General features: G+C 40.4%; 6 protein-coding genes across 23 annotated transcripts; 5 read left to right on the plus strand and 1 right to left on the minus strand.

Annotated features, from left to right (window-relative positions):
• The first annotated feature begins 12,107 nt into the window (after positions 1–12,107).
• On the plus strand, positions 12,108–27,317 carry cttnbp2nlb (CTTNBP2 N-terminal like b). The gene is made up of 5 exons (XM_003448292.5): positions 12,108–12,259; positions 15,823–15,930; positions 23,277–23,528; positions 23,798–23,905; positions 24,924–27,317. The coding sequence occupies exons 1-5, from the start codon at positions 12,254–12,256 to the stop codon at positions 26,208–26,210; spliced, it is 1,761 nt and encodes a 586-aa protein (XP_003448340.2). The 5' UTR covers positions 12,108–12,253; the 3' UTR covers positions 26,211–27,317.
• Positions 27,318–27,406: 89 nt separating this feature from the next.
• Positions 27,407–32,624, minus strand: capza1b (capping actin protein of muscle Z-line subunit alpha 1b). The gene is made up of 10 exons (XM_003448210.4): positions 32,361–32,624; positions 30,772–30,835; positions 30,586–30,637; positions 30,329–30,392; positions 29,831–30,037; positions 29,668–29,747; positions 29,366–29,444; positions 29,209–29,280; positions 29,032–29,094; positions 27,407–28,907 (listed from the first exon to the last, which is right to left on the minus strand). Exons 1-10 carry the CDS (start codon positions 32,397–32,399, stop codon positions 28,767–28,769), a joined length of 861 nt encoding a protein of 286 aa, XP_003448258.1. The 5' UTR covers positions 32,400–32,624; the 3' UTR covers positions 27,407–28,766.
• A 210-nt stretch (positions 32,625–32,834) lies between these two features.
• apeh (acylaminoacyl-peptide hydrolase) lies at positions 32,835–40,562 on the plus strand. 2 transcript variants are annotated; one of them, XM_005477983.4, is made up of 23 exons: positions 32,835–32,978; positions 33,458–33,587; positions 33,681–33,807; positions 33,908–33,995; positions 34,180–34,255; positions 34,384–34,475; positions 34,796–34,870; positions 34,984–35,121; positions 35,240–35,331; positions 35,444–35,484; positions 35,665–35,786; positions 35,902–35,962; positions 36,054–36,151; positions 36,322–36,373; positions 36,504–36,592; positions 36,763–36,901; positions 37,199–37,282; positions 37,753–37,833; positions 38,430–38,518; positions 38,806–38,996; positions 39,575–39,677; positions 39,766–39,872; positions 39,985–40,562. In XM_005477983.4, the coding sequence occupies exons 1-23, from the start codon at positions 32,967–32,969 to the stop codon at positions 40,088–40,090; spliced, it is 2,193 nt and encodes a 730-aa protein (XP_005478040.1). In that variant the 5' UTR covers positions 32,835–32,966; the 3' UTR covers positions 40,091–40,562. The 2 variants fall into 2 exon arrangements, with proteins under 2 accessions (XP_005478040.1, XP_005478039.1); XM_005477982.4 differs by lacking the exon at positions 32,835–32,978 and adding an exon at positions 33,167–33,327.
• A 98-nt stretch (positions 40,563–40,660) lies between these two features.
• tlr9 (toll-like receptor 9) lies at positions 40,661–45,643 on the plus strand. Its single transcript, XM_005477981.4, has 3 exons — positions 40,661–41,019; positions 41,895–44,903; positions 45,000–45,643. Exons 1-3 carry the CDS (start codon positions 40,999–41,001, stop codon positions 45,204–45,206), a joined length of 3,237 nt encoding a protein of 1,078 aa, XP_005478038.1. The 5' UTR covers positions 40,661–40,998; the 3' UTR covers positions 45,207–45,643.
• Positions 45,644–45,937: 294 nt separating this feature from the next.
• LOC100695931 (ELKS/RAB6-interacting/CAST family member 2-like) lies at positions 45,938–200,962 on the plus strand. Of its 12 annotated transcripts, none has more exons than XR_001224690.2 (21): positions 45,938–46,689; positions 48,605–49,739; positions 53,771–53,794; positions 53,921–54,676; positions 64,234–64,389; positions 65,653–65,742; positions 67,864–68,031; positions 83,353–83,520; positions 101,948–102,085; positions 105,750–105,938; positions 110,779–110,820; positions 111,189–111,382; positions 111,679–111,684; positions 120,680–120,773; positions 127,232–127,384; positions 130,889–131,049; positions 155,096–155,243; positions 159,366–159,527; positions 163,881–163,945; positions 180,277–180,352; positions 199,637–200,962. XR_001224690.2 is itself a non-coding variant. In XM_005477984.2 (20 exons), the coding sequence occupies exons 2-19, from the start codon at positions 48,876–48,878 to the stop codon at positions 163,905–163,907; spliced, it is 3,540 nt and encodes a 1,179-aa protein (XP_005478041.1). In that variant the 5' UTR covers positions 45,938–46,689; positions 48,605–48,875; the 3' UTR covers positions 163,908–163,945; positions 199,637–200,962. The 12 variants fall into 12 exon arrangements, 10 of the variants coding, with proteins under 10 accessions (XP_005478041.1, XP_019205710.1, XP_013128660.1 ...); XR_003215694.1 differs by having other exon boundaries at positions 180,280–180,352; XM_005477984.2 differs by lacking the exon at positions 180,277–180,352.
• Positions 200,963–202,661: 1,699 nt separating this feature from the next.
• Positions 202,662–214,946, plus strand: wnt5a (wingless-type MMTV integration site family, member 5a). Of its 6 annotated transcripts, none has more exons than XM_025901894.1 (7): positions 202,662–203,012; positions 203,107–203,166; positions 203,547–203,785; positions 206,575–206,723; positions 209,328–209,575; positions 212,137–212,429; positions 213,041–214,946. In XM_025901894.1, exons 4-7 carry the CDS (start codon positions 206,587–206,589, stop codon positions 213,497–213,499), a joined length of 1,137 nt encoding a protein of 378 aa, XP_025757679.1. In that variant the 5' UTR covers positions 202,662–203,012; positions 203,107–203,166; positions 203,547–203,785; positions 206,575–206,586; the 3' UTR covers positions 213,500–214,946. The 6 variants fall into 6 exon arrangements, with proteins under 6 accessions (XP_025757679.1, XP_025757681.1, XP_013128664.1 ...); XM_025901896.1 differs by having other exon boundaries at positions 203,621–203,785; XM_013273210.3 differs by having other exon boundaries at positions 202,662–203,166.
• Positions 214,947–234,162: the final 19,216 nt, after the last annotated feature.

Below are 234,162 nucleotides of genomic sequence, written 5' to 3' on the forward strand. Positions count from 1 at the left end.
AGACTTAATAATTGTCATTTCATGTCATTTAGACTCTGTTTGTTTTATTTTATTTTTTTTATTTTTTGTTTTGTCTGAGCACATACATTTGTGTGTATGTACATATATATTCATAATTGTGCATGTAAATGCAAGTATGTGTACGTGTATATATTGGTTTGCTGTATATGTCTGAAATAAAGATACAATACAATACAATACATGAATTTATGTTACATGACATGAATTCATCTCTTAAATTTCTTTCAGTTATGTAGCTTTAATATATTTGGACTCAACTTTCATTGAGTCCAAATATTTGGCTTCAGTAAATCCAACAAATTTTGTGTTAATTTACTCAGCATCAGTAGATCAAAACAACAAAATGCTGCCTTATTATAACTATTATGTACTTTGTGCAACAAGTGTTGTGTGCACTCGGAAAGGGAACAAACTGAACTAAGGACCTACTTCCTGTAAGGCAACAGTACTAACCACTGTGCCACCGTGCTGTTGATAACTTGCCCTTGATATTAATGATGCAAAAAAGTAGTTCTGCAAATCTGAAGCTGTGTTAGCTTAACATTGTGGGGCATGCACAATAGTTATCAATGAAACAGTCAGTGTAAATACTTATTGGGTGAAAACATATAGATCTAGTTGATCTGAATGTTCTTTGATTCAAATACAACAATAAACATAATAGTCAAGCATTTTTATATCTAAGTAATCAAACAAATTGCTGCTGACCTTTGGTCTGATATTAATATACTGCTGTTGTCCTGACTGTTCTTTTAAAACAAAGATGCTTAAATACACCATCAAAGTAAATTAATGTGCTTCACATTAAAATCAACAGTCATTTACAATTTTCTGCATACTTAAACAATAGCAGCTCTGCTCTATCAGAAAAAGACAGGTTGTCACAGTGGTTGAAGTTGAGATTAATGAATAAAGCAATTTCTCAGAATCAGACTGGCTTTTTAAAGCACCGTTAAAGGTCACCTGCAGGTACGAGGCCCAAGTAGTATCTTATTAATGTTATCAACAAACCCAAATTAGGCAATACCATGGTTAAATCTATCAAAAATTAAATAAAATTAATTTTAAATGCACCGTATCTCCGAATATGCGCTACCAATTGTGTCAGTCTGTCACCCAAAACCTAATGAAACTGTGTAAAAGAGGCATGATGTTGCATTTGGGTGACATGTTCATTTATTATGAAAAATAAGCCAGCTGTATCCTTTAAAATAACCTCCAAAAATATGGTCATGTTGGCTGACATTTCAAAATAACTCCCACAAGGCCAAAGTGGAGCCAAGATGAGCAGAAAAATTAACTCTATTACTGTGAATACCAGCATTAAAAGCAAGGCACTTTTACAAGAAAAAACAACACAATTACTCCTCCTGTAAGTGAAAAGTTTAATACAGAAATACAATTAAATACAACCTTCGACATTTCATCTTATTATTTTTAAGCCCTTACTTGCTGAGGTATATTGCTAGCAATATTTAGAAATGATCACATGGGGAGACAGTTGCTTTGCTTTAACCTACAGATAACCAAGTGGGGTCATTTAAAACTCCAGCTTTAGAGTTATATTTGTAGTTTTTTTCTACTTCTCCTACAATTGTTCCTTAGGTTTTTTTGTTATTGGTGACAAAAGTATTGACACTGACAAAAGCACAGGAGGCTGAGCTGGAGGTGGCAGAGTGGAAAATACTAATGATTTCTTTGGGAGTGAGCAGAATGGGCAGAATTAAAAATGAGTATATCAGAGGGACAGGTCAGGTTGAGCTTTTTGGGGAGAAAGGTAGAGAGGCAAGGCTAAGATGGTTTGGATGTGTGCAGAGAGGGATAGTAGATATATTGGACAAAGTATGTTGAATATGGAACTTGCAGGTAAGCGGAAAAGACGAGATTCATAGATGTAGTGAAGAAGCAGAGAAGCTAAAGGTAGGTGTGCCAAACAATAAAAGAAAGTCATGCGAGGTCATTAGAGGCTTTTTTGTTATTATTTTTAATCTGTTGGTAATGATTACTCAATTAGAGATATAATTTGGGTGCAGTTTTCAGATATTTGAGTAATCTGCCTATCTCTGCACAAGATATTTTTAGCATTACACATTTGCAAACAACATATTTGTTCAGATATCTGTTGAAACAGAAACATAGAAGAATTACACACAGCAAAAACCTGAATAAATGAGTTTGTTGTAATTTGCTGGCATAGCATTTGACAATCAATGATACATAATTCACTCAAACCTCAAGTTTCAAAATTTACTTTTCCTAGTAATACTAAAAAAAGACATTTTTTACAAGAAGTAAAAGACAAGGACTATCTATAAATGCAATTCTGTTTAGACAGTTTCTGTTTATTTGCAGAATTGATCAGAACATTTTAGAATATATGTGTATCGTGTGTATGATAAACACAAACAGGGCCATTAAAATAAGTATTCATCTATAAAAAATAATGCTGCCACCAATTATCCCATTCCCTCATTTTAGTCACTAAAATAGCTTGGTCGCTTGAGGGTTAATCAATGTTTGTGTGTTAGTATTTTAAACTGTTCTCCAAGGGATTATACTTTGCCCTCAGTTGCATCATCAGATTTATTTATGATGGTGCCGTGTAGACGGTTGACTGTGCATCTGCTGTCTTTTGTAGAATTACTTTGTGGTTTTGCAGAGACTGTGTGAGTTTTCTAGTGTAGCTCAGTGTGTATGTGTGCGCATTAGTGCTAATCTCTGCCCTACTAGTAAGCAGGGTCACTGGTCATTTAGACAGCGGTCACGCATTATGAACTCGGGCTCATGTCAAACAAACCAGCAAAAATGTAAACCTTTCAAAACAGCCCAAAGATGGATCGAAAGATTGTGAATTCCCATCTCCAAGCCGCTTTCACACATTTCAACACGCTCTCTGTATTAGAGAGCGATTTGCAAATATGACCTTAAAAAGCCCTGGGTCTCTACAGCTGCAGCTCCAGCCAAATAACATATGTTGTTTTTGCTATAGTTGTCGAGGCTTAGCTTTGCACAGAACAGAGTGAACAATATGAAAGAGGATGATTCATGTGTTGGTGCAGATTTACTGACTAACTGTTTACTCCCTAACCATTAGGGCGGTAGTTGTACACTTGGGAGTCAAGCTCCCTCGGGGGTTCCAAAACACATACTCATATAATTTTGCATTAGAGTGAGTGTGTGCGGGGGGGGGGTTACATTTGCTATTTTGTTTTGTTTTTTCTTAATAACTACTGAATATTAAAAGAAGCCTTTGCAATGTATTCAAATGAAAGAGAAAGAGAGACCAAATCATTCTGGTGGAACTCCAGAAATCCGAACTCCACTTTGGATTTGGGAAATACTGCTTTCTTGTACAGATTGATCATGCCTGATTATGTGATTTTTAAACACCAAAACTTACACAACTAATAAATCAAATGCTCTTAAAAGCACAAGCCACAACATGACTCGTGTTTAAAAGTTGATCTTGTTCACGATAGTCATATTATGGAGTATATTTTCATATTAAGTTTGTGTTTAAAGAGTAAAATGATGGTTAGTGCTATATTTACAGAATAAAAAACGGGCAGATTTTTAACAATGCTTTCTTCCCTCAAACATCAGGTTGGCACTACGCTGAGCTTGGATTTAGAAACACGAGTAGCTGGCTCTGTATTTTTTTTTTAAATCCTTTGGAAAGGCAGTGTAATGTGATTTTTGGATTTCTTGGGATTTGGGGATTTTATTGTATTTATTTATTTGTTTGTTTGTTTATTTCTGATTTAGTGCATCCAGTGATTCATCAGACATGCCAGTGATGGAGTTTTGGTCTTCGGGGTCCTGCTCTGTACAGCGGAGATTTACAGTATGAACGTTTCACTTCTCTTCTTGCTCACTCTGCACTTTTTTAATGATGTAATGAACCCTCATGCTTTCTTACCCCATCTCCCACAAAACACTGGACCAGGCCACGTCCACTGTCTGACAGGAGTGGGATCCTGTTTCATGTAGTGTACCGGTGTATGTAATCAAGTATTGCTGTGTGTGAGAGAGAACGACAGGCAATTTAGGAATGATTAAAAGCCACTAAATCACTCTGTCACAGTCCTCTGGGTGGGTGTGTGTGGGTGAGTATGTGTGTTTTCAGGGGTGCCGTAAATCTGCGTTTGTTCTCAGTTACTTCTTGGTGCACTTTTCCCTGCAAAGTTGCCTTTCATCACAACAGCTCGCTCGGACAAGCAGCCATAACTCACTGTAAGTGGCCACCAGACGGGGGACATGATTTTCTGTCGAAATTAATGGGACAGATTGTATAGCAGAGTTGGCATCAAACAAGTAAACATTACACACACTCAGAAGCTTGCGTTACTGTCTCCGTCATTCATGCATACTGATTTTCTGTCCACAGCAAAGAGAAACTGCACCACAACTGCCCATAACACAAAAAGCCAGGCCCAATCTGCATGGTATGTCCACCACAGTGATGGAGGTGTGTGACTTTGCAGTAGCTCAGTCAGGACAGTCACAATGTTACCCAGCTCCCTTGGGTTGGGGGGTTTGGGGGGGTCCCTCTAAATGCTGCTGCACAGAGGTATATTGCATCAGCCTGAGTGCCATTAGCTGTCCCTGCATGACTCCCACTGTGACTCAACTCTGGCTCTTCCTGTGAGACACTGGTAGGGGTACTGCATCTAGGCTGATGCTCAGAGGACTAAAACTAATTGGCAAAAGGTTCAGCAGGCTGCAGAGAAAATAAAGTGACGGGGTAAAGATGAATGAGCTGTGAAAGCTAAAGAACACAGATTAGAAAGCACATGTCTTACCGTTTCATTTTATCAGAGCAAATCGTGACAGAGTTGCTGAATGTACTGTGAAATTAATAAGGTAATATGACCTTTTAAAAAGCAGGAAAAGGTTACGTGTTAGAATCGTTTACAAATCCTAATTGTATGACGTGACTGTCTCACATTTTACCCTACACTGCCCTCTGCTGGCTAGTATACCCAAATCCTGACCTTACAGTTGGGGGCAAAGACACAGTTTTGTAGTTTTGCCTCTGTACATCGCCACAGTGGATTTTAATTCAGACAAAAATATCTCATGAAGCGCAAACCAACAGTATTTTAAATATAGAGATTGTTTTTAACATTCGGAAGAAAATCCATAGACATCACTAAATGCTGTTTGCTCTTTTGAGATACTCTACCAGACCTTTACTGCAGCTGTCTTCAGCTGCTGTTTGTTTGTGGGATAATTGTTAACATGTGTGCAATATTGTGTGCAACTAAGTCCTTAGCCAGAATCTGATATGTGACCAGTCATTGACTAAATCAACTTTAACTAACCGTATTTTCTTTTCTTTTAGAAATGTATTGTGGGGACTTGCTACAGTTAGGGTCATCACTTATTGGAGAAAGAAACCATTTTTGTAGTCTTGCCTATGTAAAGACCACCACATTGGATTTTAGGTCAAACAGTCAGCATGTGCAGACACCTTCAGCTGCTGTGTGTTTGTGGATCTTTCTGTATCCATTTTTGTGAGATCAGGTGACTCACTTGGTTTCTTTCTTCCCAAGAAACTCTTGGTTTGCTTTTGCAGTACGCTTTGGGTCATTTTACATTTGCATTGTGAAACAGCGTTTGATCAGTTTTCCAGCATTTGGCTGAATATGAGCAAAGAGTATACCTCTGTATACTTCAGAAATCCTCCTGCCACTTCTATCAGCAGTCACATTATTAATAGACACTAGTGACTCTTTCTGACTGGCAGCCATAACATTTCTGCCAGTGGAACTGAACTGTGTAGGCCCTTTTGGTGGTTTTTCTGGCAAAGGCTTATTCGGTCTGCCTGTGAATGTAACCAGTGGTTTGGACCTTGTTGTAAACCCACTGTAGTTCCATTTATGAAGGCCTCTCAGTTGTAGACCTTGATAACAACGACCTCTTTTTCTCAACCATGGAAAGAATTCTGTCATCATGCACTTTAGTTATTCTCTGTGGTCTTTCAGACCTTTCGGTGTTGCTCAGTGGTGTTGCTTTGTAAGACTATCGCATGGCTGATTTGGGCACCCCTAAAGTTTTTGCTATCTCTCTGATAGGTTTTGTTTTTCCAGCCTAATGATAGCTTCCCTCTCTTGCTCTGACATCTCTCTGGGCCTCGTATTTAAAATTATAGTGCAAAGATATCAAATCCAAATTCCATCTTTGAATGAATTTCATATATTATGTATGCTTCATTTGTCATGAAATAACAAGGGAACAGGCTTCACTTGTCTCTTAATCGGAGCTTCTGTGTAAAAACAGTTAATGCAACTTTTTTGTAAAAAAAAAAAAAAAAAGCCCTTGAACTGAAGCTGATAGTCTGCACTTATGATCATGACTTGCTTTCAAAGATAGTGTAGTCATGTACAGATGCAAATTTACAAAACTTGCACCATTGTCCAACAAATTATGACCCTAACCTTATGAGGACTGAACAGGTTACAATTATATGGTACATTGCATTTAAAAAAATCTATTTCACACATAGATCTGATAGCTTCTGCTGATAGCTGTGCATCAGAGTCAGTGATTGTAATTTAAAGTGACATTTGTTTCACCTTCAAAACCAGGCACTGAGAGCCATCGCCCCCTCTCTCCAGTGCTGCAATTTTACATTTCTCCCTCTTGCCCAGCAGCCATTGCTAGATATTTGTACCTCTCTCCAGCATGACTCACCACGTACTGGTTACACAGTAGTTCAGCGGTAAGTGAGAAAGATACGCATAAACACACACTCACTCACTGGTTACAGGAGGTGACATTCACCGGGCCAAGTGCCAAATCATCAGGCAAGCTAGGGGGATCACAGTCAACCGCACACTGGCGGTATGAACTTTGGAAGCCTTGTTACAGCTTTAGCACAAAATGTGTTTTTGTGAGCATGAATAAATATGTAATGCTGTCAACTGATTGCACCTCATATTAACTCTGCATGAAATGCCTGTCATGACATTTCAGGTGTTTAGGTTTAAAGCATTTTAAAAGCATCTCGTATTTTTGTTAGATGAGGTTGCATTTATTTATTTTGTGTAGTTGTGGGTGGGGGAGGTCTGTGAGAGAGACAGAGAGGCACAGATGCAGTCAGTTTGCCATACGTCTCAACTGAGGTTTTCTGTCAGCTGGTCAGACAAGCAGGTGTCCTCTTCAATGTCATCGACTGTCGCTGAGGTTCAGAGCTGACAAGAGGAGCCTTTCATTAGCAAATCACTTCCCAGACAACATCTGGAGGACACACCAGCTATCATCTGCTATAATACACCTCTTGATTCCCTGTCTTCAAAATAGCATAGACAGTATTAAGCCATATAAATGAACGCTGTCCAAGAAATTACCCAGGGAATATGTAAAGGCTGAGAAAAAGATTATATTAACTAGCAGTCAGCATGTTTACACATTGCTTGCTGCCTTCTTTCATCTTCACTCTCCTTTGTGTTCAAACCTCACTATTTCTCACAGTCAGTCCTCAATATCTTATCTGTTTCTCGTGACCTTCTCTCACTTCTCATTGTTAAACTCATCTTTCCACAATTGATCTGACACAAAAAAGAGGCATGTTACTATAGCTGCTGACTGTAAGTGCTGCAGGCAGATAGGCATTTGAAGAATTGTAGGAAGATATGAACTTTTGCTGTTTTATTTCTTTCTGTAAACACTTTCAATCACGATAAAGGGACAGTGGGCCATCTTTCAAATATAAAGTTTTGTACATCCAAATACAATAAAAATGACCTTACAAAGTCTTAAAACTGGCTAAATACAATCTCAAACAAACTAAGTCAAAATATATTGCACCATGTTATTAATTATTTAACATTAATTAAATTAAGCGAAAATATGGAAGCATTGTGTAAAAAAAAAAAAAAAAGGAATAGCTTGTTGAACCACTTTTAGCAGCAATAACAACCATTAAGTTTCCTTGTTATAACTCTATCAGGCTGTCACATAGTTGTGGATGAATTTTGTCCCACTCTTCTTTATAATATTACTTTAGTTCATTGATTTTTGTGAGATTTCTTTAATGCACATGATTAAGATAAGGTTGAAGTCTGGAGTCTGACTGAACTATTGCAGCACCTTTATTTTTACATTTTTTAAACCATTCTGTTGTAAATTGGTTGTTATGCTTCCTTTAAAGGACTCATGGAAATTTTCCATATGCTCATATGTACTTCATGGATCATTGTCTTGTTGCATGACCCAGTTTTGGCCAAGCTGTTTAGCTGTTGGACAGATTAGCTCAAATTTGATTTGAGAATACACAGAGGAGTTTTTAGTTGTCTCAGTGACCACAAGGTGCCAAAGTACTGTGGCTGTCAAACAAGCCCAAATCATCCACTCGCCACTGTCAAGCTTCACAGTTAATGTGAGGGGTATGTGCCATTATGCTGTGTTTGTTTTTCAACCAATGTGTTGCTGTGCATTATGGCCAATCATCTCCAATTTGGTCTCATCATGTCCAAAGGACATTGTTCTAAAATTCTGAATCGTTTTTGCCAACCTAACATGTGCTGCCATGTTCTTTTTAAAGAGCAGGGACTTTCTCCTGGAAACCTTTCACACCAAGCACAACTTGTTCAATCTTTTTCTTATTGTACTGCCATGAGCTTTGACATTTGGCATGCTAAATGAGGCACGTAGAGTCTGAGATGTAGCTCTTGGGTTTTTTGCAATTTCTCTGACCATTGCATGGTCTAACCTTAGGGTGAATTTACTGGGATTTCAACTGATGGGAAGATTGGCAACTATCTTGAATGTTTTCCACTGCGAATAACTTTAGAACTGAAAGAAGGTTTACCTTCTTTTTTTTCTATTAATGTAATACAAAAAACATGTTCAGATGATGATGAAAGGATGCCACACTGAGAAGCTGTCAGAACCTGAAAGAGTTTGCTATTAGATGCCAATGTATCCAACAGCAAAGGAAAAGACAAGAAGAGCAGGCACTCTGCTTTTTTCTAAACCTGTTGCTCGGCTTTAATAAAAGCTGATTGCGGAAGGTAATTTCCATTACCCCTTTCTAAGAGCACAGGAAGATGAAGTACAGCATTGCCTAACGCCCGCTTGTAAAGCTGGTAAACAGGCACATAAAGGCTGTGACAGTGAGACAACACTGCTTTTCCTTTAAAACAATACATCAAAAATAGTTTTAAAACATGCAAGAAGAGATAATTAATTACATTTTTAAGTGGGCTCTTCAAATGTGTTTCTTTCTCTGTTTCTGTTTATTTATCCAGAATATATAAATAAATACAATCCCAACCTTACCCATAATTTTCCATAAAGAAATAGTTCACCTTAAAGTAGAATGTATGTGCACCTGTGACAAATGAATCTAGCTCAACACAGTTCTGTTTCTATCATAGAAGCAAGTCTGTTTCTTTTTGATTTTTTAGGATTTATAGCTGAATGTTTCATGTAATACCTACAGCTGCTTAAAAATATCAGATGTTTTATGTTACAGTATAAATGCCCAATGTTGAATCAGCCTAGCTGTGGATTGAAAAAGGCAAAAAATTATCTAGAAAAAATAGACTATGCCTGTTCAAATTTCTTTGCTTTCACCATTAATTCTACAGGCTTTTGGTAGGTTTGAACTGAAGCTGAACTCTGATTCAAACCTTTTTGCTTTTCTTGTCTTTATTTTCTTTTCTTTTTGGGGGGGGGGGGGGGGGGGGCGGTAAGTAACCAGACCAGTTATTTTATTTATTATCAAAGTAGGCTCCTTTTAATTTGAATCATTAGCATAAATTGACTCAAAGTGGCCTCCAGAGCTTTTTAGCTGCTCTGTTTCAAAGTCAACTATAATATGTTAATAGATTATTTTATTATTTTATTCCCCATCACTTCATAATTATTTTGTTTTTCTCATGATAAGTTTACAAAAATTGGGTATTAAGGGAAAGGAAAACAATTTGGAGGTGTTTTTGTAGGTTATGAGGCAATAGTTTTAGTCGAGTAGCCAATTTAAGATTAAATTAGGCATAATGTGGCCAATGAAAACAAATAAACATGGCACGGACATGTGTGAGTAGATCCATTCAAATACAAGTTGCATTTGGATGTCTTATATAAACTTAAACAATACTTACTTGGTAAATCTTATTAGCAGAAAAATACAAGTTGTCAGTATAGCTACATATCTTAAATCTCAGAGAAAGTGTGAGAAGTGTATAGAGTTTTGATAGCTTTGTTGGCTTAGAGGTATTAAATGATATTTTTAGGCCTAATTTCAGTGGAGCAAAGCCCAAGACAGGGAAAATGTTGTTGTTCCTAATGACCTTGGTGCTCTTGGCTGTTATTACATTGATTTCAGTGGCCATGCCTTAATGTTAGATTTGATCACAAATTTTAAAATTTGAAGTTTGTGGACAGACGTTTTGAGACCTAGACCTAGGGTACTGCCCTCACCACTGCTGTGAAATAAAAAAAATTATCTACTTTTGATCCAACACAGTCGTGTGCCAGATAGTAAAATGGTTGTGAAACTTAATCTATTGATTTTTACTGATGGTGTTCATGCATTCAGTCCCAGATATCACATCATGGATTCGGCACACAAAAGCTTGAATATGTACCATATGTACAAAATTGTTTGCAACAAAATGGCACTATATTGCCACCTGCAGGATGACAACGAAAGTGGAACTGGCATAGGAGGATTATAGCCTGCTGTTTTTATAGACTGAAGCATTTTCCACTTTGCAATTTTTAACTGCCCCCTCTCAGTTACTTTATTCAGCACACAAGCCTGGACTCAGTATTGCAGTGCTACAATTATGTGTATTAAAAAATACAGTATAAACACAACTTTATAAATGTGGCCCAAGTCCATATTTATCCATATCTATTTTTACCATATCTGGAAGAATACTTATTCTTACACTTGTCAGTATCCATCTGGAAAATGGAGACCATCTTATGTCTAATGGACTTGAAATACTGATATTGTGCAAATGTTAGTGCCATGCTTAGTGGAAGTAAGCAATTTTTAGTAAATGGTCAGTGAAAATAAACTGTTCTTTAATTGCTATTTTACTGTAAAAGAGCAATTAAAGCATAGTTTATTTTCACGTGTGTGTGTGTGTGTGTGTGTGTGTGTTTGAAGATTGTGGGCTTTCTTAGATTGTATGAGCAATCTAAAATAACAGCCGGTCTGGCCTTCTAAGCCACCAGACAGTGGAGTTACACAGAGTCCAGTGACAAGCTTGTAGTCAGGAAATACTACAATGAATCGTAGTTGGTCTAAATCCTGTAACATAACCAACCGGTTTCGGCTCTTACTTTTTAAAAAGAGTAGGTTCACAAAGCCAGCACAGGAACAAAACAAGGACATGTTGGAACAACGGTTAGACTGTTCAATGCCATGACCTCTCTTTGCTAATGTGACAAAACCAGTCCACTATTCACTATTTGAAAGACGATCTCCAGTACTTAGGACAGGTTGGTTAACCACAACCCTCTAAATGAAGCTATAATTTATATAATACGTCGTCATATAATGGTCCTTAGAGGTGCAAAACCAAACGTGCTGGACTAAACTGTGGACTTAAGATGAGGTCTTGTAAGACATCTTACAGACGGGTGCACTGACCAAGTAGGAACGATGAGATGCGATGTTGCCATGCGGCCATCAGGAGGGGCTGAAACAAAGCAAGAGGCAGCATGCTGTATTCACCACGAGGTTCACGGTCCTGACAGTACTTAGTGGAATAATTTGCTCAAAGTAAGCTTTTAAAGGGAGACTATTTCTAAAGCAAACAGTCGAATAATTTTAATCATATTGAAATAATTTATTGTGACTTCTATGGCAAAAAAATCTTATTTTCACTCCGTTTGTACGCTTCAAGCATTCACTATGCATCGGAACTGATAAATATAGAAATTTACTTTGCAATTAGAATAAATCTTTCAAAACTTAACGCACAGAGACAGACTTTGCATAAATCTATCGTTGGACGTCCGAAACAAAGAGGTTTATCCCGGACACCCATGACCGCATTTATCCCCGCCCTCCACCGATCAACCCACCAACCATTGGTTGGGTTGTTGCACTACGCCTTTGTGATTGGCTGACTGTCTCGTCACTGAAGGTCTGTTGTTCACACTCGCACCAGAGCAGGAGCTCCAGTGACAGTGGAGTGCTTTGATTCATGCTGTTGTGGAGTCCCCTTTTTGGATTCAAAGAACAATTAATGCGGCCAGAAAAGAGCGTATGAAGGTATGGAAGGGATTTTTCCCACTTTGCTTTGGCGTTTTTTTTTTAAGTAAAAACCAAAATGCAAAAGTCCACAGATGAATCTCTGACACAGTCTGAGATTTGCTTGTACGATATAGGATTTTGGTATTTCTGATTACGTGAAACTTTACAGGGGTTAACTTGGGACCTTGTGCTAAGTCATTATGGGGAAAAATATTTTCACATAAATATAGTAACCAAAATAAGAGTAATCGGAAAGATATACGTTCATTTTCAGGCTGTAGGGTGTGAGTGCTTCAGTAGTATTGATTTTACCCTAAATCCCAGCTATAGCTATAAATAATCGGTAATTTGATGTTGTTGTGAGGTTTATGGCACTTGGATATTGAACTGAATGTTACCAGTCCAGAAAATAATGACATCCCCTTGTGTTAGACAAAGGCCCAGGACGGCAGGTGGATCCTCTGCTACTCCTGAGCAACCACAGCGATCATTTAAAAATGCAAGGAGCAGACTGAGCACTCTTTCCCACACCGTGAGCAAAGCAGGGAGGACCCTTCCTGTTTTCTTAGCCGGCATGGCTAATTTTTAACCTGAGAGAAACCACAGTAGAGGGATTAAAAAGAGAAAGAGGGGACAGAGAGCATAAACGCTGGACTATGTGTGAATTCACTCAAGATGAACACAGTAACTGAGTTGTGCAGTCTCCCTTTGACACTTACCACAGACCAGATTAGATGCTCTGCTTCTATATTGAATGCCTGGCTTGATATGTATGAGCATAACCTCTAATTTCAAAACCATGAATGTATTTGCTTTGGCTTATTACCGGATCAATCATTGCTACTCACACAGCCAAACTGCAACAGTTAAAACCATGTCAGCTACAGAGTGGGTTTCAGTAATTTACTCTTGAGGGACAATTCCCATGGTTTGGGTATCCCTGGAATGTGGCAACGATTTTCCATGGAAACTGATCGAATGACAAATACCCAGTTTTGGCATTACACTGACTGGCAACAGGTCAAACATACAGCAGTACTGACACAAAACTAATATCAAAGTGCGTGTGCATGTGTGTGGTTGAGAAAGAGTGAAACCACTGTCACATTATATGACAAGTTAGTAGCCAGTAAATAACTGCTGATTCACACTCTGCTGCTTTGCTGTGAATGTGTGGTGAGCCACAGAATGCACTCTGGAATTTTGGAGGGACAGAGAGTGTTGTGGGATCGCTGCTTGAAGAAAGCAAACACTAGACTTTGGAACTTCATGGCAGCAAGGAGAAGAGGGTGGGTTTGTTTAAAAAAGAAGAGATGAGAAAAGTTGCTTTGAGAAATTAAAGGAAATATCAAAACACCAAATGGTTTAGTAAGTATGAAAATAAAACTCATCACATGCTGTGCCATTTGCAGACAGCCAATCTTGACTCAGCTGAACACCTTAAGACAGAGCCGGGCAATTAATGTTCCCAACGGGTCACATAAAACTGGGACTGTTGTGGAGGGCCACGACAATAAGCTGAACTCAATTCTGCTACTCATAAGATTAGACGATACACTTAGTAGGCATAGTGGAAATGGCAGCATTATATCATTATTTAGTCAACAATATTCCAAAAACAACTGTATTTTTTGGCAAGATTTCAGAGATTTTTGACTTTCTACAAAGTGTTGTTGCTGTTTTGCTTTTAGTTTAATTATTTCATTTGCAGTTTTCCAGGTCTGCTTTGTAGGTTTCTTTAGATTTAGAAATCTTATCTGCTTTGGGCTTGAACAAATGCACTGAAGTCAGGCTCAGTGTCTGTGCTGGAAACACAAAGGACAGCATACAGGTGATTGTTGCCGAGAGAGGATCTGTATATGTATTTGTTAACTTTAATGAATGAGAACATTTGTTCATGTATGAGAGTAGATCCAAAGGGAAACAACATCTTATGAGATGTCTCCTTATGTGTAGAAAGTATTTTTTGAAAGAAGAATAAAAATCCAGCAGTGATACTGACTTAAAGTGCTGACTTAAGTTTTAATAAAATAAAAATACATTTTTAGTACTGACATGCAGCATCTGCTTGTGTATAATAAAATGCAAAGAATTCAGTTCTGCGTTCATTTCAGTCACTTTTTCTTACATCTGCTTCAAAACTCTGACATTTTTCTCTGGCAGATTTGGACAACAATCAGTTGAAACACCTGCCAGTTTGTCCCATTTGAGCCCCAGTCAATCAAAGAATGCATTTACACGTGTCACAGACATCACAGCTCTCGCCCTGAGCTTCAACTGAAGCTCCAGATTTCCTGCAGTGTCCTTGATCCAGCTTGTTCCAGCTGAAGAGAGGCACATTGTCAGATGTAGAGTCCAGGAAACACTCTTTGATAAACCACCAGATAATTATTTATTGTTTTTTTCAGTTATATGGGAAATCATGGAGCTGGTCTTGATCGCTCCATCCCTGGATGTGTAGAGCTTGGTAAAAAAAAAAGTCCTTGGTTGTTTTTGCAGCTTTGCTAGCAAATTTTTAGATGTCTGTTCCCACTCTGCTTTAGGCAAGTTGCATTTCTTTGCCTGTTTAGTCTCATAATGGTGACTCAAATTATAATCCTGAAATACAGCAACTGGCTCTTTTGCATTGTGTTTCAGCCACCAAACACTCAGTGTTTGGTGGCTAAAATGGGACAAACCTCATGATTTATACTTATTTATGTTTGAATCTTAATTTCCCATTGACCTCATGTCAGGTCGATCAGGGACAACCAAATGGCCAGATGTGGCCCACGAATGTTAAAGTCTGCCTTAACATATGGGACCCACGTGGAAGACCGTGATCATAATCTCCTTCATTAACATACCAAAATCTTTTGTAAAAATGCAGTTTGACTCTCCAGCTAAGTCTAAGGGACTTGGCAAGATACAGTGACCTTATTCAAGAAGCCAAACCCTTTAAAACGACACTGAGAGCCCCACAAGGACATAATACTTCACACATACCTCATCAAATACTTTTCACACTCAGCAGCTTCAATGTGATTTAAAGGAGCTGATTTGAAAATGACTTCATCTGCAATTCAAAAGATGAAGTCAACTTACAGAAAAGTCTTTGTCTCAGTTTTAAGAATGATGTCAGCTGTGTGAGGTGTTTTATGTCTGGCCCCTATGACTAGACAGGGCCCTTGCTGATGAGTCACAGAATGCAGTAGTTTAGGTGTAGCATGGATAAGGTCTTACAAGCTTAAAAAAAGATGTTTCAGACTATCACATTTGCCTAACAGTCTTGGGATTTGGACTTAATGTGCAGATATGCTAATGACTTCCTGTTTATAACCCGGAGCACAACCCAGCAAGGCCACAGATGGGACCCCGAGTTGTATATCAGTTCTGTGTCGCGCCCTGAAAAATGAGAATGAGTAGCTACTACTGTGGGCTGATTTACATATAAATCAATTTGTAATACCCAGAAGCCATCTTGTTTCCTAATTTGATTTTATTCTTTTTTCATCTGCTCCTTTAATGAAATAAAACAATTTTTAGGAACAATGAGAAATCATGCTTTCACTCACTCTCACTCTCACTCTTTCTGTCTTTAGGAGGAGAAGATGAATGTGGAGGCTCTAAGCAGAGCGGAGCTGCTGACTCTCCTCAGTATCTTGGAGGGGGAGCTAGAGGCCCAGGATGTAGTCATACACACCCTCAGGGTAAGTTGGCGGCTACATCTGATACAACAGATCCCCCCGTGGACTCGTGCTTATTGAAGGAGTTACATGACGGAGCATAATTAATAGCAACGTAGCATAACTAACCGTATCATTTCCATCCCAGTATCCCAATAAATAAAACAAAATGTGAGACTATGTTTACTCCATACACCATTTGACACTAAAATTAACCTGTTTCAGCATCAGACTCCCAATAAGAATGTGAGTGAACTGGGAGGGGATATGTAAACAGGAAGCTGAGGAAAAAGAGCTAGTGAAGACAATGGCACAGGAGCCGTTCACAGACTAGACCACCAGAGCACCAGTATTATTGCTGGTCGGTCTGGCCTTTGACCAAATTTTCTTTTTAAACTCAGTCACTTTTCAGTTTTGACTATTGTGTCTCAGTTGAGGTCAGACAGACTGCAGTTTATACTGGTGTCTTTTGTGACCACATTAGTTTTAATCTGGAGATTCCCATTGTTGCAAAATGAAAACAAAAGCGGATTACTCTGGTGTGGTATGTTGCCTCAGGTACATATTTCAGTGCCTTGCAAGAGCTGTTTAGCTTGGGCTAATTAGTTGTACATAACTGTCTTTGGAACACTAAACACAGACTATGAAGATGACTAGAGATTGCATTTTTAGATTGCATACTCTACATAGCATTTAGGCAAAGTTGTGCCAGTCAACACCCAAACATCTTTCAACTTAGGCAACCTGAATCACAACAGTCCACATTAGAAAAGATTATAAACATCATTCCAGACAAAACTCCACAACAGCCATGTTACATCACACATGTCTGATTTTAGAGAATCGTTTATGCTTGGTTTTCTTTTGAGTGTTGAGTTTTGTGCAGCTAAAAGCTTTCCTTTTCAACAACATTGTTTAGCGTCTGGGCCTGGTCTGATTAGTTCTCTTTGTGCCACTGGCTGCTTTTTATACTCCTGGCCAAGCAGCTGTTCCATGCTTAGACCGTGAATGTTTGCCTCATTGTCTGAAATAACGATTAGGCCTGCAATGAGAACAAGTAGCAGTAATGTGATATATATGCTTTGATATTGAAAAAGCAAATTAGAAGGCAGAGTTTCAGTGCCAGGACCTGAAGGAAAGCCATTCTAACCACAACAGCCCCTATGCAACTTAAAGAGCAGCTATCTAGAGCTGAAGCATACAGTGTTTGACCTGAAACTCAGTGCACATGTACAACCGTCCCCTCAGGACAAATGCATGGTCAACCTATTCCTCTTTCCAGATCTTTATTACTCTGTTTTTCTTCTATCTCTTTTCCTCCTTCGCTTTTCCTCACAACACAACCACATTACGGGGGGACTTTGATGTTAAACTGTGACCCATGTCCCATCTGCACCACTGACACAAACACAAACAGGTTTTGGTGGTCTCCATGGGGCCCGTCAGAGGCTGCAGTGTTTATTGTGGAGAGGATGTACAGAGTTATAGGCTTAAATCACTGACTTCCCTTGTTCCAGCTGGGGGCCTGTACAGTAAATTACTGACAGGTCAATGTAAGGGCAGACTGTGTGTTGAAGGGAGTGTCAGGACTTGATAGCAGGCTTCAATTTAGTCTGTCTCTGTGTATCAGTTTGACACCCAGGAAGTCTATTTATACCATTTGTGTTTCGCTATCTTGGGTCTTTTGTACCTTCCCACTCTGGTTAACATATCTCAAGCAGTTGCTATAACAATGCTTTTCCTCAATTAGAGCTCTCTTTTCGGTTTGTTTACTAGCACACTGCATTTACCAAAGAAGTCGATGCTTACTTGCATGTGGGGCAGATTGCTCAACCATATTTTCCAGTCTTTTCCTACCTCAAACACTCTCTCCTCTCAGCAGCAAGTACCTCGGACTGCAAAATAAAACTGCATCTTTGTAACCCCTCCTTCACCCGAAACCCCTGCAAACCTGGAGCTGCAACAGTTGTTTGCTTACTTAATCACACAATGAGATGGCGTCAACCGTGGGACTTGTCTCTACAGATTCTGGGTTTTAATGTTTCCAGTTCTCATCAGTGAGGACACAGATGAGCAGTCTTACTAGAGGGAACATTCCTCAGAACATGACACCAGAAACAGGTCTTGCATTCCAAGAGGTGTGGCGTATGTTTTGAGTTAACAATTGTCTGCAACTAAAGGCAACTAATGCTATTATTATCTTCTCCCTGTTAAGCGCTGAGCAACTCAAAGTTAGTGTGTTGAAAACATGGACTTTAGAGAAGAAGCTCTACACCTGCTCCTTAAATTGGCAGTGAGGAAGTGTAAGGTTGGTCCTTGTAGACTGGTGTCTGCATATCTGTTGAGACAAAGTGGGGAGCAAACGTATGAAACAAACACTGTAACAAAGTCTGTGACACTGAATTATCTGATAATGGAACTGTTTTTGTTTGTCCAGGCAACAGAGTTTGTGTGGTAATGTTTTTCATATGATGTCATGTCCTGTAATCCTAAAATGCTTTGTCTATTTTTATAGGCTGATGTGATTTCCCGACTCCATAAACAATAAGGGTGGGCAAGACTTTATTGTTCAGATAAGAGTGTGTATTCTTTTGCTACTCGAGAGCCACTGCCCGATTTGGACAAGTTCTTAAGATTGGCAGGGTAAATATTATAAAAAAGGGCCACTAACCACACAGAAGTTTCCCTTAAAAGGAAGCCTAATACAGTATCGTAGTGTACGCTGGGTCAGTAACCAACAGCCTGGAGATTGTACAAGGACAGCTCATTGACTTAAAAATGTGTAAAAGAGAAGGTGGGTCTACTTAAATATCATTTAAACAGCATCTGGAAACATAAACCATGTCACACACAGAATTGACAGAAACAAGTAGTCGAATATGAGGCAGAGTAATGTTTTCCTAAGGATGCCTTTTTATGGCTGCTTTTGTTACACCTTAACTAGATTTTAAAATAAAGGTTTATATCTAACAACACCCTTCATTTTATTTAGATTTAACACAACACAGCCTGGCACTAATAATAACAATAATAATAATAATAATAATACAATTTTTTTTTTTTAAGCCATATAGGAGATCTGGCACAGAATTTCCTTGTTCCACTAATGATATGCCTTTTCGAAAGCAACGCCTGACCAAAGGGTGAGAACACCTGCTTCTATGTTGCATCAGTAACCGCTGATGATAACATTTGCTGCAGTTAAACATTACTCAGAAAGTTTCATTTGGTGTCGTCCCACTTATCTTAGCACCACCTGTGATTAATGTGTACCTGGGAGGTGTCTCGAGCACACCTTAGCTTACATTTCATAAAGCAAACACCTAAAATCTCACAATCCCATTTATCTTTCTCTCACTTCCTCTATCTGTGTCTTTCTCTCTCTCTTGAGTAGAAGAAGAAATGAAAGTAATGAATAAAAAAGTGAGTACTATAATTGAGTTACACTTGACTTACAAGTCAATTTTAGCATCGTAACCATTTGTAGCTTTTAATAACTGTTATAAACTTAAAGAGACATGATACCTGTATGCATGCCTCACATGCCTACATTGTCGAGAAACCGTTTGAAGGGGCCGCTGTGCTGCAAGGCATTGAATGCTGTGTTTTGTTTTGTTTTTCATTAGCAGTTTGGCTTATTTATCTGCATCATCTGGAAAAGCTAATCAGCGTAAACCTAATACACTGTCTTTAACTCCGTTTTTAATTATTATATCTTTCTTATTTGCTGGTCGCCTGTTTTAGCTGTGTGCAACCAAATTTTGTTTATATTCTTATTGCTGGCTTTGCACATACTGGCAATAAATAATAACCCATTTAGGCTGAGACATTTTTAAATTGCTTCTTTTTTTTACTGTTACCATGTAGGTCTACAATTTCAGTCGGTTTAGAGTAAAGGAAAGGTGTGAAGGAGAATTTATAAGAAACTAAAGCAACAGAAGTAATAAAAGAAGCATTGAAGCACCTTTTCATAGTATGTAGAGAGTTCAACCTGCTCCTATTATGGCTACTATTTAGTCCCTCAGTTAAAATAATACCTTAGCAAATGTCATTACTTATTTGTAGCCCAGGTTTTCATGTTGGCCCTTTGCTTATTTCTTACTTAAACGTGTCGTGGCATGTGATAAGGGGGAATTCTTTTAGTTTTAGTACACACAGTTTTGATAGGTGGTTGAGTTTTGTTGTTTCTCACATGTCTGCTAAAACTTTGTAAGCTAACTGCTTAGCAACATTAGCCAATTAACTTTTTACTTGTAAGAATACTAATGACACTGTTGGCTCAAGTTAATGTGTGGCTATTAGTTGTTTACGTGTTAGCTATAAAAAGATATGTGTTATATATGTTCATACATCATGTGTTCGTATGTGAGCTTGCTGTATTTTTCTGCAGCCTACTTTGAGTAGAATGTGTAAGGGTTCTCCTAAGAAATTACTCCATCTCTTGCTTCTGTTAAGCTGTTATGTAGTGGATTTTTATGGTGTCATTAGTGGTTAGCTAGCTAGTGGTTAGCTCCCGGCACCAGGCTGTCATACCAAACTCACTGAAGATGCACACTATTGAGCAGCTATGTTATGTATAACCATTTTATGGCCATTTTCACTCTCATAACTAGAAAAAAAAACAACCACTTGATTCCATTTTACTTGTATCCCAAGTATCAGTTAAATCAGATAATGGAGTACACATTTTAACTTTGTCTGTGCTACTTGCTGAGCTAATTGAGTACCAAATGCAAATTGAAAAGTATCCTGCATATTTTTTCCCATGACTTCCTGTAAAGACATTTGTTATCCATAGTTGTGTAGAGCTATGTAGCAGAGAGGCTTTGCTTGTTGTGCCCTGTCATAAAGGAAAGTGCAGTCTGTCATTACGATCAGAACTGTCCCGGCAAAAAAACATGAGAGGCCAGACCTTAGGCCAGCCCTGCTACAAACACACAGTACACTCTCACACACACTGAGCCCAGCCCTTAATGGTCTGTTTAAACAGCTATTTAACTCAGGAAGCTGCAGTTTTGTCTCCAGTTTTACTCTAATGACCAACAGAAAAATAACAAAAGTTCACAACCACAGTTCAGGATATACATAATGGCTAACACAAAACTTTATAGTCATAGAAAAAGGGAAACTGAGATACGGATATACAGTCATATTGGTTCTCAGACACTGAAGGCCTGCTGGGTCAGACTTGGGAACAATGCATGAGACTGAAAGCACTGAGACAGTGTCTTTGTGCAAGTTCTGTAATCTCTTCACAGAGGGTCACATTCTTTGTACAGCCAGAGAAAAAGTCTCAAATACAGCCTTCCTACTGAAGCCCCGAGGGTGTGTGTGTGTGTGTGGTAATGGTATTTTTTGTTTTGTGAGAGCATGTGAGAAAAAAAGCCTGACAGAGAGGAGGAAGTAAAGAGATGCATTTTCTAACAAGTGATGATGAACTTCCAGAGGAATGCAGTGGCATGCATGTTTGGGCATGGGAACGATGAGAAGGCATTCAGCTGGGGTGTCTGATGAGGATTGTAGGGGGAGATGGAGACGTGTCCCCAAGACACGTGGAGCAAACTCTGAAGCATGTGCTCACATCATTAGGACTGCCTGCTGACCCTGCATGCCTGTAGAACTCAAACCCACTAAATTTACTAAACCTACTATCTGCTATGTAGTTAATGAGACCTCTTGATGATGTATTCAGATGACAAGGACTGAGGTCCACAAAGCCCTATTGTGCTTCACTTATTTTTACATTTTCCCTTGAATAAAGTGTAGTAAAATGGTTTAGTTATTTATGATATCTTGTTCCTCGTGGTCTAATTCTTTCCCCTGAACAGGTGTGCTGTCACTTTTTATTCACTTGTTTTTAGTTTACATATAATTGAACCACTTTAATAGCATCGGGTTTGTGTGTGTGTATGTGTGTGTCTGTGTCTGATTTTATGGTACAAACGTTCACCCCTGCATCCCTGGGGAGGCGTTAACATCTGCCCCTGGTGGGGGGACTGGATAGCCGTTCCTCACCTCTTTGTGTTTGGTTTGAGTGGGATGACCATCTGCTTGGTCTCACGCTGACGATAACATCACTCAGCGCAGATTTCCTGCAATCACACAAACACACGCTTCCGGATCTATGTCCAGTCATAATGATATCCCTTTTTGGTTCGGTGCCACAGTGTGGAAAAAAGTCTTCATCCTATCAAACCCATATACTGTCATACATAAGAAACACTGGTTTCTGCTCAGTCAAGTCTGAACATGTACTCGCATATTAATGTGCATGCATGTTCGGGACATAACAGTCCTGGAACAAAACTCAATACATCCTCAATGTTTCCATAGAAGTTAAGAGAATAAATTGCAGTCAGGTCCTGTTAATTAAATCAACTTAATTAAATGATCTCCAGCAAGCGTGCACACCTCTATTAAAGGAGAGGGTTGGGGCAGTTTGCTGGTCTGGAGTATTCGGTTGTGTTTGAACACAGTTCCAAGGAGGAAAGACATCTTGCTGCTGCCTGTCAATCTAGGGGGGAAATCACCCCAAAGTCAGGCTGTGGAATGCTCAGAGAAATGTAAAAAAAAAAAAGGAAAGACACAGATCTTACACTGCTAACTGTTAGAGTTAATGATAGTACAATTAGAAAAAGATTGGGCTAGTATGACTTTCTGGAAGGGTTGCCAAAAGCCTGTTTTCTCTATAAAGAACGTGGCCACATGGCTTGTGTTTGCAAAGTTGCTTCTAAACAAACTAGACTCCTGGAACAGTGTCCTTTGTACAGACCAAAGTGGAGATGTTTGGCTATAATGTAAAGCACCACATTTTGGAAAAAACAAAACATGGCGTATCAGGGCGAACGCCTCCTACCAAATGTCAGTCACAGAGATATAAAGATAATAATTAGGGCTTGTTTTGCAGCCATAAGACCTGAATACCTTACAGTCTTTGATTATGAACTTAGTATTCTAGAGTCACTTGTGAGGCCGTCTGTCCGATTACTAAAGCTTGGCTGAAACTGGGTTATGCAGTAGACCATAAGCCCAAGCACAGTAGCAAATCTTCAACAGAATGTCTAAAAAAGAAAATAATCAAGGTGCTCCAGTGGCCCAGTCAAAGTCCAGCCTGTATCCTATGAAAACTTCCTTTTTCACATGACTGTAGACTGTTGTAGATTTTGTCTCTATCTTGTTGCCTGCTGTGCTACATAAAAATGGGTGTTACCTTGCGCTTCAAAATTTGATATCTACTCAAGTTGATTTTCAGCATCTATTGGAAAGTACAACCATATTCATATATGTGAATAGAACAGAATCTATTTGTTGTCACTGTATATGCAACAAAATTACAGGTTAACACAACTATGTTTGTGTATATCTGATAGGCTCAGCACAAAGATGCTTTTGTCCAAGAGCGCTACGGACAGTATGACCTCAGCGATCCATTCCTGGCCCTGCAGCGGGACAACGAAGCCATGGAGTGCCAGAACACAGCCGCCGAACCTCACACGCATCTGCAGGGAAGGGCAGTGGGGCCAAATCCTCTGGCTGTGCTCAAACTGGTCATGGCTCACTGCAAGAGGATGCAGGAGAGGATGATGGGACAGTTAGCTGCTGCTGAAAACAGACACAGAAGGGTAAGGGGCAATGCACATTCGGATAGTCACCAGTCTTCAGATCAGGTTTTCTACGCAGCCATTCTCACACATGGGCTCACACAGGTGCAAGTTTGCTATGTGTGTGAACATGCATGTGTGTTTGTTTCAGCTACTGATTTGGCCTTATAGTAGTGAGGCAGACAGAGAGGGGACGTGGAGCTTTTCCACCCCAAAGCTCAAGGTCTGTGAGGATATGTGTGGGAGACTCACAATTTTAGTGTTTTTCCCTTTGGCTGTATGTTTGATAGATGATAGCAGACTTGGAGGAGGAGAAACGACGACACGTCCAGGAGTCTGCACACCATGCTGATTTCACCTTCATGCTGCAGACAGAAAGAGATAAACTACTGCAACAGGTGAGACTGGAATGTAAAGGATAGGCGAAACAATAAGTGTGTGTATATGTATGTTTGTCTTTGTGAGATAAAATGTTAACGTCTTATAGAAATTGTTCCTCTCTTGCTGACAGATGAGCACATCTGGTCAACCTGCTTCCCTTTCCCTCACCTCTCCCTGTCTGCACAGTGTCCTTTTTCGCTGTTGTGGTGGTGATTTAAAACCCAGCAGCAGGGAAGCATCAGTGAAACTCCACTGTGTAACTCAGTAGGGTGGAGAGGGCTTGTCCGGTTAAAAGTATAGACACACACACAGGCACTAGTGTGCGCAAGCACAGAAATGTTCCATGGGAAACAGATGAGGAAGAGACTATTGTTTAGCTGACTAGTTGCCATGGGGCTTTATGGCCTCAGGAAGCCTGAGATAATGGATGTTCTCGTCTAATGCAAGGTCAGCCCGCGAGCACGCACGCTGAGAGCACACAATCGGCTACTACATAAACTTCACACAAGGACCTTATGTAAGAAAGGCTTCCTGAGCGTCTCTTAGTCTTCCTTAGGCCTTCCTGCCATATACCAAATACACACACGATTGTATTTTGTCACCTCTCACTTCCTTCTAATACTCATCAAAGCTCTTTAGAAGCCCAGAAATCTTCAAAGGATTTCACAGTAAATACTAATTTCCAAAAAACATAACTTTTTTAATGAGACAATACCATTATTATTTCAGTGTCACTCGAGTTAATGTCATAAAAGTCATTGGCAAATGATGAAAATATGCAGAAGATAAGAAAATCACATATAAAGCAGGTCTAAAATAGACAGCAGTGTTTGAAACAGAAAAAAACTATTGCTGCCAACTTGGTTATAGTGAATAGACTTCTTCTACTTTTCAGAAAATTTGTATTTTTAAAGAAAACAGTATCTACTCCACTGTTGGATCTACTGTAACACAGCAGTGCTATTTTGCCTCCTTGTGGTCACATGTGGCAGAGCAACCATGACTTCATTTGTGTCTCTCTCATTCCCTTTCTAGCTGGAAGTGGAGCGTACAACAGTGCAGAGACTAGAGAAGGACAAAGCCCAAGTAGTGAGCAAGGTGGAGGAGTCTCTGTCCCAGCAGCAGCAGCTCTCCTCAACTCTGACTCTGGAGCTCCAGAAAGCCAGCAGCCAGGCTCAGGAGGAAGCCCAGAAAGTCTCGCAACTTCAAGTGTTGCTGCAAGAGGAGACCAGTGCCCTGGAGAAGCTCCGGGCTGTTCTTGAAAGTGAGAAGAGCAGGGCAGCCAAGCTTGAGGCCAAATCTGAGAAACAGATGGCTGAGTTTGACAGAGAACGTGAGCAATTGAAAGTCAGACTGGGTAAAGAGGAGGAAAGGAGTAAGGAGCTTGAGAGGCAGGTGGAGGACCTGAAAAAGAGGTTGGCTGAACTTGAAGGATCTAAAGAAGAGGCAAAGGCAGCTGTGGTGGAGGAGAAAGAGTCAATACCCAAAAAGATGGCAGTATCCACCTCTGTTCAGACTGAGCTGGATGGAAAGATAACCGTCACACCTAAATCCACCTCACTGTCAAAAGTCAACGGCCATCATGGTCAAAAAGAGACAGAATTGACACAGGAAGGGAGAGGAGCAGATAATGGTGGGGTAGTAGAAAATGGGGGAGGATCACTTTTGCATTCCCCTCACCCTCATCCTGCCTCTCCCTCCAGCACAGCCTCCTCTTCCCTCTCCTCTTCCCCCATTTCCTCTCCTGTTCTGGCAAAGCGTCTGGGCAGTCCTGGTTTCCATCAGTCCTCCTACCAGGCTGGAGTCAATCAGCGGTTCCAGGCTGCCAGGTACAAGTTCCAGAGTCAGGCGGAGCTGGATCAGCAGCAGCATGGCGGCCCACTTTCCCCGAGGGACCTCTCCCCCACCACCTCCTCCATTCCTCCCCCACCAGAGCACAGCACAGCTAAGCAGCTGGCCCGCAACACTGTCACTCAGGTGCTGTCCCGCTTTACCAATCAGCAGGCTGGAGTCAAGCTGGCTCCAATCAGCAGCTCTCCATTTGGTACAGACTACCGCAATCTAGCAGCATCTCCTCCGGGAGGAAGGTCGCCTTCAGGGCCTCTATCTCCAGGCATCCGCTCCCCCATCATTCCACGTTCAGAGAGGGCCTACCCTCCCCCAACTCCTCCCAAGAAGCCGGGCATGAGTCCAACTCCAGGCTCTCCCAGTCACTCTGCTCGAACCAGCCTCTTTCCAGAGCTGACGGGGAACTGTGGGCACAGTAGTAGTGGCCAGGAGGGGGCCAAGGAGTCTGACCTGGTTTTGTCTTCAAGCAGTTAATAGCAAGATCACCCTAACCAAGAACTGCTAAACAATTCAGGGTTATGTCAGCAGTTTTGAAGTATCCATGTTAAGTAGCAAAACTACTTAATAGCACTCCAAATCAGAAGTCTAGACAATTGAAGCTGTGCTGGTTCAGTCAGATCCAGATTTTGCTGCACCCCTACCTCCATACAACAGTTGGAAAGTTGGAGTAGAACTATTTGAAATGAACTACAGTACATGGATTATTTTAGTTGCATTTCAGTTTTTTGTCACTTGGCTGTCTTTATTTCTTTACGTAGAACTATTGTGAGTTTGTGTTAATTGAAAATGTGCTATTTTAGACACTATATTAAAAGTATTCAAAAATAATTTACAATATAAAGATCCAGGAAACCACCTGTTGATTTTTTTAAAAATCTTTTTTTAAAGAAATTATTATAGTTTTTGTCATTGTCTAACAAACCTTTTCTTTTATCATGAGCAGAAGCTGCTCATTGTTTTACAATCAAAAAACACCAGTCACATGATGTTAAAAAAATAAACTGTATAGGGCTTAAATGTGTAAATGTAAACAAATGTAGCTTTCACTGTTTTAGTTTTGAAATGTTTTCCCAATGACTTCTTATGCAGTTTCTAGAGATTCTCAGTTAAAAACTTTATTATACTGTAAAAGAAAAAGTTCTTTATGAACGAACATCACCTGCATGTACTGTTTTTATGCTACACTTAACCATGAAAACACTTGAGTATTATGAAGAGGGAGACTGCACTTTGCACTACATTACTGTATGTCTACGATTTTTTTTTTTTCAGTGACATCTGCTTCACAGCCCAGGGAGGACTATGTGTCATTATTATGTGATAAACTAGTTATACTGTCGATAAGAGTGGACACTAAAGCTTCCAATCATGTCATTGTAATTTCTCTATTGTATTATTTCCTGTGACTTACTGTATGATCCTTGGCTTTAAAACCAATGATTCCTTCCAAGCAAATATTTTAGCCATTCTATTTGAATCTGTAAGGCATACACTGCTGTCAGTGACCTTCACTTGTATAAAGGATGTCATGAAACCCTGCAAAATTGTGTGCTTTTCAAATAAACTCTCCATGTCTTTAAAGCCTAGTGTGTCTTTTAAAACAATTTCAGTTGTTAAAGTCTTGATTGGAGTGCTGTCTAAAGCTTTGTTTTAAAAAGCAGACAAGAAAATAAAACTGTCACGTCTCTTTATTTGAACAGAATGGGGCAGTACAGTCTTGAAGTTCACTGATCGGCACACAGTTCTGTATTGTAATGGTTAAACACAGCACATAGTATAGCTAACAAGTAACTGATCCAGAGTCTGCCTACTCAGAAGTGATGCAAAACTGTATGATGTGGCCTCACAGAAATCATTTACAGTAAGATCTTGCCTCATGTGGCAACTGCTCTCTGTCCACTTGGCGCCGACCAGTACACAAACAGTTTGTTGCAGTTAACAGAGCAATTTTCTAAGACTCCCAACAAAACCTTGTGTATTAAAATAGATATTTGCATACGTGGATGGGAAGATGGAGATCTTTACCATAGGAAAGAGATTTTGGCAAATAAATCTTGGTTAATGTGAGTATATAAGTTTTCCTCTATACAAAGGAAAAGCTGTACAGCAATGAGGGTGTTGCCAAAGTAAGAACAGAATGTATTGCAGATGCAGCGTCATAGAAGTTGCTTTATCTTATTTCAGTCTTCATAGCTTGCATGGGTGGAGAGACCGTACGTCAGTGGATCACAACAGAAAACAACATTCCCTTGGCTGTAACGCATACTGACAACCACATAGGTGCAGGAACAGAGCTATGCTAAGGATTGTGCCATCTTAAATGTTTGCAACAGGAAGAAATACTTGTCAGTTTTGTTTGCAGTGTGTACCTAAGCCCCATGTCCGTTCAAAAAGACTACCAGCTTGGTATTGGATAGTTAAACTGTCACGGCAGATAACGGCTACTCAATTTTTTGTCAGTCTTTTGATTTTACTCATGTACTTGAGTTTTAATTCATCGGCAACCACAATGACACAAAATCTCTAACAAAAAAAAATCATTTCTAACCCTGATAAGTGATGGTGTGCTTAATTTCTCTCATGAGCTGCTTTGTGCATCCTGGTTCCTTCTGGGTGTGCTGAGAACTGTAATAGTTCTACATCAGTTTTACTAAGAATAATAATATATATACACAACTTCTCAGACTAGCATCTAAGGTCTGTGATCCTTAGATGGCCAGAGGAAATTTACTTCTCTAATGCTGCAGTCCTGAGCACAGCCCTGTCCAAACACAGTCCTTTCAAAACATACAACCACTTTCTCTAAACCATGATTATTCCCATAATTGAACATTCCTTGCAACAGACAGACATCTGTGCCTAACAGTCCGGACACCTTTAGTTATATATATTTTTTTGTTGTTTGTTTTTTTTTTTAAATTTCCTTGCCCCATATTGATATAGTTTTGCTTTGGTTAGTCCTTGCGCAGGTACAGGTGGGTTGAGGGCCAGCAGGAGCATGCATCTCCCTGGTCAGTCCCCGGCCTTGCTTTAAGCATTCTGCATCTCCTTGCCAATCTTGTAACTTAGAATCTTATTCCAATCGATCTTTGTGCGTGTGACAGGCAGCTGACGACGCAGGGCCTTAAAGGTCGTATCAGACATGGTCTGGTAGTTCTCACTGATAGCAGTCTAAAGGAGCCAAAGGGGAAGGGAAACAAACATCAGTTGAAATGTTTTTCCTTTTTTTAAAATTGAAAATGTTACCGGTAACACTTATTTTTCAGCCAGTACATAAAGCATGTAGTTAGCTCACCTGGTAGTCATTTTCGGCATTCTCAATAATGTCGACAAATTCCTTAGCTGTCTGGATCTCACTCTGTCAAAAAAAAAAAAAAAAAAAAAGTGAGAGACTTCTTTTGTCTTCATACAAAGCTGTCACAGTCAGATGACTACAGTGCAAGGACCATTGTTGACATACATCAGCACTTACAGTCACTGGTATGGAGTCTTCTACCTCCTTGTGGCTAACCAGCTGCACATTCCCATCTTCATAATAGTGCACCTGCAATAAATTAGAAAAACGTTCATTATCAAACCAATATTTTGCAACAATATTTCTCCTTATTTAAGACAATGTGTACACTGACCTGGATTTTCAATACTCCTACCACCTGAGCAGTGGACTGACCAATGGTAAGCTTCCACTCTGACCTACAGCGACCATTCCTTTGTCAGGGAAAATAAAAAAAGACTTATGTTACAAACAGGATCATCAGGAAGCAAAAAGCACTGAATAAGCGCCTAATAATCCCCCTTTACCCAGAAGAATATATTGCTAAGCATTTCTGTGACGGAGCCACATTATAAAAAATAAAATATTCTATTATATTTAGATATATTCACATATTCATTTTTTTTTAATCTGGTGTTTTCAGGGAGCACACTATACCAGAAGTTTTTGGGTTGAAACTGATGTCCTTCAATGCAGGCTATGATCGTTTGCTGACCATCAACTGTTTTCCCATATACCTGCAACACATAGATGTTATGGGTAAACAGCAGGCAATGTTGCATATAATGACCATATTGTCATTGTTTTAAATGCACCTTACCGTACAGACTCCAGTAGGGTAGTGCTCTTTGACATAGGCACTAAGGGCAGTATCACAGGCATCTCTCCAACTTCTCAGTGCTGTCTCTCCTTCGTATGGCTGCACTTCGCTCACTTCTTTTCTTAGGTGGTCGAAACGGAATGATAAACAGTTGCGAGGATCGAGGAAAAGTCCCTGACCCAAGTCACCATGCTCTGTGATCAGGACCTTAAATGAAGGAATAAGAAAGAGTGAATAAACCTGTCGCACGTATTTGCTCACCTAAAATAAAAACAACTGCGCTTGAACCAAGATTTTCCTAGTTGGCATGTTTTATATTTATTTAATTGTTTAGGGCTCATCAGAAAATAGTTTCAGGGCTGGAAAAAATGCACATCACACAGAAGTACTCAGATGTTTCTCATGATCAACTGATAAATTAAACGTGATCAACTAACTCTTCAGGGGACCCCAAAAAAGGATCGATTTAAATGAATGATTTTAAAAATCCAAACATACCGGCTCATCATATCCCTCTAATTTGGCAGGTGTAAATTGATCCATGTTGTACTGGGCAAAGGAGCTGGAGAAAGAAAATTGGCAGAAAAACAAAGTAGCTATTAATAATATGGCATCAAATGTATTTCGAAAAAGTGCCTTAAAGATATAAGGAATGACAAACAGCTCTGAAATGAAAAATTTCCCATATGGAAACTTTTGCAACCTATTTCCTGAATAATGAAATTCCATCATATGCGTAACTAAGCAGCACTTACTGTGAAGCCCCCTCCCTAAGAAGATTGTCATTGTTGAGGAGAAGCCGCACATCTACAAAGAGTAAAATAAACCAATGTTTGGATAGATCTCTTAAGAGACAGAAAGTTATTATTATTGTTCGAAGCAAAGTATAATACATAAGTCAGTGATGTTATCAAAGACATCTTTCTACATCTGCTTCTTACCATTGAAGACTTCATTGAACTCTCCAGGGGGGGCATGTGTCACAAAGTTGGCGGCTATGCGGACCTGCAGACACAAATTCAATGCCACCAATTAATTCAGCCATCAAAGTAATGAGGGCTTTTTCTGACTCAGAATGGGCCTTTGGAAGGTCTGTATACATGGTAATTCACATTACTACAGCATGTGGTGCGGAATAAGCAATAAGCTTGTTGTATTTTTTAAGAAAAAGAAAACAAAACATGATTTTCTCTCATTTATTGCCATTTTATAGACAAACATATCTTATGTTTGAGTAAATGAAAACCTATTTTACACAGTTTAAAAAATATATAATAACATTTTGTTTCATGGGAAAGGTAGGAGGGGATTTTTGCTGACCTCTACTCGTTCACTGCAATCCCAAATTTTCCTGTCATTACCCACTGGATCTTATTGTATAAACACTAAGGTCCAAACATTAAATGTTTTTAATCTCTCACCTCCCTGGTACAAAGTCTGTAATATCTGAAAGACTGCCAAACCCAGACTTGTCAATGTCTGATTAGCCTGGCGTCTGTAAACCCCATGTTGTACTCATTCTGGCATTTATTAGACACTTTTGAAGGCAAATGTTTTGTACAATGACTTAGTTATTACCCCATAGATTGAAACCTAACATTCTTGTAGCTTTTGCCAGTTTGGTTCAAGTAAGTAATCACATTTTAACAAATTTAACATTCCAATTAACAACCGATTTTGTTACTGATTTTGAATTAGGTTGCTAGCTTTTCTTGTTAAGAAGTCAGTGTAACTTTAAAGCTCCCATGTCTTTTGCAACAGTAGGGACTTTAACCTAGCAGAGAACAAGTTTTACTAAATAAAGGATTTATATTTGCAGTGGACACTGAATTTAAACACTGCTTGTCAGTTCCTCGTAAACAAAATGTCATCTCGCCCTTAGTTTCCTATCTGAACGGCAACAGATTGATGTTATCAGAAGAATGTTGTCGCCACTTTGTTTTCCTGTTCAGATGGCTTACCTATAGGTACCTTTTCTCAGAGAACGACCATGCTGAAACGGGTGCCTCCAACTGGCGTTGCGAATAGTGACACCGTCAGGTTTCATCTTAACTCTAGGCACCTGTATCCTGATCTTAAGTCATGTGATGCAAACATAAGTATTTGAGCTGCAACTGTATCTGTTTGACCCAGAAATCGAAGGCAAAGTAATGGTAGCTGCTAATGTTAGCGAACGCTACAGGAGGAACACACAGCCCTCTGTGATTGTTACTGGCATGGGCATTGTCATACTGATTTTGGAAACTAGTCGCGATACTTTTATTTTAATTAAATTTTTATTCTAAACATTTTTCAGTACAAAAATGGTTAAACCCTCAATGAATGTTTGCTTCTGTAGCTGCTAGCCAACTATAAGCTCGAACTAGCGTTGGCTAGTTAGCTCACGGTAGCTTAAAACAGAAGTTTATAATTTCTACATCAGAACAAAAACTGCCATTCTCTTTCCAAATTTCACATAAATATATAACACGTGCGCCCGTTTACAAATGAGAAAAATGTCGCTGAGCAAAGAATTAAAGAGTCCCCAAACCTTCTCTTCATCTGACAGCGGCTCCTCAAAATCAGCCATCTTGGCTCTTTGTGACCCCACCTACCCCAGCTGACTGACAAAACCAGAGCAGTAGCTGTCATGCACAGAGGAATTAAATAAATACTACTAAAGTTATGTAATCACCTATTTTCCCCATATACGTTTCTCTCTTATCATATACAATCAGATAGTTAGGATATTTAACTTAACACTTTGTAAAGTAGTGTAAAAGCAGTATTAACAGTGCAAGGGGGCATCTAGAAAGTTTCTTACTTGCTGTGTGCTGCTTCCTGTTAAGTATCACAGTAGCGATTGTTTTACAAAATAAAAGTATATGCGTAACACCTATGTTTAGTGAACAGCGTTCTAAGTTGTCGGAAACACATTTTAGAGTGCTTTTATTCATCTAAATGTAATATGTATTCATTAACTAAATAATGATGTTTTGATTCATTCAGAAACTGTTTATCAAGTATTTTATTTTGTAAGTGGCAGCAGGAAGCGGTAACGTGTACTTTATGGCTCGCTTTGTAGTAGCGCTTGTATTCTTTTTTGTGCCGCTAACTGGTTGATATTTACAGACTAGCGACACACACCGTTGCTATTATGGAGTCACAGGTATGATTCAAGTGCAGCTGACGGCTGACGTTAATTTTGTGTTGATTTTTTGTCCAAAAATCTATTACTAAATAAGTGCAAATGTATTGCGGGCGGTAATTACACTGTCACGATTTTTTGGTAATAACTGAATTAACGTTAGCCAGCTTCCGAGTCAAGCTAGCAGTCGGACAGTGATTCAGTTGTTTTCTTCTGCAGGAAGTTCCTGGTCATGTGGATACTGTTAAATCGGACAAATGCCACTCGAAGCAAACAAACTGTTTTAATTGGTTTCTTTGTTGAAAGCATGGGTGTTGCTTTATTTTGACTTATGTTTAACACCTGGTTTCCTTTTTTAGCGGTAAATAGTGTGAGTGATAGCCTACAAACTTTACCCTGATGGTTAGCTTCATAGCAACAAGATGAATAGGGCATTGTTAGCTGTTGGACAGCTTCTGTCACTGAGACGTAGTGTGAGTTTTTCTGCTGTGTGCTGTCAGGTGGTAACCAGCCCGAAGGAAATTGCCAAGCTCTATAAAGAGCTCAGCCTCTATCCATCTTTGACCAGAGCAGATGTGGGACCCGTAATCACTTCTCAGTATGGGGGCAAATACAGCAACATTTACACAGGTACACTCAATGCGCTGCACGCTAACACGGTCAGATTTGCATGTAATGATGCACGTTAGTTATATTTTTTATGTGTGTTTTTTTCTTCTGCAGAATGGAACCAGCGGGATCTGGAGAGGAATGAGACTGTTAAGTTTTGTAGGCAGTACATTGTATTTCACGATGACAAGTCAGTGGTCTACTCTGGAGCCTCGGGAAACTGCACTGAGATCAAAGGAGAGTATGTATCACTTTCATATTTTATCTGTTGTTTGGCTACAAATACTGTCATACTTTCTGAGCAAATACAACAGTATATTCTCATTTGTGTCTCCTGTCAGGGTGCTAAGTAAGGATTCTCCTTCTGGTGAAATGAAGGCAGTTGTCAGAGAATGCACGGTTCAAGGAAAAGATAAACAGTTTCTGGAGGTGTGTGTCTGGCTAAGTGTCACTCCTGCTCTTTATTTGTCTTTGTTCCACTTTAGCGTTTTATTTCCCCTACTGTGGTGATCTCTTATTTTCCATGGCAACACCATGGAAAACTGTGTGTTAGCTTACATTAGAAAAAATCAGACTCTAACGTTCTTCTACTTACCTGCTTGTCGCCTTTCAGATCTGGAGTAAAAACATCAAGGTGAAGAGCATAGATCTGACAGCCTTAAAGAAGCACGGCAAAGTTTATGAAGATGGTAAGTCATGTTGTTGTAAAATCTTTGGTGTTTGTTGTTTTTCCTAAATATCTTAAATTTAAACTTTTACTCTATGTGCACCAGTGATAACAACATTGTGTGTGTGTGGTTTTTTTTTCCATCCTTAGACCAGTTTGGCTGCTTGGTTTGGTCTCACTCTGAGACCCACCTCTTATATGTGGCAGAAAGAAAGAGACCAACAGCAGAATCTTTCTTCCAGGTCTGTTTGTATTAAAACAAATTAAAAAGCATGAAATATATGTTGGATTATGCAAAAAAAAATTAGTTTAAAGATGAACTAATGACTTTGACATATTTCCACTCACACCAAAGACATGAAAGTACTCTCAAAAGTTGTTGAACGTCATTATGTCAGAAGTAAACAATATTGTAAACTTATACATACCTTAAATGTTTTCATTGTTTGTTTACTGACTCCTCTCTAGAGAGTTAATTCACTGTATAATTGAATGTGAAATAACAGAAATGACTAGTAGTTAATAAGTATTAACCATTCAGTCTTCCATTTTCTCCTTATAGACGGAGTCTCCAGAGTTGTCTTCTATTGGAGATGAGGACGAGACCTTGACAGCTGAGAAAAAGGAGGCTGTAAAAGTGAATGGAGCTAATATTCCTGAAACTGAAAATATTTTCACAGTTCAAAGGTTTAATTCTGGTCTTAAGTTCTTTTCCTCTTTAGTTTAAATTTTCCCATCTTATTCCTGCAGGGGGAGCAGTTTGTCTTCCATGAGGACTGGGGAGAGACTTTGGTTAGTAAGAGCTGTCCTGTGCTTTGTGTTTTGGACATTGAGGGAAGCAATGTTTCTGTGTTGGAAGGAGTGCCTGAAGATATCTCACCAGGACAGGTTGGTTTTTCCATTTGGTGTATGCTTTTCTTTAATGTTTACACTCTTCAAGTATCCTCATAATATTTTGTTCTTTCTCCTTTTTACTCTTGGTATCACACTGTTTCTCTGTTTGCAGGCATTTTGGGCTCCAGGTGACACGGGTGTGGTTTTTGTAGGCTGGTGGCATGAGCCTTTCAGACTTGGCCTCAAGTACTGCCCCAACAGGAGGTGATGACAGTTTACAACGATCAGTGAAAAGTCAGACTGTACAGCTGATCAGTCATAAATACCCTCATAAGCTAATACTGTAAGTCATTTATGTTTCATTTTTTTCTGTCAGGTCATCTTTGTTCTACGTGGATCTTACTGGTGGGAAATGTGGTGAGTGGATTTGTGTTATTTCTATCATTTCAGATCTATTTTATGAACACAAGTTAAGTTGAAGTTATTATATTCAGTTAAGTTGAAATGCAGTTTCACTTATTTTTAATCTAGTGTGTTATGGACCCAGCTGCAAAAGGTTGCTGATGTACATATGTATGTGTTTGTTGTGCCCATCAGAGCAGCTTTCATCAGGCACCAGCGCAGTGTGCTCTCCCAGGCTTAGCCCGGACCAGTGTCGAATTGTCTACCTAGAATGTTCTGTCTATGGACCACACATGCAGTGCAACAGGCTGTGTATGGTAAAACAGAATCTGGCTTCTATTCAAACAAATGTGTTAACTTTCCCTTATGAAAATAGCTTTCCTTACATTTCTGTTCATTGGCTTTGCTCTTGCTTTTCTCCTTTAATACTAGTATGACTGGTATACTAAGAAGACCTCGGTGGTGGTGGATGTCGTGAAGCGACCTGGAGAGGGTAGGGAATACATAGTGGTCACCATTTTTTTTCTGTATATAAAACTCTGCATATATTTATATTAAATAACTATTCATGTTTGGCTATGCAGATGGCTTTACCGGTATCTACAGTTGTCAGTTGTCCCCTCAGTGCTGGTCAGCTGATAGTCAGCGTGTTATTATTTCTTGTCCCCAGCGCAGCCTCAAGGTAAAGTTACTGTCTGGGAAATTTCTTGATATTGTGAGGGGAAAAATACACATTAAGGGTTAATATCACCTTTTTATATATATTTCAGTTATTTAAGAGTTTGCAAATAATGAGAATTTCGTATTTGTATGCAAAAAAATGTTATTGTCATATGTTTTTGGTCTTCTTAGGATCTCTTGATGGTGGATATAAGCACAGGGAGCATCACCTCTCTGACCCCAAGTGAGTCACTAGACATACTTAGGGTTTTTTAAGTATTTGGTTAGTTAGTTAATAATAATCTATATTGTTCTAGAACCACTTCAGTGTGTGTTTTAACCTGTTTCTAATTGTGATCACTGTTTGCCTTTAGAGTCTGAGGTTGGTAACTGGTGTCTGCTGAACATAGAGAGAGATCTGATGGTGGTGAGCTGCTCTTCTCCCAACAGCCCTCCAAATCTGGTAGGATCAGCATTTTTATTTAGAAAAACACATTTACATTTTCATATGTGTGTGTGTGTGTGTGTGTGTGTGTGTAAATATGGTATAATACATATACTGTTGCAAAAATGCAATTTTTGTGATGCAGCTGGGGCTGTGTCACTTACGGCAGTGTGATTTCTTTTCTACAGAGGGTGGGTTTCCTCCCAAGCAGGGAGTCCGAGGAGGATGTAGTCTGGGTTACTCTGGAAGACTCTCCGACGTTGCCAGAAATCGATTGGAAGATTTTGACCTTCACCCCTCCTCCAGAGCAAGACAACAGTCAATATCGTAAGATGGTTAATAGCATCTAATCGGAAATCATTAGAGATTGTTTTAAATGTAGTATTTGGTCCCTTTCTTTATCTAATGAGGCAAACTCATAAAGTTTAGTCCTTTTTTTTTTGGTAACCAGTATGCCAGCAGTGCAATTAGTTTCAATGGATAAAACTAGCTTGGGAATGCTTACTTTAAGTTGGTAAATATTTCTTGAATATTTATAATATTTGGGTTTACACCTCTAAAAACTGTTTTGTCTTTTTTATGTCAGAAAGGTTAACAAACTTCTCTTAAATCTTTCTATTCTAGCGGGCCTTGATTTTGATGCTTTGCTGATCAAACCAAAGGAGGTTAAAGATGGAGTGAAGCTGCCTCTTATCGTCATTCCTCATGGTTTGTTTCTTTAAGTTTGATTTTTAAACCATTATTTGTTTTCAGTACAGAGACAAAATCTGAATATTTATCAGTTGTTGTGCAATGTTTACTTAGAGAAATATACCAGAAAACCAGAATCAATATTGTAAATGCTCTGTATTAATAACATACATCAAATACAGCTACATTTGAAAGTAATAACCCTGTAATACTAATCCATTTTGGATTTACTTTTAGGATTGAATCTGTTTTGGGATTTGTTTCCTTTCAGTCGAGAGCTATTGCTGATAAGATTGTGGTTGCTATGACGATAGTGCGCTATTCTGATACCCAAGAATAGTCTTTTATGACACAGCTTGTAGTCCATGCAGTAGTAACATTGTAAATACTGTAACTCTACATGCATATTACTTTCATGCCTCACTGAACTATGGTTTTAAACACTCAGGCAATAGTTTTTAACACAAAGTCAATATTTATCTCATTAGGTGGCCCTCACTCGGTGATAGTGGCTGAGTGGGGTCTTTCTGTTGCTGTGCTGTGCAAAATGGGCTTTGCTGTATTACTGGGTAAGTTCTTATAAGAATGTGAAGTACCTAGACCTGCTAAGAGAACAGTCATCCCAAAATTACTTTAATTTAGACTATGAAAACATTAATGACTCTCTTTCTCTTTAATATTTGGACTGGGGTTTGGAACAGCAAATAAAGGGTTTTTCCTGGCTCTAAATGGGCGCTTGTGGGGTGACTACACATGTAGCCATAATTGGTCACCATGTATATAAGGCAAAACATATGCATTAATGTACTTAAGACAAGGCAGTTACCTCTTATTTTAGAGAATTTGATAAACAAAAAGTGATTTCATATGTTTATATTAAACTTAGTTCTGGTGATATATTTATAGATGGAAAACCTAAACCTCTTTGGTTGGCAATATAGTTTTTTATATATTAGAAAAGTCTGTAATCTGGATTTTGTGTATTTCTGTAGTATTTCCACTTGCTACAAACAAAACTATCCAGCACTAATGGTTTTATTATTGCAAGATTAAAAAATAACCATGTCACTTTACCATTTTTCCCCTCAACATTTAATTATTAAATATCACAGTTATTGTCAATACATGGATATCCCAATACCCCTAGTTTGCTTTATACATTTAGTGAATTATCGTGGCTCAATTGGATACGGCCAGGACAATATCCTCTCACTGCTGGGCAATGTTGGCAGCCAGGATGTCAAAGATGTTCAAGTAAGTGTCATTAACCCTCACAATATTTTTCATGTCATGGCTTTGAATATCTTTATATGCATCCAGTTTTTTGCTTCATGGTGATAGCTTTGTTTATATGACTGAGTTAATTGGTTTCGATATTTAGTGGATGTTAGTTGCGATACATTCTATTTAAAGCTCACAGCTCATAACACCAGTTCAGTTTTCAGTTCTTTTCGTCTTCTTCTCTCCTCTTACTTTTATTTTGCTTTGTCCATGTGTCTTTGAAATGTTTTACATTAGTTCTCTGCTTTTGTCACCACCAGTTTGCAGTTGAAAGTGTGCTGAAAAGTAACGACCTCGACGTGCAGAAAGTGGCAGTTTGTGGAGGCTCTCACGGTGGTTTCCTGGCCTGTCATCTGATCGGACAGTACCCAGAATTCTACAAGGCTTGTGTGGCTCGCAACCCTGTCATCAACTTGGCCTCCATGATTGGCAGCACAGACATAGCAGACTGGTAGGTCTTGTCATGCACATTCTCACACTTTTGCCCACATTTGTTTATGCATATTTTTAGGTAAGTCATGCGCAACCGCATAACTGTGGCGTTTTAGCAGTGACACTCCTTCTATTCAGTTATGACAGCTGGAAGTAAGAATGGGCAATAAAGCCAAAAAAACACAAAAAGACATTGAAAAATTCTTGGGGACTGGTCCTGTAATTGTAAATCCAATTACATAAAAGTGCACTTATAGCAAATCTAATATCCTTTGACATATTGTAAACATGGAGCAGGGGGAAAAAAAGGGGGGGATCAGTATGTTTTCAAAGATCATTCATATTAGTGTCACATGAAAATGCCAACGGCTTACATTACACTACTCTAACACAACAGAGGAGGTACATATTTTTCACATCATGCCAAGATTAAAAATAAACATTAATAAAATATCGTTACAATCTATAGCTTGTAATGATATCAGTTTGGAGGTATCTCAGGCTTGGAGGGAAATGTTCAAAATGTACACAAATACAAGAGGAACAGAAAATGGCATAGTCAAGCAGTCATATTTGTGTTCCTTTTTTTTTCTGCAGGTGCATGGTTGAGGCTGGCTATAACTACAGTACAGACTGTCTGCCTGACCCTGCTGTTTGGGAGCAGATGTTGAATAAGTCCCCTATTAGGCATGTTGCACAGGTATAACCTTGAAAATCTCTTCGGTTTGTGGATATGTCTTTGTAAGTGTTGTTGGACAATGAAGCATGAAAGGTGTTTTCTGATCTAGGTAAAGACGCCGGTACTGCTGACCATAGGAGAAGATGACAAGCGTGTACCTAACAAGCAAGGAATCGAATATTACAAAGCACTGAAAGCAAAGCAGGTTCCCGTTCGGTAAGTGGCCTCCTGAGTAACACGTTTTATTGCTTATGCCTGATATGGACGGGATAACTGGAGTCTTATTTTTGTCTGTTCATTCAGTAATGCTCTGATTTGTGTTGCTCAGGTTACTGTGGTACCCAGGGAACAACCACTCTCTTTCCAAGGTGGATGCTGAATCAGATGGCTTTATGAATATCGCTCTGTGGATAATTCAACACCTGAGTCTGTGATGATAAATTTCAGATAAAAACACAGTATATAGTTATCCCTGTTGTTACTGCCATGAAAGGATAGAATGACACTTACACACTGTAAGTAAGGGATGTTACATTCCTGTTCCTGTTTCAAGGACAGTGTGAAGTTCAAACTTAAGCCAAAGCATTAAAAGTGCTCTCCCACCAGAAGACACTTGGTCTAAACTCTGCTTTACTTGTAATCTTTCTGTGGGTGTGGTGTTTTCCACTGGATGTCCAGTAGGTTTTAACAAAACACTTGGGGGGTGGGGGGGGGACTGTTTTGATTGACAAACATTTTATTGATTGTTATTACTTTATGTAATCTTTACAACGGGTAAAGTCAAGGGCTTTACATCGTGTTGCTTTTGTTAAAGTCAAGTCACTTTAGGCAACTTATTTCATATTCAGTCTTTTTAAATCGATGCTGTTTTGATTTCATTCACCTAATAAAGTAATTGTGAACACACTAACAGTGGTGTTTGAATTTTTACATATGTACTGATTGAGAGCATTCCTGAAACTAGTACTGAAATTGTATGTCTTTTTTTTTTTTTTTTTTTTTTAACAGAAGTTCTAGAGACTTGAGGAAGTCTTTCAATTTTTTTCCACCAATAGGAAACCCCCTCTAAACTAATAAAATGTGGCTATTGAATTCAGAAGTGATTGTCATGGGACAAATATTGTTTTGTGAAGTTTTAGGGGTTTTTTTTTAACCACTTGATAATGCTTAAATCTTATCTCCCTTGTGAGTTTAAGAGGTCACATGGTTTGCATCAGACTGCTTTATATCTGACCACCTGCTTTCACTTCTGCATAATGAAAACTGCTTCTTGTCAGAGCACAGTCATCCTCTTATAACCTGTGCTCTCATTGCTTCAGAGCCTCTCAATGTGAATTTTACGATGCATAGTTCATGCGCTGTGGTAAGTGACTTTTCATTATATTCTGTTTGAAAGTCATACTTCATTTTAGGAAGTCTGAACTCGCAGTGTAAACATTTGTGTACATGTAAACCAGCTGTTAAGGCTCTTTTAGATTTACGGTACTGTGAGTAAGTCTTGAGCCACCTCTTATTATTTAAAACTGCGCTTGTACGATTCAAGCTTTTTTCTCTCACATACTCTGAACTCTCTTAGGCAAGCTTTCTTGTCATTTCAGTGATTTTCAGCCCAGTTCTTGTGTAATCTGGCATACCTCAGCCTTTTCTCCCTGCTTCCCTTCCTAAAGAATGGCTACTTGACACCCCCATATTTCTAAAGGGTATGACTTTCAGACACTGTTCATCTGTTGTAGATGAACGCTACCACTTCTTCTTCTTTTGTCCAGTTCCTTTAAATGTTTTAAGGACACACAGACATATGTCAGTTTTTTACTTAATGGCTCTCAGAGAATCACCTCGTTGATGCAAAAATACTATTTTATACGTGTGTTATCTTTGCCATGAAATTGGTTCTTTGTTAAGTTGTCAGTTATGAATGTGTTATTTTATTGTCCTTGGAAGCAAAATGTAAAGAAATGAGGGGTTGTTCAAGACTTTTGCACTGTACTGTAGGATACAGGTATATCCTTCTTCCCACTCCCTTTCAATGAGTTTTTGTAAATGAATCAGAACGGTAGCAATATTGAAATGTATTGACTTTTGTATAGTATTTTTTTCTCTCTTATTTTCTTTACTAAATGTACCTGTATATTGTTTACATGTTTGAAATAAATTAATAATAATAATGATATGTATATTATATAGCATCCTCAAACTTTTTGTAAGCAACTGAATTTAATCTTGTTACCTTTTTTTCAGGCTCTGGTGAAAAATATCCTCATCCTAAGCCAGCTTTTTCCATTGGTGAAGACCATAAATACAAAATTTTTACCATGTGACACCAATCTGAATGAAACTAAAGTTGACTGCAGTGACAGACCACTCAAGCACGTCCCCTTCATTAAGGCTACATCTGTAGCTTACATAGATTTAAGCCGGACTAAGATAAACCGAGTATGGCCGCATGCTTTCACAGGTGTCCCAAATCTGCATACTCTAAAGTTATCGGGCAACTGTCAGCCGGGCAGTCCGAGAGCTCTGGAAGACAGGTCTTGCAGAGTGAAAATCTCCAGGTATGCTTTCAAGCCCCTACTAACACTGAAACATCTGGATTTGTCAGGAAACAGTCTTACCTATATACCATGGTTACCAGAAAGCCTGGAGGTTCTTCATCTAGAGAACAATCAGATCTTCAACGTTATCTACCCTCTGAAGACTCCACATCTCGAAAAGCTCTTCCTCAGCAAGAACTGCTTTTATGCAAACCCGTGCAACCAGTCCTTTTACATCAGTGAAAAGGTTTTCCAAGAGCTCCCCAAACTCAAAAACCTCACATTAGGGTATAATAATTTGACAGCTATCCCTAAAGGACTGCCACTCTCACTGGGGAGTCTGGATTTAAGAGAGAATACAATCACAGAAGTCTTAGAAAAAGCATTTTTCAAAATGACTGCCCTGGAGGACTTAAATTTGGAGTGGAATTGCCAACGTTGTGATCATGCTGCAAGGCCCTGCTTTCCATGCCCACATAATCAGTCTCTAAAGCTACATTCAAACTCCTTTTATTCTGAAAACAGCTCAATTACCATCCTAAGTTTGAGGGGAAACTCTCTGAGAACATTTCCAAAGGGCCTTTTCAGACCATTGAAGAAACTGAAAATATTGGACCTCTCTGACAACCTCCTGGCATATGCTATGCAAAATGGGACCTTCTTTAAAGAGCTGACAGGGGTCGAGTGGCTTAGCCTTATCTATAACTATGAACCACTGAAGACTTTTCCGGAACTTAATCTCTCCCCATATTTTAACAACATGTCTGATCTGCAATGTCTTCTTCTGAGTGGTAACTTTTTCCTAAAATTTTCTAATGAAAGCATTGAAGTCCTCTCCAAGTTAAAAAGTCTAAAAGTTCTAGAGCTGAGAATGAATTTCATTAACACTTTTAATATGACATTTCTAAAACAGTTACCCTCTCTAACTTCTGTTGACCTCTCCCAGAACATGCTTAATTTCCTTCAGTGCTGCTCAATTTCACGATCTGAGATTGTGGATGAAAACCTGTATGCAGGCACTCTTCATAATCAACCTCTCACTCTAATGGCTAAAGAAGTCACATCTAGAAACAGTGTATGGGAAACGGAACAATTAAATGCTCTTGAAATATTAGAAGACAGTGTGACAGATATCCCAACACTATTGGATTTCCAGCTCCGAGCAGATGTTCTGGACAAAAGATTTCCAGTAATTACATCACTGTGGGACTTGAGAAATTTTCATTGCAAAAATAAGCTGACATTTGACCTGTCTCAAAATGATATCGTGTACCTTAACAAACATGTGGTTTCAGGCATGGAGAATGCAGTTTGTTTAGACCTTTCCTTCAATTACATGAACCAGGCACTGAGGGGTGGGGTGTTTGAAGGTATGACACATTTAGAGTTTCTTAATTTGTCTTACAATAGGCTTGATCTTTATTATAACGATGCTTTCAGGGAACTTAATTCGTCTCTGAAGATATTAGATATTAGTAACAATGAGTTTCATTTCAATATGAGGGGCATGGGCCATCGCTTTGAGTTCCTTGAAAATTTGAATCAATTGGAAGCCCTAAGTCTGGCAAACAATGCAATTGGGATGCGAATCAACCAAAGGCTGATCTGCAATTCTTTGAAGTACTTTGACTTCTCTGGAAATAACCTGAACATCATGTGGGACTCTGACAACAACAAGTACACTAATTTCTTCCAGAACCTGGCAAATCTAACCTACCTGGACATCTCTAACAACCATTTAAAATCACTCTCATCTGAAGTGCTGTGTAATCTCCCAAGTAGCCTTAGGGCTCTCATCATAAGCAGCAATTCTCTAAACTATTTCCCATGGCTAAACATCTCTGCACTTACCAGTTTACATTACCTGAACCTGAATCACAACTTCCTTTATAAACTGCCAAATTATGCAGTAATATTTGGAGTCAATTTTACCTTCCTGGACCTCAGTCACAATCGGATCAGTTATATTCCTGAAGATTTCTTTAATAATGCAAAGTCCTTAAAATATTTGTATCTCAGTCACAATCAGATCAAAGAGTTGAACCGAGAGCATCTTCCTGTCCTCTTTAAAAATGACACTCGCCTTGAAAATCTCACCCTGCATGCCAACCCCTTCAAATGTGACTGCAATACCTCCTGGCTTGCTGACTTCTTGAGTACTACACCGGTACACATTCCTTATCTAACCACAGATGTACGGTGTGAATTCCCAGAGTCTCAGCAGGGTGAGAGCATACTGTCCATGGACCAGCGTTCTTGCCAGGACATATATGGTAGTGTAGCCTTTGTTGCCTGTTCATTTATGACTCTGGTGTTTACTGTTCTTCCTTTACTGAAGCACCTCTACGGCTGGGATATGTGGTATTGCCTGCAAGTGCTCTGGGCTGGACACAAAGGCTACTCCCAGATAGCTGGGACTGATTCGCATTATCAATATGATGCCTTTGTGGTGTTTGACACCAGTAACCAGGCTGTGAGGGACTGGGTTTACAACGAGTTAACTGTCAATCTGGAGAACTCTGGTCACAGGAGATTTTGTCTATGCTTAGAAGAAAGGGACTGGATTCCTGGGCTGTCATGTATAGAGAATCTTCATAATGCGGTGTACCGGAGTGTGAAAACAGTTTTCGTGCTGTCCAGAGGTGTTAACGGAAATGTGAATGGTGTGATCCGCCAGGCCTTCTTCATGGTTCAACAGAGGCTTCTGGATGAGAAGGTAAATGTAGTAAAATCAGCCTTTTTATTTTCACATATTTTGTGGCTGTAACTTAACCCACAATCCTAAAATTATCCCTAATTCTGTCTCGAAAAGGTGGACGTAGCTGTGCTGGTTCTGATGGATAAGATGTTTCCCAAACTGAAGTACCTTCAGCTGAGAAAACGATTGTGCAGAAAATCTGTGTTGTCATGGCCGCATCACCCATGTGCTCAACCCCTTTTCTGGAATCAAATGAGAATGGCGTTGTCATCAGATAACCTCAAATTTTATGACAACAACATGAGTGAAAGTTTTATATAACCTCCTTTTACATGCTACCAGAGACAATCATGTTTAAAAAGATCTTCCTCCTTCATATCGCTAAATATTAACAAACTTGACCTTCCATTCACATGCTGTCACATATATTTGATTGGTGTTAAAATTTTATTAACTCTTCCATATATATGTTATATATATTATTCTTATTGCTCTGTTGTTTTATTTAAAAATTGGTTTCTCTGGGACGTTATTTGTTGTTATTGTTATTATGATCATTTGGATGTATTATAATTTTCTTGATTTTTTTTATTTTCCTTTGCCTAATCCAGTGGTTTACAACACATGTATTTGTATTTGCAGAAAATAATATCAGCTTTCTTTTCCGTTATATTTTGTCAGACGGAGGCACTTTTGATTGTATTTGTGTAGCATCTAAACCTGTAATTTACCTATTTTATTATATGTACTTTGCTCTACACGCTTAAAGTCATTCATTACTTTTTATGCAATCGCGATGCGTGGGCGACACAATCCCATGGCATATCTGCCTTGCGTGAATGCACACAACTTGGTGTACTGCTTATCAAATCTTTGTCTTCAGACCACATTCACGTTTGGGTTGCAACGTTAACTAAAGCACCAATATAAGAGATATATTAAGCTTGACTTGATTTCCCTTGAGTGGCTTGATTTCATAAATACCGGCTTACCAGCAACACTGAGCACTCCACCGTCTACAGAATTTTACTTCTCTTCCGTTATGTTAAGGGAGGAAATGAAACCAGCACTTGTTGCAGGTTACAGATCACTAAGGACCTAGTATCACCTACTTAAATGATCTATTTTTTTCTCTGTTAGTTTAATGAGAAAACAAAATCATGTCATGTTGGGCTCATTTTTTCTCATCGTCTCGGTGCTCTAGCTTGGCGGCATCTCTTTTCTGAGACCGAAACCCCGGACCAAATATAGTTATAATTACTCACTGTAATTTCTGGTTTATGGTCTGTTGAATAGAAAATAGGATCGTGCCGAACAGCTGCACTTCCACGATACACTTCAAAGAGCACCTAACTGCACTGTCACAAGTCACCACACAGCATTTGTATTCCAGAATAGCCCGGTTTTACCCAATCACATGGTGTGATCTTAAATTATGTCTCTACATCTACTTCAACCAAACTCACTTCTGTCTGTGTAGGCTCTTTTGTTTGAAAAACAATATTAAGTTCCATCTGCTGTGTAGTAAAGGGAATTTCAGAGCTTTGGCTTTGCGTAATACCTTCCAAGTACCATTCCCAATTCATGATTCATAGGTATATGAAAAACAGGAAACCACCCAATCATGGCTCTTCGCGCTGCCCCACCACGGCGCTTCGTCGCGCACGCGCCAGCTGGGAGAGCGCGCCCACGCGGACCCGATGGCAGTACAGGTCATGAGCTGAGCTGCTGAGATCATGGAGCCTGCGCCGAGGTCGGACAGGGTACTGATGGGACTTTACAGTGATGGAGAGGTGCCTGTACGGTAAGCTCGGGCAAACATTTGGGTGCGCACCTGGACTTTGTCGAATTATTAAAAAATAAATAAATACAACATGAAAACATTATTTCAACAAATTAAACTGTGTGCTTTTTGTTTTAGCGGCAGATTAATTATTATGTAAGGTACGAGTCCGAACTCATGTAGCCGTGTGCATACGAGCAAGAAACTAATCCGTCATGCGGTGGTCATAGTAGAATTATGCTCCGTCTCTGTCGAGGCTGCCCAGTCACATGTACAGCGACAGTTTTACTCGTGCCACGCATGGAATACGGTTAGGTCCGCTAGGTAGTTTTTACATTAAGGTGGCAGGATGGTGAGCTCCAGGAAAAGCCCTCCAAAGGATTGTAAATTATCATCAACAACAGATCTATGCCGTTGCAGTTTGGGCGGTGATTCGACTTTTCTCTTCGCAGCAACAGCTGGCTGCAAACTCAGAAGTAAGTGCAGCGGCTTGTGGACCGAAATGAAGTGAGGCGTTGTCTACTTTATTTCAGAATTCAGCTCTTCCTTCATCTGTCCTTTCTCATTCTGCCACTGTGGTTTGACATGGGAGCGTGCAGCTGCGTAAACTTGGCGCGTCTCCATGAATATGGACCAGTGACTTGTGATACCTCCATCTTAATGCGAATAATGCAAAAGGGCAAAGCTTTTAATAGTAGCTTACCAAGCTACCTTGAGTAGAATTTAGAATTGTTTAGAACCAGTTTGTAATTTTATTATAATATCTACTTAATAGAATAACAATATTTACTAATTATTGGCCACATTCCTCCACTGATATACCAGAAATACACACAAATAGGTACCATTGAAGGTTCATGAAGCTAACTTCATTGTCTCCACAGTGGATAAGGGATTGACAGCTATGTTATGACTGACAAGAAGACTTAGCCAATCGCTCAGTTGAATCCTGTGTAGTGAGTCCCAGCACCCAATCCTCATGGATTAGAGGAGGGATTATGATGTGGATTTGCCTCTGCAGATTTGCAGACAGGCCCCCATCGTGGACTAGGATGATGCTGGGGTGCACTTGGTATGATATGGACATAGTCTCAACATGTACTACGGTGTCTATTTCTCTCCAGTTTTAGGTGGAGCCTAAGGTACAGGTATGTTGACAGTCTGGCAAAGCATGACGACAAATTTGCAATTGCCCCCGAGGGACAGTTCGTAAAAATTGTTGCACTTTCATTTCAGTTCAATGCAGATTACACAATTTTGGTTTTCCCTGAAGACCTGAACCAGTGTTAGAATCCCAGCACTTTGCAATAACTAGAGTTAGTGCTGTCCATGGTGCTGAAATGGTCATACTGGTCCATCTTCTTCCTTTTTTTATATTCTTTCACCATCTACCGTGGTGACTGAGACCGTGGGAGGTTTTCTAAATATAATGAGCGAGAGTGTAGAAGTAGCCAGTAGTATACTGCACCACTAATATGCAGTCTGCTTAGAGACATTTCTTTCCTGTCCTCACATCGTCATTCTCCCCTAATAAGGAAGAGCGAGGATTAGGGAGTACTTTAGCAATTGTAAGTCAAGTTGTAAAGCACTTGGTCCGAACTCTTTTCCTGAAGAAGCACACTAATCCTCTACCTTTGTGTAAAAGGTTCTCTGGGGAATTAAATGTTTAATTTCTTTAAAATCTTCATTAAATAATTACCACAAACCATGAATTACATCAGCCTGGCTGTGACCAGAAGTTCAGTTTGACAGTATTGTTTGTTATCTAGGTGTTGCTTCCAATGCTTGGCGTTGATTAGGTAGTTCTTGATTTAAATCATTGGTGTAATTTTATTTAGGTTGTACAGCTGCTTTTGTTGATGCAACCTTTAACTGTCAAATCAAATTGGTTTTAAATGATTTGTCTCAAATGACTGTCTCACTTTCGCCTTTTTAGAATCCATGATGTCCTGCACCGTAGCTGAAATTACAAGACCTCTGACCTGTGTGTCCGGGAGACCTGTTGCCAACAGTGACTGCTGCTTTCCTCAAATAGGACTAAATAAAAGTCAGCCTCAAGCCCTAAACAATCAGGGATGGACAGGTGAAAACTGAGAGGCCAGTAGGTGGCCTTTATTTACTCTGTTATCCACAAAGGACATGAGCATATTCTCAGCTTTAACAGTTTCTTTTCAGATGTTGTATTTTGCCATGTAAAAAAAAAAAAGATGCCTTTAAATATTAGAGCCAAGCCCACACAGAGCAAGCTTTCTGCTGCTGCAAAGGGTAGTGGGCACACCGATGGCAACTCATCTCATTCACGTTTCTTAAGGTCCCCTAAACACGGGAAAGGCAAACAGGCTGTAAGCTCAGCACCAGGGGCCCGTTCAGGGTTAGAACCAGGCTCTGTGTCAGGAGGTGTGCCTGCAACACCATCTAAACAGACTGGGGGACAAGGGTCAGTGTCAAGGCCAGGTTCAAAAATCAAAGCTGACCCAGAAGCAGGCAAAGGGTCAACGCGTGGTTCAGCGACAGCACCAGGGGGTAAAACCATGTCTATGGAGAATATTCAGTCTTTGAGTGCTGCATATGCCACATCAGGTACTATGTATCCCAGTGAACGGGAGTCCTTGGAACCCTCTGGTGGGTACCCCAAAGGCACCATGACACTAGGTAGAAGTACCAGCCGCTCCTCCTACACTGGCCGGACAACAGCTACGGGAAGCAGCCCAAACATCACATCTTCTGGGATGCATCACTTGTCAGACCCTTGTGAAGACCAGAGTTTTCTTTCTGGAGGGACTTCTAGTTTACGGCGGCAGTCTGGAAGGCACACACAGATAATGAATTCGGCTCGATGTGGAGAGGTTTCCACATTTGATCTCCATTCTCAGCTGAGGGATCTGCAGAGAGAGAACAACAACCTGCGGAGAGAACTGGAAGGAGGTAGGGATGGAAGGACAGGCCCCAGCATGAACAGCGTCAACTTTTGGAGCCCAGATTTAAAGAGAGAAAAGGGCGTGAGGCGAGAGGAGGGAGTGAGGAGCTCCATTGTGAAAGACCAGTACAGGACAAACCAAGAAGATTTGCAGGTGAGCTGGTTTCAAAAATAGTTGCATAAAAAAAACCAACAAAAAAAAAACAACAGACATTTTCTCCACTAAACACAACTGTCTGTTACTTCACATTAAAGGTTCTCATTGTAACACCCAGCAAACTGTTGCTGTTATTGATGGTGAACTTCAGCCAGTCTTGCTTGTGGCTAGTGTTAGCACTTGCCAAATCAGCAATGAGACATACATGACACTGTTCTACACTGATGTGTTGGCTAACTGCCCCTGCCTTCCATCGCCCACAGCTAGTACTGTAGAAAGCAATTTTTACTTAGACCTTTGGTTTGTACTGTTACATAATTCAGTATTGGCTAAATTCAACACTGTTTAACATATTATATAAGCATGGGTCATATTAGCTGGTGAAGTCATTTGGCTAGATAGGCAACTAGCATTTTATAATTTGATAGCTGTAATGCAGGGGTGTCAAACTCTCTGAAGTGGGCTGGATCGCTAAATGTATTCTTCATATCCTAAAAAAAAACAAGCAAAATCAATATTAATTATTGACCTTTCTATTATCACAAAGACATTTAACTATACATTTAAAAAATTTCAATTAATTTAAACTATTTTTAAAACCGATGATGATTTTTCTTGTTCCACTAAAAAAACTTTAAATACAGGAAATTATAGAAAATGTACTGGCAGCTCAATATCTGAACATTGTCCAGTAATTAAAAACTACATAAGTAGTTTTTTACTTATAAGTACTTTCTTTGGAGTTTTATGCCTGACTGTGAATGATATTTTGTCAGTAATGACATTGTAAAGCTGACCTAAACAGTCCAAAATGTTTTACTCGACTTCACTCACATTTTTATATTTCCCATAGCCTTTTACCAGGTCAGATTTGACCCTTTGTCAAGTCGGTTAGCTGTGAAGTTAGCAGAGTGACAAGCACAGGTTAGCCAGCTAGCTTTAGCTTAACTGCATGAATCTGGGGATGCTAAGTTTGTAGCATTACCTTATTTAATCCACAAAACCAGACAGAGTTCCTGTGAATTAAATGCCATTCCTCAGTCACATCCTCTTTTGGCCAAGATTACTAGAGCTTTCTTATTAGTTAATTATTTAACACTGGTTGACCCACTAACATGGATTAATTACTAGCTATGTTACACAGAAAGTGGTCCAAAATCTCGCTGACAGAGGCGACCCAGAAAGTCTGGTAATGTTGTATGTTTGAAATTATGTTACAAACTGTTCAGACATTGGCATTAAAAAGCATTAAAAAAAATCAGTCAACAGAAGCCTGCAAGTATCTGTTACAGTAAATGCTGCATATTTGATTTTACTGAGGTCTTAGTTTTTTTAAAATGACACTCTTTGCAAAAGCCTGAATGGAGTGTCTGCTCGCACACTCCATTCAGGCTTTTTGTGCTGACCCACCCATTTCCTCTGCATATCATGCCCCTCGCTTCACTTCATACCTTTTGTTCCTGACTTCAAGGTTGCACTGAAAGGCGTCTGTGCAGTTCATTTATAATGATGTTTGCGAGGCTCCCTGTGTTTCCATGGGAACGTGCACTAGTGGCATCCACTCGAAGTTTCTAAAAAACCTCACATCTACTCCTGAAGAGATAGTGACTAGTCCTGTCCTGTGTCACCTGTCCCTGGAGTGTGGTCCATTCAGTTCGAGGCATTATCCATTTGTCTGCCTCACTGAACAGCTACTGTATCTTATCTATTATTTCTTTTATCTGAATTCTTTGTGTTTTTCATCCTGACAGTCTCCTGTTTCTCCATTTGCTTTTTAAGCTTTTTTTCCTTCACGTGTCTGTTTTTCTAAAGGAAACACCTTAAAAGTCGTTGTGTACAACATGAAACTCATCTAGAGTCTCTCACACTAAGAAATCGCTTTAGCAACTCCACTCCGAAATGTTTGTATTGTTCTTTTAACCAAGCGTGCAAAAACCTTGATCATATCTTCCATGTCTCCCATCTGACTCCTCCTTCTTGTAACCAAGGAGCCACCTCTGCATTCATATTTATAGCTTTTTTCATCGCACATTGTCAGAGAGTGTGAGGACACTGTGACACATACACGCACACCTACACACGCATACACACATTCTTCTCATTTCGAAAGCAGCAAACTTTATAAAATAAAGCAGACTCTGTTATTTGCACAAGTCATGCTGCAGCATCCTGCCCTCACATGAAACTTGTTGAAGTTAATATAAAGAAAGTGCTCATTAGCTGTTTCCTTGAGTTAACCTTTGGGCTTGATCACGCCCTGATTTTTAATTTGCACAGTATTTTTCTAGTGAGCGCAATAATAACTTTAAAAAAACCTGTCGCCTTGTTCTGTCTTACTCTTACTTGCGCTGTCCCTGAGCTTCGTACTGATGCGCACACCTAGTTTAGCTTTACCTCATCACAGTTTTCACAGTATTGACTCACTCTTGACCTTTACTATAACTCATAAGGCTCACAGCCCACATAAAATATAATATGTAAAATCTGAAAAAGACTTCTTTTTAAAAAAAATGCCTTTAGAAAAAAACCAGCTGTATCACGGGGAAGATGTTATTCTTAAGCTTGCTGCTCTCCCTTATCGCCTCCGTTGCCCCGCCCTTCTTTCAGTCCACCTCTTTTTTTTCTTCATTTCCCCTGGATATTTTCTTTCTTTCCTTTTTTGCTCTTTGACAGACTGTGGAAAGAGTTCAGTCTGGCATGAGAACTTTGTTATTAGCATAAGGAATGTCACCTCTTCTCTCAGCAGCAGTGACCAGTTTTGTCCCCTAACCATCTGCCTGTTTTGCTTATGCTTGCGTCGGCTGCGTGTTTGTGTGCGTGCGCAGTTGCACGTGTGTATTTGTATCTTGGTTGTGTACGTGTTTGTGTGTAGGGCTCTCCTCCCACTCCGACTTAATATTCAATGCTTGTTGTTGCATTGATTATCTGTGTTCACCCTCGGCTGCCTCCTACGTCTCCACTCCGTGTCCTTGGCTCCCTGCACCTTCTGGACTGGAAAAGAGAGCTTAGAATAATTGAGTAAAATAAGTAACACCTTCACACTAATTAGAAAATAGCAGTTTAACTTTCTGATAAATCATTGTCTGAATTTTGTAAGTTGCTGTTTGTGTGTTTGTGTATTTATACGTATATGAAAGTAAATGAACATAATATATTCTGTGATCTTTTGCCTTGTGTGCTGCAAAATCAGGAATGTCAAAAGAAATTGATTGCCCCCAGCAACACACAGACATTTAGCGGTTAGTTGTTCGAATGGTAAATATATTGACGTATTGGTTAGTCATTGCAGTGGAAAACCTCTGCAGCCTTACGGATATGAGTCAAGTTTAGCAAATTTTGTTTAAACCCACAGAATTTATTTTAAGTTCCAGGTAAAGCCCTGCCAAGGCTTTTAGATGCCTTTCCATTCTTTATCGTGAGGAATTACAAATTATATTTATTATGAGCAAATAAAGGTTATCCAGGTGTTCTATTGATTTTAGTTGAAAATTTTTAAAGGGATTCAAGGTATCAACCTGAAAGTCAAATCTTCTTTGATTAGATAAATTGGACAATTATATGAAATAAAATGAATAAAATTTTTTGTTAATAATAGTAATGGTAAGAAGAGAAAGAAGACAAAAAGAAAGAGAAAATCAATTCATAAAGTAAAAGACACAAATCTTTCTTTTCTTTATGTCTCCGTGTTGCAGTCTTATATGATATACTCACAACTTAAGAAACTTTTGAACTTGGGAGGAGTAAAATTACTGTACTGTTTTCTATTTGGAATTCCTTCGTACTTGAAGCTCTTTCTCAATCCTCTGTTCCTCTACTTTCAGGTAGCACAAAAGGAGCTTTTGTGTGTTCTCCATGTGCTTTGAGGAGAAAACCCGACCCCTTGTGGTCATAGTGTGTAACTAGTCTCCAAGAGCTTTGTGAATTAAGATGACTAAAGTAATCTAGCTAATGGTTATTTTTTTCCTATCATGTCTCGTTTTTGGCTTTTCATGTGTCTTTGTGTCTTACATCATCTCTCTCTGCTGCAGCCTGGGAATAACAGAAGAAACAAGGTCTGTCTTTATATACCGTGCCGTACTTTATATATGTGTGTGTTTTCACATGTTGTGCAGATTTGCTCATGTATAATTGGTATGTTTGTTTAATCATTGAATAAATGGGAACTTTGTCTTTTATAGCAGCTTCCATTAACAGTTCAGGAGCTTCAGGAGGAGCTGAGGGCTCATAGAGAGATGAACAGTCGCTCCCAGCACCACCGTCAGCAGGGGAACTCCTATCGAGAGCTCCATATGGACCAGGACCTCAGAGGGGGACTCAGCCCTGGCCACAGTCCCAGACAAAGCCCCAGCAACCTGCAGAGTCCTGGACCAAAGAGCAGCCCCAGAGCCAGCCCATCCAACACCTACAATCCAAGGCAACAGGAAGCTGACATCATCATTCACAGCCCCGGATACGGCTGTAACACTGCAGTAGCCGCACAAAGAATCAGCCCAGCTGACACTCTTCAGCGTGGGCTGAGGAGCAGCCCAAATCAGCCTCTCTACAGTCCTAGCCAAGGTCCCGGGATTGTACCCAGCTCTGGTTCTCTCCACCCTTGTAGTCCCTGTCAGGTGCCTGGGTGTGACGGCTTTTCCTCACCTCCTCCCCTGGTTCCATCAGAGGAGAACTTCTTCCAACTGCAGTCAGAGCACGAGCGGCAGGCCAAGGAGCTATCCCTGCTGAGGAAAACCATGGAAGAGATGGAGATGAGAATTGATTCTCAGAAGCAGACGCTGGGTGCCCGGGACGAGAGCATCCAGAGACTGTTAGAGATGCTTCAAGGCCAAAGCCAAGGTCAAGGTCAGGGACACTGGGGACGGGGACAGCGGACAGGCATAATAACCATGGCAGCGCAGGAGGCTGAAGCCCAACTGGAGAACGTGCATTTGAGAGAGGTACGTTTTTTCCTGCTGGATATTTCTACACATCTAAACCATTTATCTGTACTGTCAGAGCAATTTTAAGAGAAGGCCTGAGCATTATGCGCTAATCAAGAATTTATAATTTAGAGTAGAATTCTCTCATGTTGAATCACAGTACTCAATTGAATTTCCTGAATTACCTTTTAATTTAACAGTCACCGAGTCAAATATCCCTCATTACCAAATAAAAAGCCACCATACGATCATATGCATATCATTAGTTAAAAACATTAATACAGCATGTCATTTTCAACACCAAAACATTGTCTTGTTCTATAGGTTTTTAAAATATTTTCACTTTAAAGCATACATGAGCCGATGATAAACTATATTTGTATTGCTAATGTTAATTGATGAGATTACATACTTGACTTGGGTGTGCATGCATGCCTAATCTGTATACATTTGTGTCTCTGTCTACCTGTCAGTATTAAGCAAAATGTGGGAGCAGGAATCAGCTCATCAGGACTTATCAATGGGCCAGATTAACATACGGCAAGCTCTAAGTCTGCGTTGAGCCATGCAGTTTTATAATCTGTGTGTATGTGTGTCCTTATGAGTATACTCATATGGTAGCTGAAAAAACACCAGTTTCTGTGTGCTGTTTGCAGAATTTGATATTCATGTTTAATTCTGCAGCCCATGACTTGTTATGCCTTCAAATAAATACTTAACTAGATAAATCAGAAATTTAGTTTAGCCTATGGAAGAACAAACACTTCTTCAGGTGCTCAAACTGCTCTATTCCCTGTTGTTTCTTTTCTCAATTAGAGTTTTATTATGTACCAGCCCTGCAGCCAGTGCTGGTGTAGCACAGGTGTATCAGTATTCTCTGCCATTAGGGCCAATACTAGGCTGCTCTGTGCTCCTCACTACTGCCTTATCTATTTTTAACTCCTAAATCTTCTTAGCCTTTAATTTCTCTACCTCTGTGTGTGTGTGTGTGTGTGTGTGTGTGTGTTTTATGTCGGTGCATGCCCCTGATATTGTTTGTGTCATTATGTTCTTGTTTTTCTGTCTTTGTTTGTCTGCCTCTCTGCAGCCGCTGTGCCCACTCAAAAACTAAATTGTGTGTGCGTATGTGTGTGTGTGTGTGTGTTCGTGTGTCTGTGAATGAGCATGCGTACACATCTGGAGCCAATCGGCTTAGTGTTTTCAAGTGAGAACACTCCCTCTCTGGGTGGCTGATGGGATAGCCGCCCATTTGGTCACTGTGGTGATTTTGTTTAAGGGGAGTGTGGGTGTTTCAGTCCATGCTAATGCAACCACTGCTGTGTATGTTTGGGTTGGAGTGTGTGTGTGTAATGTGTGGGACCTAACCATGCTGTGTGTGTAAGAGGTGAGTACCTGCTCACACACACTGCGTGCCGTGCTATTTTTAAGTACTTGATAGCTTAACATATGCTATGGAGGAGGAGGGGACATATGTCAGGAAGAGAGGGAGAGTGGGAGTTCAGATTTTTTTTTAAAGTAGAAAAACATGCTGTGTTTGTCTGAATATTAATATATGATTAATGAGTGAAAACAGCCTGACCTCCCTGATTGAAAAGAGAGGTGATTGTTCTTTCAGTTTCCCCCCCAAGTTTCCCAGTTTTTGGTCTCATTCTGGTCTCATTGTGTGTGTGTGTATATATATATCTATATATATATATCTATATATATATGTATATGTATATATAGAATGCAATTTGTGGAGAAAAAAAATGGGTGGGGGATGTTTTTGAAATGTTTCTTCCCTTTTTTGCCTCCAAGAAAATAATTTAGAATAAAAAATTGGAAATCTTTTACTGTTGTTTAGTGTAGTTATTATTGTCATTGTAACATTTACAGACTCATTAAGACCTCCATCTAAACATGTTAGGAACTTAAACAGGTAATTACTGCATTTGCAAAAATATTTAGATCTCTTTATGTAAAACAAAATTAATTGATTGGTACAGTATCCCCAAGCCTGGTTTGCAGACACGAGGGATACAATCAAACATAGCAATTTAACACACTAAAGATAAATCTCTCCCTCTCTCCTTGTATTATTTGGCCAAGTGTGCAAACTTCTTTATCAAATATAAAATAATTTTAAAAATGCAGCAACACATACGTAATGGCAAAAAAACAAAAAATCCCCAAACATTAAATAAATAGGCCCCCTACTGTATGTTCTTACTGGTCAGACTAAAGACCTTTAAAATCACTGTATATACCACATTTTGATAGTGTGACTGAATTGGTGTGAATGGCTGCATTAAGGATACCTGAGTTTGAAATAATATTTTTAACACACAAAACATTTGCACGAATGTTACACATCCGGTGGGTAAAAGCCCTAAGACAGACTTATGCGCCTTTCTTTCTGTTTTGAGGGATCTTCTGCTGCGTGTCACCTCTCTTTTATCCGCATCTTTGCAAAACTCCAAGAAGCCAACCTCTGCTTTACAGCATGGTGCAGCATACATCCCAAAGCAGGTTTTAACTTGTAATTCATGCAGTAAATGGAGGTTAGGTTATCAAAGTCAAAGTCAAAGTCAACTTTATTTGTCAATTCTGCCATATGTACAGGACATACAGAGAATAGAAATTTCGTTACTCTCAAACCCTAGATGAACATTTAAATTTAATACACATTATGAATAATGTGTTTATGTAGCTCTCTAGCAGGATATCACAGACAGAAGCTTCAGTGAATGACTACCACAGGGAATTTAAATGTACATGCTTAGATATGTTTGATTACTAAAGGGCTATTTTGTTATATAGATGTGATTTTGTGTTGCGCAAATAAACATACATTTCCAGAAAACCCCCCCCCAAACTTCATGCGGATGACAGCGCATGTTGCTTTTATTATTATATTTTCTTTTTATTTTACAGGTGTCCAAGTTACCAATCCCAGATGCATTCATTTACTCCTACGCTATCATGGTGCTTTTGAACTGCCAGGATGTGGTTTCTCTTAGTTCCAAAACAAATTTTAAATTTCGTTTTGGCAGCCTGGAGGACAGTTTTCAGTCTCCAGTTACTTCCTAAAGGTTGTCAGCAACATTTTGTGGTTTGCCTCTTAAAAAACATTAATCGGATAATCAGATTCTCTCAATCTTTTAATAATATAAAACACTGCAGATGACGTAATACCAAGTTCCTTTGCAGTTTTAGGTTGAGAAACATTCTTCAATAAATAAACACTCAGCCTCTCTGGATGTTCTTTATAGATCCAAACATGTTACCGACCTGTTGCCATTTAACCTAACTATATGTGAAATTTTCCACCAGATATTTGTTGTCTGTGGCACGTCATAACTTTCCCAATAATCCCCTGCTCCAGCTTTGATCTTTCTTTTAACCATGTTGGGGTCGTCACAGTTTCAACATTTTTCTAATATGTCTTTAAACTGTTTTTCTGTGTAGCTCGTTTATCACCACTGCCTTAAGTAGTTTAATGCATTTGTCACTTTGTGGGTGGTGATGAATTAAAATACTTAGAGGTTGGTTTATCCAAGCAGTAGCCTACTTCCTGTGAAGGCATCTTGTCTTTGTGCACCAAAAAAGTAATTTTTGCCTTACGTTGCAAAGGCGAGTCGGTGATAGTAGCGCAGCTATTACCTCTATCTGGGACCACTGCTGTTAGATTTTTGATTAGCTCCAAAGGAAACTGGCCCGACTTCCTTTCATTACCGCGCCCATTACTCTTCATCTAAATCTAAATCTCAGCTTGTTTACTTTAAGCTGAGATCATAAATGCCCCTTTTTTCAGTTTGCCTCTCATTTTATTTTACTTATTTTTTGCTGGAATGAATTGGCCATCTTAAATTTGTGTTTTATCGAAGGAAAGCTAAAGACATACATTAAAGTGTGTTTGTATGATGAAAATCAGAGAACTGACGGATGTTTCTCTGCATACCATCCAGGACAGACGATGGCCATATGTTAAATCACTTGAACCAGCTGTCTGTGCTTATGTGTGGATTTGCAGTGTGTACGGATGGAGAGCACACTCCATCACTCCTTCACCTGCTGATGTATGTTGTCAGGGGGATTGTGTGCATAGTGGTGTTCTCTCACTTGTGTTTCCTGTTCAGCTTTGTTACTGATCCGAATACCTTAATTGCACAAATCCAGCATAGAAACACTGGCACATGTTTTTCAGCCTATTCATAGTAGACTATTCATAGACTGATCTTGACTAAAAATTATTTGGAAGCCACACATTTTAGTCACTTTTACAGTCACTTTTAGTCACTTAAGTGTTAATGGGCCACCTTAACTTTTTGCAGTACCAGCAAGGTCCACAGAGTGGCAGTGTTCTATCAGAGTTTGACCACTGCAGCGATTACAATCACAAACTGAGCCAAAGTTGTGTGTGATGGGACCACATACACACAGACACACACACACACATGCTGAGAGGCATAAATCTGGGCCTAATTGACTCTCCCCAGCCGTCAGGTCCCTGTAGACCCAATAATAACAGCCTCACCACTGGTCTGTTCCTGCCCAGGCCTGACCTGCTGCCAAATGTGTCCAAACACACACACATTCACACTTTCACAATGAGTTTTTTACTTGGAGATGGCATGTATTCTTTATACGTAACATACTACAGATGCTGTATGGTCAGTCGGGGCTCTAAAGTTCGGCCCTCCTATTGTATCTCACTTGGTGTGATCGTTTAAGGCTGAGCACTGCTCTGTTGCTGAGAAATAAGAGTCCCTGTTTTTCTGCTTTTATATACCATGACTGGCTTCAAAACTCCTGCTGCTTTTTTGGCATGCCTTTATCTCTTTAACTTTCCAATGCCAGCATGTTGGAATGAAGTGGAAATTCGTGTCAGCAAATCTTTTTTCTCTAATCTTTTTCCCGCTTTTCCTTTCTGCTTACTTTCTCATGCCACCAGGCTCAGCAGCAAAATATTGATGTCTATTCTGCCTCTCTGTCTGGATATGTTTGTCTATGCACTATTTCTTTTGTTCATCCCAGCGTGTTTTGTTTTTTGAGAAGCCAAACTTTCAGCTTTTGCCATCTCAGCTGCCATCAGAAGACTACTGCAAATAACGTCAGCAAAAAACTCACATGCATACACATATACCAATTCTCCCTTTTCCCCACCAAAACATGGGCACCACCTACTTGCCATGCTCTGCTGATTTCCCAGAATGTTTGAGTGGAAAAGTTTATCAGGACAAGATTACACCCCTCAAAGCTTCTGCTCACTTTGCAATACCCAACTATTTCCCAACAAAAGTCTTTGATCCCTACAGTTTTTCCATTTATCTTTTCAAACTGCACTTTTAATCCACTGAGCCGATAGGCAGACGCATTGGTGGCAAGCAACTGTGTTTCCTTGTTTTTTACTTTTTCTCTCACTGATGGTGAGGGGATAGGAATGTGATTAGTGAACATACATATATGTGTGTGTGTCTCTATCAGTCCATGTTCTAGTGTGTGTACGTTGTACATGACACCATTGCCTTGAGGCTAGAATTGAACCTTTTGACCGTTTCCTTCATTCAGGATGCCGGCACTTATTGCTATAGTGTTACGTTTGATCCTATTCATTCCATATGCTCAGTCCCTCTGACACATGTGGAGCAGAGAGGACGGTCTTTGATGACGTTCTCTCTTGCATGACTTAATTTCCCCCACTGAGAGACACAACAGTTTGCAGAACTGTTGCTGAACCGTTGTTGATAATGAGTTAATAGACACAGTTTCTCAGAGGAATCAAAAAATGTGCACAGGCACTGAAAAAGACAGACATGCGCACTGTGACAAATCCATAATAGGAGTCACTTTAATACAGACTTGAACTATGGTGGCAGTGGGAATGCTAGTCTGTGGGAGGCATGCTCTGACAGCAGTAATCCCTCCTTATCCACAACTGACACGGACAAGTGGATAAGGTCCTTGTCTGCTGTCATTTCAACTCACTGGCAGAACTGACAACCTGTTGCTTATTTATGATTTTTATTCTTCGTGGCATGATGAGCTGTTTCAGTGTGTGCATTCAGTCTTCATGCCTGTAATTTTTCAATTTTTGGCTTTGCTGTGTACATTTATGCATGAACAGTGATGCACTGCAAAGATATAAAAAAATAAAACACTTGTAATGTTTTAAGCATTTTCTTTCCTGCTAATGTAATATTAGAGGTAATTTTTGAATGGTGAATCTCCACAGAGCATGTGCTTCTTTTTTGTTATATTATTAGTAATACATGTGTGGATTCACTCTATTGATCATCTTTGTCATTCCACCTGTAGTTTACTGTAGCGGTTTCCAGTCCTACACAATAATCTTATACATTGAATTCTCTATAAAGACAGCAATGGTGTTCTGTGGTTTCTTAAAGTCAAATGTTTGTGGGGGATTGAAAGCACAGCATCACAGAGGTGCCCCTTTAAGCAAGGGCCACTCCCTCATTACCACAACTGATCCTCTCCATGCTCCGGTCAAGCCGCTTGGTGGCGAGAAGATCAGACTGTGGTTGTGCTGGGCGGTGTCGTGTTGTAAATATGTTTGACTCTGTGGGTGTAAAACTGCATTTCTTAAAAACAACACTGCTCACAGCAATGTCCTTGTAAAGTAGTGTTTCAATGAATTTAGACAGGCACTTCTTTGTTTGGGGTCTTTGTTAGACACGTGTACCTGCACAGAAATGAGATGTTAAACTTGTGGAAGCTAAGCTTCAGTGATGATTTGGTAGAGAAGTGCGGGGCCTTTTTTTTGACAGTAACTTTAATGTGTAGGAATGTGTGTGCGTCTGTTAGCCTGTGTGCTTTTTGTGTAGGCATAGCTGTAGGTCAGAGCTACCATTAATTATTGATATAAAAAGCTTAGCGCATGTGCTGGCAGAAAGTGTTGCTAAGCAAGAGCTTTAGCATGCCAGAGATCTGCGAGAGAGAACGAGAGAACAAGTGAGAGATAAGAAATCGAAAGATTCAGGCTGAAAGAAGGATAGAGGCAGATTCAAATGACCTAAAGCTAAGTGTGTCAGGTACCTGCTAGCAAACTGAGACAGAAAAAGAAGACAGAAGAAGAGAGGGCAGAGAAAATAGACACCAGCACCTGCTGCTGGAGATGGAAAAAGGGAGAGCTTCAGATCGGGGACCAGCTTAGTAACCATAGATGAACTTTGTTTTGTTTTGCAAAACATTTTTTTTTAAAACTTGAGACAGAGTCATGGATAATGTTACATAACAAAAGATGATATAATGATAATGTAGGAGAGATAAAACTGGTGACACTGATCGCAGTGCCTTTTTAAGTAGCTCTGACGCTGTGGGTCTCAGAAAGTGTTAAAGATGATGAGCCGTCAGGCTTATTTTTACCGGGTCCCTCCCCAGGAGCTTCATCGCCGAAACCAGCTCCAGGCCGATCCGGCCAAAACCAGGGCTCTGCAGACTGTCATTGATATGAAGGTAGGACTAGGAGTTACTCTCAAATCCGCAAGAGCTGTTTTAAGTAATAATGTGCTGGATGAGGAGTGTGTGTACTGGTGCAATAGATTTATCTGAAATTCATATATGTCTGGGTTTTTGGCAATTTATCATAAATGTAAAAGAGTTTTTTTAAATCCAGCTAATGTCACGATTTTATTTCAGTAGAGTTATTTGCTCTTGCATTTGTATGTTCAAAACATACATAATTTTAAGTACACCTAGAATGTGTGTAATAGCAGAGGATCACTCTATATAGCAAAGATAAACATGAAGAAACAATCTTGAGAACTTTATGTTATAGTTACCTTGCATCTGCATGGCAGCCATGCCCAAGTAAAGTCCATTATTGGCACATGCGGAGTTGAGCACTTATTCAATTTGTTTCAAATGTCACATATGGAAGCTTTCACTCTCATCGCAGCCCTTTGAAGTTGTCAGTGCTGTGAAAAAATGCAGTTGACTCCACATGTGTCCATGTGCACACCCACGCACACACACATATTTATTGTTCATTCAGCAAACACTTGCTTTAAAAGTGGATCCTTTACAGCAAAACCACAGTTATTTTTCACACATACTCTGTGATTTGTCTGCCTATTAACAGACTGCACATGTGCTAGCTCACGGTGCCTCACGGTGTTTTTAAGGCGAGAAAGGGTCCAAATTAAATCTGACTGAATTAATTAGAAACGGGAAGACAAACACAGTTGCCAGAAGGCTTTGACGTATTGTAGAGGAGAGTAAGAACGAAAGAAAGTAATCTCTAGTGTTGTTAGTAATGACAATGCATGATTGCTTTATTAAACTACCCTGTGTAGGTGTTGCTGTAATCAGCGGTGACATGTAGTGTCCACAAATTTGTTTCAGTGTCTGCGTTGCTTTGTCTAAGTGTTGGATGTGTCCACTTTATAATTACAGAACACCAACCCCCCTTTCTGTTTTGATCCTGATGTTATTTGGCAGGTACAGTACTGAGTTGACACCTTTTGGTCTTGCTGTGAACTCAACACTCATACAGTATTTCTGTTTCTAGTTTTCAATGCCATAATTTCAGCTGAAATGCAGCTTGGAAGTCCCATACAAAACTTTATGTCAGTGGTTTTAAGATCCAGCTTTTATGTACTCATGTTCTAATGAATGTTTTAAATGTTAAAATATGCATTTTGCTTCCTCCCCCTGTGTTGTGCAAGAGAAACAGATCAAAATCAGACATTTTTATAGACATGTTTGTCTCTATAGTTTTATGTGTGTGAATTGGATATGGCGGGAGGACTTGCATAACTGTCTGAATGCCTTACCTTGACTTTTTCTGGGTACATGTTGAAAGTTTGCATCCTTGCATAGACTCTTTCTGTGCGTGTGTGTTTTGTATATGCATATGCTTTATGCATTCCTGCTTGGTCTTTGTGTGCACTTTTATGCAGCACCATGTGCTAGGCAAGGCTGATGTCATAGGATGTAATAGAGGTCAGATGCTTACATGTTGCCTATGGTTTCTGCTGATGGCAACATGCAATCTGCTTCCACTTATTAAATTACCTTTCTCTTCTTTTCCAAGGTTTTGCATTTAATGTATGTTTGAAACTATGCAACTAAACAACCTCAGGACCTGTCCATGACAGACCCTTTTATTCCCTCATAGATTCTGCAGATGAATATATCTTGGCTGTACACCAATGTCTGCCAAAATATTTCCCCTCCTTTTCCAGACATTTTACTCAGACATAGGACTATACATTACATTTATATATAGGAGGATTTGTGTAAATGCACTGACTTGGTGTTTCAGGGGATGTTTTTTTTATATGTTCCAAATTTTAAGACATTTCTGTGTGATTTAGATTAATATGTTGATTCAAACATAGTAGAAATATGTCTACAGAGACAGATGCTGGTAGAAAGATATGTCAACCAAGTGATATTCTATCAATCAAATTTTTAATTTTGACTATGGGGTGCAGAGAGTCCGATGAATCTGTAGAGGGCTAACTGTCTCACTACTAATGCACGGGATAGGCAATCTATCATTTAGCCCCACAGCTTTATATTCTTGGCCAGGTCTTTGCTGACTGTTTGCCTGCCTACTGTTGCTGGTGCAGGACACCAAGATCTCTTCCATGGAGAGGAACATCAGAGACTTAGAGGATGAAGTCCAGATGCTAAAGACCAGCGGCCTGCTGCACTCTGATGAGAGGCAGGATGAGCTCAAGCACGTGGAGGTCTACAAGAGCCATTCTAAATTCATGAAGACTAAGGTAGAATATCTTTGCATGCCACCTGAGATGACTCCACGCCGCATGACCCGGGACATGCATGTTTGTCTCAAAGTATAAATAGCCAGTAGGCCAGAACCTGTTACATGTTGCATGTTGCATGTTGCTTGTTTATGGGGAAACAAGATTAATATGGAGAACTCTTAACTGGCAAACTGCATGAATCTGCATTTTGTATCGTGTATTTTAGCAGCATTCACTCTAAGCCTCTCATGTTGCATGGGTGCCAAGAACTCCTACATGTATATGTATTTCTCATTTGATATTTAAAGCCAGTTTGTGAGTAGTGAAAAGTAGTACTTGCTTATTTCCCCTGGAATTCAATGTGATTACTAAGCATTATACAACCCTCCTATCTGTTGACTGTTCTAAGGGAGCAAGCTCAGGAACTATCAGTTAACAGTGCGCTGTGTCAGTTTACTGACTAAGAATCTTTTATCCCAGGCCGTATACTGGTTTATTCATCAACACACAAATGTGTCTAAAGCCACACAGATGACATGCACATATATGAACGGGCACGCGAACATACTGTATGTATCCAAACCCTGTTAAAAATGTAGTTTCAGGTTTCACCGAGTATCAAGACAAGTGCTCATGACGGTTGAGGCCCATGAGTTGCGCTCCATTTGGTTCATTAATGGTGCTCATTGTAGGGCTCATTTGTCATTGCATCGGGGAAGTTCCTGATGCAATCATAAAAGAGATGTTTTTATGAATGGGGCCCTGACAGATGAATGTGAGCTTACAACGGCAGAGGAACAGAGGAAAGAGCTCTCTCTTCACCCATACTGACCCGGGATGATATACATCACAGCGATGGCCCCCGGCTCGTTCTCCCATGGCTCATCTTTCTTCGTACAGTCACAGAGTAACACAGCAAGTCGCCACGCACATGGATATGCACAGATTCATTCTACATGCTGGTAGTGTTTAGGGTCCGGGTCTTTCAGCGGTGTTGGTGACTGGTGTTGAGGTGGGTCTGCGATAAGAGAAACCAGAGAGGGCGGCATCGCTGTCCTCTCTGGTTTCTCCTCTGGACTTTGATCTGCTCAAACACTGGAAAAATGGCTTCGGCGAATACAAACACGTGTTAGAGTGTAAGCGAGAGCTGAAGCAGGTAAATTTGCTTACCCTTTCGCAAGCCAAGGCTGTGTGGTTGAGGAGTGCAGTGTGTGAAGTAGAGTGGCTGGGCACACCGCTTGTGCTGCATTTTAGTGGCTTGCTGTTTTCTTGTCTTTGTAGGAGCAGGCCTTGTCACCATGTGTGTCTTCCATCAGACCAGCTCCCACCTTCCTCCCCACCCAACAGCCTTGGATCACAGAACAAGCAGAAGTACCCCTCTCATTAGTCTCTCTCCTCTCTCATTATTTCCTTCATAGCCTAATAGTCTCTGAAATATCTGCTCCTTATTTTAATTATAATGCCTTTTTATCATTATTTTTAGTGCTCTGACTTCTCATTTCCTGACTTGTTTTTCTTAGTCTTAGTGTTCAGTCACCGCAGTGATCACTCTTATTGTATAGCCTTACATTTCGGTCTCCTTTCTCCTGCTTTTTATCTCAGTGCTGGATTTCTGGAGCTCATATGCTGTCTCTGTGACTGAAAGTCTATCAGCCAGACCCTGAGCCAGTCAGAATTCCCCTTTTATGAAGTGAACCTTGCTCATACAATTTGAGAAATCTCTCTTCAAATCAGCTTTGTGCATTTTTGGCACCAGTAGACAGATGACAGTATTCTCTACATAGCTAGCCCCAGCACAGAAACCACTCTCTGTTAGAGCATTTTATTTCCTTTGTGGTTTTCTGTTATGTTCTATATGGGTTTCCTTAAAACAAATCTGTTTCCGTCTCTCTCTGTGAATGTTTATCTTTTGGCTGGGGTGTGTGCACACAGTAGGTCTGGGACTCCTCCAAGTGAGGATTGATAATATAGGGCTGGTGATGATTCCAGTACATCATCGCTCCACAAAATATGTCATAACTGATGTGTTTATATTGCAATAAATGGATAACAAAACATTCTGTGTTTCCTAATTGAGTCACAGTATTAGAGACATTTCAGATTTTCTTTTTTTTATTAATCAGTTGCACAGTTATAAAGGATGTAATTTTGTATGTATTGCTCACTTCTATTTTAAAGAGCAGCTTAAGACTGCTGTTGCCTTTAAAATAGTGTATTCAGTGGAGGTCAGACTCAGTTTGCAGTGACACTAGTGCACCTCAGGTAACTTGAATATTATGAAAGTTATTTTTTGTGGTTTAATTAAAACAGGGAACATGTTCATATATTCTGTAGTCAATACACATGTAGTGAAAGATATCAGGTCCCTTTTTGTCTCAATTGCTATGGTTTCTAAGTCATGAAAATTAGAAATCCCCAAAGTGTTTCCTGACAACAATTAAAGAAATCAGTACCGAAATTCCATTTTCTGCAGTGTTGGTTCATGTAGGGCCAACACTGCAATAATTTGCTACAAATTACTGCATCAGAGCAGTCTGGCAAAAAGCTTGTGGTACTGCTAAGGTTTTATTGAAGACCAGGTTGCTGTGATGGAAGCCTTCGTCTTGTCCATATATTTGGGTTGGCTTCTTCTTGTGTCCCCTTTTGAACAGGCCCCACAGTTGACTGGCCGATGAAGCACAATAATATCATGAAACACAAAATTTACATTCATCTGAAAGTAGCAGTCCAGTTCTATTTCACCTTAATGCACGTAAGACACTTCAATTCAGGAGTGCTTTGATATTAGAAATGTGACGGTTGATTCGGTTGACAGCAGCCTCAGTCCACTCCTTGCGAAGCTCCCAAGTTCTTGAAATGACATTTTCTGATTTCTCTTGTTTGTGTCCTTTTTCTTACCATGCATTTACCTTCCAGTCAAATTTCCATTATTATGCTTCGCTATTGCTACCCTCTATACTTTTAAGATTAAGCTTAAAACTTTCCTAGCCAGCCTTTCAGCAATGATCTTCGGTGGCTTACCCTCTTTGTGGAGAGCACAGGTCATCAGGCCTCTGGACAACTGTCAAGTCACCAGTCTTCCCCTTGATTGTGGTTGTGGGAACTTAACTAGGCTAAGAAATACATGAGATTTATACTCTTTCAATTCAATCAAACTCAAAATTCTAACAATTTTGAAATGCTGGATTTCTAATTTTCAATTTCTGTGAGCTAAAATTGTCAAAATTAAAAAAAAGGCTTGCATTATTGCCATTTACATGTAGTGAGTACAGAATATGTGAAAGCTGATCTGTTTCAATTAAACTGCAAAATAATAAACATTTTTAATGATATTCAGAGTTTTTTTTATATGCACTAGTCTGACATTGGTGTATCTGTGGTTTAAATGAAAAGTCATACTTTTGAACGCATGTCTTATCTACAAGTGTATATATCAAGTATATCACTCACTGATGACCCTTATTTGTGTGCATGTGTTTGTGTGATTGTCAGATAGAGCAGCTGAAGCAGGAGCTGAACAGGAAGGAGTCTGAGATGCAGGCGCTGCAGACCAAACTAGAAACACTGACCAATCAGAACTCGGACTGCAAGCAGCACATCGAAGTGCTAAAAGAGTCGCTCAGTGCCAAGGAGCAGCGCGCCAATACACTCCAGACAGAGGTCAGTGTGTACACATTCACACATGGAGAAAAACAAAATCCAAAGACATACAAACACACACCAATAAAGCCACAAACATGCAAACACTGACATTGCACTAAACCACTTTCCAGCTTCTTGGAAAATAATTTCAAAGATACAAACATCACGAGATGGACGCTCTGTAGATCACTACAGTAATAAAGACTGGAAGAAACACCATTCTGACCCCTTTGCATGCATCCATTGGTGCATACAAATAGTAAATTTGCATGGTCTTTGTTAAGATAGAAACTGTATGTGTGCAAAAAACCCTGCTTTTTTCTGCTTTGTGTTTCTTTCTCTTTCTGTTTCTCTAATGGCCGTTGAGGTGGGTGGAAAAAATGTCTATGCGTGTGGTTCCTTTAGTCCACCAGTGGGTTTGTGCGTGTGGGCGGGTCAGTTAGAGGGCTGAAGAAAGCTGGCAGCTTTTTCTTTGTCATGTTTGAAGTTCTAAACTCTGTGGCTCTAATGATTTTATCACTGCTGTTAGAGATGGAGGTGGGTTGTATTTAGTGAGATAGAGGTGTGTGTGTGTGTGTGTGTGTGTGTGGAGGGGGTGGGGGATTGGTGAGCATTTAGCATTTTTCTACATAACTCTCTAGACTTGGAAGTGATACTTTAGATCTCTTTGTGTTCGGCTGTTGAGAGTGGCCTGCTAACTATGTCCACTCATCATTACAGGAAGCAATTTGGGCCAAAATTAGGCCTAATTGTCCATACATGTGCAAGGAATTTTGGCCCTTGTAGTTAGCTGAATACATCATACGAAAAGGAATTGGTTTTCAGTGGGTGGTTTTTGTAAGTGTACATTTTTTTTCTTTCTTTTTTTTTGTCCTACTGAAAAGGCATGTTTAAAAAAATGTATGCGTGTGCAAGTCATTGGTGTGATTTCTTGGAGAACAGGGCCTGACCAAGCAATATTAGCTTCTCACAAATTGCTATTAAGTGTCCAATACTGCCAAAATATATTCAAAATAAAAACAACAGATGAATTTTAATTGAAAATCTGATCATTTAACAACCTACAAAGTGACAAAAGCTAAATGAAACACAAACTGAAGAAGCATGAGCAGGGGACGCTTGGCTCAGGAACACACAGGTCTGATTGGGAAAGTTGACTCACGTGGGGACAAGGCACAGGTGGGAACAGTTAAGGTGGGGAAGTCAATCAAGGCAGAGAATAATATACAATAAGATACTTGAATAAAAAAAATAAAATAAAACATAAAACAGGAGGTAACCAAGAACATATATCTAACACTGAACACTGAAGGGGGAAATAAAAACACAAAGGAGCACCACAAAACCAACAAATATGACAAGAACCATGACAGCTGCAGTCTAAATCCACCAAAATAATAGGGGTTCTGCAGCCCATGGTTCATGGATGCTTTGGCTTTGTTTGGACTTTTGACAGATATTTGTTACTGCCGCAGACCGGTGTCAGTGTAATTTTTGTTTTTTTTATTTGCTTCACAACCAGCATTGCTTTTGAATTGTGATTGATCTAACTTCAGTGGGAAAAACTGATAGTAAAGTAGAAGTGATACATCTGCTTATGCAATACTCGTGCAGAACTGAAGATGCACGACAAGGAAATATGTAATCACCTAAAATGCTTCTGACATCGACTGAATCACTGTACCAACACCGGCAGCCGGGCTGAGTGGTCACACAGATCTGGTTATCAACTCGTTAAGTTAACCCAGGCTTTCTTTTATGGGGTGGTGATGGCAGCATCTCTACTGGCAGCAGAGCAGCTGATTTTACACAGGAAAATAAAACTATATGAAGATGTTAAACTCATAATAAAGCCCGAAAACAACACAGCTGCTGCAGACAAAGCAGCTGTGTGAGTATGTGTGTGAGAGGAAAAGTACTGTACAGTAGTGCATGCGTGAGCACTTTAGCCACTTTGGTCAGTAAGACTGGAAAAAAGCCTGCTATATTAATAAAGTTTAGCCTATTTGAAGCCAGGAAAGAAAGCCGACAAAAATGTAGACTGTGTAAGTTAACAGACTTATTGACTTCATAACTTTGACATTAAGACACAGGAGAATCTGATGGAATACAACTGAGTATTTCATTAAATTAATATTATATGTGGGTGAGACAGTTTTAGTTTTTATTCTCTAAGCTGCAGGCCCGGTGGTGTTTAGTGGACTGAGAGCTATTAGTGAATAAATACAAAAACAGAATTCAGACCTAGGCTTAGGCTTGGTGCAAACTAAATTTAAGGTCAGTGAGAACAAATAGGTGTCCTGTTAGAGGATGACTTATTAAGGCTTTTAGAACAACAAAGTAGTTGTAAAATTGTTTGCAGCACACAGGGGGAAAAAAAGTCAAGGAATGAAATTGGGCTTAAAATGATTTCTTACTGGGAAAATGCAAAGACTTTGACGCTATTAAAAATCTTAAAGTCACTTCCACTGTCTGTGCACAGAGGTCCGGGATTGATGATGCTATCCAAAGAACTGATTGGTCAGTGTGCAGTGTTTTCATACCTGCTGATCTCTAATCTTAAACATAACCTGCTCTGGGGCAGATTAGGGCAATAGCACAAGTTACCATGGCGATATACCCTGGTAAGAAGTGATCTCCCTTCATAGTGCAAGAGACCCTGAAGTGTCCTGGATGAGAGGGGATCTTGGTTCATAGTACGGGCCTCTGGGATCCTGACTGCCATAAACACACAGTCACACACACAGACACACACAAAAAACACTTACACTGTCAGGACTGATTGCTTGACTCTCATCTCCGGTTTCAAGTAATTTTTCCTGCTATTGAAGTGGCATCTTCCCCTGCTTGGGAATGGCTTAGGTTTCCTGGACTAAGTGGGCAAACCAGAGGATGAGTAAAGATATTTAGAGCTCTTTAGTGGGCCAGCGTGGCCGTGCATTCCTCTGCTGCCTGTCAATCATTTGGCCAGAGATGGCAGCCATTCCCACAAGATCCCCCTACTCACCTCATTCCTTCCATTTTCCTTCAGCAGTTTTCTTTCAAGCTTTCTTTCAGCCCCCTATTTTCTTTTGTCTCACACACAACTTCTGGCACATCACACGCTCATATACAAGAGTGTGTGCATGCATGTGTGTGTGTGTGCCAGGTGGGTCTCATCATGAATGACACTGATTGGTACAGTTGTACATTCCCTCAAGAGAAAGACTGGTTTCTGAGACATGAGGAGAAGCTTCACCTCACAGATCTGTCTCTAAAAGCAGATGGGAATGGCCACTGAACAGAGGCGGCACTGTGAGCAACAGAATGAGAAAATGGAAGTGCATTTTATTTGTCAATCAAAGTTAAGGACAGCTTCTTAATGGATGTGATTGAATCTGTCTCCAGATAACTGGAAAATGTGGAAAATAATGTGTGTACGCTTTTGTGCGAGTATTCTGGGCCTGCCTGTGTCTGTGGAAACTTAACTCTTTAATACAGTAGATGTGTGTCTTTCCTGCCTTGATCAGGACAATGCGAGGCTGAAATGATACTCTACCAGATCAGGTAACCTATCAGAGACCTTCCTGCATATTTAAACAGCCAACAACAAAGCACAAGGCCAAAGCTCCAGTTGCCATGGGTTTTCTTGGACTAGGTTTCGATTTCTGTCAGAAGATTGTTTTGAATGTTATGAACATTTGTTTAAAAGAGGCCAGATCGGGCTGTTTTAAGACGCATGGGATTGTTTGTTTGATTTAACTGTCACATATCTGGTTAGACAGCTACATGGATGAAACTGCCCTTCAGTTTTGTTGTCAGAGTGTTCTCTGATAGGATTTGACATTCCAAAACAAAATAATGATCCTTAAAATACAGGTTTTATTGACTCATAAGCTCGGTTGTGTTAAGCAAAGCAAGAAATGAAAGCAGAATTAAGTCATGACAAAATAATAAAATTGACAGAAATAAAGTGCATAATAAATTTAATTCCTGATGGGGAAAGCTAGTTTGCAAAAATATTTGGCTTAAAAAAGTCATTTTTTTCCCCCATCAAACTTAAATCCAACCAAAACACAATACTTGACTCTTAGATGGTTGTCACTGCAGACTGCAGACCTTCTGGTTCTCCCTCCCAAAATTCCCTGCACTGAATGTGACTGTCTGTTTGGCAGCACAACTAACTGATGTGTACTTAATAAAATGGTATCTAAACACAAATAGTTTCTTGGCATTCTCTGTGTGAGCAGTGTTTGCTGATTAAACTGATAGTTCATTAAGAAACACATAATCAATTAGAATTCTTACTATCACTGTCACATTGTATTAATGTCTTTTGCAGATATAAGGCTTACATTTTTTATGGCGATTGTACTTTGATTTACATGCAGCACTCTGCAATAGTCATAAGTTATTCCTCATTTCTTTAGATTTTGCTTTAGGAGAACCAGACTTTTTGTATTTTTGTTTTCTTGAGCAATAGTTTTTCAGGTTTTCTGAAGGTTTTTCAGAGTTTTTCTATGGACATGAAGGCACCTAACTCACGAGTTGTGTCTATACATGACAGATGCATAAACACATAATTTATTCCCATTTTTTTTTTATTCTAACACAAATGCCAAAGATAACAGCTTTGGCATTTGTGGGATAAAATAGTATGGTTTCACCTACAAGGTAATTCTCAAAGACCTGCTAGCCAAAACCTTCGCATATCTCATCATGGTGTGCAATGTGTTCTTAAAAAATTTGAGGGAACTGGACAAGTTTAATTCAATTCAGTTTTATTTATATAGCCCCAAATTAAGTCAAGTGGAGAACAAAAAGAAGTGGCTGGGCTAAAAAACTATATCTATAGCAGATGAACAGTATCTGAAAATCATGTCCTTAAGTTGTATGAAAAAAATCCAGGAAAAACTTGACACAAGACCTGGGAGATGCATCTGGCCCTTCAGTTGATCCAGCTACTGTTCGCCAAAGCCTCATCTGAAATGCTCTCAGTGGAAAGGTGGCTGTCAAGAAGCCAGTCTGAAGGAAGTGTTACAGGGAGGAGAGGTTGAGCTACGCCAGGTTACACAAGAACTGGACTGAAAATCAATGTCAGCGGGTCTTATGGATGATGAATCCAAATTGTCAAATTATCGGAGGTCAGAAGGGAAGTATAACACTGAGTGTCTGCTGCCATCTGTAAAACATAGTGGAGACTCATTCATAGTTAGTGGTTGCATTTAAGTCAGAGGTGTTGGGGATCTTGTCAAAACTGATAGAATTATGAACGCAGAAATGTGCCATCAGATTTTGATCCACAACGCAATGCCATCTGGAAAGCGTCGAATTGGCAGTGGCTTTATTTTTCAGAATGACATTGATCCCAAACACACTGCCAATGCAGTAAAAGCAATACCTGGATAGCAAAACGCACAATGGCTTCCCCAGAGCCCAGATCTCAACATTATTGAAGCAGTGTGGGATCATCTTGACACAGAACAGAACAAAAGGCAGCCAACATCCAAAGAAGAGCTTTGAATGTCCTTCAAGAAAGCTGGATAACTATTCTTTAAGGCCACTTATAAAACAATTATAGGAAAGTTTCCCTAAGAGACGGTTTGTTGAAGACTAAAGGTGGTGATACAAAATATTGGCTTTCAAGCTCATTAGAATTGCACAAACTCTTATTTATTCCATGTTTATATGCACATTTCAGTAAATAACTCCACCTATTTCCCATTTTCCTAGAAAAATATAAAGAATGAGGGATGACAAAAGACTTTTGCACAGTACTGTATTTATCACTGGGTAAGCATCATGTTGGTGGCAACTTACCCTATAAAAAGAAGTCTAGACATGAAGCTGGAGTTTAAGTCAAAGTCTTAATCGGGCACATAAATTTGCACAGCAATATAACATTTGATATTTTGTTCCTCACCGACTGCCAGTAGAAGTGTTAGAAGCAGCACGCCTTTAATGCATACTTTGGGATGTGGCAACGTATCTGTATTTGGAGAGAACACAGTCTGCGGTATTTCACTTCAGCTTCGTCAGATGTGACCTCAAATATCTTGCGTTCTCTTTCATCACCAGCGTTTGCTGTGTGTCTGCCAGAAGACCTCTACTGAGTTTTCATTTTGAGGTTGAAATGTAATGAGTCGTAAAAGATATAAATGACTAAAAAATGACTTGCTAACATCAACGGTAGTGGCAGTGATGAATAGTGAAAACAAGAGGAAAATTAAAAAAAAGAAAAAAAAGAATGTGGAGTGTAAGTGGGAATGAATCAAGACGTGATTGAGCGACAAGAGGAAGTGAAAAGTGAGAGAATTGCGCCGTTTGATGGATGTTTAGGGATATGGGCTTTTGTCAGTGAGTGATTCGATGGAACGGTGTGCTGTGGTCCCTGCTGGACTATTTTTGTTGATCTTTCCTTGTTCTCCTAGCTGATTGATGGTTCATATAGGTAGCGAGGCGGAGAAAAGATGTGGTCGGAACCGGGTTAAACTCCACCCTGGGCTATCCCCCTGCTGCGTTCTCGCTTACTGTCTTTCTTTCTGCCTCATTCACTTTTGCTCCCTCTGTCCATAGTTTCTTTTCCCTCATGCTTTCTTCTCTATTCTATCCCATTTTGTTGCCGACTCCTTATTTCGCCTTATTTCCACATTCTCGTTCCAAATCTGTTGGTAAAGGGCGAAAAAACAATTTAAACAAAGGTGAGAACTTGATGAGCTCCCTAAAACTTACAGTGAGCTTATTGGACTAAGTAAACAGAAAACATTTCCATTCCCATTTGCTGACCACTAATTAGCAGTTCTTGACAGTTTTTGTATGATCTCATCTGAACTCGACTGACCTCATCTGAACTCGACTGACCATGGTCACCATTCTCAGACCCAACAGCATGCTCCTGTCTTCGTAGATCGGTGTGGTTTGGGTTTCAGTGTGAGTAGCAGCATCGGGCCCCCCAGAACAAACATGGCACGGTCCAAAATAAAGCCCCCACAAGTTCTTCAGAGGCCTTGTGGAAAAGCCATAAAGTGGAGTTACAGCGGTCAGAATGGGGATGAGATATTTAATGGTTTACACAGGGAATGAGATAAATGCGCTCGTGACCTAATGAGTCGACAGATACGTGTGCACGCAGCACGATTGCACGCGCATTAGCATTGCTGTCCAAGTATACGTGACACGTGCTTCATCACGAATGGTTTCATTTGTGTGACATTTTATTCCGTATTAAGGTCCTTGGGAAATGTTTGTAATCTTTTTGCATAGTTTTGTTTTCTATTTTGAAACTTAACAAAAAAAAAAAAAATACACACCCATAAACAGAAACAGTAATGTGGGCTTTGCTTGGTCTACAGTCAGTCAGCAGGTGGTTAACCAGAAGGCAGTGAGGTGGTGATAGAGACAGCCAGAGACAATAAGCCCCTTTCTTTTTGTTCTGACCTCCTCTTTCCTCAGGGTCACCCTGCTTTGCTAAGACCACTTAACTTCCAGTTTCATACACACATATACCCAAATACACACACAGACAAAGACATACTTACACAAACATTCCATGCCACAATAATACACTCCGAAAGCAGTTTTCACTCTTGCTTACAGTAAGTCGGCTCTTTGTTAACACAAAAGTCTCCGAACAGAACAATTAAACTAGATGAAATATGACATATTCCACTCCTCTACTTACTCCTGTTTATAGGGAAGGTGTGTCTGTTTCATTTTTTATCCCCACTCCAGCACATTTAATTGATCAACTTTCAACTTTCTTTAGGGTTTATACTTTGCTCAAAATTCTTAAGAGTTTTAAGGAAATTATATATTTTTTAACTGGTATAGTATACAGATGAGATCAAAGAGGAAATAGTAATTTCTGGTCACTGTATGCTCCATAGTTCCATATATGGAATTTTTGTACTTGACCGATTGCAAAATATTGCTACAACAAACTGATGAAATGTACTTTTGATTGATTGGAAGACAATTGTGTAGGTTGCCTGGTGCGAGGCAGCCTGTCGCCAGACAGCTGTTCTCTGTCTAACTGACTGCCATCACTCTCAGAAAGACTGGCAAAGGTTTGTAAGTAACTGCCGCCTAATTTACAAACAAAGACAAATTACCAACCCTGACGTGTCTATTTGAAGTATTTGAGGTTATATTCCTACATAAATTTGCTGTTAAAATCCCATCATGCAGGAACGCTGGTACTATTTTCAAAAAAATTAATGAATTTCTATTTCAGATTTGGGAGCTTTTGCCTGGACTCTGAATATAAGTACTAAATATGAATTTCTGTTTCATGTAAATTTCTGTGTATGTAGGCGGCAACAGATTTTCGCTAATCACAGTTAATTGCTGTAACATCACAAACATAATTGCCAACTTGACTCCAGTTAATTGCAAACCAGTAGCAGACTGATAGCAGTTTGTCTCTGTGTTAGTGATTTTTTTATGGTCATCTTGAGACACCAAAGTCACTGATAAGACGACTTCAAAGGCGATGAAATGCAAGTCTATTGTACATGGTTGCAATAACTGTGGTAATGTTTCAACTACCTTTTTCCCTTGTGTGACTGTGGCATAGTGAGTTTGACAGACCTGATATCATTCTGTTGATTTATTGGCTATTGACAACAATTTTGTCATCTCCATGACAACATACTTAGTTGTCTTATTACCTCTACCTTCTTGCCTTAAAATTAAATTGAATTAACTTGCATTCAGGTGTCATTATTAGTTCAAAGTTTGGCGTTTACTCAAGACTGTGACTGTGTGTGAGACACTCACCTAATATTTTACTCGTTGATCAAGTAGAAATCAAGCTTATTTCAGGCACCTACTGTAGAAACTGCAGACCAGCATTTATTTTCCACGTTTGCCAGAGTGACTGCTTAGTGTTTGACAGGAAATGGATTCCCTTGAAACAGGATGTAGGAACTGGCATGCAGTGCTGGAAATGATCAGGAAAAATAATCAGAGGAGCAGCAAGTGTTAATGAGGAGGAACGCCTGCAGCAGCTCTTCCTCTACATGCGCACGTGTGTTGTGTATGTGTTTCTTATGTCTTTGCTGGCAGGATGTAATGATGATGGATGGAGGGCAAAAGAGCGTTTGAGGCAGCGGTGTGCGATGAGAGTTTGTGCCGTGGTACTCAGGGTGACCCTATATTTTTCAATGTCATAAAACCATTCACTGTTACAATATGAAAATGAATGACTTTCATGCTTTGGTAGCAAACATTCATTCACCCCATTGACAAAGGTCCTTTTGTCAGTGGATTTCAGTGTGTGTGTGTGTGTGTGTGTGTGTGTGTGTGTGGGTGTCCTTGTCTTTTTTTTCTTTCTTTTTTTTTGGTCTTGTTTTACATCTGTGCTTTTCCATGTTCCCTTCGTAGCCTTTAGGCACACAGCTGTGTTGCCATGGTTTTATCAGCAGATGTTATGGTGTTCAATGAGACAGTGTCCCACTCTCCACCCTGCAGCCCCTGCTGTGAGCCAGTTTATATCCGCTTATTATCCTGAGTCAGCCCTGAGGTGATCTGTCCATTATACGATTCCGGATCAGAGCTCTGACTGTTGCCTTAACTTAGCTTTCATGACACCCCTCAAATGACACAGCCTTTGCTCTAGGACAGGGAATTTCCCACATTTCCGTAAAGATCAACTTCAGTCTTGTTATGTCTGGGATGACCAGCTCAGGTGGAGATGAAAACTTCTGTTTGCATGCATGCACTTGTTTATTCAATCTGTGTAGGCACATGTAGCTGCTTTCTGACCAAACAGTTTTGGGTGGAAGTACCCATTAGGGAGGTGTGCTGGGAAGCACATGCCTTGCAGCATTTCTTCTTTTCTTATAGGAACTCTGAAGCAGTAAGCAGTTGGTAATGCAAGTCAGCTCATATTGGATTCTGTTAGTTTCTTAAAATCATGTTTGACTCTCTTCATTCAAAAGTTTCCAGACACACAAAAAACCAAGCCCCTGTCTCTTCCTGCCAGTGAAGGATACAGATTATTAATTTAAAACTGGTACTTGTTATTGGCAGATGCCCACAGCCGAGGTATTGGAATTGGAAAAAGGTGGATCCCTACTTGTAACCACCATTTATCAAATATTCAGTCCACACTTAAGTATAAAACAAAGTTATTGCAGTTAACTAAAACCAAAATAAAATTGAAACTAGTTGTAAAAAAATGTTTTGGTTACCTTAAAGAAACTAACAGAAGCAATATTATGTACTTGAGAATAAAAAATAAAAAAGTATATGTTAAATATTGACCTGTACCCCGCTTCTTGCTCTATGACAGCTGGCATAGGCTCTCAGATGACTGTGAATTGAAAAAGTGTAATAAAATAAATAAATGGATGTATTGATGGACGGATGGGTGGGAGATATCTTACATTTTAGTCTTTGATAATTTAGTCAAATCAGTTGGCATAACAAGTACAGGGAAGCACTGGAGCATATATTTATTGAGACAGGGATGTGAGTGAAAAGTGTTTTTGTGTTCTCTATACATTTGTCTTGTATGTGAAACTGAAATGAGCAAATACACACTAGTAAAACAAAATGTAATTTCATAATTAAAATGAAATAAAATGAAATAACATGAAATAACATAATATAACATGAAATAACGATGTAAAACTACAATAAGGTTGGTCGGGACCAGTCACAATACATCACATCACGCAAAGTTCCTCTTGTGCTGAGGCAGTTCCTCCTCTGTAGAAGGAAATACCCCAAAAAGGAGTTCTAAGAACTCCGGTGGTCCTCGGTTTGAGCTGTATGGACATGGGAAAAAAGTACCTAAAACTATAAAAATGGTCTTTAAGTGCCTTCTGTGTGTAAATAAACAGTGTAGGGTCTAGGAGAAGTCCAGGCCTTGTTTACATTTTCCGTGTAAAGTTCTTCATACTTCCATTTGACAACGCCCCCCTATTCACACGCTCACACACTGAGCACATCAACATGCACGATTTACTTAAAACAAAACAAAAAAACATCCTTTGGTCTTCAGGCGGGCTACTCTTACAGTATTTGTAACCTCCTGACATCTATTGAAGGCTTCAGTTACATCAACATGAAACTATGGCTCACTTGATGCCACTCTGTATAAATAAAAGATATTCAGCACCTGGTGCTTATATACCAGCGGTGTGAGTTACTGTTCTCTATATATCCTCATGGGTTTTTTGTTCACCTTTCACCAGTCTTTAATAATGCAGATATTAGTCAGCATGAAAACAGCAATAGGCTGTTTAAATCCAGCTGTCTGCATTTGTTCTCGTTCCTTCTGCATCATATGTGTTGGTTTGTCTCGATGCGTAAAGTACATCTCACCAGAGAGATGTTTGAATGATAATAGGTAGTATGCGAGACTTTGGTGTTCTAGCATTGTCTTGAATTTAAATAGTCTTCCATATTTTAGTGATGAAATTCAGACTTGGCCACATCAGTGGTTTGACAAACCTGAATTAGGCGAATATTATGCCATAAATTGAGATGATTAGTTTCACTGCACAGGCCTTTGAATAAATTAAATCTAATGGGTGCCGTGTGGTGTATTTATACAGGCTAGAGAGATGTCATGCAGCCAGAGAAGTGAATAGCTCACACAGCTGTGTGTAGTGCACCACAGCAGGCCAAGAAGATCTGAGTTCAGGCATTAGATACATTTCATCAGACACTTTCCTTGGGATTTAAGAACTTTTATGGTGGTGTTTTCAGTTGAAGTGACATTCAAACTTGTTTGAAGACACACACACACACACACACTCACACGAACACACACTCACACGCACACACAAATGAATGTAGCTGATGGTTTGGATATGAGCTTCTGTAAAGGTCATAGAATTTTAAAGACTGAGATTGGGACAATGGAAAACATATGACGGATGTTTTTCTGATCAACCTAAGACTCTATTTGCAATATTGGACTCCCAAGTGTGTGAGTGAGAGTGCAAATGTTACTGCGCAAGTGTTGGTGTGTCCCCAGGCCTCGGCTGTGGTCTTACAGGTTTTCACTCTCTCTGGTTCTGCTGTTTTGACTGTGGTCTACTCATATAGTCCCCGTGTTGTTTATTGCGGCCCAGAGCCGACGATGGGCCCAATACCTTTGCAGATTTGCCTGCCAAAAAAACTTTTATGATGAAATGTGAGGCAGGGAAAAGGGAGGTGAGGACAAACAGTGAAACTGTTTTCTTTAAGCCTCTGTTTTACTTTGCTAACCAATTTCCAGAATCTACATTTGGCTGTCATTGCAAGCAAGAAGGAGGAATTTAATCAGAGTGTGTTTATGCATTTGTGCACGTTGTTTGCATATTTAATTACAGATACAGTTTTGTGCCTTGAGATTTGTTGAATATACATACGTGTGCGCACGTTAGAGTAGTTACAAATTTGGGAATGAATTAATTTAAAGAAAATCCAGGGTTTGCCAAGAATTAATAGTTTTGCAACCACAGAATGTTGAAAACATATCAAGATATTTTTTTAAAATTATGGGGTGCTGAGTGAGGGGCTGGAAAGTTTAAGTGGGTTTTTTTTGGAGGAAGATGGGGTGATATAGATGTGTTTTTAATTCATCAACTCAGCGGAACTTCTCAGGGCAGTCTCCAGTGTTCCCTTTAGATTTGAACTAAGCCAGACTGGACAGCAGCAGGCTTTTCTACTCCTCTCCCTGACCTTTCTCTTTTTCTGCTAAAGAAATGTCACGATTACAAAACAGAATATAGTCCCTGTTGTCCACTCGTGTAGGTAGAATCAATACCGTGGTTGTCTTGGAGACAGCAGGAGTTCTGTGTTGCATATCATCTCCCTCAAATCTGCACTGAAAGGCGCAAACCTACAATGTTATGCTTGGGGAAATGTGGGTCTGTACCAAAGACAACCTGATTTGAAGACTTCAGGGATTTCTCACACTGACACATCACTCTGTCTCGCTGCAGGACCTGTGCCTTTAAATGGCAATAGGAAATCTCCTGGAGAGTGTGCAGCATGGTTGGAGGGATGGAGTGTTGAAAGAGAGGTGGTAGCCACAGGGGAAGAGAGCGAGAGAGAAAGAGAGAGAGAGGTGTTTTTGAAAGATGACACAAGGAAGAAGGGCAGCAGAAGAAAAGGAAAATTGGAGCGGAAATTGAGGGAGAAGAGAGAGGTTAATCACTGTGTGCAGTTAGCCGTCTATCATCTCAGCATGTGTGCCAGCTGATAAAGCCATACAGTATTTCCTGCAGCAGACCTGCTGTTGGAGTGGTAGCCAGTGAAACAGCAGTATGCCGGTGGTGTTAACATGCTCAGTCCAAATGATGTACTCACAACGGGCATCATCGTACCCTATCCACCTTCTTTCACTTGTTCATTTATTACATCCCTTGCTTTCACCCTTACTATTATCTGTCCTTTCATTTGTCCCTCCGCATCTCATCATCCAACTCTCGCTCCTTGTTTTTCCATGTACTGTGTCTCGCAGCGCTGAGTGCTTTAAGAGGGTATTAGCAGGGCGTCTGTGTAGTACTATCACAGCTTAGTGGGCCAGTGCAGGTGAGACAGCAGGGATTTCCTGTTAGGCCCCTTTGCTACATTCTTGCTAAATTGCTCCTTGCCAGGTGGAGATGGAGGGGAGGAGGTCTCGCTCTCTCTCTCTCTCTCTTTCTCACACACGCACATAAATGCAGTGGCAAATAGACATGCACACACACACACAGTATGTGCATGTATACTATACGTGCAAAGGATTAGTGATAACACCAGTGTGTGTGTACACGTGTTTGTGCGCGCGTTTGTGTGTAAATGTGAATTTGGGAGGACAGAGCCGTTCTCAGTATTAGACTTTGGTTGTCTGCCAGAGGAGCAATATGAGATAAATACTTCACCATCTTACACCTGGGGGTCCTGGCCTGCTTCTAATGGTACAGTGACAGGCACCTTCTGTGTGTCTCTGGAGTGCATGGCGCACTCTCATTTTACACATGCAGGTACATAAATATATCGGCAGGGAGGAACTAACTGTGCTCCAACACAGCTGTGCTTTTCAATTGTGCCTTTAGTATATCTGCTTTTTTTCTATTGACGTTTTTCTTCTGATTGCTCTCATATTATTTGTTTTGTCTTGAATTCTTGTGGTTTTAAATTTCTCTCGGCATTTGCACAATAACAAAATAACAGTCAGAAATGGCACTTACTTTGTCCAAGAATAAAGTTCTAATCATAAACCCTTTTGTGTCATTAATTTAATACACACAGTTTGTGCAACAATATTATTATACATCAGAATAATGATTTAGGTGTTACAGTTGACTAAAGTGAAGTTAACTAACTGACTAAATCTTACCTCCAGTTGCTCCAGCGCCCGTCCTCCCTTTATGAATCACAGTAAGTGCCTTGTCAAATACCTGGGAGATAAGTTTGAAAGCAAAACAGAGTTTTTGCTTTAACTATTTTCACACTGTTCACGGTGTGTCCAAGTAATGCTTGTTAAAATGACTGTTAACAAGCCTTATGATACTTCCCTTCATCTATGTGTGTGTGTGTCCTCTTGAAGTCAAATAAAACACACCTGAAATTATACATGGGAATAAAGTGAAATTGCTGAAGAACAAACAAAGAGTGCATAATGGGTTTCGTCTGTATGTGTCACTGTAGGTGGCGCAGCAGAATACTCATACAAGTCCAATAAGTAGTGCTGGAACGTGCACAGATATCTCTCATCTCACTACACTTAGCCAGACACGTCGAAATTCTATGTGTGAGTGTGAAGCGTGTGAGCGGTCTGATCCATGGCAGCGCCGGCCCAATCATACAACACTCTCAATAACAAACGACAGGACAGGCTCCTGGCTCTTTCTCTTTCACACACACTTTGCTTCAGTCCGCAGTGGTTCAAATCATGGACATTAGGTCAGAGTTGAACTTTTACTACTTCCAAACGTCAACAAGTAAATGTGTTGAGAAATGTCATTTCTAGTGCTGAATAATAACATATGGGCCACCTGACCAAGAACTGGGAAAAATCACGGTGTAATATTTCTTATTCTCTTTTTTGTGTAGTGCTTCCTCTTTTCTCTACATTTGCCTGTCAGTCACTCAGCGCTCATTCATCGTCAAACGGTCTGCCTTAAAACAACTTTTTACAGATTACTTTCAACCTGTATGGTTGCCTGTCTGTCTGACTGTATGAATTCTGGATATCCTGAATACTGGTTCATATCACCCTCTCTGAAGCTTACGTCCGCTTTTCTCTTTCCTGCTACTTGTCTGTTAGTGTTTGTGTTGTGCAGATCCTGCTTTTGGTGTCCTATTTATCTGCATTTTCAAAGTTTTGTTATGCCTGCCTATTTGCACTTAACTTCTTGTCTTGGTCAATTGTAGGTAGATGCTCTGCGAGTGCGTTTGGAGGAGAAGGAGCAGTTCCTGACCAAGAAGACCAAACAGCTGCAGGACTTGACTGATGAAAAGAGCACACTAACGGGAGAAATCAGAGACATGAAGGACATGCTGGACGTCAAGGAGAGGAAGATTATTGTCTTGCAGAAAAAAGTACGTAAAGCCAACATTTGCAACAACACATTGGATTATTTCACTCAGTGTAGCCTGACTTTAAATGCATATGAAACCTATCTGTTGTGAGTTAAATTTACTCTTTTTAGAGAAAAATGCAGCACATTGTATTATAAACTTTTATACAAAAAATCAATCAAATTAACATGTGAAAGCTTGTGGCAATAGTGCATAGTGTTGATGTTGATCCACTGAGTTCCAAGTGCTCATCAATAAATTAGAGACAGATAAAGTAAACATCTTATTATTATTGTACAAAAAAAGAAAAACAGACTTGTTCCCACAGGAATTGATGGAGCCAAAAGGAGAATGAGTGTTGGGCCTAAACACACTCTAAAAGCACTCAAACCAATAATAATAATACTACTAATAATAATTCAACTGCTGTTAAAAGTGTGAGTGGATTGTAATGTAACTTAAAAAGACACCTTGCTGGACATTCTCAGCACAGGGCTCCGGCTGAATTTTCAGGGAAAAATCCAAACAATGTGATATTTATGGATTCTCTCAGTGCCACTTATCTACCACGCAAATTCTATGTCTGGACAAAAAACAAAGAAAAAGAAAATGAGAAACAAGTAACTGAGCTGATATTATTGTGTTATAACAATAGTTGAAAAGGCTAGCTGTAACTTCTGGCTGTCTTCCACAGTATTTTTTATCCCCCAACCATTTGCAGTAGATGGCTGCACCCTTGAATTGAACTGAAAATGTATAAACGGCGCTGGTCTCTCAGTCATACGTGACATACAGGACATCACTGTGCAGCATCGCAGTGTAGGCCAGAATCTTGTTTTTCACACAGTTGTTTGTGTTGATGTTCATTTCCAAATTCCTATGGGGTTTGCACATTCAAACTAACACATGCAACAGGATGCTGACAGCAGCCATGTAGTCATTAAGGGCAACAGTTGTGGATATTTCTTTTTGTCAACTTTAGGACAAGGTAAGTCATACTAAAGAAAAGAAATTTCAGAAACTTTTCAATGCCTAATCTTTCTCTTTTTAATTGTAGAAAAAGTCTAATGTCCAGTGAGTGAACTTACTTTTGTAACAAAAGTTAAAAAAAAGAAAAAAAGAAGTCATATTATGACTGGCAGTTTTATTGATTTAAATCAGCTAAATATTTTTCTAGTTCAGTCAGCCATATTAGAAATGAAGTCTGTGATTAAACACTGAAAGCGAATCGTTGACTGACTGGAGGTTGGCTAATCAGAGTTTTCATCACTGTCTTTGAACATATATACAGTACCTCCGTGTGTAAACTTGTACTATGCAGTAAATGGGAATGATGAATTAAAGAAACATCGTACTTTTGGTCCCAGATGCCACACATGACCCTCTCTTTCTGCTTGCACACACTTGCACGGCATGTCTCAGAGGACTTAATGAGGATGGCTATTTAAACCGGGCTGGCGGCCACCTGTGGTGTGCATGCTGGCAGTTCCTCTATAGACCAATTACATACACATAAAGGTCTTCTCTCATCTTCCTTGTTTCCTCTCATGTCCTCAAATTAGAGGTCTCTCTCTGTCTTCTCCCTCTCTCCCACTTGCTGAGTTTAATGAAAAGGAGCACAAAAGGTCAAATAAAGTGCCATCAGGGTGTATGCGTGCATGTGATTGTTCTAAAAATATACATAATTTTTTGTTTGTGTAACCACAAGGTTTGAGGATCTTTATGCACTGCCTATACTGTGCTGTACTCCTCCTTATAGCATTTACTTAAAGCAATATGCTTGCTTTTAGCTAATCGCGGTTCCACACTCCAGTTGGGTGTGAAGTTGTTCTCTAAAAATGCCCTGTTTACTATAGCTGTTCCATTTAAATGCAAAGTGGCTATAAGTCAAAAGCCCTGTTATTAGGGATGTTTCATGGTTTGCTGTTGTGCTTTGACATCACTTTTGACCAGTACACGCTCAAACGTGGGCTTACTGCAAATGCTTTGCTTTTCCTTCATATCATTGTGTTGATGGCTGTTTTAACACCAGCAAGTATTTTTTCTTCGTTGGTGTATATTTTATCTCTCTGCAGAAAGCCTCCCTCTTCATCCATATCTTTTTGTGTGTTTCCTTTTCTCCTTTACAAATATTATTGCTGCAGACGTGCTCCTCATTCATCATGCCGCAGTAAACTTTAAAAGGCAGAAGTTCTGCAACACCCTTAAAAAAGTCAGCAGGAATATGATGAAAATGTTTGAAATATGTGTTAACGTGAGAATGAATTGAAGTGCGAAGTGACTGAGAGTGATTTGAATGAAGACGTGTGCCTGGTGTTTTAAACTGTGGATCAGTTGTCTTTCTCATTGTTTTTACATACACAAAAAATAGCATTTTGATTCTACAAATAGTTTAATAAACGTATTGCAGTGTCAGTTAAAAATGTACAAATTTCAGTGAATTTATTTTAAAATTGATAGTATAGCTTCACTGTAAGAAGGTTCCTGTTTCAAAATTCCTATACTCACCCCTTAAACTCCAGTTCGATGGACGGATGGATGGATGGATGGATGGATGGATGGATGGATGGATTTATGGATGGATGGATGGATGGATGGATGGATGGATGGATGGATTTATGGATGGATGGATGGATGGATGGATGGATTTATGGATGGATGGATGGATGGATGGATGGATGGATTTATGGATGGATGGATGGATGGATGGATGGGTGATTTTCTGTGAAATTAAATTGCTTACATTTGGCTGCTTAGTACTAAAATAGTTTGACAGCACAGTGAGTGTCTTGGTTGTGAGAATTTCCATTCTTGACTCAAAGAAAACCTTTGTTGTTGACAAAGTGGTTCCTGTGTGTGTGGTGACAAATAAGTGCAGTAAATTGTTCTTTTTCCATTATTGTTGTCATTGTTTGTTTTCTGTCTCCAACACCTTTCTGTCTTTCAGTTTTAAAGCCCCCATCCACTTCAATTTAGCCTTAAGCTCCTAACAAGGGCTGTTCTTTCTATTCCTTCTAGTTGTTCAGCTGGAAAACATCACACACTCTTGATACCCGTCTTTAACTGAATGTAGCCCTTCCTTTTTAAAGTTATCTCTTCCTTTTCTACCTTGAAGGACTCTCTGCCATCGCATCGTTTTTTGGGGTTTCCTCTTTGTGCATTGTACCCTGAGTTATTTTCATGTTGTCTTTCTTTAGTTTAAAGTCATCGTTTCTTCAGTATAGGTTTTCTTCTTCTTCCTTCTTATTTATTTATTAAAGACTTTTATTTCTTTTTCTGTGTTTTGCTTCTCCAACTGGAAAGCCTGTCTAATGCTCTGAATGTCTTTCTTCTCTTGGAAATAGGCCTTCCTCAACATTGCTGTCTCATCCGTTTCTATCTTAAAAGACTTAATATCATCAATCATCTCATTGTTTTCGCCATCAAAAGCCCTCCATAAGTGCATCCTTGGTTCTTTGTTCAAAGTGGGGTTTGTTTTCATGTTCAGTTTCTCCAGCTGGAAAACTTCCCTCATCATTTGAAAGTCTGACTTTTCTTGTAGGCCCTACTTGCCATGACCATCTCCTTTCTTTTTATGTTGAATGTCTTCCTGCTAAAGACCACTCTTGAGTCCTCTCCTAAAGGCTTTTCTTTCTTGTTCTGTGTCCTCCCTTGCCAGCTGGAAGACATTCCTTGTCTCATAAGACTGTGAGCTCAATGTTGAGTGCAGTTTGACTTTGAGTTCACGTTCAGATTTTCAATTTCTGGCCTTTCTTTGCTTTTTCATCTCTGGCTCCACTTTCATCTTGTTTATCTGTGCCTCTTTGCACAAAGGTTTCTTCCGTGTCTCTTTTTCCGGGTAGAAGTGATAGTTTGCCTCCTTTTTAGGAGGTCTGTTGTTTCTGAAATGGCATGGAAATTTTTGCCAACTTTTTGCTTCTGAAGCACACCATGTCATTGAAATTCTTTTAGAAGCACAAAAGGGCGGAATTAGTTTGGTTGACTCTACCAGAGGTTTGTGGTTTAATCCAGTCAAGCTATTTTGTATTTGCTTGTTTGGTTCAGTTGTTTTGGCTTTGGTATATGCTTGGGGAAGGGTCAACTAAACGGCTATTTACTCAGTTTAACTCAGTTTATATAGTGCAGGCCACAACAACAGTCATATTCATGGTGTTTTAAATTTTAAGGTGAAATCCCCACAGTATTAGGGAGAAAACCCCAATGAGCATGCACTTGGCAGCCATCACGAAAAAGAACAGGAAGAGACCTCTGGTAGAACCAGCCTCATGGAGGTGCTATCCATCTGCTGCAGCTGGTTGAGACGTGAGAGAAAAGCACAGAGAGATGGCAACAAGACACAAGAGTAACGCTTGGCAAGATGGTGAGATCAGTAAGCACAGCCCAAGAACATGCAGTATCTGCCAACAAAGTTAAAGAACCAAGTTAATGGCATGTAATAGTGATACAGTGTATAACAGTGTCTCATTATCATGGTCTGCCACAATCTTTTTTTTGCCAGGGTTTACAGCAAAGGTTTTCCAGCAAAATGTGTTGTAACCAGTTGATCTGTACAAGGTACTTTTTATGCTGCAGGTCGGTATAGGTGATATATTGGAGTTACACTGAAGGGGGGAAATTATTGGGTTTATTAACTTGTGTATTAACTTTCCAACAATGTATTTTAGCTTACCACGAAGATACAAAAATGCAAAGTAACATTCAGAACAGCCACCCACTTCCTTGGGCCTGAGTTCAGTTAAGATGGTGAACTGAAAACTGAAAGCCAGTGTCAGTGATGGCGTGGGGTTGTATTCGTGCATATGGTGTGAAAAACGTCTGTCCCACTATTATGGCTATTAGTGCTTTGAACATATTCTGACATTCAGGCGAAACCTTTTTGTAGAAGAAGACTTTAAAACAGCTTGTACCCAAGATCTTTTGTAGGATGATGTTAAAAGAAGAAGATGTGATGCAACATAAGAGTAAATGTTGCACTTTTTCTGAATCTGATTGCTGACATGAAATACAAATTCAATTAATTTAATTAAAAACAAAAGAAAGAAAAAGAAAGAACTCAGTTTCAGCTTTTCTGTAATTTACATGATTTTTAAACTGGTGCGTTCTGTTGCCAGAAAACCTTGACAGATATGACTGTATGTGTTTGTATGGCTAAATAACCCCAAAGAATGTGAGAAAATGTGGTCTTTGGGAGAACCAGCCATGTCATTTGTTATGACTAATCCTTTTATGGTAATATTTTAAAAAAGATATCTTAATGTTATTGCTATCTGGGTCACATTTTTTAAGTGGAATGGAATGGAAATACTAGTCATGATCCCTAGATATGATTCCTTTGAAAAGTACACTTCTTTTGACTAACTTTGTACACACTGTAACCACTCTATGTAAACTGACCGTTTCGTACTGATTTGTTTTCCAAATTTCCCGTTTCCCAGCAGGCTTGGGCTATAACTTACAGATCTGTATACAAGAGGAAAGACAGGAGTGTGGCTTGTTTCCTTACCAGTCTTATTCTGTTGAAGTTATTTCACCACCGGTCCCCACACCCCCAGCTGTGTTTGAAGACTTCTCAGTGCTGAATAAAGTTTTTTTTTTTCTTTTTTTTCCGTGAAAGACAACTCTATCTAAAAAACGTAGGGTTACATTTCCGTCACTAGGGACATTTTGATATGACAAACCGCACAGCTGGAGAAAAGGAAAAAAAAGTCATGTGAATATTATTTCAATAACTAAACCATGTGCTGTGTACAAGCACTGTTTTTACTTTCATGACACGATGTAATGAGGTTTAGATTAAATCCTATGGAAAGTGCCAAACCTCTTCATAAAATTTTCAGCTTCCAATGAGTCAACTAAACAGATTTCATAGAGCTATTAATCTCTCATATATGTTCCCCCGCTGATGAAAAGAGCTTTGAGGGTTCAGATGATGCATCTGTTTTATTGCGACAGGCTCTCTGTCTTCACTACAAACAGGTCCCGCCACCCAGAGAGCTGGTGAGAATGATAAAGGCTGATGACAGGTCAACTGGTGCATGATATTGGATTCCTGTGTGGGTGAGTGTGTGTGTGTGTGTGTGTCGTTGTATCTAACAGCAAGAACAGCCTGTTGGATGTGAGTGTAATACGATACGGACTGGAGGAAGCTGAAAAAACAAATGTAAATGAAAACAGGACAACAGGAATCCAGTGTGCGGTATCAGTCTCGTTTACGCGCATGTTCTTCGTTGCAGTTTAGCGTTCTTTGATATGCCCCACCCACTCCTGTGTTATCTTGGATTTTTGAATAATTACTGCTTTCTTGCAGTTTTTCTTTTCTGTGGAATTTCTGGTTTAGTTTTCATCTAAACATACTAATTAATAACATATTTAGCTTTCCTCAACAGATTAATTGGTTTCATTTTATGTATTAATGAATTAACAACTTCATAAAGATGCAGTAAAGCCATGTTTATATCTGTAAGGCCCTTTTGAATTTGCTATTTAAGGGTTTCTGACATGTGGTTCTTTTTGACCCCTTTTTTAAAATTATTACACAGACTAGCTTAAATTGCAGTATGTGCCATTACTGCCTTGTTCTCTGTTTCAAGAGAGTGAGAGGAATTTTCTCTGCTGGCATCGACATGGATGTTCACCATGAATTATTGCATGGTACCATGATGTCATTGCTATAGTTTGAGCCCTGGGGTGATTTTAATAGCAAGAGGCTTAATTTAACTAAAAATAATGAGGAAACGGTCTTTGAATGAAAAAAGAAAAAGTTGGGTGGGCATTTTGGTCTTGTGTATCATGCAGAACAGTGGAAGCTCTGTTCAAGCCCTTGGTCTATGAGACCATGACCAATGCATAATGATGCATTTATTTATTTATTTTTTCATTTTTGGTTCTTTTTTTTTCTTCCTCTTTCTCTGAGGGGGTAGGGCTGTGGGAGGTACATATGCATGGCCGGTTGTGGTGCGGTTTTGGCTTACATATGTTATTCATGTTCAAACATTGTGGTCATCTCAATCCATATTCATGCTTTTAAAAAGGCTGTCTGTATGCATGGAAGTATAGTATCCCCTATCATGTTGCCTCCTATAGCAACCACAGGCGGGGAGATTCGATTACGTGTGCTCAGTCTGCACTATGTGTGAATGTTTGTGCGTCTATATGGAAGGATGCCGTGTACACAAGGGCCCCTCTTATAGTTATTATAGTGTTTAGCAGGTCTCCCTCAGACATTCTCAGGGGAACCAACCTCTGTTTGAGTGGATCCTCTGCCAGACCCTTTCAGCACTTGCTCTGGTCTGGTGTCATCACTGGCCCTGGCCTGGTTTCATCAACATGGCTAGCCCTTTGATTGTGAAGAAAAGTAGAGAGAGAAAGAGATTGATATGAAGATAAATAGAGTTGTCCCCTGGCCTTATGCATTTCTTCTTTTTCTCCCCCACTCAGCTCACTGTCTCTCTGGAGCAATTGTTCTTCTGTTCTTGAATGTTTTATGTTAATGAGCTTTCACGTTGGTTGAAAGATTTTAATTTTTATGTCTCTTGTTGTTTAATGTCATGTAGATTTGACACCTTTTGTACCCACATAGATATTTTCTAAACTTCATATCCCAAAACAACCTTCAATGTTCCACTTTCTCTCTTTGCCGTTTCTCCTCCCAAATATTTTATACATCGTCCCAACACACTAATACTGTTGAGTGTAATGCATATGGATAGCAAGACGAAAATCCTGCATGTTGATAGAAAGGAAAATATTAGTCCAGCATTGACACAGTGTTTATTGTGTGTGTGTGTGTGTGTGTGTGTGTGTGTTTGTGTGTAGGTGTGTGCGTTTTTGTTACATCTTAACAGGCTTTTTCCGCGTCCACCAACCTTGTCGAGACCAGTAGTTCTCATGGGGGCCAAAGCCTGGTCCTAATGAAGGGGTTAGGGTTTGGGTGAGGCTGTCCACAGTGAAATGTCAGTGCAACTTGACAAGAATAGCTGTGCTGACCTTGGAAGTGAAGACAGTTTTGGAAAGTGAGGGCGTTTTGACTGGTTGTCCCTTTTGGACAGACCTTCTGGCCTTTGAGACAAAGGCTGGTTTAGGCTTAAGAGTTTTTTAGAGTTGAGGTTAGAATTAGGCATATTTTACGGCCAAGGTAGGAGTTTGAATTGGTCCTTTTGTTGTCATGGTTACAGTTAGGCTAGGGTAGTTAGCTAAATAGACAAACAGATGTGTGCATCTGATTATCACTGTGCATGTCAAACAGTTACCTTTTCTAACCTTCTTAACAAAACAGTGATACCAAGTGTGCTACACATCTTTTTTAAAATGATGAGACACATCATCAGTGATGTTGAGGTTATTGTGTCTTTTAAAATTAGTCACCTTCTCCTAGGTGACCCAGGGAGGTATAGGCCCTGACTTCTACCCCAACTCCAAATTAGATATCTTAATAGTCACATGGTGGCTTCAGTCACAGGTCTGAGTGATACACAAATGGCTGAGCGTGTTGAAGACTAAGTATACTGCAAAATCCCTTACTTTCCACCTCTACAAGTTCACAGTGCATCTCACAGCTTCACTTACCTTTAACTGTTCCCCCGTTGCTGCATGTGTTTCCTCTCGTTTTCTTTTTCTGTGCTCTCTTCCCAGGTGAATTTTAGTATAATTAGTTGCTTGGAGGGCTCAGACATGATTAAAATGTCTATCTGGAGTGATGCTAACACATTCTGGTCTGGAAACTTTAGTTGCCTGCCTAAATCAACTTGCAGCTGCTGAGCTGAGGCCACGTAGAGGAGGGCTGACATTGTCAATAAGCGCTTTCAATTAAAACGGGTTATTATGTCTGGTGACACTTTGGTGTAAGATCAGCCCTTAATACTGATGGAAACTTGTCCACAGGTTTTGATATAGAAATCTAGAAAGGGTTGAAAGTTGGCATCTTTTGTACTCTTTCTTAACAAGTAGATTTTCTAATCCAAACCAGGAAGCTTTGCTTATTTTAGAAAGTTTTATATTTACCGTTTGAACTGCTTTTTTTGTCATGTCAACAGTCCAAGCCAAATATATTCCATTAAAAAAACAAATAACAAAATCAGGACTTCTTACTGCTAAACACACATAATAGTGCGATGTGCCAAAGCAAAGATATACTCATGATTCTAGGGGGAAAAGGGGGAAAAGGGGGAAAAGGTGTTCCAGCAGGTCTATTGGAAGACCTCTGATTACATCGGCTGCATGCCAGTCAGTTTGCTCATCTATTTTACATACAGTATATTCCTTTGCGAGACACATCTGTAGGATTCAGTGTAAGTATTCCAGGTGAGTGCTTGTGTGTGCAGCAGCTCAGAGATCCATGCAGATAACTCTTCACGTCTACGTTCATGTTCCTGCTTTAGTGTGTGTGATCTTGATAGATCTGTGATGAGGCCACCAATGCCTTTCATCCTAATGGATTCCAGCTGACCAATCACAGTGCAGAGACACGGCTGCAGATAAGCCCATCGTAGCTGGGGAGGTTCTGGTAAACTGCCTGTGATAGGCCTCCCTGTATCCCCCTCTGTTCCTATCAGCAATCAGCCAGGGTTAATGGTGAGAGCCTGAAGCTGGCTGATTGGAGCCAGGCTACACATCAGTCAAGACAACCCCAGCATTGGGCCATATGTCAGCCCCCAGCTATTCCAGTCCATCTTTTGCCTGACCACAAATACATACTTCAGTTCAAGTAATCAAATGTGTTTGATGATTCTCCAACTCAATGAAGAGCTCAAATCTGACTGTATCATGATGATGACACGCTATAACTCAAGCTGACCTGTTTCAACCAAAGTTGCTGGCAGTCCAGTATTAGTGTTTCATAATTCAGCATCTAAGACAGGCACTTAAAATTAATGCCTAATACTATCAGGAGAAAGTGGGTCAAACTTTGACCACCGAACTTGGAGTTGAATTATACGACTGTACACTGTATTTCACTTGTCTGACCAGATGACTGTAAAGTGGGCCTGGGTCAGAAGCCACAGGTGGAGACAGCTGCTGTGGTCCCTGCAGGGTGGCCAGTCTTTCTTTCTTTCTTTCTTCCTTCCTTTCTTTCTTTCTTTCTGATCAAAGGACGGCCATTGCCTCCCTCCAAAGTGAAGAAAAAGAAAAGATTTAATACTAATGGTGCTGGGAGCAGAGGACTAAAGCATCAGGGTAATTACCCAGCAATCATTGCAGCATTCCGCAGCTGAGGGGGGCAGAGATAGGGTCTTGAGTCTAAAGATCATGGACGTGGATCAACTTGGCCGACACACACAGACACATTCACGTACGGCCTAGCTTGCACAAGTGCAATCTGTCTTCATTGAACCACTCTGGGTCTGCAGGAGTCTCTCCCTGCTCATTTTGCTATTTGGTCAACCAGAATAAATCAGTGGGAAAACAATGCTTGCTTCGTCTTTTTGTCTGCATCTCCGTCATTCCTTTTGTCTGCAGGTCGATGGGTGTTGTATCTCTACACGTGTGTGGGTTCGTGTCTAATTGGTATGTATGAATGCACGTGAAAGGTTTCTGAGTGAATGACTTTCTGGAAGAATGCGTGGAGAGAGGGGGAGGACGTCTACTTGTCAAATGTGTAAATGTTATATGTAGCCCCCATCGCCTGACCCCAGCCCAACATTCGTGATAATAATCACAATCTGATTGTGTGCCTGTATTCCTCAGAGGCTGGAACTGTATGTTCAGAATAAGCCACATGTTACAATGAATGTCCAGAACTATACAAGTGGATATGATTTCCTGCTTCTTTGGGTATGTATTCAAATCAAAGTGTCTTTGCACAAGGTCTACACAAACAGTAGACCTGGTATATTTGGCTACTTGAATATTCTTAACTATAAATGTTGCCATTGTTTAGATGCATCTGTTACTTTGCGTCAGTGTCAATGTCGAAACAATCTAAAGAGGTCTTTTGCAAATGTAGTTCAGATAGGCTGCGTGTTATATTCTGCAGAACAAGCCTCTCTACTTTTAGCCAACAAGCAAAGTTAAAATAACTGTAAACCATTGCCTTTTATCCATCTCACAGCTGCCCTCATTTGTTCCCAAGATCTTATCTGAAATTACTCAGACCCCTATTATAATTTTGTATGCACGCACTTTTTTTTCCCCAATTGGTAGGTTGAGGTGGTGGGAGGTTAAATATTCAATTCCTAACGTTTTTTTGTTGTTGTTTTTTCCCCCCTCTAACTGTTTTTTGAATTATAAGCTCTAGTGAAGCAGAAACGCTTACGCTTTGGCTACTTTATTATACGTGTTTTACTCTGGAGACTGTTGTTCAGTGTTGCCTCTTTGTCCAAATTCTTTTTTTTCGACCTATTTAACATAATATGTGACCAGAAAATTTGTGGGTGTTCTGCTTTAATCTAGTTCATGTATTGAGGTCATTTTATGCTCATTTAGAGGTTCCCAATTTTATTTAGTGCCTATGCTTTAACAGAAGCCCTTTCTTTCATGTTCAGAAAACATATTTTTTTCTCTCTCATGCTGTTCATTAATGCAGCGCCTTCTGTGTGCAACACAGTTTCAGCTCCTGTCCCTTCAAGCCCCCGCTCCCTCTGAAAAGCCCAATTTGCTGTTATTGGTCAGCTGGTCTGGTGGAAAAAAAAGAAATGGGTAAAAGAAAACATACTTTTGTTACCACAGCTTCTGTGAGTATAGGCATATCTCTTTAAGAACTTTCTGTAAGGAAAGAAAAAAAAGGAGGTTGAACCAGAATTGGACTCCTGCATACACCCCTTTATGTTTTCATGCATTTCCAAAATTACTTGCAGTATGATCAGCTACTCTTTTTTTTCATATGTAGATTTTACAAAAAATTTGCAGTTAAAATACAGGTATCCACACACACCCTTTGTTTATTGGTTGGACAATGTCTCCCACCCCATGCATGAAGCTGTTGCAGAAGTGGAGAGCTCATTCAGTGACAGACCGCTGCATGCTAGGTGCACAGACGAGCGTTATCGCAGGTCCTTTCTCCCAGCAGCTGTTTGACTGTTGGACTTTATTCTTTACTTTTTTGAGAAACTGCATGCTCCATCTGCCTGTCACTTTGCTGCTGGAACACTTGAATTTCCCAAATGAGGGACAGTAAATGATATTCCTATCTTCTATCTATCTTCTAAAATATAATGTGACCTCTTAAATGACCTCATACAATGAGAGTTGCTTGCTTGTAAAAATATATAAGAAAGTAGCCTTGAATTATAAGGTTTTTTTTAATGTATTCTGTATTCTTGCTTGCCTGTGAGCACAAAGTGAATGTCTGTCTACTTTTGTGTATGTTTACGTGCCTTTGTGGCTGCATGCAAATGAGAGCATATGTTTCTCTAAAGAACACAGAGCACCTTTGTATTTCTGAGCAGTCACTGGTGGTAAGAAGCAGAATGAATGTTGGGGTAATGGTGAGGAAGCTTCTCTAAGAGTTACAATCCGTAGTCGTAATCGTAGTGAAACCCGTAGAGAATTCTGTCTCTTTCGCTTGCTTCCAGTTGCATTTCAGCTGGGGGGTTTTTACTGTCCTTTTTTTCTTGGCTCTGCCTGTTTGTCTGCCTCTGCATGCTCCTTTTTGGTCTCATGGCATTGCACTGACACAAAGTCACATGCAAGCACACAGTAGCAGAACACGTTTGTGCAATTAGCTAAGCTCTCTTCTGCAGCCAAGTGTTGGACAACACATCAAAAGAGCTAAAAAAAAATCTGTTTGCATTATTTTATTAAGTAGTAACAACATTGTTTAACAGCTGTTTTTCTTGTTTCTCTGTAATAACTTTACTTTTGTGGCCATTAATTTCTAATAAATTTGGAATTAAATATATAAGTGTTATTCTTCTGGTCACGAATGCAAGGTTGGAAAAGAATATTATATATAGTTTCCCTCTAAAGCCTAGGCGGGCAAAATATACCTCTTTATACACATAGACAGTGTCATTTGCTCTCTTTGATGTGCAGCAGTACATTAATGAAATTAAAAATAAATGACTTCAATTTTTCCTCATTAAGCAAAGTGTGCGTGATTTCAGAACCTGAGCATCACACTTCCCTTAATTCGTCTCTGGGGCACCACTCGTCTTGTGACTTCATTGTGCTTTGCCGTTACGGTCGATAACCAATAATGAATCTTCAAGCAGAGCTGGAATGTTGTCCGAGGGGCATATGGGAAAGGTGCTGAAGGTCTCTGTGTCATGTTGGCATTCACATTCCCAGCCATACACCTCAGTACTGGTGAATCTGCTGGGGAAACTGTTAGTGAATGGTGGTAATTTCCTTTTCTGCATTGTTGATGCTTCCTGGTATTGCTGCCAAAAGTAAAACGAAACAGTGTTTTGAGTGTTCGTGGATTTCCAGGTTGTGTAGTTAAAATCTGAAGCCAGAGAAGACATTATGTCCTTTGTGTCACCCTGCTCTGTAAAGTGAGGATAAACAAGATAACAGACTGTATATACACACTTCAAAGAACTTTGAGGAAATTAATCAACTTAGTGGTAATTAATCTATTTTGCAGAGATCACACAGTTGAAAACAAATCCCTAACATTAAATCTAAATGATCCATTCCAAATGAAACAGGGAACTGTCAAATAATAGGCTTATGACAGCATATTACCACATGGAGGCGCCAACATACACATTATCAGTCTTTCCAGTTTGCCAGTTTTGTCCATGTTGTTGCATTTCATAGACAGAGATGGGGGGTGATGGTGGGACATGGGTTAAATGAAGTGCAAACACACCCACCTCACACTGAAAAGGTCACCGTGTTCCCTGTTCTTCATGACATAGACTGTGTTTCTCTTTGAAGAGCCATGTCTGAGTGCTCAGAAGCAGGAAGGAGCCCTTTATTAATCCAGGAATCAACAGCCTTTGATGGCTGGAGATGGGAACAATATGCGTGCACACACATTTGAGCATACGCTACCATGGCTGCGTGTGATTGCGGAGTGCTTGACGTAGCAGTATGATATTTCCAGCATGTAGATGTCCGTACTGTTTCTGTTTAACGGTGACCTAGATTTCTCTAGAGAAATACGCGTACAGTTACTGCATGTTGTTCACTTTGCTTTTATTGCCGCTCTATGTTTTTGCTTGTGTGTGTGTGTGTTTGAGCATATGAAAGCATGCGCGCATAGATGTCAGCGCCAGGATCTTTGGGTTTTACAGTTGTCGCCGTCATATTTTCAGAGGCGATGACAAGTAAGTTGCCTTTCAGAAAATGCACCCAATTATTGTTTGGTATTTTTATTGGTACAAAAGCGTTTTAAAAATACAAATGATTGTATTTTTATGGTGGTCACACTCCACCCTGGTCTCCTTTGTGTTCTGGAGAAATGATTCCTCTGGCAGCCGCAGAGTTCTAGTTCTTAGTTGGATGGACGACAGACGGGTCAACCGGGTTTGTGGTTCTGCTCCGGAACAAGCTGCTTTTAGATTACCATTTTTTGCCAGAGACACAGAGCCTGATACTTCTTTCCCATTACATTAGAACTCAGCTTGTGTTAATTATATTTAACAGACTACAACTGTAATGCAAAAACACGGTTCCCAGCGGATTTGCAAGAACATCGAACAAATGGAATAAAGTGCTTTGCTGTGTTTCATGTTTTTTAGCTGCGTGTTTGAACTCCAGCTATCAATAGCATCTTCAGAGTCAAGGTCAGTGATAGGTAACTCTACATCAGCACTCCCACTTTTAATGAGAACCTATTCCTGCAATATCAGCTTTTTGATAAACAGTATGGCTGTAAAAAACAGAGCGCCATGTGTGTGGGAGATGACTGAGACAGACGTCATTTCTCAAGAGGACACACACTTACTGAATAAGAGAGTCCACATCGCAGTGCCTGGTCTGGAAGATGGCTGTTGTAGGTGGTCCGCTTCGATGGGGAGGTGTGTTTGGTTGGAGAGTGGTATGACATATGCCCAATAGTTCAGTGATAAAAGGCTTCAGTATGTGTGTGTGTGTGCGTGCATGTGCGTGTGCATGCACGTGTGTGTGCGTGAAAGAGAGAGAAAGAGAGATGCGGGAGTTTAGTTTGAGGTCGCCTCATACACAGGGAGATAAAATGAGCGACTGCTGTTCTCATCATAACAACCGAGCTACTGGAAGAGAGGCCCCCTCTCTCCCGAAAAGGCACACAGCTGCCCTGCTTCTCGCCTGTCCACACAAGACATTTCTCCTAAGAGTGCGCGATTGAAGTTTGAGAATTCTGATAGAATTCCTTGCCCTCTTTCCCATATCCGCGATTCGCTCGGCTTATTTTGATCCGCTGGTATAAGGTTTAAGTTGCCTCTAACGTTTTTCTGCACAATTTAACAGCGGGCCAAGCGACGAGGCTAAATATTTCATCGAGCGGTTGTTATTTTGTAGGACCAGGCCAAAGCAAACTTAAGACTGGTGAAGAATGTAATCATTTATCTAAGGACCAGGGGTGACACGCTCAATTTGGCCTAAAATAGGGCTCTATGTAGCCCACAGGGACAGGGAGCGAGGGTGTGCATGAGTGCATGTGTACTGTATATTTTGGTGTGTGCGTTTGGCCAACTGAGTCCCTACAACCAGAGGCCACAAAGTTGGTTTTCATGTATTTCCTCCTTTATTTCTTGCATTGTGTTACAGTGTTAAGTCTCGAATAATCTGTCAGCCTTGACTAAGAATTGTGCGTTTGTTGCTTTGACTTGCGTGCACCTACATCCCAGTTAAGTGAAGTAAATAAAAGTACTTCTTTGGTCCATTCATTTCAAATGAGAGAAACATGAAAGAATGAATGGAGCAACCCATATACCCCTCCCTTCTTTCTCACAGTGTCCATCCTAAAATACCATCAAACACACCCATGGCAATCATGAATTACTGGGAACTTTATCTAAGTCTGGTAGTGTGAAGCTTTCCCATCATTCCCTGAAGGCTTTAATGTTTCTATCGGTCGTGGACTAACCTACCAGAGCCTTTAGCTTGGTTGTGTAATGACTGTTATTAACCTATCAAGATCTGCCGAGGGGTCTTGGCTGCTTTTTTCCAGCCCCTTCTACCGCTTTCCCTCAAATGCCAAAACCAAGATGGCTCCCTTAAATCCTCACTCTTGCCCTCCAGGGAGCAGAAAACACCAAAGTCTAGTCTAATTGGATTCATTTGTAAAATAGCTGCAGAGATTTGAACATTATCTATCTATGTACCCATGACTGGAATGCAACTTCTTCTCCCAAATGGACTTTTTTTTTACCCTGCCACTTTTGCAGTAAAATTGTGGTCTCTTGGTGGCCCGGAGTGCTTTTTAAAAATTGGAATCTCATGTTCATTAAATAACGAATCCCTTTTGTTGTACAATGGTTAGGGTTAGGCTTACAAGCCCTGATCTGAGAATGGATCACTTGGGTCAATTGTGTTATTAATTCATTGCAGCAGTGAGGGAATGGGACACTTTGTCTGTTGAAAAAAAAAAAAACTACTAAAGAAGAAGAACTTTTTGACTTAATACTTTTTGTCATGATAATTATATTAATCCAGAATTCAAGGGAATATCAGATGTGCTTGTACAAGTCGCTGTCACCATATTAACATGCATTATCACCAGATGTAATGTCCCTTTGAAACTAATTTTTAGACCTCTGGAGTCTCATTGCATGGCACTGTATCCTGCTCCAGCTGCATCTGTTAGTGTTTTGTTTTGGTACAGCTCAGAGCGTTTTGTGTTTGTGTGCTTTTGTGTGTGTGCGTCCGTGTTTTTGTTCTGTTTTGCAGATGTTCATCAGATAAAGGCAGCTGAACACCACAACTGACTATTACACCACCACTTTAGCAACATGAGGTTAACCGCAAAAAGGCAGATGTCCTGCAAGTCAATGGACTGAATTAACTCTTAGTATAAAACTACTAAACTGATAAAGCGGATGTCGTTAATGCCACACTGTCTGTTGGACATAGATTCAAGGAATGGGAGTTGCTGTCCACTGTACTCTCTGGAGATTTTGCTTCTTGCTGTCATGTGAGCACCACAGTTGATCCATGGTGCAGATCTCTCATTACACCACACGTCACTTTCCCCCCCAATCTTCTATTTTTCAATTTTTGTGAGCCCATGTTAATTACAGCCTCAATTTCCTGTTCCTAGGTGACAGGAATGGTACACAGTGGTCTTCTGCCATCGTGGACAGTCTGCTTGAAGGAGATGCTCTTTTGCATACTTTGGTTGTAACGAGTGATTATTTGAGTTATTTTGCTTTCTTGTCAGCTGGAAGCAGCCTGTCCATTCTTCTTTGACCTCTGGCGTCAACAAAGAATTTATGCCCAGGGGACTGCAATTCACTGCCTATTTTCTCTCTTTCAGATAATTCTCTGTAAACCCTAGAGATGGCTGGGTGGGAAAATCCCAGTAGATCAGCAGTTTCTCAAATACTCACACCAGTCTGCCTGGCACCAAAAACAATGCTAAGTTGGAAGTCACTAAAATCAACTTCCCGATTCTGAGCATCAGAATGGGGTTGCCTTGACCATGCCTATATGCCTTAATGCAATGAGTTTCTGCCATGCAATTGGCTTAGATATTTGTGTTAATAAGGTGAACAGTTATAGCTAATAAAGTGACTGAGGGTGGATTTCACAAAACAGTACAAATGACAGTACAAATACAGCAACAGCAGCAACAGAAAGATACACTATTATAATTGCATAAATAGGTGTATTTACACTACTCCAGATGTAAAAATTGATTTTTAAGTTTTACTGATGATAAAAATTACAACAAATTTTGACAGTGCTTTCCGATAGTGGGTCAGACCCTGTAAGAGCTCAGGACACACAGAATACAGCAAGAAACTGTAGAAATGACAGGAAACCATCTGCAACACTTGTTCTACACACGGTAATATAAAGAAAAAAAAATAAAGATATTTTATTTGATACAAGTGACAAGAAACACAAGAGCTGTGGTCCAGTAGATTAAAACATAGAATAATATAAGTATTCCACAGCCACAGAGAAGTGCACTGGTGTTTTTACTGTTTCAATACATCCTTTGCACAGACATACAATAAATGTATTTACTTGCTGTGCATCCATCTATAATTCTTGTGATGCAAACAGCTGTATCGAGGCTTTCACTGCTGCTTGTCTCTGAGACGTCACATCAGAATGGACGACAAAACTGCAAGAAAATGCAGTCAGAAGCTCTACACACTACTCAGTGTTTTGATTCCTCTTCTAGATGGGTCATCAGGGGCCAAAAAGTATTTATGCGGTTCATGGGTACAAACAATCTCCGGTTGTAAGACTTCAAGTTGGTTACAACTGGGTAAAAATGCTACTTAACTTTCCAAGTTTGGTCTAAACTTTTGTGTGACTCCATCAGTCATGATGAATATTTTCTGTTTGTTTAACAACAATATTCCACTGATGTGATTTTGTTGGTTTCACTCTCATTGTTCTTTCTCCCCAGATTGAGAACCTGTTGGAACAGTTAAAGGACAAAGACAAACAGGTGGCTGGATTGAGGGAAAGGGTTCAGGGCCTTCAAACCGACTCCAGCAACACAGATACGGCTCTGGCTACACTGGAAGAAGCTTTATCAGAAAAGGTAGGAGTGATGGGGAAAAGCACTGTAAGTATCAAAAAAAAGAAAAGGTGAAAATCATTCTGTTAGTCAACACTCAAGGATTGAGTTTCAGAGAGATGTTGTCCTGTTTGTTGCTGGATGGATGGAAGATGTAAAGGAAAAAACATCTTGAAAAATGTGAAACTCGAACACCGCTGGTTGGTGTGGAATAATGTGGAAAGTTTTACCCTTTCAGGCATGCTAGTCTTTCAGGAAGCTAGGATATGGCTTATGGTTTAATTAATTTGCATGCTTTACTGTGACTCACAGCCATAATTTAATGACATAAAATCCTAATTTATAGACTTAGGACCACATCTAGTGTGGTCTATCTGTATGTAGTAAGGGAGAGAATGAGGTACTGGTAGAGGGGAAGTCTATGGTGAACATAGACAGAGGATTAGTCCATGTCTGTAACTGGGCCGGATGTAGGGAGGGAATGATGTATAGAATAAGGAGGATAAAGGTTTCAAATGTAAGAGGAATGGAGCGATGGAAAAGTTGAGTGGCAGAAGAGGCACTGCCCCGATGGTAGAGGTGGCCTTAGAATTAATAGGGGGAGAGGTCAAGGAATGCAAGGGTGAAGGCAGAATGAAAAATGTTAGTTTCAATAAGGAAAGGAAAAAAAACAGTGCTGGGCAAATACATGCAAAGATTAGGGCTGGAATAGAAATGCAATAACAGATAACAAAGCTATGCACAGAGAAATCAAACAACCATAAATGTGGCATACTGTGCACATGCCATGTGATGTAAAGTCTCAGTGGGATGTAATCAGTACTTGCTGAGTGTTATTTTAATATTGGTTTTGTATGTGACTCTTTTCTGTGGTGTATCCTCAGTTTCTCTCCTCCTCTTCTCTTTAATCTTTCTATCACAATCAAGGCCTTCAGATAAAATAAGAAAGGAAAACTGTGCGAACAAATAAACACAATAATTGGGCCAAATGAAGATCTGTAATGCTCCAACTTAAGACTCAGATTTGTGTATACAATAACACAATGAATAAAGCAGTTAATTAAGACAGTATTGCATGTGTCTACATGAATAGGAGGATACAGTGTAGACATAATCATTGCGCTTAACAGCTGCCATGTGATCCAAGGTCAACCAAACAGACTTACTCCACATGGGTAAATAGATGAGCTGGATGTTAGTTGTAAACACTTATTGTTTGTTGTTTTTTTGGAAACATGAGAGAACAGCTGGTCACCATAGAGCCTCACCTCACCAGTACAGAGCAAGACTGCTGCCACTCACAGTAAAAGAAAAATCACCTTGCTGGCCGATGTGCTTCTTTTGAAACCCCATTGAGTTAACATTCTTCCAGGGCAAAGACGTTACTGTAAAGAAGCTGAGAAACTGAAGCAAATTGTTGCATTGAATAATGGTGTTATTTTTCTTGTCTACACAAATCTTTAGTGATTTGTTTATGGATTTGCAGTCATGGTTTAATGGTGCCAGCGATCTTTAACTGCAGACCCGCTTCAACAAAGAATGAATTTGATGTGAATTGCTTTACACAGCATCGCCATGGAGATGTCATATCCTAGTCTAGCAATATATACATTCTGTGTTGAAGTGACTGGCTTGATTTCAGAGGGACTCCATCTTTCCTAGCTTTGTTGCATGTTTAAAGTTGTTGCTAGCTCACATGTGTTGTTACTATAGGCTAAAAAATTATCATCTTGGCGCTGGAGGCTAAAAAATGGTTCCCATTTACATGTTTGTTTGCACAGCAGGCTTAAAGATCGATACGGGTTTACATTTCGTTGGCACTGGCTGCTGGTTAAGAGTTCACAGTTAGGACAGTTGTGAATGTCCAGCTGTACTGCACTGTTATGCAGTGGATGCCACATTTGTACCTCTGCCATTGAACATTTGAGCCTTTGCATTTGTTGTTATATATTTCTCTTGGCTTGCAAGAGCAACATTTCGAGTCCTGCATGGGGTTGTACAGATTTCAAAGAGTTTTAGCTCGTATAGTAAGTGTCGCTGTGGAATTATTTTTCAGGCAGTCTGTTTAGACACTGATAATGTGAAAACCAGCCTAAGTGGAATCAAATACAGGAGTGTTTGACTTCCTTTTCTTCTCTCTGTATGTGTTCTTGTTTATCTCTGTTATTTCCTTGATTGTTATTTAATTGAACTATATCCTTTGATTGTATCCATTCAATCAAGAATGGTTTACAGTAAGCTCACAGCATTTTGTCTGTTAATAGATTAGAAGTTGGTTAATGAGGGCTTCAGTGTATTCGCAGCGCACAGACCGACACAGCACAGACCGACACAGCACATAGATGTTTTCACTTAAAATGGTTTTTTAGCACCTAAATTTGTTTTCGTTGCACATGGACTTTGAAATGAATAGCATAATGGCACAATAAACTGTAAATCCCTCTTCTGCGCCGGCCCATTTGTTTACCCAGAAACCACTTCTGATGCAGACTACATATTATTCAGCTGTGATGAGGAGAATGTTGGCAAGCTTTTCAGACTTTGTGGTCAACACAGGGCGTGTGTAATGTGTTTACGAGCACGAGTGTGTGTCTTGCTGATCACAAACTCTGTCACAAACCTGCTCTTGGAGCCAGTCACTAGCCACACTGCTGTGGTTCTAATTAACAGGCTGGGGCATTGTGCCCATGCTGAGCACTGCTCTTTAGAGTATGTATGTGTGCTTGTCTATGATGTCATATGTGTGTTTTCTGTTGTTTATTCGTGCAGTACACTTGGGCCTCATAGAGCCAGATTTATTATGATACCCTGGTGTCTTTCTCTAACCCCCAGACATCCTAGAGATATTTCATAAAGTGGGCAGAGCTCAGGACCTGTTAGCCAAGCAGTCTCTCTCACTGTTTCTGTCTCCCTTGCCCTCTCCGTACTGTGCCAGGGCTAGTTAGTGAATGTATTTGTCCAATTACCCAGGACTTTAAAGTTGCCAATCATGCGGTGATGCCACGTCGTAAAGTCTCATTGCTGAGCTGTGCTCTGTGCCCAAATAAACACCTGAATAAACACCTTGGTAATCATTTCAGTCCACACCTAAACACGCACACATTCACTTTAACACGCACTTACTACGCACACCTTGCTCAACCTCCCATGTTGTGGACTTGGTTTAAGGCCAATGCCCAAAGCTGTTGTCCTGCTGTCCAACGTGATTAGAGAATGGAGAAAATGATGTTTGAAACATTCCAGCTCGGTTTATCAGCAGGCGGTGTGGAGTCGTTAGAGAGTGATCTACAATACTGTCTAATTCGCTCACAATAAATCTGTCTGTCCCTCAGCCCTTCTCTTCCTTCCTCCTTCTCTTTCTGTTCTACTTGGCTCCGATCCCTTTATGTCACTGCTATTATTTATAGCAGTATTATTTATGATGGGCATTTATGAGTTTGTCTTTGGCCACACTTTGTAAAGAATGTTGGTGATCCTATTCGGTAAGATACTGCCTATAATGATAGGAAAAAATTATAATCGCACAGGGCTGGTAAACTTTTGCACAATGGATGGAAAACAGATTTATTTCATGTCATTTCTGCTTCATGTAATGAACATACTTTTGTGCAGATTTTTTGCCTTATTCCTACTCTTACTTGCCAAATCAATTTTGATTTTACCTTCTTATGCCTTCTTACTTTCTCAGGAGCGAGTGATTGAAAACCTACGGGAACAAAAGGACCGGGAGGACAGGGTTCGGCTGGAGGAGCTGGAGCAGCTGAGAAAGGAGAACCACGAATTAAAAGACAAACTATCAGTCATGCAACCCCAGAAACAGCCTCAGAACCAGCCCGGTAACCCCAGCCCATCCCAGAACCAGAGGCCAGATGGAGAGGTCAGTATGGACTCCAGTATTAAATCTATTGAACTGATGTTTAGATAATAGAAAATACAAATGTGTGTGTAGTATGCATGGCTGCTACATTTTGCTCAAAAATGGTTTTGCAGTCATTGAATACAGGCACTGTGAACACACAAGAGAGGTGGTCTGTTATGTGTGTGGACTGCAGACATACAACCATCAGTACAACCACTATATGTTTGTTGTGCTTGTAATATGCTTCCTGTACCTTGTACTTACTATGCTAACATTTACAATAAGAGTAATTCCACATTATTACCTCCTCGTGAGCATCAACAATATAGTTAGCAACTTCCTAGCAGAGGGCCTGCCTGCACTTTGTTCCACGGGATAAAAGGATGAATTAAGAGAGAGTGATTTATGGATCTGAAAGATCCTGTATCCCTGTGTGGGTGCCAAGTCGAAGGCCTTGCAATCTTTTTTCTCTCCTTCTTTCTTCTCCTAGGCTTACAAGCCAGGACAGAGCCCTGTCCTGCCAGAATTTATGAGAATGTTTTCTTTTATACTCATAATAAGCGTACACACATCTCATTCCTGTGAAATGATATCTTCTTGAATGTTGATGCCGCACCACATGAAAGTGGCAGCAGCTCAATAACTTTTTGTAGCAAACAGATTCGCACTGTGGCAGAAGTGCTGCCATAATTAGACTATTTTGTGTACTCCACAGCAATCAAATCTGTTATGTAAACTTAGAGATTCTTCAAAAAGACAGATGACGGTTGTGTACCTGTATACATGCGTGTGTCTCTGTCGACCTGTCCCTGCATGCCAGCGCAAAAACAACTGTCGATACGTCTGCTGTTTGTGTCTGCGTGCATTTAAATGTGATGATGTTGTTGATCCTATAGTGCTGTGGCAAAGGACAGGCTATGCTATAAGTATTTGGAAGGTCAGTGGTAAATTAAGTTGGCGCTTGATTAGATTCTGATCAAACTGATCTACCACTCCTTCATGATTCCTTCAGCGCAGAGACTTCTGCTGACTGCTGCTTCTACTTAACAAATTCTAGGTATCGTAAAAGCTGTGCTCTAAGGTTTTTTATGGCAAATTTATCAAATTGCAACAACATTCAATTAACAATTTAAATCCAGTGTTAAACTCTACACTTTGTTGTGTCAGTTCTTGTGTTTTTCCCAATTAGCCATGCTCTGACTCAGTCAAATCAGTGGAAAGTTTTTTATGGCAGCTAGCTTTCCCTGTCTAGTTTGAATGCACTAATAAAAGCTGGGCGTTTGTATTGAATATTTCGTCATTGTATGCTTAAAATTTGAATAAAAGTTGAATACTACTAGGTCCAGTAATTGGAGATTGGACTGCCAAGGCCTCTGCCTTTGCCACCCAGTCCACATACCACAGAACTTGATAGACCCTTCTGTGTTATGTGGGTCTGGTGGTGGGTCCACAGGAGGGCTGGCCTGAAGGGCTAAGGTTTGACCACCAGATTCTCGCTGATAAGCTAGTCCCCCAACTTCCGTGGGCCTAACTCCAGAGTAGGGCACTGGTAACCCACTGGGAGGAGGCTCCAGGGCAGACGCAGTGCACGCTCAGTTCACTCAGCTGGCTTGATGTCACTCTATAAGTGATGGAGGAGGTGGTCAGAGAGAGGGAGGTCTGGGCTTCTCTGCTTACACTGATAGTCAGATCCAGCAGAAAAAGGATGGATGGGTGGATGAATGGAGGGATAGATGGAGCAATGGATTGATCAATGGATGAGTGTACTAAGTGCAATAAAATGGTTTTGTGATTCCTCCATTAAAAAGAAAAAAACTTTGTCTGATTTCAGTTCCCCTTCATGGTTGTCTCCTTATGTGCTACTGGGAAACCCAGGTCTGACCAGTTGGTTGTGACCAGTTGCAATTTCACTATGCACAGGGAGCAAACATAAACTTCTGTGTGAAACTGGCCCACCTTCAATCAAGGATCATCACTTCTTATGACTGCTGGGTCTTTGGTTAACCCCAAACCCCAGAGATTGTGTTCTTCAGGAGCCTGAGCAGTCGACAGGTGCACATGGGGATAACCTTGAAGCCAATAGTGCCAAATTTAAATTTGTTTTTGCTTCTAATAGGTGGAGTCACAAAGATTTTGATGGGTTTTTATTTTTGTTAATATACACATCCTTCACATGCTGTACAATAAATGCTTTGAAATGGTTACATCATTTTATTTGAGCCCACATTTAACACCTGACAAACACCAATACCTTCAAAGATGGACAAATATTTTTTTTCTTGTTGGACAAATATGATTTACCTCTCAAGCAGCTGTAGAGTTTGTGTTTGTCATCAGGTCATGTACACACAGTGGTCCACTGACAGTATCTGCAGATGTTGGTATTATTGACTCAGTCAAGCTGTTAGCGGAGCTTTTTATCGTGACCTCAGGGCTCTGTTGGCTTAAGTGCATCCTCATCCTCTTCCCATAAAACAGTATTTGTTGATTCCAAGCTTATTAAAGGACTTCTGGAACTAAACACCAGCTCTTCAAAGGAAAGAACCTCGGGGAAGGCAGTGACCTTTTCAGAGCGGGCTGGCTAAAATCTTCAAGGCAGCACCACACCTTAAAAGACTTGACTCTTATTCAAAAGACACTTTTTTCTTTTCAGACCAGGCAAATGTCATATGCTCTCATGTTTTTGATTATAAAACAGAGATGAGACTAATCAAAAATTGACATATGTGTAATGAGACTGAATACAGTCATGTCAAGTGTATAAAAAGTCACTTTTTTTTTCTTTTTATCCTACGCAGACCAGGTGTTTAAAAACTCAGTATAGAGTCTGGTGGCTACACATATTTAACATATTTTGAAATATTTACACCCAAGAGACATTTCCAGGAATGATAATAATAATTTGACTGTATATGTAATTGTATCTTTTCTGGCCTTTCCCCTCTCATAATATTACAAATTCCTTTTGGACCTACCATCCTCTCAGCCACTGGTTTCCACACTTGTCTGTGTGTTCTAGTGAAAGAACATAGCATGCTCTGGTCCACTTAGGCCTAATGCATTTTGGGCTAGCAAAGATGTGGATTGATGTATATGAATGAGTGTTTACAGCTTCATGTAGCAGCAATGAGGGAAGGACGAGCCCTTGCAAAGATCCTTCATAGTCAGTACGAGCATAGTGACAAGTCATGAGCTTTATGTAACGTCATAGGCTTATGTGGACCTGAGAATATTCTCAGTGTATGTGTGAGAGAGCATGTGTGTGTGTTTTTATTATTATCAGTAGAACTGTACTTACATGGTTATGTTCATATTTGCACTCACTGGCCACTTTGTTAGGTACACTTATTCAACTGCTTGAAATGCACATGGTAGCAACTCCAGATCACCTGCTGAAGTTCAAACTGAGCATCAGAATGGGGAAGAAAGGTGATTTAAGTGACTCTGAATCTGGCATGGTCTGAGGATTTAATTTACTGCTGATCTACTCAGGTTTTCTCACATAACCATCGTTGGGGTTTACAGAGAACGATCTGTGTGAAAATGAGAATAAATGGTGAACTATTGTGTATGGCTAATAAGTAACAGTTTAAATTTAGTTTGTTAAAAAATCATTCATAAAAAAGTAGGATAGTAAGCTAAAAGTACAGACTTTATATAAGTATTATACTGTTATATGCATTTAAAATAGCTAAACATAACTGATGTTAAGCTCTAATATTATCTGTATTTGCTGAGAAGAAATGGTAACGTGAACGTTGTCTAAAAATGGTCAAAATAGGAGATAAATAAATAGAATGTAAATTGTACTGAGGCTAAAAGCTTAGGCTAATAAATAGATGTTAAATAAATCCCTCAGCACAAACTTACCTAAGCACTGACAGTTTGTCTGGATGAAAATAATTATCATAGCAATAACCTCTTTTATATAATAAGTGTTGAATGGGATTCCGTTGAAAAAAATAACACACTGGAGCACAAGAGGTGATGTTAATGAAAGGGTAGAGTGCAGACCCGCCGGAGTATGCCAGATGAAAAAGGCTGAGTTACATTGTGTCGACCTTACTTCCTCTGGGAGGTAAAACGCATGCCAAAATAACAGAGATCATTACATTTTAGTATGATGACTTGGTTAGGATTAAGATATGGTTAGTTTTTGGTTGAGTAGTGGTTGAGGTTAGCGTGAGGGTAACTGTTGGCAATAGGTGGAAGTAAATGTAATATACTCTGAAGTGGATGAAACATGACTGTGTGTGTGTGTGTGTGTGTGTGTGTGTGTGTGCCCGAGCGCACAAGTGTTTGTGCACATTCACTTGATGATGTTTAAACGAGTGGCCTCAGCTGTCTCAACAAGTTAAACAACCTTCACAAACACAGTAGACAGAGAGAGGTAAAGACCAGGAGAAAAAAGCAGAAACACAGAGAAAGATAATTCTAGGTTAGAAACTTCCTTTGGGATATTTTTCTCAGAGAATGGTTTGATCAGCATAACTGTGTTCTTTCTTTTTTTCTTTCAGCATTTATTTTAAAAAGAATTGAGATGTTTGGTGGTCTCATAAAATCGCAGCCAAAACAGAGCAAGTATGTAATTTTATAATGATAATGAACTCCTAGCTCTACATGAGAGATGCCCTGGGGAGGGAACTGATAGAAGCAAACCACAGAAAAGCAGGCAGCTCGAGCTAAATTATGAATTGTAACCTAGAATTCAGGACTGACTTACCTTTTCCTTTTCGGTTCATGCAAGATGATAACACACCTGCTCTTGTATAATTATCAGTGCCAATGATTTAGTCCTACAGGATGTCAAAAGGTTTATTTGTTTATCTACAATTTCTTTCTTTTTTTTAACTTCTAGGTGAAAACCAAAGTAGATGGGCCACCGGCAATGAGCCCCACGGTAGGTTGGGGGTTTTTTTGTTAGTGCTAACTGTTAGCATATTACATAGAAATTTTTGGCATGATGCTCAATGCTAGGCTAACAGCTCTAATAGCTTAAAGCTCAGCTATATTAATATGGTTACAATAAAAGAATTGAAATGTTTTTCAATTTATCTGAACCTGTTCTATTGGTAATGAGCCGCAAAGTGTTAGGAAGCCTAAGTTTGAGCGTTTGGCTATGTTTGACAATGATCTGAAGTGGTCAGTGTAGAGAATATTTCAAATGCTTTCATGCTGTCTCGGTACCAGTTCACACATGGTTGTTTTTTGTACCTAATGAATCCATTCTCACCCCCCCAATGCTTACACAAACATATATACTCAAAGATCCAAACTACAGAGGAAGCAGTCAAGATATGTCCGGATATCACAGATCGTCTGAGGGTCCTAGAGCAGGAAGTGGGCCGTTACAGAGAGGAGTCCAGGAAGTCACAAGCTGAAGTGGAGAGGCTGATGGGAGCCTTAAAGGATGCTGAGATGGACAAATCCTGCAAGGAGAAAAAAATCTCTGATCTTGAAAGGTGAGGGTTTAAGGAATTCAGTCAGTTTCGTAACAAGTCAGCATCTGAGTGTCTTTCCAAGTAACCGGATCTTTGTAAGGCCTCGGTTCATTCCTACGTTCTCTATTTATAAAGGGGTAATCCATGAAATATAAACTGTCTAGATTGAGTCGTCCTAGCACTTGAAACCACTTTTATGTTGCCATTCTTTTGGCCTGATGTAATCAGTCCAGAAAATGACTGCAACCTGTTTAAATATAAGTCTAATCATTTGGCTTAATGTCTTATTATTTGTTTTTATCTGTCAATGTCTGCAGACATGGGTAAGTAGATATTTAGTGTGCCCGTTAACCCCACCGTCATAATACTGCTCACACTGCCCATGATCATTACGTTTGACATCATGCTGTGGTTGCTGGCTCCTTTTAAATTTTCTCAGGTATAAAGTTGGAAATTGGGGGAACTGACTGTATCTGAGCCTCAGGAAGCTTAGATTTGACTGTCTCGTTGGGACAGTAAATGCATAATCCATTTATGGTCTTCATTCCTGTCACAGTAATAACACAATGAGAGACTTTATATGCTTCCTGTGGAGACATATAGCTTCTCTTTTGTGTTGACGGCTGCAAATCTTCTTTGCACACATTTCAATCCTGTCATCAGTGCGGTCATCTGTGTTTTCTCATATCAAATTATCCATATGTGTGTTTATATAAATGTCTTTGCATTACTTTTGACTACTGTCAATGCATTCTGTGACTGTGTTTGTGTGTGTATGTGAGCGAGCATTTGAGTTTGCCAGGCAGGCAGCCAGCGGCATGCCAGTGGGAGGTTTTTGTATCCAGCCCAGACACTGGATGTTTATACTACTCTGTTTATTACTGGCACAGTGCTACTCAATTATCATCTGATTTATGGATTGGCATGGTGTGTATATGTGCCCAAATGAGTAGTTGTTTAGTGCCAAGGCAGAAGTACAGTATGTTAGTGTTTGTCTGCATATTTACTTCATACAGTATGTGTGTGTGTGTGTGTATGGGTGAAAAAGAAGCTCAGAAGAAATGTGTACAGAGAATGTTTCTGAATTTGAAGTGTGATATTTAAAGTGGTATTTAGGCGTGTGTCTGTATATGTAGATTAATAGTGGATCAGTCTTTTGGTGGATCACGGGCTGCAAAGATGGGGCATGAGTGTAAAACAATATGAAAACAATCATTTTTCACACACATTGGCTTCATCAGGTGTGTTAACACTTGTTCTGGTTCTGAATGGTTTGGAATCAGTTTGCATGGGCTGTATGTTCTGGATCCAACACAGTTTCCTGCCTCATTCATTACCCATTTTACAGACTGGCTGCTCTGGCATGGAAACCATGCGCTGACTCAAACTCTGTGGGAACTCCTAAGCATCAAGTAATAGGAAAGCAGTAGCTCCTACAGAATTTGTTCACAAACTCTACTCTGTTTTTCCGTGCATCTCTGCAAGAATGGATATTTTCGTTTTGTTTACATTTTTCTGCCATTCACTTGCAACTTTCATGACCTGGTCATACGCATGCTCATCGTACTTGGTGCATGTGTAGTGTCCGTGCATGTGCGTGTGCAGCGATTTCTGGGACGCGAACGTTTTGGATCGTTGGAAAAGTTCCTTTTCCCCTCTGCTCATCCATCTTATTTGGTCCAGCTGTCTCATTAGTGTCAGCCAGTCCCTCCTATCAGCACGAACCCTCACCTCTGGTCAGCATGCACAGGTCAGAGGTCACATGCAAGCCGGCCTGTGAGAGCAAGGTCCATTGTAGTCCTGCAGAGTTGCTATGAACACACACAGAATAGTTGTTTGTACAGTAGAAAATACACTTGAAGGTATTTTCTTATGTTAGCATGTGTGTCTGCTATAGAAAATTGAGGGGCATCGAGTAGTGTTGGTTCTCAGTGTCCTTTTTGATTTAACAAAGACATTAAACAGAAACAGAAGAATTTTTGCATATGTGTTTTTGCACACATGTGTTATATGAAAGCATGGGCGGACGAGTGTCTGTGTGCTGATTGGACTTCTGTTGCAGAGCATGCGGAATGTAGCTTATCTGGGCAGAGGATGAATGTCTTTTTAATCAGAGTGTTTCTGTTGGAAGTCAGTCAGATGACCTATTAACCACTATCTGAATGGAGAGGGAGAACAGATGAGGAAATAGACACTTTCTCATCCAGTTGGCAGTGAAGCAAAGAGAGTCAAAGATGGATGGAGCTAACAGGCCATTGTAATAAATACCTTCCAGCACAGGGGAGACTCACTCACAGCTTGTTGATTGCTTAGTGATCTACTCTAAGTCATCAGTGATAACATTAGGGTAGTTTATGGTTGACGTTTTATTTACTGTTGTTAGTGTACAGTAGATGTAAAGCTAATCTGCCAAAGTAATCAGTGACATTGAACAGGCTTTGTGGAATGTATCAGCATGTCATACTAATTCTAATGGATTTGTTAAATAGATCTCTCGTGGTTATAGATCTCTTCAAGCAGTTTGTCTCTGTGTGATGGACTGAAAAAAAAACCAAAACAAAAAGAAAACCCCAAACATTTTTTGGGACTGACATACTTGGAAGTTAAGAACAACTTGCGGGAATTAAAATACACAAGGTTTTAATTAACTTTCAACATGATGTCAAAGTAAAAACACTGAAAACGGAATTGGAGCGTGTGTAGTTTCACAAATTTTAGGAATAAATTGTGACAAAAATTGTGGCATGAAACATAAAGCCTTAATTCTTTTTTTTCTCCCTTCCTTCTTGCCTCCTTCACTCATAAACTTATAATATTAATTGTTGGAATTATGTTGTATGGTTTTCTTGATGCTTTGACAGCCCTATACTTTTAAAATTTGGGGGCTAAACTTGAAAAATAAATCAGCCATCCAGTCTCACAGTACCACAGCTTCTGACGATGTAAGAACTGTGGTATGTAAGGGAGGGTTGCAGGAAAAGGGAGTCCATGTGTGTTCGTGTGTGTGTGTATGAATTTATGTGTGTGAGTCTAAAGTGAGATTGCCGAGTCAAGATGTAAGGAAAGGAAAGGATGACAAACAAATACATGCGCACACATAAACACATGCATGTCATTTTTGGCTGCATTCCTGTGAACATAATCAAACTCCAGGTGCTGATAGCCTACAAAACACACAAATACACACATTACCTCTGCTTATAATATTTATTCATTGATATGTTTGTAAACAGTCGGCTTTTCTAATGCAGGTGTGGGTTTTAACCAATGATTTTACTTTGAAATTAACCTGAAACTTACTGTTATATGGATGAAATATACAGCACTGTGGAAAAATCTTGAGCCACCCCTCATTTCTTGATATTTTGCTAGGAAAATGGGAATTCGGTGCAGTGATTACTATACATTGAAATACAGTATATAAGGCAAAAACTGTTTATATAGTTCTAACAAGCTTGAACGTCTGTATTTGGTTTGACTGCTTTTATTTTTTCAAAACAGTCTGAACTCTTTAGTAGTCTCCAGGAATTTTTCTTAAGGGATCCTGAAGGACATTCAAAGCTCTTCTTTGGATGTTTCTGCCTTTTGTTCTGTTTTCTGTCAAGATGATCCCACACTGCTTCTATAATGTTGAGGTCCAGACTCTGGGGAGGCCAGATCATGACTGATTGAGTTCCATTGTTTTTTTTCTTTGCAGGTATGCTTTTACTGCATTGTCAGTGTTTTCAGGATCATTTACAAATGAACCTGTTGCCAATCAGATGCTTTCCAGATGGTAATGCATGGTGGATCAAAACCTGATGGTTCATAATTTCCTCAATTTTGACTACAACCCCAACACCACTGTTTTTTTAAAAGCAGCTCCAAATCATGACAGAGCCTCCACCATGTTTTACAGATGGCTGTACAGTAATCCCTCACTGTTGTACCTCTTTCCTGAGCTTCTCCATACATATTGATGAAAATTTGAGCACAAAATATCAAATTTGGATTCATCACTCAATAAGACCTGCTGCCACTGATTTTCATTCCAGTTCTTGTGTAATCTGGCATACCTCAGTGTTTTCTCCTTGTTTCCTTTTCTTAAGTATGGCTTATTGACAGCCACCCTTCCACTGAGACTATTTCTGATGAGGCTTTGGCGAACAGTAGATGGATCAAATGAAGGGCCAGAGCATCTCACAGGTCCCATGTCAAGTCTGCTGATTTTTGCTGGATTTTCCCTCTTTTTTTTTAAGGACATGACTATTAGGTACTGTTCAACTGCTGTAGATATTTTTTAGACTTACCACTCCTTCTTTTGTCCTCTGCTTGACCAGTTTCCTCACTTTTCTTAAGGAGAGAGCATGTCAAACACCATGCTGAGATATGGCAAGTTTTTGGCTAATAGCTGTTTGGGAAACACCTTGTTGGTGCAAAAATACTATTTTGTATGTGACAAATTGTTTCATCTTTGGTGTTTTTGTAGGTCAGGTACAAACTGGTCAGGCTGAACTAAAAAATTAATGAAAAGCCTTCAGAAAGCCTGGGGATAATTTTCAAGAGCACCTTAAAAATAATAAGAAAGTCTGGCTCCTTGGCAGTAAAATATAAAGAAATTAGTACTTTTTCACAGTACTGTAAGCAAGAATAAATAAAATGCACATACTAAAATTTAAAAATGTAAACATATAAACTATACTGCTTTCTTTCTTTCTTGCACCCCATCTCACACACACACACACACACACACACACACACACACACAAAGACAAAATATGAGAAAAGTTGAACATGTCTAGGCATTATAAAGCATCCGTCACTAATAAACAGAATTGTGTTTGAGTCTCTCATCACTTCAACAAGAAAAGCATCTCAGATAATATCTGTGTCTCCCAGTTAACTCACACCGTGTTTTCATTTTCTTCTATTTCTCTTCTCTGTATTCCTTCAGTTTTTACATTAGTTAGAAAATGTTTTTACTTCAGATCATATCTGTCTGTTATTCAATATATTGTACAACCCTGAGCCGTAACTGCGCCAGCGTGTCCCCGTCTGCTTGAAATCTGAGGATTTTGTTCCACTCGGCGGTTTATTAACAGAAACGAGAACGAGAGAGTAAGAATTAAGTGTTATGAAGGGAAAGATAGCAATCTGTTTGTTTTGTTCTTTTAACGTTACTGCTTCTTTTAACCTATATTTACATGGGAAATGACTCTATATTCACAATTGACCACAATCAGATTCTGTAAGAACCCACTATGACCACAGCTGCTTGCTGCTGGCCACTCAGCAGCTCTCCTAAAAAGGGACATCAGCAAGTCCGCAAGGAGGATTACTGATTAGTTTTTATGTTTTTATTCCTACAGAAGAAATACAAGGTAAACATCAAGCAAAAATATCAAAGTGATAATGGAAAAAGAAACTGAAATAAAGAAAGGGCTATATAAATATGTAAGAAGAGATATACGAGGGGAAAAACGAGCTCTCTGGTGACATCCAGAAATAAAGTGGAGCTGCTTATGTTGGAAGGTGGATGTGTGGAGAGCTCCAGGTGGAAGAAGCAAAAGGAAATGTGAAAAATTACTTATTATGCTCAGTTTAGGAAATGGCTGGACTTATTCACACTGCTTTCTCTCTCACACTTCATCTTTCTAAGAAATGTCACCGCAATAAAATACTGTTTCCCTGCAGAATTTACTCATTTCGTTAATCAACAAATCACTGTTCCCTCTCATATTTTCCACTCGCATGCGACCCAGCCCTTCTGCTCCTTTTCACACTCCTCGTGCTCTCGTTCGCCTTCGCTCAGGTCAGAATACTTATTTAATTTTTGCACCGATGGGCTGATGGGGGGTATATCAGCTATCAAACAGGACCAGCGTGTCTGCTGGTTTATACACCTGTGCCAGTAGCAGCTTTGTCTGATAGCTGATATGCCCTCATGGCAAGATAGCTCTCCATGGACATGCCTGCGAGCTTATAAAAACACACAGAGACATCAAAGATCAGAGGATAAGCAGATTCTTCTTCTTCTTCTCCTTTCAGTGTGCATATGCGTGCGTGTGAAAATACCTGTGTGCACGCCGTGCTTCTTAAGAGAATTTAATAATACTCCTTATTTATGCAGCACTTTTCAAACCCCACTCATAAAAATGATAAAAACTCATAAAATCAACAACACGGTGATTAAAAACAATTTTTTTAAAGATGCAAGCCAGAGACATGAAACGGCAGACTTATAAACCCGTGTGGTTTCCAGAAGGGAGAGTAATAACAGATATAAATATTGATAGAAATGTTGATTACGCCCCCTTCTGCCGCGTCTCTGGTTATTATAACCAAAACTTCCTCGATGGTTTTAAAGGTTACTGTTGTGTGTGTGGCAAGGTGAGGTGTTAAATTTATTCATCTTTTTATTAGGCATATTTCACATTCATTGCACACCAACATCACTCATGAAAACAGACAGTCATGCACACACACACACACACACGCGCGCGAACTCATACGCTTCCAACTAAGGGCTGTGACAGCAAATATTTGCCCACATGTGGGGGCAGCTTGTCGGTTGCGCCCAGAATAAACACACCAGTGTGGATGTGGAATAATAATGTGGCGCATTTTAGCAGCTGCTTGGTCACAGCTTGTTTACAGTGTTGGAGGGTTCTCTTAAGCACTAATTTGTCACTGTCAGCTTTCTCGCACTTTCTGTTCATTTTTTTTTTTCTCTTAAAGTATGAAGGCCTAACTGGGAGCTCAGAGATGTGTGTTTTGATTCTATTTTGAGCATATTTGTGAGTAAATATAAACTCACCCTATAAAGTAAACATAAAGTCTACCCTAAGACCAGTGTGCGTCTTAGGGTGCATGCATTTTGTGGTTAATGAGTGTCTAGTACTAGTGAGTTTACTGTGAGGGCTTGTGTGTGTTTTCCATATTTTTTTAAACCTAATATGTGTGTGCCACATATAACAAGGCTCAAGGATTGGCGCGGAGGTTAATACATATCCATTCTGGCTGGTTAATACACAGTTCAGCTCTGTAATCAGCACCTGAGCGGTACACAACGCTGACAGCTGATTTACTACCCATGTGTGTGTTTCTGTCAGTAATCAGACTCGCTGCAATTTATTTCTTAAAAGGAGAATGTGGGTTATGTGCACAGTGGTGCGCATGCATGTGCTCGCATCTCCTGTCTGCATATGTTTGTGTTTTGTTGTTGAAAGATTTACACAGCAGTGTCTCACCTACCTCAGTCGTGTCTTGTCTTGTCACAGTCTGCTTTCCTGCTAAGACTAGGCACACAGCATTCATCCTTACCTGATTTACTGTACACAGTGTAGCTCTGCAGTCTTCTGAGATGAAGCATGCAGGACTTGTTTTAACTAATAAAACTAAACAAATAAAGCCAGATAAAGCAAGACAGGACAATGAAGCGAACTTATTTGTGCATGTTAAATATTGTGCTATATTCAATAGTCGGCACACACACGTAGACGCAAACACGCAAAATAAAAACTGCAAGGAAGTGTAATTTATGTACATATGTTTACGTCATGTGGAAAACAACGTCCCCTTCTATGTGGAGCTTGCACGATCTCGCCAAGTTTATGCTGGTTTCCTCTGGGAGCTGCTCCTTCGCCCGTCATCACAGTGCAGCTGATAGTTGAAACAATCTTTCAAAAGTGGATACAAAGAGCCAAACTTTGCATGTTTGTCCCTCTGGAGCCATTAATTTAAAAAATCCCATTAGCCACAAGAATATTTGAAATTTTCCCAGTTTAGCCATCGTTTCCATCTTAGGAAACACCTGTTTTACCACAGAACCAGAGGATAAATGTCAGAGGTTTTACTTTTTGATTTATATGCTTTTGATTATAATTTATAACTTTTAACTTTATAACTTAAAACTTCTTCAGAGCTTCTTTGTTTCAAGTAAAGCACGATTTTGCACCATGTTGTGCCAGTGGTCAGATATCGGTTGCAGCTGCATAGTGCTGGGCAGGTCGAGGATTTCCCCTCTGATAACACTATGATGTATAAATATAGGTTCAGACATTTAACATTCACTCTGTATGATTTATTCCCCTGAAATATAATGAATTTCATGTATTTGATGCATGACAACTCCTTTACCCTTGGCTCAGCTCTTCCATGCCCACACCAATTTTTATATTATTGCTGTTATTATTGTTATTTTTTTGTGTTGTGTAAGTATTTACCATCACACCAAATGCCATTTTAGAATCACCAGTTAACCTCACAAGCAATTTTTGGACATGCTTGTCAGGTTAAACCCAACAACCTTCTTCATGTGAGGCCACCAATGTGCCTCTGTGCTGCCCAGCTGCTTGACATATAGGCTAACTTGTGCAATCTGTCTATTAAGTTCGTAAGGTCAGTTACTGTTCTCTGTGCTTAACCTATTCTATTTAGTTTTTAACACTTTTTCACCCCTTTACCTAGTACTCAAAGTGCACTGCCAGCTGCACTTACAGACATATTTTTAAAGCTCATGCACACATGGAAACCCATAAGGGTGCATAGGGAGGTTCGGTTTCAGTCTCTTGCCCAAGGACACTTCAACATAAGGATGCAGAAATCTCGGTCCCCAGTTGCACACTGGATTCCCATTGTTCCTAATACAAAGGATAGCTTAAATGCAAAAAATGTGTTTCCTGATGGGGCTTAATAAAGACAATCTTCCACTTTTCTGGCATAGTTGGTTAATGTTTTGATTCTCTTTGATACAGTAACTAAGTCCAAAGGCAATACACTTGAAGAAAACCTCAAGGAAAATTGGTTTTGTCATTCATTTTAGGAACATACATTTCAACTGGTGCACTATTTTTCTGAGTTGAAAACCAGTTCACTCTTGACTTAAAAAGATGTTGCATGTGTTTGTGGCATCTGTTTGTTGAGTTTTTTGACCACTCATTCATGCAAAATGTCTTCATCTACAGAACGTTTGAAGAGTTTCTTGCATTTGTACAAGAAATCACTTGCTAGACTCATTCTGCAGGCATCCATAACCATTTTTTCTACTTGCCTCGAATTCTACTTACACGGTGTTGAAGGTTTGATTAATTATTTTTCCTGTTCTTTTTTGCTGAAGAAAATGGTAATTTTGATGAATATTTTTTATGGATATTATCATCTTTAAAAGCCACTGGTTCAAACAGGCTCAAATATGTCAAAAAAGCAAGTACTTTCACATGACCGTATAGCGGTGTCTCATAGCATTTAATTTAATGTATTTCAGGTTTTGATCATTGATATATGATATAACAAACACTCCTTGTTTATCTGTTGTCATCCATTTTTCTCTGTCTGAAGACAAATCAAGTCTCCTAACATCCAGAAGCAGACAGTGCCAGGTGAGATGAGGAAAGACGCCCTGATTGATGGACATCCCCACTCGTTATCACAGGTTTGAATATGTTCGTACGTTTATGTGAGTGTTATGTTTGGATTCTTCGTCATGTTTCCAACCAACAGAGTTCAGTTTGGTTCATTCTCATTTCATCTACCTTTTTTTGTTTTCCCCTCTCACCACCAGTTGCAAATGATGTCTTAGGAATTATTTTTTTCTTCTTCTTCTTCTTCTTCTACTTTGCTGTGCTGTAGTCCCTCCATTCATAGATCTCAGAGCCAGTCTTAACCAGAAACAAAACTCAGTTCCATACACTACCTAGAAACTGCATCATGGTGACTCACATGGGAATACTAACACACTGTGTCTAGTCAGACCTCATGATGTACCCTCTCTGATGTAATTTGTGTAGTCGCTTACCTGCTTAAACGTCAACAAGAGTGTTAGCAAATTGGTTGACTCACTGTGTGAGAGCACACATATATTTCTACTCGTCTGCAGGCCTATGCTGAGGTGTTAATATACAGAGTGTAGACATGCCAGGTTATTCCCAGAGGACGGATGAAGTAAAGTACATTTACCTTCCTGCCAAACAGACCAAGAGTCTCTCTCAGTCTGTTTTTTTGCTGAACTATTCTGCTATTTGTGTATTCTGGCAGCCAGCATTCAACTTCCTATTTCTGTATCTAAACAGTGTCTGAGAAACACACATTAGTATTGCAATAAGCTGGAAAGAGACATGACGTACATGTCAGGTACAGGGACGTGGGACAAGCTGAACCGGACCTTACCTAGTGCGTCCTGAGTGCGATTCTTTTTGAAGTTACACTAACAGCTGAATGAAGCGCCCTTGATTCAGGTGTAGCATATAAATACAGCTGCAATCTTTGGGACAAACTTCCTTCTTTCATGTGGAAACATACAGCGAAAAATAAAACTTACTCCAAACTTCTTTGGTGGCCTTTCTCTATTTTTTGTAAACATCTTCATATTTTGAACTCTGTCGAGCTGCTTGGCTTTAGCAACAGTCCCCATGAATATACAGCACTTTACATTCAAATGACTACATCAATCGTTTTCTAGATTACAGCAAAGTATATTTGCACTCCACTTGAATGTCAGATAGGCCTCCAAGTGCTGCTGGTCGTCTTTTAACTCGTTCCAGTGGAGGTGACCACATCACTCTAACTCTTGTTGACCTTCAGTGTTTACCAGATTTTACTGCTTGTTTTTGAAGCTTACACGGTCATTCGCCTTTATGTTTGTGATCTTTTTAACTCTCCTCGGGTCTCTTTGAGGTTCTTTAAAAAGCCCTTTCTGAAAATCTCTGATTCGTATTATTTTTATATTATTATTATTATAGCATATTATTAGTAGTGTTATCATTAGTATCATTTATCCTGAATACAATATAACCATCAAATTTTTGTTGACTATATCATTAAATGTTTGGAATGGCACTAAATGTGGCAGATGCTCCCAACAGATATGTCAATTAGGAGAGATTGGAGAAGAAGCATCTTGGATAAGAAGCTTTGAGAAAGGCCTCATTTCTGCAAGAGTCCAATATGGAAAAATTGATTATTTCCATTTATTTTTGTAGTTACTGCATATATTAAAAAATACTGACCAAAGGAAATGTTCATCTTCGAGCAGATACATGAAATCAGACTGAAATTCCTGTGTATTGTCATTGATCTGTGATGCTCCACCCTCCTGGTTTCCTGTGCCATTCTTTGCTGTTTCCTCTGGCAAGAGCCTCAGTTGGTCTTCAGAGCAACTGGCTGCACCTGAGAGGTGGGAGTGGCCAAGAGAACAAACACAAAAAAAAAAGCCAGCTCTTTCCGGCTGCTCTCATTCTTAATAAGTAATCTGAACCAGATGTTCTGCATAACAATATACAGAACAGTTTTCACAGGACTCCATGATTCCATCACAGCATTGGATTTGGGCTGAGCTTTGAACATTGACTGAGCCATTGTGCTGTGCTTTGTGTCATTGTCCTGTTGCATGCATGTCACATTTGACTCTAGAATACCTTTGTGTAAAGAGGAGTTCATGATTGACTCCATAACTGCAAAGTGCTCAGGTCCTCTAGCTGTAAAACAAGCCCAAATCATCATCCCTCCACCACCTTGCTAACAGTTGGGATGAGGTTGTTGCAGAGGTTTTGTAGTTCGTTTGGATGAAAATGTGCATACCTACAGTAAGCAGTATGTTCTTTTAGAGAGAAGAAGCCTTCTCATGACAGCCCTTCCAAACAAGCCATACTTGTCTGGGATGTAGCTGTTAGGTTTAATGCAATTATTCTGAGACTCTGATTACAGTCTGACCTTGGGGTGAATTTGCTGGGACGCCCACTACTGGGAAGATTATGGGATTGTGTTAAGATGAACCAGAATGCTCCAGACCATTAAACTGCCAGAATTTCTGCTTTTACAAAGATACGTTACACCTAGACTATAAAAGCTGCTGCTACTGACCTCCTTAATTCTATGGAAGCAGTAAGGGTGTACTTAGTTTTTCACAGCACTACACGGTGTCCTGTGAAACCTTTTTTTCACTGGACTGTAATTCCTTTTGTGCTGACATCTTACATAACATTCTTGCATACTTTCACTTATCCATGCGTGCTTTATAACGTTAACTCCTTTCATGTCTCAACACAGATTTTTAGCTGTGCCAGCGGCATGGCTCTAAAGCTTTCTTGGTTAATCTTGATATTTAGAGAACTATTCAGTGGATTGCCATGAAACTCGATACAGACATCCACTATACTTAGTGCTTAAACCCTAACTTTGATGATCTACCAGCTTTTTCCACAACAAACTTTTGCATCTTTTTAACATTTGCGGTTCAAAGTTAAATGTTCACCGGATGAAATCTCATGAATTTGGCCCACATTTGTCTCCTCAAGATGATTTTAATCATGTTGGTAACTCCTTCAGCAAAACTCAATTCTAATACACTTCATTGAAAACATTCCCATCAACCTATTTCTGGTAATTAATAACTGTTACTATATCATTAACCTAAAATGACAATCATGGTAAACAATATTGCGGTTACAAATGAGCATGTTAGCTTTGACCGTCTTGATTACGCCAAAGCTAACATGTAGGCCAAAACAATGTTGGTCTTAAGCTTTGAGGATATAGTCTCACTGAACCACAAAGACGGCTGTAGAGTCTTAGACTTGTTTTAAAATGAACCCAATACATAAAATTCACACAAACTCCATTAGAACAGTTTATAATATAGATATTTCTGTCTCCATGGCTAGACAGTCTGACGTCAAAGATTCCTTTGATCCTTATGAGTTATTGCAAAATCCACTTTAACAGTGATTCACCTAATTCACATGTGCACCACATTTTAGTAAATTCGATTGCGCAGTTAAGTTGAAGAAAAAAGTTTCCCCATTTTGGGGCAGGTTTCAAAAGAAATTTATAACAAATTTATAACATGGACATCAATCCAACATTAGGTAAGCAAATAAGACGTAAGTTTCTTAGACATCATCAAATATAGGAGGAATTTGTTAAAAATGCAACAAAGGCATACCAATAAAACATTAAAATTTTGAAGTCAGGTTACATTAGATCAAGTATTCCAGCCCACTGGCTATGGAGACACAATATACAATCTGTATATTGTGTCTGTCTATCAATGTCTATCAATCTTTTTTTTTTCCAAATTTCCCCCTAAATCAAAAAAAAAAAACAAGCAGAAGAAACATTCCTTGCTATAATTCATTTTTCTTTCAAAAACAGGTGAGCACCGAGGGTTGCTGATGCCTCTCTGTTACAGATAAAAGAGAAATATACAGTCTGTATATTGTGTCTGCTCAGCGGTGAGGCTGGGTTGTGGCCTCTTCCTTTCTCTTTCCCCAGCTCTCTGTCTCTCCTCTTATCTCTGGGTCCATCAGGAACACAGCACGCTCCAAGGGTAAACACACACAAACAAACTCTCCCAATCTTGCCAGAAGAGTTTATGTGGGATGGAGCGATAACATCTCTTTGCTCCATTGTCTCCATCGCGCCACGCTGCACTTAACAAACACAGAGAAAACACATCGGAAGTATTTTCCTCAAACCTTCACACTGGCCTTTTATTTCTCTTTTATCTGTAACAGAGAGGCATCAGCAACTCTCGGTGCTCACCTGTTTTTGAAAGAAAAATGAATTATAGCAAGGAATGTTTCTTCTGCTTGTTTTTTTTTTTTTGATTTAGGGGGAAATTTGGGAAAAAAAAGATTGATCGATTTTAAGATTTTCAGTCACTCGGAGCTTGTTCCCAGAGTCTGTAAACTGGACCTAAATTACTTCTGAGACGTCTGGCCCTGCACACATATTTAGCATATTTTAAATTATGAAATGGGACACAACAGTTCATAAAGACCGAGACAGATGTCTGATCATAGGTGCACAGCTGCTGGAAATGTGCATTCTCTCACTCTCCGCTCGTTTATTTAAGTGATGGTAATCCCTTCATCAAACCAGAACAGACCAGAGCCATAATGATCCTTCCTGGGGGAATTAGGTGATGATTGGTGCTGCAGAGGCAATTATCTTCACTTTTCTCCCTGTTCTCTGTGCTTTTGTATCTGTCTTGCCCTATTTTCCCCATTCTTTGTAGTTTTGAAAGCCAGCGATATTCTCGTGTTACTAATAAAACTGAAAGCAAACATGTATGCACAGACACATTTATAGTGCACATTCATACAGGGGCAGACACAGCTTTCTGGTTAGGTTACACTCAGGGGTCCAGCAGTGGCAGCCCCATCTCAGTGGGGTGTGTATGTGCCTGTTTCTGTCTGTTGGGTGGGGTCAGACCAGTACTTGTTGATTCTGGTGCATCGAGTTACCGCTTGTCTGTCACATCCAATTACAGTTTCGGACCGTTGACACACTCAGCCTGGCTCTGTGTATGTGTATGTGGGTGTTTGTCGCTCACCTCCAGCTGTGCCATGCCGACGTAACGTGCCACAAGTATCCACTTGTGATTCGGATGGCTTGGCAATGTTTTCATCACACTTACGGATAATCCTGTTGCTGCAGTTTTAGTCTGCACCACTGACTCGCTCAGTGAGTTAGCCTCCTGTACTGATGGGCTGATAATTGTACCAACCTTATACTTATTTCCTCTTCTTTAGTATTTATTGGAGGCACTTAATAAGCTATTCATGTGCAACTTGTGTGTTCCTGGCGCTGTCTCATAAAATGACTTTCACTACATGTGTTGAATCCATCACAAGCGATTTCTCTTGTTAGCTTTCTTCAATACAAAATATTTTCTATATCCCTGTCAGACATGAGACATATGCACATTTACAGGGCAGCTAAAGCTGGCTGATGCCACTTCAAAAGATTTAAATTCACTTTTAAAAACATGTAGCATCTATTTCTGAGATGAAATGTCATTTTAACAGCAGTCAGCCAGACTTATTCTCACTTTTCTCTGTTTCCTAGAGAGAGCCTCCGGCCATCCCTATTACTTTCAACATTGCTTATTGCTTTTCACATACCTTATTCACATTTATATTTTACATGTAGATATAAGGTATAAGTATATCAAGTTTGTGACACTGTTTGTTGCTCCTAATGCACAGATTTTGTAGCGCTTTCCGTGTTGCCATTAATTGTTCTTTCTTACATACCCTTCTTATTGTCATCTTGTGTCACTGTGTCTCTTCAGAGAAGGTTGCACAATTATGGGGCTATATGTTTCCGTAGTAGTTAAAGACTCATTGTTTGAGTTCATACCAGAATTTGATTGTAATTCTATAATTCACATCACCAGATCTGGGGTTTAGTGTGAAGTTTATTGGTTTGTTTCATCAGTTCATTAGTTTAACCATTTAAAATCACTGGAAACTGTTTCCTCGTCCACGTGTCCGCAAAGCTTCTGTAGTGCTCCCAGAAAAGTGTGAACGTGTGAACTAGAAAGTGAGTCAACGCTTTCGGTGCTGGAGAGAAAGTTGAAAAAAAAGAAAGGCGGAGAGAGGGAGAATCAGAGGGTTTATTATTTCTGTCCAGTGTTTTCTTTCACAGTTCCATCAACCAGGGTGGAAGCGGATCATTTTCTTCCACTCACCAGAAGTGTGAGAGGCCACACACAAACTGTGCATGTAAATGCACACAGTCTACTCCACACCTACAGATTCTCACACTCACATGAATGGCAGCAAAGGTTATAGCACTTAGAAACTCTTTCTGCCCTACTTATCTCTCTCTTGTGTCTTGACTGTGTCTAATTCTTCATTTGGGAAGTCTTTTTGCTTCACTAGCTGCAGGATTTGTTTTTCTTAACTTTTCTTTCATTTCTAATTTAGCTAGAATGATTTTTTTTTCTTTTTTTTGCAAAGGGCCAAACTGCAGTGTGAATGCAGATGATTTCTGCACAAAATCGTTTGAACATTTCAGAACAAACTTTACTGAAAGAAAAACACTTATCTTCCTGCTTTTTGCTGCTTTGCTTCCAAAACCCCTCCCCTTAACTCTTCATGCCCCTAGCTTCCTCTTTTGGCTTCCCAGGATGCCATGCGGGACACAGCTGAGCGGATCATGGAGCTGGAGAGGGCACTGAGAGAAAGCATGAACACCTCTGCACATAGGGAGGCTCTCTGGGCACAGGAGGAGGCTGCCCGGGTTCAGGCCCAGAGACAGGTTTACCTGGTGTAGCGCATGTGTATCGAGGGCTCCATACCATCACATACATTTACTCGCACGCATGCACACAGATAGTCTCGAGGGTCTCCACACAGGTTTCTTTGTGTACCTTTTAAACTCTATGATCAGTTGATCAGATCATTCAGGACTTGGAGGGACCACTGGAAAAAAAAAAAAACTTAACTGCGCCTCCATGTGGTTCAAAATGTAACTGCAGGCAGACCATTATATCATTATTACCAAATGGGTAGTTGCCTTTTGTTTCCTCTCTGTTATTGCTTTTTCTTCTTAATTTACTTTTTATTCTCTAAACACTCTTTTGTTTATTTTATTCTTCTTGACTGAAATTTCAAACTAAAAAAAAGGAAAGAAAAAAAAAGAAATTCCAGTGGCCTCCTTTCGTTTTCTCTTGTTAACTTTGCATGCTTGAAAATGTAAGCATATGTTTGAGATGTTGTGAGTTTATGTCTCTGTAAGCAGAGTGACTGACAAAGCTGGAGACTTGATGGAGCACAGGTTGCCCCTTTTAACCACATGTCCTGCTTATCTGTCTGCCCTTCTGGCTGCCTGCTGGTCCGTCTACATCTTTGAGCAGGCCCCAAAAAAGTTTACGTGTGTGTGTGCGCGTGTGTGTGTGTATGTAGGTGTGTCTGCGGTGGGAAAGAGAAACAAGGCAAGGGAGTGTGTTTCCTCTCGGTGTGAGCATGCATTTGAATGAGAATGACCTCGCATTACTTATGAGTGCCACAAGTAATATGAGAGCAATCGGCGGTTAAAACAAGAACCAACATTTTGAGGCAGAATGGCGGCTGTATTGCCTCAAACACACACGTATGCTTCCTGGGAGAGTTTAAAAGATGAAGAGAGGCCGGAGCAGCAAAGTAAGAGAAGGTCAAACTCAGTTTAGAAAATTTTGCGAGCGCCAACGCTAACTGCGGCTTGTTTTTTTTTGTTTTGGTTTTTTTTCTTCTCCCTTCTTTTCACATTTTCTGTACTTTTGCGCGCTTGACTTGCATTCAGCATGGATACTGTGTTTATCAAACAATATTCTGATTCACTGCAAAGTCAGAAAAGTATATTTATGTCTGAGGGACTTTTTGCACGCATAGAAGTAAATGATTCAGCCGTGACCTGAGTTCACCCATGTCAAAGATTCAGGAAAATCCTTTTCTAGCTGGTGACACATTAACATTCATTGACCCCACAAGCCATAGTCAACTTGCCTTTATTATAAGTCAATCCAGACCCAATGCATAGAAAACATACCGAGCCAGCATGTGGTCATACTGGCGACTGAACTTGACACGAGCTGAACTAGAATAGCGTTACAGCCACACTGTTGAAGGCTGCCCGAGTGCTCAAAGATCTCAGTCACTGATGCTCACTGTTAACTGTCAAAGGAGTGAGCTTGGTCAGCCATAATAACGTTACCACATAAGAAGGGAGCAGTTCAGCATGCCATCATTATAAAAGTAGACAATTGTCAGTCAATCACCAGTCTTGCCTCGGAGACTGGAAAAGAGTGCGTGGAGTGACTTAGAGAGGAACAAGTTCTTTTGAAACATCACCTGACTCTGGCACTGCTTCAGCCCGCCCTGCCAAACTCACATTCTCACCCCCTCCTTTCCTCACTCTTTGCTTGATTTTCTTCTTTCTTCTCCCCTCTGTCCCAGAGTAATCAGTCTCATGATGTGTAATGCGCTGAAAGTCTTCCATCAGCCTGACCTGCTGAAATGGAGCATGGGTAATGCCCTGGGTCACTTTTTTTCACACCCTTGTTTTCTAAGTCTCTCACTCTGTCTCTGCCTCCCTCTGCCTCTCGTCTTTCTCATACAATCATCTCTGCTGTCCAGCCACTGTCCCGAGCCTTGCGTGTTCCCATCTGCCTTCTTAAGTTGTCTCACGCAATTATCTCCACGCTCTGTCTCTCTTGTTCTTGATTTCTGCTCTTTTGCTCTCCCCTCTGTGGCGTTTGAACTAGGCCTTTGAACCAGCAACACGACGCAAACGGACAAGAGGGATTTGGCCCTTACCTCTGAGCCCTCAATCAGCTTATCAACTAAAGGGGCTTTGGGCCAGCCTTAGAAGGCCTTAGCCTGGCTGGGGGACTTTGCCTTGAAGTTGAGCTAAATTAGCACGCACAGGCTCACTGCTAAGCTGATTAGGTCCGTAATTTCACTAAAATGCATTGTATTCCTTATTAATGATGTGATTGTGAAGTGAGGGCTAGCCTGGGTGGTGGACTAATAAGGGACTGGGAAGGGAAAAGTTGGTGCATGAGGGTTGATAGGCATGTGGTGGGTGTAAATGGAGCTGTGTGTGTGACCCTTGGCTTTCAAGATGAAAAGATTGGCTTTATATTCACTCGATCCTGGAATCAAACAGTGAACATTAAAATGGTGTAAGTTTGGAGACTTGCATATTTTGACGTTACTCGGTCTATTAACAGCTAGAAACTACTGAGGTCAATTGTTCTTGGCAGAGCTATGGGGTGTATTTTATTGAATATATTGAATATTTTGTTACATTATGAAGAAGTTTTGACTGAAAGTTGTCATTTTCCGACCGTACTATTTAAATTTCAGCATTCCGCACTCCCTTTGCTTTTTTCATTTCTTCTCGTATTCAGCGTGTGATATTCATGAAGAGTGAGTGAGCACATAAGCTGACATCTGTGAAACACACCTAGAAAACTGGAGGAGATGGAAACTGTCCTGAAAATGTGTGAACCATTTGGCTCCTTCATAAAAGAGGCCCGTTCCTTTTTTTTTTCATGTCCTACCCCATGGAGTGGTTTTCCCTAATAATCCTTTTCTCTACTTTTTTTCTTTCTCCTTTTTTTCTGGCAAATTTTAGATTTTTTTTACCCTGTATCACAAATTAGCAGCTCATCAAAACTAAACAATGATAAATGTTTGTTCCTGTTGTTTTACATTTACATCTGTACATGCTTGAGTAATACTGCATCCTATTGTGAAGTGCTAGTTGTTAGACAATTAGACACTTCCTGTCTAATGACGCCCTGAGGTCATATCCTGTCAGACACACATGTGTGTGCAGATACAGAGGATGCAGTCAAGTGGTTGAGCATTATCCTCAGCTCTAAAGCACAACTACACTTGAGAATCAGGTAAGATAAGTGAAAGGTGAGGGTTGAGAGGAGAGGGTCAGAACAATCACTCAACTAACCTGTGAACCCAAGTAATTTCTCCTGCTCCTAAATGTCAGCTGGTCATTGATTTTCAATGTTTAGGCTGTCATTTTATGTCATCTTTTAGCATTCCAACACACATTCTTGACATACACGCAGACAGCGGATAACTTGCCATATATCAAATTACTTTAGCATGCCCTCACTTCTATGTGTGAGTGTGCATGCATAAGTGCAGAATAGATATGTTTCTTTGTATTATTATAAACCATTCTTATAATTAAGAATGGATCAGTGTGGGTCCTCTAGTGTGTTTATACCACCTTCCTTTTTTGTCTTCCACTGAATAGCTGGAGGAACTGATGGGAGCTTTGGAGAAGACACGCCAGGAGCTGGACGCCACAAAACTGCGTCTGTCCTCCACTCAGCAGTCGCTGCATGAAAGAGACGGACATCTGAACAGTCTGCGGCAGGAGAGACGCAAGCAGTTGGAGGAGATTCTGGAGATGAAGTTAGTGTCACAGTCATATGTCTACATATACCGCACTTACTTTCAGTTACATTAAGTAGCTTTTAGTTGAAGTTTAACTGAATTAAGTACAGCTGTCTGCCCAAACATCTGTCTTTACAGAGTGGTTAGTGTTGTGGTTTTGGTCACAATATTAGAAATGTGCCATTTTCATCTGCTTATTGTTTAGGTTAAAGTTAAAAGCAATGTTCTTGCAGTGCAAGATGTGTAGTAAAATGAGTAACACTGGATATTTTAGTAATAAGATGCCAACAGAGGGGTAAAAATTTGAGTCATGATGTATTACTACTTTAGTAATACACCATGTTTTTAGGTAAGAAGTCACAGCACTGGACACCATTTTTAACATTATTTCCCTGAAACAAACAGGACTGTGTGAATAATTTCAGTATTGTAATAAGTTAGTTATCAAATGTTTTACTTTTAAAAAAATCATGTGATTTTGATGCTGTTAGACTGATAGGAGTCTAAAATTATTCCCATTAAATGTCACCTTATTATCATATTTGTTTCCAAATATTGAACAGATGTTCCCATTTAATTATTAGTGGGTTTCTGTATTATTACCATGATATTATTATTCTAATAAATACACTGGTACGTATATAAAGCTTTTCTTTTCTGGCTGAACCCTCAAAGCACTTTTTTACCACATGCCACTTTCATCCATTTATACCCTTACTTTTGTAGCACTTTAATGTAGGCTGTAAGTGCTTTCTAACAGTCACACTCCGATGGATGCATCTGAGGCAGTTTGGGGTTCAGTATTCAGTCAGGGAACACGTCAACATACAGACGGGGAGAGTCTGGAATTAAACCACTGTCCTCTAAGTTTCTAATGTTTGTTTTTGGCTCCATTACACTATTACATAAATTCCATTCAAATGTATCTCAAGTATAAATTGTTGATCCCAAGTTAATGTTTTAAGTTACATAGTAATTTCTTAATTATGTATTTTTTAAATTAAATTATTGCCCTAGTACCCCACGTGTTGATATGGAGCTACCATATCAACTGGTAGTGACTGATACTACACTTTCTACTCAGTTTAAGCACTCAAACACTTTCTTACTACAAACCTCATTCACCCATTCATACAAATGCCCTTTTCTGTGCATAAGCACTAACTTAATGTTCACAAACACTATAATAAATGCATTAAGGGGAACTCTTGGTTAAGTATATTGTCCAAGAATACTTTGACATGCAAGTTGGAGGATCAAACCACTGACCTTCCGCGTGGTAGACGACCTGCTGTACCTCCTGAGCCGCAGCTGCCTCCAAAGGGGGGATAAAAGTACACTAAAAGTGTGAGTGCAAGTGACTGACAGCCCATAAAAGTAGATTTTCTTTTTTTTTTGGCATGGTGTGATGGGCACTGGCATGATTTACTCACTGTTTTATCAAGAACATTTGTAAAAATAGCAGCTTTTTTTTCACTGCAGCTCATAAACCTGTGTCTAATATTGTATTAGGCACATTTATCTGCTCACCTGTTCACATATGCGTTTGTGTTTGAGTGTGATATAGACATCAGCTCTGAGGTGTATTCTGAAGCAGGATCAGCCGTTGTCTAAAGGTGCCTCGTGAAAAGTTCAGTTTATTGAGGACAGGTGGTGTAACTTTAGGTTAGATAGATTTGTGTGCAGCTCTTGCTTCATGTGTCTTTGTGACACAGAGGGAGTTAGAGCAGAAGGAAGCTAAGAAGGAGGATGTGCAGAACTGTTTGCATTTCCATGTGTGAGTGTACGTCAGTGGTTGTGTATGGATTTGTGAGTGAGTTCAGTGATCTGCAAGTGGCTTGGCTACATGTGCGTTTGCTTTGAGCGCTCTGATTGAAGGAGCATGGAACCACATATCTGCTTGTCATGTGCTGCAGAGAAATGCCTTTAATGTCAGCTACTCACTGCAGTACAAAAGAGAAGGCTGGCACATTCTGTATGTATTGAAAACACAACTGTTAAAGTCTACTGTGCCTTCAGCTCTTCAGACCACACATATCTGATGTACATAGCTTACGGCATTCTAATGTACATAGCTGTATAGGGTAGCTTTCTGACTACTGACAGCAGGGTGCCCTTTGCCTGTCTGTCTTCACACACACACACACAAACACACACACTGCTGATACAAACCACCTTCCTGTCTGTTTCAATTTCCACCCTCCAAGCATTACTGGGAATGTTTATCAGTGGAAATGTATAACATATGATAGAGTCAGAAAGCGTGGTCTACGTACAGTATAGAAAAAATGCTCAGCGAAGTAGCATGTGATTATTTTAGTGATTTAGTGGCCCTGTAGCTTACATTCATTTTATTAGAAATATGTCTGAGGAAGAAGGTTGTTGTGATGATTCGCTGACATGAACAACATAAACCACAAAGCAAAACCTTCAGCTTTTGTTCAAGACTTTGACTAGCCTACATTGGTAAGACCTTTAGAAATGTGCCATTGATAAGAGGGCATGGGGGGCGTGAATGTGCATGTTTGTGTGTGTGGTCTGTTGTACACTGGATTGTGTGTGTGTGTGTGTGTGTGTGAAGAGGTTAGAGGCAGGGGTTTGGGGTCACTGGTGATGAGGATTAAAGGACTGTTGAACTGCAAGGGGCAAAGCTTCGTGAGACTGACACACATCTGAAAAAGCCGCAAAGATACACTTGCAGAACGTACACACACAGCCTCAGTGGAACTCGCATATAATCACTCACGTCTGCAGACATGCACATACTTACACAAACTGTGGCTTACTCCTTTAAAAGGGGCCATATTCCCAGAGCACAGCTCTGCTCCAAGTTAGCAGAGGGAAAGCTAAACAGGAAAGATAGAGCAATGAAAGAGAGGTAACAAGCGAGACACGTTAGAGGGAAAGCAGCAAAAGTTTGGGCAGAAAGAGAGAATGAGAGGGAGCAGAGAGTGGAGTGGAGGGGCTGCACATGCTGAAGTATTTCAAATCTTAGAAATCATGAGAGAAGTTTGATTGCATGCCAAGTTTCTCCTTCCCTCTGCTGTAATGTGGCATTTGTCAAGAAGACCAGCTGAAGCAAACCATGTGAGGCACGTCTCCAATGAATTGGAGAGCTTTCTGTGTGTGTTTTTAATGTGTGCATATATGTGTGTGTGTGTGTGTGTGTGTAAGCCAGAGGGAGGTAGAGAACTCTTGGCTTTTCAACACTGTTAATGAAAGAGACAAGGAGGGAAAAAGCATTTTCAATACTCTCATTGCATTCTGGGTTTCCCTGTTCATCGTGTGTGTGCATCTGTGTGTGTGTGTGTGTGTGTGTGTGTGTGTGTGTGTGTGTGTGTGAAAGAGAGAGGGAGAGCATTTTCATATTTGCCTTTTACAGATATAGCTATATATCTGAATGCTTAATGCTTAAGAACACTGCAGGTCTCCTCTGTCACCCCACACCAGATTGAGTTTCCACCATACTGTACAATATTCACACACACATACAAACACACACACTCACACAGACACAGATGGCCTCCGGAGGAGCTAGTCATTAAACAAGTTTAGGGTCATGGGGTATAGGTGCACAATAGAGAAATTATGTGTTTGGACATTTTGAATAGCTAGTCATTGAGATGTTTCCATAGTCTGAATAGGATAATACTATATGCCACAACATCACAGTGCCTTACTGAACTTGATCCTTCTATAGACTTTGGGAATGTAGGTGATATTATCTCTGTTTACATTTCAGTGATGGAAACGACGATAGTGGAAAGAAGGGGAAAAAAACAGTGGCAGCTTCGATGCAGAGTTGATAAAGTGGAACTTCTTTGGGGTAGCTAAGTGGCAAGTTGAAAATTTAAGAGATGGAGGAAAAAATCACAAGACAGAAGGAGGAAAAGAGGAAGTTGTATCGTAGATTTAGGGAGGAAATAGTAAATGATGGAGAATGATATGCTGGGCCTGGGATTGATGGAGGGAGTGATGGATGTAGGGAGTGGTGGAAGAAAGAAAGGTGAAGCTGAAGTATAGCTGAAAAGAGTAGGAAGGGCCATATGAAGAGCAGTTGTCGGAGTAAAATGACCAACTTTAGCACAACATGTATCAGCAAACGCCTTCATCACACTGAAACAAAGAACGCATACTTTTAAAATATTTTTACTTTTCATGTGGAGCATGTTTTCAAGTAATCAGCCACAAATTGTTTTTATTTTTTTTAAAAAGAAATAAAGTCAGTATTTAGTTTAAAAGAGCTTTGATTTCCTTAGTAGTCTCATACAGTTTTGAAGACACTTGGCAGGCAGGTTCTTCCAAGCATCTTTTAGTACTTGCAGCAGTTTGTCTTTGGTTCCTGTTTCCTAATGAACTTCCCAACAGACTCGATAATGTTAATGTCAAATCTCCGTCAGGGATCATATTATGTGCTTCTGTCATTGAAGATGGATTTTTTTATTACTTTGAATATTTGGCAAAAAATGTCTTACCTTACATTTACTAGAAGTGATCTCCTACTTCTTCCTGGTATTGCTTGATGGACACAAATCTAAACTACTAAAGTAAGATTAAATAGAAAGCTTTAAATGCAATGATTAAACACAGAGACAATATGGAATAGCTGTTTCTTTGTGACACTAATTTAATAACTAAATGAACATATAAAGAGACATTGTAAATATGACATTAATATAGCTGTCTACTTTTTCTTCTACTCTAAAATGGTTCTAAATAACACGTTGGACAGAAAGGCTGAAAATAACAAACAAGATCCTTAAGCTTTTTATACCTTATTATACCCATACTTGTCCTTGACGCTTCAAAGCCTTCTGAACAGTTTTGTTGTGTCATTATACAAAAGTAAATTCAGGTCAAATGTCACCACTCATTTCTTTTATCATGTCTTCACTCAAGTGCAAATGAAATATGCTACACAGTGGAAACGTAACAAGACCTAAACTATAATTCCAGATTACATTCTGTCACATATCCATCTGCTGGCCGCTTACAGTAACTCATGGCATAATGAAGCTTAGAGCAGTAGCGACGTTATGACTTCAAAATCCCCAATGTAGACATCCTGTCTGCATAGCACCATCGCCATGGTTACACTGACTAAACACACAGAGAGACCAGCTGTACTGGCAAGGTCATGTCCCTGCTCACTGATCTCTCCCAGGGACCTAGACACACACACGCGGGTTTTCACAAACTTAAAAACGAACACACAAATGAATGCAGCATGTGCACACACTCACACCTTTAGACTGAAAAGCCTCATTTACACATTAATATCTTCAGCAAGCCAATATAGGCAATATTATGTTTCTTGTGGTTTTTCTAAAAATTACATTCACATATACTGACATAATTTTACTAATGACTCTGAGCTCACGGAAATATATGGCGTCAAGACATTCTGTACACAAGAACTTGAAGTGGATGCTCACACCTATGCACATTCGAACAGCCATATGTGCACAATTACCGCGTGGCGTTATAGCACCATTGTTGTGATAGGTAATGATGAGACATGGAGGGTCAGTGCCGCATGTGAATGGGATTCTCTGTGTTGCTGCGATGAGGAGGGGCCGACTCCACATCACCTTCCCCTCTCTGAGCAAGTTTGTATGCGCGCCGCCTCGTGGGAACTTCAGCCCATTCATCATGTCTGTCTATGCTCCTGTGCCCTCTGACACATGTGTTTACCTTCGACGTGTGTGTCAGCTGTTGAGCCTATAGGTGTCTTATTATGTCAAGGCCTAGGCAGGCTCCACCCAACTCCTCCAACTCGTCCTTTGAGGTTTTGTCAATGGAGGACTTCATCACATGGAAATCCCTGCTTCCAAGTCGGTTGTTCACTATAGTAAGGTAATGAGAGACTTCTTTCTGGATCCTATAATGTGAGCCGCAAGGGTGGAAACAAATAGTCCAGAGATACGTGTAAAGTTTGCTCACTCATTTAGGTTTTCAAGTTGGATACTGCTCCGCTCGGCTAACACTCTTAAAGTTTGAATACTATATTTAACTCTAAATCTGTGTAGCCATTTTCTCCTGGACTGAAATCTGCTCATGCCACAAGTTGGGCTGTTTTAACATCAATTATGGTTATTTTTTTATCGCTACTTATTAATATTTTATTGGTGCCTATAGTCAGATAGCGTGCTTGGCAAGCACCGACTTACCCATTAAATATGATTTGGAAGTTCTGCACAGTTTGTAAACCCTGGTTTGAGTTTTGCATGGCTGCTGCACAGATGTACACTCTCTGTAGGCATCAGTGTGAGAACTGCTGGGCTGAGGTACCAGTGAGGTTTCAAGAACCATGGAGTGGCTGTGAGAAGTGGCATTGTCTCCTTAAGTTAAAGTATAAGTGAGATGAAGGCTCATAAAAGTGGTGATGAACTGTGACACTCTGACGACATCTGCTGAGGGTCGACAGTGGATATACGTGTTTTGTTAAACTGATAGAGATGGAAGAGTCTTTCCAAAGAAAGATGCAATTTTTGTCCTAATCTGATAAATGACATATTGAAGTTGGAGTGATTAGGAAAGGAAAGGAAGTGAAAAAGATTTAAAAAAACACACACACACGCAAAAGGAATGCAGTGATTGACAATCATAAGGAAAGACAGGGAGGCCACATCAAGGAGCCAATGGGGGAATGTTGCATGTGGAAACTGCCTTCAACTATGTACTGAGTTCCCCACTAGAGTAAAATCATTCTTTCATTGTCCCTTCCGACTTTTGCTTCATCACTCTTTTAACACTGACCTACTTAACTTCCTCTGAGTATGAAACGTTCTCCCACCTCTTTTTTTTTGTCTGTTTTTCTCTTGTTTTATCTCGGGACGGGTGGAAGAGGGCCTGGAATTTATCACACATACCTAATAATTACTATCACAGGAAATGGTGCTGAGGAAATAGGTGCACCAGCGCTGCTAATTAGTGTCAGTCGCAAACGCACGTGCACATGCTTGCATGCACGCGCACACACACACACTTAAAGCTTATTAGTGTCGTTTGGCCAGCGTATAAGGAGAACTCTCTGGAAAGCCCATGAATGCTGACTGGCCTTAGGGAGACTAACACCCCTAAGTTTACCCGGCTGTATAAACCTCAAGACTAATTGTGTGCGCAGGAGTGGGCAATTGATTAGCTGGGCCTTGCAGCCATAAAGAGGCGGCCCAGGACACAGCACCCAGAGGTGACCAGTGACGGCCTTCTAAACAATGGTCCTGCCCTCAGGGTCACTAAAGGAATGAAAAGAAGAAAGGGCAGTCAAGAGAGGAAGTGCTTGTGCAGATATAAATGCTCATAAATCCAATTAGAATTTAAAATTAGATTAATACACAACTGTGCATTTAGTTTGAAAGATGAAGGCATGAACTGAAAGTGAATAGAGAGTGTGCAGTGAGCGATTTTAGAATGGAAGAGAGCCGTTTTAAATGCAGCTGCATGTAATATGTTGTTGAATGTGCTGCGTTGTAAAACAGCCCTTAAAAGAGTGGCTTAGTGAAATACCCTCATGGTTTACCATTATGGGCACATGAAATACTGGTATACCCACACAAGTGAGTCAATGAGGCTTACTGGCATATATTCACACTGTAAACACCTCCAAGCCTCTGCGGTTGGCACACACACCTGAGCTCCGGCTCCTGTTTTTCTCCTCTGTGGCTTCTCTGGCTGACGTCTGTCTGTCTTTATCTATGCGTATGAGTGTCTCATAGCGCAATATTAAGGACTTTGTGTCTGCAGCTTTACTTCTGCGCGATCTCATCTAGTGCTCTTCGGTCACAGTAACGTATTGTTAAATAACACCCTAACAAAGTGTGTCGTCTTTCTGACTCTTTGTTGGTCTGACTGGAGTTTTTATTGGCCCTGCACATCTCTCAGTCTTGCTTAGATGGCTCCCAGGAGGTTTTAATAGAGAACAATGGCTGAACGGACCACTTCCCCAGCACAGGACTTCTCAAACACTGCGTTTCAGTCAGTATGCACCACAGCAGCCCCTGGCACTTCTGGAACTTGTGTGTGTGTCTGATCTGGTTAATTCAGGGATATAGGCCCAAACTGTAATTATCATTATGTACTTCTCGGCAGAGGTAGGAAACAGCCCAAGCAAGTTTGGATGAGCATGTGTATCCTCACTGATCTGCACTGAATGTGTTTTTGTCTAAAGAACAACATGTGAATACATGAATTTGCCTGTGTGTGTTTATGTGTGTGTGTATATGTGTGTGTGTGTGTGTGTGTGTGTGTGTGTGTGTGTGTGTGTGTGCACGCGCACACGTGCATGCATGCATGTGTGCACATAGAAGGAATGATGTGAAGAGCATGAAAGCTATTAGCAGTGAAAGATAAGCAGATTGTGCCAGTGGCTGTGTGATGATTTTTCCTGCTCTTGTTTTGGCCCTGCTCTTGTTCATTTGGTTTCTGCTAAATGGAGACATATTGGAAACATGACTGTTCTCTCGAGGCCAGTGGGTATCCAGAGTTTAAGACTAGAAAGGACAGAAGAAATATAAGAAGAAATCAGAGGAGGGGGAGAGGAAATGAAAGAAGAAGTGTGGAAAGCGAAAAAAAGAAGAAAACAAAAATGAAACCTTGAGGGAAAGGAGGTCGCTGAATTTAAGCTCGCCACTAAGACTTCAAATCTTATAAAAGCAAAGAAACCACATTTGTCTTATTTGTTTGTGGTAAGAAATTAACATTCACAAGCATCCAGACACTGTTAACTTTCACAACTCTGCAATAAAACGTTTTGTCTCATTTTTATAACATCACAGTTGCTGTCCAAAGAAAAAAAACAAAACAAATCCCAGCAAAAAGAGAAAGAATGAAGAAAGAAAACTAAAAAAAAAAACAACTAAAAACCAAAGTTTATTTGGTACGTGCGTCACATCTATTCAGGATGGCAACCACAGTTTAATCTGTATAGTGCTTCATCTTTAAAGCTCGCATCAATAAGACAGAAGAGGCCTTAATGTGGGCGGACAGACTGTGTAGAGACAGGACTGGTCACCACTAAACAAACAACACAGGGATCTTGCAGAGACAAGAATGACTAGAGGGAATCTGAGCAAAGACAATGGCACGGCTTTGAGTCTGATGAAACACAGAATATTAACAGTGTGTGTTTAGAACTGAGGCATTAATAAATGCCTTCATAAGAGGCTGCGCATGTTTAAGTTATTATGATGTGTGAGACCTTTGTTGAAAGCATGACGTTAATATTAGGCTGTGTTTTCTTGCATTTCTCTCTCTGGGTAAGCTTACCTGTTCAAACCTTTGATGGATCCTACAGTTTTCTTTGCAAGTTAAAGATGTCTTGACGCACGCTCAATCATCCAGGAAAGGAAATTCCAGGAAGTTGATTCTGTTCTTGCGGACGTGGTGAGGACTGAAGGAGTCACTTAGATGAGTGACGAAACATTTTTTGCTACTTAAAAAGAGTGCGAGTGCTCTCAAAAAGAGTTTAGAATCGTACTTGATGATGATCTAAAGCAGTCGTGACCGATGGGTTGCAGGATTTTTTGCTCCTTGTTATTTTTTTCATTTAACACTGTTATCTTTTGAATGAAGACCTACGTGCTTTTCATACATTTATATACTTTAATCAAACTTAAAACTTAAATAAACTGTAGTGCAGCTCTTGGCGTGTCAGTGCAGTTGAACTTGAGCAGACTATCTGGCAAATGACAATATAGCTAAGACATGGACCGACTACGCCTTGAGCCTGTAAGCAAACAGAAAGAAAATGAGCACAAAACCAGCCTTCATAGTTTTTAAAAGGTTAAAACTGAATAAGAACATCAAAACAGGTGTGCTCAAATGCGTGCATCTTAAACACACATACACTTGTCACACATGATGTAATTTCAATGCAAAATCAAAAAAGAAATAACAAAAGTGAAATCCCTGTTTTTTTTTTCCTCCTGTGCTTCTTATGCTCCCTTCCCATCTGTCTTCACACACACACACACACACACACACACACACACTCACAGTAACGCACACTGACGTATCTGACATGTCTCTGATCCATTCTTGACACAGGTCTTCAGGTTCAGGATTTACTGAAATCAAATGTGTGTGTTTGGCCTTAGGTTACACACTCGATTAAATTAGAGAAATGGTGCGCACGTGCACGAGGGCTCAGTTACACGCACACACACACATACACACATGCAGGAGCAGGGACCCAGATCTCTATTAAGTTAAAAAACAGAGTTGAGTGTCTTCTTCCATTGCGAGGGCTTTTATGTGATAAGATCAGCTCAGGGTGCTCTCCTATTCAAGATTCCTGAGCACATCAAACGACAGTAAACCACATCACACAGACAGGAAGAACTCAGCTCCATTAGCTTTCCCATAAAGAACATGTGTGTGTATGTAACAGGAGAGCTACATTAGCCACTACAAAAGGTTTATACACACACACACACACGGGACAAGCAGCAAGGAATTCATATTGACATATTCAGAAATAATTGAGAATTAAAATAATGGTAATTAATTAATGCGACTTTGGTGCAAGTATATGTGTAAGAGCACACATACTATCATCGAGCAAGACTAGGCAGCCATCGTGAAATACCTTTCACCTTTGGTCACCTTTTTTGTGGAGTTATTTTGAAGCCTTATCTAAATTGACTTAAATCTCCGTGGTCACGGGGGCTTGAAAACTGCATGTACTGCACTGCGTGAATCAAATCACCAGTCGAGTCAGTCTTAAAATGAGGTTTTTAGCTTTTTCCTTTTTCCTGTGGAAGTTGTACTTCTACCACAGTCTTTGCTGTTGTGGGAATCCTTCCGTAGATCTAAATTGAGAATTCTTTGAGTGCCATTGAGGCTTGCTGAAACCTATTTGGGGGCCTCTGTAGAAGAAACACACTCGCAGCACCGTTCCATCCCTTCGTCCTGTCGTCATGCACTTTTTACACAAAGTGATGTCTCTCTTATGAGGTGTTTAGTGACGGAAGGCCAAAGAGACGCCCAAAAACAGCAAGAGAAAGGCAGGAAGACAAAGAGAGAGGAGCGCAAGGGTTGGGGGCAGAAAGAGAAAGGGGTTGACCAAGATTGAGTTTACCCGTTTTTCTTACATTGATTTGAAACAGATCTTCACTTTGTCTCCTGTCCAAGCCACAAGCAATGAGATATCAACCTCTGCTCAGGCTCCAGGGGATCTAATTCAAAATGAATGTCCATCAGTTTATGTCTGACTTTACTTGTTTACTATACAGAAAGGAATTGAGAATTAGGTAGCAGAAATGTAAAAATGTAATGTTTTAAATTGCATCAAACAATAGAAGAGCAGGTAGAACAAGAAGGATTATTGTCATAGTTTGGGTAAAAACAAATGTCTCTTTGACAGGATGAAATTAAGACACAGGGCCCACCCTGACTCTCAAACTAAACCATCTTAATTTATATTAATCCAAAGGATTAGATTGCCTACTAGCATTACAAGCCTTTCCTTGCCAGTCAGCAGTGTTCTGCTGGCTGAGATTAACATTTTATGCCGAAAGACGGCATGCACGCAAATGGTATTGTTGCCACAAATGTCACACAGGATAAGTGCACGGAGCAGAGCACAAATGTAGCAGAGGCTAACCTCTTAGTGTGAGTTGTGGATGTTGGATGGTAGTGCAAAATGCGTAGTAGAGAGGGAAATTAGTAGATGGTGAGGGGAAATCAGAGGGTGTTCAGAGAGTTATGCACTATGGCGGGCCTAATTGCTTGTGGCTCCTGTTGTGTGTTTGGCTTTGTTTGAGCATGTCCAATATAACCAGTCGCAAGGGAGCCTCTGCCAGAGCAAACACACACTCTAACACAAGCCTGAACCATAGAGAACGCTTTTATGGTGCTGAAGATCTCAGTAACGTGACACCTAGGGCAAACACTGAGTAATAAAGCAATTGCGGAACATTGTTTAGGTCCTCCTCCTGGCATGGTTTGTTTATCAGACTCAGAGTGTCTCAGTTTCCTAACATCAGTGTCCTGACATGTCACTCCGGGAGCTCAGTGCATGATAAACTTGTGAATGTGTACACGGACACATTGGCAAAAACAGAACCAAGCGGGATAAACACTGAAAGCTTTCATACACATATACAGAGAAACACAAGCCCACGTGTCTGCACGCACACCACACTGTAGACATCTTGACATGTCAGTCACAGGCTTTCCGTGCCAATTTTTCCCCAAACTTCTAAGCAATTTCCTGGTATGTCTGACTGCATGACTGCAGATAAAAGAGCAATAAACATATCTTTCTTGCATGCTAAAATGCTCCTCACCTTCTTTCAGTGTTGCTGTTCTGTGACGCAGAAAGATTTTCGTGTCACAATGTTTGCACACGTGTCTGCACCCTTGCAGCGGATCTTCTGCAGCACCGAGGTGGTCTCCAGCCCTTTCTCAGAAAAAAGAAAAAAGAAAGCTGTTTGTTAATGCATGCTATATCATCACTGTATAGCTCTAAAATGAGACCTTTATATTGAATTTTTTTAGTTGTAAGTAATGTTTTAAACCTTTTCTGAGCTCTTTTCCCGTCTGTAATACCGTCTTTCTCTAGTATATCAGCGTGTTTTTCTTTAAGGTCCAGGACACACAAAAACACACCTGCATTTTCTTTGCCGTGTCAAACAGTCAGATTTAGTGTTAGGGAATTGACAGAGGGAAAGGGAAGACATCCACACGTGACACATAGATTGTTGTAGAAAGCTCTAAGCTTTATTTTTATATGGGTGATTTTTAAAACAGGATTCTTTAGATTAACTCTGCAAACAGTAGGACTCCTACTGACATTTGGGCTGTATTATACCTGAACACATTGTCAGAATGGCTTTGACAAAGAGCAGCTAAGTAGTGGGTGAGAGTGAGAGACCACAAACCAAAAAAAGAAAAAAAAGATCCCACTCTCAGCCTCAGCTTTCCAGTGTTAATGGAGCAACATCACATATTTACACAGAACAACACAGTACTAGATGCCTCCTCACAGGATGCACACACACTTACATACATACTGTATATGCGGTTTGAATTTCTTTTTATCTTTGACATTTAATGTAGCCCTCATAAGGTGCCCAACGTATATTTAGAACAACATTATAATGAACTTAAACTCCTCAGACTCTTAAAATTACATTGAGATGACCACAAAGTGATAATTTAAGAGTAAAGGAGTAAAAAAAAAAGGAAAATAACAATTCATACAGACACACAATCTCCTATATGTAATCATAGCCAGGAAAAGGACTCAGTTGAAGCCATTATTAAAATAACTGTGATGTAATGTGCCAAGGGAGCTGAGTTGGATGTGTATGTTATCTATCTGGAAATCAGTGAGTCTGTCAGCAGCATGTAACTGCACACTGCCACAGGTCTCTTTATTAAAAAACAGATGTATGCTGGAATTTATGCACAGGTGTGGTGGAGGGCCAGCAGAGCATTTATGACATTGTGTGTGTTTATCTATGAATATTGTGTATGGATTCATTTATAATTCCAATGTATGAGAAAAGTAGTCTGCAGACAAACCATGAGACAAAAAGGGAAACTGGTCTCGATGGGAGCAGCTCAAGGTTAGGAGAAGAAAGTTCCCCTCTCTGCTGCAATTATCAAAAGGCACACACTTTTGCTGTTTCATGCTTGCATGTGCATTTATGCGCCTGTATGTCGGCACTTGCAGCTTTAATTTTCATACCCTCATAAAGTTTGCAAACCCACACACACACTCAGTCTTTCAAGAAGTCATACAAGAAGTGGAATAATGAGAAGAGTACAAAATGTGCCAGTGTCTCTTTTCACACGAACCTTATTCACAACAGCTATACTTTCGAGGTAGCGGGTGGGGGATGTGTCTATTGGGAATTCACACCAACTGGCGAACAGGCACATTCAGTGACACAACAGACTAAATGTCCCAGAGGCCATCATCTGTCTACACTAGCTTCAAAGTACAAATTACCCAGATTACAGAGCGGCGTGGTTGTATGTGTCTGTATGTGTGAGACTGTGTATGTAGGTGTGTTCTTGTGTCTACCTGCGTGTCCATTGTGCACTGGTGCAAGTCATTGTGTCTGCAAATGCTGAATCCCATGAGTTTGTCTGAGTGTGTGCTTTCGCATGTGCATGCCTGTGTGTGTGCGTGAGAGTCATAGAGAGAACATGCTGAAATATGTATTCCTGTTTTTACTGACTGGGAAATAATAGTGACTTTTTTTAAAATCAGAAGGCCAGGTAGTAATCATGTTTCCCTTTGATCCCATGATCCTCACTGATCTGTCTAAATATACAGCAGACTTGTCCAGACCTGGCTACAACTCTTCTAATCAACACCCTCACCTAGACCCCTGTGTGTGTACATTTGTATATTTCATAGACTTTCTGTCTGGCCCCATATTTTATGATGTATATGGGTACAACTCATTACTTCTATGTAATTAAATTTCATAACCGGTTTCGTAAAACACAACTCTGTCACAGCATTTATTTACTGTTAATTCTTTGAAAGGAGCTGTTTTAGTAGAGAGCACAGTCTAGTTATGCAGCTTTTATAATCCCTGAGCTCATGTGGCTGTGATTGGAAATAACTCCGATTGGCTGATGGAGTGTGGGGTGAATGTTAGTGTGACCTTGTGTGTCCTTTACACAGTGACGGGAAATAGACGAGTGTAAGCTCCAACGAAAGCTATAATTCTGAGAGTAATACCGGCCAAAGGAGAGTACACACATCTTCTTTATCACGCACACGTACATACACAGTTTGCTTAGAGTAAAGTCCTAGCTGTGCTGTAGTAACCACATTAATTGGGTTGTGTAATTGTCTGGCAAAGCATTGTGGGAAACAGCCCATACAGATCTGTCCCTTCACCTCAAACTGCTTTTTAAACACGGACCTATCGTCATGACAGTCCTGTCCAGAAAAATGCTGAACATGTGTGTGTGTCTGATTTAATGCCTATGTCTTTTTGTGATCCCTTGTTTGTGTGTGTGCATGTCCGTGTCTATTGCTTCTTTAAGGGAAGTGAGTGTAGTGGCCTCCCATTCCACCGCATGTCGGCTGTGGTTCAGCTGTGGTCCACCGCCAGGGCCTGCATTTGGAACTCAGAGAAAATACACCAGGGGTACTCGCTCTCACTGTTTTGTGGACCCGTCTTTCATCGGTTTGTGTATACATGTGTATTTTGGGTGAAGCTTTGTATGTGTGTATGTGTTATAGTGCACCACAATGTTGGACTCTCTGCCCCTGACATTTTTAAGGCCTTTTGGCCCCGCGTCATGAGTGCGCACTGTATTTCCAGGCTGAAGTTAGATGACCGGAGTGAGAGAGAACCCATGCCGAGGACAGGAAAGGCAAGGGGAATGAGGGGAGAAAGGAAAGCAAGGCGGGTAATTGAAGGGTTGAGGGTAATATTTAGGCCAAGGATGGCTGTTTCAACGTGTTTGCGTAACCTCCTTGAACTTAATATTTAGCCCCACTTTGGAGTGAGTATAGGGCACGCCAGAGCAGAATAGAGAATGATAGAGGGAGAGAGATACCAAATAATAGAGAGGTCCAAGTCCATGGCGGAGGTAATTCTATTCTCTTCTGTAAAGAACTGCTCCTCTCTTTGATTAGGAAGAGAAAGGGAGGAGAGAAGGAGTGATGGAATGAGGCCTGAGAAAGAGAAAAAGATATTTCCTGTCCAAAGGCCTGTGATGATCTGTTGGACAGAGGGTTATTATAATGCAGTGGAACATACAAGGCCATAAAGACAGCATTTAAATGACGCAATGCAGAAGGTGTTTCTTTGGAGTTTTCAGCTGACTTTAAAGACCGTGTAGAGTAGATCTGGTGCAGAAAGAAAAGGAAAATGGTTAAGCAATAATTATCAATGGATTCTAGCTTAGCTCTAACTTTGCAGCAGATGAATGATTTTTGATTGCAGAGGGTTGCACACACTTTAGAAGAAATGTGAAAATGTCATGGGGATCCTGAAAAGAATCATTTTCCAAAACAATTTTAATCAATGAATGATTGGTATTTTGTATTGAGGAAATCAAGGTGGCTTTTATTGTTGCATATGAAAAAAAAAAAACACAGTTTTTTTTTCTGTGTGCATTATGTACAGTTTCATATTATGATGCTGAAGAAGAGAGTGCCTTAACATATAACTATTTATACACTGATAGTGCACTTTCTATTACTGCATATGCATGCATTCTTCTCCCTCCCTCTGTGTAGGTGTGAATGTGTGTGTCTCCTTACAGTAGTGTGACTGAAGCTATGTTACTCATTCTCTTACCCTCACCTCTCTGTCAGATGACAGGCAGCTTTAAAGAATCCAGCTGCTGTGTGTATGTGTGTCTGTGCCTGTACTTGTGTCTGTGTGCGAGACAGAGGAGCTTTACACGTGTGTGGTACAGTACAGCCTCCTGCCTTGTTTCTTGCGCCTTGGGGAAACACTGTCAGTCAGTCAGCTGAATGACAATAAAGACAGAACAAACCTCCCTTTAAGCGAATGGAAAGCCCTGCTCTGCTATTAGTAGGTTTAAGTTAGAAGCTAGGCAGGCCCTAGTGTCAGACAGCTCTTGTGATTGGTTAAAGCTTTGACTTATCTGATATGGAGTGTGTCTTTATCACACATACACAATGAAGTTACACTGGGAAATCTATGCCTGCACACAAACTCACTTGGCCAAGCTCACATGGGCACACATGGAGCTATCCAGAAAAGATTTTGTTTTAACAACATTACTGATTTGCCTGGGACTTAGCTGATCACCACAAGGTGAGAAAATAAGGCCGGACATAACAGAGCAGATATAATGCAATTAGCTGTTTTATGATTGTATTTATAAAATAATAGTTCAATGTTTTATTCAATACATTCATTTGCTTTAATACTAAAAAGTGCAGATTGATGCTCGTCTTAGATCTGTGTGGTTTTAAAGTGCAAGATTCAGGATATGTTCAGCTAAGTTTGTCTGCTCTGTTGATTGCCATCTATAGAGTTGATTGTTTGCTGTGGGCAGACAAGTTTAAGATTTGTACAAACTTTGCAACTTTATTGTTACAATAAGATGGTGGGATACACATCCAAGCTCACTGCATCTGGCTATTTTTTGGAAAGAATAGGATCCACCACGTACCTTTATAGAAAACCCATCAAACCCTAATTTACTTTTGAAGTGTTTTTGAGATATTGGTAGGCATCTTATAGCATTAGAGAGGCTAGCTGTTCTCCTTGGGCCTCATTCACCAATATGTGTATGTATGTGCATGGTATGTTCCTACCCTGTGCAAAAAATAACTGCACATGCAAAATTATTACCGTGTGCACTGACCAGTTTTGTTCTTACGACCATGTGGGTGTTAGTGAATCATTCTGATCAATCACGCCAAATAAATCAGCATGCTCATGCAGTCTGCATACTAGCTGCATACTGTCACGCCCCCCGTTTCTCTATAAAAAGAAACACGTTTACCTCGGGGTGAAGGGAAGAAAGTGGATGTTGCAAGAGAGAAAACTGCAACACTAAGAAAAAAAAAGAAGGAGAAGGTCTGAAAATGTGGTGTCGGTGTTGGATGCCAGGAAAGACATACCTTTCCAAAGTGATGATGGTTGAGAAAAAACAAACAAAATAAAACCAAGACTCAGGCTTGGAAAAAAAAGACAGAGGTACAGCATATCGTTTACCCTGAAACACTCACTTTGGCTAAAGAACAACAAAGAAGATTTCTGACAGTAAAGATGACATAGAAAAACCGATCATAAGAAAAAGATGGTAACTGGTGGAGGACAAGAAATACCTGATCTGTGGGGATAGACAAGAAATTCATGGCAATTATTGAAAAACATCCATATTCTTGAGCATTAAGACGATAGGATTACTAAGTCTGTCAAATGAACACATTGGCAAAATTGCAAAAATGCACCGACAGAAGATGAATGTTCTGCAGGTAATGATGCGTTAATATCTAAACAGTGATTCAGTCAGTTCATTTCAGTGATGCATATACTGGTCAAAGAAATATCTGTTAAAAAATGCTGTGATTGTTTGGAGTCTCCTCCTTCCTCTGACACTCAGTTAAGTTTAGTATAAAAGTTATAAGTCCTACAAATACGATATAAAATAAGGCCACCCACAAAAATACCTTAGAGTTGCAAAACTGACACTTTGCCTCTTTTTAGTAAATATTAGCAGTAGCTTTTTAAATCCAAAAGCGGGATTGTGATAGATTTGTTTGTAGAGCACAAATAATTTCATGCACATTTGTGCGTGAAAGGTTTGTACTCATGGTTTACTCACAGATTTGTGCTTGAGCTCTGATTCTGAATGAGGTCCCTTGTTCTCAGTTGTTATTCTAAGCAATCAACCTGAGTAGAGGTTCACACTTTATGCACAGATATGAGACAGATATTGTTATTATATCGAGTGTAGTCACCCTCCATCGAGTTTTACGAAACACACCTTGGTACTTTGGTATTTTTTCTATCTGTCTGTAAGAGAGATAAAGAAACAAACAAACAGCACTGAAAATATACGGCCACCTCAACTTGGCATTAACGTTAATTTACATTCTTGCTTCTTTTTGATGCCTTTGCAAGTCTTTGTTTCAAGACCGAATGCACTTTTCATCTTCTTTGTCTGCAATCACACAGCCACCTGGTCTCCCGCACTCTTTTCCTCTCCGTCTTGGTCTCTCTATCTCTCTCCCCCCTCTTTCTTTCTGGAATGCAGTGGTGGCCGTCTGGTCCTGCTCATCTCTGGGAGCAGTCAGCCATCTCTCCTCGTCCCTGCTCCAACTCTAAACATTTGGCTAGTTTTGGCAGATTTGTTGATTTTTGTCCCCTCGTATTTTCCCTCTTGTTGCTGTAAAACTGATACATACTCTTTCAATTAGACTCCCACCACCACCCACCAGTCAGAGCACTAGTGTGGGAGTGGGGGTTAGCAGAGTAAGTGCATTGTATATTTTATTAGTGAAGTGAAAACACACATAACCTGGTCTAGTTCTGGGAGAACCATCTGCTGTCATGGTTTTTTCTTGGGAAGCGCAGCTCAAGGTTAGCATGTGAAATTTGAAGCTCACAATTTACATGTAATGACCTATATACATAAAGCAACTGCTCCAAAGGAACAAATAAGACAGTCATGCAAGTTTTATTTGTGGTGGGTTTGGATAAATCCTACCTTGTAGATTAAGATAAATAAAGGCTTAAATCCGTCCGAGCATACAAAAGGAAGCGGATAATAGGTGGATCTTGCATGTGGCTGCAGGTTAGCTGCTACAGGTTAGCATGGAGCTAATCCAAACCAAGGCAGCCAAAACTAGGACCTCATAAAAATAAATTTTACCCACATTTAAAGTTAAGACATGGCTTTACCCTCTCAACTGGCTTTGCAGAAAGCTTACCAAATGTAGGCTGAGCGTGTGTTTTATGTTGGACATAGACATTTTCCCTACCTTCTTAGCTGTAAATAACACATGACTCCAAGACCATAAATAATAGTGTCACTCAACCATGCCCCATTCTCATGTCCTCTGCTTGCTCTCACCACAGGCTTCTAGTACTGCCTAGACAGGGGCCCCCAGACTTGTGCTGCACCTTTACACACCCACAATCAAGAAACCACCATAAAATGCCCTAGGAATGTTTCTGCAGAGCCGGACAGTTAAGTGGTGGAAAGGCATGATCGCAAACTGGAAGACGTCATAATAGATGGTTTGGGAGCAGATATTAGTGGACTCCCCGTGTTCTTGCAAACAAAATACACCATACATGCACATATGGAGATGAAAGCACAAATGCATTTATGGACAGGCAAATACATGCACACATGAATATGCAGCACATGCACACACTGCACTTAGGGGTAGACAGTATTGATGGTTCCCTTGGGCATCGCACAGACGCATCTGTTTCTGTCCGGCTGACTCTCCACACTCATAATTTCAAGTAAGTCATAACACAAATTATAAACACATATCCCTCAACCGTGACACCTAGGAATAACAACATGCAGTGCGCTGAGCTGATTTAGGGTATGCTGGGACTCCTAAATCTTTACCTTTGCTCCTTTCTTCCCTTCCTCCTCTCCTCTCCTCTCCCCTTCTTTTCTTCCCTCTTTACACTCTCTCATGCAACACAGGTGGCACTCAGTCTTGTCAAACACGTACTCCCTTTCTTCTGCTACCTTCATCTCTTGCCATCTTTTTTATTGTTTGTTTTTTTTTCACTGACACATTGAGTATGGCATCCCTTCTCTCCAACCCCACGGTATCTCTTCACATCAAAACCTCACTCTTTGATGTGCCTATGTGCGAACGTACCCAGTTTCATGCTCACTCTTAACCCCATCTTAACCCCTTTTGTCTCCCAGAAATCTGCCTGACCTGACAGTGTACCGCGTGCCTTTATAAAGCGCTCTGAGCAGCAGCTCCACCTCGAAGATATCTTCATCACCTCTTCTGTCTCCTTGTGCCTCACATCTCAACTTCTTCTTCTTTCACTTTTTCTTTCTATATTGTCTTGCCCCCTTCCCCCCCAACACACACACACTTCACATCACACAGTCATGTACTTTAGCCATCCATCTCCCACCTCTGTAGATTCAAATGTCTCAATATGTCCCAGGGACCATGAAGGTTCAATTGGAATCACATGTTGTAGCCGAGCTGAGAATTTCACCCCTTATAAATAAAATGTCAGTTCAGCTGTTCTGCAGAACCTCGCATTTTTTCTCACAATACCAAAACTATAGTTGAGCAATGGGAGATCTTTATTTAAGGCTGCGCAGTTGTTTGTCTGAGCATCGTGTTTATCATGTCAGCTAAAATACAGAGGAGCTTTTTGACACCAGGGATCCAGCAGTTGGATTTATACGTCCTTTTATTAGCGTACCTCATGACCTTCCAATGCTTGGGGTTTGACTTTTATGAAGACTAATCACAAGTTTGTCATGAAAAACCATTTCATTGTCACCCTTTCAATTGGGGGGGAAATGAAGATAATCCTTTGTTTGTCTGGGACAGGCCAAGTCAAAGTTAAGCAGGGAGTAAGACAAGAGAGGAGGAAAGAAAGAGGGTTCACCCACTCAAGATCAGCCAGCAGATAGAGTACGCGCATCTGTCTTTGTGTGTGGGGTGTGCTTGTGTCTGACAGATGAATCCTGTCTTCTAGATTAATGTACATTGCAGGTCTGTTCAATAACTGAGGCCAAATGGCCACTTAAATTAGATGTGATTAAATACTCCAGTGTGATTCAGGTTCAAAGACTGTTAGTAATACTAATCAGCACACGCACACACACACACAGACACACACAATCACCGACTGAGGATGTGGGAGACAAGGTTTACAGGCAGACTAATCACAATAATGCCCCTTTTTTATTGTTTTAGGAAGAAATCGCTCAGCAGAATCCCGCAGCACCACTTAGTGAGCACCCACAAGGAGACGGCACTGTAATGCGCTTTGTTAATTTAGAGACTGGAAACGATTTAGCTTGCATTGAACCATGGCAGCCACTTTGGTTCAGAGGTTTCATTTTGTTGGGCGCAGAGCATCTCGGGTTCGATCAGCAATTTTCTCTTGGGACGTCAGTACTGTGTACTGACGTAGGGGAATGCAGGTGTAATGAAAGTGACAACTATTTCCTCAAAGACAGCAGCATATGCCACGCTTCAGCTGTAATTTCACACACACTGTAATTATATTTGAGTTAAGGGTTTCATTGCTGCATTGACATAATGTCTAAAATGGCTGAATTTAAGTAGAACTGAAGAGAATTATAGGACATTTCTTTAGATGGAGTTTTTTTCTGGAGGAAAATCCATCCTTGTTATTATTATAATAACAGAAAACAAATATTTATTCAACAGAATAAATGAAGTGCTCAGAAAGTGGTGGCTCTCTGCATTTTCAGATACATTCACAAAAAAGTGGGGTTGATTCCCTGGACTTTTAAAAGCGCTCTCCTCTTGTGCCATCCTGGCTTTGCCCTGTGTTTCAACTATTTAAACTGTAGAAAGTCCCATTCTTAATGGTGGCTATGCTGTGCAGTTAAAAAGCAATAATATTGCATTTAAGCATTCATGCTCTATTTACTGTAGCATTTTGACCTGTAAAGATAAAATTCTGCAGCTCCGTCTGTGTGAACTTTATCTTAAATGAGAAAGGAGGAGTTTGCTGTGAGGCTAGTTGGATGTGGTTCAATATTTTTGAGCTTCCATGTCTGGCAATGTGGTGTAAAGATGGCCATCCTGCATGTAGGCTTTGGCCGTTAATCTGACACAGTGTTTATGATCAGTGACATATTGTGCTGCATTCCTTGCCCATATATGACTCTGTTCATCACCTCTTCACTCTATTTAACTCAGCCAAAGAAAAAGTAGTGAAATGGGCACTGCTGTTGTGCCATTCTTTAAAATCCAAAATTCATCAAGTTTGTTAAGCTTTGAAATGGTGAACTGTATGAGGATGGATTTTATAAATAGAGTATTCTATATGGACTTTTTATGTATTTATTTATTTAAATTTTGAGAATTCTTTAGCTGATTTAGACTGAGAATGGCCAACTCAAGAAAAATAAGCCTGCAGTCTAAGGCACTTGCTCTGGTACAAGTCTTATGTAGGTGTGTGTGTGTGTGTGTGTGTGTGTGTGTGTGTGTGTGTGTTCCCATTACAGTGAGCATTAAAAGGAAAAACACTGGAGGTGTGGGGAGACGAAAAGTGTCACTTTGGTCCTGCGCTGTGATTAATGGTGTGATTAGCTGCTCCAATCCATGTCAGAACCCACATGCATGCACACGCAAACACATGCACAACATACAAGTACACACCAATACACAAAGAGCTATTAATGGCCCTGAATGGGAGAATCCAGAATCCAGATGCGGCATGCAGATAATTGCACTAAAAACATCAAATGTGGAGTCCCAGGCCAGCAGGACTTTATTCTGAGTTCAGCGTGTTTATTTTTCGTAATTTAGTTATTTCTGCAGGGACTTAAATCATGGAATAAAAACACCCTAATGCAGGTCAATTTTTAATAAAGACCGAAGTGTATTTTTAACGCACCCTCCTTTCTCTTCCTCTACCTTTCACCTCACACAAACCCACAGATGACCTCGGCGTGCTTGTTTAATGCCCTCTTAATTTCAAATGCTCTTTAACAGTCTGGAGAATTCATCTTAAAATAACTTAAGTGTCTACACTGAAGGAATGAACCGGTGATCTGGTGTGGTCTGATGATCATTCAGACAAACTTTTCAAAAGATGAAGACAAAAAAAAATCATAAAATGAGTTAAGTGTATTTTGTAGGAAAGTGTGTTTCGACATTCTTTTTTGCCATTTATCTTTTATTTTTGTCAAAGAAAACAACATAAAGAGCCAAAGCAGAGGTTTTTCCATGGCTGGCTGACTGTGAGAATGTATATGCTTCTGAATGTTCTTACCAAAATGGGAAAACAGAATTTGTTAGTCACAAATTTAGATTAAACACATCCTGCTGATGACTATGATGAAGACAGTCACCACTGATCCTCCCCAAAGACACAGACTTTATGCAAGATCAAGCTCTGTGGGATTAAATTAGTACATCTGGTTGTGTGTATGATAAAGTTTGGTGGTATGTCCTCCTCGCCCCCCCTGCACCTGTGGACAGTCATTTGAAGCCACCCCCTCTGTACACAGTCACAAACATGCAAACACACACAGACACTGTGGGAACCAGGGGTGACATAAGAAAGATGTCATATCCTCCTCAGTCTGCTCCATTACGTCCTATTACACTATTACATGCTCATGAGTCATAGTAAGGTACCACAAATACTACACTTAGCAGACCACTTCAAAGATGTCTGCTTCTTTTCTGTGGAATCTCTGTCTGAGTTTAAGGAGCGCTGGAATTAGTGGGCTTCCTGTGACATCTCTATATGCGCACAGACCCACAGCTGCGGTAGAGCTTCCTGTAGTCGACACCTGTCTGTATTCTAATTATTAAAAAACGTGACGTGACATGCTGTTAACACTTTACCCATCAGTCAGTACAGTCCTTTTCCTTTTCTCACCCTGTCAGGCAGCAGGCTTTGCTTGCAGCCATCAGTGAAAAGGATGCCAACATCGCCCTGCTAGAATTATCCTCCTCCAAACGCAAGAAAGCCCAGGAGGAAGTGATGGCTCTGAAGAGGGAGAAGGACAGGCTCATGCACCAGCTCAAACAGCAGGTAAATCCACCATATTTAACTACAAAGCTATTTGTTTTGCCTTTTGGTCACATTTTACAACAGATTCTGGCATTGCTAATCAAAGCAGGGCTACAAATTAAAACCTGCTGTAGATCATGATCGTTTACATTAGATTCAAACCTGCTGCAGATCATGGTTGCTTACATTAAAGCTACCTCATGGGAAGAGTTTAGAGTTTTAAAACTAGGAACAGATAGATGTTAATAATTCCTGGTAGTTAACGGAAAGTTCCACGCCTCTAACCACACTTATTGCATTTAGTCATCAAAAGGAAAGTCACTCAAGCAGAAGCTGTGATTCCAGATCCAGGCACGTAAACACATACGCAGAGCTGTTCCCTCAACAGTCATGTTGCAGCCCGAGTGATTACATGCGCTGAAGTCGCACACGTATGTTTGTATCACCGGTGAATCACTAGCAGACTTTTCTGTCTGACATCTTGCGGTGAAACAGAGATAAATCCCAGAACACACGTGTACCTACACACATTCACCTATTTCCCATCCTACCCAGGCTCGCAGTACGACACGGGACTGAGAGAAGTATGTGGATCATTAAGGTCTAGTCAGACCACATCAGTGACTGATCTAACATGAATGTTAATAGTAATGAGCTAACAGCAGGGAGTCCATATATACGATCTCCTGAGTCACAGGGGCTTCTGGGAAAGATGGTGCATTTAAAAGTCAACAGATGCAGTGGCTGGTTGTGCATTTAAGTGCAAATCTATGTTTGTTTGTGCCTCGTAAACGGGAAAGAGGTTCGGGGGGGGGTGCAATTCCATTTGAGGAATTTCAAGGAAAGCCTATTATCTGTTAATCGCCATTGGATTCGTCATGTTTTCCCGTTGGGTAACTAGCAGTTACAGTACACCTGATGATGCGATGAGCTCTAATTGCAACGGTGTGGTCTGTAGGCCTAGGGCAAGAACAAAGGGGTACAAGTGAAGAAGAAAAGTGAGGGAAAGCTGATGACGAGGCATTCCACATGCATGCTTTCTTCTATTTCGTACATGCAACTAGTCTTTACTTAAAGTCTTTAAACATGCATGCGCATGTAAATTGTAAATATTGGAGCTAACTGCAGTGCTATAGACACAGAGCAAGAGCTCTAAAAATGCAACACCTTCTCATTTATTATGCTAGGGAGGTCGTAAGGTAAGTAGTTCCTGCATTACTTTGGTTCATTCCATTTTGCAAAATGAGCTCTCTGGAGGTTATGTTCTTCAACATCACACACACACACACACAAGCTGTCTGTCCACTGACCCATTGACACACATATCAGGATAGGGTGATGTGCCCAGGTCCTTAACTGCAAGTGTCGGAAGGAAACTGACCAGGAAATGCCAAAGAATTATGGGACTCGAAGTCTCTTAGGAGAAAATTGATCTTGACACAGCAGATAGATTTACAGATAGCTTTGCCCCGTCTGACCTCCCCATATCCCTCTTTTTCAAGATCTACTACATATGTGTGTATGTGTGCGTGTGTGTGTGTAAGGCACGTGCTCGAAGACAAACTTTTCTTTCATTGGACTTGCATCCCTTTGAGGCAAAGACCTTTTTCAGCACAGACGAACCCATTTGCAAACACAGAGACACACACGAAGAGTGTAGCGCTAAGATTTGTGAGGAGAGAGTCTGAACAAATGTGTCCCCATGTGGGAATACTCTGCAGCCAGGTGATAAATGGCCACACATCAGTGGTGCTGTGAAGCTGAGAACAGAGAATTCTCATGTGTTTCTGTGACTTCCTCGCCTTCTTTTTTTTTCTTTTTTTTTTTTGCACTTGAGCATCCATCCTCTCATTAAGGCTGACTTGTGTAAGACTATTTGCCTGCCTAGAGCTGGGTCCCTGTTCTGTTTTTACTAATGTTGCACATACGCAAATACACCCAGATGCTGATAAAAAGGAGCATGTATAAATGTTGTGAAAATGGTGCAGCCTTTCGCCAGCTGCCTGTTTATTTAAGTCCTTTCTTGTCAGCCTCTTGTGTCCATATGTGTTAACACAGCCTTTCTCTAATCAGGGCAGGACTGTGATTTACGGAGGGCTTGGATTGAGGTTTGGGATGCAGCTGTGAGCACAGCAGCCGTCATCGCAGCGCTTGGCCCAGCAGCTGCACGTTATAACACATGCAAAAAAACACACACACTGCACAGGTACAGCCCACGTCTGTTTTGGTTAGAGGTGTCAGTAAAGAACTCTATCCCCCAGTAGTGCCACCTGTGCCTGTTCGAGACTGCCTGATCTACAAGCAAACCTGGAGGCCATTACTGTGCTGTTTACCTTGCAAAGCTACTAATTAACACTAATTAAAACACACACATTCAACCTCTCAGGCATTTTATGTGTGGACACCTTCTTTGCGCTTGCATGCAGGAATGCATCAGTACGAAGAGAGCAGATGAGTGACTTTTCTTGTCTGTGTGTGTGTGTGTGTGTGTGTCTGTTTGGATAAACTTATATGGCCACATGTGGGCTGTCCTGACCACACAACCAGATTCTTCCAGAAGCAATTCATCACGTCATTCGTTGGTGTTTGTGTCTCAGGTCATTAAATATTAAATATGTGCTCTCTCTCACACACACACACACATGCACACATGCACACACAATCTTAGAGTTCTAGCTTCTACCAAATATGGTTGTTATTAGATGAAGAGGAACAAATAATAAGGTTCCTATTAAATTAGCAGCAGTGACAAATACATATATTTCTATGTTACTCTTTTTGCTGCATATCAGTCTTGAACATTAGAATAAGCAACACAGATTTTAAACCATGTTATTAAGTATTGTGGAAGCCATATCAGTGCAGTAGTTTCATCAGCTGCAGCATATATGATAGTCATTGTCCTAGCCTAAATGACAGGTGTCAGCTCTGTTGAACTGAGACCAGTCCTGCCCAGTCACACCTGCTAATGTCAACACCTGAGGTCATAGAGGGCTGTACACCTCAATCTTGCCTTTAACACCTCTAACCACTGGTCTGGTGTCTACTTGAGCCCTCCTCCTCCTTTTCATCTGTACCCTTGTTGCCTCTCTCACCACAGTGTCAGAGGTTCTCACCTTATCTGAGCTGCTCTTCTGCGATTTAAACTAATTGCTAACCTCTTTAATGCCAGCCACATCCGCTCCTGTGATCCTGACTGGCTCGTTTCCTCAGTCATTAGGCCTCAGCTTCTTATCTCAGCAGCAATGTCCCCAGGCCTCTAACTACTGTAACACCATCTCCCTCCTATCTTCACAGCTGACTCAAGCTTGTTTTGCCTCTGCCTGCCATGACTGTCTCTCATTTAAACAAAGGGGACTGTAACATCTTGGATGGGAAACATCTTCATATCTTTCAGTCATCTTCATCCCACCTCTGCAATCATGTCTGCCCTCAGAGGAAATATCTGCAGTTAAGGGAATAAAGCTGAGCCTGTCAATATATCTGCACCCACTCTGTCTCTGTCTATCTATCAGACAGCTGGCCTCACTGCAGTCATGCTGATTGTTAATGTTAGTCAGGCTAGGCTGTTATCTCTCTCCAAAGCAATGATGTTGGCAGCATGACAGCCTATTCCACGTTCACACAAATACACACAGATGCACATAAACTCAAACAAAGGACACTTAGTCATACCCATTTACAGACATGCAGAGAGATGCATATTTGAGTGTAATTTTAATCAGTGACATCTAGAATGAGGTTGCTTCGTGCAGGCCAGAACGGCTGTGGCCTTGGGCAAAACACAAAACACTAACTAACTGTTCTTACTAGGATTTGTGTAATCCAATTAAATGATAATCTACATTATGGATGACATTTGACAGACTTATGACTTTTTCATCAGGCGCTCCGACTCACTCAATTTATGACCTGTCAAATGTCGTTAGCGGCAAAGTTTGTAACATCTTCAACGGTTTTCAACACCCCCACCCCCACCCAAAAAAAAATCCTCAACCTAATCAGTCTATGACCCAGAGAATATTTTCAAAAAACAAATGAGCACTGCTGCGGAAAAATGGCCTATTCTGTGGTTGTTATAATTATACGTGTTAAAATTTTCGTTGTTTATCTCTGTGTTTTGTTTTGTTTTTTTGTTCGCAGACTCAAAGCAGAATGAAGATGATAGCTGATAACTACGAGGAAGATTACATCCATCCCCAGCATCACCCTCATCATTCGCACCACATGCACCCAGCAAATGTCCATCACCGAAGCTTGCCAAGAGCACCCCCCCACGCCAACCACCGACCCCCTATGGAGCAGGTCAGCATGAGCACACTCGTCTAGAGAAATCAGTTCAGTTTGAGAGCTGTTTACACAGGTTGACGTGACGTAGGCTCTCGCCTTCATGATTTTAAAAGCAATTTAAATTTCATATTTGTCATTTCACCACGAGTCAGTTGTGGTTAGAACTGACAGCATGAAATTTCCCTTTTCTATTTCCCTCAGTCTTTTCTCTCTCAATTCCATTTCTTCTTGCCAAAATTATTTATATCATTTAGAAAAATAGGCCTGAAGGGGACACCTGCCAAATGAGTGTTTTTGATTGAAGGTATTTCTATGTGAGATTAGTTTATGTATCATTTATCTCTCACTCACGCTCATATCCAGCCTTGCCTGAGGACAGACTTAATTTGGTTGTTTGAACAGCGTTAACGGAGAACAAACTGATTCTGTTAGTAGCCCAGAGTTTCTGTATATTTCCCTGAAAAAAAGTCTAAATGTGCATAAGCATGTGCTTGCCTGTAGGTATGCATTCACAGACGCATGCAGAAGTGCACACCTGAGCCTTTGTTGATGTTATGTAACCACACGAAACCACTAACAGGAGAGATGAATCTTCAAAGAAAGACGGAGATGATGACTGCCACAGCACCGGCTGATAAAAACTTCTTGTATTCTGCATGTAATTTAAACTCATCACAGCTCTTTTCAGCCACTGATTGGGGGGGATTCCAAACTCTGAAGATGTATGCGCGTGGTAGATTGTGGGAGGGTTAAGATGAATACCTGGGGATTTCCACTGACTCGAATTTTGTTTGTTCTATTCGATATGCATTATTGCATCTTTATATACTATACATATTTCTCAAACCTCTTTCTAAAATGGAATCAACCATGCACTGGGCATCCCCTGCATTCAGTAACTAAACACACACGCACATGCTTCAAAGAACACAGCTGTATCCATGCGTTACCCCACACATACCTAAGCAATATGTAGGGATTTGAATACATTTTTGCTGTTAGCGCCTATGAATCTAAAATACATTAGTTATATATTATATATACAAGTCGGACATGCAAGCAGTTGCAGTGTGTTCAGTCTAAATCTATATTTGAAGAAAGTCTATAGGAATGTAGACTATGTTCCACTGAAACCACCTTGTAATCCCACAAGCACTACTTTAACACCTTGCTTGTGTTCTCTGTGTTATGTTATATTTTAAATTTGCCTTGGTAAAATATTACCACACTATTAAACCACATTGTTTCTTTGTATCACTTGCAGCCACAGTAGATTTTCTACTAAACTGTGAACAGCAGGGGTTTCGTTTTTACTATCACACATTACTCCACGTCACTTTGTACTTATAAATATCTTTGCCTCAGTATGACTACCCAGCGCAGTTTTACTGCAACAGTGTTTATAGTGTTTGACATATGAAACAGTACCTCTCTGCAAGTGATATTTCAACTTTTTCAAGCTGGACTGAAAACAGCTTGTGAAAAAAGTATTATTAGGGTTTCTGGGAAATCTTGTTAAGAATGTACAGAATAACAAAATAAGTCATAAATCTGTGGCAATTGGCTGGATTATGCTCACTATTAAGGGGTGAATTTTTATGTCTATACAAGAGAACCGCGATGGCTCATCCTTCCGGTGTGGCGTTTGGGGGAAAACGAAAGCCGAAGATTAAAATGCAATGTGCAAGAATAAGAAAAGGAATAGGAAAATGTTCACAGAGAGCAGATTAGACCTTGGATTAGAGCAAAAAAATCGTGAAATGTGTGATAGCAGTTTTCTCTGCTGTAACGATGAAAAATCATTCTCTGAAGTTTGGAAACTAGTTGTTGCCGTTTCCTTGGAAATGTCTGTTCTTGCGAGCTTTGCTATTCAAACACATTTTAATGGTTTTGCAAAGTCTGACGTCAAACAGATCACCGCGTTGTGTAAACTTTGTAAAAACTCACTTTAAACTAAAAGTGGCAGCATGTCAGGCCAGTTGCAGCCCACGAGACAAAAGAACGCAGTGGAATGGGAGAAATGTCTGTCTCTCTGAAATTCAGATGCTAACTTCTGGCCTCAGTCATGACTCAAGGAAAATTTAGCAACACCAGACGCCGTCGGTTTTCAGTGTCGTGACAGGACAGGGCACTAGCAGAAGGAAATCGCGGGGGACGCGTTTTATATTTTGAAAGACATTTCCAGTTTTTAAAACGCTGACGTTACTTACTTAGATCCTGATTTTACTTGGATGCTGATAACGATTTAGCCAGTGTGCAGACCGTCCAGCTGCAGATGTTTTACAGAGTTCATTTCCCTGTTTATATGTTATTTGTTATTGTTGCACATCTGCTCCAAGTGTTTTTTCTTTACCATGTTTGAAAAAGGATGAAGGATAATAGCCTTGCTAGGGTTGCTTTCCTTTTCTTTTTTTATAACTTTAATTGAAAAAAAAAAAAGATAAATCATGTTTAATGCTAGTTTTTTGCCCTGGTTGTATTGCCACAAAAGAGAAACATGAATGTGTCAATCATGACTATATCTTCACCTTCCTGTTCTGCATTTAGGATTTTTTTTGTACCCTTGTGTCAAACACACAGTTTAAAATGACAAGCAGACCCTGTTGACAGAGGTCAGATATGCCACCTCATTGTTTTTTCCTCATTTCTGATCTTTGACCTTATGGGAAACTTTGGCAATTTACTTGACTTCCCTGAGGTCATAGTGTTTATCTCATTGGTCTTCACATTTCTTTTGCCTCCTTGCAGTTTAACTGACATGTTTAGTTATGCTTTTTTTCCCTTAAAACATTTTGTTCTGTCTTTCTATCTCACCTCTAGTTAATATTGTTTTACCTCTGCTCATGATTTATCCACTCCACCAATTTCTGTCTTTTCCTTCTTTAATGTCATGTGACATCTCTCTTTCTCCATTTCCTTCATTTCCTTACTGTCCCTTCTTTTCCTCCGTCATTCCCATTTCAGTTATAATAAACAAGTGTGGCTAGGTCAGTGGTTCAGTCCGTTGCCGGGTCCAGGAACGCCACTTGAAGGATGATTGATGATGATAATGATAATGATGATGAAGAGGCTCTCCGTGCTCACCCTAGAGACCACAATGCTTTTCCAAGATACAGCTAGTGCCATGAATAACATACCAGTGACCACACATGCACTTTTTTTTTTGCATTTGCACGTGCTCACACACAGACACATACGCGCTGCAAATTTAAGACGCGTGAGCACACATCCATGCGCTGGCATGTTGGATACACAAACACGAGAATACACTTTCAAGTTTTCCAAGGAGCCAAAACCACATCTCATTCAGATCTCATTGCCACAGTTATTAAGTTCAAACCAATCCTCTAACTGTACTCCCAGGCCCCTACTTAATTAGTAATGGAGTTAGTGAGAGGACAAGTGAAAAATACTCTGAGGTGACATGCACAGGATGTGGATTTAGCACCCTAGGTTTGTGTCTCAGCATGGAGTCTGTGCAGTTTGACGGGCATGTTGCGTTCATGTTGCTCTCATTTAGGCATGCCAGCACCGCTGCCAGATGCTTGGCAATAGCCTCGGAAGGAAATAGAAAGCAGCCATAAAGTGTTTATCAGAGACAGAATTATACAACCTTTTCTTTTAGATTGTTGTTCTTTATTCTAAGTCCTAACATGCTGGCTGCTTCAACTTTATGAGAAGTAGCACATGGTATTTGGCCTGTTTGTGTGTATGTGTGTGTGCGTGTTTAACCTGGCAGAATGAGTGGTTATAGGTCTGGCTCTGTTTACGGGGCCTGTCACAGCCATTCACTGCACGTTAGCTTTTAGCACGTAGCATGTTCCATTGAAAGGCCATTATATCTATAGCTTAGCTGCTGAGATGTAGCCTACTGAGTTTACCGAGCTTGTCACAACTACTCAGTTCAACCAAAGCCACCATGGAGTACAGCCAAGACTTTGTATTTTTTTTTTTGCTGGAGTGTCACATTAGCATAGACTCTGCGTTACTGAAGCCTATTTTAGCATTGTGCAGGCAAGGGTTTGGCTATAGTGAGCTGCCAGGTCATGCTAACTATCATATTGTAAGTGTCTAAGTGAATTAGCCTTCTGGTTAGCAGGACTCTTGTCTGCACAGTTTCAGTCTCAAGGAAACACCTTATGTGTTTAGTTATCGGTTTCTAACAATCACACTGAGGAATGGTGATATCATGCACAGCTTTTCTGAATGAGAGCATGAGCAGGATTGTTTGGATTTTAAGTCACAAGGGTTTAAGGCTGGACAGAAAAGTTAGTTAATGAGACTCAACCCAATAAACCAGAATTTGTGCAATGAAATGATGAGGAGATGATAAGAATGATGATGCATGTTTTTAATGTTTACTCACAGGATGATGAAGAGGGAATATGGGCATGATGACCACCAACATGACCACCCACATCCGTTTCTTCACAGTGAGTTTCCGCACAGCTGTTGTTACACCTTAGGCTATTTTTAAAGTTAATATTAGCTCTTGCCAGAGTGTCATACTGTACATGTGTTCCAGATACTTTAATGATCGTATACACAATAAGCTTCTTCAGTAGGCTTGAGTAACCATTAGCCAGGAACACTGATGATACCACAATAACCACAGCATTACCCAACTCTGACAGAGGAGAGTGTAATACAGCCCGACTTTTCCATTGCTTGGGGATTTCAGTTGACTAAAGAGCGTTGTTTGATTCAGTTTTACGGCTGCTTTTCAGAGAAGTGTCCATATGCTGATTGTGCTGAGTGTGGCGCATGCACTCTGGGGCTCTATAGGTAACTTTGTGTTATTAGACCTATATACACCCAGCAGCCTAAAGCGAACATACCAGGGCCCATAGGTGATAAAAACGACACAGTGAGAAAAACCAGAGATGGATGAGTCTGTCTCTCCGCACCCCACTTTTTCAGTCATAGTAAAGTTTTACCGCACCACCCCACCCTATTGTGTGCCAGTGTGTGGGGTAGCTAATTATAATACAACACAGAACAGTCATGAAAGTTTTTTTTTTTCAAGGCTGAAAGCTAAAAAAGCATAAAATGAAGAATGTCAAGTCATAAAGCATAATTCCTGTTTGGGGAGTTTTATATCGAAGCCCCCCCCCCCATGGGCTTAGGGTCCCTTTGAACACAGACGTGCAGAAAGGGGTCTGTGCAGGGAGGTAATGGTTTGCTTCGAGCTAATACATGTGTGTGTGTGGTTTAAAAGAGACATATAAACGTACATATGAGGGACAACAAAGGTAGGGAAAGCGAGATGAAAAAAGCAAAAGGGCCCTTATGTATTTATGTGGGAATGGGAGAGAAAACCAGGCTGCATAGTATACTCATAGTTTCCAGTGCATCTCATTCCTTTCCCCCAGTAATCCACAGGTGGACCATCACAAGCAGACTCTGCCTCTAACCTCAACAACTTAGAAGTTGTGCACTTTGCCCTAGCACTGCTTTTGGGATTAAAAGTCCTATAGCGTGAGCAAATGGTTTGCCTTTCTGCAGTGCAAAGCGTTTGTGTCTTCAGCCACATTGTTTGTGTGCGCATTTGCAAGTGCGTGTGTGTGTGTATGCATGTATGTGTGTTCAAGTGAGTGTTGGTGAGCTATACAGTGGCGGAGCAGCCCACATAGCCTATAATCCAGTCCATGTGTGCTGAGAATGCAGCAGTGTCAGGATTCACCGTAATGAAACAGACCACACTGCCCCCTTTCTCCCTCTCTTTCCATCTCTCCATCTTTTTTCCATCTCTCCTGCTCTCTCCACCTTTCTTAGGGTTTAACTTTGCCCTGCTCTAACACATTTTCCTTAAGGTAAATCTGGAATTGGACCCATGATTAGCCTACTGGTTTAGTATCTCCAATCAGATATCATGATCTTCTGTGTATACATGAGTGCGTGTGTATGTGCACTTGTGTATTAGTTCTTCTTATCCTAATCTAATAGAATAAGCCAGGCACATTAGCCTTTGGTGCAGAGTGGTGTTGTGGCTAGCGATATCAGTGCTGCTCATCTATCCACTGCTGTTATTCTGGCAGTGCAAAGCACGAGCGCAGCTAACGTGTATTAGCCATCCTCTATGGGAGAACAGATGGGAGCTATTCAGTGGTATGTAGCTACAGCGCAATAAGGCCAGACCTAATCCCCATATCCTGTCCCTGAGTGAGCCCTCCCTAATATGAGCAAACAGAGATGACAGCACCGATAGACAAATAGCCAGGGATCTGTGTGTCTGGGCGCTTGTGTGTATGCTAGATTTGATTGGTGTTTCTTATGGATAACCTTGAGTCCCGGTGCTAGGCTGCATTCCACAAGAACCTAAGTGCTGAGTTTGAGTTGGCAACTTTGAGTTCTAAACATCCAGGTGTGGATTTGTATTGGTTAGCCATGGTTCTGTCTTACAGACTCTGATTGGCTCATTGAGGTTGTGTATGTCCTGCTGTTGATTACAGAGGTTTTGTTTACCCGCTGGCCTCCTAGACCCCACCTCTAATGAAATAAGAATGTCCTTTTGGAGTGAGAGCAGAAGAGAAGGGGGTCAGAGGAAAAAGTGAGGGAGAACATGAGGCCAAAAGAGTGAAGCACAGTGTGGGGGGTTTCTGGAAACATTATGCTTTTATCCCGCCATGAAGTTATTTGTACTGAATAAAGCAAAAAGAAGCTGAGAGGCTTTCCAAGTGAGGACAGAAATGTGTTTGTGTACATGTATGTATTTGTGTATGCTCACATGCATGTGTGTGCACGCGCTTTGTTCAGGTTAAAACAAGTCAAGAAGATGGCTTTCATTTGCCCACTCTTTGTTCGCAGAGGATACAGTGTTTGTATGGCAACAATGTCTATGTTTGCGAGCGTCCCGTGTCTATGTGCAGCGGTGGATTGCTAACCTGTTGATCTTTGTCAAATTAAAAGTACATCTCAGAGCACGAGGGAGAACAAAGACAACAGAAAAAAGCCCAAAATCCAAACAGTTTAAACCTGGAAGTATTTTTCTCTTTGTTTGTTTGTTTGTTTTTTGGATCCAGCCAATCTAGGATCATTAGGAAATGACACATGGTCATGGTTAGCTAGCAAGTCAAGATGGAGTTTAGAAGAATGCACAACATAAACGACATTGTCAGAGACATCACAGTCCTCTTAATCCTCTGTCAGCCTGTTGAATGGATTTTACTTAACAAATGGAGTGGACATGGAAATAATTAAAGGGCAGAGTGGAGCTGAAATCCAAGCCAGATTAAAGCACAGCAACTTTGGGGGCCTTGTGAGCAGGTAAAATTTTCATCTCCTCATCTTGCTCCTGTGCACTGCAGGCCAAAGCTTACTCCATCTTAGTCCAGCATAAAAGGACTGATAATTGTATAGCTCTACTCTAACTGAGGACTCAGTGTGCAAGCCACATTCCCCATCCATACAGTTGTATCCCTTTAAGCACTTTCTGTATTACATACACACTCACACTCCGATGGTTGCATCGGGAGTAATTTGGGCTTCAGTATCTTGCCTGAGGACACTTTGACAGACAGACTGGAGAAGCTATGGATCAAACCACTTCTACCACTTCTTCTACTGAGGGTCTCTCAGTTCATGTTTTGCCTTGACAAAACATAGCTGATATGTTAGCGTCCAATTTCATTAATAAATAAATACAAAGCTGAATCCTAATCTTAACGTACTGTAACCTTGAACAAATTTTGTTTGAGTTTTTTTGCTTTTTATATAGTAAAAGTGGATAGGGGGCCTTTTATGTCCCCAAAAGGAGGAATTCACATTTAAAATGTCAGCAGAATACAGTATGTAGTAATATATGAAGTACTCCTGGTATGTACACTCACTCACCCTCAAAGTGGCAGAGCTGGCCAGAGCTTTCTGTCTGTAGTTTTGAGTCATAACCAGAAGACTGGGAGTGATGCTTTCTAGAGATTACTCCCCTTGAAGGTGTTGATCTCTTTAAACATACATAGATTTTAACTGGGATCTGTTCTGTTAAACATAAACACTAGATATCTCAGCGCATTGCATACTTTTAAGAGATAAAATCTCTTTTATCCTCTGTTTATGGCTATCAAACAAAGTTGCCCTATAGGTTTTCTTGTAGACATCACTATTCTGTGTTTTTTTACTTCTTTCCTTGCAACAGCCTACTGATTATAAATGAGCTCCAGGTATAAAATAAATATAAAGTTGTATGTGCATATCCATGAAATTGAGATTTTACAAACCATAAGTGCTGTGCACCATAAAGATGGCTTCTGTAAATGCAATTTTACAGCCCATAATCACAGTTTTTTTAATCTTCAGGCTGATAACAAACCTTAGACCAAAAGTTCCTAAGTAGTAGTAAAAGAAACTAAAATCATATAAAAATATACTGCGATAATTTCAGTCTCACCTTGTTTATAGTTTTCTAACTGTAAACAAAACAGCAACCTTAACTAGCTCAACACTACATAATTTAAACTCCCCAGCCACCTCTTTTCAACTGCTCAGGAACACAAGTATCTAATCAGGCAGTCACATGGCACTTCGCAGGAACACATTACATTTAGGCACGTAAACATGGTCAAGACGACGTGCTGAAGTTCAAACTGAGGAAAAAGGTGATTTTAGTGACTCTTAATGTGGCACGATTGTTGGTGCCATCCAGACTGGCCTGAGAATTTCAGAAATCCCAGTAGATCAGAAACTATTCTACTGGGATTTTCCCACATTTTCTGTAGGGTTTACAAAGGATAGTATGAAAAAGAGAAAATATCCAGTTAGCAGCAGTTCTCAGGGCCAAAATGCCTTGTTGGTGCCAGAGGTCAGAGGAGAATAGCCAGACTGCTTGGAGCTGTTAGGAAGGCAACAGTAAGTCAAATAACCACTCATTAGAACCAAGGTATGCAGAAGAGCATCTCTGAACACACAACACAAAGAATCTTGAAGCAGATGGGCTACAGCAGCTACACCAGATGCACTCTTGCAAGCTAAGAGCAGGAAACTAAGGCTACAGTTCACACAGGCTCATCGAAACTGGACGACAGAAGGTTGAAAAAATGTTGCCAGGTCTGATGAGTTTCAATTTCTACTACAACCTTCAGATGGTAGAACTAAAAGAAAATATGGATCCATCTTACTTTGTATCAACCGTTGAGGCTGGTGTAGTCGTGTGGGGAACATTTTCTTTGACACACTTTGGGGTGCTTAGTACCTATTGAGCATTGTTTAAATGAGTATTGTTGCTGCCCATGTCCATCGATTTATGACCATATTTTTCCCATCTACTGATGGCTGCTTCCAAGCACGATAATGCACTACTTCACAAAGCTCAGAGACTTTAAAATTGGTTTCTTGAACATGACGATGAGTTCACTGTACTCAAATGGCCCCTATAGTCACTATATACCAGTCCAACACAGCACCTCTGAGATGTAGTGGAATGAGAAACTTGCATCCTGGATGTGCAGCTGATGATTCTGCAGGAACTGCAGGATGTTTCCAGCACCTTTTCGAATCTATGCCATAAAGAATTAAAGCAGTTTTGAAGGCTTGCTGGTACCAGCTGGGGGTCCAACCAAAAACCAACAAGGTATAACTAGTAAAGGGAATAATGCATGTAGCTTCCAGTGAAAAATGATGCCAGCAGCTGACACAGCCCTGCCACTATTTCCTGCACCGTGTGCCAGGTTCGAACTAGTAAACAACTATTACCCCACGCATTCATTATTACAAGCTGACAAACTGCCTGAAGAAATATCATCTCCTTTATATCAACATGAGTCAGTAAATGTTCATTAATGAATACACTGTGGATTTTCTAAACAGTCAGTAGTCGGCTCGAGACGACGCTTTATAAATCATACCCTTAATTTATGTGTGAAAATAAAATATTGTTGAAGCAATTATAGTTAGGGTGGTGCCACTAGAGTCTCGTCAGAAACAGAAACTACACTGGGTCATTGAACTTAAGTACCGTGTTGTTTATTGTGTTTCTTATAGGAAGTCGTTCCCTATAATTCCAATATTTTGTCTACCTTTTTTTTTTTAATTAAAGTTGTAGTCTACTAGCCAGTGAGCGTGTGCACAAAATCTGAATGTATTTGGGTAATGTTTGGGTTTATGGATAAGTCTTTGTTCAAAGCTGTGCTGCGCCATGTGTCTTTGGTAGTCAGTGAACCATGGCTTAGGGGTCAGTAGAGGCGTCTGACCGAGGCCATCCTTCAGCTAGCTGTCAGCATAATCAGTCTGTGAAGTCAAAGGTGGTTCCACCAGGTTGAGCAGGAGTGGAGGGAAGTCGATAGCTCAGCAACACCTGAGCACTGACATCTGAGTATGCTGTATGTTGTATCTATTTCAATTAAAAAAAAACAAAAAACAACTCAGTTATGTTCCAAACTTGCTTTGGCAGTGCGAGTTGCTGCTTGTCTTTGTGGATCTGGTAATTGAAGAAATACTTTAGGTAACTTTGTAGTTTATTTGTGTGGCAAATTTGATGACAGTATCTTGAAACGCTTAAAAAGGAAGCTAAACCCTACTCAGGGCCACATTTTTACTTAAGTTGTACTGTAAAAATCTGATTAATTTGACATTAACATACTTGCTTTTTAAATGCAAAACACAAAATTTCTTTAATGTAGGTAAGTGAAGAGCAGCGACAGGGATGCTTTGTCACTGTCAGCATGTGAAGCTGTAGACTGATGTAACCCAGAGACACTTTTGCAGCTGCAGCAGGACTATAAGAAGGAGGATGTGTGGAAGAGAGAAAAGAAGGAAAAGAATAAATAGTGAAGCAGACAAGTTTATTCGTGTATTTTTTTGGTGTGTGTCTGTGTGCATGTGGGTTTTTTTGAAGTTCTGTGAAGGAGAGGACAATTAAACACCTGATGTGGGGATCATAAGGCGGTTTGTCTTAGTAAGCTCCCTTTTCCCCACCCGCAACACGCTCATTACACAGGCAGAGACATGGCCACATGCACAATGGCTCATGCAAACCTGCGTTTGCAGGAACGACTAATATTTGGCTTTTTTAATTCTGTAATTGCAAGTAAATCCCTATTCATCAGTGTTTATCCATGCAGTGAAAATTTACATGTGCGAGCAGCTTGTCAGAATCAATCTACAAAGCCCTGTGTGGCCCACCTCAGTAGCACAGCCAAAATATGGAGATCTGAAGACTTTGCTGCTAATTAGTTGTATTAGACACACACCTTCCTTCACTAAGCTACCCCTAACTGTCCTCTTGGGTATGAAAAGGGGTTTCTTACTCAAGCCACACAGTGCGGACCAAAATGTAATTTGTCTTTTGGCCACTGGTGATGGGATGAATCAGAAACTTGTTGCATCATAGGATCATACAGGGCCCTAGGGGGCCCTAGTCATAACCTATTAGATGCTTATCATTTATATAGTCTTGCTGACATTCAAATTAAGTAAATATTTTCAGTGGTGCTCTCAACAGCTTTATAAGAAGTTCATTTCTTTAGGTTTTTTTGTTTTCATGCTCTTATTTTCTGGCTCAGAATAATGGTTTATCCAGCTAATATGGAAGTATCACTAGTATTCAGAAGTGGCCTTCTCCTATTGGATGGACATTTAAAATTTCACTGGTATTGAATAATATTGTTACTTTTTTATATTACTGACAAAACATTTACAGTTTGCAGACCAAGTGAGAATGTAAGCTGGAATACTTTTACTGAACTCCCTCATCTTTCCCTCTCTGTCTGAACATGCCAGGTATGATTCAGTCTGTCTGTAAGCTCTTCTTCTCCTCCTCTCCTTGTTTTCTGTACAAGTTAGCCCACAGTCATAAATCAGTCCACCTTGAACTGTCGCTGTTTTTCACCTCTGTCTTCCTCCTTTTTCTTCTCTCTGTTTGATGCTTTATTATTTATTATTGCTGTCACTTCTTCAAATGGATTTGCTCAAGATACATTCACCTTTTAAAGTTTATTTAGATCTAGAATATTAAAAATACATATTTAAATGCTGTGTTGCAGGAGTGGGATATCGGGACAAACTGGGAACGATATTGATAAACTGAATAGGTTTGGCTGTGTTTTACTGTGCAGCAAGTTTTGTGTTTAAACGAGAGTTCAAGAAAGGGAAAAAAAGAGAGTGAGTGATCCTGGCAGGATTAAAAGGGTATTTTCAGCTCATTGAGATGGCAGCACACAAAATCCTTTCCCTCAGGAGAAACTTGCACCTGGGGAGGCACTTTGAGCATTCGTGGGTTTGTGCGTGTGTGTGCCTGTGTATGAGACATACAGAGCAAAATAACTGTGCACAAGGTACCTCTCAAAGGTGAGATCCTGTGTTCAAGCTGGATTACACCGCAAAGAGAAAGTGTGAACGTCCACAAAGAAGCACTGATAGAGGGGAGGCACTGGGATTTGCAAACAGAAAAAAATGGGAATCACACTTTAAAAATATAAACAAAACAGTTATTTTCTTCCGACTTCCTGTGCTCTCCTGAGTCTCCCTGTCTTTAACAGACACACAAAGACACATGCACCCACACCAAAAGCTCTAAAAATACCACGTAGTCTCAGGTCTAGGGTAAGGCCTCTGTTCCCCAAACTGTGTTTTTAACATATAGACCCACCCCTAGGCTGCCAATCATAGATGTGGCTGCTGCTCCAAGGCAGAGGGCTATATTCAGAGGCAGCAAGAGGGATGCGGTGGGGGTTGCCACAAACTAGGGGGATTCACACCTGCTGACTTTACTATATATGGCTACTTACCGAAAGGATGTAACACCCTGAAACATATAGCACTTTTGATACCTCAGCTCAAGTACTGCTGCAAGGTCTTGCACACGCATGCATTCAGAAATAGATACATTTAAATTGCCTAATAAAAAGCAAACATTTATGATCAAGATTGACACCCACGGAAACCATGTGGCTGAGAAAAAACACTAAATGTATTTTAATAAGTAATAGAAGAAGGAATTTCACTATTTTCTTTCCCTATTATAGACATGCCAGAGCTGCTATCAGACACCCCCTTGTAGAATTGAAGAGGAAAACTAACAGGAATTTACCTGTTTCCTCTCACTGAAAGTCATCCCAGTGCAGTCAGCACAGAGGCTTCATATCTTGGGCTATCACTGAACTACTGTAATAACATCAACAACCTTTGGACTGCCACTCAACATTAGGGCTGACCACTAATTAGGCCTTCTATAGCAGCAGGCAGCATTTTATTTCTCACGCTAGCTGAAAACATTTTCCCAAATATTGTCCTCATTTATTAAATAGATGAGCTGTCTTGATGTTTGTAACACTGCTGCACAATAGAGTTAGAAGATAGCATTTTTTTTTATTATAATTAATTGTGTTTCATGAAAAAAGAGGCACTGACACTTTATATCAGCGACCTTTTCAACTCTGCATAATGTTTGTTGATCTTAAGCTTCAAATCCCAAAATGGCTCAGGGGTCTATTGCTGCAGGGTACCCATGTGACATGCGTAGCAGAATGTTTTAAAGCCCCTGAGTCTTAGGGCTACAGAATAAACTTCTCATTTGAGCCCCACAATGAAAAAAAGTGTATAAACTCTTGGCTCAGATGCAAGTTAGTCCAACACAGATCAGCTTGTTGGGCTGTGTAGTGTGTTTTCAAGGTTATGTTTTTCAGTGAAACCCTAGAGTTGGATGTCAGAGTGGACTCCTTCTCTGTCACTAGATCGGCTCAGACAAGCAGATTAATGCTCTCTGTGTCCCTCACAGCTTACTGTATGTCACTGCTATTATCCTTGACATCAAACCAGTGGGTCAGGATCCTTTACATGGGTGTCTTTCCCATACATGTATGCACTTACACCCGCATGCACACGTACATATAACTTACACATGTGCAACTGAACTCGCTCTTCCTCTGGTTCCCTCTCTCTTATCTGGCCCTGAGGAAAAGCCACACTTGTACGATGACATTCAGCACAGGATTAAAGCCCATGTAAGACCCTCCTCAGTTTACACTGCCACTGCCAAGAAGGGATCTATACAACCACACACTCTCATGCAATCCTGTACACACTCTGGCTAAGACACAACTCCATGCACACACACACACACACACACACACACACACACACACACACACACACACACACACACACACAGTTGAAGCGTAAGGGGAAAGCACAAACTGGTTTGTGTGCCTGTGGACTCATACATACTCAAATGCCTTCATGCTTTGTTGTTTAGCATGTTGTCCTCTTATTACTCCAGACTTATGGAGATGTCTCTGCTTACCAATTGCCATGCACATGCATCGCATACAGCAGCGCAAACACTCACGCATCCATTTGCCTTGCCACCATCCTCATTGCTTTCATCTCTGAAACAAGGGTCTAAGCCTAGACACCCACCTCATTTGAGTCACGTGTGCACACACACATACACACACAAAAGCACTCCAGTTCCCTCTACCTACAGGCACAAACTCACATATATGTGGTACTGTTAGTACTGAGGGTAGATTGAACACAGACTCCCTCAGTTTTAGGAATGGTAAGGCTAGACGTGGTCAGGCCCTTAGTTAAGATGCTGTACTTTGTATCTAGGTCACATTGTGTGTGTGACTTTTTTTTTCTGCGCTTACCTCCGGGGTTTGTTGGTTAGGTCTGGAGTAGATTCTCACTGGAATGCATTCTGATTGGACTAGACAGCAATCCTTTTCTGATTGGTTGTTTTTCCCCAGGCTTCCATTTTGGGGGTTGCTTTGAATCAGTGCATCTCCGTCACCCTCTTTTCCGTTCGCTGTGCTCTTTTCTTCTCTTTCTACTCTTCTGTATCTTGTAGATTGCCGCCGGCTGAGTGTTTGATGTGAATGTGTTTAACTGGCTAAAACAGAACCAGCAGTGGGCTCTTCTGTGTTTCTACTGATGGAGTGATACTCAGTGCAGGGATCATTGCCTATAGTAACTTTATGTGATAAGTGGTCAGTTAAAATGGACCTCATAAATAAAATCAGTAAGAACTATCATATATGGCAGATGTGATGGTGTATGTTTGAAACCCCTGCTGCTGATACATTTTCACAAATGCACTGCTGACCTTCTAGAGAGTGTCTAATAGAGATGCATATGGAGATCCAGCTTTGAGCTGGATTTTCCTTTGTGTGAAAATGTTTGGGGGTTTTTTATCGTTCTTTCATAATATACACAGAGAGTTGAGAAGAATGTTTTAAGAGTTCCAGATCTGTGTGAGTCTTTGACTTTTCAGGCCTGATGGTTTAATTTGATTGATTTCATGAAATTTGAAAAAAGAGGACCCTGGATTGGATAAATGAAAGAAAAAGAGGACTGCTATTTTAGTGATACTATACTATGGTGACATGAGAAGACCTAAAATAGACACTCAGCCCACTTAAAAAAAAACACTTCTATCACCAGACTGTAATGTTAAATATGAACTGTACTGTATCAGTTTAATAGAGGGAGAGAGATTTTTGTGGTCATTCTTTCTCACTGCAAGCACAGCAGAGCATGGCAGAATAAAATATAAAACCATCATCAATAGGTCCTATTGTACCTATGCTTTACTCTAATATCCTCTCCTGGAGTGACCTAGACGGTCAGAGTGTGTATGCAGCAAGGCTTCAACTCTGCAGCCATGGGATTAGCTTCACTGGTGGGTGGTCCTCCTATTGCTGATCTTAGAACAGCATCACATTTTGTTCTTTACTCTTTCTAGGTGTTGGGATTATGGATCAGGTTAGGTTGCTGAAGTTGGACCATTTGATCGAACTAATGTTTAGGTTGATTTGGACACATTTATATGTTTCACTTGTCCCCTTATATGAGTAACTTTGAAAGCTCCTGGACTCAATCCCCACCCTTGCTGGGAGAAGCTGGCTTGGGAGGGTTCTGCTAGAGCTCTAGTATTACTGCTGAGTGTGAGGATTCAAAAGCCAGATCAAAACTGGCAATGCAAAATTTACGCGCTTGCTGTAGTGAACAGCAGGTGGGACAGGAAATAGTGTGTTAGCTAGCCAGCTAACATTAGCATAAAATGACCCATATCAAACATTTTATTCACTCTGTACTGGTGCTCGCTGCAAGGCATGCAGATGCCGCTAGTTTACACTCACCAAGCAGCTATGGAAACACAGAAAGGCCAAAATAAATACTCTCTGAATGAAAGATCAAGCACACTCTGAGAATAGATGGATGTTAACTAGACTTGTTTTGCTGCTGTGGCTGTTTGCTGAGGTGGGATCGACCACAAGAGGAAGTAATTGAAATGTTTGCCGATTGTTTTTGGTGCGACTGTGGCTTTAGTCAGCTAACAGGTATGCTTGGTGATATGTGGCAAGGTGTTCCTTACTGGATAAATGACAGGTTACATAAAGGACAAAGAACAGCCTGTGATGTTTGTAAGGAGTGTGTGACGTTACTCAAACGAGTCACAACCATGTGCAGTCAGTAGTGTAAGATCATGACCATCAATCATTGGGTTTTCCCCCCCCCTCTTTCTTGGCTTCCAACCTTTCCCTCCATCCTTGAACTCATCACTCTTGAGCGGTTAAGCTAGTTGTAATGAGGACAGTGAATTGGCATTTCGCAGTTACACACACACACATACACACACGCACACAAATAAAGAACCAGCACATGTTCTCCATAACAAAAAACCCACAAACAGACAGGTAGTGTGACAGAAACAGAGCTGTTGGAGGCCTGGTGTTCTCCCCATCTGAAGGGATGGGAGCAGAGGACAATGTAAACACTCTGTCACACACATAAACAAAGCCCTGCTCAGATTTCACTGCACAGTTACAGAAAGCTCACCCTTTCTTTTATAGAGAAAGTATTTTTGTAATTTGTTTATGTGAGATTCCATGGACCTAATGGGAAAATGGCTTTTTCGGCATCACACCACACCTGAGTTCAATTTCACTAGCTTTCTCACAGACAGATCGTAAAGATGGCATACCAGAATGGATGCAATCTGTCTTTCTTTTCTGCATCTCAATTTAATTTCTCAGCCTTCCTCTCTCAGGCACATTCTTTCTCTGTAACCCCTCCCTCTCGCTCTCTTTTTCTCTCTTCTTCTCTTTCTGGTTTTATCTCAATGAATGATGCCTGTGCAGGCCGACTATTCAACAAAGAGCAACAGGTGAATCACAGAAGTCAAAGAAATGATCTATATTATGTTTGAGAATCCTTTCATTAGAAGGATTTTTGGCTGATTATGAAGCCTGAGTTTGAAGTTCTTTTGATTAGTTGCATTCATTTTCTTCGGGTTGAATTCTGAAGCAAACTGTACCAAAAATGTGACACCGTACACTCTTAGTTGTATATCATAGCTCCTCATTCTAATCAACAAAGCTTCTCTACTGGCATGGATTAACAACATTAAAGACATGTGTACACACACACACACACACACACATGCAGATGCACTATGTTTGGGTTATGCAAAACAAAAGCATAATTGCAAATAAAATCCAAGCATTCACTGCACATTTAAGACAGTAATTTTAATATTTATTGTTTTATATTAATGTTGCTTCCCTACTGTCTAGGTTATCACATGCACACACCCACACACACAAACTATACAAAAACATATGAATATGTTCACCCTTGGCCAGCTTTAACCACCCGCTGATTTAAAAAGACGCCATGTGTTTAGCAGGACTTAAAACAACGGCCCAGCAGAACCTTCTGCATTGCAGCGCAAAAGAACTGAATAACAGGACAGAAAGCAAGATACAAACATGTGTTTGCATTGTTTGCATTGTTTGCCTTCTAATTACATCGTTATTTCTCTGTGTAAAGTGTGTGCATGTCAGAGCTGTATGCGTGTGTGTGTGTTTTCCCCTGTAATGCAAGTCTTTGTGTCTGGAAGTGGTGTGTTTCACAGCAGGCATTCCTTTCAGGCTAACCCAGTTTGCTTAGGTAATAACTAGGCTTAGCCATAATTTGTTTGTGTGTATGTTGTTGTACGCCATATATGTGTGTGTGTATCTTTAGGTGTTTCTGCTCACGTTCAAAGGAATAATTCCTTTTCATTTGACACATTCATACAAAAAGACAAGCCCATCTATTTGAACTTGGAAATGAGCCATCCACAAATGAATGCCTTTCTGTTTCTATTCTTCCTGTTTCCGTTGCTCCAGTCTTATTTCTTTCGTCCTGTTTAATTGGCAATTGGAATAACTTTGGCTGTTTAAACCTGCTCTAATAAAAGTTAAGATTTTAACATTTTAAGCATGCCAGTGTGCTTTTTTATACCCTAGAAGATATCACAAAGAAAACAAGGCAACAACATTGCTTGGCATTTTCATGTTGAGACTTCACTTCACTAATGGCAATCTCAAAATCACTGATTTAGGCACCCAGGTTTTCACATGTAACATATTTAAAGCAGGAGTACTGTCAACTTGTAGGATGGGGATAACTTGTCAAAGCTAAATCGCTTCTCCTACATCTCTGCTTTGCTCTGTATGCAGCACTGAGACGAACGCACACCGAGTGGAGTGGCGCACCCAACAAATATCTCTACAGCGAATAACCATCAGCTGTCGGCCTTTTCTTGATGTCTAGTCCTGTTTGAAAAATAGTTCCAAAATGACAGTTAAGCTGATGCCTTACAACAACACCATTTCAATTTCGTTTTGAAACACTGACTGGACGTCCTTGTCAAACTTCAAACAAGAGAACGTTCGTGTTCAAGGATTGTTTTCTACTGTTTCTCAATTGATTATAACAAAAACAAAAACAAAATAACAAGCGAAAGAATGAATGGAAACTCAAACTTATACTTTCAAGCCCCTTTCTTATCATACTGAGCTAATTGTGTTCACACCCCACTAGCTCCATCCCTGGATCTACGATGGGATGAAAGTGTTTTGAAAGATGTAAAAAGTTCACCATCAAACAAATCAAAGAGAATTGGTTTGTACATAAATTGCTTAAAAGTGTTTATTTTCTCAAAAACAAAACACATGCATTTAATTTCTTAATTCCAAGAAACGATCTGGCTAGACCTTTGTTGCACATGCAGACAGCATTAACTGCGATCTGTCAGCGGTCCAGTTTTTGCAATGGTGTTGTGACCTGTTTTGACCAGAAAGCAGACTTTGGCGGTTTGCTGGAGATATGCTTAGCGTGCAGAAGATGAGAATTAGGTAAAATCAGGTTAACGTTACTTAATCTGACAACAATTTTTTTATATAAATGTTTTCTGGGACTTTTCAACGAGTCCCATAAACAGTAACATTTTCTCTTCAGTCACAGTTGGTTGTGGTTTCATCAGAATCCCACTGTTTTATTTAAAAAAAGAAAAGAAATGAAAAAGAAAATCAACATTGCTAGCTAAAAGGTTCTGAACAGATGGCCTACGTACATTCCTCCCTACGTACACAAACTAGTTTTTAATATGAATAAAGCTAGCTAAACTTTAAAGCTATTTATGCTTATTTTACAGTGATCGCTCGTTTTAGAAAAGCAGTGCTACATCACATCCAGCACTCGATACAACTGCATTTCAATTAAGTTTCTTTAAGGGCCTGGATGATGAGTTTAATGTGAAATGAAAAGGACCACAGCTTCTAGGTTTTAAAGTGCGTGCAGGTTCTGAAAAGGATAGGTGATAAATCACAGTGGTAAACATCCCAGCTTTTGAAAATGAGTTTGGAGCAAGATGTCTTCTGCTACAGAGCGATAAAGCTGGAAAGAAATTAGTCATAAATGTGCACTCCACTGACACGAAGATTTTTCATTTTCTCAGTGCCACAGATTCAGAAATGCATGTATAAAGAAAACTATACTTTTTTAAATAATAATTTTGTCACACCTTAATTATAACACAGGCTTTGTGATTAGTGTATAAGAGAGAGATTTCTTTACTTAATACTTAAGCCTGTTGTTTTAAAGGTATAGTAAGTAATTCTTTGAGGTTATTTAATAGAAGAAAAATAATGCTGTACTCATAAATATACATTAATTAGTACATAGTTATGTCTCCCAAGAATTTAATGCATTCTTATAAACTTAGAATTAATCAATAAAAAATGCATAAGATGAGGATTTGTGAAAGCCGCTATGTTGCCCCACTATCTTGAATACAGTGGGTAAGATGTACATTGTCAGTCCACCTTTCTGCATTTTATGTTTTATATTACTTCTGATTTTAAAATACAAACATACCTCTTTCAGCTATATATGACCACTTAACATTTGTACATGTACATTTTTATCATTTGGTTCTCATGATGTTTTTCTCCTCCTCCACCAAAGCTCAGTCTCCTCTCTCATTCCCCAGTTATTCCATTCCTCTTCACCTCAAGCCTCATCTCATAAACTGAAGTCAGGGCTCTAACACACAAAAGTGTGCATAAACATGCTTATTTATTCCCAATATTGTTGGAGTTACTTATTGTCAGTAGATTAGACACTCCCGTCTCTAGACAGCTGACAATGACGACATCAACAAAAGCTGGTTATAAGATAACATTTTGCCTACTAATTTATAATCCATAATTTAGTTGTACATGTACAATGACAATAAGGAGCTATTCTATTCTATTCTATTCTAGAATAGACAATATACACAGCAAATATTTACATATGGGAGAATATACATATGCCGACGAAGAAACCGAGTTGTTACGGTTTTAATCAGTTCCAGGAGACAGCTGCTGTCTACCAGTAAATGTTAAATACACTGCTGTCTGTAATTTTTTATACTGATAGACACTGTTCACTGATCACGTAGAAGTAGTTGAAGAGGAACACATACACAAACCATTTACTGGAGATTATTTCCCCTCAGTAGCAAGGGTCAGCAAGTGCCAGTAATTGCCGGATGAGCTGAGGGGTTGCCAGATCTGAGCTGTAACTGCCAGTTGGTGAGTCCATTCTACACACACACACACACACACACACACAAACATGCCTACACCCACCCTGAGATCATAAGCCAGAACTTTTATCAGTGATGTCAGTTGTTGTGTCAGCTCTGGCTCACTATCCTGCCACTTTATACACTGACACATTATCATGTGATGCTCTGATGTCAGAGAGAAATAGTGCAGGCTCGCTAAATGTTGTGTATACTGTATAAAGCAGCAATTAGTAAAGAATCTAAAGTTTCAGTTCAGATGGGTTCAGATCCATTTGTGTGTGTGCTGAGCCTTATGCTACAAAATATCGTCAAGTGAGTCGATGTTTGGATGTCTGCATGCATGAGGTCTGCTTTTGTTGTGTGTGTGTGTGTGTGTGTGTGTGTGTGTGTGTGTGTGTGTGTGTGTGTGTGTCTCTGTGTGGGTGGGTGGAATGAGGCAACATACCGTGACTTTATCATGGCAAAGCAGAAACAGTATTAACAACTGGTGAAAGATGTTTTGTGGACATTTCTCGGATTCCCTTTTGGTGGAAAGAAGAATGAGGAGAGGGGAGAAAAGGGGAGAGATGAGAAGAAAAACAGGGGAGTCAAAGGAATAATGAATAGCCCTAGATATTTCTGTGAGTTTAAATAGAGTTGCTGTTCAGTGATCAGAATGAGCCTCCTTCATTTTTTATGATCTCTTTGTGTCAGTTTTAAATATCCAAACACAGGAAGTGTTGCTTGATTTCCTCTTTCTTTATGTCTAAAGTGCATGTGTGCATGTGTAGGTGTGTGTGTGTGTGTGTGTGTGTGTGCCTGTCTCTGCCTCTTGCTGTCTCTCCTTCTCCCCTTTCTCTCTCACATTCTTACGCACATATACAGATGTGGGATAGTTGTTTGCTTTTCTTGCCAAGCAAAAATGCTTTCTTCTCTTTGCGACCTGCTTTGGTGTTACCTGACAAGTAAGTGTGTATGTCTGTGTGTGCGTGGAGAGAGTGAACAAGTGCTAAACCCCGCTCCTCGCTTGAGTGCTGCTGCAAAGGCCCAGGTTGACAGAGAGGATTGAGAGTGTCATTCTTGGGATTAAGCATAATGACCAAGATTGACAGACAAGACAACATTGCACATTTACACAGACACATACGCACATACCCTCTAAACATTCACACAGAAATGTACACAGGTAATTATAGAGAGGCGTATCAAAGTGCTGGGATAAGCCCCAGTTTAAATGCGTGTGAGCAGGCCTCTACAGGAGGGGAACCAGGATTACTTTCACTCTATATTTCCTTTTTTTCCCCCTCCCACGTCTGATTTTTATTCCCGGTATCTTTTGTCCTGTCTTTTGTCTGTTCTTTAACCCACATTTACATTCTTTACTGTTAGGATATTTTGCTTTGCCTAAGCCTGGCTAAAGGTTGTAAGATATAGTTGTTGGACAGATGCTCAGCTCGAGATAGGTTGAATCCCATCCAGTTTGGTGTTGGCCTGTTGCCCAGTTTTGCACATGTATGATTTTTCAAACTCATCCCAAACTGTTGGCAAACAGCAGAAACAATAAAAATCTTTTAAAAAAATGAGCTAACTTCTCTTGTGGTTGATTTTGCACTGCAAATTAGTTTACTGTTTTCATATTTCAGTATCTATATTCTGCTTTCACTCTGTGTTGTTCAAAGTGTTCTAATTTCTGATTCTCATAACTTTAAAAAAATGCTTTGGTGTCCTGTACGTATATCTGCATAAGTGTGTTTTACTCTGGCAGAATCTTTATATTGGAAATAATAAAAAATCTAAAATAAATAAACATGTCTTTACCACGTGCACACACACACACACACACACACACACACACACACACACACACACAGAAATTAAATAAATCTTTCCTAAATAATTCTATCTTACGTTCTCTCACACATTTAACTGTCTGCCTGGAATCCATTTGTACCAAAGGACTTCAAATACCCTTTTCTTGTCAGAAGATCTTGTCCATTTTTAATCTATATTTTTCAAGTGGGACCTTACGATCGCTGTCCAATCAGATAGCGGCTGATAAGTGTGGCATGTAGCAGTTGGCTTGGCACATGTCGAGGCTCCCTGGCCTAGGTACAGGCTTGTTGGCACAGTATGCACTTTAAGGCTCTGCAGAACTTTTTGAAGAGGATGATCACCTTTCATCTTATCATTTTGCACAGTGACACAGACTTCAAAGGGAACCGGTCATTTTTTACTGGCACTGCAGTATGTGTATTTTTTTGCGCGTGTGAGCTATTGACACGTTCCCAGAAAACTGTTCCAGGTTCTAGGACTGTGTTTAATGAAGGCAAGGGCATGGCTTCAAAGAGCTGCAATCCAATCTACATGTGTAGAAGTGCACACACGTACACGCACTCAGAACACACGTACACCTCTGCTCCCTGGAAAGTAAGAAAAAGTCAGAGCTCAGTCTCTCAGCCCTGTCTCGTAATTTGGCAGCACACTTCTTAACCTTGACTGAGAGATGACTGAGATACAGATGGATATCCAAGAATGTGAAACTTGTATGAAAGGCAGTGAAAGTCAAAGAAAAAAAAAACCCCAGAAAGATACAGCACTAAAAATAATGCGCACGTGTTAGTGTATATGTCTGGCTGAAGTGGCATGCAAATATTGAAGGCAACTTGCTAAATTGTGATGAAATTTCAGAACGAATTGACAAATTATAAAGGCTAAATTACATTAACGTTAGACCTGCGGCGAACCTCATTCCACATAATATTGCTGTCATTTGTAACTTTCAGCCCATACTCTGTGGATAGCTGCTGACAGCTGTAGAATTTCCAAATGGCAACTTTTCAGGATAAAAGATAAGATTCATAGCTTCATTTTCAGATGTTGATAACTTTTTTTTCAGTGGTGTATTTGTTTTTAGAGACTGGAACGTAAATGCTTCTAATAGTTATAAGATGCTTAAGAAAGCACTGAAAAGATTTTTCTCTGTTTAGAAACACGAGATAGTACCAGGCTCAGGCTTGACCCTTACGCCATTTGTTGGAAATTCTTCATGCTTTAAAGTTTACGAGTGTGCATATGTTTGAGTTTGGATGTGTTAGCGCACGCGCGCGCGCGCGTGTGTGTGTGTGTGTGTGTGTATATGTGTGTGTGTGTGTGTGTGTGTGTGCGTGAGTAAGTGTGTGTGTGTGTGTGTTTGAACACATGCATGACTGTGTGTCTCCGGTGCCTTTGAGGTGTGTTAAGGTGTGTTTCTCTCTTTGATGTTTGGCATTGGGTTTATAAAAGGGTCGGTTTTAAAGGCATGAATTTTGCATTGGTGTGTGTGTGTGTGTGTGTGTGTGTGTGTCAGCCAGCAGAGTGGATGTGGTTCACCTTGCACTGGCCACCTGTAAGCCATCGACAGAAATTAGCCTCTTTAGTCCTGATGGGATGCAGAGCAGAGAAGGAAGGGGCGGTGAGAATGTGGCAGGAGGGCTATTGCTGGGGGTTTTGAGGAGGTGTGTGTGCTTGTGAGTGTGTGTATGTGTGGTAGTGGGTACTTGGGCGAACCATTTTCAAAACTGCATTTTCACTCTGCCATCGTAAGGCCGAGAGAGCTGGAGACAAGGTATAGACCGTACAATGGAACCATTTGTTTCTCATTTGTCTGTACTGACTGGGGATCCGTGTGTGTGCCTGTGTGTGCGCATGCACGTGTGTGGGTAGTACTTATTTAATGCCGGTATTTTGGCGGCATGCCCAACCTCGCTACAGAGTTCTGCTCTGACTCTACTAAACACGCACAACCTGGACTCATTACACTCAGTAAACAAATAAGTCATTAATACCAGCCTGCAGGCACCACTCACACAAATAGAAACATATAGAACATGTACATAATTGTGGACACACTAGCAACGACGCCCATGCCCTCCATGGCCAAGGCTCCTATTGGCTGTGGGTTTTGAGACTAGTGAGACTAATGATGTGGTCCCTGTATTCCTGCTTCCTGTCCTTCGCTGGAGGACTTCCTGTAGCAGAGTCATGTGTTCCTGATTACAGTCCACATCTAAGACCCCTGGAGCAGGACAGTTTTTCTCTGATACGTATACACTCACACTCACACACCTACATACAGATACACATACACTAGATATAGAATAACCTCGTCTCGTCAGATATGTGATATTGTTCAGCAGGAGCACTGAGAGCACTGTGCATCTGTGTTTACTTCTCTTCTCTTTTCTCTTTAGGTTTCTCTGTCTGTTTCTGGTTTTTCTGCCCTCCCTCAGTTTGTAGCCAGGAGGCTGTTTGCTGTAATAAAGGGCTGACTGGTGCTCTTGTATTTTACTCACTGCCCTGCAGCCCAGATTTGGGATTAGACCTCACAGCTGTGTGAGTGATCAATGGGTTGGTTAGTTGTGTGTGTGTGTATCTGTGTGGGTATAAACACAATAAACACAACACTGTAATTATCAAATCAATACAAACTTTTTTCCATGTGAAAACACACACAGAAGCCTGTGTGTGTTTTATCCCAAAAATTGGAAGAATACCATATTCTAACCACCCTTTAGGGCAAAACTACAATATAGTTTGCTAGTACCTAAGCAGCCGATACCAGTGTCCATTCATTTAAATCAAAGTACAGCTGTAGAAGATATTGTACTACATCTCTGTACTTTTGAAAGACCTAAATTTATATGACAATGCAGTTACAGTGATTGTTACTGTCATTAACAATCTTGATAAAATTAATAACTTATTAGCAGAAACATCCGAATTTGAGGGGGGATCGGTACAATCTGCTGGCAGTTCACTCTGTATTGCTGGAGTACAATTTCCAAAATTATACAGAGTTACGTAAAAGAATTGCTTCAATAATCCAACAGTCTATTCGTGTGTAATTAGTACTGTTGTCATTTGGTTCTCAGAAAGGCTTTATTATCTTGGTGGACCATCTTGCTGTTTTACAGCGACAGTTAGGTGTAAAGTTGTCACTCCTCATATGTGTGTGTGTGTGTGTGTGTGTGTGTGTGTGTGTGTGTGTGTGTGTGTGGAGCCACTCTCCAAGGGGAAATTGTTAGCAAATAGCCTCCAACTGCTGGCCTTTTAGCTCTGCAAACACCGAAGGCCTCTCCCCACATCCCCTTCACTCCACTCAACCACCACGCCTCAAACACCCTCCCACTCTCTTAAAATTCACCTGCACAACAACCCCCCGGGCTTCTCATCCTTCTACTGCTCCCCTCTCTTCCCTTCTCCCCCTTTCTATCTTGCTTCTAGTCACTTAGACATTTCCATACCTATTCATCATTCCCTCTCCCGCCCAGTCTGTGTCTCCTTCACACACAGAGAGTCATTCCTGAGTGGGTAAATAGAGTAAATTGGGGCTGACCCCCAGGGTTAGCAGAGGCCATGCTCTCTTTTCATGTCAAAGCCATCTGAAGGCTGATTGGTTGATTGCAGTGCTCTCCGCTTCCAAAAGGCTCCCTTGTGCTGCTGTAATTGCCCTATCATGTGCACATACACATTCACATACTTAACACACTTACGCGCACAAGCATGCACATAGATGCATACATGCAGATACACACACACAAACACACATTCTTACAGCCAAATGACTTAATTGGTGTTAATTGCATAATGACAGTAGTGAATTGGACCTGGGTCAGAGGTGACATAGGTTTGAGTGGGTACGGTGATGGAGAAAGGATGTTGAGAAGATGTGCGGGGAAAGCTCGCACTTCAAGAAAAAAGCACAGCAAATTTAAATTCATTCCTGAGTAAATTCAAATAAAACAAAACAAGACTACATCAGATACGTATGCAGATACATTATGTGTACTTTAAGTTGATCGGTGTGATATGATGGTCAAAAGAGTTATTTGTCTTTTTTCAAACACAGGTAAGGTTGGAAAACATCTAATACATCTGGCAAGGAATTCCAGCAGCTGGAACCAAAAAAGCTGAATCCTGCTCTAGCAGCTTTTGCTTTGACTCTCAGAACTGTTAGTCTCAGAAGAACGGAGCCAGAACACTTAGCACTTCATACTAAGTGAAGTCAGACAGGTATTATGGAACAGCAGGGCTATGTAGGACCTTATAAACTGGAAGTTTAAATTTGCTGTCAATTCTGTTACTATGTGGTAGCCAAAACAGGGATTTGAAAAATTCATTCTTTTTTTATACCTCTGGCAGCAACATTTTTGAATAACTTTAGTTCACCATGGCATTTATAAATTGACCAGTAAAGAGAGCGTTATAGTCAGACCAACAAGAAAAAATGCATATATTGGTTTTTTGGTATGTGCTTGAGACAATAACCTTTATAGCTTAGCTACAGAATGATACAAAAATAAAACTTTTTGTTGAGCTTGCATGACATGAGTGACTTAATGAGTGATGGCTTATATTTTTGACCCTTGCAATGCTTAAAAAAACAAGCTCCACCCCAGCTTTTTCATGTTTCAAGACACGTTCTGAAGAGATAACACAGAAATCTTGTCCTAGCTTTAGATAGGATACTAGCCATTCTGGGACTGCACTACCTACTTGATATTCATTACAGTGACTAACTGAAGAAGAGAATACTGGAGACTGGCCAATATAGCAATATTAGTCTGTCTCAGTCTGTATTTCTTTTTCTTCACAACTCTAACACAAGCAATCCTTGATCTGATTGCAAAGTTGGCACACAACAGCCTTTTGTGATATAGCGGGATGCTCTATATGCGTAACACAAGGATTCAATTTGACTCAGCCCACATCTCTGTGTGTGTGTGTGTGTGTGTGTGTGTGTGTGTGTGTGTGTGTGTGTGTGTGTGTGTGTGTGTGAGAACGCGCTTAACTATAGCTGTGGAGTATGTGTGTGTGTGTGTGATTGCCCGGGCAGCTGAAAGGGGTCTATTGGTGAAAACGTTTAAGTCATCATCATTAGAGAGTTGTTGGTACAGAGGTATGTTTTACTGAAGGACGTAATTGGCCGTCATAGTGCTGTGTAATCTTCTCATATTCTATGAAAACAGTCAAAGCTATTGGCCATAATGGCCTGTTTAAGGTGGGACCTTCCCATGTTAAACATTCAGCATCCTAGCGGGATATGGATGGGGACTGAATGAAAAAGGGAGACGGTTGAGTGTGTAATGTTGGGCGAATACCAGGAGTTCTGAAGTCATGTGTTCTGCCTCTGTGCTGTACCAGGCACGCTTATTTCCCTTTATTTTATCTCACATAAAACTACCGAATAGTCACATGAGTACACACACACATATACATATATATATATATATACATATGTATACAAATAGATTTTGAACCTGATATTAAGTGGATTGGGTGATTTCAAAACCAGAGCTTTCTCAAATGGAAACAATGTTGCTCCTGAGACCACCCGGGATTAATTTCTCTTTGTGAAAATGTTATTGTGTATATGTGTGCGTGCTTTTGTGTGCGTGCCTAGATTCTGCTGCAAGTAAATGAGTATAACCGTGCACACACAACTGTGTGTTTTTCTTCCGAGTGTGTTTGTGTGTCCTTGTGTGTGGGAATTACAGAATTCCCCCATCCTTCTGTTTATAGGAGGGAGTGAAAAGTGATGGAAGGTATGGAGAGAGAAGGGCCCGTGATGACATAGCCTTATGTTCAACCCTCTGGATGTGGGCCACTCTATATTAGATCTATCTATCATAAGGCTTCACTTGAATTCTGCATGCTTCCTATACCATTCGTAGCTTGATGTTCACTATACATGTGTTAGTCTCATCAGTGTTTTACTCATATGGTACATGTCACGTTCATACTTGTAATGTCTGAATGTACTTTGTCATACCTATTGCATACCTGAAGTGTGTATTTGAGTGTATGAATTGACTGTCTTTGAGTGGTTTTTGAAGCACAGATGATAGATCTATAGTCTTCTTCTGGTTCTTCAAATAGACTTCCCCCAGGCTCATATGGACACAAAAGAAGCTGTCACTCACTACATTTTTGATCTTACTGTGTGTTCATTCAAATATGTGAGCGTGTTGTTGGTAGTAGAGGGTTTGCATGTGAATGTGTAAAATGCCTTTTTGTGTTGTCAGGGCTGTCACCTGTTCCTTGTGCTCTCTACAAGCCCCGTCTCTGAGCGAGCCTTTGATGTAGTCAACAGGAGATTCCTGCAGTGTGAAATAGCCCCAGCCAGATTTACTCAATGAAAGAGCAAGCCTTAACCACTGTTATTACACCCTTTTCTTAAACATCACGCCATGTTTCTGTCTCTGCCTCTCTCTTGTTCTCTAGCTCTTAAACTGTCTGTGTTATTTGCTGCTTTTTACATATGCAATGACTGTACTTGTGTACAAGTGTACATAAATGTTAAACTGAAGTGAATTTTCTGGGAAATATTTAGTGCAGTGTCAAAAGTTGAGCCTCCAGCATTTTTAAAACTCTACTCTTCTTAAATACAAGAGAGAAGAAAAAACTTAAGCTATGTTAAAAACTGTAGCCAAATCAGGTTTAAACCCACTCCAAAAGTAACTGTATCTAAAAAGCAAAATATAATTTTGTGTTTATGATTTATACAACCAACTTTTGTTGTCATGGGACATATCATACTATACTGTAGTGCAGCAAAACTCCATGATTTCGATATCTATGGTGTAAAGCAACATAAAGTAAGTAGGATGTTTCATCTTTTTTTGATAATTAACTGGAGAAAAGTTCAGTGTGTAAACTGTCAAAACAAAGGTTTTTAACAAATGTCAAACTGTGTCATTCAGTGTCAAAGTAATCAGAGAAAAAGGAGAAAGGGAAAAAAAAGCTGATCCTAAGCCAGTGTCAAAAAGCCGTGAGTCCTTCGCTGAAGCAAAGGTTACCTATGCTGTTACTAAAGAAAAGCTGTAAAGAAACTGATGTGGAATTAATCTGGGCTTGAATGCAGCTTATTGTCCTCTAGCACTGTTCCCACACTTGCAGGAAGAAACAGTATTCATGAATGTGACAAATGACACATCGCACTTGAAAATGACTCTTTGTAAGCCTAACAACAGAGACAGGGGAAGCATTAAGTCTTTCACACCCTCTCGCTCTTTCTCTCAGTGACTCTGAGAGTCTGACTTTAGCGTGTTATTTCACACAGGTGGTTAGGCGTGTCCGTCTGAGCTGTTGAACATGTGTCAGAGCCCAGGTGGAGAGAGACACAATGTAATTATCTCTGAGAAACACTATGCACATAACAGAAACATTACAAATATGTGTAACAGCAGTTAAACATATCTGTAATGGAGCTCATGCTAATTTATTGTGGTAACCTTAAATATGAGTGCTCTGCAGAAGGCTAGGATCCGAATAACAAAAGTAAAAGAGATGGTGACCTTTTTTTTTCTCTTATTGCAGAATTGCTCTTAGACCAGAAGAGTAGAAATCAGAACTATGATGCAGACCTTACAGTGTGTAGCAGAAATGATGCCAAGACATACAGCACCAGGGCACCTCAGGGAGCAAGCCCTGTTTACTTAACCACCACCGGGCACATTTACAACTCAGCTGGCATGTGTAAGCATGCAAACGTCATCCTAGATTGCTATTGCATCTTACTCAAAATACACATTCTTAAAGTGTAGATATACATTTAAATATTCAGGAGCTTATACTAAACATCCATCAATCCATTTTTTCCTGCTTATCCAATTCTGGGTCGCTTGGAGACTGGAGCTTATCCCAGCTGTCATAGGGCAAAAAGCGAAGTACCCACTGGAAAAGTCGCCAGTCTATTGCAGAGTTCTTTTGCTTCTTTAATTTTTCAGTCCCAGGAGGTTGCTGATGGGACAAAATCCACAGACCTTGTTCTGTGCAGAATTTCATTTGGAAGTTTGGATTAAAACTAATATGAGGAGCAGTTTCAAATGGTGAAGTGGTTAAGATAGCATAAAGTACACAGTTCTCTCTTTTCACTGCCGCTTCACAGTAGCTTACTAAGAAGCAGCGTCTGGATAAACACAGAGAGTGAATTTTGAGTTTCAGATGCGTGGCACATACCCGTTTCATTATTATAACTCAGACTATTAAATCCTCATATTGTCTTCAGCCAAATTTGGAATTCCCTTCACCACGAAATGGGGGGGTGTAGAATCACTTCAGGAGGGAATCACTTACATCAGCCAGAAAAAACAGGATGAATGATTACAGTTTGCAAAATTTGTTTCAGTGTTTATATGGACATGAGTATTTGGAATTTGGGGGAAAAATGGGAACCTATCTTTCAAGGTTCTGAGTGTCCAACTGCTTTAATATCAACTTATATTTTTAGCCCCAAGTGTTTAGGGCTAAGGGAAATGAAGAGCATGAAGCAGTCCAAAACCAACTACTCACATCTCTGGTTTTTTCTCTTTTCTTTTCTTTGTTTTCTTTTCTTTTTTCATCCTGACATCTAAGTCTATGTTACAAATATTTTCCAAGTTGCCCCACCTTGAGTTATGCCACAGGACACCAAATCTACTATCCAATGTCAAAGTCTAGCTAGTATTTGGGTTGACTTTTCCTTTAACAAGGTAAGTGGAGTGAGACAGCTGTCACCTGTCATTACAGCAGACTGGCGGAGATATGTCAGATATGCCATTTAAACAGAACTACTCAAAGATGTGGGGTAAAGTGAGTGATGGTTGAAAGTCACAGTCTGTGACCTGAGAAAGCTCCTACTAAACATCAGCACATGACCTTGCTTGGGAGGCCCGAATTCTTTCAGCCTTAAGCCGATACTATTCCCAGCACAACCCAGGCAAAATGGACCGAGTTCACACACACACAAAACTACACAAAGCCACATTTACCGACATTTCATACGGCAAATTTTAAGAGTTATGGGAACTCTGCACACACTTTACTAAATCACTTTTTTCATTTAGTGTGAACTATCAGCAACTTTTATTTTTCGGTCCCGATATGAATAAGATATTTGGGAAATCACGTCATAAGTTTTGGTTATCTGAGTTGGAGGAGCCAAAATGAAAAGTGATCCCTAACATAGCCAGCACATCAATATTTCCACATCACAGAGTTTCATAAACAGAGTGAGAACAGGTTTACATACATTACAGTCCCAGTTCCACTCCATATCTTTCTTGGCTAATAAAACAAAAATAAGTATTTGCCTAGCCAGCGCATTATAACCTGCTGCATTAATCCCACAGCACGGCTAAACGTTAAGCACTGTCAGTGTCGATGGCTCTATCAGCGCTTATTTAATGGGTACAGGGTGTTTTCAGCAGTAAATATCATGAAACTATGAGTCGCTATGTCAGAACAAATGAGGATTATTTACTCTCTATCTATCCGCGGAGCCAAACCTGTCACTTTCTACGATGCTTATTTATGATCTGCTGTATCTCCCTTTAAGTTTCCCTGGCAGGGCTTCCCACATTGTCGTACAGAGTGCTCCAAAAGGTCGTTAAAGGTTCAAGATGGCTGCAAAAGGAGTATCTGCGTTTTTTTTAAGTCATAGTGTAAAACCCCCTAAAAAGTGTTTTGGGGGTTTGCAAGCATTTTATAGTTCAAAGAGTCTGTGGGATCATAACTGGCTCAGATAACTGTTTATCACCTTAATGTGTTTGTTTCTGGCCTCTGTCTCCTGCCAGGTGCCCCTATAGTCTGTTTCACTGCCTCCCTCTCTCTGTCTTACTAACAGTTACCCCACCGCACACCTTTTACTCCACTCTCAGGCTGCAAAGTTGCCGTATTCCTGACCAAAACCGTCTCCCTTACTTTTTTCCCTTCAAAATTTGCTCCTTTTTTTCCAACATTGTCCTCTCTGGCTGTGAGACCCCATCGTTTAGTCTAACAACTGCACTTATACACACAAACACAATTTTCAACTAAAACCATTCCCCTGCTGATATTTATATTTAATACTGGTATCATTCTAGATAGGAAGTAGTATCGTATAAATTGAGATTAATGTGTTATTATGATCTCTATCAAAACTATATTATTATTAAATGTGCACAGAATTAGTAGCTTGAAAAATCATCTTAGTTTTTTATTACATGTTCCTTCACTCTTTGCCTTCACACACTGACACAGAGGTCATGCTGTGGAGATTGCTAGCAGACCACCAAGCTTTGAGAAAGCCTCCTTGTTTATCCCCAGTATATATCCTATGTGTCTATAGTGTCCTGGGGCTATACTGACCTCAGGAACAGAGTCATGATTGGTTCTTCCTGAGACTGGACTTAACCTGGTATTAAGTACTACAATGCAGCTGTGCTAGCACAAAGGCACTCAGTCCACTTGACATCAACCTCGACTTTGTCATTCTGGTTTAAACTTGTTTTTGCACTTTTTCCATTTGAAAGTTCACAAGTGAAGCAGGCAAAACCACGGTTTGTGAGAAACATGCACACGCCTATTAAACAGAGTAAACCACCAAACAAAATCAGTTAAGCGCTCGCCCACATGGGGGAAAAATGAGCAATTTTCATCACCAGATGAAAAGGTTCTAACACTCGTTCAACACAAATCACATCCATGTGAACTTGTCTACCTCAAATACCTCTTGCTCCTGAATAGACATTATGATCGGATTTTGTTTACACAACTGTTCCACACACACACACAGCTGCTGATTTATGTACACAGACACACACAAACCCAGATCTACATGCAGGTGCAGATACACAGCCCTCCATTAAGGTAAGCCTGGTATTCCCTAAGAGCAGATTGTGATCTCAGGGATCATATTTATTTATTTAACTGATTTCAGTGATCCTAAGTAGATCTGAGATGACCAAACTGACCAAACCATTTTAAATCTTTTGTCTCTCTGCCCGGCCACACATCTACACGCAGATTTTAGAATTAGGTGGAAGTGCACATGTTCAAAACCTTTTTGCTTTGTCACAGATGAAGACTGATAATCCGCCATTTATTATTCATGCGTGTTCCACCAGGTGGAAATTTATAAAATATTTAGTGTGGTCAACCATCCTCTGTCATGTCCGAGATATTCTTATCTATTGTCTTCTATCTGGTGTAATCGGAGGGCAAGTTAAGAGCGGAAACTGGACTGAACTGTGGGCCATAAAGAACATATGGAGAAACAGTGACTCTATGGGCAGTTAAAGAGAGGAAGCAACTAGTTGGGTCAGGAGTGAAAATTGATGGGTCAGTGGAGTTGATGTCATCTTGAGAAGACATCAAGAGGAGGGTGGAGTATTAGCAGCACCCTAGAAAACTACTTAAATAAACCCAGCATTATTTCTGTACCGTGTGTTATCACAAATGCAAATAAGGAAAAGAAGTGATAATGATAGAAGGGAAATAGCACACTAATATTGCTTCATGTGCAGAGTAGGGCTTTCACCGATTCACTTCCTTCTTTTCCATCTTGCAGGCAAAGGTCTTGACACCAGCCCACTTTCTCTCTCCTACATAGAAATTTTCCTACCTTATAAAATACAGTAATTACCACATACAGTCATACATGTTTTTTCTGGTTGCATTTGAGTGGGTTGAACCTAAAAATGCAACTGTTCCACACACACACACACAGCCATGCATAGTTACTGATTACTGATACAGCTGTAGCTACATAGCCCTAATTTAAGGTAAACCTGTGTGTATCTTCCATTTTACAAAGACTAAAAGAAACAAAATATACCCATTAAACTCTAGACTTGTCTCTGTAAACTGCATGCATTTTCAATTTACCTCAATGCCACCATGCACCTACAGCCATCCCACCCTCCTCCTTCCCAGACCCCCACACCAAGCTCTCTACCTCCCTCTCACACCAGCATGAGAGAGCACTACAACTAGACTTGCATCCACTTTGGTTTTTTTGCAAATGGGGGTGAGAGGCTGTTACCGTGTCAGTCGGCATGGCCTCTTATCGGACCATCAGGCTACCCTCAGATTCTCTTTCCAGATGGAGGTGAGATAGGGCTTCAGAGGCCCAGACCCCCGCAAACACTGAGATCATGGAGGCCTCTCCTGATCTCCTACCTGATGGAGATTCTTTAATGTGGGTTCAGGTTTCACTTGTCTCCCCTGCCTGGCTGGGCCTGCGCTGCTTTCAAGATGCAGGCATGTTCAGGCCTCTTAGGCCCTGGTTCTGATGGCCCGCCACTGCTCCATGTCAAGGTCAAGCTCCAGGTCAAGGTGTCGTTATGAGATGCAAGTAGCTTTCGCGCACTAGTCTCAGTATGAAAAGCAGGTACAGTAGTGGGTTGCATACACAGAGTTTGACAACCATGCAGCTGGCCCACAGTAGAACTCTCCACATTTCTCGCACTAACATAAACACTGCCACTCACACTGTGCTTAGAGAGAAGGAGAGGGAAGGAGGATGAATCATAAGGGAAAAAGCTCAGAGATTAGTTAGAGATCAAAAAGACTAGGAGCTGAGAGATAGAATCCCATCCAGTTTTTAGTGTTGTTGCGCAAACCTGTTTTTTGAACTTGCATGAACATAATGCGCTTTTTTATGTACATAGTTTCTTTTTTACCGTGGGGCTTTTTAAATGATTGATGAATATCTTAGCAAGTCCCACTGGTAACCCTTTTGCAGCATGTACAGCTTTTTTTTTAATGCAAGAATGCCTACATACTTGTGTCTGTGTGTGTGTATGTGAATATGTCAAAACAACCTTCGCATTAGGAATAGCTACTGCAGATTCTACCCGTATCATTAGTACACTGGCACACCTTGGCTGGACCCGGGGAACTCACCACCATTCCACAGAGAGCCTTCCATCATTCCTTACCGGATTAGAGACAGAAAAAAATAAAGGGAGAGGGAGAGAGAGTTGGAGGGGAGGACTGCTCTTTTACATTCTGAAGCTGGCACAGTTTTAACTGTAATTTCTGCTGAAATAATAGAAGTCTTGAAATTGCTACTATGTTCTCCTTCTCTCTCTCTCCCTCTCCCTTTGCCTCTGCTTATTTCAACCTGATGTCAATTTGAAAAGATGCAAACAGCCGACGCAAGCAAGCGAAGTGGTGTTTGAGCAAGAGGAAAGTTCAGAAAAAGCATATGTGAGGCATACACAGTGTCCGACTCACTTACAGATGCATGCTGCCTCTCCATGGGAGTTTAATGAGTTTGATACATGAGATATATTTTTTTCAACAACAGTCAACTCCACCTAGTGGTGTTTGTACTGAACAGATTTCTGGCTGCAGTGAGGAATGGACTGTTATGAAGGAAACAGTACACCAGCAATTGTTTATCTGCACTGAGTCACTTTGCCCTGAGATTGCTGGGGAAGGGAGGATCGATACTAAGGTTGTGGATATGACTCCCACAAAAGCTACAAACCGCGCAGACGGCGTTGCCTCTGAGATCTGGCCGAGTGCCTTTGTGGCACAAGCCGTCCATTGCTAGAGAGACTGTGTTAGTGGGTCTCCTCTGCATCTCTTGGCCTGGCATCTGTGGGGCTTGCTCACACTTGCTTTCACCCAGCATGTGTTTGCTCAGATGAAGGAAATTATGTAATTAGCCTGTGAGGGATTGTTTTCTTTTACTTTTTACCCCCCTCTCTCTCACTCCCTGCATTTACCCTTCTGTCTCTCTTTCCCTCCATCTTCTTTTTTTTTTTTTTGCACTCACCCTGTCTCTTAGTCCTGTGACAGCAGGAGATGGTTCCAATTTAACTCAAGCCACACCCTGGCTCACCTCCTTCGTTAATTGCCAGAGACCATCAGTGGAAGAAAATGAACACTTGTCATACAGATCCATCTAAGCTGTTGAAGAGCAGCTTTGTTAAACATCAAAGCGAGAGTCTGAGAGGTGTAATAGGGAGTGGACGTAGAAGCTTTGGATGTGTGGGGGATTGTGTCTGGCTGAGTTAGACTGGGATGTGTGCTGGGAGATGGGTTCAGGGGTACACACAGGCAGTATCGGGGGAGGGAAACCTGGCATTTTGCTCTCTAATTCCAGCCGGCCTGGAGGCCTGGAGCGCTAAGAAGGGCCTCACTGTTGCTCTCTGGATCAGCCAGGTATTGCTTACATAAAAAGCAAGTGAAAACAGCTGTAGGGATAATTAGCTTGATTCTCCATTACATGCCATGAGGGCCAATAACTAAAAAATGGAGTTTTGTTTGGGTTAGAGCTGCAGCCCCAACCAGGAGGAAGTTGTAAAAGTCAGGCAGAGAAAAGAAAGAAAGAAAGAGAGGGGAGGGAGGAAGGAGAAATCGAGGGAAGAAGGAGCAAGCTCTTGAAGCAATTGTTGAGAGGAGATACTTTCTCTTCCTGATGTAGACCACATTTAAAGGGTTTTAAAAGGCTACGATTTTAGGATGATGGGATGGGCATGTGATCTCAATTTTTTTCTTTATTTTTTCCTCCTTTTTTAGTGCTTTTAGTTCACAGTATTGTGTGACATCAGATTAGTGCTTTCAGACTGACCCACTTTACAGTTTCACTTTTTGCATACCACCTTAAGCATTTCCTGGGAACTAACATTTCTTTCTTTTTCTTTTTTGTTTTTGTTTGTTTGGTTTTTACCATCATGGAGCATATCTAGTCACCACTAGTGCAAGGCTCTGATATAAGATAAGAGATTTCCTGGCAGTAGTTTCAAAATACAGTATGATATGAATGGTCACATACTATGCCTGGATTTACAGATTTCCTCCAAAAAACAGAAGTCATGACTATTAAGACAGAACAGGAAGAAAATCCCCACCCACTATGCTTGTATTTCACCCTAAATAGCTTCATCATCATACAACCAACTGACTTGCTTTATGTCTCCCCTCTCTGTAGACTGAGCTGGGGGGTGTCTTTGTACTGGTAATTGAATTTGGTGTGTTTCTCTTTTTTCTTTAGGAGTGATAGAACACCAACCACAGGGGTAATTCCAAATGAAAGAGCAGCACTCTAACACTGGTGGTCCCAAACCTCTGCAAGGATCCATTTAACAACAAGTTTATATAAGTAGCACTTAAAGACAAGAAGGGCTTCAGCCGCTTGCATTCAGACTCTGAGATTTTATATCCAATCCTCATGACAGACTAGTAGATAACAAAGCAAAATATCCACTTCCTGAATCATTTCTACACAATGTTTCTATAAAAACACTGGTCACAGAATGAGGTACAAAGCAGTGTATTTAGTCATTCATTCATTTATTTATTTACTTACCTCCTTAACCCGAAATAAACATCAGATGTTGCTAATTTTGGTACTAATCATTTACACACACGTACCCCATCGTCAAGCAAGCCAGGAGTGGAGGGGTAGGAAGCAGGATCAAAGTTACATAGGGATAAGATAGGAATGGCTGTTTAGATTTGAGACCTTTCCAGTTAAAAGTATAAAGCAAATTTGTGTTTAGTATTAGTTCCTTCATTTTTTTTCCTCCTAGTAAAAAGTGGTACAATTTAATAATGGCAGGGTATCGGATGTGTTGGATGAGTGTCAGTTGTTAACGTTTTGGTTATCAGTAGTGGCGCTTTGAAGATTCGGGTCAGTGTTTGCATATTATTCTGCAATTCATCACATTCCAACACTTTTACAGTTTTCATTTTGCCAGACCGTTACACATAACCACTTTCTCTTCCTCCACATGTCTTTGCCACTTTCTGGCAAACATCAAATTCTCAGCTCATCCTCCTTTTTTTCTTTTTCTTTTTTTTTGCATTACTGCATAAGGAAATATCTCCAAGTTATTCCTGTAACACATCATTCAAGCACTGGAAGAACATCCGCTGCAACAAGTAATTTAAGGGGCATATAAAGGCATAAGAGCAACTATAGACTCAGTGACAGTTATTACCTCACTAAGCTGAAATGCAGTGAACACGCAGGTGACTTTTCTTTTGCTGGATTTAGCTGTAAAAAAAAAAAACTTTGGACAGTGACCTTTTGGCAGAAAAGGCTTTAAGCACCCTGTCAGAGCCGTCTGAGCTCACTCAATTATCCAACGCGTGGTCCTGTCTGACATAATATGCTTTGCTTTATCACATTTGTAAAGCTGCAAAAAAAAGAAAAAAGAAAAAGTCGTGACCACAAAGGCAACACTTCAAATAAGGAACAAAAAGTTTCATATGATTTTAACACTCTGTCACAACATGCTGACATGTTAAATAATCACAGGTCGATAAGCATACACACATTCATGACCACATAGCAACACACTTCCTCATTAACAACATGAACGCAGGCGTCGCATGTGAGTTTGTGTAGTGAATGCGTCTGTTGTCTGGAGGTAGTGAGGTGCTGACAGAGAAGAAAGAGGAGCAGTCTTCAAACACATCCACAGGCAGGTCGTGCTCTCCATTATGCCCTGCCGGGGGCCATATTTGTTGATTCTTGGGCCTCCAAATCATTAATTTAAGTGCAGTCAGCGGCAAAGAAACCTGAGAATGGCCTCTAACCCACCTAGGCAAATTCTCACATACACACACGTGCATATATATGTGCGCATATTTATTTGGTAAAACTTACATCCAAGAACAGTTACATGTACACATGCTCACATACACACCCTGCATTGCATAACAAATGATTTCACTTTAATTGCTATTCCTGTTTATTTACTTCTGGCTGTAATGGATGGTCCTTTTTTTTTTTTGCTGAGCAGCCAATCAAAGTGAAGCAGAAAAAGTGTGAGCTGCCCAGCAAATCTGGAACTATTACTTGTAATTTGACATTTCTCTTTATACGCAGCCTACACCAACCCAGAATGCGACAGTTAATTACCGTTAATTGTATGCAACTTAAGTGTTTTGGGATCTTTATGTATTTACCTGTGCATATATCTAAGTTTGTCTTGAAGTTCTTTCTCTATGCCCTCCCTGATGACTGATGATAATGTCTTCAGTGATTGGTAGTTATTTTCGGGCCTGTTTGCTCAGCCAATGAGGCGCCCCCAGCGTACCAGACATACATCATTGTTTCACAGCCCTCAGGAAAGAAGTGAGTTCTTACTGACTGCTGTGCGGCCTGAGTAACAGACACATTCCAATAGGGTTTTTTTTCTTTTTATTAATGAGCACTTGATGTTTGAGTTGCTGCCAACTGCATTTAGGGAATTCTTAAGGAGCTCTGGAGACTTGCCAGACAGTTACAGGAAGAAAATGGTCAAGCTATAGCATAAAAACACAAAATGTCCACACTGGACTTTAGTGTCTACGGTCTATTTGTCCAGCAATGTAATTCTGTGATGTAACCTCTTTGGAGATCACCGTGGAAATTAAAAACAACCTAACGTCACCGGCTAGAAAATGAATTTTCATACACCTATGTGACATAGAGAGTTTAGCATTTGTTTTTTTTTTGGTTTTGTTTGTTGTATTCTTTGCATTTGACATGTTTTACTCACTTTGGTCTCAATGTTTCTTCTCACAGCTCGTGGAATCAGATACCAGGCTTCAGCTACAAGAATACAGATACACCGGCCCATATATCCTTCACAATCGTGACCACCAGACCTGATTAAATACAGATATAAATGCACACTCAAGCACCCACCATTACACTTGGATTCTGGTGAAGTTTTCAAATGGGTAGAAATTAGTTATTCTAGCAACTGGCATGCAGTGGCCCACAGAAGACCTGGGAACACCATGTGTGAATGCACCTCATCAGAACATCTGGCATCAGTGTGGCAAGCGGTCCACTGCCTTCATTTCTCCAGCTTTCTTCAATTGGAAGCTGGATTTATTTTACAGTACCGTGGTGCTACAGAGTCCTGGCTTCTCATCAACCGTCCCCCAAACAACTGTTGACTATGAGCGCGGCCGAGCTGAGCCAGAGGAACTGGCAGTAAACTCATGCCAGCTCTAGACTCTTTTATGGTAGCATGAAAAGTATTCACGTTTGCAGCTAAATATCAGACTTATGTAAATATGACAACACGGACCTTGTAATCCATAATCCACAGAGACCTTCTCAATGTATTGTGCCAAAGGAGATATCTGCTGAGATAAATTACTGAAATGACAATGCAACTGAGTGCTTTGTAAAACCACCCTTGCCCATCTCCCATTTCCTGCAGAGAGATCACCACGAAATGTTTGAGGATTAGCTTCCTTCTTTTCCAAAAATAGGGTCCTTAGTTAACTGGGAGGGAAACACAGCTGACCTCAAAGCAGCCAACTTATTATAAGAAAAGTCTGTATACATTTCTCCTTGTGTTCGTCTTGCCTCCCCTTCATTGTTTAATGAACCACTGTTATGTTCTGTTTGATTTTCTACAGCTGAAACTATTTGAGTGCCACTTTTCTTCTTCTTCTTCTTCTTCTTCTTCTTCTTCTTCTTCTTCTTTTTTAAAATATCACAGATTCATGTGACTTATTGTTCTGATTCCAACGAGTGGTGTATTACGTTACTGTCTATTGATCTGTGAATCTGAGTGACTAATCTGATTATAATGAAGTGTCTTGCATTAATACTTTTTTTCACTGTACTGGAGCTTGACCTGATGTGATGACAATGTACAGTTGCAGTTTAATTTAGCAGCATAGCGGTGTTTTCATTTGGTTGTTACCTAATATGTACAGTTTTTGTAGTGTGTGTGTGCGTGCGTGTGTGTGTGGTTTTGTGCTACACTGTCTTGGTTGTGATGACTATGAAAGTTTGGGGGTAACAGCGGTCGCCCTTGACTTCTTCCACAGTGGTTTGCAGTGATCAGCCTGTTTCTGTTGTTTGAATAAAATATTGTTTTCACAAGAACTGTGCAAACTGCGTGTGCTTTATCAGCAAGACAACAGCGTGAGCACCAATGCTAGGATTATTGATGAATATGAGTGCAAGAATGAGTATTTTTCACAAGTTTAAAGTTGCCCCACCACTAATGGCATCTACAACAATAGTTTCTTGCACTGCCCGAGAAAGAATTTTTTTTTCCTTTTTTTCCCCCGGTTTTCATGGTCTACCAATTCTCTCTCTCCTTCTCCCTCATAAACTCAGCCAGATGTTGCCCTTTTTTTTTTCTTTTTTTTTTACCCTAGGGGACTTGTGGGAGGTAGGGGTAGCAAGGCATGGTGGTGCTGGGTAGTGGTGGGGGGTGGCTGAGGATGTTTTAAAGTGTTCTCTGACACAGTCACAAGTCTCCAGCATTCACCATGGTAACACTGTGAGCCAAAAATCCCCAGGACTCAATGCTGTCAGAGCTATGACGACACAACAATACTATTACAGTCCTACACTGTGTGAAAAAGCCAAAAACTTGTCTGGCAAAGATAAGCATTGTTAATATTAAGTCTCAATATATAATAAGATTCAGCTTTCAATTACACACATGGCATGTGTGTAAACTTGATGGCTACTGTTAGATCATATGTGGTTACTATGGGACTGGAGTCTATATGGCAGCTCTCACTGGTCCAGACGCAGGGGAACAGTAAGGACAGCTATGAAGTCCATCACTGCACAGAAAGGACTCAGACGGTTCAAACCCACAACCTTCATCTACCAGGGAACAGTGGTAATCACTGCACCACCACGTATAAAAAATGTAAAAATATAGCTTTGCGTCGCTTTATACTAAGTAGCTCATTTGAAAGAAAATACAGCTTACACTTGGATTTTGTCCAAGTGCTGTAAAAGACGTCACAAAAGAAAGCTAGCTGGGAGCCAAATCAGGCATTTTCCATCACATAATGTAAGGAAAGGTAGCAGACCTGCGAGATTGATGGCGCTTAATTAAGGCAACTACATCAGTGTAATCATCTCCGCTCCTCTATCAGTTAAAAGCGAGTCTTTATTTTGGCCCACAGCCAGATATACAGGTGACTGTCTCCTTGCATTAATTTTAGCATTGTTTTACTTCTTTCACTGTCTATCTCTGTCTCCTCAAACCAAACCAGGTTCTGTCCATCGCAATTGAAAACTACACGTCTTTCACCCTTGAATGGCCTCATTGTGTACATACTGAGTAATCTACATTAAAAGGATTGAACACTTTACCCTCGGACTGTACTCCGTGAAAAATATCGAACTATAAGCTGACAGATTCCTGCAGCATGTTTTGAGATAATGTACCATAAAATAATAATTATTATGCCTGGGAGCTATTTATAATGACTGTAATGCTCACGGGCACTTAGGTGATGAGAGCAGCCTGTATAAGCACATGATATGGACCTGCTTGTCTTGATTTTACTGAGTGGTAACTCGATCTGCTGCCAGTGAAAATCCAAACTCTGCTCTGGTATGGATAGGGTAATAGCCTCGGGTGCTTTATAAGTTTGTTTTAGGTAATAGAGACGCTTGTTTTGTAACAGCCTGTTCCGCCCTTCTCTCTCTCTCTTCCCCCCTCCTCGCTTCTCTCCCTCTCTCTCTCCTCAATTCCAACTACGTTGAAATTCCTTGGTTGTTGAAAGTTGGTGACTGGAAGAAGAAAAGAGGGATTTGAGGAGAAATGTGAAGCGCATGCGCCATGCGAAGGTTTTGCTCCGCGCATCAATGCAGCAATGTGCTAGTTTGAGAGAGGAGGCGACCGGGGAGCAGGTGAGAGAGAGAGAGAGAAAGAGAGAGAACGAGAGAGGGGAGAAGAGAAAAGAGGGAGGGATAGTTTTTTGCACTTCAACACAGACGGTGTGGGAGGACGACGCACTTGGAGCTTCAGAAAAGCCGCTGTTGTTCACACGCTGTGCTCTTTTCCTCCCCCTGGCACCGTGCGCACTCGCCAAGCCGCACTGTTTGGAGATAGTCCGCGCGGAAAGTTTTTGGAGCATAAAGTCTGGAGCCGATCAATTAATGTTTTTATTTATTTTTTTCGGTGAGGCGGATGAATGACTTGCTTTTTTTTGAGAGTGGAGACTTTTAATTCGAGTTGGGGAATTGTCTTGAGTCGTTTTTGTTTTTTTGCACAGAATGGAAGGTAAATTGACAAGTCGTTTGTGGCGAGGATCACCGTGTGGATCTTTCCGCAGGTAAAACGCGCCGTGGCGTGAGCGTGTGATCAGCTGGAATTAATTGTCTTAACATTTTTACACGTTTTTTCTTCTTCTTCTTCTTGTGGTATAGTTTAGCTGGATTCTGGGACAGTTTTCCACTTGGACAGACAAGTTTCATGCCGCTTTTAATTAGAAGCGAATCAACAGTTAGGTTTCCGCCAGTGGCGCTTTGGGTTGCCGTAGGTGGTTGTATTTGTTAATAGGTACCGCAAAGTCACGCACTGAATCGTGAAAGGAAAGGACTATTTCCCCACACTGTCACTAGATACTTTATCCATCCCGCTGCTTTCTACCAGACTTTTAAGCTGTTAAGCGCACGGAGCGCTTGCACTGATTTTTTTTTTTTTTTTTTCGAGGTGTGCGTCAAACACTAAACCTGAAGAACTCTCAGCTTTGACTCCCTGAGTTGCACTTTGTTCATCCCAACCAGGCTTTTCCCAAGAGATTCCGGGAGAAAAGAAAAAAAGAAACTACGGTACTTGCCTTCAGTGCAGCGGAAAAGGAAATCTTAAATCCACCTGGCCTGCACTGTGATTATTGGTTTGATATCGTCTGCAGAGAGTGGATTACGACTTCTAACGGGCTGTGCTCCCCGGTGAGTAGTCTATACGTCTCCTAGTTGACTCAGTTTTCCATCCCAGCCACAGTTTATCTTAAAGAGTGGAAAATGTGTGTTTCAGTGGGATGTTTTTGAACTTATACAGACTCTGGATGTGGACAAAAGTGCTTGACAGATGTGATGTGTGAAACATGCGCCCACCCCCCATTCCTATTGCCTGACAGCCGTTTGGCACTTTCCTATTGTGCAAACATTAAATTAAAAAAAAAAGCAAAAAAAAAAAGCACAGTATTTGTTAGAAATGCATATGATTTCCGTTTAAAAGCCTGATTTTTAACGAACAGTATTCTATTGTTAAGTGAACAGGCAGTGTTCTCTGCTGCTCTCTTCAACTCCTTGTACCTGGCTCCCTCTCCTGGTTTTGTGTAAACATCGGGGCAGACAGGGGGAAAAAACGCTCATCATCTTGTGTTGTTAGATGCACACAATATTTCAGAGATTGAGTGTTTTATATGTTTAAAAATAGATGTATTTCTTTTTTTTACCTCATACATTTTTCTTTCTCATTCTCCACCACTCCGCGCATCCACACCAAAAAAAAGCCTAGTGTAACTCGTTTTATTAACAGTCAGCATACATGATAGCTGTCGACTTTTAAGATGCACGTCAGACTGTAAATATGTTGTTTTTTTGTTTTTTTTTTTAAATAGACCGGTCCTTAAATTAAGTATAATACAACTTGACATTGAGCACACACTGACTTTCCTTCACATTTTTCACAGTTTATCGTTGCTAAAACTTTTAAAACACAATTAATCTGTTTAATGATATTTTAAATAGTTTTCCCAAGCGTTTTAACAACACAAGACCAGAACGGGGTGTTCCCAGCTCTAGTTCTAGTCCTAAAAAGCATAGACTTTTTTCTGCCCCTCCTTTGCGTGCTCTCTCGGTTTTAGCGCCATATGGCTCTTTAAAATGCCCCCTGAAATTAACCTTGACTGAAGTACTGCCTATTGCTTTATCATTCTAGCTGAAATTTGTTCATTTAGCTCGATACCACTTTGACTGACAAAACTCTGCAGGATAGCCATCAGTCATCCGGCCACGTCCTATGAATACCTCGCTCGGGTCAAATCGTTTCTAAGGGTCACTGAACGCAGGATTTACTTAGCTTATGCAAAACTGATATAAAAAAAATCATATTCACATTAATAAAGTTAGTTAGTTTTTGCCGTCGATGAAAAAAAATGTAATATTTATACAAACGAATACTCTTCTTTGTTCCGAGTGGATGAAACTCAGATGTGAATTGTCAGATCAATGCGCGCACCTACCGTGTAGCTCCATGACTCAATCTGCCAAATGAACCCTGTGAGTCACGAGTCACCACCGCTGTTCAGCTACTCCTAGCAAACTGTTTTGCCAAAGATGATATTTAATTGATTATCAATAAATTACAAAAATGTTTTAAAATATTTTAAAAAAATCCACTTCCTTTCAGGCATAACAGCTCCAATTAGTGGTTTAAAATCAGTGTAAAACCACCGCCCTCTGTGGATTATTGCTTTTAATTTATGTGGAGGAACTGCGAAGAACATAACTTCACCAACTATTACGAGGCAGCACGCAAACCAAAAGCACGTGTTCGTGTGTGTGTTGTGCGCGAGTGTGCGCGCGCGCTGGGTGAGTGATGGTGAACTTGGCCTTGTTTTTAATGAGTCTTAGGCAGGCCCAGGTCTCCACGACTCAACCCTGGAAAATAATGCAGCGTGACAAATTAGACTTGCTCTCGATCCCAAAAATTCACACACGAACAAGATGGAAGGCTGGCACATCGTTTTAACTCGCAAATTTAGGAGTAATTATTTGACCTAATTTTCTGCCCAAACGGCAACAAAGCTGTGCCGTTGTACGCAGATAATTGACATTTTCTTCTTTTTTTCCTTTTTTTTTAATTCTGTGCGGTTTTATTTGCGCAAAAGCTGCGAAGTATCCTGTCGTCATTCCCCCGCCACCTGGCTGCTGTCAGTCAGATCCATTTTCAATTAATAAGTAGAAAAATTAAGCTCAATATAGGCTAATTACATAAAGAGACGTCCATTAGGCCTCTGTCAGATTACGTTTTATCGCCACTTTTCGCAGAACAATTGAAAAGTAAAGTCTCTTTTCTTTTTAATTTCAGCGTTTTTTTTTCTTATAATTAATTAAATTACACAAGATTTTAAAAGAAAACGAATTAAAATTATTTATTTTAAAAACAGTTTTATTGTAGTTTTTCAAATAAACAGAACATTCTCAGCAAAAGAAAATACAGGTGGGTCTCCCAGAAATGTATATAAAAGCGGAACTTGGAGAGCTACAGTTATGTTTTATTTTGATTGGCCTTAAAAAAAAAAAACCTTTACCGACTCTTTTCATTAAAATGCGTTAATATTTGTTAAAAATCAGATAAAATTAAATTGTCTAACTAGCCCTTCTGAGTCTGTCTCTCTGTGCCATAAAGTGAAATGTCTGGAATGTGTCTTGCGGGGGTTTCATAGTCATTGTGTCTTCTCTGGCTGTATGTCTATCAGTCTTGTGTGATTCACACTCTGATATGTTGCCAAATGACTGCTCTGCTGTGCAAGCAGTGATGGCTACAGGGATTTCATCACACACGCGCATGTAAATGAGATGTAAGATATACAGCAATCCAGCTGAAAGAATATTTTCTTTGCACATATTGCCCTTTTCTTTCCATAATATGCCCCAAAGTTGTGCATGAGAAACAAACATCTAGTCAAGCAGGCAGACTGACAAGTATCCTGTTCTCTGTTCTCCCTCAGATCACTGGCAGTATGAACCTTGGGCTAGGCTGTGTGCGTCGGCCGATTTGCTGGCCCTTTGGCAGCGTGTTGGACTCCAGACACTGTGTCTTTGCCCTCACACTCCTCACTCTCCTCATGCAGGTGGTGGTGGAGGCCAACTCATGGTGGTATGCAATAATTTTCTTTCCATATGCCAGCAATTCTGTGAGTCTTAATTTGTTCAGTGTGCGCCTTTGAAGTGTGTTTACTTGTCATTCTTTCTCTTTTCCGTCATACGCTAATTTGTAAATAGGACAGCGGTGACTAAAAGACTTGGCAAAAAGTTACACATAGGTGATACTGACTTTTTTTTTTTTTTTAAGTGTTTATATTTGTTGAGGCTGTATATGTGTGTTCTTTTGCACCACATATGAAGTCACACAGCATACTCGGTGTATACCATTAGCTTTGCAAGAAAACTTTCTCTCCCTTACTTTCTTTCTCACTGCCAAATTTTTGCCAAACCAAAATTATGAATATTGCAAAAAACATAGAATGCTGTGGTTTCCGAGTCTGCGTCCAAATATTTGCAAATACGATCTGTGTGTGTGTGTGTGTGTGTGTACATGTCCTCCTTCCATTAAAAGAGAAGTCTATATTTTCAACACACCTAGTACTTCTGATAATCACAACCCTTGACATCCAGTAGCTCTCTCTGTGTTTATACACTTGGTGAATATTTATGTATCCCAATCAGAGCCCCTGTTCAAGAACATTGGACATTTAACCCAAAACGTCTTAGAAAATATTTTTATTTTCCAGTGGAGCAAATCAGAGCAAATAGTGACATACTCTGCTGGTAGAGTTATAGAAAAATAACAATGTAAACAAATAATTTTTAAGATTTTAAACAGATACAAACTAATTAAGCTTAGTAGGAAGCTACATTAAAGTTGAAACAACTCAGATTAGTCCTGCAGCTGAGGACTCGCACATTACTACAGAGCAGACCCTGGAAAGGATGTTCACACACTGTGTCTGTCAGTTTCCTTTTCGAGAGGACACGCAGGTGTGAATGATTTGGAGTGTTGGAGTTGTGAGCGCGCTCATTGCATGTTTGTGAGACAGAGCATCAGACTGCACTAGTGTGCATGATTTTTTTTTTCTTTTTTTTTTTCTTCCCCCTTTCTACTGTGTGCCTGTTTGTGTATATCTGTGTATGTTTCTGCGTATTCCCTCTGTGTTTCCTTGCCGCTGAGTTTCCTTAGTCTATCAGGTTACACTAGGGGCTAATTGTCTCTCTCTGGGGGCTCTGAGATGGGCCGCTCTAATTGTCCTGTGGCCTGGAACCAGATGCTCATACTGGTGTTTCCTTCTTCCTCGCTCTCTCTCGCTCTCTCTCTCTGTTTTTGTGTTTCTCTTCCACAAAATTGAACGGAACAATTATTTTAGCTGAAATGATCTGGTGCTATAAGAAGTTACACAACTGTTGAATTTTACTCTTGGTCGACTGAGTTGACATGAGGAAATGCACTTCAGAAAACCTATGAGAATTAATCGTATATATGTGTTTTTATACATATATATTTTTGTAGTAAGCTACACGTTTCTTTTAAGACATAGCGGCCTTTATATAACTTAAAGTTAAGATGGAAAAAAATGCACATTTTGAAATACACATGGAAATCCTTGTATAATTCAGTTTGGCAAAAAATGTCCTGTTATAAAATAAATGAATTTGGGCAAAGAGCTGTATACCTTCATTGGACACGTAACATCAAAAATAGGTGCAAAAAGCACAAACTATATAACAACAACATTGGGGAGTGAAATCAGAAGTTGTGAGATTATTTTTTTTTAATTAATATAAAAATACTAAGGTGACTAAAAATGTCCAAGGGCCATTTAAAATATGTACATGTTATTGTTGTTGTTTTGCTTTGTTTTTTTCTTTAAGTCCTGCAAGGAGGGTAGCATTTGATTGTGAGAGGAAGGCTGTTCCAGTTCATTGGAGCTCCCGCCACAAAAATCTCCCACTAACCTCGACCATGGAGCAGTTAAAAGCAGTTGCCCAGAGGATTTAAGAGACCTAGCAGCATAGGGGCAAGGAACTTCTTAAATGTACCCGGGAGCCAACCCATGCGTGGCTTTATAGGCACATAAAGAACCTTAAACTCATTCTAAATTCACAGTTTTAGCCAGCGTAGGGAATCTAGTAGTATCAACTCTTTCCTTATAACAGCTTTGTGTCTTTTATTAATTAAAATAAAAATAAAAAAAATAAAATAAAAACCTGTAAAAAATTGTTCAACTCAAAAGTAATTACAGTGGTCACAGCTCTATGTAGTCAGCCACTGGTGATGCGGGAGCATGAGCTTTCGTCTAATCCAAGTGTTAAGAGGCTGACAACAGTGGTATGTTTTTAAAACGTAGCCCTTTATTTCCTTCATACATCTGTGTTTTACTTACATTTTCCTTCTTTTCCTTTCATCTTTATCTTCTGACTACTCTTTTCCCTCTTGTCTAAGCTTCACTCGCTGTATATTCTTGGCTCTGAATTACTTTCAAATCGACTGTCCTCTGACATTAAAGGATAAGAGTGTACAGGGTTTTACTCCACCCAGTAACTAACTGCACCTCCATTTCACTGATTAACATAGTTTCATCATCAATGGAGAGAACCCAATCAAGTGAAATCAGCTGCTGATTGCAGTGTTGGCCCAACAACTTGGATGCATTTGTTTTAATGACACATGACTGAAAACACTGCACTATGTGTCCCCTTCATGCAGGTCTCTGGCCATGAACCCTTTACTAATCCCAGAGGCCTACATCATCGGCGCCCAGCCTCTGTGCAGCCAGCTGGTGGGCCTGTCACAGGGCCAGAAGAAACTGTGCCAGCTCTACCAGGACCACATGCAGTACATTGGTGAAGGTGCCAAGACAGGCATCAGAGAGTGCCAGTACCAGTTCAGACATCGGCGCTGGAACTGCAGCACGGTGGACAACTCCTCCGTTTTTGGACGGGTCATGCAAATAGGTAAGAGACAAAGACTGTATGACGTGCCGTATATTCTAAAAAACGCGTACACAAAGACACAGGAAACTAACAAAGATAACACTTCATAACTGTATTCACCAACATGTTGATATGCACATTTCCTGTATGTACCAGATATAGCAGGGTTATTTAGAATTTTTATATTTTGTCTTTTTCTTTTCTTTCTTTCTGACTCACTGACCCTTTTTTTTTTATGTTTGTGAAAAGTGTGTGAAATGTATGGGGCTGCTGATGCTCAGCAGCTGTGTGGAGGGAATAGTTGGTGGGTGAGGTTGCTAGATAAATCACATGTGGCTTTGGCCTGCTAAACCAGCCCCCCGATATGGAGCAGGAGGGAGTCAGAGAATCTGCTTTCCCCCCCTGATGAATGGGAGACAGTCTAATACACAAAGACGCACATACACACGCAGACACACAAACTCCGGACTGTAGCTGACTCTGTGTATTTACAAGTAAGGGGAGTGCTACGAGTATATGGACCAATATATCACCATGTCAGAGATTACATTGTCTGTTTGTCTCTTATAGAAAGTTCAAGCGCTTTCCAATCCCTAAAATCAAGTCCTGTTCTTGGGTCCTATCGTTAAACACACATTGTTCCAGTTTTACTTGAATGTTGGAGCAGCTTAGGTGCTGCTGGCAAAATCTAAATGGGTCAGATCTTCCAGTTTTGGCCATTTTTCAAATGTATTTTTAGTTTGTCTTTAGTGTTTAGTTCAGCCAAATTAAATCAGTTGCAGACACTGATTGGATGTGTGTTGTCACACTAAAGAAATATAATGGAATAAATGAAATTTATGTGAAATGTAATGTTACCTTTTCTCTGGATTATCTACAGGACACATGGTCAGTAGTTTCTATGGTGACTATTTGTTGAGAAAAGCGTTCCACTTATTCTGTGTTTGCAGACGACCTTTCTAACTGGGACATTTTAAGGAAAAATGTAAAAATTTTGTCTACAAAAAATATTAGTTTACTTGAAGAAGTGTGCTGGGGTGGAGTCAGAATCCTCAGAGCTGAGACGATTTGAATGGACATGTGAATATCGCACCGTTTCATTCATGTTGCATGACCATTTAACGCGCTGTACTTCTGTGTGTAGCTTTTGACACTGTTCTCGGTGATTCTGCCTGGCGTGTCTCTGGTCCTTACTCCCTTTCCACAAATGATTCTTCATAAGCAGCCGTTCTCCTCCCATTCCTCTTCTCCCTCCCACTTCCTCCCCAACAGTGATCCCATCTCAGTCCACCTTGGGCCATGTAAACATGTCCTCCCCTCTATAGCTGTCCATATGAAAGCCTGTCTTACTGTCTGCTGGCTTAGGACACTGCTGGTGATTTAAAGCATAGCTCCAGGGGGTGCTGGCGTGGCTGGGTTCAGACTCTTTCTCTTGCATGGCTTGGCTAGCTCAAGGGTGGGGGACATTAGAAAGGCGGCAGCAGTGTGGGAGACGACAGTTTGTCTGTCTACAGGTCCACCGTTAGGTCGGTATTCTCAGGCTGGATTAAAAGTTGCACTAACCTAATAAACCCCCCACCACGCTCTCTGATCACTAATGCTTCTAGCAGCATTTCCCACCTGGATCTCTTTTAGCCTCTCCAGGAGGTTTCTTTATTCATCTTTTCTTCCGCTTTGTCTTTTTCTTCCTTTTTGGAATATTAAATGTGTTTCTTTTCTCATATTGCTTGTTTTGTTTTTGTTTTTTTCTTTTCCATCTCTTTTTTGACTTATCTTTTCACTCGCCTTTGTTTCCCTCATCTCACTCTGTCCATATGTTATCGTCATTATAGCATAGTCTCTAAAGGTTTGACCTAGCATGTATATGAGCTGTGCATTTTTATTGTGTAGCAGTCCTCGTCTTCAGTGTCAACACACGGCTTCATAGTTTGGTAGTCTGTTTCTTCTTTAGTTAATTTTCTCTTCTGGTCTGTGGCTTCGTACAGTGACAAAAACTGCTTATGCGCAATTTTCTGCCTTTTTTTTTTTTTTTTTTTAGTCACCCAAAGTTTTGACTCTATAGAGGAAATGTTGAGGGTAGAAACAGTTGGAATTAATGTACAGCGGCTCCAGAATCACTCAGTCATGACAGATAAACTAAAAGAACCGTTGTCACTTTCAATTTGGGTGAAATGGCAGAGACTTGTTAAGAAGGATCTCTGTCACTGGAGGGCGCCGTCTTCTCTCTGGCTGAAGCCCAATAACAGCAAACCAGATTACACTGTTCAACATGTTGTTGATGACGACCCTGCAGCGCTTGGCTGAAGTGCTCTGTAATCTTAAGTGTATGGTGAATGCTGTCAAATGACATCACATCTCAAAATGCCATACACACACACACTTAAAGCAAAATGATGGTGAGATCCACTGGCTACAGTAGAAACGTGCGTGCTTAACCTACAAAAATGAAAGGAGTGGATGGAGATCAGTTTTCTTGTCTCATGGGTCGCAGTGTTTTTAAAATTGGGCAGCTTAAAACAAAATTTGGATCTTTACTCTTGTCTTGTGTTGTTTCAAATGTCATGTGGTATTTGTATCTGCAGGCAGTCGAGAAACGGCATTCACGTATGCCATAAGTGCCGCTGGAGTGGTGAACGCTGTGAGCCGGGCCTGCAGAGAGGGTGAGCTTTCCAGCTGTGGGTGCAGTCGTGCTGCTCGCCCCAAAGATCTTCCCCGAGACTGGCTTTGGGGCGGCTGTGGCGACAACCTCAACTATGGCTATAGGTTCTCCAGGGAGTTCGTGGATGCCCGTGAGAGGGAGAAGAGCTTTCCCAAAGGCTCACATGAGAATGCACGGCTCTTGATGAATCTTCACAATAATGAGGCAGGACGGAGGGTAAGATGGCAGAGTCATGTACACATGCACACAGAAATCTTTTTTTTTTTAATTTTTTTTTTTTTTAAGATTAAAAACAAGCAGACAGACGTGTATATACTTCAAGCTCCAAACTTAGACCAACCAGAGCTTGAAAGTTTTTTTTTTCTTTTTTTTTTTCTTGTAAGTGAGATAGTCCAGGTCAATCAGACAGGTTTCCACTGATCATCTGTGTAACAGCTCCATCTGCTCTCCTCTCCTGAGGCTTTGATCTATGAAACGATGGAGTCACTGGAGACAGCTCTGGAGTTTTTTTTCCTTTTAAAACATCTTGAAACCACCTCAAAGGAATCGTAATGCCAGATTGCCAGGCTGTACTCTTTCAAGGGGGACAAACGAGTGGACATCACTGCACCCTGGAGCACCCTGCACTTTCTGTCCTGTTTAGCAAAGTGATGCCTTATGAGATCAAGAGCAGGACATTATTCAAATATTTATACAGGCAGGGTGAATTTACAGCACAAGGCATGTGGTCAAGTTTCTTTTTTTTTTCCCGTTTTCTGAAGAATAATAATTATGCAACCTGTTGTTTTTGTTTCTCTCCCATTCTTTTTTTTTTTTTTTTTCTTAAGATTGTCTCAGACCTTGCCCACGTGTCCTGCAAGTGCCACGGAGTATCAGGTTCCTGCAGCCTGAAGACCTGCTGGCTGCAGCTGGCCGATTTCCGCAAGGTGGGCGACGCACTGAAGGAAAAGTATGACAGTGCCGTAGCCATGAAACTCAACTCAAGAGGAAAGCTGGTGCAGATGCACAGTAGGTTCAACCCTCCCACGAACCATGACCTGGTGTACATCGAGCAAAGTCCAGACTACTGCTTGAAGAACCAAAGCACAGGCTCTTTGGGCACAGTGGGGCGGCTTTGCAACAAGACCTCAGAGGGCATGGATGGGTGTGAGCTGATGTGCTGCGGCAGAGGTTATGACCAGTACAAGGCCCAAATAGTGGAGCGGTGCCACTGCAAGTTCCACTGGTGCTGCTACGTCAAGTGCAAGCGCTGCACCAAAATCGTAGACCAATTTGTCTGCAAGTGAGAAGAAGAGTGTCGCCTGTGTGTATTTGCTTGCAGATAATGGGCATAAATCTGTGTGTATTCATGAGCAGAGGAGCTGAACACAGAGAGAATGGAAGAAAGAAACTATATAAATTATATTTATAGAGTTAAACAATTATGCCATTGCAAAAAGACTTAAAAAAATCATATGTCCTCAGAAACTGAGAGTATTGTGAAATATTTATTTTTTAGATTGTAATGTTTTATTTTGGCCCGGTCATCAGCAGAAAACTTTTAAATCTTTCAAGTGCCTAAAACTGGCTGGAAATTTTATACCATGGTTCCTTTTAACTGTTCTTTCTTTTTTTTTTTTTTAAAACCACAGAAAAGGTCATTTTTCTTGTCTCTGTAGAGGAAATGGGTCACAACGTTTTAAAAATTGGACTGTGCCTTTCATTTTCATAGATGAGTAAGGTTTAATTTTTGTGGCATAATTGACAAAACGTCCTATTTTGTTGTTTGGAGAAAGAGACTATTAAGAGGAGAACGTGTGCTGTAGTCTATGGATGTGTTTTTCAAGGGCCTATTCCCAGACCAGCCTTCACATCGTTACTGAAGTCTGCTTGTCCCCCTTCACCACATGTACAGTAAGGAACACTGTCGGTTTGTACGAGTCCTTGGAGTACAATGGGCACAAGAAGAGGGCTATTTTGGGGATTGGGCCATTTTTACTAAGCTGTCCCAGATGCCTTAGAGTTCCCCAGGTGCTGCAACAAGCCCTCCATCATTATGCACTTTGATACAGAGGCTTAAACATGTCTGTATGTGTCTGTTCAGCTGTTATCGTTATATCAATATTATAGCCTACAATTTTTCCATATTATTTCAAATTATCCATTTAACATTATTCTACAATACTTAACACGGTTTAAATATATATGGGCAATGTTGTGGTTACAGTGGAGAAATATTCCACACTGTGTATATAGTACGTCTATCCAACAAACCAATCAGTAAACTGTATTTATTTTCCTAAAACAGATCCTCGTTTTAGCTTTCAGCAGAAAAGCATCATCTTCATAATAGACCTATAATTAGGCAGGCATCCCAAAGTTCTTGGGTCACTTTTTAAACCGTAATTCTCACTAATGCGGCTCCTCACTGTTTTTGCAAAAGGGAAATGCACCTTATCGTCGTGGAACCAATTCATACTCATGCTTAGCTTTACTCTTACACACATTGTATCACAGGTGTTCAGGTTACGATGCTGCCACAGATTTTCAGTACCACTCAGTTAAATTCTCACTATCCCTGTGATGATTCTCGCTAGACAAACTATTTCTACCAATCCAACTATGTATATTTATAAGCTTCTCTATGAATTTGAGGTTTGTTAAACTTAATGTGCTATAGCAAATATTTTGTTATTTTTTACAAATTGGCTCAATGCTCTACTTTGTTTCAATAAATACCGAGTGTAAAACCAACGAGGAAGTATTTTACTCAGTCTTTAATCGTGTTGTCTGTGCCTCCTTGAGTTTTTTTTTTTTTTCTTCCTTCAAATAAAGATTTTCCTTCTTGCATATACATTACTAAATGCATATGCAAAAAACTTATTGAGACACACCCACTGGACACTTAAAGTACATATTTCTGGGTTGGACACCTTTTGCCCTCAGAGCTACCTCATTTTTGCATAAGTTAAAGTGTTGGGAACCTTCCTCAGAGATTTTGATCAAAATTGATAAGATGGCATCACGCAGTTGCTGCAGATTTGAGTCTCCCATTCCACCACATCCCAAAGGCGCTCTATTGGAATGAGATGTAACTATGACTTTTTGAGTACCACAAACTCATTGCCGTTTTTTTAGAAATCAGTTTGCAATAGTTTGAGCTTTGTTATCCTGCTGGGAGTGCCTTTCAGAAGATGGACAATGTGTTTGTAAAGGGATGGAGATGGTCAGCAACAATACTCAGGTAGGCTGTGACTTTTAAACCATGCTCAGTTGGTACTAGTGGGCCCAAAGTACTAGGACGATATCCCGCACAGCATTACACCATGACCAGCAGCCTGAGCTGCTGATACAAGGCAGCACTGATCCACTCATTCATGTAGTTTACATCAGATTCTCAACCTACCATCTGAATGATGCAGCATTTGAATCTGTTATTGTCCAATTTTGGTGAGCCCGTGTGAACTTTCTTGTTCTTAGATGACCGACGTGACGCCTGGTGTGGTCTTTTGCTACTGTAGTACATCTGCTTCAAGGTCTTACTGCATGAGTCATCTGGCCATGCTCCTCTGGCATTTTCACCCAGAGAACTGCCGCTCCCTGGATATTTTCTTTTTCGGACCATTCTCTGTAAGTTCTCTGTAGATGGTTGTGTGGGAAAATCCCAGCAGATCAGCAGTTTCTGAAATACTCAGACCAGCCCATCTGGCCCCAACAACCTCGCCACGTTCAAAGTCACTTAAATCACCTTTCTTTCCTATTCTGATGCCCACTTTGAACTTCAGCAGACTTATCTATGGCTGCATGCTTAAATGCATTAACTCGCTTCCATATAATCATCTGATTAGATATTTGCATAATGAGCAGCTGAACAGGTGTATTTAACAAAGTAGCTGGTGAATGTATGTGCCCTTTGTGAAACAATGTCTTTTAAACTGTCCAGTTTCAAGTTGTTTTTTTTTTCTTCTTTTGAAACATTAACATTCTGCTATTCGCTCTCCTCACCCATGGGCAGATTTCATGACAATCAAACCCACATTGGATGACAGCTGTTTCAGGCGTGTGGTGCACAAAACCATTTTGTTTGAGAGGTCTGGAAGATGGCCTGAAGATTAGGTGTCTCCCTGGAGGATGGTTGAGGTTGTATTATAAGTATTCCTCAACAATCCATTGACAGTGGATCAGTTAATGGAATGATTAATCACATTTTGTCAGGAGAATAAGACGAGAGGGATTTTCAATGTGGGGAAATTGGGATGTCTGGAATAAGACTGGGTCTCGTCAGAGACTACTGGTGCTCAAGAGCAGACGCGGAAAACAGGAGAGAAGATTGGGTAATGAGAAATGGGGGATTACATGAGTACCGAATGAGAGGGGAGTAATAGGAAGAAGGTTGCGAGAAGAGAGGCTCAAGGGAGAGGAGGAGGGAAAAAGTGCTTCAAGTAAAGTAGAGCTGAAGGACTACCATTACCGTGTAAACGCTCCTGACATTGACTAATATTTACACTTGTAAAATGATACAGAGTTTAGGAGCACATCCCATATGTGACCTTGTCAGTTAGCCCTGTGTGTGTATGCCTGCACAGTTGCATGTGCACCCATCTGAGCAAACACTGCTAAATCATGAAAAGTGCTCACTTTGAGTTCATGATGGGTGTCACACAGGTCAATAGCCAAAGGCAAGAGGGAAAGATACAAGGTTAGCATTTGGAGAGACAGACTGTAAAATCTAAATGAAAAAAAAAAAGACTCAAAGGAAATCAAGCCAAGCAGGGAGGTTTTACATTTTTGAAACGTCTGTCAACAGATGGTTTATAAGGCTATGAAATCACCCTTCAACTCTGGATTTCATATGTACATGAAGGCCAGGTCATCCTGGACGAGGTTTCTCCAGCATGAGTGGCTGACTTCATACCAGCAGGACTCTTCTAGCTGGAGTGTAAACAGAAATCCAGGTGTGCAACAGCCTGATGCGGAAAGCAGAGGAAACCTGAAACCCACAGGTGCGCAGGTAACTTAACAGATACGCTCACTCAGACGAAGAGGAGCAGATACTTCCAGATGTTCCAACAAAAAGCTTAGATGTCTGATCTTGGCAGCCCTTTCTCAACCTGCCCCCTTTTCTGGTAGAATGACAGTTAATGCGGGTAACTACATAAATATTTACATATCAGTTCAATGCAGAACAACACAGTCATTTTTTTCCCCCCTCAGCTGTGGTCACAGGGTGATAAGGTGTGATTTGGGTTTTGCACACACAATTAAGCGCTCATTGCAAGAGCTCTTTGTCGCTTCACATCGCATACTTAGATGATCTAAACCCTCACAATAGCGTGTCTTAAGTATATCTCACATTGCTCTCATATTTTCCTCCCTTTAATCTTGCAAAAAATAAACATAAACATGTTTACAGATTTTTCCCTCAAAAGAAACATTGATGGTTTCATATTTTAGAAATGTTGAAATGTGCACATAACTCAAGCATTTATAGTGCGTTTAATGCTCGGTTGCAGTTGCGTGCATGTGCGTGTGTTTTTGTATTCATGCAAAGGTGATAATTACGATGATGAATAGACCAGGCTGGATAAAAACTGAGGTTCTCCAGCTCATCGAGTGGTTTTACTCTTTTCTTCTTCCGCTGCATTAAAATTCCTCGGAGGTTCTTCACGACGATTACATGACAAGTTGTGTTTTCTTAAAACAAAGCAGCTGGTTGATATAAGACAAACTCCCCCATGCTGAAGCCAGATCTGCTGACCACATCTTTGTGCATTCATCGACTACTTTGTTGATTCTGTTCCTGCAGTGGAAAAGGCTGAACAAATGTTCTTCTATGACTGCAATATACCAGGCTACGCATATTGATGTAATATATTTACACCACATTTTACCATCTGTGAAACAAAACCTCAGTTTCAGCTCTGGTCCCCCCCCCCCCCCCCCCCCCCCCCCCCCCCTCCCCCCTTTTTCACCATGCTGCATCATAGCTGGGTGAATTAGGTAGTGGGCTACGTATTAACCTCTATTCATATGACAACATCAAATCGTGGCTCACATCAAACTGTCACTGCAGAAAAAAATTAGAGATGCACAAAAAAAATTCTCATTACTACAAGCCTTAAAAAAAAAAATTGCTGTCAGCGCAACCATCTGGCAAGACTCATCTCTCCAAAGAAAGTGGAGCTTGTTCCATTTCCCGGTTTTTGGTGTAAAACAACAACCAGGCCAAAATAAGAGCACTCCGCAGAGCTGCATTTAGAGCTATTTGAGATTGTGGTTGTGTGTTTTAGAGAAAGAGGGCAGGGCACCACACTGTGACGTCGCAAACAGTCTGGACTGGATCAGAGAGGCAAGTCGGTTCCACAGCAGCGGCTCTCCCTTCCCTTGCTGCCAGTTCTATCCTAGTGTCCCCCCCCAAGAAACCACTCGCACCGCAAGTTGTTTCAATGGGGCAGAACTGGCTGAAAATAGGAAGGTTATACATAGAGGTCACAATTTGTCAATGTCCATGACTGAGGTTTCTGTGTGTATATATGACTGAGAGAGAGAGAGAGAAAACAAGAAAGCGAGAGAAAGGGAGATAATGAATCATTATTAGCTCAATATCAGTTTTTCTCCCTCTAATAACCTTAATTTCAGAGTTGAGTTCGTCTCTTTGGGTCGACCTGGTTACCATGGCTACTCACTTAGCACTGATTCTCATGTGCGATATTCACCACTGTTATAGCTCATACTGTAAATACAGTTGCAAAGCAGAATTAATAGAGGACATCCCAGAAGGTAATTATAATTGGAAAGGTAAACACAGCAGAATAGCTGCTTGTGTGTGTGTGTGTGTGATCGCGTATGTGTGCGCAGTATTCAAGCACACTGCAGGCAGTCTTGCTTTATTGCTCACAGATGTGGAAACATGTTCACCTTCATATGACAGTAACAGATTACAGTATGTTATTCTTTATTAAATGACCACTTTACCAAATTATTATTTTTCTTTATAAAAGAAATCTCAGTTGATTTTACAGAACGTTCATGAGAAAGGCGACATTTGATCAGCTGCTCTCATATATGTTGGGTTCTGTCTTTCTGTATATCACTGCTCCGCTCTCTCTTGGCTGAGGTTACGTGCACTTTCACTGTCATCGCATCTTTGGGTTATGGCTTCCTCTCCGAGTATGTGCAGTACATTACACAATGAGACATGTTTACAAGCACGTCTAAGACAGACTTTCTTGTTTATGGTTTTCCATGGGATCTTCTCTTTCTTTTTTACATGTGTGTGTGCCTGTGTGTATGTGTCTGTGTGTGTGTGTGTGTGTTTGTGTCTGCCCCACAGGGAGCTGAGTGCCAGGTCAGAGCCAGTAGCTGAGTGATTCTGTCAGCCTGCTAAGCCTTTGTGGATTACACTAAAGTGGGCCCCTGGGGTTGCTCAGACATCAGCGCAGATCTGCCCAGTTTTGGTCAAAGCATAGCACAGCTGTTATTGAGCTTCCTTTTCCATCTTCACCCTGTCTGTGTATTGATAACTTTACATTGACATCTAAGACTCTGGGGATCTGCTAAGCACCCAAGAAAGACGTAAAACCAACTGCAAGATACCGAACATGAATGCAGGAATACTCTATGCATTTTGAAGGTAGGCATGGAGGCTACGAGATAAACATTCTCTGATACTGATCTACACAATCATCTGGGGTGCTTGCAGTACAAAGAATGCTCATATAAGAGAAGTGATTTTACTGACTTCATCCTTACTTTGAAGAGCTTCAGCAGATTTATGAGTTTCACCTTAGACAGTAGGAGAAGTAGTTTATTTTAAAGGCAACAATGACAAGGACAGAAAAAAGCGACATATTGCTGCATTACGGAGTAAAAGTAGAGGAAATAACAAAGGACGCTCACATACAATGACTGATGAACTACTGTTTCCGCAGATGAAGTCATTTTCTTTAATGCTCCTATTAATGAAGCATATCATAGAAGTGTTGAGTGTCAGATTTAAGAGGGACCTGGTGGGTCCTTGGCCACCAGCAGTAATCAATCAGAAGCACTTTTACACACTCGTCCATACCACAACAAAAAGCCACCCAACTTTTGACATAAAGATTAGAATGAGAATGTTATTAATAAATAATTAACTTAATTAATTGCTCTATCAGGGACAAGGAGCTGATTATGTTATATGAGAAAAGACAATTAAAATATAGATTATAAATGTTATAAAGTGCTGCAATCATAAAATACAGGTGTGCAGTCATGGATATACTTTAAAGCATACAGTCGGGGAAAACCTGATACGCCAAATTGACTGAAGCAGAGTGCCAAGGATTAAGACTTGACTGACGAGCATTTGCTTCCAGATTTGTGAAATCTATCTGAGAGCGACACAAACTTATTAATTTGCTGTGTTGAAAATAAGTACAGTAAATGGACCGTGTTATTACCGCAAATGAGAACGGAGGCCCAGTCGTGGCATTACGAAACAGAGAGAAACATGTTGCTGCCAGTTCATTTATTAAGGAACAGCGCTGCAAAAACTCCCCCGCACAGGTCACACAGGATGCACTTGCAAGAACTAGAATCGACACATGCACTCATCATAAGTTTTACCATCACAGAAAAATGTTATAGACCGCAGAAAGACATATTTTCCAGCAGCTTTGGCCATCTCTTTTCCTGATGACTGACACCTGGGCTAGTTAGTGCCCTCATTAAAAAACACTTAATGAAATAAGGTGTTTAAACGGGGGTTTTACACTGAGGTCTTTGTGGTTAATGAATCAACACAGCGCAGATGGAAAAATGGAATAGTTGGATATGCAGGTAAAGTCTCACAAGATCCCATAAACCTAACACCTTTTAAAGGTGAATATCCTTCTGTAAGGGCCCGTTTCTGCTTGTGGAACATTCACATTTCCTATTGGCTCTGACTCTTCGTAGAGGTGGGGGGGCTTGGAAAGGTCACCTCAGTCCCACATATTGTGTGTCGTGTTTATTTGTCCTATTCGGAAAGGACCAAAGCATTTCTAAAATGCTGCTGCTACATTTTAGCAGTAATTATTAAACTAATAAACACTGTAAGGGAGATTGTGAATTTCTCAAGTCTGATGATAGTTTGTTTTTCAGATTAACTAAAGAGGAACTGACTTTATGAGAAATTAATTGTGCTCAGTGGATCCAGTAGCCTCTGCAGCCTCGCTGACCTCAGAGAAAGATGGATTGTCGTTCTCATCATCACCAAATGATTCTGTTTAACAAACTGACAGAGGGCTTAATGAGAAACATTCCTTTTGATATACAGCTAAAAGGCTAAAAGAAGTTTAAAGAAAGTTGGAGATAATAGAAGATAATAGGACAGACGTAAGACAGAGAGGGACCAAAAACAAAAGCGGACAAAGATATGAAGTGATTCTGTTTTGGTAAAATGATTTCCTCCTTAAAATGTTTGAAGGTCAGACAGCGGTTAGCAAAATGTGCTTGTTCCAGTTTGATCAAAGCACCTCAGTTTTTCCTTCGAATTCATATTGGACTGAATGTCGATCAGCACATGCGTCCTTATCAGTGTTTGTTGTTTTTGAAAAACCAATGTTTTGTAAGTTGAGCAATATACTAACACAAGTATTGTGCAAGTCTTAGTTGGATTTTTGTGCCGGTGATGTGGATGCGGGTGTCAATGTGAAGTTTCTGGTCACATGTACGTGCATGTATTTATGTGTTATGAAAGAGAGTGAGGGTTAATCTTGCATTAGTGCACTAGTTGAAAACAAGCTTTTTTCTTGCTTCCCTTCAATGTAATCTATCTCTCATGCTCCCAGCGTCATTAAATACTATATTTCAGACTCCAGTGTGATGAAAATCTGAAAAATTATAGGTCTGCCTATGGAGTAATAAAAAAATGTGTATTTATTGTGATGTTAATTAGATACACGTCTATAAAGTCTCCAAATCAAACAATTAAGCCCACTTAATCATATTAGAATACAAAATATTTCAAGCGTTAATTTAATTTATAACAAGGAGCAGATGCAATGGAAACATCAGTAAAAAAAGATCTAAACCCCAGAGAGTGCACGTGTATGCATGTGTACACACATCCTGAATGCTTGTGGTAGCTCACTGACCCGCTCAGTGTGCTGTGTAACTCCTGTTCTGAGAGGCCACCCTTCTTCAGCCATTCAGTTATCCAACTCACATCAAAGCTGATGGAAGGCTGGCCCGTGGCCCAGCGCCATGACAGACTGGCGGGAAGCCCGGAACTCGAGCCCCTGGCTCGAGGCCTACAGGCCTGGGGCTGGAGGTTGACAGGGCCCAGCTATGAGGGCCTGATGAATGGGTTCTGGCACTCGGCTGGTGATGTGTGTGCGTTTGTGTGCATGCACGCACACAATACTCGGGCTTTCAGGGAAACGTTTTGATTGGCTGTAGTGTCAGGCAGAATGAGGCAGATCAGCTTTAAGTCTTCTTACACCCAGAAATTTGGTTCCCTAGGGTCTCACAGAAGCACAGACAAATGCAGAAAAATTTGTGCAAACACATACCACACAACAGTGCACATCATTATACGCGAGGTTCCCCTGAGCCCTTATCCTAGATGGAAGACATTATTCACCACTGACACAGTGAATAATCACGTGCCTTTGAATCCAGAGTGCTCATATACTTTGACTTGAATTCATATAGTCTGACTTCAGTTTAGAGCTTGGAGACAGACCAGTTATCTCATTTATAGGAAATACATACCTCAGATTTACTTGGAATTGGAATCCATTTTCCACAGCTGCACAAATGCCAAAGTGGAAGCTAATTTCACAGCAAACAAGATGAAAACACAGCGGTAAATGGCACCGAAACCATGTTCGACATTTGAACTCAAAATCTAAAATGCATGTGACACAGTACATTATCCACTAAAGCACACTGAGTTAAGGCATAAACTTGATGTGCCACTAATCCTATTCTCTTGTTGATTAATAATGTGTACATTTGTAATGCAAAGAAATATCAACATGACACCTCTGGACTATGAAGAAAAGGACATAAGATAAAAGAAAACACCTGAAATTGTTCCAGATTGGCTTTGAAAGTAAAAAAAAACAAAACAAAAAAGTTACAGACAATAGAATAAAGAAATTCTTTCTGACTCAAAAGCTCAGATATAAAACATGGAGAAAACATATTCAGCCCTGCAGCAAAACTGGGAAAATATCTGGTGCCAATACTTTCCTCACTGTCTCATTTTTTTTCCTCAGCCCCTCACTCTTACACTTTATGTACTTCACTGTCACACAATTTCTATATTTCTTCTCTCCCCCCCTGGCTCTCCCAAACTTTCTTTTGGATATCAGTGCGGAGAAATATGGTTTCCTGTTTATATAGAAGATGGCCAGAAATGAAAGTGAGAACGGTGCTCTGTCCACAAACAATACATGGCATTGGTTTCATCATGCCCTTCTCCAGGATGAAAGTCTCGTGTGTGCACTCCTTTCATAAGCGGCTACATCAGGTACCACGGTGTTAAAACTGTCACCATCTGTGTGTTTTTAGCACTCTGATTCCCATCCAGTCTCCAGCTTAGCTTTTAGCTCATCACTCGTCCTGTGGTTCCTAATGATTGTTGGAGCACTACAGCGTGCCGTCTGCCTAGGAAAACAAGCTAAGACTAACTAAGGCAGTGTGTTAACCTGATGCATAGTGCACTCTGCCACCAGTCCCGAGGCTAGGTTAATGAGACACAATTAAATTATAAAGGTATCCTGCTGTGCCACTTCTTTTTATACTGCTTGGATGGGTCTGCATTAGATGGCAAGCGCCCAAAACACGCATTCTGGAAATGGTTTGAAATATAACTAAATTCAAAAACCAGATTGAGGGGGGAGCACCTAAAATATACCAGGTGTTACAGGCTGACCATACAAGAACCGAACTCACTTCAATACATTGTGCTGAAATGTCAAGCTGAAGACATCCTTTGCAATCAACGGGATGTTTAGCAAGGTACACTCAATGAGGAGGGTGTCCGTAAGGCAACAAATACATAACTGCCAAGGAAAATTGTTTCCACTGCTATGTCCTGATCGTGCTGTTCCACTCACTATGTCTCTCTCTCTCTCCCATGGCGCACCAGTAAAACCAGTCACCCATCCCAGCAACAGTCCAGTGCAAGTCTGCAGACATGTTACAGACTTGCACAAATAACTCACTGTCTGCAGAAGAGTTTTTTTTTCCTCCTTAAAGTCTGAAATGAAGTTGAGTGGAAGTTTATTTGGGAGTGTAGAGCATTTTTGGGTCTTGTCCATTTCTATAATGTGTGGATAGTATTTCATTTCACTTCAATACTGGAGGAAAAGATACAAAAAAATGTTACCTATGAAGAGAGCATTGGGTAGTTGTGGAAAAGATGACACAAGCTGTACACGCAGCATTTATGAGAATTTTTGCATTGCTCTGTGTGTGAGCACAAATGTCTTATTTTGTGTGCGTGCGTGTGCATGTGTGTTCAGCCTATGGATGTGTATTTGTGTGAAAGCGAACATTCATGAATGTGTATGTTGGATCAGGCTGTTGAAGCTCTCTGTACACTGGCCCTTATAAGGTGCAGGTGTTTTCAGTCAGACCGTGGTTCCTAAGTCCTCACCCGAAGGGTTTTAAGAGACTGACATTCCTTTTAGACCTGTCCCCCTCCACTGCAGCTCGAGGGAGACTGTGTATTAACTTAACCTGCTGCAGCCACCAGCTCACTGACTTCTTTTACTGTTTTGGCACGATTCTGCAGAACTTTATTTCGCAGCACAGCAAGCAGATATGCACATTCTCCCTGAATATAGCTACAATCGTCATCAAATGTGTCTGCCGCCTCTGATGTAAAAGTCAGACGGCAAAACATGTAATGTGTAATATTTCAGTCACATCATCTGCTATTTCAACATTAGACTGAGAAAAGGAGTGATGACTGGAGAAATAGGTGAGGGAGGGTACGGAGACAGGAGGAGGACGTGGTTGTTTTCTGCATGATCGTAATATATGGCTGTTCCTCTGACCGCATTGGGCTTTAAGAGAGCACAAATCTCAGACACAAACACACTCTGAAGTAGCTACACAGACATGACTTCCATCTTTAAGCGTGTTTTAAGATGAGACTGTGATCCTGCTGCCTGTCTAGTAGAGGCAAACCCACATCTGTGAACTGACAAAGAAAGGTGACACTGGCAACTTTTGAAAGTACTGCTTGAAAATTGTGTGTTTAGCTCTTTGTGGCTCCGGTTCAGCTTACATTGTAGAGAGTGGCAATGCAACACCATCAAATGAAAAAGAAGCATAAGACAGTAGCAGAAGCTTTCAGCGGTATCCCAGAGTAACATGATCTCTCCTCAAGGGAGACGCAGCATCCTACAACTTGACTGTTTAAAACCCACAAACAGCAGAGAGCACAGATTACAGTGAACAGTGTTGGCTTAACAGACTAACAGTTGGGCTACACGTCACATCATACGTAGAACAATACATTGACTCTGACAGGGCAAAATAAAATTAAGCCTCCCTGTAATGCTCAGATAAGCTTTAAAACACTGCAGGTATACTTTTGTGATGGATATACACGCATTTAGACATTTTGGGTGGATCTCAAAAAAAGATTGACAAAAGTTGTTGGCATTCCTGTGTGAAAACTGTGCACTTTCTGGGTTTCTGTTATAAAACTCAAAAATATGAGTGTACTGTTAATGTCCATAGCAACAGATTTGCGGTGTAAGATTTAGCCTGAAGCATAAACCTGTCTGTGGACAAAATTTTTTTCTTTTAAATGCTTTGGGAAACTCGGTCACGAAAGGGTCTTAAACCATATATCTGCTAAGATAAGAATTATCTTTCCACGGGTGTAGATCACACTTAAAGAACTCTACATGTACTCTGTTTGCCTTACTAGCTCAGACATCCACTCCTGTGTCTAACAAATCAAGCTGTGCGAATGCCACGGTGCAGTGTGAGCTCAAGAACAGAGAGCTATATTCAGTGCTCACATTTGTTTTATTGATAGAGACCTGAGGTGAAAATTCCATATTTCTTTTATTACATGTCGAATTGCTAAGAATGTGAGCTAAAACATCCCATATGCAGGCGGCTTTCATTTCTTTTTATATAAAGTGTTCTTGATTTATGAGCCCACAATGTCTTTTTCCTGCATGAAATAAATTATGGAGGTGAATTCCCCCCCAATGAAAAAAAAAGGGGGGGGGGGGGGGGGGGGGGGGTGAGAGACTGAGAGGGAGACACAGAGACAGCGAACCACAGGGAGTGCACAGAGAAAAGCAGTAGGGAAGTCCTCGATCCAAAGTGACACCATCTGCCAAGTTTAAGGTGCGTATCTGCCCTCCAGGTCCTTATAACAAGTTATGAATATGGGGTTGAAAAAAAAAATGGCACGCTCAGCTGTTTAACAGCTTTACTGTTTATCTTCCCTGTGCTTAGCTGGGAAATTAATAGGGAAAGTGGGTATTCATTGAACATTTACAAAAATAAACTCTGGTGAATTTTATCTAGGAACACGGTTCATGTTATGAAAATATTGCATTCTATGTGTTCAGCTGACACCCTCATCCACACCAGCTGAGTGCACCATTCAGTTTTGATTCTCTCTCACTGCGCGCTATTGGAAACCATTATGTTGTAAATGCTTTCGGATTTTTGGTTCGTATAAACATGTTTCAAAGGATATTTATACTTGACGTCCATTCTTATTAATTCAAAAATCATGGCTCTCTGCTCTGTGAGTCGGCACAGTCATGTTAATATTAAGAACTGTTTTAGCTAATAATATTTCCTATGACTAACCACATCAGGCAATAATTACACACAGGCAGTCAGTTTAGGAATAAGAACTCAGAAATAACCTAAGTACTGATATACAGAGGATATTTGCATCCAATGACACATCATCAACCATCTTGCATTGTGACTCCGATCAAGCTTCCTTAACCTCGATCTGGATACACCTTCTGAAGCTGTTTGATTCAGTGGTCCGAATAGGTGACTATATCTTCTTTGTACCAACATGTTTTCAGTTTGAGTGCTCCATAGTGTAGTGGTTAACACATTTGCGTGCCACATTAAAGACACCCAGTTGGGTTCCGGGTGGGGACACATATCAGGAAGAGCGTCTGGTGTAAAAATCTGCCATAAGAAATATGCAGATCCATCTACTGCTGGGACACTTTGTGAACTTAGGGATTGCTGAAAGAAGCTTCTCAGGTTTTGCTTGGTATTCATAGTTGTAAATAGCTGTATGAAACAAGACACATTCAATGTCTAACTGCCAAAAGATATGTAGCTAGAAATGTACACACACACTGGGGACACAAACACTGATTTAAATACCCAGTACTTTTGTAAATACCATAGAAAAGAGACAGGGTTTTGGCAAGAGGTTCCCCAAGTCTAACAAGAAAATACACCTAAAAATGTATGATCTCAGGGTGCAAAAAAAGAGAAAAAAAGAGCAATCGCAGACCTGCACCTAAGCAATTTACATGTGCTTTCACCTTCAACTGACTTTCACCCAAGGGTGTAATTTACATTTAAACTGTGGAGGACACATCTGGGAAATACTCAATGCTCCAAAATAATTGTCTCATTCATGCTCATAATGCAATGCGCATACCCTGTAACCCCTCGGCACTCAACACAAATTAGTAGTATATAAACATAATTTCTAAGTCACAGGGTTGGACTTATTGTGATTTGACATCCTGCCCTGAAATACGTATAGAGAAATTGGCAATACATTCTAATTCTGATTTACTCAGTGTGTTTAAATAGTGCTTTAAAAAAAGACCTTATCACTCACAATGAATTTATTCCATGTGTAAAAGAAGGAATAAATATTCAAACTTAAACAGGATGTATGAGTAACTATGGCACTCAAATTTGTCAGCAGTTCCATCTTGACAAATTTTCCCGCAATGCTGAATTTAATAAAGTTCGAGAGGAGACGTCTTAGCATATGTACAGAGACACCAAAGCTCTCCTTTATTCCAGCCACTCTTCATTCATGCATGCACATTTAAAGCACATCAGAATTTATGTCAATAAAATAAAAATGCTTTTTTCTCAACATGCACGTGTTCTTACTTACTTACTTACGTCCTTCTTCTCTCTGTATCAGGAAGTCTTTTCTTTGGGTGATATTTTCCTTTAACAACTTAACATTTCACTGTTTCCTATCAAGTTGCATTTATGCGCTTATGCTTTCAAAGCAATGTAGACTCTTAGAAGTAGCAGAGATCTGGTGTTTTAATGTAGCAGGCATTTAGTGTTTGAAAACCACACACACTGTTTACACCAGGGAGACTGTTAAAAAAAAAGTATATAAACAGATGCTGGCCAAAATTACTCTTCTGACTCAGCTTGTTACCCTCACTCCATAAATACTTAGTTTATTAGGATCAGGCCCATTTCTTCTCCATCAGTACAATCATGAGGCATTTGGCTGGTGAGGCAGGGCTGGGCTGGTTTGAATGGTCTGCAATTATTTTCTCAGATTAACAGCTCCAGGACTCAGAGCTGACTGGGAGGCACTCCCATGCTGTGACATAATATATGCCATTATTATTGTGTCTTCTATATCCTATAGTTTGTTCTTTTTTTCATTCTGCAGGAAGAGTCCTCCCCCTTTCTACAAGCATCTCTGGCTTGGGAGCTGCATTTTCCTGGTTACTGGTCCGCGGTTACATGGTCCCACCAACGTGCTGAGTGTTATATTGTTTGTTGTCTCTCTGTGCTCTTTCTTTCTGTCCTTTCTTTTCCTCGCGTCTACTTTGCCACTCACTTTGAATCTGGTTCTGTCTGAGGTTTCTTCCTGTTAAAAGTTTTTTCCCCTTCTCTTTTGCCAAATGGTTGCTCATAAGGAATTATTGGATTTGTATCTATAATGTAAAATTTGTGTAAACAAAATCCAGTTGAAACTTAAAAGAATGAGAGAAAGGTTTGAACAAAGCAAACTCTTTTTTACATAATTTAGATTCCCCAAAGTAGCTACTTTTTGCTTTGATGACAGCTTTACAGACTATTGGCAATATCTTTATCTTTACCATCTTCACGGGGTGGTCACCTGGGATTGTTTTCAATTAACAGGTGTTGACCTAAACTTAACAGAGGTGGAATGAGTTGGACCGCAGGGTTAAGGAAAAGCAGCCAAAAAGTGCTCAGCATATGTGGGAACTCGTCAAGACTGTTGGAGAAGAAGTCCAGGTGACTACCTCATGGCTGAGAGAATGCCAAGAGTGTGCAAAACAAAGGTGGCTAATATGAGGAATCTAAAACATATTTTGATTTGTTTACATTTTTTTCTTACTTCATGCATTCAGATCTGTTAATCAGAGCTTTTATTACCTGCAATATTTTTCCACTGTTGTTCAGTGCCGAGAACAGTAATTATAGTGAAAAACTCTTGAATGACCACACTTTTAACTGGTCCTCTACAGTGAGGGCAGTCCCAGTTATTAAAATGGAAATCTGAGATAAAGCAGGAGGAACTGAAGCATATAAAGAACTCTTCAAAACCATCCGCAAGTGTTTACTTAGATAATCTAGACATCTTTCGATTTAGTTCTTTATCTTATGTTTGACTGCTTTGAACTACCTGCGATTATAGTTGAAGTCTGTCCTGAAACATACCTCTCTATTCAAACTGAAGCTAGAATCTCAGCAGAGCTGCAGTTCAAAGTCACAAAAAGTGGGAAAATATACTTATGTGAGGAGGATTTTTGATAACAACACTGAAAAAGAGTTTTTTTAAGTAAAGAAATGTGTGGGATGTTGTTCCACCCAAATGTGTTAAGCAATTCCTAAAAAAATGACTGTGTTTTACTCTAAATTGTAGAACTGACTCAATAAAAGCAACTGAAAGAAACAATATTTCATTGAAATATCACAAATAACTCACACAAATAACTAACATGCAAGTTTTTAGTGTGTTTTGGCTTTTCACTGAGTCAGTTCAACATTTTTAAGTAAAATTCAATCAAATGTGTTATTGCGTGGAACAACTTGCAATAACACATTTAAATTTCAGTATGCTACAATATCTATACAGTATATGGATTTTTGTGTCTGCCCATGCTTGCGATAAATATTTATTCTTGTACACAGGACTGTTTTGCCGTGAGTTGGGGTTAATGTATAAGATTAACAGAGCAGTGGAGGACTCCACACCCAGCTGTGGAAATAAGTTGCAGTGAGCGAGAACAGAATGAAAGTCTATTCAGGAGAGAATGAAAAAACATACAGCGAATGAGGTGGAAATAAAGTTCACAAGTTTAAGTGGAGGACGCTTTCAGAAAGGGAGGAGGGAGAAGTAGTCTGCGAGCACACAGTAGCAGATGCTGATTTGTGATTTCTCTCACACATTTTATAAATGATGCTGGCCTTTCAGAAAGATTAGTCCAAATTTCTACACTCAAAGAGGCAAAGGTTAACCACCAGTTTGGAAACACACACTCTTAGCCATTGTTATCCATAGCTTCCTTGTGACTTCCTCTCTTTGGCTGTCTTGGCCATTGTCTCCTTTAAACTCAACTTCTTGGCCTGACAAATCAAATTGTGTGTTAGTTCCTTTTCCTTTCCAAGTAATGACACACTGCAGGATTTTTCTATTACACAGCTCATTAATAATACTCTTTATACACTCGCAAGCAAGCAATATTAAATCACAAACACACATACACCCACCCATAGACATGCAATCATATGCACATATCCAAATGTTAAGCCTCTGGGCTATGACGAGATCATGTCTCAAGTATATAGCAGCTCTGATTATTTTTAATTGCAACATGGAACTGCAATGGTTACATAAATGACAGCTCTAATCAGCTTGCTCCACGGGACTCTCTTCCAACTCCAGCTCTTGAAAAACAAACAGACGGCGTCACATCCCGGCTCGGCTCAACCACAAAACACACATCAGCACCCAGCATTACTTGCTGTGATGTCATACACTTTAAACGCTCCAGACAGTTAGGGTGAGAGAGAACAGGAGGACTGAATGCATGGAACAGCACATGGAAGTGCATACTGTGCACATAAGCATAAAGGTGTTGGCACAAGTGCTCATGTGCACCCTGACATGTGCAGATACAGTGAATGGATGTGATGGTGGTTAGAGTAAGACCAAACAGCGGACTTAGAGAACTGCGACTGGAGTCAATGGCAAGCCTTTGGATAGTTCTAGGGTCAAGAGGGTAATGATGGGTGAGGGAAGGGTTAGAAAGGAGTGAGAAATGGGGTGTGTGAGGGACACTAGGGCATACAAATGTCACATTGCTGCAGAGATTTTTTTTGTCAGGGTCTGTGGTTGTAACCTTAGCCTTTCTTTCACTTCTCTGCTATGTGAAATAAGGGCGTTGAAATCCCTAGGCCAACCTTACACACAACATGGGGCTCATCAGTCTGACCAAATTTGCATGCACATATGCCTGCGCACGCACGTATATACACGCATTCGTACGCGTCTTTGATTAGGCACTCACGGGCTCATATATACAAGAATAGAAAAACTATACAGGACATAAACAACATATAGTACATGTTGACGTATACTGTGTCTATGTGTGGCTATTTAGCATGCACCACATGAGAAAAGCAAACCAAGCATAGCATGTGCATGTGCATGCAACAGATGCAAACACACACAAACAAATGCAAACACTTGCACATGTGCCAGTAAGAGCGACCATTTAGTTCTGTCTACGCAGAGTTCACAGAGGGTTAGCCGGAGCGGCTCTCTAGCTCGGGTATAAAGATACAAATCAAACATGACAGATGGACACACACACACGCATACACGAACCTCTATAAAAGTTTGTAATGTAACCACACCATGCCCAGAGACGCCACGTACCAAAAAAAAAACACTACATCAATTATCACATCAACATTCAGCCTTCATCGGCACAGCGGGATTTATACCACGCTGTGGGGGGAGCCAAACCCCCAATACTCCTTAACTCATTGATCGGTCCTTCATCCAAGACAAATATGCTGATACTGATGAACTGTGATTCGAGGAAATGCTAAAGTGCTCACAATACTCACAGTGGTTCCCAGTCCCAACACAGTGTAGAGACCTGGGGACAAACCAAGGCTGGGAGCCAATGGCGTTGCTTGCTTTGGGCTACGGTATTGTTCGACCACCTACCCCGCTGCAATCAGACCGCCTTTTCCCTCCATTGCCTCCCTGACCTCCAATCTAGCTTTCCTACTTTCCTTGCTTACCCTCCCCTCTCTCCTCTTTCACACTCCTGACTGTCCATTCTGTTAAGCTGGCCTGCACACTGAAAACAGACTGGGTGCATTTGAGTAGCAGAGGCAAAAGCGGGGGGCTCCATTTAGCCACTTCCTGTTTCAGGGAGCCAATAAGTATGCCCCTCCAGGCCATTGCTCAGTTTGCCATGTGTAAGCCAATGAGGATTTTCGTGGACTAGATGAGTTGGCAGAGGTCGGCTTGTAGCTACAAAGACTCCGCTGAATATGCTAATGCTGAAAAATCTCACTCAGCTTGTTTGCACAAACACAGAATGGAATGCTAAATATATGCCTGATTTGTTCTGGTTTTGTTTTTCAGCGTGTGGTTGATGAAAGTAAGCTGACTGTCTGAAAGATAATTGATGAACTTCAAGCCTGTGAATTACGGACACTCTGTTCCCCAAATGTATACTGCATGCTAATCCTAACCAGAGTTCAAAAACAGTGAGATATAGTTTCTCAGCTTCTCACACTAGCTTTCTCCCATTTTCTTGCTCTTTCTTGCACACAGACACACACACACTCACATGAATATACAAAGTGTATTAGTACAGCTGGCTGTCAGGTCCTCTAGCTCACCAAGAGGTCTCTAAGTACTGAAGGCTTTTCTTCCTGTCACAGCATGGGGTAGGCAACTATTTCGTAGCGTATGTGTGTGTGTTAAGAGCGCATGTTTTCTGCTCGCTGCTCCAACCTTGGCAGCAGCGTGTCTCCTGACACCCACAGGAACAAATTTGTCTTTGGGGTCTGCTTCGGCTTTTTCCGATGTGTGAGTGCGCGGGTACATGTGAGTCGACAGGTCTGCTCATTATCACTACCATGGGCAGCAGGGAAAAAGGTGAAGGAGAGTGAAAGAGGAGGTAAACAAGGGCAGAGCTGAGGACATGATGGCGAAACTAAACACACCATTGATGAAAGTCAAGCTACAAAAGCTCAGTCCACGTAATAAACCATTAAACCCTTTAAGCACAGTCATGCCATCTTGCAATAAGGGCTTTCCTATCATTGTTTCTCTAAATTAAGACATTTGCTGTAGTAACCCCAATCTATGCAAGTATAACATTACACGCAGACAGTGGGTTGCAGTGCTGATTCTGCTAGTCACCCTGTGGAATGTGGACAGAATAGTGTGTGTGTGTTTTCCCAGCTTGTCTCAGCTCTGCTGTGTTGTGGTCAACGGGCCTGTGTGTGGTCCTGGTGTGGTTCAGCTGCTCAGAATCATTTCCATTTAAACATATCTGTGGTCCTCGAAGCAAACCACCACTGGTATCCACGCCATTGGAGGTAACACCGAAAGTTTTGCCCTTTGCGTGACCGCCCATGCATATTATGTTCATCGTGCATGTCTGCAGAAATGCCTGAATGTGCGATTCAGCCATCGCTTGTCTTCCGATATATTAGCAAAGGAGATTTGTCTTGTGCTCAACATAATGGTGAACAGAGTTAGAGTAGCAAGAGTGCTGATGGATATGTTGGGTTTGAACTTCAGGGCCCCTTTAGGGCATTGTGTCCAAGTGAGCAGTGACTCCTCTCTTAGGGGTTCCTCCCCACCTCAAACAGCAGTGCAGATTGGATCACTGGGAAGGAATGCGGATGCCCTTTTTTTTTTCTTTTAGAAAATACCCCCACTGTTTGTCACTTAGTTCTTCTTTGAGTGTTTCTTCTCTGACAGATGGGG

This window comes from Oreochromis niloticus, linkage group LG20 (assembly GCF_001858045.2).
Source record: "Oreochromis niloticus isolate F11D_XX linkage group LG20, O_niloticus_UMD_NMBU, whole genome shotgun sequence".
Lineage (NCBI taxonomy): Eukaryota > Metazoa > Chordata > Actinopteri > Cichliformes > Cichlidae > Oreochromis > Oreochromis niloticus.

Bases quoted from the DNA above. Each gene is read 5' to 3' on its own strand.
- cttnbp2nlb (XM_003448292.5), top strand. The intron at 15,931-23,276 runs GTAAGTTGGCGG...TATATCTGATAG, and splicing joins TAGTCATACACACCCTCAGG to GCTCAGCACAAAGATGCTTT. The intron at 23,529-23,797 runs GTAAGGGGCAAT...TATGTTTGATAG, and splicing joins CTGAAAACAGACACAGAAGG to ATGATAGCAGACTTGGAGGA.
- capza1b (XM_003448210.4), bottom strand. From the start codon at position 32,399: ATGGCTGATTTTGAGGAGCCGCTGTCAGATGAAGAGAAG. The intron at 30,836-32,360 runs GTTTGGGGACTC...TTGTGTCTGCAG, and splicing joins CGCTGTCAGATGAAGAGAAG to GTCCGCATAGCCGCCAACTT. The intron at 30,038-30,328 runs GTATGTTTGGAT...CCTTCATTTAAG, and splicing joins TAGAGGGATATGATGAGCCG to GTCCTGATCACAGAGCATGG.
- apeh (XM_005477982.4), top strand. From the start codon at position 33,289: ATGTTTAACACCTGGTTTCCTTTTTTAGCGGTAAATAGT. The intron at 33,588-33,680 runs GTACACTCAATG...TTTCTTCTGCAG, and splicing joins ATACAGCAACATTTACACAG to AATGGAACCAGCGGGATCTG. The intron at 35,963-36,053 runs GTAGGGAATACA...TTGGCTATGCAG, and splicing joins CGTGAAGCGACCTGGAGAGG to ATGGCTTTACCGGTATCTAC.
- tlr9 (XM_005477981.4), top strand. From the start codon at position 40,999: ATGCATAGTTCATGCGCTGTG. The intron at 41,020-41,894 runs GTAAGTGACTTT...CCTTTTTTTCAG, and splicing joins TGCATAGTTCATGCGCTGTG to GCTCTGGTGAAAAATATCCT. The intron at 44,904-44,999 runs GTAAATGTAGTA...TGTCTCGAAAAG, and splicing joins AGAGGCTTCTGGATGAGAAG to GTGGACGTAGCTGTGCTGGT.
- LOC100695931 (XM_005477984.2), top strand. From the start codon at position 48,876: ATGCCTTTAAATATTAGAGCCAAGCCCACACAGAGCAAGCTTTCTGCT. The intron at 65,743-67,863 runs GTACCCCTCTCA...TGTGATTGTCAG, and splicing joins GGATCACAGAACAAGCAGAA to ATAGAGCAGCTGAAGCAGGA. The intron at 105,939-110,778 runs GTCAGTATGGAC...TTTAACTTCTAG, and splicing joins ACCAGAGGCCAGATGGAGAG to GTGAAAACCAAAGTAGATGG.
- wnt5a (XM_013273210.3), top strand. From the start codon at position 206,587: ATGAACCTTGGGCTAGGCTGTGTGCGTCGGCCGATTTGCTGGCCCTTT. The intron at 209,576-212,136 runs GTAAGAGACAAA...TTGTATCTGCAG, and splicing joins TGGACGGGTCATGCAAATAG to GCAGTCGAGAAACGGCATTC. The intron at 212,430-213,040 runs GTAAGATGGCAG...TTTTTTCTTAAG, and splicing joins ATAATGAGGCAGGACGGAGG to ATTGTCTCAGACCTTGCCCA.